The 278158-nt window shown below is 42.4% G+C and overlaps 1 protein-coding gene and 2 non-coding genes across 3 annotated transcripts; 1 reads left to right on the top strand and 2 right to left on the bottom strand.

The window, feature by feature from the left end:
• Positions 1-72539: 72539 nt before the first annotated feature.
• Positions 72540-254016, bottom strand: LOC124775831 (serine/threonine-protein kinase 26-like). The gene is made up of 10 exons (XM_047250664.1): positions 253334-254016; positions 140973-141197; positions 98294-98459; positions 97660-97817; positions 95775-95960; positions 93584-93729; positions 89095-89296; positions 87688-88008; positions 83325-83527; positions 72540-76672 (listed from the first exon to the last, which is right to left on the bottom strand). Exons 1-10 carry the CDS (start codon positions 253511-253513, stop codon positions 76660-76662), a joined length of 1800 nt encoding a protein of 599 aa, XP_047106620.1. The 5' UTR covers positions 253514-254016; the 3' UTR covers positions 72540-76659.
• Trnat-ugu lies at positions 178004-178077 on the bottom strand. The gene has a single exon. It is a non-coding gene; the product is annotated as a tRNA-Thr (tRNA).
• Positions 178519-178592, top strand: Trnat-ugu. Its single transcript has one exon. It is a non-coding gene; the product is annotated as a tRNA-Thr (tRNA).
• Positions 254017-278158: the final 24142 nt, after the last annotated feature.

Below are 278158 nucleotides of genomic sequence, written 5' to 3'. Positions count from 1 at the left end.
TTGCACTCAACTCAGAAGTACAGGTAAAATCACGTGAGTTGCTGCTATGGAGACCTGGAATAGTTGGTGGAATATTGACTTGTTGCTGTGAGAGAGCATTGAAGTCATCACAAAAATCAATGAGGATGTTGGAAGCCATTGCACATGTGCATCATTGTTGTAGTCCATAGTATGGAACAACAGCATATCACTTGCACGTTTCACATGTACTGAAGGCTGATCTGGTTAATGAGAAACATTACACAAAGGATCATGACAATCAGTTTCTTGTGCCTGTTATTCATGAGAGTCACAGTTATGTGATGGCTCCATTGTTTAAGTGAAGACAATGAGGAGAAGTGCACTGATTACGTTATACTAGCGTACCTGCTATTCATGAGAGTCACAGTTATGTGATGGCTCCGTTGTTTAAGTGAAGGCTATGAGGAGAAGTGCACTGATTAAGTTGTACCAGGTGCTGTTTGCTGTAGGGTCACTACTGGAGAATTCCTGGTCAGAATCCTTGTAGTGAAATGCAGAGAGTAAATGGCTGGAATTCACACACACTTTATTGCTTAACATGGAGATACAACAAGATCCATGTACACAATACAATGGCATACAGCAGACTGTAAGTATCAGATATGCTTTTCTCATAGGAGCTCAACCACTGACCAAAGAGCCTGTGAATGCAAAAATTGCAGATGGTAAAGTTTTGCAAACTACAAAAATTGGGAATATAATGGTTATTTTCCAGTTTATTATGAAATGATTTCAACTGAAATGACATGTGTATATTACACAGACATGGAGAGAAACTTGACTGACTTTTTTAAAGTGATAAAAAAACATAAAATTGTTAGCTACAGGCAACAGCTCAAAATTTTTTGGGTGAGACTGTAAATTACTTGCAATTGCTTTGAAAGAAGATGAGCTGAACAAAATGATGCACAGATTTTATTGAAGAGAGATTAATGTAAATAGTATGAGCAGTAAGGATAGTATGTCATAAGAGAAATGGCATCATACTCTTGGACATTTAAATTTTAACAATTTGAATATGTTGTGTAAACATCAGTTAGCAGATGGACTGCCAATAAATTTAGAATGAGACTTTACAAAGTGTAAAGTTTGTATCGAAAATGAATTGCCCAATTTGCCTTCCAAAATGGACCTGGCTCAGCTCACGGTTCTTATGCAGAAAGATACTACCTCACTTTTGTTGATGATTGTTTTGTGGAATATGTTAATAAAACTGAATATTTAAATGGTAAAACTACTAAGAAATTCAGAAGTAATGAATGGAAGAAATATTTAAATTCAGATATTTATCAGCTTATAAGGCAGAAAGAATCATTTTACAATACTATGAAAAGGATAGTTGCTATGCACCATATAGCGGAGATGCTGAGTTGCAGATAAGCACAACAAAAAGATTGTCACAAATAAAGCTTTCGGCCATTAAGGCCTTCGTCAGCAATAGACACACACACACACACACACACACACACACACACACACACACCTGCAGTCTCAGGCAACTGAAACCACACTGGTTTCAGTTGCCTGAGCTGAGACTGTAGTTGTGTGTGTGAGTTGTGTTTGAGCTTGTGCACACACATCTGTGTGTGTGTGTGTGTGTGTGTGTGTGTGTGTGTGTATGTGCATGTCTACGTCTATTGTTGACGAAGGCCTTCATTGTCAAAAGCTTTATTTGTGACAGTCTTTTTGTTGTGCCTATCTGCAACTCAGCATCTCCGCTATATGGTGTGTAGCAACTATCCTTTTTATAATACTGTTACATTGTATCCTGAATTTGCCATTGAAAGAATCATTTTAAATGGGTGTCCTCCTTATGTACATGGATTGTATGGAACATCTGAAAGATAAAACATGTTGATCATGGGTATATTGATCATGGATATGTCATGATGCCTGTTATCTGAAGTAATAGTAATAGGACAAGTAGTTTGTGCAGCTGCTTATCTTAAAAACAGAACTTTAATTAGCACTATTGAAAGGAAAACTCCATATCTGATATTGTTTAGGAAGAAACCTAAAGTTAAACCTTTAAAATTGTATGGAATTAGGTTTTTGTACATGCACCAGAACAACAGAGAAAGTAAAAAATGGATTCCAAAGCAGATATTTGAATTTTAACAGGCTACAGTGAAGTTGGATACAGAGTACTGATGAGCAATAAAGTTATCATTACCACACTTGTTGATATTGTGGAAGCAAGCATCATGCGTATTGAAGTTTTAGGACTCTAATTTGGTGAGTGAACATTTCAGTGATTCTGAGTGCAAAAGCTTCAGACACTTGTAAAGCAAGATTATTTGTAAGGGGCTTTCAATAAAGAGAAATTGTGGATGATATTTATTCACCAGTTGCTATAACACAAACACTGAAATTTTTGTTGTCACACTGTTATCAAAAGTGCTTAATTGTAGCACAAATGTATGTACAGATTGCATTTCTAAATGCTAAAATTTTCTCAGAAATTTATGTAAAGCAACCTCCGGGATACGAGAACAAAACAGGCACTGTTTGTAAGATATTTAAGGCATTACATGGTTTCAAAGAAAGTCTTAGAGCTTGGTATGATTGTTTTGATGAGCTTTTAAAAAGTCTAGGTTTTAAAAGATGTAAATATGAAAGGAGTGAAAGAGGAAGCCACCTGGCAGCATTTTGTATGGAGCATAATTTAGTCACCAATAACGCTTGGTTTGAGAATCACAAAAGAAGGTTGTACAAGTGGAAGAGACCTGTAGACACCGGAAGGTTTCAGATTGATTATATAATTATAAGGCAGAGATTTAGGAACCAGATTTTAAATTGTAAGACATTTCCAGTGGCAGATATGAACTTTGGCCACAATTTGTTGGTTATGTACAGTAGATTAAAAGTGAAGAAATTGGAAAAAGGTAGGAAATTAAGGAGTTGGGACCTGGATAAGCTGAAAGAACCAGAGGTTGTTGAGAGTTTCAGAGGGAGCATTAGACAATGGTTGACTAGAACAGGGGAAAGGAATACAGTAGAAGATGAATGGATAGCTTTAAGAGATGAAGCAGTGAAGGCAGCAGAGAATCAAATAGATAAAAAGATAAGGTCTTGTAGAAATCCTGGGATAACACAGGAGATGTTTAATTTAAATGATGAAAGGAGAAAATATAAAAATGCACCAAACGAAGCAGGTGAAAGGGAAGCCAAACATCTAAAAAATTAGAGTGACAGGGAGTGCAAAATGGTTAAGCAGGAATGACTAGAGGACAATTGAAAGATTTAGAAGCATGCATCATTAGGGGAGAAGTAACGATGGATGAAAATGTTTGTATGGACACAGGACAGCAAGGTCTTTAGCGCCCATGTGGAAACAGTTTGTGATGAGTTTCAGTAAAATACACAAAACAGGTAACAAAAGCTGGAAAACAATGGTTGTACCCACACAGAAGCATGGAATGAAGTGCTGCATCAGTAGTAAAACATTAATGACACAGGAAGAGAGTGGTATAAGGAGTTAAAACAATATAACAGATGGATGTGGCTGCCTGCCTTCAAGAAGAAAAAGAGGAACCAGCCACTCTGCAACACATTAAAACCTGTAGCCTAAAACTTTAGGCCAGAGTCCAGACACATCAGCTAAAATAGAGGGCGTCAGCTAAAATAGAGGGCATATCCCCACCAATATTTGTTTCTGCCCTTGCATCATGGTATAAAATGCACTCCATTAAAATATGGCAGATAAAGATGTACATGCCACAAGCATCACAAAACAGAGGATCCTCTTTCCATAGTAAAAAGCTATGTGTGAGAGGGCAGTGCCCAATTCAAAGATGCATGTGAGTCACTTCATCCTACCTGAGCAACTGGCATGAGGAACACTACAGCTGGGTTGTTGGCTTCACCAACTGCAGCTTATTGGCCATCACTGCCAGCCATTCCTCATCCCACAACTGCATGCAGTTCCTGTGTAGTGCAGAAATAACAGCCTGCAAGGGAATAGGACACTGTGCCACATTCTGGCCTCTGCAGGCCTCCTGGGCAGCCCAATTGGCCTACTCATTGCCCCATATCCCTACATGACCTAGCACCCAGCCTCTGCACAGAGACTTGGCATGGGCTTTGTTCTGAATGCCCCAGTGGCCAACTGAATCCCTTCATGGTGCACCATGTCCAACATCTATAAATAAGACCCATACACCGTGCACCCATAATTGAGCCAAGGTCGCACAAATACCCTGTAAAACCAAAGCAGACAAGTCCTGTCAGCTCCCCATGTACTGTGGTTAAGACATTTTAAAATACTGAGGGCCTTAAGCAACTGTTTCCTCAGGTCCTTAAGATGTGGCAACCATATAACTGCAGTCAAATATGAGGCTCAGAAACCTCATTGTGTCTTTAAAATTAAGAACAGTGGCCCTCACCCTCAACTCAGAAAAGTTTAAAATGGAATGAGAATGGCTAAAAAGAACACACATAGACTTCTTGGTTGAAAACTTAAAACCACTATTCTGTGCCCATCCATCCAAATGTCGAAGAGTTAGTTGCAACTGATGTGTTGTCGTTGCAAGGCTGGAAGAAGAGCAAAACACTGAGAAGTCATCCACAAAGAACACTGGACAGGACTTTGCACTACTGATGTAATGCTATTAATAGCTACAGCAAAGACAGTTACACTTAAAACACTACATTGAGGGACACCATTCTCCTGCTCAAAGTGATCAGACAGGACGTCACCGACTCGGTATCAAAAATACCGTGGTGAGAGAAAGGACCAAATAAAAATGGGAAGACAACCACAAAAATCCCATTTATGAAGCTGTTCAAGGATAAGATTCCTCTAAGTACTATCGTAGGCCTCCTTGATGTCAAAAAATATACTTGAAAGATGATGCCAGTGTGCAAAGCCTGTTATATTGCTGCCTCCAGGAGGCCAGGTTATCAAAGGTGGAGCGATATCTCCTGAACCCATGCTAAGGAGTTGCCTGGATTCTAAGACTCAGACAAGGTGGCGGTTGACCATCTGCTCCAAGGTTTTTCCCATGCAGCTAGGGAGGTAAGCACTACAATAACTACTTGGGCATTTTCGGTCTTTCCCAGGTTTTAAAAGAGGAATCAAAATGGCCTCACGCCATGAGTCGGGAAAGTGACCTGATGCCAAAATGACATTAAAAAGTGCAAGGACGATATCATTGTTTCGTCTTGTGAGGTGCCGCAGCATACTATAATGGATTCTGTCACGACTGGGGGATGCGTCACTAGCTGCAGACAATGCAGAATCCAGCTCCCACGTAGAAAATGGGCAACTGTAATCTTCATCAGAGGTGGACCGGAAGTCCAAATGGCTCTGCTCAGCAACCACTCTTTGCCTGCTGAAAACCTGGATCCTAATTGGTGGTTGCAGTGACTGTGGCAAAATAGGCTGCCATCACCTGGACGATGTCTCACAGATTCGTTTGGAGAGTGCCGTTCCCCATTACAGCAGCCATGGGGCTCCTCCCTACTTTCCCATAAATTCTCCTGAGGATCTCCCATACAACAGAATGGGATGATTAATGGTGTTCAGGAACTGCTGCCATGATCACTTATTCCTGACTTGAATAATCTGGCGACACTTTGCCCTCACCCCCCAAAAGGCTGCAAGATTTTCCACAGTTGGCCAACGCATGAATCTGCACAGAGCTGTAGGTCTAGTCCTTATTGCAGATGGCATTCATCACTCCACCAAGGGACAGGTAGCCTCTTCTGTTGTCCTGTGGATTGTGGAAGGGATATTGGTAATATGATCCACCCATATCTCAACATTAGCACAATGTTCAAACTGGGCTAGCATCCAATCTGCCCTATGGAGCACCCTTTTGGGTTCCACCCTATCTGGCAAGTGGATCCAAACTGGGAAGTGATCACTGCCATGCAAGTCAGCAACAACTTCCCGTTGAGCCATGTGAGCAAGGGCTGAAGAGAAAAGCAAGAGATCAATGGGAGAGCAAAGAAGGGAAAGCAGAAAGGTGGAAGAAGTATATAGAGGGTCTATACAAGGGCGATGTTCTTGAGGACAATATTATAGAAATGGTAGAGAATGTAGATAAAGATGAAATAGGAGATATGATACTGCGTGAAGAGTTTGACAAAGCACTGAAAGACCTGAGTCGAAACAAGGCCCCGGGAGTAGCCAACATTCCATTAGAACTACTGATGGCCTTGGGAGAGCCAGTCCTGACAAAACTCTACCATTTGGTGAGCAAGATGTATGAGACAGGCGAAATATCCTCAGACTTCAAGAAGAATATAATAATTCCAATCCCAAAGAAAGCAGGTGTTGACAGATGTGAAAATTACCAAACTATCAGTTTAATAAGCCACTGCTGCAAAATACTAACACGAATTCTTTACAGACAAATGGAAAAACTGGTAGAAGCTGACCTCAGGGAGGATCAGTTTGGATTCCATAGAAATGTTGGAACACGTGAGGCAATACTGACCCTACAACTTACCTTAGAAAATAGATTAAGGAAAGGCAAACCTACATTTATACCATTTGTAGACTTAGAGAAAGCTTTTAACAATGTTGACTGGAATACTTTCTTTCAAATTCTGAAGGTGGCAGGGGTAAAATAAAGGGTGTGAAAGGCTATTTACAATTTGTACAGGAACCAGATGGCAGTTATAAGGGTCGAGGGGCATAAAAGGGAAGCAGTAGTTGGGAAGGGAGTGAGACAGGGTTGTAGCCTCTCCCCAATGTTATTCAGTCTGTATATTGAGCAAACAGTAAAGGAAACAAAAGAAAAATTTGGAGTATGAATTAAAATCCATGGAGAAGGAACAAAAACTTTGAGGTTCGCCGATGACATTGTAATTCTGTCAGAGACAGCAAAGGACCTGGAAGAGCAACTGAACGGAATGGACATGGTCTTGAAAGGAGGATATAAGATGAACATCAACAAAAGCAAAACGAGAATAATGGAATATAGTCGGATTAAATCAGGTGACGCTGAGGGAATTAGATTAGGAAATGAGATGCTTAAAGTAGTAAATGAGTTTTGCTATTTGGGGAGCAAAATAACTGACGATGGTCGAAGTAGGGAGGATATAAAATGTAGACTGGCAATGGCAAGGAAAGCGTTTCTGAAGAAGAGAAATTTGTTAACATCGAGTATAGATTTAAGTGTCAGGAAGTCATTTCTGAAAGTATTTGTATGGAGTGTAGCTGCCATGTATGGAAGTGAAACATGGACGATAAATAGTTTGGACAAGAAGAGAATAAAAGCTTTCAAAATGTGGTGCTACAGAAGAATGCTGAAGATTAGATGGGTAGATCACATAACTAATGAGGAGCTATTGAATAGAATTGGAGAGAAGAGAAATTTGTCGCAAAATTTGACTAGAAGAAGGGATCGGTTGGTAGGGCATATTCTGAGGTATCAAGGAATCACCAATTTAGTATTGGAGGGCAGTGTGGAGGGTAAAAATTGCAGAGGGAGACCAAGAGATGAATACACTAAATAGATTCAGAAGGATGTAGGTTGCAGTAGGTACTGGGAGATGAAGAAGCTTGCACAGGATAGAGTAGCATGGAGAGCTGAATCAAACCAGTCTCTGGACTGAAGACCGCAGCAACAACATGGGATTCATCTATCACTGGCATAGCACCTTCATCCTGTCTCTCCGCTGGGGCAGGGAAACTGCAGTGGGTGGAGTTTCTGTCGTGGGGTGAGATGTCTGCCCCACACATACCTCATGCTCCATCAGCTCTGAGGAAGGGTCAGATGAAACATCATGTAGAGTCACATTGACATGGTCAGATTGTTTACCACTTGAATTTACCTGCTCTTGTTGCTTTACCGTAGCTTTTTGTGGTCTTTTCTGGGGCTGGAGTAGGAGTGGTAATGGCCGTGCTGGGCTTTTGAACAGCCTCAGGTGTTGGAGGTGCCTGGGGCTCCCCCAAGTTGGTCTCTGTACCTACGTCTGCTGTTGTGGGGGGGGGGGGCTACAGGTGTTGGAACACTTGCTGCCTTGCAAGTGCACTGACATGTGCAGACGTCAGCGCCAACATTTGCCACCTCCATTTGCGTAAAGGCATCAGCTTTCGGACTAGGCTTCTGAAGCATGGATGCAAAAAAAGTAGCAAATGTGGGAGGCTGCATGGACTTGTAGAAATCAGATTGCAGTTATAAGAATCAAGAGACATAAAGAGGAAGCAATGATTGAGATGGGAATGAGACAGGGTTATAGTCTGTCCCCGATTTTATTCAATCTGTACACTGAGCAAGCAGTAAAGGAAAACAAAGAAATATTTGGAGTAGGAATTGAAGTTTAGGGAGAAGAAATAAAAATGTTGGGGTTTGCCGATGATATTGCAATTCTGTCAAGAGACAGCAAAGGACTTGGAAGAGCAGTTGAACGTAATGGACAGTGCTTGAAAGAGGGACATGAGATGAAAGTCAACAAAAGCAAAACAAGGATAATGGGATGTAGTTGAATTATATGATGTGACGTTTAGGAAATTAGATAAGGAAATAAGACACTTAAAGTAGTAGATGAGTTTTGCTATTTGGGTAGTAAAATAATTTATGGTGGTCAAAGAAGAGAGGATGGCAAAAAACACATTTCTGAAGAAAAGTTTGTTAACACTGAATATAGATTTAAGTGTTAATTGTTAGAATGATACTCACTTTAAGTTTGCTTTGTAGGTACTGAAATATTTATATCAAACAAAAGTTTGAAGTTAAAATATAGAAAGACAGAAAATAGTGATCTCTTAAATTGTTTTGTAGATGTGGATTAGGCAGGTGATTGAGTAGATTGTAAATCTAGATCAGCTTATGTAACTAGATCATTTAGAAATGCAATATTTTGCAAATCTAAGAAACTGTTACGTTTTACTGAGTATGTAACATTGTCAGAAGCTGTCACTGAGATTAGGTTAATTCTGGATATTTTGAATCTTTTTGATGCAAAGTGTGATGAACCTGCTAGAAGTATATGAAGGCAGTACATGAAGTCAGTATTGCCAGATACGGTAACTTTACTAAAAATTCAAAGTATATTAAGATACACAACCATTTTGTAAATGACTGTTATATGAGCGGAGTTAAACCCATATGTAAAATAAATCCAGAAAACAATGTAGCAGATACTTTTACCAAATCTTGGAGCAAGGTTAAGTCTGTAAAACTTCGAGACTTGTCAAATGTAATTTTATTGCAATAAAAATGTATGGAGGTAGGTCTGTTGGAATGTAGTATATTTATACATGTCAGCAATGTGCATTAGTTTCTCAACAACGAGTGTACATGTGTATACTGCAGTCAGCCAGTTCTATGCCATAAATGTGTTAACAGAGTAAAGATATAAGTACATTGTATTTATATTGGTGGTAATAAATATTCTCAACAATGTCCTTTTAAGAAAATAATTAAATGATCTTAAAAATTATTAAGTGATGTTAAAAATACACTTCTTTTTGTATGCTTACTATTGATCATCTTTATTAACTTCTCCACTTACTGAATAATGAGTATAAATGAAAGAATATTTACACAGAAGTAATCAAAAATTGAAAAGTATCAATGCAAAACTAAAAGGAATTATAGGAATTAAAAAATAAATTATGAATATAAAACACACCAATGTATCATGTTCTATATTATTTGTGTATGCCATATTCTCCTGTAGTACACAACAATGTTAGTGTGTTACAAACTGTGCTGACAGGCTGGTCTGGCAGGCAGCTGCAGCTGTTGTACCTGGATGAGACACCGCCATTGTGCAGCTGGACGCATGGGCGCCGCTGCTCGGATGCCGACAACTGCGCCATGCTGTGCTGTGGCCGTGGCTTCCACACCGTACGCAGGCCCCTAGCACACAAGTGTCGATGCCATTGGCTGCACGAGCGGCTGTTGTGCGACTGGTGCCGCCACAGCCGCACCTACTACTTCTGCGAGTAATCATCTGCCACAATGCTGCATCTCCAAAAGTGTTTTGCGTGTGTGTGTGTGTGCCAAAAGCACCTGTGTCAAAATTTCTGTTCCACTGACTGAACCTCATTGTAAAGTCATTGTATGTGAAATCAGTGCCTCTAAATACAAAGAGGATGATCAATTAATGATCCATATCAGCATACCTTCTTTCATACCTTGTAAAGAATGAACAGTGCTGAGGCTTCAGATATCTACTGATGGCTACACATTTAAATATTTGTCTGTTTCTTCCAAGTTGTAACAAACAGATAGTGATGCTATGTGGTACTGATTAAAATAAAATTCCTATTTCATGTGCAGACATATATTGCTCAGCAAAAGAGACATAAAATTAGCTCATTAATAACAAGTTTTAACAATATGAGATACCACATCAGCAGCTAACCAGCCACATAATGTGTGATGCAAATGTCAGCTGTATATCTAGCACATTGCATACTGATCTGGCTGTACAATTTTTGCATAGCCGAGTAATTCTCAGTGCCAGGGAATGGCTGGACCAGGCATCATCCTATCAATCACATCTGTGTTACTTTCTGTGACTCTGCTCACTTGCAGCAGTTTATCTGACCAAAAACAAAATAAAGAAAAGAGAGAGAAATCTGTCTTCACCAAGAAGGTGATCTTCAGTAATTATTAATTTATGAAAGGTGTACTGCAGCTGTGATAACTATAGATATGAAGAAATGAATAGAGCTGTCTTCCACGTGTAATCCAAAGATGGTCACAGTTTTTCATGTAGTGTTTGTCATCGCTGAACTATAATACTACCCACTCATAAGAAATCTGCAAACAAAAGTGTACACATTGTGAATTGAATTGAATTGAATTGAATTGAATTGAATTTTATTTGATCCTGTAAGATTACATCATGTACAGTAAATGTACGTGTAATATAGGACATGTCAAAGTATTAAAATTCTTTATCAATTATTTTTCTACACCTTTAGCTTACATTTTTACATCACTGATAATGAGTAACAATATATACAAATTTAATGGCATAAGTATTCTGCAACACTGTAAAACTCTTTTTCAATGAGATAGTCTTTAAGTTTCTTTGTAAATTCATTGTGAAGTACACTATCTTGCAAGGTTTTGGGCAGACTTCTTAGTAGTCTGATACCAGAGTACTGGGGTCCTTTTTCTAGCATTGCCAGTCGGTGGGGTATGCTCCGTACTTCATTCTTCTTTCTTGTATTGTGGGTGTGTACACTAGCATTTGTAATCCAGTCCTCACTACCTTTTGTGATGTACATTATTGTTTTGTATATATATAATGATGAAAAAGTTAAGATACCTAAATTCTTGAAACAGTTTCTGCATGTTTCAGAGGTCTTTCTTCTTAAAATGGTCCTAATTGCTTTTTTTTGTAATGTGAAAACTCGTTTTGTCTCTTGTTTGTTTGAGTTTCCCCACACCGTCACTCCATACTGTAAGTATGGTTCGAAAAGTCCATGATACACTGTACACAGAAGGTTCTTGTCTGAATACTGTGATAGCTGCATCATTAAGAATATGACAGAGCTCAGTTTCTTACAGACATTATTAATATGTTTTTTCCATTTCAGTTCATTATCCACAAGAATACCTAAGAATCTAGCAGATTCTACTTCTTCCAGCCTTGTTCCGTCAACCTCTAAATCCATGTCTACAGCCTTTTCCTTGTTTTTAAACACTGCATACATAGTCTTTTTTAGATTTATAACCAGTTCATTTTCCAACAGCCATTGAGCTGTGACATTTGCAGATATGTATGCTCTTCTCTCAAGCTGTTCCATATTTTGGTCACTATTTAGTATTGTCATGTCATCAGCATACAATATTTTCTTTTCTTCCTCCTCAACACCTATATCATTAACAAATACATTAAATAACAATGGCCCCATTACCGAACCCTGCGGCACTCCATATTTGATGGATTGGGTTTCTGATTGGTATGAGTTTCCTAATGATACATACTGCTTGCGGTTGCACAAGTATGATTTTATCCATTCACCTGGTTGCCCCCGAATGCCATAGTTGCTTAATTTTTGTATCAGCATTTCATGGTCAATGGTGTCAAATGCCTTTGAAAGATCCAGAAACATTGCAGAGACAACCTTTTTCTCATCTAAGGACTGTAAAATGTATTCTGTTAGACTGACAATTGCTGATTCTGTAGATTTACCCTTTCTGAAACCATGTTGTGAGGTCATGAGAATGTTATGTTTGTCCAAATAGTTAACTAATCTGGTATACATAAGCATTTCTAGGATTTTTGAGAAACCTGATATCAGTGAAACTGGTCTGTAGTTGTTGGGATCATCCTTACACCCTTTCTTGTACACTGGCACTACCTTCGTTATCTTCAGTTTTTCTGGAAAAATTGCATCTCTGAAAGAACAGTTTGCTATGTTCAGCAGTGGTGTTATTATCTCCTCACATACCAGCTTTATTACATGATTTGATATTTCATCATCACCAGCTGATTTCTTGGACTTCAGTTTCTGTATAGTTTTCCGCAATTCATCTTCCGTGACTGGTCTTAAGAACATAGTACTGCATGATCTTCTTGGTACCTTAATACCCTTCTGTTTTTGACTATTTCTTTCCAATTTTAGGTTTTCTACTACACTGATATAGTTATTATTCAGTATGTTTGCTATTTCCATACCATCTGTGACCACTGTGTTGTCTACTTTAATTGACCTAATACCTTCTTCTTTGTTTGACCCATCTTTTTCCTTTCTTTCAGCATTGATTGCCTTCCAAGCTGCCTTTGCCTTGTTTTTTGAGTTTGCTATAGTGGTGTCAATTGCTCTTGCTTTCGCTTCTCTTATTGTTTTTCTATACTTCTTTTTTAACACTTTATAGTTTTCAGCTTCGCCCATCCGTCTCACATCCTGAAGCTTCCTTCGCTGTTCTAGTATTTCACTCGTAATCCACTGTGTTTGATCTTGATGCCTTTCTTGTCTCTTTACTTTGGGAAATGCTACGTTAAAATGGTACTTAATTGTTGAAATAAATGCATCATATTTTTCATTTACACTCTGGGCCTGTAGGATTTCATTCCAGGTTTCCTTACTTAACATTGTTCTAAAGATGTTGATATTTTGTTCACTGATGATCCTAATTTCTTTGGTTGGTTGTTTTGGTTCTGATACTGTGTCATTACTTCTGCAAAAGCTGATTAGTTGTCCATGATGATCAGATATTTCTGTCTGAACTACATGTGACTCATAGTTACACATATTAGTAATTATGTTGTCAATAATTGTCTCACTTTGTGAAGTCACTCTTGTTGGTGCAGTTATTGTCACTTTCATGTTATGCTGTATTAACAATTCTTCAAAATCCTGTCTTATTTTTGTGTCTTTTCCCATGTCAATGTTGAAGTCTCCACATATAATAAGATTTCTCTTCATATTCATTCTCAATAAGCTAGCAACTTTTTTTAGAAAGATGCTAATATTGCCACATGGTGACCTGTACACACAAAACACTCTAAAATCTTCTGCCACTATACCAGTAACTTCAAAGTCTTTTTCTCTAGCTATGGGAAATGTAGCAGCTTCACTGTTTACATTCTTTGAAAGAGTACCTGTTTTAATATATATACAAACGCCACCACCCTTATATTTAGATCTGCAGAAGTAACTAGCTAGTTTGTAGTCCTTTACTGCCACATTATGTATTTTACTTTCAGTTAGTCCATGTTCACTTATGCATAATATGTCTGGTCTTACTTCACTCAGGAGTACTTCTGCTTCTAATTTTTTGTTACCAAAGTATTGAATATTTTGATGAAGTACTTTTATGTAATTTTTATTTTGTTGGTTTACATGTTGTGAGCTGTATTCTGGGGCAAATTCTTTAGCATCGTCTTTTTTTGTATGGTGCTTATATTTTTCTTTTCCAGCTGGAGTGTATGATTTTTCATCCCCTTCAGGCCATATTAGTTTCCCTTGCATCTAATGATTTTGCAGACATCTGCAAACATTCTGCTGAACGTTACAGACCCCAGTCTATTTAAATGCAAGCCATCCTTCGCTAGTGAGTTTTTACATAGGAATTTGTTTGGGTCTATAAAAATTGCCCCAAGACGATCACATTGTTCTTTAAGAGCACAGTTTATTTTGGCGATATATTTTTCACTCACCGACCTTCTGTTTATGATTCCGCTAAGTATCAGACGAGATCCTGCATACATATTTCTTGCAGTACGGATCATGTTTCTTGTTTCGCTTGCCATTTCTTCCTCACTGTTGCTCCTTAACGAATTCGTCCCAACATGTATAAACACCCCATTATAGTTATGTCTGGTTTCAGAATCTGGTTCTGTAGTATCTTGTCTTGCATTTACCATATTTTTAAAATGTTTACCGAGTTGATGCGTTCTAATGCCAGGTCGTACATCGATCTTGCAATTGGGGACAGCGATATTCTTCAGCAGCGAATCGCCAATTATTAAAAAGTCATTTTCCTTTTGTTGCGTATCTGTCGCCTTGTTTTTCCTTTTGCTGTATGTCACCACCTTCCATTTATATTTATCTTCCGGTTTTTGGCTTACTGAGTTTACCGAGACATCAACGGGAACACTTGAAATGTTGTTTTTAAAGTACGATCGGTCATTCGTATTTTCGCGATCTTCTTGATTTTCCGTTTGATGGCTTTTACACACACAGGACTTCTTTTCTTGTATTAATGTATCGTTTTCTTTCTTGATGGTTGAAAGTTCGGTTTTTAATGCCTCAATGTCACTTCGTAGTAACTTTATAATTTCGTTTTTTGTATCAACTGCACTTACAAGATCGGCCGTTTCGTCACGTAAACAACCGTGACATGTCCACGGAAAATCATCGCTGACGAACTTTAGATTTACTTTCGCGCACTTTTCGTGTAACCAGAAGTTGCATTTGATACACAGAATACCCTTCATCACACGCTTTTTACATTCTCTACACGAAGAACTGTTCATTTTTTGCCTTTTTAACGAGAGAGAAGCGTCACTACACTTTCCTATCGGCGCCATCTTAAACTGTCTTTATTGAGAAACAGAAACATGCAACTTTTTATACTTCTTGGCAATGCTATGACACACTGTCACAGCTTCTATTCTAGATGTCCAGATTTTTCGGCTGACTCACTCCAATTTAAAGAAAGAGGACATTTATACTTTATTTCCTTGGTTTGTCTAGACAAAAGTATGCCATTTACTACATTAATAAGGCTTATAACAATATTATGAAAAGGAAAGTTGCTACTCACCATATAGTGGAGATGCTGAGTTGCAGATGGGCACAACAAAAAGACTTTCACAAATAAGCTTTTGACCAGCAAAACCTTCAAGGCCTTCATCAAAAATAGATCTCTCTCTCTCTCTCTCTCTCTCACACACACACACACACACACACACACACACACACACACACACACACACACACATGTATTTTTGATGAAAGCCTTGCTGGCCAAAAGCTTATTTGTGCAGTCTTTTTGTTGTGCCTATCTGCAACTCAGCATCTCTGCTATTTGGTGAATAGCAACTTTCCTTTTCATAGTATTGTTATGTTCCATCCTGGATTTTCCATTGATGAATTTTCTGACATAAATTTCCACAAAGACTGTAAAGGAAGATGACAAAGACTGATGAAATCAAGACTGTAGTTCCTGATTTTATATTTTACATTATTTGTTTATGATGAATTTCTGAAATGAAAGTAATAAATGTTATCACTTTTGTAGTGACTTTTATTTCTGTATATGCTTAATTGGAATGTTATGCAACCTCAGACTTAAAGCACAAGGTCATGGTGCATTCATGCAGGTAAGCACAAAAAAATCATTATTTTAAAAGCTCATCATGTTTTGGTTTCTTTGTCATGTAATGTTGTTTACTTGTAGTTTGCCTCACAGGTGGGTTGTTGTCTGTTATCCTCCATTTAACTTATTTTTAGTACTACATGTACCTTTTGGTTTATCTGATTTTTTATTCTAGGTAAAACATTGTAACTGTTCTACAAAAATGTACTTGTGCATTTCTTTAGTGAATGTTCATTTTATATGACTTAGGATTCTTGTTCCAGTGCCACTTTCTAACGTCTCATTACATGGTAGAATGCTACCAAGCAAATAACCTGTAAATTGTGTTCTTATATGCCAAAGAATGTAACTGACATGTTAAATATGTTCTCTCATAAGAAAACTATACAATTATCAGTACACCAGCCTAGATGTCAGAACTAATAGTTTCTTCTTCGAGAAGGAGAGCGATCCCATGAACCTTGTTGCTGTGAGGGGTGGGGGGAATTCTGTGTGAAAGTAATTGGACTTACATGGGAATTAATTAAAGCTTTACCTCTTGTCTCACTGAGGTAAGATTCTTCATAGCATGAAATATTTGGATGTTCAGTAGTGCTAAGACTAAAAGACTAGATAAATTTGTTAAAGGAAATTATTCCCATTTTTCATTATAAATGTCACAAACTTTTCATATGTTATTATTCACGTCTTATAACTGACTACACAATTCATATTTTATTTCCAATACTTGACTAATCCATACATTTTTCAGCCTGTCTTGTAACTTACCAATTTTGTTATTATTTTCTCTTAACACAATTAATTACTGTATGTCCCTCAGCAAATATTCCATTCCCCTTCAATTCAATCCAAAATTATCCCTCCCCATTATTTTTTATCCTAGTTCAGAATTTGTTTTTATAATATGTGAATACATTAACAGACAGAAATTTAAAAAATGCAACTTGCCTTCATTTTCACATGACACAGTATAAGACATAGAATAAAGTTCCAGCACTTATTTTTCTGATTTCTCATGAGCCGTTAAACACTCCAGTCATTGCCCATGACGTTCCAGCAATACCATTTAGAAAGAGATCCTTCAGAGATATGGAACAAGACAAGTTATACATTAGAGCACGCAGAAGTTACCCCTGTTGTTGTATATTATACTACTCAAACTGATAATCAAGGCAATTGCTGCTAGTGTACTTCACACATGAATGTACGCAAAAAAACAACTGCTTTGAAAACAAGCATTGATCATCTTTCTATACTACTTAGCTGTTGTTACCCAACATTCAAACAAAGCATTTTCTTTTTACACAAACCACTATTAACTGTCTATATATCGGCAAACTCAGTTCTTTCTGATACAAACATTAGAGGCCCAAACACACAACACTTAGTCAAAACAATGTGACATCCATATTGTATGCTGTTATTTTCAGTATCTTGCACTCCAAAACACCTTTGTGGCAAGATAATGTATTAATTTATCTGAAAACCATTAAAAATTCTGTATGGAAATCCCAGGGTGGAAAATAGTGTGTGTGTGGGGGGGGGGGGGGGGGGGGTGATTTAGAAAAAGTGCTTTTTTGTCTGAAAACTTAAATGTTTAGCTTTTTTTTTAATTGTGCCCATCTGTCACTCAGTGCCTCCTCTATGTGATGAGTAGAAATCTATCCTTTTCATAAAAATACGACATTAATATGCAAAAAGTGTATACAATCCCAGCTGAACTTCACCATTTCTAACACTCCTACTCTCACTGTTTTCAACTAGTGAATTGACAAGGATTTGAGCTGTAATTGCAATATACTCTGAAACACTGAAACACTAAGTTTTTTGGATTTTTTAACATTTTTCAAGAGCAGGAAGGGAAACATAGTTTTTTCTTACAACTCTCATCATAACTGTTGACATAATCAATTCAAAGATATATAACTTATATACAAACCAAGTAATGGAGATGTTGAGTTGCAGACAGGCACAACAAAAAGACTGCTAAACAAGTAAGCTTTTGGTCAAAAGTAGTTCTTCTGAATCAGACAACAGACACACATACATTCACACAAACACAACTCAAACACCCTCATACCACAGTCTCTGGTTGGTCACAGTAGCCAGATATAGTGGTCATATGTGTGTGACGTGTGTGTGTGTGTGTGTGTGTGTGTGTGTGTGTGTGTGTGTGTGTGTGTGTGTGGTGTGTGGTGTGTGTGTGTGTGTGTGTGTGTGTGTTGTCTGATTAAGAAGAAGGCCTTTCAGCTGAAAGCTTACTTGCTTAGCAGACTTTTTGTTGTGTCTGTATGCGACTCAGCAGCTCCATTATATGTTGAGTACCAATCTGCCCTATCCATAATATTGTCGTTATTCTTTCCTGGACTATCCATTGTTTAACTTACATACAAAGACAGTCAGAAAGATTTTCATAATAATTTGACTTAATATAAACTGACTTTATAGAATTATTTAATTACTCAAAACATTTTAGTTTTTATTGTAATTAGGAAAATTGATAAACCTTCCTATAAGGAGCAATCAAATGAAAATTTGACAGGTGAAAAAAGTAAGTAAACTTTTTAATATTTCAAAAGTAATCATCATAACTGCTGATACATTGATGCCACTATGAGATTAGATGGTCAGTGCCCTCATGGAAAAATGTTTGTGGTAGTCTGTGGAACCATGAATGTACCCAGACATGCTCTTCTTCATTCAAAGCAAGTCAACAGCCATGGATGTCTTTCTTCAGGGCAGAAGAAATATGGAAATAACAGGGGAAGACATCAGGACAATATGAAGGATGTGTAAGGGTGGGTGACTGGTTTCACTACACTGCAGTAGTTTAGATGGGAAGCCTCCATACAATGCCATTCTCTTCCTAAGTGATTTCCATATTTTTGCAGCCCTGAGGAAAGACATTAGTGGTTGTTGATTTTCTTTGGATGAAGAGGTGCTTGTTGGGGTACAATCATGGCTCTGTAGGCATCCGCAAACATTTTTCCATGACGACATTGACTGCTTTGTCTCACTGTGGGATAAATGTATTAATGGTTACAGAGATTACTTTTGAAATAATAAACAGTCTACTTACTTTCATCCATCTGTTTCATTTATATTTGACTACCCCTTATAATAGCTGGTCTTAGGATCACACACACAGTTGTCTTGTATACACACTCTGCTTCGACAATTAATTGATTGTGGCTTGTCTGGATTTTACATAAAAAAATGATAAATTGAACTTGTCAAGGCTGTACTGCAACATAAAATGAAGAGGTCAATGTCTGATTAAATGAACTTCCATTCCTTACATACATTAAACTAAACATTTAACTTTGGTGCCCATGATGTCTTTTACACATGACCAGAATTTCTTTGGATTTTGTGAGAGATTTTTCATTTAGCCATTGAAGGCTTCACACATTACCCTTTTGACAGCCAACATTTCATTTGGTATCTCTCTACATGTAGCCCAATGCTTTATTTTCCAACTATTATGCAGTACACATGATTCCTTTAGAAGTTTCACTGCCATACCAGGGAAGGTTCCTTTCATCATGAACTGTTCTACCACATACGTATCTATCCAGTTCTTGATAAACTATTCTTTTAAGCATTAGGCACTTGATAATTGGTCTGATGACTACAGTAATTAGATTGTCACTACTGCTTATTGTTAAAATTAACAGATTGGAGATTTTTACCAGTTTTGACAGTCACTTGTGCACACCACTGAATATTTGTATAGAGGTATATACTATTCAACAAGATACTTCTGAGACATGAACTGGCTGTCTTTAGTTATAGTACAGCAGTTACTTTCTTTTGCAGAATCCATTCCAGGCTACTTCCAAACAGTGCTAACCTGCTGTCTGCTTCTTTCAATTCTGTGTAACTGCCATTTATCTATAGGATGTACAATGTGATTCACTGTATCAAAAAGGGCATTCCTGTCTATTATTAGTTTATTGTGAGTTTACTGAGTCAAAATGCACTTCTCATTGCTTCAGAGACTGGGATTATTTGTGTACCTGGAGAGAATCAAGTACAAAGCACTTCAACAAGTAATAACTTAGTGAACTTCCCTTACACAACAATACAATATGTTTCTTGCACATTTTGTGTTTTTTGTCATTTTTATTATGACATCACCTTGATAACTGCCAAGCTGTGTGGCTTTATGAAGGCAGAGGGAGAGGGGGCTGATAAATGAATAAATATTAGAAAGTAATGAAGCAATTTATTTTGGAATAGGTTAAAAGTCATTTTTAATCTTTAATCAGCTTAGTTCTCTTTAACCCAGTACTAATCTTACCATGTATACTGAGAAAGGTTGTCTCTCTTCCCTTGATATATATCTCCAAACAAGAACAGAATCGCCCAGACATGGTGTCCACATCAACCAATGCATACCTACAGATGCTGTTACTGATCACAATGTGACAGCATGTTCAGGACACTAATTCACATCTCACAATGAGAGTACAAATAACAAGATATGCCATCTGAGTTTAGTGTTCCAAAGGAAAGGGTGCATATCAAGAAATGCACATAATTTTGACAGAGAATCTTCATGAAAGCAACTAAGTAAAGTGGAGAAGCCAAATGCCACTTCATCAGAGTACACCAGCAAAAACCAGCCGTGTATTACAATAGTACATGATCGAACGTTTCCTACGCAATCAAGTTTAGGCAATTGCCTTCTTCATTCATAACAAACATTTTAAACTTTTCTAGACCATTACGTATCATATCCCTTACTGTAATAATGTTCATATCAAACATACAATCTGAATTGTTAAAGGACAGTGTAACACAGCAGCACTACATATGTGTCTTAAATTATGTGACAGAACAATACATTTTTGATACATGTGATATTAACTGAAATGGCAAGAGTCTCTCAGCCAGGATACATCTTTCTACACAACTGGCCATTAAAATTGCTACACCAAGAAGAAATGCAGATGATAAATGGGTATTCATTGTTGGATAAATATATTATACTAGAACTGACATGTGATTACATTTTCACGCAATTTGGGTGCATAGATCCTGAGAAATCAGTACCAAGAACAACCACCTCTCATTGTAATAACGGCCTCGATACACCTGAGCATTGAATAAAACAGAGCTTGGATGGCATGTACAGGTACAGCTGCCCATCCAGCTTCAACACGATACCACAGTTCATCAAGAGTAGTGACTGGCGTATTGTGACGAGCCAGTTGCTCGGCCACCATTGACCAGATGTTTTCAATTGGTCAGAGATCTGGAGAATGTGCTGGCCAGGGCAGCAGTTGAACATTTTCTGTATCCAGAAAGGTCCGTACAGGACCTGCAACATGCGGTCGTGCATGATCCTGCTGAAATGTAGGGTTTCGCAGGGATTGAATGAAGGATAGAGCCACGGGTTGTAACACATCTGAAATGTAACGTCCACTGTTCAAAGTGTCGTCAATGTGAACAAGAGGTGACCAAGACGTGTAACCAATGGCACCCCATACCATCACGCCGGGTGATACGCCAGTATGGCGATGATGAATACACGCTTCCAATGTGCGTTCACTGCAATGTCACCAAACACAGATGCGACCATCGTGATGCTGTAAACAGAACCTGGATTCATCTGAAAAAAAATTACGTTTTGCCATTTGTGCACCCAGGTTTGTCATTGAGTACACCATCGCAGGCGCTCCTGTTTGTGATGCAGCGTCAAGGGTAACCACAGCCATAGTCTCCGAGCTGATAGTCCATGCTGCTGCAAACGTCGTCGAACTATTCGTGCAGATGGTTGTTGTCTTGCAAATGTCCCCATCTGTTGACTCAGGGCTCGAGACGTGGCTGCATGATCTGTTACAGTCATGCGGATAAGATGCCTGTCATCTCAACTGCTAGTGATATGAGGCCGTCGGGATCCAGCACAACATTCCGTATTACCCTCCTGAACCCACCGATTCCATATTTTGCTAATAGTCATTGGATCTTGACCAACATGAGCAGCAATGTTGCGATACAATAAACCACAATCACAATAGGCTACAATCCAACCTTTATCAAAGTCGGAAACATGATGGTATGCGTTTCTCCTCCTTACACGAGGGATCACAACAACGTTTCACCAGGCAATGCCAGTCAACTGCTGTTTGTGTATGAGAAATCGGTTGGAAACTTTCCTCATGTCAGCACGTTATAGGTGTTACCACCAGCGCCAACCTTGTGTGAATGCTCTGAAAAGCTAATCATTTGCATATCGCAGCAAATCTACTAATGGTGTTCACTTGGTAGTTGCTGATACAAATTCTGTTTTTCAGTTGGGATCTACTGGCACATGTCAGATAGGTTTTACTTTCTTGACACCTTTGGTTGGCAAAATTTATCATACAAATAGAGAAAATTGAAATTTGGCTGGTGGTTGATCGATTTTCCCAGTATATCTTGGCAGTTTTAACAAACTGTCGGTTGCACATTTTCTTCGTTTCCCCTTAGTGACATAGAGTCATCAGATGAAATTTGAGTACTGATCATACATCTCTCAAAAACGTGACATTTTAATATGGCTTGTTATGCTCAAGTGTCAGGAAATGTGACATCGATGTATAAACAGAGTGCTGAAATTTGTAGAAAGACATAGGTTGTTATTTTGAATGATCTTCAATGCAAATCTTGGTTTAGTGTGCAAAGATCCCTGAAATCCTCTAGTTCCATCTAGCAGACGAGGAATCCATTGTTCTTGGCAACCCATTGGGCTCTCTGTTTGTGTTTTTTAAATTCCTTTGACGGAATCTACACTAACAATACACGTAAAAAGTTTGTCACAATATGTACATGCATATAACCTTGGCACCATAATTTTAATTTAAAATCACTTCTGAAAATATGCCTATACTTTTTGTCACAGCTCAGTTACAGGAATTTCAATGACAGGTACTGTTTCAACAAGATGGTGCACCACCACACTGGGTTATTTGTTGGTCAGTTCTTGGGAAAAACGTTTCCAGACAAATATATCAATTTCAGACATGACATTAGTGGCAGAATTATATCAGCTGGAGATGCCTGTAACATGTGAAGTATCCGTGTCTTCATGACCTTTGCATATGTAGTCACCATTTCACACGTCAACTGCTGTGGTTTCACGTGTGACCTTTGCATATGTAGTCACCATTACACACGTCAACTGCCATGGTTGCATGTGTTAGCTCTGTCCTTACTATCCAGAGTTACAGTTATGGCATGAGTTGAGTGACTGTGCAGTGACAAATGAATAGTGTCAACTGCTAAGTTTGTATCCATCACTTGGAGCACTGTGTTTACATTTATTACTTACTCCTTGAAGTTGTAACTCTTTTACTTTATGTTTATTCTGTTCTTTTTTCTTGCTATTTATTGACAAGTCACCTATAACAATTGATTCATTCCCTTCTGTAATTTCACATCAATAAAAATGCTCAAGCCTGTTCTCAGTGTATGATTGAGCACTTAAGTGTCGGTACCACTACATGATCTAATATTATCATCAGCTGTGACCTTGACATGATCAGTTCTTAGAAGACTGGTCCCACAATAATATTGACTACAGAATGGAACTGCCTGCAATATCATGACTGGCCATTCACCTCTCATTGTTTTTGCTGCATTACCCAGTTCTCTGGTTTGCCCAGGTTGAGGCCAGCTTTTGCTATGCAGGAATTACAGTGGATGCGACTAAATTTGCATTGATAATGAGTCAGCTCAATTAATGCTACACTTCTGAAGTTCAGGATGTAATCATGGCTCCACCAGCAGAGAACACCCACAAAAGATTAAAGACTAAGCTTTTTCACACAGTTGCAGTGTCACAGGAAAACAGTATCAGACAAGCACTGACTCAGGAACACATAGGTAACAGAAAACCTGCCCAGTACCTGCGTCACCTCCACAGCAAGTTGGGCATCAGAACATTGCCTGACAGTCACCTCTGCACTCTATGGAGCAGCCATCTGCCACCACAGGTAAAGGCAGTCATCATGTCACAGGTGTCTCCGCATCCAAGAAGCCATTACTCTGAAACAACAGACAGATTAGTGTCTGACAATGTCTGGTAGTGGTGTGGCCATGAACTTTCTCATCTCATATACAAATTATGATGCTCTGTCCTCCAAAGTTGATGCATTGAGCGCACAGACTGGCACACCAATGTTGCAAGGGGTTCCTAGTCACTACAGAGGATGTAGCCACAAGCGATTTAGGAGCCGTTCCTCAACTCAGTCCATATCAGACACTGGTCCATCAACTTTCTGGTACCACAGAAGATTTGGAGAGCAGGCTAAGAAGCACACTAGCCCCTGCACCTGCCCAAATGCAAATGATAGTTGGTCACAGGCACCACCGACTGACCAACTACTTACTGTTAAGTTTTTATTACCAACATAGTATCACACCAAAATAGACACAGAGTCTGACCTTACTATCCAGCCCAGAGTGTAACTGCACTGTTACTTAGCTTGCCCACCACAAATAATTCAGCAATTGTGACATATGGCATGCAGCGTGAAGAGTTGAATGTGGGACTCTGCTGTCAATTCACTAGAGTTCACTGCAGCCAATGTGGCTGAAGCAGTCGTGGGTGTTGATTTCCTAGCTCACTATCAGCTAGTGCTGGACATAGCAAATGCTCACCTAGTGGACAATGTTACCATGCTCATGTCCACTGGGTACCATTGTGATGCCAGAACGTATGGCATCAGTGTCACACAGGCTTTGGACAAGGAGTACCACACATTGCTGCATGAGTTCTCAACCTCCAGACATGCCACAGCAAGTTTTGCATGATACATTCCACCATATAAAAACCACATATGGGCCACTTGTGTCTTAAGGGCTGAGAAGATTGGCTCTAGGATGCCTCATCATTGCTAAAGTGGAAATTGATGCAATGTTGTGAGAAGGTATCACTTGACCTTCCAGCAGCCCAGGTGAGGAGCTTGGACTCTTTGTGGTGATTAAAGAATGCTCAATTCATGAACTCTGTCTGATCGCTACCTGGTGCCACTATTAAGAGAATATAACCATACGCTACACAGAGGCACTATATTCAGTGTTATAGACTGTGGAAAGGTGTATACCCAGTCTCCTGTGATAAAAGAGGGCATTCTGATGATTGTGGTTATTATGCCATTTGGATTGTATGAGAGCAAGTTTATGACCTTCAGCCTAAGTAATGCTGGACAAACTTGGCAGCAATTCATTGACTCTGTCTTGCATAGGCTGACCTTTTGTTTTTCCTATTTGAATGACATGTTAGTGTATTCATCATCCAGGGATCAACATAACTGGCACCTAAGAGAAGTTTTTAAGCATTTTGAAAAGTATGGCATGGTGTAAAACATGACAAAATATGTATTTGGGTAACCTGAAGTTGAATTACTAGGTCATCAAATGTCTTCAGCAGGCTCATTACCACTCGCTGAGAAGGTTGAAGCCATATTGCAGCTACCTAAGCTGCCTACAATACAAGAAATATGTTAATACTTAGGAATGCTCAGTTTTTACTGCTGCCACTGACTGCAGTACTGGCTGGTCTCAAGGTTAAGAACTGTTCTCATGTGCAGTGGACTGAGGAGATGAAAGTGCATTCTGAAGCAATCAATAAGGGCCTAGTGCAAGCAGCACTGCTGGTGCGCCCCAGGCTTGAAGCTCCATTGGTATTAGTGGTGGATGTCACTCAATTAGCCATTGGTACAGCCCTCCAACAATGGGTGAACAACATGTGGCAGCTGCTGGCTTATTTTTTGTGCAAGCTATCACCTCCCTAGGAAATAGAACCACATTTGATTGGGAACTTTTAGCCATATATCGAGTAATCAAATACTTCTGATTGCAGTTCAAGGCAAGAGAATTTATGATATACACCAACTACAAGACCTTAACATACATTTTCAAGAAAGACAGCAAGATCTGCTACCTGTGGCAGTACAGCCAACTGGAATTCATTAGCTAGTTGACATGCCCAGTGAGGGCATGAAATTGTATTGTGAGATGTCACATGGCAGATCATGCCATTGCATTTTGTAGGACAGTGTTCAAGATCTTACATAATCTTTGTCATCCTGGATTCTGGTCAACATTCAAGCTAGTATCTCAGCGCTTGATGTGACCAAGGACAAGAAGAGACTGCCACGAGTGGACAAGAACTTGCCAGCATTGCCAACTTTGCAAAATCACCCACTACGTTCTTTCCCCAATCAGAGAGTTCCCGGATGCTTCTTCACGCTTTGCCAATTTTCATCTTGATGTAGTGGGACCACTTCCTCTGTCGGACAGTCATTGTCATATATTCACAATGATTAATAGATGTACATGATGGCCTGAGGCAGTACTGACAGACAACAGCTCCGCAGAAACACTAGCCACCTGTGACGTTCGCCCTCTTTATTTCTTCATTGATTGTCCTTGGTGTCAACGTACTGGCTGAAAAAATAGGGGGTGGAAGTGCTGTACTGTCTACCGTAAATGATGTAGCCGACAGATGCACTGTTGCATTTCACAGGCCTTTACTTTCTCTATTCACAACCCCCCTGGCCACCAATATTACACAGTTGTATGGCCAGTGCACTATTGTTTAACTTTCGATAAGCCTCATTAATAGATTGCAGGCAAACATCTACATACTGCTACAATAGTTTACTGCTGAACATCTACAAGCAGTAAAAACCTAACCACACTATGCACAGTCTTTCAAATAAATTGAGATATGTATTGAAAAGACACTGCCATTGTCTTAACACATGGCCTAATTGTGTTACACTTATTTCATGGATGCATTGTTGTTGATCTAACCAGTACAAGTTCTTGTCTGAAACTTGGCCATGGACTGACTGTCCCAGGCCCAAAAATCGGGCCCTTGTATATCCTCACAATAACAGGTAGCAAAACTACACATTGTTCGAAATTTATTTTACAGAAATTACCATTGAAACTTAACTCATTAAATTAACAGAATACATTAAAAAATTGGTTCTTTTTAACAGTTTCTTTTACTACAAGATTAGGCCAAATTATTTGTTTAAATCATGAAATTAACAAATATCGTTACACAAACAAGGCTTTTGACAAAAGTGTTATTACTTTGGAATTAATTAAGGGCTGGCTTTGCTAACATGTTTTTGAATAGAGCCAAATATATCCTTTAAAAATACTATTAGTTGTTCCTCCAAATGTTACAATTAGTACAGAATTTATATTTGTTTATAAGTCAACAAGAGAATTTAAGTTACGAAACAATTCACCCTATAGCAAAAGATACTAACTATGAATCGTTGAAATAAATTATAAAATCAATTACGTGCATAAAACTAAGCACAAAATTAGATCTGGTGGTATATTCTTTAAAAATGAAGGCCAACCTTTCTCTTTTATAAAAATGCAGATTATACCCACATATGTTAATGGTAATTAGTTAAAAGTGAAAAAATGAATTTTAAGAGGGCATAAGGCAAAACAAGAGGGGAAGTAAAAAATATCCCAGCTTGCTTCATCACACACCAATTTCACATCGACCTGGCTGGTGAGGTTCGGCTGTCCATTCTGTATCACTACTAACAGAGGCCGACAGTTTGAGTCAGACTTGTTCACGCAGTTGGTGAAGTTCTGTGGCTATGTCCATCATGAGATAACCAGTTACCACCTGACCAGCAATGGAATGGTGAATGTTGGCATCAGACATTGAAGGTTGTACTAATGTGCCATGAGATGTCTTAGCCATCTTCACTGCCCATAGTCATGCTGGGCCTATGAACCACATACAGACCAGATATAGAGTCCTCAGCAGCAGAATTTGTTTATTCCAAGACTTTGCACCTGCCAGAGAAGTAATTTGATGCCAGCATACTGTCAGAAATGGATGATCAACCAGAGTTCCCTTGCAAGTTATGGGAACATGTAACCACATCAGACCTAGAAAGACCTCCATGCATAGTTGTCCAGTAACTTCTGTGCACAATGAGCTCAATGGCTGTTCACATGTCATATTACATACAGACTGCATCAAGCCACCACTACAACCACCCTACACTGGACCCCACCGCATCCTGCAGGGAGACACACACACGGTGGTCATCAGAGTAAATGGAAAACAGGCCACTGTGTATCTTAGCAGAGTAAAGCCCACATAGCCCACATACATTTTCAAGGGGGCACCACCCACCTTGTGGCCAAGAGCTGTACACCAAGCACATGCGTCATCCCGACTTCCAGCCCCACCGCCGCAACAAATCGCTGTAGAATCTAAGTGCACCACCCGCTCCAGGTGACATGTCCACTTCCTAGCCTGGTTCAGACAAAACACTCCACACACTGCTTTCACCAACAGGGCTCCTGTAATGACCACTACACACATTGATTGCCGTGGTTATGTGTGTTAGCTCTGTTTGTGCCATCCAGGTATGTAGCTGTGGTGCAAGTTGAGTGGCTGTGTGGTGACAAATAAATTGCTACCACTTGGAGAACTGTTTTAATGTTTAATACTAAGCCTTTGGCATTGTAACTCATTTACTTTATGTTTAGTCTGCCCTTTTTTTTTGTTATATATTGACAAGGTGCATATAACAACTGATTCTTTCTCTTATGTAATTTCACATTAATAACACTGTTCAACCCATTTCTAAGTGTGTTATTGAGCTCTTATTAAGTATGGGTAGCACTACATGATCTAATATTCCCATCACACATGCTAAGCATAGCTTGTTTCACTTGCTTCAATTTACAGCCAAGTGAGATGGCACAGAGGTTAGCACACTGGACCACATTCAGAAAGACAATGGTTCAAACCTGCGTCCGGCAATCCAGATTTAGGTTTGCCATGATTTCCCTAAATCACTCCAGGCAAATGCCAAGATTTAAGGGTTATATCAATAATGCATCATTTTGATAAATCTTCAATGTGTCACTGTCTCGAAATGGCGTACTGCAAGTTATAATACAAAACAGTTAAATATGATTGCCACATTGAGCAGCACATCATTTTGACATGACTTCTGAGTTAGTAGTAGTCACTTGCCTTAAATGGAAGTGGTCTAATAATGCTGTTAATATATACTTTGGTGGAGAGGATCCATTGTGACTGATACATTCACTGGACATAACCCCTCTAAACCTTTCTTTGTGTTTTTAGATTAGGGATAAAGAGTTCAGTTCAGCAGTTCCTGGTGCACAAAACAGAATGGATAAAATGTGTTGTAGAAATGATGACAGAAGAGATGTAGACAAAGACATGGAAAGAAATTGAGTATTTCCTAGACATTCTACAAGCAACAAATGGAGCACATGCGGAAGAGTAGCCATAAAAAACTTTACGAGTTAAGCTACCATTTGCAACAAAACACATAGCTGTGTCTAGCATAGTTCCTAAGAAAGAAATTTTTGTAAGCACAGAAGTACTATTGCCCTCTGTGTAAGTGAACAATGGTGATGAAGCACACTCCTGTTGTGCATCTGTTCAAATCAGCCTTCTTAATGCACTGGAAAAGCAAACTGCTTGTCATAATTACATGCGTAAAATCTCCAAAAGAGCTGCACCTTATACTTTGCTGACAAGTCTCCACATTAAAACTGATAGTGGCAAATTCTTTCCCAGAAAAAAAGAAAAACAAAATTCTGTTCCTAATATGCTCAATACCTCTCACAAAATCTGTGTTATTTAGTCTTACATTCAAATGAAAATATTCCAGTTTTGGCTGAGTGTAACACTACTGTGTTATGACTAAGGAAATATTTAACATATACAATGTCTTTGCTACACAAATTACGAGCAATATTTTTTCATTATGAGTAGTGGTTACAGCATTGTTTCACTCACCCCATCAGCTGCAATTTTCCAGGTACAGGAACATTTCTCAATGATATATAGTAGCTTTCACTGTCCCTCAGTAATTTGCATTTATTGTCCTTCCACTCACAAAGATTAACTTTACATTTCTTTCCTTTATTCAAGGACATTTTTCCATCTGCTTGTTACCACACATTCAGTGTGTCTCCCATGATGCTTCCATTTACAAAGCTATTCACTGCAGCAAGGAATTTTGTGGTTTGTCAAGAGTCCTAAAAATAACATGCAGTAGAAACAATGCAACAAGCAGAAGCAGGGTTTCAGATACAACACAATTTCACCTCTAACTCATTTTCAACAAAAATGCCAGTTGCAACATTGTTCAGGCAAACAATTCAGTTGATAAATAGAAAATATTCATTATTCTTGTGCATACATTCAGGAGTATGTGTGGTTATGGGTATGAATGTGTGTGCTTTTTCTAGAGAAAGGGCAAGAGCTTGAAAGCTTGTGTAAATACTGTTCTCTGTTATGTCTTTCTAAGCAGCACACACAATCAGCTATAAGTAAATAACTCAGTAAAGTAGCCTAGTCTTGCCATCTTTCCAGTGCTTTGATTTTATCTCCAACTAGTGAATCCAGCAATGCTTTGCAACTGCTAAATTGTATTGTAATTGGATAAACGTCCTAATCTCCTACTCCCACCTCTCTCTGTCCATCTCCTCCTTTCCCCTCTCTATGATCTTTTCCTCCCTCCCCTCTCTGTCCATCTTCTTCCCCCCCCCCCCCCTTCCTCTCTCTCTCTGACCTTGTGCCCCATTTACTGCTATTGAAAACACAGCCTTGATTGAGAATTAAAGTCACTCAAAATGAGTGAGCAAATTGGTTGGGATAGTTGGTATACAGGCTATGAGAGAGACCTCTCCATCTACTGCATCTATGAGGACAGTAGGTTCAAAGACAGTATTTTGAATAGTTTTAATCTGTGAACAGGTAGGATTATGATTCAGAATCTGCAGTAATATGCTAATCATCAGTTGATAAACCATAAATACAACTTTTCTGTTAAAACCAACTGTGAGAAAGAATGCAAAATAGCACATTGTTGTTTATAGAATTTTTGTTTAAAATATTGTACATAAGGGCAAAGAATATAAGAGTGAGAAACAATTTTGTAATGGTTTAAATGCCCCACTGTCATAGTCATAACTACTGTGAGAAACAAAATTAAACAGCACGTTTTCACAGAAAAGCATTTTCTTTTCACAGTCAGTTTTAATAGAAAACCTTACACCATTTTTTAAAAATATATAGCTGTTGATTTCCATAACTCACTTGCCACTGTAAGAGCCATCTAGTGGCAGCTTGAAAACTGGGCAGGTCAGGTTTCCATTTCGGGAAACATTGTAACTGTTTGTGTGGAAGTAGACTTCCCAGGTACTTCGTGCAAGCAGGTAAGCTAGTCAGCTGTTGTAAGTGGCCAGCAGGTAATCCAGGGATCTGCAGTGAGCATACATATGTCTCGTCCAGCCAAGGGCCACAGTTTGCAGACACCTTGTGCACTTGTTAGATATGCTGAAAAGCACCTGTAAAGTAAAACAGAATAAAATTTTTGTGTATCAAAAAGACTGTCTTCCATCTAATTACTGTGAGTGGAAACAAGGGGAGGAAAGTGAGTATTCTCACATTACATGCTCAAAACTTAAATGTACTAACACAGGACCAGAGGCCTGCAAGTGAATTGTGTACATTTTTTGGTCCTCTGGACCCGATACAGTCAGCACGCAGATTTGCATGTGTGTTTGTTGCAGTATTTGTGATTGCATAAAATATCACAAGATGATAACCATTTATGAGATGCAAACAACCCGGTTTTGTCAGCAAGTGCTCTCGAGTGTTCTGAGGTATGTTTGGAACTTCTATAACAGCAGCCTAAGCATCAGTGACCAGTGACATTTTTCACTGACGTTTAACATATTTTGAGCTTTACACACGAGAAGTACAGGCTCGGATGGTGCCATTATCATCTGTGATGTCACCTCCTGCTCTTGCTGAAACTTCATGCCATCGGAGTCTGCAGCCCCTGACATGCCAGCTGCCAGCACCCATGATGCCGCTGCTGTTTCAGTTCATACTGTTCTGTATTGCCACTACAACCAGGTAAGTGCAACTGTTGGCTTTCTGTCATCATCTGCCCATTCCCAAAATGGATTCCTGTGAGAGAACAAAATTAGTCAAACAGAGAGGGGCTGCAAAGGCCACTCTAGCATGCATAGGACCTTTTTCCAGAATGTAGATGGTGCTAGCATTAAAATACTAGATGCAAAACTAAGCAGACTGACATGGATTCAGACTGACTTTGAATCATGTCAAGGTTGGCTGGAAATTGAAGATGAATCACAGCAAGAATAGGGAAGAACTCAGGGATTCATGGGACATGATTGAAATGACTTTCAAGGGTTTAATCAAGAGGTACACTAAGTTACAGCCTATGGAACTGAATCCAACAAGCAGTGCCAGTACTTTAAAACTACCTGCCATTAATTTGCCAAATTTTGAAGGGGCTATCTTAAGTGGTCATCCTGCAGAGATGCCTTGTTAAGTCTCATTATGAGACCTGAACACCTTTTTGCGAAGTGAAGCAAGGAACCTTTTGTAGCATATACCTGTAACATCAAGAAATCTATCAGTTGCTTGACGACTTCCCATGCAGAGGTGTGATAATCCAAAAATAATTGCAGCCAGACATTCAAAGTCTTTGTTAGCTCTGCTTACAGCCTCCCATGGCATGGCAACCAATTATAGGCAATTAATCACATGTATAGCCATTTGAAGGCCTTAGAAGCTGTTAAGCCTGATGTCCCACTTCATGAAGTGATTCTTTCTGAAGCAATTTTGGCTGTTTTGCAACCCACATACTGAGTGGAAGGTAAAAATGTCTGGGTCCACATCACCACATTGAATCAACTGATAGATTTTTTGGAAAAAAAATGTCAGGCTCTTGAGTGATCAGATTCAGGGATCCACAAGAAAATTCCAGTAACTCTAAATCAAACTAAGCCTTTGAGGAAGGCTCATCTGGCTAATGCTGATGCTGAAGGGACATGTCAATTTTGCAATGAACCTCATGCTATCAGAAAATGCAAGCAGTTTCAAGCACTAAATATCGAAGAGTGACGGGTATTTGTAACATGAAATAAGCTTTGTTTTTTGTGCATGTGCCCTGGTCACTTCTCGAGTAAATTCAAGGTTTCTCCTTGTAATACCTGTAAGGGAAGGCACAATGTACTGCTCCACAAATCAGCTGATTCAAGGGATAGACAGAATGGTGAATCTGGAGAACACTCCTTGGTCCATCAGGCTACAAATGGGAGATGTAACACAAATTGTAATGCTTTGTTGGTAACTACTGTTGTCAACATTAAAGACAGCATGAGTAGGCAGTGGTCTTGTAAGGGGCTACTAGATAGTGTGAGCCAGCTGTCCTTTATATCTAGGAGTGTGGCAGATAAATTAAAACCGAAAATAAATAAACAGCATTTCCTGTGAATGACAAAAAGAATGCGTTTGCAGTCTCAGTGTCTTATACCTGTAATCTAGACTTGGTGACTTTCATAACAGAACCACCTGTGCAATTGTTGAAAATGTCACCAGTGACCTACCAGTGAGCTATATAGAAATAACAAGTTGGAATGTCCACCTTGAGCTACTACTTGCTGATCCTGAGTTCAGCAAGCTTGCCACAGTAGATTTAATTCTTGGTGCTGAAGTTTTCTTCAATATTGTTTGCAGGGAAAGGCTGGAGAAACCAAATCATCCATCACTGATCGAAACTAAATTCAGGTGGATTTTGTTGGGTAGGATTCCTTCAGCTTCATGCAACATGCCTCATTCTACAGTGACCTCGTGCTTTGTTAGAGGTGAAAATTTAGATGCCAAACAGCAAGAGTTTTGGGAGATAGAGGAATTGTCTACCAAAATCATGAGTAATATATTAAAAACAAAGATTCCATGACTTACCAAACGGGAAAGTGCTGGTAGATAGACAACAGTTGATTCCCCCTAAGGTAAGTCTTTCCACTCCCGGGATTGGAATGACTCCTTACCCTCTCCCTTAAAACCCACATGCTTTCATTTTTCCCTCTCCTTCCCTCTTTCCTGACAAAACAACCGTTGGTTGCGAAAGCTTGAAATTTTGTGTGTGTGTTTGTGTGTTTATTGTGTCTATCTACCAGCGCTTTCCTGTTTGGTAAGTCATGGAATCTTTGTTTTAAATATATTTTTCCCATGTGGAATGTTTCTTTCTATTTTATTTATATCACAAAATCATGAGTAAGCCGGATAAAATGTGTGAGACTCACTTTCAGCACCACACAGCTCGAGATGAAGATGGAGGATTTGTGATTTGACTGCCAGTGAAACCTGACTGTAAACCCTTAGTTGAATCGTGAGAACAGGACCCTTGGAGGCTGGAGCACCTTGAGAGGAGATTTAAGAGGCCACTGAACTTGAGGGGGGGAATATGCTGCATTCATGCATGAGTATATTGAACTAGGACACATGGAGGTCTCTAATTCTCAGGATATTGTTGGTCCAAGCCTTTACCTTCCACACCATGCTGTCTTCAAGGAATGCAGCTCCACTAATAAGTTGAGGGTAATGTTTGATGGCTCTGCTGCCACTTCTAATGGAGTGTCTCTCAATAGTATATTGATGGCTGGTCCCATCATCCAGCCAGATTTATTTTCCATTATTATAAAATTTTGATCCTTTAATGTGACTCTGACACTGACATAACAAAAATGTATTGCCAAGTGTCTCTCTTTCCTTATGATAGGAACTTCCAGAGAATTCTCTGGCAGATATCACTGTCTGGACCAATGCAAGCATACATATTGCCTACAGTCACTTATGGAACTGCTCCTGCTGCTTTTCTTGTGACTAGGTGTCTCCAACAGTTGGCCATAGAAAATCAAAACAGGTTTGCAGTGGCATCACAAGCACTGTTGTCTAGCTTATATGTGGATGACTTCTTAGATGAGTCAGCTACAGAAGCTGAAGCTCAGGAACTACAAACCCAGCTGACTCAACTACTTGCTTCTGGTGGAGTTTCCACTGAGGAAATGGTGTTTTAATGGTCACAAGGTTATGGAAAAAATACCACTGCAGAACAGAAAAACCCCTTTGCCTTGTAAGCTTACTGGTGAAGAAACCATAAAAATGTTAGGAATATTATGGCACCCTGGCTCTGGTGCATTCCAGTTCCACGTGCAGCTGAAGTGTCATCGGTGCTCAAAGATTACCAAGTGTAATGTTCTGTCTACAACAGCATCTATTTTAGACCCACTAGGGCTTCTGCGTCCATGAGTCATAAGATGCAAGCTATTCTTGCAGTGCTTGTGGCAACTAACCCTTGATTGGGATGAAGTTCTCCCATCCAACCTAAATGATGAATGGAATGTCCTCTACATGCAACTACCTTCCCTAAATGGTAGTTTGATTGGAAGGAAGATTGTTCCCTGTGCTCAATGAGTTAAACTTGAAATTCATGATTTTTGTGATGCTTCACAGTTGGCATATGATGCTTCTGTATACATCAAATGTGTTCTTTCCAACAACAAGGTTTTAGTTTCATTGGCTGGAGCAAAATGTCATGTAGCTCCTATCAAACTGCAATCTCTTCCATGACTGGAAATATGTGGTGCTCTGCTTCTTGCTCAACTCACTCATAAGGTGGCCAATGCCTTGGACTTTGTAAACAACAGTGATATCCACCTGTGGGCAGATTCCACAATAGTTCTCTGCTGGCTGCAATACAGTCCTAGTTACTGTAAAAATTTTGTTGCCAACGGAGTCTCTGAAATTCAGGACATGAGTGCAATTCCCAACAGAAGACATGTCAAATCAGAAGACAATCTTGCTGATCACTTACCATGTGGCATTAATCCAGCACATTTGAGGTCACTTGTGCAGTGGTGGTCTGGCACTTCATGGCTATCCAACTATGACCTGGGCTACAGCACTTCTTGTCCTTCACTTGTGGTAGAAGACGCATTTGAAAGAATGTGTGTGCAAGTATCTGTGGCTTCCATTATTAAGCTTGATGATGAATTGCTGTGTAATACTCCTCATTCAAGAAAACCTACAGGGTTTTGGCTTATGCATTGGAGGTTTGCTAACAACAATAGCGCGTGGCAAGCATACAGGATAACTGGTCCCCTTACCCCACAAGAATGACAAAACGCCATCAAAAAGGCCTTTGGCATGGTTCAGCATGGCAAGTATGGTCGTGAGATCACTTTGTTAATGGTCAATTCTTCTACACCACATAACAGCAAATTACAAGATTTGCATCCGTTTGTTGATGCAGAAGGTATTCTGCGAGTGGAAGGGAGGTTAATGAATGTTGACATAACATGTCATGAGCAACATCTGATTATCATACCTCCTAAACATCACCTGAGAAAAATTCTCGTCATCTATGAACATGAAAATCTGTTGCATGCTGGGTCACAACTTTTGCTGGAACATGTTGTGTAGGAGATTTTGGATTTCCATTGGGTGCAATATCGTCAAAGAAGTTATTGAGAAATGTTTGAAGTGCTTTAGATTCAAGTCACAGACTGTAGTCAAGTACCAGCATCTAGAGTAAACCAGTCTCATCCTTTCCAGCACTGTGGAGTGGATAGTGCAGGCCCTGTTACTGTGAAGCATGGTGGAAGACAGTGGAAGGTTACTACTGAGGGCTACATTGCCTTATTCATTTGAATGGCAACCAAAGCCATCCATCTAGAGTTAGTTAGCGACTTGGTAACCAGTCATTTCTGGCTGCCCTCTGGAGATTGATTTCGAGAAGAGGAAAACCTTTGTAGGTGCACCCAATGAACTTAAATGTTTTTTGTGCGATGATGCCACAGTTGAAGGTGGGGTGAACTTTTTGACCTCAGAGGGTATCAATTGGAAATTTACTCCATCTCGTGCCCCTCACTTTGGTGGACTGTGGAAAGCAGAAGTCAAATGTATGAAGTCAAATCTCAAATGTGTCATTGGCAATACAGTACTGACTTTCAAAGAACTAACTATGGTATTAACTCAGATATAAGCATGCCTAAATTTGAGGCCGTTGTGTGCTCTCTCTGATGACATAGATTCTCCATCTGTTCTCACTCCTGGGCATTTCCTCATTGGACAGCCACTTTATGCCCATCCCAAACCCTCCATCCTTGAGATTCCTGCCAACAGGTTGCACAGGTGGCAACTTGTACAGCAGCTGCATCAGTCCTTTTGGAGGAGGTGGTCCACTGCATACATCCATCAACTCCAGCAATGCAGTAAATCGAAATCAGAAGGAGCATGAAGCCCCAGACAGGCAGTTATGTCCTGGTCGAGGAGAACAACTTGCCTCACTTGGTGTGAATTGTGTACAATAGCCTATATCAGCTTGAATTTTTATTAGAATATCAAGTAAAAATTTTGCGTAAATCACTCAACAACTTTTTGAGAATTTTGCTAACATTGTTTCAAGTTTCACCTCCATCTACATCTACATACTTCCTCCACAAGCTACCATGTGGTGTGTGGCAGAGGACACCTTATATCAACACCAGTCATGTCCCTTTCCATCCACAAGTAAAGGAAGGGAAAAACAACTGTCTATATGCCTCTATAGGAGCCCTAATTTCTCTTATCTTCGTGGTCCTTATGTGAAATATTTGTTGGTGGGAGTAAAATCCTTCTGCAATCATCTTCAAATCCAAGTTCTCTAAATTTTCTCAATAGTGTTCCTTGAAACAATGTTACCTTTCCTGCAGGTATTCCCATTTGAATCCCTGAAGCGTCTCTGTAAAACGTGTATGTTGATCAAACCTACCAGTAACAAATCTAATAGCCCACCTCTGAATTGCTTCAGTGTCTTCCTTTACTGTTTAATCAACATGACTGTGTCAAGCAGCACACTGCTAATCCTGTATTCAAACATTATGGATTTGTTCTTCCTACTGAAGTGCATTAACTTACATTTTTCTACATTTAGAGCAAGCTGCCAGTGATCAAAGCAACTAGAAATTTTGCGTAAGTCATCTTGCATATTCCCACAGTCACCCAACAACAATGCCTTCCCAAACACCACAGCATCAGCAACAAACAGCCACAGTTTGCTGCTCACCCTGTCTGTCAGATCATTGACATATACAGAGAATAATAGTGGGCCTATCATACTTCCCCCAGGGGCACGACACCCAGTCCACAAGCAGAGAAAGCCTCCAATGCGGCTGGGAATTGAACATGGGCCTGCTGCATGGTAGACAAGCACATAACCACTCAGCTAAGCAGGTGGACATGCATCAGGGCAATGTGTAAAAATTTGAAGGAAATCAGTCAGTAACTTTTGAGATTTTTGCTGATGATATATATAGCCTATGTCTGTCCAAATGTTTATCAGAGTATCGTGTGCAAATCTGAAATAAGTTGGTCAAGAACTTTTCGAGATTTTTGCCAACAATATTACCCTATAACACAGTGTGGTCAGAAACAGTCTGATAAGCTTGTGAAGCTGTTGCAGGAGAGACTGTGCTGAGAAATAATTGTTAAGAAAAAATTTGGTACTTTGCACCATTTCTGAGTGATTTAGCATTGAAGTTACCCAATCAGGTTATTGCACATTCAAATTCAAGTGCATGCATGCACTAAAAGGCAGTAATGCACAGACATCTGTGGGTCTATGAGGAACCCTTGCTGAAATGCTCATTTCCAGTTAAAATGTGCCCTTTTTGGTGTTAAATCTAAGCTAGGTGGACAAAAGCTGTGTTTGTTCAGTTTCAGGAACCAAGAAGAAGAATACATTTGTTGACACCGCCTCTGGCAGGCTGCTTGAATTTGCACTTGTGACAACTTGATTGACTAACTTCATTGCTTCATTGCTAAATAACTTGGAAATAGTGCAACATAGCATTTTTTTCTTAACAATTTATTAGAGTATTGTGTAGAAATCTTAACTAAATCAGTCAAGGTCTTTCCTAGATTTTTGATGACAATGTTTCCCCTTATTAGAGAGTAATTGAATAATTTGAAGTAAATTTGCAAAGAATTTTTACAAGATTTTTGCTAACAAGGCTTCCCCTTTTTACACTATATACAAGGGGTATTCAGAAAGTAAGCTCTGATCAGCTGCAAAATGGAAACCACTGTGAAAATTAAAAATGTTTTATTTGCAACAGTTAGCTACAACTCCAGTTACTTATCTGCATAGTTACCGCTCTGACTTAGACATTTGTCACAGTGTTGTACCAATTTTCTAGTACCCTCATCACAATCATCCCTTTCCAGTAATTCTCTACGCTGGTCTACAGCTTGTTGTCTGTGCCAAAATATTGTCTTCGTAGCCAATGTTTCATGTGAGCAGAGGTGAAACTCAGAGAGAGCCAATTATGGGCTGTATTGTGGGTGATCAAACATTTCCCTTCAAAAATGCAGCAGCTGAGAATTGTCTTGAAGAAGGAAGTGCTTGACAGTTATGTTATATGGGCTGCACAGCCTCAGGTGAAATTTCACACCAGGCCCTCATACTTGGCGGGAGACACTATTTTCTAGGCTGCTTTACGTGTTTACTGTGCACTCAGAACTGAAAAGAGCGACTTGATATGATCAACAGGCATACTAGAAACACTGCCCAACACATCTGTACCAACCTTCATTGGATTTTCACAGCTGTTCCATTTCACAATCGATCAGAACTTACTTTCCGGTTTGCCCCCGTATGTGCTAGCAACATGCTCTGACTTCACATGGGTAGCACAAAGTATCTACAGGTGAATGATTTGTCTGGCATAGTGCTAATTTTGTTTGAGGGGCACTGCATAGAATTACGATTAAGAATCAGAGACCGAGTGAGGTGGCGCAGTGGTTAGCACACTGGACTCGCATTCGGGAGGACGACGGTTCAATCTCGCATCCAGCCAACCTGATTTAGGTTTTCCGTGATTTCCATAAATCATTCCAGGCAAATGCTGGGATGGTTCCTTTGAAAGGGCACAGCCGACTTCCTTCCCCACCCTTCCCTAATTTGATGAGACCGATGACCTCACTGTCTGGTCTCCTCTCCCAAACAACCCAACCCCAACTTAAGAATCAGAGAACAATTTTAGATAACTAAATATCATGACTTTCATATAAATTAAATCATTTAAGCAACACACACCATTTGCTGGTGTACTGCAGTGCTTACAGGTGTAAGCAGACTGACCGATCATATGCCACTAACAATGTAAGCCTTATGTCAAAGGCTATGAGGCTAGTCATTTGACAACAGGGTAGTCATGCCAGTGGGCTGTGAATATGAAAATCTGTACAGTAGTTCACAAGAGTAGCTTTCACATACAGATAGAAAAATGTGGTGAGGGACTGTAATTCATCATAGTTCAGCAAATTTGCACAAAATGTTCATAAATTACATACATGAACCTTCCTCATGAATCAATATATCTATTAGTGAAAACCTTATCAAGATCCCTATGGTAGTTCCTGCAATTAGCTTCCATATGTAAACAGAAAAGGGTGGCAGGCACTTTAACTTATAACTTGTAAAGAAGGAGACTGTATGCGTATATGTATAGAGTCTTTCATGTAGCTCAGTGTTCTGGCATGTTTCAGTTGGATGTCACTTTGGTGAATTGTATCTCCCTAGCCAGTTATCCAGCTGGGAAAAGGCAAATCTCCATATCAATGAGACACAATTTCAGGTTAAAAAAGGAAGACAAAGAAATTCATGGCCAAACCAGGATTCGTTTCCACGATGTTTCATTGCAAAGCAAGCACTTTGCCATGAGACCATTCAGCCTGTCTACAACTGTACTCTTGAAAATGACACCTACAGTTTACCACAGAATATGAACCACCTTCGGCTTCTAACAAATGAAAGATACACCAATTCACACATTCTGCTTCTATCCATCATTGAGAGGCATATCCTAGGTTAAAAGATACTGAAAAATCTGTAGTCCAATGGGGATTCAATCCTGTGAGTTTTTGGTTAACAGGCACACATTTTACTGCTCTATCTCCAGGACCAACTCGGATTCTGCTCAAGCTTTGCTGTTGTATGGAGTTTCTGCAGCACCTGTACCATTAGAGACAATGCCATTGTTTCCACAGTGGCGGTGGACTTTAATTCATTGTAGTTCAGCCAATCTCCACTAAATATTTATAAAAAGTGACCTTCCTTGTGAGTCAGTCTATCTATAAGTGTTTATTGGAACGTCAAGTAAAACTATGAAGTAAATTAGTCAAGACCTTACGATTTTTGGTAACAATGTTAAACAACTTATTGTTATACAGCATATAGATTAGGTTTCCATAATCATCCTTACAGAAGATTGCTCTCACTTATCATCTTCCCTTCAGGCCTCTACATCTTTCATAGAACTTTTGCGTCTCATTGTTGTCCCTCGTTTTGTCCAACTGCTCTCTCTTACTCTTTTCATACTGCCTCTTCTTCATCCTGCACAACTTATGCACTCGTTTCCTCTTCTGTCTATACTTTTCCAATGGGAATCTCATTTTCTTTACAACATTCTTTGGCTCACTTCAATTCTGTCTTGGATTACTAGTGAACACTCCTCGCCAAACCATTTAACTATTCTCTTGTGTTCTACTCTCCTTGAAGCTACACTGATTGCTGTGTTTGGTATCTCCCATTTAGTTTCCAAATCTCCTTCCTTCCCTGTGTCTTTTAGTATCTTAGAAATTTCTTCTAATTTCTTCTTGTATTCTTCCTGCTTTTCTTTAATTTTGGGAGTTTCTGCAATAGACTTATATTCGCCTAGCATCCAACAGTCTGGAACACCTGATGGTCCGGCACAATGCCAGGTTTGGAACCAGTCGGAAGTGTCCACTGTGTATCTGCTACTGTTACATGCAATTGGCATTGTTCAGAATCAATTAGAAGTGTGCAGACTTTATTCAGCTGATTTTCACTGTCACCATATGCAGATTCAGTTCATTTTTTTGATTGTGAGTGGATTTGCCATTTTTTCTTATGAACTAAGATCCACATTACAGTGGAGAATGTAAACATCAAAGTGACCTGTGGAAGTTTTATTGAAATTTAAGAAGTGACAATTTTCTCAACATCAAAACCTTCTTCAAGTTCTAAATCAGGAGAGAAACCTATGCACATAACTCTGACCATCAACCAGAAACTGGAAATCATCAAATGCCTGGAGAAAGGTGAGAATAGAAATATGTTGATGAATGAATTTAATATTGACTCATCAACCATTTGTGACATAAAAAAAACAAAATGGTGAACTTCATAAATTTGCTTCACAATCAGTAACAGCTGGAAAACTGGCTTCCAGACAAAAAAACTGGAACAAGTAGATAGCATCCAGAATGAGACTTTCACTCTGCAGCAGAGTGTGAGCTGATATGAAACTAACTGGCAGATTAAAACTGTGTGCCGGACCGAGACTTGAACTCGGGACCTTTGCCTTTCACGGGCAAGTGCTTGGGTAGCTCAGTTGGTAGAGCACTTGCCCACGAAAGGCAAAGGTTCCCAGTTCAAGTCTCGGTCCGGCACACAGTTTTAATCTGCCAGTTAGTTTCATATCAGCTCACACTCTGCTGCAGAGTGAAAATCTCATTCTGGAAACATCCCCCAGGCTGTGGCTAAGCCATGTCTCCACAATATCCTTTCTTTCAGGAGTGCTAGTTCTGCAAGGTTCGCAGGAGAGCTTGTGTAAAGTTTGGAAGGTAGGAGACGAGGTACTGGCAGAAGTAAAGCTGTGAGGACGGGGCGTGAGTCGTGCTTGGATAGCTCAGTTGGTAGAGCACTTGCCCGAGAAAGGCAAAGGTCCCGAGTTCGAGTCTCGTTCGGCACACAGTTTTAATCTGCCAGTTAGTTTCAAGTAGATAGCATACTGTATAAACGTTTCAGTGAAGTATGCTCCAAAGGAAAGCTGGTAATGGGGCCAATGCATATTGGAGAGTCAAAGAAATTTGGACAAGATTTACATGTTGCAGACAGTGAATGTATTTTTTCTGTTCGCTGGCACTGAAACTTTAAGTTTCAGAATGAAATTTGAAGACTTGATCTAACTGGAAAAACATTTTCAGCAAATCAAGACCCAGCAGAAAAATTCAAAGACGAGTTTGAAGTAACGATCATAGATAATAATCTAACAGTGGATCAGAAGTTCAATACTGATGAAACAGCCCTACTATGTTGGTGCTTAACAGCATCTACACTAGCTGGGTAAGGGGAAAAGGCAGCTAAAGGGTCATTAAAAATAAAAGATTGCTATGTGTTAATGTGTCTGGCAGCCACCAAAAAACTCCTTTTGTAATTGATAAATCTGGAAAACCTTATGCATTTAAAAATGTTAAAAACTTGCCTGTTCATTATGACACTCAATTAAATGCACGGATGACTGCTCCAATTTCAAAAACAGGTTTTTTTCATCATTTTCTGCCACAAATCAAAGAAAGCTTCAAAAACTTCAGTCTGCCAGAAGAGAGCAAAGCCATTCTTATTTTGGACAACTGCAAAGCACATCTAGTAGTAGCTGAGTTAGTTTCTGGAACCATATTTGCTACACTGTTCCCACCTACTGTTATATCACTGATTCAACCAATGGAGGGTACTCCTGAACTTCAAATGTTCATATAGGAGCTCTTTCATTCATGGCCTATTAAACACTGAGAGTGATGTAACTTACTTTCAAAAATGTTTAATGTACCAGAAGCCTCTATGCTGTCACGCTGTCTTCAGTCAAATACAAAAAGTTACTTTACAGCAGTACTGGAGAAAATTTTGGCCAAGTGCAGATGCTACATTTGATTCATTTGCTTCATCACCACAGACTATCAAGAAGGAAGAACATACTAAACCAGTGTCTGAAGTTTTGGATGCTGTTAGAAGTGTAACCAACAACAATCCCTTGGATAACATACCTGAAGAGGAACATATTGAGCAGGTGATAAACAATGAGGGCATTATCTAAAGTGTAGTAAACCCTCAGCCTATACACAATATTACAGAGAATGACTCAGATGAGGAAACAGAAGAAAAGGAGATGATATCTGGGCAGAAGCTGTGACTCCCTAAATAAATTCATCACTTTTGCTGAATGTAACACTAACTATAATGTCTCTGAACTTATTTATTTACATATCACTAGACATAACTATGATGCCAAGCAACAACAATCTCAAAAACAAAAATATGTTCAAGATTTTTTTAAGTCAAAAGTGTTAAACAAATATTTGGTATGAGCCTAATCTTGAGCTAAAGTCATGAACCTAATGATTCTCCCAATCAACATTTTACTCCAAAACACAATATTACAGCTGTTTTTGCTGTACAACTTAGCCTGTACCAGTAATAAGAGGAACAGCATGATAGTCTGAAATTTTTGGTAATCCGGCACAGGCCAGTTCCAAACACACCAGACTATTTGACTTCTACTGCATATTATGTTTTGATTTTTCCCTCAGGGCCGCAGTGGATACACCGGTTCCCGTGAGATCACTGAAGTCAAGCGCTGTCAGTCGTGGCCTGCACTTGGATGGGTGACCATCCAGGCCACCATGTGCTGTTGCCATTTTTCGGGGTGCACTCAGCCTCGTGATGCCGATTGAGGAGCTACTCGGCTGAATAGAAGTGGCTTCGGTCAAGAATACCATCACAATGATCAGGAGAGCGGTGTGTTGACCCCACACCCCTCCTCCTCTGAAGACTGAAGATGACACGGCAGTTGGATGGTCCTGGTAGGCCACTCGTGGCCTGAAGATGGAGTGCTTCCCCCCCACCCCACCCCCCCCCCACCCCCTTTACTGTTTACTTCTTGCCAGTTCTGTTTATGTATCTGATTTGCTCTAAGCAATAATCTGTGTCTCTGTCCACCTCTCAACAGCTACTAACTTCCAGGATGTCAGATGTGTGCTGCTGATCTATAGTTAAGTGGTCTGTTTCGTATCTTGTAAGTCAATCTGGTGATGCCCAAGTGCATTTCTTAATATCTTTCCTTGGGTACTGTGTAATTTTTATTATCATCTCCTCCCCACTGGTGAAGTCTATCAGCCTTAGTTCTTTATCATTACTGTCTTCATGCAGTTTTTCTTTTCCTATTATTTTTCCTTACCCTTCTTCTTTCCCTATTTTTGCATTCAGATCCCCAAGGATCATTTTCACATCAGGCCTCTGAACTTTTCAGATTTCCTCCTCTAGTTTGGAATCAAATGAATCCTTCTCTTCTTCATCTGCATCCTCCATAGGGAAATAGGCACACATCATTGTAATTTAAGAAATCTTGCCCTATATCTCAAGGAAGACAACCTATCACTGCTTGCTTTGAAACAAATTATATTTCCCTTCATTGGACTATGTATAAGACAGTTGGTATCAAGATGACCTGTATGCTCCCCAGTGCTATTATTCTTGTCCTTTCATTCGTATTTCTTGTAATGTCACTACCTTCCCTCTATACTTGTCTATTTCTTCCCTAATTTCTAGCAATTTGCCAGGTCTCTCGAGTGTTCTCACATTCCTTATGGCTATCATGATATCCATTTTCCTTCTCATTAACCTTTTTCCTCATCAGGTCATCAACATGTAGCCTGTATCCTTCTGAGGCCGATGTGAGATATGTGCAACAATTCCATTGTAAGATGGGGGTTGTTAGTTCTAGAGCCAACCCCCATCCAGGAGAACCAAGATTTTCCCTTGGGATTTACTATACCTGGGATTTACTATACCTATACCTGTAGAGTCCCCCAACCCCCACTCCCTCCCTACCCCACCTGAGACACAATTCATATGAGGCTCCTCTGTCAAGGCCTATTCAGCTTTGGTTATCCTGCCAGTTACTGCCAGCAATGACATCAGTTTTGATGGAACACACAAACCCTCACGTCTAGCACTGAGGGTGACTTTGATGAGGCTGTGCCTTGTGGGAGTGATAGGTTTGATGTATTTGTGTTCGTAACCATACATAAACTGTTGTCAATTCTTTCAGTGCATTGTCACTGATTCGACTTAATGTCCCACTACAGCTGATAGTAGTCATCCCCCTTTAATTTACAATTATACATGAACTGGAACTCAATATCACACAACACTGAATCGAGAAGCCTAAATAAAATGACAGTTCCAGTTGACAACTGAAAAGGCACACTGTTAAACTCATGTAAGTTCCAATGCATGGTAAATGCTGTGGCCACCTCAGATTCCTCTGCCAGGGGCATCTGGTAATAAGCTTGATTCAAGTCCAGTACAATAAAATGCTGAGCTCCAGCAAAACTAGTAAAACAATTGGTAAGTCAGGTGAGGTATGGACTCCAAAACTACCTTACAATTCGAAGACCTACAATCAACTACAGGCCTCAACCCACCTCCATTATTTTTTGCAACCAAAAGTATAGGAAAGGCATAATGGGAAGTAGAAGGGCAGATGATGTCCTCACACAACATGTTCCCAATTATCTCCCTCAACACCTTCATTTTTGGGAGTGACAGTCTGTAAGGTGATTGTCTAACTCCCAGTTCATCCAACAAGTGGATGTGATATTCTATTTTATTGGTGGCACCCCCAAAAACTGTTTCAACAAGTAGAGTAACTCTTGAGCTTCTTCCCTGGACAAGAGGTCCACACCGAAGCCACTGTGAATACCCAATACAGAAGACATGCCCAAAAAATTAGCATGCCAATGAAAATGGAACTTTATTGAAGGGCAAAACTTAAAATACAAAACCTCATGTGAATAGTCCAGAATTAACCAGTCTTTTTCACAAAATCACAACATAACAAAACAGCAGTACTCACCTCTTCACTATAACATCTACAAGGGTCAAGGAAACTCTCTAGTTCTACAAAGGGCATTCAACCACCCTCTCAAAACTAACTGTTGACCATTAGCAGCAATGCAAGTCCTTATGACAGTTTGTAATTTAGGAAATTTACAAACTGATCGGACCTAATGTACCATTCGTGATATAATAGTGAAATACTACTCCCTGAGTCTAGTAATGTGCAAACTGGTTCATGATTTTTGCCTGCAGTTCTCTTGCCATCAGCTGCTCGTTTTTTCTACCAACTTGATGATCAGGAGCAAGGTGGCCTGGCTATCCACAGTGATAACAACGTTCCTTAAAGTGGCTGACACTGCAAAGGGGAACATTCCTGGGAGCAGAAGCATCACTCAGCCTAAGAGAGTTCTCTTCTCACCCTCATCTCATGTCAGCTTGCATTATTCTTTCTATACTGCTGACTAAATGAGACCAAATGATCTGAATCATTATAAGTGGATGGCTTCTCCACAAGCACAACATGAGGGCAGAGCTCTGACTTCATACCAGTACATAATCTTAATGTTATAGCCTTTAAATAAAATCAAACAACTCTTAAAATCTTTCAGCAGTGTCTGAAAAAATTTACACAAACTCATTGTAACACCCAACTGAACCTTAACTGGGCACATGTAAATCAATTTAAAAAATGTTTTCAGAAAAGACAAGTACAGCAACTGTAATAAGAAATTTGAAGGTGAAACTTTTACAATATATTTGGAGCAACCTTCCAGTATTATATGTGGTTCACAGTGGGCAGCAGAACCCATGACATTCCACAAGCACAAAGCCACGTACCCTAAATTAACTACTTCTAAAACATACACAAGGCTCTTATTACAAACATAATAAAATTAATACACACACTGTAGCATGTCAACAAACAGCTGAACCTCAGACTCTGGGGATTAAATTTAGGGATTAGCTGTACCCCTTCCTCCGGTACCACTCTGTTTTACACTGTAAGAAAGGAAAAGTAAAAAATGTTCATGGTACCAGGTGATGTAACAGAGAGCGACAATAAGTTAATACAATTCTGCTTCATTTACGAGAAGTATAAAATTTTTGGAGCAAGGCCCACACAACTGGTCTTAAATAAGCAATCTCGTTAATGTTTAAGAGAGCCTAGACTGGGCCAACTCCACACTGGTGGCTATAAGAACACAGGTGCAGCATTAAAATTCACACCAAAACTATACACTGGTCACAATGGCAAAATTTACTGCATGTAAGATAATAAGCAATCTCGTTAATGCTTAAGAGAGCCTAAACTGGGCCAACTCCACACTGATGGCCATAAGAACACAGGTGCAGCATTAAAATTCACACCAAAACTATACACTGGTCACAATGGCAAAATTTACTGCATGTAAGATTGTATGTCCTTGTCCATTCATCTCACCAGAGTATCCATCCAATGAACAGCAAGCATGTAATTAGAAGGAAGTTTCACCATGGGAGGCTGAACATTCTCAAACAAATCAAATTATTTAAATAGCAAGTTGCTAATTAGCAGGTATTGATTTCTCTCAGAGGTCCGCCTAATTAAACGCTTTATCCAAGCTAGTGCAACTTGTGAGGCACTCATCTGGTATAACATGTTGTAACTGCAGTTAGAACATAACCACTGTGCTGCTAAATATAAGCAACCACTCCAAAGATCCTCACGGGGTGTTAATGAAGAGACATACGAACATGCAGCTTGCAGTCCCATAGTGGCATGTAGAGTAGAACTCCAGCACACACAGCAGATTGCAGAACCAATTGAATCGTCAATTGTTGAAACCAAATAAATCATTTTTTTACACTTTCCAGGAGAAACAAAAAACTGAATATTGCCATATGTGTTACTGTTACATTACTGGAATTTTTGAGAACTGAAAGTGACTTCATTCTGCTTTTATTGAGAGAGAAATAATCAACTTAGAGTGCATCATTTTGATATTTAATGATTTCAAAGTTTCTTAACTAATTTGCTTTCAGCAATTTACAAACATATTTTTGCTTTTTTAGGATTTAATCGTATCAACACTTCATAATATATTAGCATGGTCTGACAAAATAGAACAAAACAAATTATTGTAACAGCAATAATGATTAACTGTACATTAGCTATAATTTTAATCAACCACTGGCCAAGAAAGCACCACCATCTCTTTGCAGCAGGCACATATTCAATGACTTTCTTCACATCTTCCATCTTCATTCTGGAAATAGGTACTTGGTACATTGGGTAGGCTGTTGGAATGCTGTCTATTAATCCTGCAATGATGGGCTCATGTCTTTTTCTTAAGTGAAATGTATGTCTTACTAATCCATCATAGACAGATTTGAACCTCACGCGAATTCATCACTGCATGTATATTCAGGAAAGTTTCTTGCAAACCAGTTTCCTTTCACTTCCAAGCATTATATGATAAAGAAACATTGCATTGCTACAGTTTTCACAACATTCTGGATCAGATTTCTGAGGACACCTCTGCTTTACTTCCTTTGCTTCAATAAGGCACTGCAGATCTAAGTCCTGGGCATCTTTGGTAGGAAGATCAAGAAATCTTGGCAACATATTATTACATTAAATTACATCAATGATGTCATAACATTTCATTCTGCAGCTGAAAGGAAATTAATGTAAGATTAGTATTGCTGGTAATATTGATATTATTTACATCTATACAGTTTCCAATGGTTGTTCAAAGAAAGAGTGATAGTTACCTGCAAGATTCTCTAACTGGTTTTCCTGGAACATAAAATCCTCTGTAATTTCGATAAGGCAGTCCTTTGGTACAAGATGTCTTTACCTTATTTCTATCATAATCTGCACTACTATTCTTCCTTTTTGGAGCCATAGTACCACAACCAACTGCCACTCAGTGAACATTTACAGTGACTGTTAGTGCCACAACAAAGGAAGTGGACAATTTCGTCAACAATGTGTAATATTGGAGGAAAACATATTCTGCGTGGGAATGAGCAGCATGTGTTGAAAAGAAATAAGTCAATGACTTATTTGGTTTCAACAACAAACAGTGTAAAGTGCACCACCTTTACTACAGTTTATAGGATAATGACTTGTTCCATTTCAACACCAAACAATAGGCTATACTAAATGGTTCAAATGGCTCAAAGCACTACGGAACTTAACATCTGAGGTCATCAGTCCCCTACACTTATAACTACTTAAACCTAACTAACCTAAGGACATCACATCCTGCCCGAGGCAGGATTTGAACCTGCGACCATAGCGGTCACGCGGTTCCAGACATAGGCTATAATCTTAAATGTACTATTCAGTGAAAAAATGAAAACTGAAAATATTGACTTATTTGGTTTCAACAATTTGTGATTCAATTCTTAGGCTGTGGCAGAAAAGGCCCTTCTTCCCACAATACCATTAGCTACAGCAGAATATGGCCCACATGCCCATTCTCAAAAGCACAGCTGCCAACCCCAAACCACAAGGTGCTCCACATGCCCTATGGGTTTTACAGCTAGGCACGACATGCCTCCTCACTGGACTGTCTGCAAGAGAATGGGCTTACCTGTGGACGCCTCTATTTAAAGATAAGCGAGCACAAAATTCTGGTGCAATAGGACGATTCATCACATGGCTCACTATATTTACATGATCAGAGTACAAAGGTGTTTACATGTTACATTAATGTGTGATATGTCCACTTTCACCATAAGACTTTATGTGCACATCCAAAAATACTGTTACTATGAAAGAATCTTCTTGGTGGCTAAGAATGTCCTAAAAACCTCCAATTGCTGCCAAAAGTTAAAAACTGTTATGCCATTGGCACACATCAAATTACACTCAATAATATCACATTTTGCGGTATTTGATGGCTGTGGATCTACACAGCCCACTGGATAGAGCCAGAGGCATATGGCTTATCTATTGTTACGTAGAATATTCAGAAAGCTAGTCAGGTTGATTCTTTAAAGAAGGAGACAGAAGAGACTGCCATTAACCACCTTAACTGACAGTATTATAAAAAAAAAGAGTGGGGTGTATATGTTGCACCTTAAAAGGTAGCAGGATATAAAAGAGAAGGTGAGCCTCCGATGATATATGTGTAGTGGCCACAACAACAGGTAAGTCAGGTAAGTATGTCAGCATTTGAGAATGACATTCTAGGCCAGTTAACCAAGAAGAGAGAGAACCATAACAAAATATCATCTCAAAGAGAGCCTGTGGTCTCCAATGTAAATAGCTTGGTGTTGGTAAATGGTAATAAAACTCATAGTTAGAAACATAAAGATAGTCAAGAAGTTTTTTTCCACTAAATAAAGGGTCTTTTGTAATAATAACCATTCCTCTTCCAAAGGCATTATAGTCCACATCTCATCAGAAGACAGCTCAGGTCTGAAGTGTTCAGTGCACCTGGCTCCAACAACTTCTAGCATCCAAGCAGAGGTATATCTTTCCCTGGATGCCTTGCTGTGAATAATGTTGGATGGGGATAATTTATTTCCTCCAGTCAGCAGCATGGCCACACTTCAGTGGCATAACAGTTTATTAATTGTTGTTTGCAGCAACATTTTGCAACATTTGGCAATGTGGAAAGTGTCTTTGCCACCACGTGTAAAATAATCTCATCCTCTGCACACTTCACTATCTCCTCTCTCTCTCTCTCTCTCTCTCTCTCTCTCTCTCTCTTTCTCTGCTGTGTTGACAGGTGCCTTTCAAATGATGCACACTATCACACTATAGTGATGACAAAGCCAACAACCAAAAAGGTTATGTGGGTGTATAATACCCAAGACATTTGAATGGGTGGTTAAGTTCAATTGTGAACATAGAATCTCAAAAGTGAGCTAGTGTAAAAGGGTAGTAAGATGAGGCACATAGTGGAAATATAAGAATGCAGAATGAATATGGAAATGGAATAGTGAGAAAGCATATAATAAAAGTAACATATAAGTGATTTATTTAGTATAGGAGTAGTGACTATATGAAGTTGGAGTGAGGGTGAGAGAGGACAGTTGTGGTTTTAGCCTCTCCACCAGGTGTGCATCCAAATTCAGACAGCATGACAGAGGTGTTATTGCTATCCTGTAGAGTTACTAACAGGCCTGCCAGCTTGACTGGAGCAAGTTACATTGGTATGGCCAACAGCTCAGCACCCTAAATGAATACTGGCTCACACTGGCAAAACTAGTTATAGTGCACCACATGGGGCTATTTGTGCAGTGTCATCAGAACAACTGTCTATCAAGCCTGGTGCTTTACAATCTACATTTGGTTCTGCTTTGTGTTTCCACTGATTCACAAATGTAATCACTTTTGCTTCATCCTTGCATCTCACATGCTTCTCTATTCAAAATGTAAATTCATTCACTGGCAAGTTTGTCACTTTCATAAATACAGTGTTAGTTCATAACCTTGCTGCTCTGAAAAGTGACTATGAACTTAGCTAATTATTATCAAGTCAAACTGTAAAGAGACTGGATGAAAATTGGGGTTCAATGAAACCCTGGAATTTACATGAGGGATGTCTCAATGAATGGTAAGTAACGTAGTGCAGATAGCTGAGAAGGTCCATTACATGAGGTGCTGCCCAAAATATCTGAGAATTTCATTGTAAATATCAGAAAACTGTTCTTACATCCTAATGTCCTCTGTCACCTTCAAAGTAATCACCTGAGGCATGTACACAACAATCCCAGCATTGTTCCCATTTTTTGAAGCACTCCGGGAGATCTGCAGTGTGAAGGGTGTTCAGGACCCATTGCAGTTCCACTTGGATGTCTTCAATAGAGTCAAAACATCACCTTTTCAACAAAATTTTCATCTTTGGGAACAGTTAGGGGTCGCATGGAGCTATGTCTGGCAAGCAGGGAAGGGGTGGACTGTCACCATGTTGTTTTTGACCAGGTATTCCTTCACAATCGGTGAACTGTGAGCGGGTGCATCATCGTAGTGTGCCAGCCAGTCTTTCTTTTGCCATCAATCTGGCAGTTTGCACTGAATGTTTTCCCTCAGCTGCCTCAAAATCTCACAGTAAAACTGCCTGTTGACAGTTTGACTATGTGGAGCAAAGTCCTTGAGCACTATTCTCTGAATGTCAAAAAGAAAATGATTGGCACTGACTGCATGTTACTGTGAACTTTTTGATCTTTTTTCAACCTTGGAGAAGATGGCATTTTTCATTGAGATGAGTGCTGCTTTGTTTCAGGCTCAACTGTAGAACCAAGATTCATCACCTGTTATGACTCTGGATAAAAATTTTGGACACTCTCAATCTTTTTGTTGCAGCTCAGTGCACATATGAATCCTAAGGTTTCATTGGTCGATGCTGAGAAGATGGGGAACAAACTTCCCTGCAATTCGTCTCAAGTTCAGTTCATCAACTGGAATTCATTGACATGTAACATAGGATGACAGCCCAAGTGTGTTACAAACTTTGTCAATTGTCTGTCTTCAGTCTCCATGAATCACATCATGTACTTTCATGATCATTTCCGATGTTGTGCATGTTGCTGGTCAACCAGGACATTTGTCATCTTCCACAGATTCTCAGTCTTACTTGAAGCACTTGAACCACTCAAATGTTCTTGCTTGAGTCTGTACACTCTCACCAAATGCCTCTGCCATCATGTGGTGTGTTTCAGCTGCAGTTTTCTTCAACTTGAAACAGAATTTGATGCAAATCCATTGCTTCTTCATGTTATCCATTTTACAATTTGCAGAAGCATTGGAACATGTCCTGACATGCACCACTACAACTCACAGCTGCAAGTGCCAAAGATGATGCAACTTTGTCCTGCAGTAGCTAAGACGTGTACCTCAAGTCATCTAGTGGCAGAATGTTATACTGCTACTGGTTTGACTGGTACAATGAAATTTTTGGATATTTTGAAAGGGTAGCACCTCATAGTAATGCAGAGCAACACAAATGCATAAGGAATGAAACCTCCAGCAGATTCTTCAGTCTTGTCAGATTTTTGACAGAGATCTAACTGATGGGTGATTAGATTCTATGGGTGGCAATCTCCAGAAGCAGGAATAAGTCAATGCAAAATTTAAAACTTTCCTGGCATATAGACTGTTCCAAGAGAGTTCAGACAGTTTTAACAGTGCTTAAATAATTTTGTAATTGGTGCTTTACACTTTTTTTTTTTTTTTTTTGAAAAAATGACATTTTGTCCATGGAGTGAGTGATTGATTATTTTGTAAAAATTGTTTGTTTGTTTATAGACACAATCAACGTGTCATAAGAATCTGATTGCATCTATAAAAGAACAAAAAAAATTTACAATTTTGTTTATTTTATTGGGTGTTTTTGGTAAGGAAACCGTTCTGAATGTATAAAATAGCCACTGAGGAATCTCAGCTACCAATTTCCTATAAAGAGTTAAAACTTCAGCACAGAAAGTGTGGAATGAAGAATGGCAGTGGCCTCCACAAGTATCGAAAATAAAAACAGAGAATTCACTATCAGTGTGGCACCAGTATGATAACCGGCAAAGTTCAAGAAGCTTCAGAACCACTACTGCATGCCTGAACTTTTTTTTTTTTTTTTTTTTTGAGTAAATACTCTTTTACATGACTTGACAAAACTGAAGTGTTCCCTACTAGTTTTAATAAATTCATTATTATCATAGAAGAACTACAAGAGATACAAACTCCTATACTTCTTTTTAGTCAACTCAAAAATTCCTGTCTTTAACAACAAAATGTGTGCAATGGTAAGTGGAAATAGTGACAAGTCGTAAACTGTTTATCTGATTTCACTGCATCATTAATCATCATTATAATAGCATTGGCTGTAAGAGAATACAAACAAAAATTTTAATAAGTTTGCTGTACAGTTGTAACATTACTTTTTTTACTTATTGGGACCAACTGTAGACCATTTTCTTCATTTTTACTGTACTGTCGTCATCTGCCTTTTCTGGTGTTCTTGGTGCAGTTACATAGCTGTTTTTCTGTTAGTACTTTGAGATTTTCTGTTAGCCCAGTATTCCTTCATTTTCCTGCTGAACTTTGTCTTATATTCATTGGTCCATTTCCTGGACTTGTTATGATTAACATCTACAAGGAAGGGTCTTGTTTCAATAGTTCAATGGCAGTAACCCTTGTTATTTATTATGTCTTGCCTAGTATGAAGTTCTTCCCCCCCTCCCCCCCCCCCCCCCCCCCCCCACCCAAATGGACCTTGCTAACAGTGAGGTGGCTTGCGTACCTAGCAATACAGATAGCGGTACTGTAAGTGCAACAACAATCTATTGACACAAACGTGTGGTTCCTGAAGAGGGGCAGCAGCCTTCTCAGCAGTTGCAGGGCAACAGTCAGGAGGATTAACTGAACTGACCTTGCAACATCAACCAAAACGGCCTTGCTGTGTTGGTATTGCGAATGGCTGAAAGCAAAGGGAAACTACAGCCATAATTTTTCCCAAGGGCACGCAGCTCTACTATACTATACTCTGCTATATGGTTAAATGATGATGGCATCCTCTTGGGTAAAATATTCCACAGGTAAAATAGTCCCCCATTCAGATCTTTGGGTGGGTACTACCCAGAAGGACGTCGTTATCAGGAGAAAGAAAACTGGGATCCTATGGGTTGAACAGAGAAACATTAGAGCCCTTAATCAGGCAGGTAGGTTAGAAAATTTAAAAAGGGGAATGGATAGGTTGAAGTTTGATATAGTGGAATTACTGAAGTTCGGTGACAGGAGGAACAGGACTTCTGGTCAAGTGAATACAGGGCTATAAATACAAAATCAAATAGGGGCAATGCAGGGGTGGGCTTAATGATGAATAAGAAAATAAGAATGAGGGTAAACTGCTATGAACAGCATAGTGAACACATTATCATAGCCAAGATAAATACCAAGCCCCCACCTACCGCAGTACTATAAGTTTACATGCCAACTAGCTCCACTGATGATCAAGAGATTTAAGAAACATATCACAAGATAAAAGAAACTATTCAGATAGTTAAAAAAGATGAAAATTTAATTGTGATGGGGGACTGGAACTCTGTAGTATGGAAAGGAAAGGAAGGAAAAATAGTAGGTGAATATGGACTTGGGGAAACCAATGAGAGAGGAAGCCTGCTGGTAGAATTTTGTACAGAGCACAATTTAATCACCACTAACACGGTTTAAGAATCATGAAAGAAGGTTGTGCACATGGAAGAGACCTGGACACATCAGAAGATTTCAGACTGATTATATAATGGTAAGACAGAGATTTAGGAACTAGATTTTAAATTGTAAGACCTTCCAAGGGCAGACGTGGACTCTGAGCAGAATTTGTTGGCTATGTACTGTAGATTAAAAGTGGAAAATTTGGAAAAGTTAGGAAATTAAGGAGATGAGACCTGGATAAGTCAAAATAACCAGAGGCTGTTGAGAGTTTTGGAGGAAGCATTAGACAACAGTTGAGTAGAACAGGGGAAAGGAATACAGTAGAGGACAAATGAGTAGCTTTAAGAGATAAAATAGTGAAGGCAGCTGAGGATTAAATAGGTAAACAGACAAGGCCTAGTAGAAATCTCTGAAGAACACAAGAGATATCGAATTTAATTTATTAAAGGAGAAAACATAAAAATGCACCAAATGAAGCAGGCAAAAGGGAATACAAATGTTTAAAAATTGAGATTGACAGGAAGTGCGAAGCAGGAATGGCTAGAGGACAAATGAAAGAATTTAGAAGCATATTTCTTTAGGGGAAAGGTAGATACTGCCTAGAAGAAAATTAAAGAGTCCTTTGCAAAAAGAGGAGCAGCTACATGAATATCAAGAGCTCAGATGGGAAACCAGCACTAACAAAAGAAGGGAAAGCTGAAAAGTGCAAGGAGTATATACAAGGTTATACAAGGGAGATAAACTAGAAGATAAGGTTATAGAATAGGAAGTAGATGTAGATGAAAATGAAATGGGAGATACGATACTTCAAGAAGAATTTGACAGAGCTCTGAAAGATCTAAGTTGAAACAAGGCTCCCTGAGGAGATGATATTCTGTCATAACTATTGATAGCCTTGGGAGAGCCAGCCACAAGAAAACTCTTCCATATGATGTGCAAGGTGTACGAGACAGGTAAAATACCCTCAGACTTTAAGAAGAATGTAATCATTTCAATTCCAAAGAAAGCAGAAGCTGACAGGTGTGAAAATTACTGAACTATCAGTTCAATAAAACATGGTTACAAAATACTAACATGAATATTTATGGAAGAATGGAAAAACTAGTAGAAGCTGGCCTTGGGGAAGACCAGTTTGGATTCTGATGAAATGTAGGAAGATGCAAGGACATACTGATCCTATGAGTCATTTCGGAAGATAAGTTAAGGAAAGGCGATCCTACATTTATAGCATTTGTAGACTTTGAGAAAGCTTTTAACAACATTGGCTGGACTACTATCTTTGAAATTCTGAAAGTAACAGGAGTAAAACAAAAGGAGTGAAGGGCTATTTACAATTTGTACAGAAACCAGATGGCAGTTATAAGAGTCAAGGGGCATGAGGATACAGGGTTGTAGCTTATCCCCGATGTTATTCAGTCTGTACATTGAACAAGCTGTTAAGGGAATCAAAGAAATATTTGGAGTAGGAAACTAGATATTTAAGGTAGTTGATGAGTTTTGCTAGATGGGCAGTAAATTAACTGATGGTGGGTGAAGAAGGGAGGATGTAAAATGTAGACCGAGAACGGCAAGAAAAGAATTTCTGAAGAAGAGAAATTTGTTCACATCCAATATAGATTTAAATATCAGGAAATCTTTTCTGGAAGTATTTGTCTGGAGTGTAGCCATGTACAGAAGTGAAACATGAATGATAAACAGTTTAGACAAAAAGAAAATAGAAGCATTTGGAATGGGGTGCTATAAAGAATGTTGAAGATTAGATAGATAGAGTATGTAACTAATGAGTAGGTATTGAATAGAATTGGGAGACAAGAAACTCGTGGCACAACTTGACCAAAAGAAGGGACTGGTTGAAAGGTACACATTCTGAGACATCAAGGGATCACCAATTTAATATTGAAGGGAATTGTGGGGGTTGAAAATCATAGATGGAATACAGTATCCAGATGCAGAAGCATGTAGGTTGCAGTAGTTATTTGGAGATGAAGAGGCTTGCACAGGATACAGTAACTTGGTGTGCTGCATCAAACCACCCTTAGGACTGAACACCACCACCACAACAACAACACCCATATTGGCTACTTCAAAGATCTTATAGGACAGTCTGTGGGGATCTATTCTGCACAGGTGACTAGAAAAGGCTAGTTATCTTCTTCTGATGGTATCTGTGAGGTTCTCTTTGAACTTGGTGCCACTATCTTTCATAGGAATTCCCTTTCTTGTGATTTGAGGACTCTTATTTGGTCTCCTTGATTAGGCACTGTGATACATAGAGGAGTGATAGTCAGACTACTGTGTTATAGTGTCTTAGCTATTCATTGACAGATGTTTTGAGGTATGCATTATTGCATTTTTTTTTAATTTTTTTTTTTAGGTGGAGCCCCTCCACACCCACACCAGCATGATGGCCAACTCAAAAGGACTACTGGCACCTCTGCATAAGGATGAGTTATCAATAAAATGACATGTTGCAGGATGTGGGTACTGCAATATTTGCATATATCTGGTTAAGATTAACCATTTATACATGCTCATCTAGAGATAGATTGGGTCAAAAGACAAACAAAGGGTAGCTGTTTGAAGGAGAGAGGGAAAAAAGTACCAAGGCAAGAGCCATGGGGAAAAAACCTCTGTGATAGTTAGGTCGGGTAGTAAGAGCAGTAGTGGATGTCTTGCTGACTGCGATAGGTCACGCAAGGATGGGTTGAGTTAGAAGTGGGTATCATGCAAACGGATACCATGTCATGCCACATGTCCATCATAAGAGATCAGTCCATGACAGTGATGCAGACCAGTGTGCTGCAGTTGGGGCTGAGAGAGACCCCTGCGGCACCGTGTCAATGGTGACTTGGTGCTGGGGAAGGCCCAGGTTGCCCATCGATGTCTGGTGGGCGAGCGACGAAGCCAAGTGGTCGTAGATGTGTGGTCATGTAGCGGCAACGTTCCTCATTCATTGGCTGCGCTGACAGGCTCAATGAGGGCTGCAGTTGAGTCTTCCCTGTGTAGCAGACGATATAGCCCATGCCCTTGAGCGTCCTGATCACTCTGGTAGCCCACTCGTTGATGCAGAGCTGCTCAGAACCGATGGACTATGGCATTGTTTTGGTGGCTTCTGTCTTCTTCTTCGGTGTTTCCTTCCACTGGCTGCTCCATAAGGGGAGTGGCGGCAGGCATCTTCTCTTCGCCTAAGGCGTCCGCACAGATGCCGTGCCCCATCTGCGAGTGCAATTGCCGCAGTTGGCTGCGTGCCTCCTCTGTATCTGCAGTCAGGATGGCCTTAACAGCTGCCCTGTCTGCGTCCATGGTGGCTTTGATGGCCACAATTACTTCCTCCACTGCGGCTGCCAGCATGGCGTGCACTAGCGGTGCCTGCTGTGCTACCACCGGTGGCCGGTCCCCCATGCCACTCTCATTGGTGCAATATTCTGGCCGCCCTTGGGCAGTGGGAGCTGTCTTCTCTCCTTTCAGTTGTGCCTTTGTTCAGCGGCACTTACGGTGCTATCGTCGTGTCTTCTTGGTTCGCACCTTGTCTCCAGTGTGGCCATCACTGGCGAAAGCCGGGCAGCCACGCCAGTTTGCTACATTTGTCCCACAGCAGGCACGAGAAGCACTGTGGCTTAGGGTCCATGCCTAGGGGAAGACCTTTGGTGGTCACAGGAAAGCCTAAGAGTTTCCTTAACCCAATGATGTAGCTGCCATCCATCGCAGTTCCCACTACGACGATGTACAGCAGCAGCCTCTTCCTCCAGTTGTGCAGCTTAGTAGTTGCACTCCAAAATTCGGCATGTGACAGCCCCTCTTGGACTGTCTTCTTATCAAAGGCAGCCCCCCCTGATCAGGGCCTTGGATTGCTTCTCACGCTGTTCCGGCATGATCATCTTCTCCGCAGTAGGTGGATTAACAATGTGGATGGCCACAGCGCTCTTCAGTGCACAGTGGTTGGCCACACTTGCTGCCTGCAGCTGGACAATGGCATCTGAGTCCAGGGACTCTATGCCTACTTCTTCCCTGCAGCAGTTGGCTGCTCTGTCCACAACCCTTTACTGCACTGAATATACAGAGGGGGACAGGTGTATGACGTTCTTCGCATTTCCATTCCACATTCCTGCTGGGTTGAGCAGTCGAAGTCTTCTTCTCTGCGTCTGCCTTCTTCTTCTGCCCGTTTCTGCCCATTCTGTGACACGAGGACAAGACAACTTTGCTGTGTCATAATAATGATGCATGACAATTTGCTTAGTGTCACACCACAGTCCAAGCACAGCTTCACAGCTCTTCTTCTGGTCAAGCACATGTAGCATGCTTCACCAGTGATGCCCGCGCCTCCGCTGCTCGAGCACAACTTTGATCGAAAGGCCTGTTTTCCTTTCTATTAAGTACAGTGCTTGGAGTTGCTTAGAAGCACATAGTTTTAGGAATAGGACTGCTTTCACTTCTTGATTTTTGTACTGTAAGCTTTAGAGAGTATAGTGTTTATATGTATATTTTTAGTTGTTGTTAATATTAGTGTCACATGCTGAAGAGGAGATTTGTTTTAAATGGACTATGTATGATAGTCACAAGTTATCTGGCTACACTAGATAGCTGAGTAATCTTTCAGTAGACTGAATGGTGGAAAGGTGATTTGTACTGTGTGTGGGAAGCAGCAGTGGATTAATGAAATTTTGTGGGTGGGGGTGGTTGGTTGGAAGAGAGAGAAGATCCAGGGTCCCTCCTATTGAAAGTCAAGGGGGAAAAATTTCACAAACTGCTATTTTAAGCTGTTTTGATACTTTAAAATATCAAAGCAGAACAAAAATATGCTTTATTTTAGACAAACATGTTTTAAATTTCTTGTTATGTGTAGCATTCCTTTTTTTGTATAACTTCATTTATATAACTATTAACACACAACCATGAGCTCTATGAATCTTTTGTCAACACAGAGATGCTACGCAAATTAAAGCAAATAAATTGAAATTAGAATAAAATACTCATAAAATTGTTGTTTTTAATTTGTTGACAGATACATTTATGCCAGTACAGTTTATAAAAGCATGCACTTAAATCTTTGAAATAGTATTGTTAAGTCTTTAATATAACTGCAAATAATTTTTATTTTCAATACAATTACGATGATACTCATTTTGAAAGAAACACAAAATGAAAAAATGCAGTACCCATATTAATTATATTAGTAAAACAATGTATTTGAGACTAATACTTCCAAAAAATTACAGTGTAAACAGAATGCTACTAACCTAACTCAAAGCTTACTTGAACTAAGTGGTTAAAAAATTTGGCACAGGCCTTGTTATCAAAAAACTTATTCTGTTTACATTTTTAATGTTAGTTCTCTACCCATATAGTACATATCTTTTGTGCTTCAACTGTATCAGCACCCGATTTGGCTTTTTCCAGTTTCTGTATAAAATTGTGAAAGTTATAAAACTGTAGTTTAAGTGTGTGAATGCTAATTCCTCTATCTTTTTACATCACAGTGGAACAATGGGCATTACACTGAGGTGACATACATCATGGGATATCTCCTAAAATTGTTTCCAACATCCTTTTGCCTGGTGTAGTGCAGCAGCTCGATGTGGCATGGTCCCAACAAGTTGTTGGAAGTCCCCTACGTGCATGAACTGACTTCTCGATTATGTCTCATAAATGTTCGATGGGACTCATGTCGGGTGATATGGGTGGCCAAATCATTAGCTTGAACTGTCCAGAATGTTCTTCAAATCAAGCATAACCAATTATGGTCTGGTGACATGGTGCACTGTCATCCATAACAGTTCCATAATTGTTTGCTGCAAATGATCTCCAAGTAGCTGGACATAACCATTTCCAGTCGATGATCAGTTCAGTTTGATCAGAGAATACAGTCCATTCCATGTAAACATAGACCACACCATTATGGTCCCACCACCAGCTTGCACAGTGCATTGTTGACAACCTGGGTCCATGGATTCATAGGCCATGCACCATACTCGAACCCAACCATCAGCTCTTACTAAATGAAATCAAGACTCATCTCACCAGGCCACAGTTTTCCAGTTGTCTAGGGCCCGACTGATAGGGTCGTGAGCCCAGGAGCACCATTGCAGTTGATGTACTGTTAGTAAAGGCACTCACACTGGTTGTCTGCTGCCATAGCCCATTGATGCCAAATTATGCCACACTTTAATACATTCATAGTACATCCCACACTGATTTCTGCAGTTATTTTATGCAGTGTTGCTTGTCTGCTAGCCGTGATAACTTTACACGGACACCACTGCTCTTGGTCATTAAGTGAATGCCATCAGCCTCTGCATTATCTGTGGTGAGGTAATGCCTGAAATTTGGTATTCCCAACACACTCTTCACACTCTGGATCTCAGAATATTTACTTCCCTAACAATTTGTGAAATGAATGTCCCATGCATGTAGCTCCAACTACCATTCTTTGTTCAAACTCTGTTAATTCCTATTGTGCAGCCATAACATTGGAAACCTTTTCACATGATTTATCTGAGTATAAATGACAGCTCCAGCAATGCACTGTCTTTTAATACATTGCGTATTCAATACTACAGCCATCTGTATATGTGCATATAACTATCCCATGACTTTTGTAACCTCAGTGTATATTTTCTGTACTTAAGAAAAATTATCTTTTCTATTCTTCTCAGTGTACCAGTCTGTAATTTCTTCTTTGTAAACAGTGATATCTCTATGAATATACAACGAAGCAAGTTCTTTTATGCTATTTTGTCCACAATGGTTTCTCAACAATGTCATAAGGAGTTTCAGTGTCAAGTTAGAGCTTTCTGCTGTTGTTGTTGGCTCAGGAAGAGAAGACAGGAACAGCATTAAAGATCTAATTGAAGACTGCAAACACCCCATTACATAACCTGGCAGAATTGTTTTGTTTGCATCTTCCATCTCCATTCTGCCACCCACAGATTGAGCTCTGCCTTCAGATTACAAATACAGTCAATTTCATCTTCCCAATTACTTTGTATCCAGAGTTTCTGCATCCCTAATCACTGACTGCATGGACCTTGTTGTAGATGATAGATTTTTGTTAGAAATGTGTTGCAATTGTAGAGACTCAGAATATCTTAAGAGACTCTGTTTTCTAGATTGGTCTTTATTGCATCAAGAATAAGGATAAGGACAATCATCCTAAATCATGCTTCCCATAATGTCTCCCAGTTTTCTGACTTACTTGTACACCAAGTTGAATTCTACGACGACATTTCTCACTTTACTTTCAAAATTGTCAAAGTACTGGTCAAGGCCTCAGTAGGTTTGCTAACATCAATAGTGTCCAGAATGAAATTTTCTCTCTGCAGTGGAGTGTGCACTGATATGAAACTTCCTGGCAGATTAAAACTGTGTGCCATACCGAGACTCGAACTCAGGACTTTTGCCTTTCACGGGCAAGTGCTCTACCAACTGAGCTACCCAAATACAACAACTCACAACCCATCCCCATAGCTTCAATCCAGATGGTACCTCGTCTCCTACCTTCCAAACTTCACAGAAGCTCTTCTGCGAACTTTGCAGAACTAGTAGTCCTGGAAGAAAGGATACTGTGGAGACATGGCTCAGCCAAGGCCTTGGGGATGTTTCCAGAATGAGATTTTTACTCTGCAGCAGATGTCCCAAGACTGAGTCTCGGTCCAGCACAGTTTTATCTGCCAGGAAGTTTCATCAATAGTCTCCATTTGGAAAAATCTTCTGAGAGGTAATGTTTGGCTGAGCATGTCAGCAAGGCACACAAGAACTACTATAAATTCTCTATTACTGACAGGATGTAAAAAAAGAGTCTTAGCTCTTATGCTAGAGATGTCACTTGAAAAATGTGACCAGGCCTGATACGATTTTTTCAGTGTTCTTTTAGAAAAGATGCTACAGACAGATGCCTTCCCACCCACCTTGTTTTACACACGGAGAGTAGTTGGTTTCCTACATGCTTTATAAGTATAGTATTTCTTTTTGGTAAAGTTGTCAAAAAAGAAACAACTTCTGTAATGGTCCTAATTGAGTTTTGCACAAATTGCACATCAGAACACGTAGAAGTACACATGTTTAAAGAGTTATTGAAACAAGGGGCTTGCTCAGCATTATTAAATTCTTTCTTAATTGTAGTGGCTGCTCCCACAACCTTGAAATTCATAAGTCATGACAGAACATCCATCTCACACACTGAACTTGTTTAACATAGTCACCTAATTTTACTTGTCATTCAGGGATCTTTATTCCCTTCATCTGCTTTATCTGTGTCACAAACATTGGCATCTTTGCCACCTTCAAAAGACTCCCGTTGATTACTGCCACTTCCAGAAATCTGCAGGTAATGAAGCTGAAGAGCAGCTGACCTGATCATCTTCAACCTGTGATGTGTCGCTCATTGGAGACTCTAAATCCTCAATATGTTCATCCAGTCTGGAACCTAAAGAGCATCTGTAGAACTAATATCACAAATGTTTTGCATTTAAATCTGTTTACTCCAGGCCAGCTGTAAAAATGGTAATTATGTATATCTCCATGAAACGTCAACAGAATTAATCAAAGTGATCTATACTACTAAGTGAGCACCCCGGAACCCGAAACCTTTGCAATTGCAGGCTGCCTACCTAATGACTACAAGGAGCAAAAAATTTTTGATACTTTGTGTAATTACAAGCATAATTTATAAATTTAAAATGCTGTCATAATCTACTCAAGAGATATAACCTTATGTTAAAACTTGAACACTTCAAGGCAAGTATTACAGTTAGAAACAGTGCAGGTGTCGTGGGGCAGCATATCTCATGGCACACAAATACCCGCACTTCACCCATCCATTATTTGAGACTGAGTGCACCTGACAACTTCCAACTAAATATATACATAATTTCAAGTCTTTGCAAAACATTTCCTTGCTGAGATTCCCCATGACATGATTAAAGGAAAAAAGTATATCACTTACTACATTTTCACTGTTCATGCAGTACATCTTCAGCATCAAGCATAATGTCTTGATTTATTACTTTTTTACTATCAACTCTATTCACAACACAGTTTGCAGTCAATATGCACATCTACAACTGTATGTCTCTGCAAAAATTACATCACTGTATGGCACATACAGTTCAGGAGTTATGACATCAGACATTTAGATATGCGAAAACTAGCTTCTGCTTAAAATGGGATACAAATTACCCACACTATACTCATCCAGTGTTTGATAGTTGTTCCCTCTGCCCTGCCCTTTAACCCACCAGAAATTGTATGTAGCCATTCTTGAGTAGTACTAGAGTGTTCACAATTCCCCTTTATCAGATCACAGGAAGATGTTGAAGTTGTTTAGAAGTACACGGCTAAATTTATTACTGGTCTTTTTGGGTAGAGCAAGGGTGCTGTGGTAATACTCCATACATGTATAGTAACTGAAGCAGCTCTTTTTGCTGAAAATGCAAGCATTATTCTCAGTGCTACAAAAGGTACACAGCACTTACTTGGATGTTATAAACTGGTCATCTGCAAGTGGACATTCACTAAACATGGGTAAAACACATCAAATACACTTCTTTACTGCAGTAAAACCTTAGTTCCTCCTTAACAATAACTCGTGGAAAAATCAACAAACAAAATTTATTTTACAAAACTGTTTAGTAAACACAATAAAAATCAACAAACAAAATTTATTTTACAAAACTGTTTGGTAAACACAATGATTTGAACTTGTGTTATCAAACAGCTACATTTAAGTACTTTCCCACTGTGGGCAACAACATACTTATGCCTTCATGCCAAAAACAAGAATAATTCTATATGGTATCTATTCCATGATCTGTTGGAGACAGCTCTTTAGGTTGCAGAGAGAAATGACTAACTCACACTGCATTAATATAATGGAAGGAAACATTCCACGTGGGAAAAATTATATATAAAAATAAAGATGAGGTGACTTACCGAACAAAAGCGCTGGCAGGTCGATAGACACACAATTAAAAACAGAAAGAGGAAAATAAGACGACAGAAAAGATTTCGAAATGCAACAGTGACAATAACAAACGTAATTGTTGGATTCAAATTAATGTTATCAATATAATGGAAGGAAACATTCCACGTGGGAAAAATTATATATAAAAATAAAGATGAGGTGACTTACCGAACAAAAGCGCTGGCAGGATTGTGTCTATCGACCTGCCAGCGCTTTTGTTCGGTAAGTCACCTCATCTTTATTTTCACACTGCATTAATTCTCTTATGAAGGTGTTGCCAACAATCAGTCACAACATGCAAGAAAACAATCTCCACGGATATTCTACTATCACAGAAGGGAATGAAGCATGCAGTCATAAAAACCTTTCATCTTTTTCCCCATAACTTGCAAGTGTTTAAGTTCAAAAACACTCATTTCTCCTCCCTTCCCAAACAGCTAATATTTTTTCCCTTTTCACAAATTTTATGACAATTTTTTTCAGTGTCACTTACAAAAGCCTCAATGTTTGGAAGATGCTCATAACTGAACCAATGTTATACTTTCACACTGACACAACTACCATGATGATTTAGCTGTACATAAAGGATTCAGTGTACCATGGTATTGTATAACATAGAGCTGAAGAGTTTTATGACTTCTGGCCTTTCTCCCTCCCTCCTGTAAACTCTGGTCTCATTCCTAAAACTACATTAGCTCGATTCCAATCAAAAACATACTTTCAGGCCTTTAAAAGGACTTGGAAATACTCACCGTCTTAAAAAATATTTTCCCTATGTCCATAGCTTTCTCTCCCTTTACAGTTTTGTTTTTAACTTTTTAACAGAAATATCTCAACAAAAACCTCCAGTACTTGCTAAATTGGCTTGCTGTCTTTGCCAACTCCTGCATGACATTAAAGAACTTTTCTTCATCTGTTAACTAACTTTTATTTCCACAATTTTTTTAAAGTTTCAACAATATTATGAACAAGAGAGATTGCTTCTCACCATAAACGTGACACAGTGAGTTGCAGACAGACCCAATGAAAAGACTGTTACACATTTACCTTTCAGCCATAGCCTTCTTCAGAAAAAAAAAAAAAAATTCACACAAGCAAGCATACCCACACACGACTGATATCTCCGGCCAGAATGCAACAGTACTGTGTCAAGCAGAAGGAGCAATCCTAATTGGGTTGGGGAATGGGGAGGGATAGCAGGGATATCGGTGAGGCAAGAGGAGTCAGCACTGTCTGGCGGAGTGTGCGAGGAATAGGTGGCAGGACAAGGTTGCCAGGGGCAGCTTCGAGAGGCCGTGGGGGAGTGTGAGGGAAATGGGGAGCAGGAAAAAAAGTGGAGAAGAGAAGGGGAAAAGACTGGTGCATGCATTGGCAGACAGCAGCGCACAATGAGGTTGAGACGATGTGAATTCAGAGTTGGTGATAGGGCACAGAGTTTGGAAACTGTTGGGCGGAGCGTGTGGGTACAGTAGGTTACCATAGGTTGAGGCCAGGATAATGTCAGTAGCAAATTTCAGAAAAACTGGTGGTGGAGGAGAGGATCCAGATGGCCTGGGTTGTGTAGCATCATTGAAATCAAGCACGTTATGTTCAGTTGCATGTTTTTGCACAGAGTGGTCCACTTTGCTGTTGTCCACAGTTTGGAAGTGGCTACTCATCTGGTGGACAGCTGGTTGGTAGTCATGCCAATATAAAATGCTAAGCAATCATTGCAGCAGAGCTGGTATATGTCATTGTTGCTTTCACAGGCAGCCAAGCCCTTATGGGCTATGATAAGCCTCTGACGGGACTGGAATACGAAGTGCTGAGTGGGTAAATTGGGCAAGTCTTGCACCCAAGTCTTCCATGGGAATATGATCCCTGTGGCAAGGGGTTTGGATTGGGAGTCGCATAGGAATGGCTATGATGTTTTGGAGTTTGTGTGGTGACAGAATACCACTTTAGGAGGTGTGAGAAGGATCTTGGGTAGATGTCCCTCATTTCAGGATATTATCGTAGATAAGCAAAGCCCTGACAAAGGATGCAGTTCAGTTGTTCAAGTCCAGACTGGTATTAGGTGATGAATGGGGCACTCCTTTGAAGCTGGTTCTTGGGAACAGTGGGAGGATTAGGGCGTGTAGGGATACAGCACAGGAAATCTGTTTGTAGATTAGGTCTGTGACATAGTGCTTGTCTGTGAAGGCCTTTGTGACACCTTCAGCATACTGAGCAAGGGAGTTTTGTAACTCCTCGTATGACGTCCTCAGGTGGCCATGGTCACACTATGCAGGGGGATTTTTTGGTGTGGAAGGGATGGCAACTGTTGAAGTGCAGATACTGTTGGTGGTTGGCAGGTTTAATGTGGACAGAAATGTGGATGGAGCCATCTAACAGGAGGAGGTCAATATCCAGAAAGGTGGCAAGAGTGGCTGAGGAGGACCAGGTGAAGCAGTTTTTGAGAGAAGGTGTTGAAGTTGTGAAGGAATCAGGATGTGTCCTGGGCCTGAGTCCAGATCATAAAAAGGTCACCAATGAACCTGAACCAGTCTAAGGGTTTGGCAGACTAGGAAGGTTTCCTCTAGATGGCCCATAAACAGGCTGGCATAGGAGAGTTCCATGCAGTTGGCTGTGGCTGTGCCACAGATTTGTTTGTATAATTTTCCATCAAAGGAGAAGTATCTGTGTGTCAGGATAAAGTAAGTGAGGTTTATTATGATTGAGGTAATGGTTTAGAGTGTGAAGGATGGCGAGAGAGGTAGTGTTCAATAGCAGCAAGAACATGGGCATGAGGGATGTTGGTGTATAGGGAAGTGGTGCCAACAGTGACGAGTAGGAATCCAAGATATAAAGGGGTGGGGTTAGTGGAGAGTCGCTGAAGGAAGTGGTTAGTTACCTATGGTGTGGGAGGCTAGATTATAGGCTACTGGTTGGAGGTATTGCTCAATGAGGGCCGAAATTCTTTCAGCTGGGGCACAATAACCAGTTACAGTGGGGTGTCCAGGATTGTTGGATTTGTGGATTTTGGGGAGCACATACAGGTTGTCTTGTGAAAGATGCCCAGGAAGGGTCTGTGAGTCAAGCTGCATGGCCTCCACCACATCCACATCCATTGGCAGCTGCCACACCCAACTCTCAGGCAATAATCTGACAGTAGTCGGCTGCAAGCACACTTCCCTGTGTTAAGCATAAACAATATTGCCATCCGATCATCAAACTTAAGCTTACCTTTATTTACAGCAGTTACTCAAAATGATGTCCCTGTGTGGTAAGAGCAGCCCAACATCTCCTGAACACATCAGCAAACACTTGATGAATTTCGGCCGCCAAAGTCTGGGAAATGACTAGCCAAACCCTGTCTTTCAACTCTTCGAGCATGTGGATACTGGTTGCTTACACCTTGTCTTTTAACATTCACCAATTATAAGAATCCCATGGATTTAGATCTGGAGAACGGGTAGGTAAGTCAACCATCCTATCATCAAAAACAGTTTGTATTGCTTAACTGCATAAAACACTCCTGCATCCACATCATGCAGAGGTTGTTGATGTAATTCATGAGGATTTCCGGAGCTCCAGTATCCATTGCTCTAATAATTTATGTACCCTGATAAATGTAGCCATGCTTTGTCAGAAAGAAAGTATCTCAGGATCATCTTCCCCATCATAAAGAGCCTGTGACAGCCAGTTACAATAATGACACCAAGCAACAGTATCCGAGTTCCTCAGATGACGCACTACCATTATTCTGTATGGTTTCAGTTTCAGTTTGTGCACAGCTCTGTCAGCAGACGCTCTTGGCACACCAATCTGAAGTGCCCCAAATGGTGTAAAGATTTTCTCGAACTTCTTTTAAAGGCATCCCCTCTCTCGTCTAATTTATATTTGGTTAAGACACTAGGTTTTCTGGGCCTTCATTTCTGCAACACAGATCCAGACCTTCTGAGATTTTTTCCCTAATCTGCATATTTTTGAATCATTGGGAACATGTAGACTGGGAAATTTTCACATGGATTCAAGCTGACATTCCACATATGATTCTGTTTTTACATAGTTCAACACAAGAAAAACTTCCATACCCAATGGAAACTCAACAGGAAACTCAAAAGCAAACACCCAAATACTCAGTCACACAGTATAGAATACACATGCATGGTGTTTTTGTCCGAGGATCAGGCCCAATGACATACAAGCAGGGAAAGCGGCTGACTCAGAGCAGTTGCAATAGTACGTCTACTGACGATCTCTGAAGTGGTGAAACTTGACAAAAAAAACTCAAAACAACAGTACACTCAGTCACACAATGTAGGGGACACGCAAAAAGTATTGTGTCCAAGAACTACACTTAGTAAAAACCAGCAGACGCAGCAGCAACATCTGGCAAATGTGCTGCATGACCCGCGGACCCCTCTCAAGTGTCTTTAGTCGGACGCCCTGTAGGTGGTGAGTGTACAGGGTGTCAGAAAGGTGAGGTTAGAAATAGATTCACGGGAGAGGTTTTAGAAAGGAGCTAAGGCTTTAAGCAGGCATTGGAGATTATGTTGGTTTTCTGGGATGGGATCACTCTGGCAGAGTTTATAGATGGACAATTGGCAGAGGCTTCCACCATGTGGTTAATGTGATTCACGACAGTGGTGGAACCTTTGTCTGCAGATAGGACGATTAGGTCAAGATTTGTTTTGAGGTTGTGTATGGTTGTCCTTTTTTCTGCCATAAGGTTGGTGTTCTCAGGATGGGACCTGTGGAAGGATGGTCAGGCCAAGATGGAGTAAGGATTTCATGGAAGGTTATCAGGGGATTGCTAGGTGGGAGGAGGGAAAGCTCAAAGTTGGATAATGGTATGAACTGGGAGAAGCAGGGTTCAATGTTGGGATTAGGATGTCTTTGGCTGGAGGGATTGGTGGCAAAGAAGTGTTTCCATAGCAGGGATTGGGAGAAGGAGAGTAAGTCTTTGAGAAGTTCAACATGGAGATAGAGGGGCTGGTCAGTACTTACCTCAGCTCAGTACAGCCGATAGATACACATAAAACAGAACTGAAAATTTACATTCCTAGCTTTCGGAACTTTGTTCCTTCATCAGGGAGGAGAGAGGGGAAAAAAGGGAAGAAGGGAAAGTGGATTCAGTTACTCACAACCCAGGTTATGAAGCAACAGGGAAAGGTAAACAGGAAGGGTAGCAAGGATGGAGGCATGGTTGTCAGAGGGAAGCCAAAGATATTCTACTGTAAGTACTGTGCCAGCTTCAAACCAAAGAGGATGCATACAGAAGTAAAGAGGTATATAGTATAAAGATAAACACAACTATGTAGGATGAAAAGATGCGTGAATGGCTAAAGAGGAAAGGGAAAGAGGAGAAGACTGAAGAGTGAATTAGCCATTCACGCATCTTTTCATCCTACATAGTTGTGTTTATCTTTATACTATATACCTCTTTACTTCTGTATGCATCCTCTTTGGTTTGAAGCTGGCACAGTACTTACAGTAGAATATCTTTGGCTTCCCTCTGACAACCATGCCTCCATCCTTGCTACCCTCCCTGTTTACCTTTCCCTGTTGCTTCATAACCTGGGTTGTGAGTAACTGAATCCACTTTCCCTTCTTCCCTTTTTTCCCCTCTCTCCTCCCTGATGAAGGAACAAAGTTCTGAAAGCTAGGAATGTAAATTTTCAGTTCTGTTTTATGTGTATCTATCGGCTGTACTGAGCTGAGGTAAGTACTGACCAGCCCCTCTATCTCTTTGTTAGTATTTGTTTCACATCTTATATGAGATTTTCCATTAATCATTTAGAAGTTCAACATGGTTAGATTTGGCTGTAGGGCTGAAAGTGAGGCCTGACATAGGACAAACTTCTGTAGGGCTGAGGATTTTGGTGGAAAGGTTAACAACAGAATTCTGTGATTGTTTCAGCTCTGAATATAGTGGAGTATTGGCAGGGAGTTTTGGGAGATGTGGCAAGTTGAAAAGTCAGCTACGCAGGGTCTAGGTGCTATGAGGAATTGACAGGAAGGAACTCTGGGGGAATGGGTAGGTTAGTGATTGCTCTTCCAGATGCTGGAGTGCAAGGGATTCCATTTCTGAGATGTGATGCATGTTGCACACTAGCAGTATCTGCAAAGGGATCAGAATTGGTTCTGGGGATGCCTGCATCATGAAGATGTGTGTTTGCAGTACCAGACTTGTGAGAGGCAGGGACTGGTAGTATCTGGAAAGATTAAGGTTATTGTGAAAGGAGGAGTGGAATCCACAGAAAGGAATTTTTATGGTGAGGCCATTGGGGGAGGGGGTATTCGATGGTTTAGATATCATTTAACGAACAGGGTGTGGGACTGGGTTTTAGCCAGGGACAGGGATACTTTTCTGAACTGATACAGAAAGATGGAACAGGATGGAACAGCAGTTCACTGTGGCAGGGATGGCATAGGGGAAATTTTAAATGACAAAGAAAATGAGCAAATGAATGTGTTGGAGGTTGTGAGGGGAACTGAATAACAGAAAAAAACATGTAAAACTATTTATAGATAAGCAAAAATACACACAATTACATAAAAATATGCAAAAAAGGCCACAAACACACAAAAATTCCCACAAATGCCCTAACAACATACATGGGAAAAATGGATGGAATGGATGATGCATAGGATTATGCTGTCCCTGTCAATGTGATTGCTGAGTGATGGTTCTAATATTTTTAAAAATATTGTGTTTAGTAGTCTCATTTTTCTATAAGACAGTAAGTACTTTTACATTTCTCTCATCCTTCCATACCATTTTCTTTAAATGTATTCTGCACCTAATGTTGGTTTGAATACCACAACATTTTAGTAGGCGTGGTGCTGATGGACATGGCATGCCCTTGCCTTCTTCCAACCTCTGAACTTGCTTACCCATCCGATTAAAGGTGGTCTACATTTAAATTTTGATTCAAAACTATAGGGCAACTCAGTATTTTTCACATATACAATAAATGCCAGAGAGGAAAGACACAATAACTGACAACATACCCTGGGAAAGACTGAGGATGGAATCAAAAACCTTAGGACTTGTAGCCTGGCACCTGTGTAACCACTAGGCTGCACAAAGCATTACACAAAATGAATAAATGCTACACATGTTGGTCATACACATAATTTATTATTTTTATTTATGTTTCTGTACAACCAGATCTTGTTTTCAAGATTACTTTGCATTACATATTCACCTTAGTGTACAGAAATCACCCAGTAATGAACTTTACAGATGTTAAAATCCACAATCATGACAAATGCTACAAGTTTCTATCCATGTCTGAACTTCTCCTATGGAGAGAAACATAAACAATTAATCTTCAACAATAATTAGTGTACAAGTTTAACATTTAATATTAAAGCATCTGCCTTGAAGAAAAATCATAATTTGTATTTTAAAACGATTGACTGAATATTTTTCAGTTAAGTGCAAACTTGACAACAATACAGCATATGTTTTAGTACAGTGTGTCAAGTTCAGCTTTAATGTATGTACATGTTAAAGGAAAATATTAAGATGTTACTCTCAGGGGGGCCACAGGACATTACATAAGTTTGTAAACTTGCACTTTTATCACAGAAATTGCATAATTCCTTCGTGTACATAAAGAACAATCACCATTATTCACTGCATTATACTGTTTTTTTCACAAACTGCATACACAATAAAATAATCAACATTATAATTACGTATTTACAAAATTACATTTCAGTGTCAACAGCTGCATGATTCACATTGTACACACATGCATGGAATCACTCATTGGCACTTTCCAAGGGCAGAATGTGGCTTATAATCAACTATCACATGTTCCTTCTTCAATAATACTGGAAAGTGGTCCATATCAAGCAATGCAGAGTTGGTCTTTAGCATATGCACTGATAAAGAGAGCCACTACCTTTAATTTGCTGTTTAAGATTCATACAAGCATTCAGACAGAGCTGTTCAAACTCTCTCTCTCTCTCTCTCTCTCTCTCTCTCTCTCTCTCTTACTCACACACACACACACACACACACACACACACACACACACACACACACACTGGCTATGAAGAGTTGACTTGTGGAATAACTGTCAGTAACATGTTTGTACTCTCCAATTTATGCTATTTTAATCATTTACATGCCGTGTAAACACACAGACTTTTTTTACACATAAAACATAACAGTATTCTGTGTAATAGTACAGGGGAAACTACACTAACAGAACTCTAATGTATCACGTAAGTATGAATAGACATATAACAACAATCCTCTTTTCCGTAAAATGAAAACAAAATTATTATCTGATAGTAAATCACATTTCTCAAGAATCTCCCATTAGTCTGCAGACTAATAACTAACTGAATATGTGTAGTGACACGAATCAGCAAGACTCTCTTAAGCAGAAATCTATATTATCAAAACAATGATCTAGTTCCCACATTTCCACATCAAGATGATCAGCACTCAGTCTGTGGTCATACTAAACAAACATCTGGTGATTTCTCTAGATTATATTTACATCACCTAAAAAAATACAGTTTTGTGATAAGAAAAAAAATATGGACAAGTCTCCCTAATAGTCTGAACCTACATTTACATATTTACATTAATACATGGAAGAAAGGTCTCTCTCTCTCTCTCTCTCTCTCTCTCTCTCTCTCTCTCTCTCTCTCTCTCTCTCTCTCTACTCTAAACACACACAGAAAACTGACTGTTACAAAAAAAGTAAAGAAACTGAGTGTGGCAAAAAATTAACTATATTTTCTGTAAAGAGTGGGCATGAGCTTATGAGGCACCCTCCGAAATTCAGTGACATTGTATGACTGGTTTCCCATATATAGTTAATCAAGTCTACAATACCTTCCCTAGTTCCAAGATTTTTTTCCACTACTGGCAAATAGAAAATACTTACAAATAGAATTTAGTACAGTTGGAACAAGAAAACATCGAAATACCAAATTCGAAACAAAACTTTCCGGAAATTTAAAGTAGTCTAATAAAAATATTTACTGTACATAATAACACACACAAAATTGCGAGTAATTTTTACTTAAAATGATGTGAGCAATACCCGAGGAGGTACAAATGCGTTCTGCAATTGGTCTCGCTCGTAACTAACATACATAGTTTTAAAATGTGGACACAAGTTACCATAAAGTCTTTACAGAGACATAATACTGCACAATACATAGGTTTCTGAAATTACAGATGAAGTTCCGAGCAAAGAACAATCAACATTGCTTAAATTATTAATTTTCTTCCGTTTCTTATGCAACAGATTTACACAGACATGCTCACTTCTGCAGCCACTCTGCAATGGGGGAAAAAGCATTCACATTCACACTAAAGTTGCTCTCATTACTCAAAGAAGAACCATCCAGCTAACAAACCAACAAGTCCCTTAGTGTTTGTTATTTCTCAATCAAAACTTCATCTGTGAGTTGTGAATTAGTCTTTCCTCATCTACTTGAACAATCCAACCCTATGTTTCCCACACTCTCCTTTACCAAAAATTGTTGGTTTGTAAACAGAAAACAGGAAGACAACATTATTTAAGAAAACTGCTAAAGATAAGAAACTGTATTTAGAAATCATTACTATCAGTTTCTAGCTGGATAAGCTGTGGTGCACAGAAGTGGCATTCTACAATTTTGAGGAGTTCTCTTCTTTCCCAGCTTCAAAAATCACCTGTCTACTCATTCTATTGTCTCACTATGATATGTTTTACCACTGCATTAATTAAAAAATTAGGTTCTGATGAACAGCTCAGCCATTTCTTAGTATTTCACACTAAATTATCCTCAAATAAATGTAAACTGGACTTATCACTTATAATAATGTGTTGATGGCAGGAACACTAACTACTTACACTGCTTTTGAAATTGAGGCACCCTTTCTCAGAAGATGAAGAGAACAAAAGACACAAGATGACACAAAGAGTGATAAATCAAGCATACACAACACAGTTAAGCAAGCCACCCTTGTTCTTTTTGCTCTGTCACATTTTCTGATTTCTCTCCTGAGAAGAGCATCTCAGTTTTCAAATTCCTGAGAGTGGATTGTCAGTAGTTTTATGCCCACCTCAACCTGAATATTACTTCAACTAATGGTAGCTTGGCTCAATTATTGACCTTTATTCTTAAGTTTTTTGGTTTTGACATTCTAGCAATAACATGAACACTTCAAATTCTTATTCTTTTACTTTCATTAATTCATAAAATACACTATACATATATAACATCATGTAATATGCATTACGACTTTCTATTATTCTGCATACTACCAAGTTACACATCCATTACACTCATTTTAGATGTCCAAAGCTCTGAGAATCTCAAAATTATATAAACATGGCTGTATTCTCTTGTTCAACTCTCACTGTAAATATTCTGAATATAATGTATGAATATTAATGACATTCTGCTGCAGACTGAACATTTTTAAATGTCTGTGTTGGTCATATTACATGCTTTCACAAGAATGAATGTCAAATATGCAAAGAAGAAAAACCTGCCAATCACTCTGATTCAAAACTCTTATTTTTCAATATGTGAAAAATATACTTGTCTCATATGTATCTCACTACATACCAATATTTACAAAGTTTTTGCATCCAAAAACATGTGAAGCACACAAAATGAACACAGTGTTAATGCATGTTGAGCCAGTATCAAAAATAAATGTCTTTGCTCTCAAACACTGAAAGAAGTCAGATATATCTGCTTTTAACTCACTCCTGCATTTTTTTAAAGCAGCAAGAAAGTTAATCAAACATATGATATAAAAAATTATAGACAGAAGCACAAAACTGGACATGACCACGGCAACTCGGTGCTTCTATATTCTTAGCTTCTTAGTCACATTCAAATCTACTACTGAATAGAATGTTTTGCTTTGACAGGAAAACTTATTTGGGTGATCACCGAAATAAATGCAATTTCAGAATAATTTTTCAAATTACTACATAAATTCTAAATTTTGATATTTCGATGTTTGCATTTGGATCAAGCACAAATTAATAGGTTTAATTTTAATATAAAGTCAAAATATAAATATTTATTTGTCTGTCTATTCATCATAAATAAATTCCATATTTTGAAACATGTAACTGATATTAAGGAACGTTTCTTTATACAAGATTCAATGGTATTTGTAGTAAAAACCATTTTGAGGACCTGAGTTGGATGAACTGCTGCAATGTGCAGCTTATCAGGCAGCCAACACGTTTATGTGGAGTCCCTGCAACAGGAAGAAAAGACCTCATGTTACATTACTGACAAAATAAAATATACTGAATTGTGCAGGAGGGAGGTTGGAGCTATAGAAAGGATATAAAATTCATTAAAAAAAACTTCACCCAAAGAGACATAATATGGCCAAAAGTGTCAAATATTTACTAGCAGTGTGTATTTTTGCTGGTGCACTACAATATTTTTTCAAAGTTAACAACAAACCTGCAAAGATTAAGAAATGAGAAAATAAGGAAGAGAATGCCTCCCACCTCCTGCTACTTTTCCTCTTACTGTCAAATCATAAAACTAGAATTATCAGTTACTCTGGCCAATCTCCTTTATAAATTGCTGATAACTGCCCGTAAATTTCAATGAATGTGCTCCATTAGCAGTATAATACCACAACAATAAATTATACTAACAAATCATAATTTACATTACATTCAAAATATAATGAGTGTCTGGAACTGCCAAAGAAAATAAAATGAACACGTAAAAACCAATGCAAATTCATAAAGAACACTATGAAAAAGATAACGTCTTCCTCAGTGTTCATAGTTGTGCCCTTACGTTCGACACGATGTGGCATTCATAACTGAAATTGGATATTTATGATGAATGACTTAGTGACTGAGAGCTACTATGCCAACATTTCTACACTGCACAATCCTCACTTCATATGTAACACCTCAATCTGTAGAAGAAATTATGTTTAAAACTTCAGGACTGTTATTACCCAAAAGAACATTCTTTGTGGGACATCATTCACCAGTTCAAATCTTTATGATGTAACTTCACCAACAGAGCACCTAAAAATTCATTAACAGCGTGGACTATATGAATATAGGCAGCCAACCATGAAAGTTCCATTGATGGAGCTGTACAAGTGTACTGTGCCTGCAAGTAGAGTTGCAAGCTTTATACATACTAAAATCAAATGCCACATCATTTTGTAGGAATACTTGTTGTACAGTTCTCTTAAAAGATAAGGTTGTTAATGGTGGCATTGCTTCCACCGGAGCATGTTCTGTCTTTCCTTGGTTTAAGGACAGGGACCAAAATTGTTTCCCTCCACAATCATATTCTCTCTTTGGTACTGTACAAGTATATTCTCTCTTTCAGACTGAAGACTAGATTATTTAATAATATAAACTGTTATACATGGGACTTCATGATGTCACGACCTTCCAGCAAGCAGAAATTCCAGAGTGTGTTACACAGACACTACATAAAAACCACCAAGACATATGAGGGGAAGCAAAGAAAGGACCAAAATCATATTGGCCCTAAGCTACCCATCACCAATAGTCATCAAACTGAAACCCGAGCTTTTTCTTGCAACACGTTTCTGTGATTTCAAATTGGATATGAACACAATTTGGTTTCTGAAGTTACTGCATTTTACAGTTGGTGATTACACTTTTCGTGGCTTCAATCTGTCATTAGTATAACAGATTCAGAAATTTAAAAAAATCCTGGAGATTAAAGTCTGACTTGGTGCCCAATGACATATTCTAATAACCAGTGCTTTCTGCTTTGGGATACTGTAACAATGTTTGCCACGCATAGCAGCACAGACACTTCACTATTAAGATTGGATCCGCTTTCACCTGCAAGATGATTCATTCAGGAGTCTTCACTCAAGAAATACATGTATCCAACAGATACAACAGTGTCTAACTTAGTCCAATTGTTTGGATTTCTTTTGAGTGGGGTGTGCTTTATTTAACAAACAACAGTCAACCTCACAAACATTGATTTAACATAGCTGTATCAACTTGAGCTACATGAAGTGACTCACGCTCATGAATCATCCCTGACTGTACTAAATCAAGAAGAGGGTAAGATGTGTGATGTGGCTGTCCCCTGCTGCAGGAGGAAGTATTGCTGTAAGTCACATTTTAAGACAGTAGAACACTACCAACAATAATTTATCTCTGAATAAATGACTTCTTAATCTCTCAGGTAAAAGTTAAAAAAATGACTGAAGATACATCTGCTTGGGTATCTGTTCCACCACAACAATGTGTTTCTGCACCACTGCACAATGGCTGTTTCTATGCATGATAACATCAAGTCATCAATGTTCTCTCTCTCTCTCTCTCTCTCTCTCTCTCTCTCTCTCTCTCTCTCTCTCACTCACTCACTCACTCACTCTGTCCTCTTTGTGTGTGTGTGTGTGTGTGTGTGTGTGTGTGTGTGTGTGTGAGAGAGAGAGAGAGAGAGAGAGAGAGAGAGAGAGAGAGAGAGAGAGAGAGAGAGAGAGAGAGGGAGAGAGAGACCTCTAACAAGTGGTTATGATGTCTTGTTTTGTCACATCAGAGGAGAGGGTGTAACATGAGATATCTATTCACTTGATGAACCATTGTAAACTCACTGGAGTCATCTACAAAACCAATAAATACAACAATATGATAGTTGCACTAGTCACGTGAGGCCCTTTTGGTCTAGCTCGATCATATGAAAGTATTCTTGGAGTTCTAAAATATGCCATTAGCTAAAATTTTAAGTTATCATCGTAAGACAGAATCAATGGAAAACAGACAGTAACATGGGTGTAAAAGTCCAAACTGTGTGGGAAATGTAAAATAGCACCGGTCACAAGCATCAACACTCGATCAAAAAAAGCACAATTCATCTAGTATTTTAACGTAGATGATACTTTGATTTATGTAATACTTTACTACAGGAACATGAACTTGACACAGGAAATACAGCTCTCTATGCCTGAAATCTAGTGATATAAATCTGTAGTTCTTATTTAACTATCTAAACGTGAAACTCTCATGTACCTGCTCCAAATGCTTTTAAAGTTTTCTATCCAATAAGAAAAATGCATCTATTAATAAAGATTGTCTGTGCCCAACACAAACAATTTAGAATTCTGATTTGTTCAGCTAACATGTAATGTATGATATGGAGTATGCTGAAAGATCCGTTAACTTTATAGCCATCAGTTGATCACCCAGAGATGAGTTTAGCAGTGACTTTCAGCCACTAGTGTTGGTGTCACTGAGTACAATACCACACTGTGTGATGCTTTTGCAAAGCTGTGTTGGTTTATTTGTGTGCAAATAAATGGTCATATAGTAAGAAGTGCACTAATCAAACAGAATTTTTATATCTGTAGAACACCTACTAAATGATCTGGCAACAAAATTTTTGATTATGAAGGCTGTATCATGTGTTTTAAGCAATCAAAGATTAAAATCAGCCCAGGACTAGACTAGTAAAAAAGGAATCAACTTAAAAAATAAGTGATTGGTAATATTATCCAAACATCTTACCCAAGAGAAAGATACATCCTACATTCATTTTACACAGTTTGACTCCTGAACATGAAAAAGTAAATGCTCCAATAATTAAAACAGTAACTGATTCTCCTCAAAAAATAAAATTTAATTATGACAAACACTATTATATTGGTACTTTTTCTATTCTTTCTATTCACAGTGAAACCAGTCATGTGGTCTACAAGCTAAGCTGCAACCACTGTGCTGCATTCTATGTAGGCATGAAAACCAACAAGCTGACAAGCTGTCTGTCCACATGAATGGCCACCGACAAACTGCGGCCAAGAAACAAGTAGACCACACTGTTGCTGAACACACTACCAAACAATCTCCTTCATTTCAATGACTGCTTCACAACCTGTGCCATATGGATCCTTCCCACCAACACCAGCTTTTCTGAATCGCGCAGATGGGAACTTTCCCTGCAATACATCCTACATTCCCGTAACCCTCCTGACCTCAACCTTTGTTATTATTATTTATTTATTTCTCTCTATTTCTCTCCTTCTCTGCTACTTCCCCCACCCCTCCCCACCTCTCCCCTCCCCGCTGCCCAACCTGCAGCACTTCACTGTCTGCCATCCCCACCATACATCCCTCCCCCTCCCTGCCCCAGGCTCCTCCTTCCCCCACCCAGTCGCCACTCCTATAATACACTGCTGCTGCTGCTGCTGCTCACAGTGTGGTTTCAGTTGCCCGAGACCGCAGTCGTGAGTGTGAGTTGCGTTTGTGTGAGTGTGTGTGTCCGTATGTGCGTCTATTGTTGACAAAGGCCATTGGCCGAAAGCTTTTAAGTGTGAAAATCTTTTTGTTGTACCTATCTGTGACTCAGCATCTCCGCTATAGGGTGAGCAGCAACTTTCCTTCTCATAATATCGTTACATTCCATCCTGGATTTTCCATCGTTTGATATTAACTACTTTCCATTTAGTGATATCACAGTTTTTTTTAAACATATAAACAACTGAAAACATTTGCGTTAAACTGATTAACTGAATCAATTACAGAAAAAGTGATTCTACAACCATGCACTGTTGAAAGTTTTCAAAAGAAAGCATTGTGATAACTTCAAAGTTCTCTTCTGGGACATTGTATCACTAATCCATCAACACTTAACTCTAGTGTCAAAGCAGCCACCCACAATCTATATTTGAAGACTGGTGATGAACTGCCTTCTTTAAAACACGAGACATTTGACAATATCCTCAATTGCAGCTGGCATGGAAAACTGATTTTCCATTAAATTGTGAAGATCTATTTGTATCCTTTCAAAATATCTACATGGCTGACACTTGCCATTCTAAATTTGGGCTTTGTCATCAGTATTAATACAGTTTCATCATTCTAATCATGTGTTTGAAACAGGAACCTAGGACTGTGACCAATGTCTTGCAAAGACCTGTGACCATTATATTACTCAGCCTAGTTTCAAGGTGCACACAAGGGTGTTTCAGTACGCCCTTCCCCTGCGAGTGAAGTATTTTCCCTTCCATATTTCCCAAAAACTTGCTGATTTCATCACCAAAAATTACTTGTCTCTGATTAATGATACAATCTCTCAAATTCTTCTAACTTGGAACAGAGGTAGTAGTTATACATGGTGATAAGAACTGTTCTTGGAACAGACTTCATTGGAAGTAGTGTGTTTTCATTTGACACAACATCTAGAAGCACAGCTACATAAGCAGGAAATAAATTATCATTTTAAGTGTCCTCAGAGACTTTTGCAACTGCATACATGAATAAAACGTTCTCGGTTTTCCAGCCACGTCAATTCGAATAAATTCCTCGAGCTTTTGATGGCCATCTCCGTCATTTTAAGATTATATGTGACCCTCATCTTTATGAAAACAAATCAAAATCGAATTTCAACATTCAGTAATATTCAGTTAATAATGTGAGTAAATCACTGTCCTCTAATTCATGACATTTTGACATTAGAATGAGGTAAATGCCAAATTTCATTACATTTTGGGAGAAATTACTGTTTTTGTGTTATGTTTCTAAAAAGTGCCTATTTCACATTATTTTTCACATTATTTTTCACATTATTTTTATACCAAATTTTCCTGTCCCTATTCTAAGCTATGCAATAGAAATGTGGTGTTACCTGTGGCTTTCTTCTAGTCCATTTATGCATGCTATTTTTATAAAAGAACTGAGTTATGGGTGTTGCAATGGCAATGAGTCTATAAACAATATAATATTACTTATTTTGTAATATTATTGTGTAGTGGATAGAATCCAGCAGGTACACTTGCTGTGTTTAGCTTCAAAAGTTTGTATAGGTGTGTTTTCCAATATATACACTTGCATATGCAGGCATTCATTTTCATGACTTTTTGTAACACATACATGGCTTTTTGTACATCTCTCATTCAAAAGTATAACAGGAACAGAAACTACTGGATGGAGCAATACGTGAAATAAGGGAAAGACAACCACTCACCTATAGCGGGTTGATGTGTGGAGCACAGTAACACGTAACAGAAAATACAATCACACTAGCTATTCGGCACCAGCTATTTTTCCAGCAATAACACACACATTATCACACACAAGCACACGGATACCAAAAAGCATATTCACGTGCCACGACAAGAACTACTTTTAAGAAAGATCCTTGCCTTGTAGCAATTCAAACTTCAAATGCCTCAGTTTTTCAAATACCACAGCATCTATGAAGGCTACTTCATCTGCTGATTTTCGATCAAAAGCTAATGGAAAAATTAGTTTCTCAATAAACATCTGGACCATCAAAAATATGCAACTGATTTTGTGCACCTATCTGTTGCTGCTTATGAAATGCAGGCTCCCTCTTCACACCAGATATAAAGCAAGAGTTAAGTGGGTGAAATCACTGTGCCCAAAAAAGGCGAATTTCATGACATATGCCAGAAATATTACACATGGTTTCTCGCTGTATATATAAGGAAGTCGTTGTAATGTTTTCCTATTAAAGAATTAAATACTAACTGACAAATACAATGGAAGTATTTTGAGCCAAAATAAAAATATATGAGAGAAGAGCCCTGGAATGAGAAATGAAAAACAGATAAACAAATAGTATCCTGCACCTGCCTTCAACCCATATATACAAAGAAATTTGTAGCTGGAAAAAATTTTAAGCTTAATCAACAGATTATGGCATTAACAGTTTGTAGGCTGCAGATCTACTTGAATACATCAGGGATGGAATCTACTCACTGGAAACTTGGTGGACAATGCAGCCTGGACTAAAATGTGACTACATGTGACTCACCCCTAAATTAGAAAATATTTCTTAAACATAAATGTACACTACAAATAACAAAACAATTTATTTTCATATAAAACTATCTGGTACTATTAAAGAGTGGTAAATACCTTGTGATCTTATCCATTACACTTTTTATCCTGGTTTCCGTAACTGTTGGGAGAAGTTTCTGGACCATTTCTCGAATGAAAAGATCACTTATTCCTGGACTAGCTCTTTCTGCCAGTTCAAAAGCATTTTTAAGTTCTTCTATTGCATCTGCCTTGTGTGGTGACTCAGGCCCACGAGAATTATAATGATGTCGTCTTTGTAACTGAAACAATGGTGACAGCTTAATGACCTCTATCTATTCAACTTACAGACAGTTTTAACAGAAATATAATCAACATTTAAACAAGTGCCAATAAACAGCAAATGTGTAGCACACTTTCACTACAGCTGTGAATTCGTTACCTCATGTTAAAAAGTGAAATTATTTCATATAATAAAAAGAAACATAAAGGCCAGTGATTAGTGGACAAGCAAAATTTGAAGCATGGAAAGAAAATTTGAAGCATGGAAAGAAAATTAAAAACAGTGAACTACAGGAAAACATCAGCTAAGTATTTATTAACATACTACATCGAAACAGTCATTTCACACAGATATCAATGGGGCAATTCAAATGCTCTGCAACATTAATAGTAGAAGAATGGTATAATCAAACAATGGAAATTCCATCTAGGAATATCAGCAACTTAGGAGAAGACAGACACAATTAAAAGACACTTACACTTAAGCTTTCAGCCACAGCCTTCATCGGAAAGAGAGAAGCACACAAGCAAGCACAACTCACGCACGGAAGTGCCAACTCTGGCAGCTCGGACAAGAATGCAACTATCACATGGAATGGTAGCAGCCATTTGAAGGGAGTGGGGAAGGGGAAGGGATAGCAGTGTACAGATGGGAGCAGGAGAAGTGCTGTCTGGCGGAGTGTGCAGGCTCTAGAATGCCAATAGGTGCAGTGTCAGCAGGTTGTCGGGCTGGGAGGTGGGGAATACAGAGCAAAACAGGAGAGGAGGAAGGAAACATGGGCAAGTATATTGGCAGAGGGTGGCAAAAAAAAAGAGTGTATGATATGGGAATGGGGAGGAGGTGATGGTTAGAGAGTCTGGCGACAGGATGTTAATGTTCGTTGAGGCTGAGACAGGTATGGATCAGAAAAGGCACTGTAAGGGTAAGTCCCATCTGAATAGTTCAGAAAAGCTGGTGGTGGAGGGAAGGATCCAGATGGCTTGGGTTGTGAAGCAGCCACTGAAACCAAGCATGTTATGTTCAGCTGCATGTTGTGTCATAGGGTGATCCACCTCGCTCTTGGCCTCAGTTTGGGGGTTGCCGTTCATCTTGGTGGACAGCTGGTTAGTAGTCATACCAAAATAAAAAGCTGTGTAATGATTGCAGCAGAGCTGGCAAATGACATGGTTGCTTTCACAGGTAGCCTGGCCCCTGATGGGGTATGATAAACCTGTAACACCAGTGGAATATGAAGTGGTGGGTGGGTGGATTGGGTGGGTCTTGCACTTGGGTCTTCCACAGGAGTACGATCGTTGAGGCAAGGGGTTGGCATTGGGAGTGGCATAAGGATGGACTGGGATGTTGTGGAGGTTGGGAAAGTGACAGAACACGACTTTAGCAGAGGTGGGAATGATCTCAGGTAGGATGTCACTCATTTCAGGGATGATGATAGGTAATCAAAGCCTGGGCGAAGGATGTGGTTCAGTTGTTCCAGACCAGAGTGCTTTTGGGTGACGTAAGAGGCACTCCTTTGTGACTGGCTCTTGGGAGTGGTGTGAGGATTGGGGGTGTGGGGGGGAAATAGCATGGGAGATCTGTTTGCAGACTATGTCTGGCGATAGTGCCTGTCTGTGAAGGCCTTGGTGCGACCCTCCACATACAGGGCAAGGGAGTTCTTGTCATTGCAGATATGCCGTCCCCAGGTAGCCAACCTGTATGGGAAGGATTTTTTGGTGTGAAACGGATGAGAGCTGTCAAAATGCTGGCAATGTTGATGGTTGGTGGGTTTAATGTGGACAGAGGTGTGGATGGAGCCATCAGAGAGGAGTAGGAGGTCCACCTCTAGGAAGGTGGCACACCGTGTTGAGGACGACCAGCTGAAGCAGACTGAAGAGAAAGTATCTATGTTCATGAACCAATGCACAATGGTAGCAACTGGGTTAAAACACAAAGTGAGGAGTTGTCAAATAGGTTAAATTTAGACTAAAGCCAAAAGAGCAAAAACAAATGTCTAGTTCATTTCACAAACATTTAAAGGTATATGATGGTCCATTAAATTTTGGCATGTAGCCACATAAATTTCACTTCATTATATTTAAGCTGTATATTGTTCAGCCATCTTCAGAGTGCGCTGAAAGACAGACTACAGCACTCATTCCATCCTCTTAAAGTCATCAACCTCGTCAGTGCATGTGCTGCTACAGATACAAAGGTGCTAGAGACACTGAGTGGCAGCAAAGAAGTACAATGTTCATTAATTATATCAATGACTGCACAGCAGATCCGTGCTGGGATATTGATGTGTCAGTGAGCTGCACTGCAGGTTCACCTGCTTCTTACAGCCAAGTACTGCATTTACATAAGCATAAGATGACCTTGAGAAAAATTTATTTTTAAGATGTTCTGACTAATCAAAATTACAAACCATTTTACTGACATAAGTATTTGCCTAAAGCATTAGAATTATACCTATATTAAACTTAGGAAATTTATTGATTGCCTAAATTATTTTGATCATACAAGAAGAAATAAAATAAAATGAAATGGTTTACACTAATCTTTATCTTCACTCCCCCCCCCCCCCCCCCCCCCCCCGACTAAACCTGTTGGTTGCATAACATTAGTTTTAAACATCACAATTATCCTAATAGAACAGTTGTGAAAATTATATCTTCATTGACACACACATTTCTCAGTTTCTTCTGAAAACATTACAATATCTCAGCATTGTGGTTACAATGGAACCTGAGGACGCAACTGTTTTTGCTGAATACATATCAGATTTTGCTTTCATACTGATGTCAGAATGTTGCAATGTTTCTTGCTTCCAAACATACAGTCTGCCTGTCGCTGTCTCATTGGCTGCACAGAACCAGTAGCTGACACACCTCCTTTCATTCCCGTTAACCTCAGATTGAGCATTGTCAGTACTGTTACAGAAAACATGTAAGTTGGCCACTGGCCTCATCTAGACTTTTACTATCTTTTGCAGAAATGTGTACTATTGTTGTGCCTTTGTCAAATTTTAAAGTCAATTCATATGGACTGAGGCAAACTGCAGTGGTACAGGTTCCCATGGCTGACAGCATGTCAGAATTTGCAGTCCATTCACTACTTCCCTCCCCACACTCATCCTAGTTCTTGGCCATGCCGGTGTCACTGTTCCCCCTCCAACTTCCTGCAGTGCTGTGCCAAGGAACTGTGAAACACAGACGGCAATATTTTCTAGGTTGCAGGCCATATATAACACCACTAACTAATATATAAATAAAAGAGCGCACTCACAATTCAGCAGAATTCTCAAACTTTTGCTCGTTCTGTGATCTAGTGACATCTGTTGGTACGACGGGTCCGTTTGCACTACCTATCTTCCCGAATTCTTCAAAATAAATATGCATATGACCTCAATATCCCAAGTTTTATCAGCAAATGTAAGATGACACATACATCAATCTATTAAACAACGTAAACTTGTTGACCCCAGCTGTAATAGTTTAATATGTGATGATACGACGAACTCTTAGTTCTCGAATGATGTATTTGGGAGACAATCTCGTCTTATAATCGAGTAAATGCAATAAATCAACTGTTGTAGACCACACCTTAATGTTGGTCAGTTTATGTTGCAGAAAAACATCAAAATTTTAGCGTATACATCACCTTTCTAGGATTTGATGGTGAAAGAGGCAATTGAAATTCACTTAGCAACGAATTTATTTCATAGCGATAGCAGCTTCAGCTTGGATAAGTCATGAAATCTGATGCTTTCTGTCACAAACTTACAAAGATGCTGTAACAAAGCAACTCAGAGTGGTGCTCTGATACCCCAGAGTGGATCTATTACACAGTCACAGGCATAATTCATGCAGAATGTACTTCTTTTCTGCCGATCAATGTCTCTAGCACCTGTGTATCTGTCGCCGAATGCGCAGTGGTGTCATCTGCGAGCTTAAAATGGCAGAGCAGGAGCTGGAGCATCACCCTTAGTGCCAAAGCACAGAGTATCATTTACACTTTATAATAACAATTATAAACATATTTGACATTATTTCCATTTCAACATTATAATCAAAGGTAAAAAAAAAACAATGACCAAAATATGTCCACGACAAAAGTTTTAAATCAACAATGCAACAGAAGTCTGACCTCTACTTCATTTGCTCATTAAAAATAATATATGTGAATCTCAATAAGCTGTACCTCTGAAATGAGAGGGTAGATAACACCGGAGAGGCATGGAGATCGAGGGTGTGGGTGGCCCGCCTTGCTGCCACCACTACTGCTTGTGTTACTGTTACTGTTACTATTGGCATTAGTGTTGACATCCCGTGGTCGTGGTTCCACCTCCACCCTGCGGACAGCCTTCTTGTCAGGCGTACTGCTATCTGTTGCGTGGTCTCCCCGATGGTCGAGAGGACTAGCTTCCTTGGAGCTTCTCTTGTCTCGACTATGCAAATCTTTGCTGTCCCTGTCCTTCCGGTTGTCTACTGGTACAGCTGGAGCAGCGGAATGTGGCCGTGACTGCAACATATTTCAATATTTTACTATTGATGTACTCATTTAAATAACGAAGAACATAAAGCAAGGTTTAAGGACAAAAAACAGCAAATATCATTAACTGAGGCAGAGAAATAGATGAACTCTAAATATAATACAGTAACAGTTTTCAACATCAACATACATTACCTAAAACTATCGAATAATAGTGAATAACTTTCACTTCAGGAATGAGACTAGAAGATGACATATACTTGTGATCTTTTATACTATTATTCATTCCATATTGTAGTTAAACATGTTCCACTTTCATCCCCTAGGCTGATGAAAGAAAAAGGGAGTTATATTAGCACATTGGCAAGGTGTGGTGAGGTATATAAGTCTCCACCTGCTGCCGAGGCCCACTTATGCTCTGGCATCATGGCTTGGTGGTGCCATGGAGATCAAGGGGTACAGGGGGGCTGGCAAGAAGGAACAAATAAGGTTTCATTATGAGTACTTTAGTTATGTGCTGCCCTATAATGCAAATCAGGGGTATGTGAATATATGCGTTGGCACAAATGCAAATGAAGGAACAAATGAAGTTACATCATGAGAACTTTCAGTTGGTTATATGCTGTCCTGCAATATAATTTATGGGTAGTACATGATTATACCTTGTAATCTGCGATGAGCTACGAGGTAAGAGAGATCTGTTCACCCATTGTTGTAATTTGAGACATACACGAAAAGTGTTACTGGGGCAATAAAGAAGAGTTATTGAAAAACAGTTTATATAATTTAGTAGTTTGGACAGACTGAAGCTCTCTTCCAGCACCTGCCACACTGCAGAAGAAAAAGAAGAAGAAGAAGAAGAAGAAGAAGAAGAAGAAGAAGTCATACTTCACTGTCTCATGCCTCTGCTTAGCAGAACCACAGAACCATAAAAGTAATCAATCTCAAGAACAGCAACCATATGTTACACTCTAATATGCAAAGATAAACTCAAAAGTCTACAGGAGGATGCATTTAAAAAGTAAACAACAACTTAGGTCACAAACTAGGTGCAAAAACAATCACTAGTTTATTAAGTTGTAATAACACATTGTGTAACAAATGCACAATACTTACTGGTGCAGCTTTATCAGTCCGATAATGATTGAGATTTGAATCCTTAGGAGGTGATTTCGTCAGTGGTGGTCCTGAACCATTCTGCACTTTCTGAGGAATCTTGTGATTTGCCGGTTCATCAGCAGGAGGTTTAATGGAATGTGGTCCTTTGACAGTCATGATCCATGGCTCATCGAGGTCACTGTCCTGTTTCGATTCCTCCCTATTTTGAAAATCAAACAAACTGGTAATGAACAAGAACACAATATAAAACAAACATTACCTTAAACAGAGTATCCAATGTAGTGAACATATATACACAGGACGGATACGTAGTCTGTGAAATACAGTCACATGAATAGAGCCTGAACAGATGCTGCTCAAGGTCATATCACTATAATTTTATGGTCTAAAATACCCAAACTGTGTATTATTAACAGTACTGCATAGTGAAACAAGTTGTAACACGAAGATCAGTTTTTAGTTTGTCAGGGGTGGGGCACTTTCAGTTATACACTCCTGGAAATGGAAAAAAGAACACATTGACACCGGTGTGTCAGACCCACCATACTTGCTCCGGACACTGCGAGAGGGCTGTACAAGCAATGATCACACGCACGGCACAGCGGACACACCAGGAACCGCGGTGTTGGCCGTCGAATGGCGCTAGCTGCGCAGCATTTGTGCACCGCCGCCATCAGTGTCAGCCAGTTTGCCGTGGCATACGGAGCTCCATCGCAGTCTTTAACACTGGTAGCATGCCGCGACAGCGTGGACGTGAACCGTATGTGCAGTTGACGGACTTTGAGCGAGGGCGTATAGTGGGCATGCGGGAGGCCGGGTGGACGTACCGCTGAATTGCTCAACACGTGGGGTGTGAGGTCTCCACAGTACATCGATGTTGTCGCCAGTGGTCGGCGGAAGGTGCACGTGCCCGTCGACCTGGGACCGGACCGCAGCGACGCACGGATGCACGCCAAGACCGTAGGATCCTACGCAGTGCTGTAGGGGACCGCACCGCCACTTCCCAGCAAATTAGGGACACTGTTGCTCCTGGGGTATCGGCGAGGACCATTCGCAACCGTCTCCATGAAGCTGGGCTACGGTCCCGCACACCGTTAGGCCGTCTTCCCCTCACGCCCCAACATCATGCAGCCCGCCTCCAGTGGTGTCGCGACAGGCGTGAATGGAGGGACGAATGGAGACATGTCGTCTTCAGCGATGAGAGTCGCTTCTGCCTTGGTGCCAATGATGGTCGTATGCGTGTTTGGCGCCGTGCAGGTGAGCGCCACAATCAGGACTGCATACGACCGAGGCACACAGGGCCAACACCCGGCATCATGGTGTGGGGAGCGATCTCCTACACTGTCCGTACACCACTGGTGATCGTCGAGGGGACACTGAATAGTGCACGGTACATCCAAACCGTCATCGAACCCATCGTTCTATCATTCCTAGACCGGCAAGGGAACTTGCTGTTCCAACAGGACAATGCACGTCCGCATGTATCCCGTGCCACCCAACGTGCTCTAGAAGGTGTAAGTCAACTACCCTGGCCAGCAAGATCTCCGGATCTGTCCCCCATTGAGCATGTTTGGGACTGGATGAAGCGTCGTCTCACGCGGTCTGCACGTCCAGCACGAACGCTGGTCCAACTGAGGTGCCAGGTGGAAATGGCATGGCAAGCCGTTCCACAGGGCTACATCCAGCATCTCTACGATCGTCTCCATGGGAGAATAGCAGCCTGCATTGCTGCGAAAGGTGGATATACACTGTACTAGTGCCGACATTGTGCATGCTCTGTTGCCTGTGTCTATGTGCCTGTGGTTCTGTCAGTGTGATCATGTGATGTATCTGACCCCAGGAATGTGTCAATAAAGTTTCCCCTTGCTGGGACAATGAATTCACGGTGTTCTTATTTCAATTTCCAGGAGTGTATATGAGGTTTGCAGTGTTTTTCCAACATATTACTACTGACTTACACCAAAGAAATTAGGATTCACCAGATATCAATGAAGGACTTTACTCAATAGGAGGGGGAGTTATGGGGGTGGGGGATGCATACTAGTGTGTTTGGCTTCAAACACACGTGGGCAGCTTGGTTGAAAAAACTGTTTTCAGCACAATAAAACACGCTACCACTGAACATTCTTTGTACATCTACATACATACATACTCTGCAAGTCACTGTTTGGTGTTTGGCAGAGGGTATCTTGTGTCACTACTAATCATTTTCTTTCCTGTTCGAATCACAAAAATAGCGACTAAAAACGACTGTATCTGCCTCCATGTGAGCCCTAATATCTCTTATCTTATCCTCATGGTCCTTACACAGAATGCTCATTGGCAGCAGTAGTTCCTTCAATAAGCTTCAAATGCCGGTTCCCTAAATTTTCTCAATAGTGTTTTGTGAGAAGATCAGCTACTTGCCAAACTCCCCCTGGATTCCCATTTCAGTTCTCGAAGAATCTCTGTAATACTTATCTATTAATCAAACCTACTGGTAACAAATCTAGTGGCTCCTCTGAATTGCTTTATGTCTTCCTTTAATCCTACCTAGTGGGGATCCGAAACACTCAAACACTGCTCAAGAATGAGTCACACTAGTATCCTATACACAGTCTGCTTTAAAGATAAGCTTCACTTACCTAAAAATCTCTCAATAAACTGAAGTCAACCATTCATCGTCCCTACTATTGCCCTTACATTCTTGTTCAATTTCAAATTGCTTTGTAGCGCACCTAGATCGATGTGACTGTGCCAAGTAGCACACTACCAACGCTGTTGTATTTGAACATTATGGGGCTGTTTTTCTTACTAATCTGCATTAACTTACATTTCTCTACATTTAGAGGAAGCTGCCATTTACAAAGCAACTAGAAATTTTGTTTAAGTAATACCCTCCTACAGTCTTGAACTATGACAACTTCCCGTACACCACAGAGTCAGTGACAAACAGTTGCAGACGTGGTCACCTTGTCCATCAGATCACTTATTTATATAGAGACTAAGAGTGTTTCTATCACACTTCCCTGGGGCACTCAGGCTTGTCTCTGATAAATACTTGCTATTGAGGACAACGTACTGGGCTCTATTACGTAAGAAGTCTTCAAGCCACTCAGATATCTGGGAATCTATTCTGAATGCTTTGATCTTCGTTAACAGCCTGCAGTGGGCCACTGTGTCAAACGTTCTCTGAAATATAGGAATATGGAATCTGCCTCTTGCCTTTTATACATAGTTTGCAGCATATCTTGTGAGAAAAGAAAAAGCTAAGTTTCACATGAGCAACATTTTCCAGAATTAAAACACTGCCATACTCCTATCTTCTAAAAACTGGGCACCTGCAGAAGCCTCAGGCACAGGTTTAACCATAAGGAGCTTTTCTTCACCTATCCCTTTTCAGTGTAAGCATTTTTCCACCACCCACTCATCTGGCTGTAGCCATCCCAAGTACACTGAATCTTGTCTTTAACAGTTACATCCTTTTTCCAAACCCGATGCTAATACCATTCTACCCTATCAAACCATGGTAACAATTCAGAAGTTTCCTACCTCCAACCTGGCTTCACTTTCCTTCCCATAATCCATTACCGTTAAGTTCAACATCACAGCTATGGAAAGGGCAGCTATCCTCAACCTGAAAACTAGTCCCAACCCTATCACTCTTCCTGCTGACAAAATCTCCAATATAGTGGCCATGAATTTTGCACTGACCATGTGGCTGCAGATTTCCATCATTTTTCTGACATATCCACTTAGATATATTACCACTATGACCCATTCACAAATGTCCAACATGACTTCAAACAGCTCCTCAATACATTAGGTTCGTCATAAAACTTGTCATCCTCTTTTCATGGCAACCCTTCTCTTCGTGCAGTAACTATTTCTTGATCCTCGGGATGTGTCTTATCACTTGATCGCTTATTTTAGTCAAGTTGTTCCATAATTTATTGTCTCCCCAATTTTATTCAGTAACTCTTCGTTAACTACCCCATTTACTCATCTTATCTTCAGCGCTCTTCTGTAGTGCCACATTTTCAAAAGCTTCTATTCTCTTCCTGTCTGCACTGCTTGTTGACCATGAATCACTTCCATACAAATATACTCTCCAGATATATATACCTTCGTAAAAGTAATCCTAACACTTAAATTTACATTTGATATTTACAAATTTCTCTTATTCTAGAACACTTTTCTCTCTGTTGCTAGCCAGCATATTGCATTCTCTTTATTCTTGCTGTTGTCAGTTATATTTTTACCCAAACAACAAAACTAATCTACTACAAGAAATGTTGTATTTCAAAATCTAGCACTCTTAGCTTCATTTGATGTAGTTTGACTATATTCCATTACTCTGAACTTACTTTTAGTTATGTTCATCATATAATCTCTTGAACCAACATAAGTTGTAAGTACTCATACATTAAACAGCAGATCCAAACTGTAGAAGAAAGAAATCACACAACATGAAAGCAAAAGCACTGTACATGGCAATGTTACTTACGAATCTGAATTTTCTGATTCAGTCTCACTCTCTTCACTTCTCTGGGACTTCCATTTTTTGTAGCGATCAATCAGGTCAATAAGATAAGAGTTCTTTTTAGCTTTCCTTATAAATGGGAATTTGAGTAGCTCCTTTGCTGTTGGCCTCTATAAAAAAATTTAAAAAATGTTGTTATTCATATAAGCTCAGACTTTCGTATGTATGTTACAATACTTAAAGAAAACTACAACAAATTAAAGGCTACGTGGGAAAATGACCAGACTTGAGAGAAATGACATCACATTCATTATAATTTTTCAAAACCGTATTATTTCAGTATGACTCTCGAGATACATTGTATCTGTGAGTGAGTTTTATGATAAGTATGATACAGTCAATTCACTGTTTCGAGCATATGGGAGGAGATGGAAGGGGGAAAAGGATCAGGAAGGGAAGTAGAACAACATAAATAACACTAAAAATGCAGTGAATGATATATATGAGGTCTGCTCAAAAAATTTCAGAACTTTGTCCACAAAATTTTTCTACACTTACCTTTTGCTTAATGTGCATCGTCTCCTTTGAAGTACTTTCATTGATACACTGTTCCCAACACCACTTCCAATTCCAGAAGCATTCCTGTTATGCCTCTTGGTGGATCGCGCAAAGTGACATCTGTGAATTTTCTTTTATTTTGTCTATCATTGCAAATCTTTGTCCTTTCAATGGGGTTTTCAACTTTGAAAATAAAAAAAGACAATCTGCAGGGGCTAGGTCTGGATGGTACAGAGGATGAGGCAGCACAGTGATTTCATTTTTTGTGCAGTAATCAGACACTATTAGGGATAAATGGGTGGGTGCGCTATCGTGATGCGAGAGCCATGAATTGTTTTGCCACACTTCAGGCCATTTCCTTCTCACATTTGCTCACAGGCATCACAACTTATCTTGATAGTATCATCGATTAACAGTCTGTCCCTGTGGCCCGAATTCATGATGAACTAATCCTTCAAAGACAAACAAAACTATTAGCATGTCTTTGACATCTGACCTGACGAGCTTTTTTTGGTCTTTGAGATCCTTTCCCGCCCACTGTGAAGACTGAACCTTTATGTCAACATCAGAACAGTAGACCCACGTCTCACCACCAGTTATGATTCTCTTGAGGAACATCTTGTTCTTATTTGTGCAATCCAAAAACTCTTTACAGATTCAGATTGTGAGGCGAAGATCTTTCTGGTCTTGACTCATGACCCATGGGATGAACTTGGCAGTAACACAATCCATTCCAAGATGCTGTGTCAGGACTTCATGACGATCCATCTGAAATGTTACATTCTTCTGCAATCTCTCAAACAGTCACTCCTCAATTAGGACACACAATTTCACTGATGTTACTGACATGAGTGCCATCAGTAGGCATCGAAGGGCATCCTGAACAAGGGTCATCTTTAACTTCCATTTGGCTATTTTTAAACCATGTGAACCACTCGTAAAATCGAGTATAGCTTAAGCTTACTGCATCATTTGGTGTGTCTCTGTAAAGGTTTTCTTGAGTTTCATGCAAAATTTAATGCAGACGCATTGCTCCTCTAACTCGGTCATCTATAAATTCTCAAACTGCACGACACAGACATACAACAATGAAACTTCTGGCAGTTACACATTAAACACAGCCGTGTGCAAGGATCCCAACAGGATTTTGCTACAACACACCACTGCGGTTACGAATATCCTGGAATTTTTTGAACAGACCTCGTATATTTAGATATGCATATTCACAGTTTTGTTATATGACAGCCTGAGAGAGGTGAAAACAGAGGAAACTAAAAGTGGACGAGACACATTTTTCAACAAGAGGCTTTATTGCTCTCCTTTTTCTTTTAAAGCAATGTTGCAGGGCTCTCCCAACAAATGGTGCATTACCAAGGAATGTCTATCTTCAAAGATCATTTTCACAGAATTTCTTACACTGTTAATTACTTTAAATTCCTTACAACCAAGGCATTTCCAAACAGTATTTCAACGATATCTCCCTATAATACAGTTTTAAGGCACATATCACAGAAATAATAATTCATTATGTCAAGGTTTTTTTTACATTTTTCATTCATGCATAACTGAGTCAGTTAGTCAAACCAACTTTCAGAAATATGAGTCACAAAATTGTACTATGCTTTACAAATAAATATGGATGTTAAGGAATACTTACATTTTCTGGATCTTTGTTAAGGCATGCCTCTACAAATTCCTTGAACTGCTTGGTGTAGTTCCCTGTGAGCTGTGGTGGGTTGTTTTTGGGTATCAGAAACAACACTCTCATTGGATGTAGTTCAGAGTTTGGTGGTTCCCCTTTAGCAAGCTCAATTGCAGTAATGCCCAATGACCAGATATCAGCCTACAAGCAATAGGTATCCATTAGTTGTCAAATGCTTTTCACACTCTTATTTACAGTACATTGTCCACAAAGAATTACTAATGACTTGCTCAAATCACAGAAGGAACAGCCAGTATTGCAATTCAGACACATCACCTTTAATTGAGATTGTTGGAGAAAAATATAAGAATGAGTAAAGACAACCATTCATTGCATAGCAGAGGCACTGAGCAGTAGCTAGCCACATGCAGAAGATGCTGCTGCATGCTGAACTTCTTGTTTATGTAACTATCCACTATATGCCTCCATTAGATGTTGAGAGGCTGTTTCCATTGTTTATTTAACATCTATGACTTGAGCAGTCACAACATGGACTTTCATGAACTGTTGTTTTGCCAAGATTTATTTTGAATAAGTTCTATTTGGATTATGCCAATGCTGCAAATCCACATTTGAGGTGTGGCTCTCAGCTTGCTTATGACACAAACAACATTAATTAATGATCCACAACTTGAAAACTGGCTTTCTAGGCTGTCATCAGACAACTTGAAACTGAACAGACTGTCCACACAAAATCAGTGAGAACTAATAGCTATACAAAGATTGTCATTTTGAAAGGTATGTAACTATTTTACAACTTCATATTTACACAAAAAACAAAAGCATACTGAAATACGCGAAAAGGATGAACAAGGAAACCTTATATTACACTGTACTCGAATATTAAAAATATAAGTATTTATAAGCCCAAATCAGTACACCAAGCGAATACTGTCACAGGCTACTATGTCAGATGGGCAAATATGACTGGTGAATGTGATGAACAGGTAAAAAAAGACCGAGGGGGGGGGGCGGGGGGGGGGGGGGGGAGGAGCAGAAACGGGGAAGGAGTCAATGGAATATCGTGTGGGGAGCAGGGGATAGTTATACTATTAAAACACCAGTTATTTTTGTCCATATAACATAGTAGTCTGTGTCAGTACTTATGTGGTGTACTGTTTTGACCTTCATACCTGTGTACTTTTAACCTTTGGGCATGATGTAAAGTCAGGTTTATTTGCTCCTATCTTCTTTGTGTACGTCAACATGCTTGTGTTATTTGTATAGTTACATAGTTGTAAAATGGTCACATTTATTTAGAAATAACAATCTCTGTACAGCTATAAGCTCTCACTGATGTGTGGACAATCTGTTCACTCTTAAGTTGTTTGATGATGGCCTAAAAAGTTGAAAGTCAGTTCACAACTAAATATAAAATATATATTATTGTGGGATATTAACAATGTGTGTTTCAATTTTTGATATGCCTATGATCCTCAAAATACTAACAAAACACTCTATAGATGAATAGAATTGATTACATGGACTGCCAGAAAAGTTGTGGTAAAAGACTGTTCATAAAATACTTTGAATATTCCTAGGATAATTGTTAACTGGCAGTAATGACGTCATAATTAGTCAAATCTGTATTGGTCACCATACCCAAGATTAACAATCAGTCATGAATGGATGTGCTCCAAGGAATGTTAGCTTAAATTCTTATTCTCAAATGTACCTAAGTTCAAATGGGTTTTTGTTTCCTTCCTTTCTTAAGAGCTCTGTTCTGTTCATCAATGATAGCCCCATTGTTATTGCATTTAACATATAATTGTGCTCTTGAAATAAGAAACTATAAATAAACTAACTGTGTTTTATGAAGACCAAAAACACTAAAATTTACCTTTGAGTCATATGCAGACTGTTTTATAACTTCCGGTGCCATCCAAAATGGTGTTCCGACAAATGTGTTCCTCTTGCTTGTGGTATTAGTCAGCTGACCAGCAACACCAAAGTCTGCGAGTTTCACATCACCCATCTCACTCAGTAAAACATTTGCAGCTGCAAATAATGTGAACAATATAGTAACAACTGTCTGCCCAATTAGTTTTCTATTACTAAATCTGTGTCTCGTGTCATTTCTGTATACAAAGTCAGTTTATTCTTAATGTGTATTTGATATTGGTATTATATTATATCTAATTTTGACTTAGAGTGTTAGACAAAGTGAACAGCAAATGTTACAAATCACAATGCCCCATTCCCTCTTAAACACAGAGAGTGGTCCTCCCCCCCCCCCCCTTTTTCTGCAAAATGTGTACAGCTTTCTGCATCTTAAATCAGTTTCATTCTTGCATTTATAAAGAAATTTGCAAGTGGTAGGGCCTACATGTAACAAATTTATAACAGAAGGTAGGAAGGAATGGTTGAACTTATTGTACAACTGTTAGTAATAGTAGTAGTAGTAGTAGTAGTAGTAGTATTTTTAATGACAGACTCTGTTGCTACCTTCATTATATTTAACTGAGAAAGCATACCTTTTATGTCCCTATGAAGCTTCCGCTCACTGTGGAGGTAGTCAAGACCCTTGAGCACTTCACGTAGGATAATAGCAATATGCATCTCTTCAAAACTGCCTGCCTTCATTAGGTCCAAGGCAGAGCCACCCCCAAGATACTCCATAATAATCCATAGTTTTGTTCCCTGCACAAACAACAACAATAGTATCTTAAGGCAATATTGCACTAATAGTAACTGTAAAGACTTAATTTAGAAATCAAAGGCTAAAAATGGTTACTATTAGTTATCATAATGTGTGCCGGCATAGCAAACCACAAAATATATGTTTTTATAATGTTGTTAAAAATATATGAGCTTGCAGCAGCTAAGATATTTACTTGTTGAGTGAATTGCAATGTTCACTTTTTTACCACCTCAAAGTTAACAAACCACTTATGACAGCAACACTAAACTATACTGAATATTAGATGTGATTACAACAGTCGTGCTAGCATTTTATAAGTACTTAAAGTGGGCATGTGCTTGATTTTGAACAAACATACACTCTAGCTAATAACTGCAAAACTTGCACTAGCCAATTTTTTTTCTTTTTAGTTCTTATACTGTCAAAGTAATGACTAGTATGTAATGAGTGAAAAAAAAGTTGCATGAAACTGTAAAGTGATACATAAGTATGAAAAAAAAAATTAATTTCAGACTTCTTATTGGTGATTGGGTTTAAATAAGACGATATCATGTATCTATATTTTTATAATTCACACCATGTGCATGTCAGGATAGCATTTCCAGCAATATCAAGTAAAACCATACATGTACTTTCATTAAAATACCCTGTGGTGACCTACAATGATTTCATTGTCTGTTATCTCCTCTTAAACACTTAATGGAAGAGACAGAAATAAAATGAAAATGTATCTCCTGTTCTAAGTAATTCGTAATCTGAAGAATTTCATATAATTACAAATGTGCCAGGAGTCATCTACATCAGCACATATGATGAGGACCACATTCCAAAACAGAACATTTCACTTCTAAACTCAAAGCAGGCTGGCATTTTCTTTTAGCTCTGCTTGTCTCTGAATCTCTTTCCTATTGACTAATATTACAGTTACAATACCAGGCTGCTACAGGGTGATAAAATGAGTGCTTTCAATAATGCTGATGTATGTCACTGTTATCTTTATCCTGGAAATGTTATAACAAACATCTCCAGTTGCAATATTGCTGCTAATGTAGTGGGTAACATCAGTCTAAAACTCAAACTAGGGTTACGCATCACAGCACTATTCACTGTTCCAAACACAGATGATTTCACATGCTACAATTACATATGTACTCCACAAGGCATCTTACAGAGAGGAGAAGAGGATACTTCGCACACCACATTCATTACCAGCCTTTCCTGCTTCATCCATGAACAACAGGCAGCAACAGCAACTTTGCTAAGCCTCCCCATAATCTTGAATTTCTCCAAATTTAGCATCACCTTCACCTCGCAAGATGAATGTGGGAGTAGGAGAGTATGTGAGAAGTAACATATTACTCAAACCTCTTTGGTATGTACACTCTTGGAACTTCAATGGTTAAACTCTCCCTAACACATCAATGCCTCTCTTGTAGCACTGCATTTGGGTGAAAACTTCCATGAAACTCTGACCCTTTTTAAACAATTCTGTGGCGAAAAGTGCTGCTCTTCTTTATATCTTGTCTACCTCATCTTTTAAATGTACCTGATAAAACTATCGGTCTCATAAACACTGCTCAAGCATAAACCGAATGTGGGTTTTGTATGCAACTTCCTTTGTTGGTAGTTAATTGCAAATCCTTAGGATTCTTCCAATGAACCTCAGGCTCCTGCATTTCTGACAATTAGACCTACATTTATTTAGTCATTTCATTTTAAAACACTCCAAAATATGTAATTGTTTTGATTCTTCCCACAACAGTGCTTTCATGTAATCATCCCATATTAGGGAAACTAATGCTGAATGTTCACTGACAGTGGCATCTTTAAAATATAGGTCATGTCAAAGATGGGAATTTAGTGCACTTTACTATAGAAACTGTCTGCTTTAACAGTGCATTCTTGGGCCATCATTAATCTGAAATAATTATGTATAAAACAGTGACAATTACATTTAGTGTTAGCAAAAATGATCTGTTTCAGACAAGTGCAAAAGGCAGGAATGTAGAATGATCTGTGGACAATTTCCATAGCTCTTGAAACCTCTATTATGCAAGCTTGAAGGTGACTATCCGTTAAGTATGGGAAGACGGCAACCAAACAGTTGATTTTATACACTAAATTAATTAAATGCAAAGAATGGGTAAAGAAAAAGTTCAATTATATCGTAAACGAGGCTTACAATCTATTTAGCCGTCAATATACCAATGAAATGAAGACCGTGAGGACGATAGTCTAGTGCATACTATAACATATATGCAGCCAGTTCACGACGTACAGCAGCTACGAGAGAAGGAAAAGAAAACACTTCGCAACGTACCTATCTGTGTGTGCCACCTAGTTCGTATGTAAACTGACGAGAAAAAAATAGTGATAGGGTAGCGTATAAACTCTTGTTACCTAAAAACCAACAGCATCTTTCAGTTGTAAGGCCGATTCAGACATCGGTACCGTAACATACCCGCTCCGCTCCCCCCCCCCCCCCCCCCCCCACACACACATCTCGCTCTCCTTACATAACGTGAGAAAAGTGATCAACGCGCTAGGAACTTTCGCTTCCATTGACTTCCTTGTTGCGCCAAGACTTGTACAGTATGATTTCACGACGCAGAATAAAATGATGTTTTTCATGTCTGTTATACCCTTAATTAATACTCACTTCTGCAGGTGTTTCTACTGCAATGGATGTGCAAATTACTCGATTAAGGACCGTGATGTGTGTAATCATCCTTTTTCGATCGTATGAACATATTCACAATCTTTGCTGCTTAGCAGAAATGGGGTAATACGTTCGCCATAATTAAATAATACGTAATATGAATGGTTTTTTTTGCCTGGAGCGAAGAGCCTGTAAGTTAATTTCAGTCGTAGCTATGTCCCAAGACCGTACAACGCTTGACGAATACAGTTTTACGGCCTAATGTCTGAAACCAGGCAATGCCTATTCAGTCACTCAGGACTTCACACAGCCTAAGCGTGTGAAACGCTAAACTGCAATACGGTGTCCTAGTAAGAGTGAATCGTAGAATTAAGCGCTTAACTGCAACTTTCAAGTTGTTCTAAAAAAAATAATAAAATAAAATAAATAAATAAATAAAAGTTTCATTCACAGCGTACAAAAATATGTTGGTATCCCTTTAGATTATAGCCAAGCACTGAAGAAGGGGAAAGAGATTGCCTCTATGCGGTGGCAATATTAAGTACCTCTGTAGCAGTTGTTTGCACCAACGACATACAGCAGATCATGTACAGAAAGAAAAAATAGTTGCACTCATTACCCAAAAAGCTTTGCTAGCTATCTTCTCCAAGCTATTTAGAATTCTCTAAAAACTACAGCCGTAACGTATCACTTTGGAAATTTCTTCACGTTCCTTTACACCACGTAGTGGTTTTAATGTTTACTCTCAACATAATGAATGGCGAAACAGCTTCAAAAAACGAAGGATGTTGAACACCGGTTTTCCACAGAACAAGTAAAGAAAAAAAAATCATAAAATTGTTAATTTGTAATTATATCACACAAGAAATATTTTTTGTCATAATTAAAACATTCTGAAAGTATTGAAATTCCCGGGACCGATATCTTGCCAGTATCGGTATCGATAACAGGCAAAACTCGTGGAGATTCTCGATTCCGGAAATGGATGAAATGTCTATAAAGGAAACACTCAGAGCGCGAGTCCCATTCGCACCTGACCAGCCTTTAATTTCCAGTAACTAGCCGGAAACGACGGGTTTCGAAAATAATCTGCCTACACCTGACGATTGCAGTTTGTTGCTGAAAGGCGTCATGTCAATCATTAGAAATGAGAAAAAAAAGTTAGGCGAGCATGAAACGTGGGAAGTTTCGTAAAAATCTCAAGATCTATGAAAACGTGGTGTACTTGAAATGAGTGGAAGCAGTCACTTATCACGTTTTAATATCAATAACGAAGCAACCCACTTTCAATACTGATGATTAGCGTTCAGTTACGAGTCTCAGTACACTATAACACAGCAGAATACAGACAGCTGAAAATGATCTCAAACAATTTTGTTGGTTTCTATACCCAATGTGGAGAGAATGGGTATTTTCCCCTCTAGCAACTGTAGGATCGTTGTTTTCCTGCTGTGTCACTTTGGTGTTGGATGATACATGTACACTCCTGGAAACTGAAATAAGAACACCGTGAATTCATTGTCCCAGGAAGGGGAAACTTTATTGACACATTCCTGGGGTCAGATACATCACATGATCACACTGACAGAATCACAGGCACATAGACACAGGCAACAGAGCATGCACAATGTCGGCACTAGTACAATGTATATCCACCTTTCGCAGCAATGCAGGCTGCTATTCTTCCATGGAGACGATCGTAGAGATGCTGGATGTAGTCCTGTGGAACGGCTTGCCATGCCATTTCCACCTGGCGCCTCAGTTGGACCAGCGTTCGTGCTGGACGTGCAGACCGCGTGAGACGACGCTTCATCCAGTCCCAAACATGCTCAATGGGGGACAGATCCGGAGATCTTGCTGGCCAGGGTAGTTGACTTACACCTTCTAGAGCACGTTGGGTGGCACGGGATACATGCGGACGTGCATTGTCCTGTTGGAACAGCAAGTTCCCTTGCCGGTCTAGGAATGGTAGAACAATGGGTTGGATGACCGTTTGGATGTACCGTGCACTATTCAGTGTCCCCTCGACGATCACCAGTGGTGTACGGCCAGTGTAGGAGATCGCTCCCCACACCATGATGCCGGGTGTGGGCCGTGTGTGCCTCGGTCGTATGCAGTCCTGATTGTGGCGCTCACCTGCACGGCGCCAAAGACGCATACGACCATCATTGGCACCAAGGCAGAAGCGACTCTCATCGCTGAAGACGACACGTCTCCATTCGTCCCTCCATTCACGCCTGTCGCGACACCACTGGAGGCGGGCTGCACGATGTTGGGGCGTGAGCGGAAGACGGCCTAACGGTGTGCGGGACCGTAGCCCAGCTTCATGGAGACGGTTGCGAATGGTCCTCGCCGATACCCCAGGAGCAACAGTGTCCCTAATTTGCTGGGAAGTGGCGGTGCGGTCCCCTACGGCACTGCGTAGGATCCTACGGTCTTGGCGTGCATCCGTGCGTCGCTGCGGTCCGGTCCCAGGTCGACGGGCACGTGCACCTTCCGCCGACCACTGGCGACAACATCGATGTACTGTGGAGACCTCACGCCCCACGTGTTGAGCAATTCGGCCGTACGTCCACCCGGCCTCCCGCATGCCCACTATACGCCCTCGCTCAAAGTCCGTCAACTGCACATACGGTTCACGTCCACGCTGTCGCGGCGTGCTACCAGTGTCAAAGACTGCGATGGAGCTCCGTATGCCACGGCAAACTGGCTGACACTGACGGCGGCGGTGCACAAATGCTGCGCAGCTAGCGCCATTCGACGGCCAACACCGCGGTTCCTGGTGTGTCCGCTGTGCCGTGCGTGTGATCATTGCTTGTACAGCCCTCTCGCAGTGTCCGGAGCAAGTATGGTGGGTCTGACACACCGGTGTCAATGTGTTCTTTTTTCCATTTCCAGGAGTGTATTTTATTCTGGAAACACCAGACACTTTGCATCTGCTGTTCAGGCGGTTTCTCCCGCTAAAGTACAGTTCATTTAAAATGTTTATTATTTCAGTGGCAAAACCAATAAATGTGCCTGGCACACGGTTGTGAGACTGCGCTGGCATTGGACAAGTTGTAAAATATAGAATCCTTTTTATTCTGTTTTCCTGCCGATACTCCCTGTCCCATAAGAAATCCTTCCCACTTCGACAAAGTGGCGCATTACCCATTTACAAGTAAAATATTTGCGCTGGAGGAGGAGATATTAGCCGGTAAAGTGTTCCATTTCCAATACACATTTCTCTGTCGTTCCATCTTCGATAAAACTGAAAAGCAATCGGGGCGAGTTCAAGAACATTCTTCCACAAAAGTGCTATGTCATTTGGCCGTCCCCCTTTCCTTTCCTCCCTCACTGATTAGTTACCGTTCCTTTTCCTCCCTCGCCGATTAGTTACCGTTCTTTGGGTTCTTAGTAAGACCTTTAACAGTAAATCTAAATCTAGTGCGGAAATGGGCTGTTTTCGTTACCAATTACGATACACCCTGTGTACAAACTTCGCACTACGAGTGCCTCTGGCGCCCCTCTCAGCTTCTTGCCGCAAGCGAATGCTTCAGTCGTCTGTGTCTTAAACCGGTCCTGACAGCGATTCATAAAAATTACAGACTTATAAGAAGAACGGTACATATTTAGATAGTTACAGGGCTATGAGGGACTAATCTGCTATGCAGCAACATAAGGCGCTTTGAGGCTCTGGCAGAAGCACTAACATGGAGATTGGCCGGCCGTTGCGACCGAGCGGTTCTAGGCGCTTCAGTCTGGAACCGCGCGATCGCTAGGGTCGCAGGTTCGAATCCTGCTTCGGGCACGGATGTGTGTGATGTCCTTAGGTTAGTTAGGTTTTAGTAGTTCTAAGTTCTAGGGGACTGATAACATCAGATGTTAAGTCCCATAGTGCTCAGAGCCATTTGAACCATGGAGATTACTGAGAGGAGTCCCGCAAAATGGTTAGGGATTGTTCATACCATTAACACCGCAGCTACGGCCGCTATAAGCAACCACAGTGACATTTAAAGAAAACACGGAAAACCTAAATCGATCTAGCAGAACCACATTGAACACCACCTACTCCAGAATAAAAACGGAGAGAGCTGTCGCACTGAAAGGAGGGGGTCAAATCCCCGTGTGGACTTCATCATTTAGGTTTAAGGTAGGAACTTCCTTCGGCACGCTCAGTATTAGAAATGTCAATGATGTATGTATGCAGACTGAAGGGACGAATGAAATTTTTTGTACCAAGGCCGGGGTTCGCCTTGATCTCCATTTTAGTGCTCCTCCCAGAGCCTCAGGGCGCTTATGTTGCTGCAGAACAGTCTGAAACCCGGCCTTGGTACAAATTTTCATCCGTCGCTTCGGTCTGCACATGCACATCACAGATGTTTGAGACTTGAAAAGGCCTCTGGAATCACACAGTTTCATCTGAATGTTAATAGTAACAACAGTTACTGGAGGTAGGGAGGGTGTGGGGGTCCATCGTTGAAACCACCAGGGTTCTATATTTCTTTTCCGCTAATTCTAATTAAGAGGGAAAAATCCAATTTATTCTTTAAAATGGAAATGAGTGGTTCTTCGTAGTGGACGTAGTGGCCAAAGCTCAGATTACCTTAAGAGCTGAAAATGATTTTTGTCTTCTGATGTTCGACACGTACCCTCCACAGTAATGTCAATGGTGATCGCAAGGTGAAACTTTCGGACGAAAGAGCAGAGATTTGAAAGAAAAACGAGCCTTTCCAAAACCAAGACAGCGTCTACGGTAGAATGAGCAAAATCCTCGATCCAGCTCTAAATAGGGTTCTCTAAATGGCAAAACCAACATAGCGGTAAAAATTGGAGAAAGAAGGTACCTACAAATCAATCAAGCGTATCCAGTTTTATATAACGGCCGTTGTTAAGCAAAATGCTGGGCACAAACTTGATGAAACGAATAGAATTTAGTGGATACGGTAGGTAATAAGTGACCTCAATGGTTAATAGCTCTAAGTATCGCCCTTCTCTACTGTTGTTATAACCCTTATTCAGCACTTGGGGAAGGTAACTCCATGCGCGTTAAACACAATTAGTATCGTTTCTGCAATGATTGAGACAACAGAAAAAGACTACTAATGCTACTGTTTCTCACAATTTCAGAAACATGTAAGCACTTGTGCAGCACAAGTCTTCTAGTTAATTCCACTTCTTTAAAGATGAATGCCACGCCACTTTAAGGGGTGACGTTCTGGCCGGAGCTCGATCCCCAGCCTGCCCTAGAATTTTTACCGTCATTTATTGCTTTCACCTCAGGCAGTAATTTGTTGAAGTGGAAGATGGCAAGCTGCACCGCGGTTAGGTGTTCACGTAAAACTATAGGTGCCCCTGTAGTTGGCTAAGTCAGTAGGTCCAAAAAGCGAAGGACCAAACAGAGTTGAGGGGAGCTTTACTGACTTCTTTTCCTAACGATTTCGTTTGTTCTGTCATGTGTCGTGACCACATTCCTTCGATCCGCTATCTATCACCAAACACACTTTTAAGAAAGAAAGATGCCACCACACATTCGTTTTTACTGTGATGTAGATTTCCTAACAAAGCCCATTTCCCCAAAAAACTGGATCCCATACTGCATAGCGCTACCAGTTTTACTGCGACCGGGTACCCATCTACTCCAAGAAGCCAAAACTTCAATATTTATTAAATATGGCATTCGCTAACTAGAACATCACACGAGAGAAACATAGATAGATTTTAAAGCTGCCTGAACTTTCACACTGGCGCAAGGCGGCAAAGCTGTTGTTAGTTGTTGAATTAACTACTGACGGCACCCTCACTTATGCAGTAGTGTGTCACACACACTGATGAATGTTCGTATCAGTAGTATGCGCGGTGAGTGCGATGGATTGCTAATCGTAGGGACCCAGGTTCGATTGCCGGCAGGGTAGCAGATTTTCTCCGCTCTGGGACAGGATGTTGTGTTGCTCTTACATTCTTATCGTCATAAATGACATTCCACTGCTAAGATGGCTATATAGGCACGTCCCGAAACCCAATAAAATTAAAAAAATACACTGATGAACGAAAACACTATGACCAACTGCTTAATAGCGTATTCCTTCACCTTTGGAACGCAAGACCGTAGTGATTTGCGTGTCGTGGATTCGACGAGTCCTTGGTTGGTTTCTGGAGGTATGAGGCACCAGATGTCTAGGCACAAGTCACGCAATTGCTGTAAATTATGGGCTGGTAGTTTTCGGACAAGAAGCTGGCGCCCGATAACGTCCCAGATCGGGCGAATTTGGTGGTCAAGACATCGACGAGAGTTCAGTAACATGGTCTTCCAATCTCTGTAGCACGATTCTAGCCATCCAACACAGACATTTATTCTGCTGGAAGACGCCATAGCCGTCGGGGTAGACATCGAGCTTGAAGGGATGCAGGTAGTCTTCAATATAGTTCCCACTGCCCACAATTGTCATGGTGCCTTCGACTACCGTTACAAATGCCATGGAACCCCATGGCATAATACAATACTACCGCGACAGGCCTGCGTCCGTGGCACGGTGCATTAGGTGACCAGGTGACATGTTTCCAATGATCCAAGATCCAATATCGATCACCTCGTGCCCACTCGTAACTGACGATGTCATTGGATCAACATGGGAACACGCAGGGATCGACTGCAGCAGAGTCCCATGTTCAACAACGTGCGCTGAACAGGGTGCTCCGAAACAGTTGAGCCTGCACCAGTGTCGTACACTGACGTCAGATCTGCGGTACAGGGCGGGTAAGCCTCCGACCCTCATGTTGTGCGATGAGGTGTGGACGTCTTGTTGCTTACACGTGGTTTCACGGTCCTTCCACCACTTTTCATAGATGACAAGGACAGTAGCAGGCGAACAGCCAATGATCTTCGCTATTTCCGTAATGCTCGTTCCCAGAAGACGAACGAAAACAATCTGCCCTTTGTCAGATTCGCTTAGAACACTGGTTTCGCCATATTCGGGCCGTATCATTGCTTGAGTGATAACCCATTCGTCTCTGCTCTGCTTATATTCTTTCCTTAGCACGTCACGTGCCTGCAATGTCAACAGGCACCAACGAATCTCGCGGTGGGTAGTGATCATATTGTTCTCAATTTTTCCCCAATTTTTTTGACTTTCGGTTCGTCAGATATGACAGTGTGTTTGAGGCGACTTCCGTGTTTGAGGCGACTTTCGTGTCAGTAAGGACGATACAAATGTAAGGACGAACATAGTACCCAGTCCCCGACCACAGAAAATCTCCGACCCGGCCGGAAATTGATCCCGGGCCCCTTCCGTTAGTAATTTGGCGCGCTGACCCCGCAGCTACCGAGGCGGACTACTGTTGTTCTGGTTTCATCAGTGTACAGAGACACAGGAGCGTAAAGTCACTTGAAACTTTTTTCCCCTTCTTCATGACAAATCGGAAGCAGAGTCTATTAAGGGGATAGCGAGAACTCACAGATCAGTAAGAGTAAACAGATACTTGAAGTCTGCTTCTAACGAGCGCGTGTCCAACGTGTTACCATTTAGCGTCGAAGCGTAGCGAAATGGCTTTTGGCCAGCAAGCTGACTGCGGATCCACGGCGTGGCACCCCTCGCCCACCGCCCGTTTCGCAACGCTCACTGTGGAGAGAGAACGGTGTGGCACAGCTGTGGCGACATGCACAGTGGTTGTGCGGCCAACTCATGTTGCCCAATCCTACGCCCTCGCACCCAGCCGCCACAGAAGCAAGAACCAGTGGACACACATATACCGCCGCACTCAGTGCTGACAACCATCACCCCGCCGTACAAAAAATTATTTAAAAAATCTCGTGGGACAGAAGTAAATGAAAGAAATTAAAAGGGTACACTGCCTCTTTTGTTGTTGTTGTTGTCGCTGCTATTGTTGTTGTTGTTGTTGTTGTTGCGGAGGAGGAGGAGGAGGAGGAGGAGGGAGGGTGGGGGACTACCATCTTCTGACGGTTTTGTTGGTGCCTGCCACTATTTCATATCCTGAGTCAATCTCTTCATCTCGAAGTAGCGCTTACACCCAATATCCTGAATTATTTGTCGTATACATTCCAGTCGCTGTTTTCCTCTACAACCTTTGTCCTCTAAGGCTCTCTCTAGTACCATGAAAATTATTCCATTATGTCTTACCACACGTTCTACCATCCTGTCCCTTCTCCTTTCCTCGCTGATTCTGCAAATTCGTGTCTTATCGGGTCACATCTCAAATGCACCGATTACTTTCTCTTTCGATTTTATCACAACTGCTTCAGAGGAACAGCTCAGAAATTTCTTTCACAAGTTGAATCTGTCTTTGGCTAGGTATGCCATCTTTGCGCTATACGCGTCTTGCACCCTCCTTGTCCATCCGCGTCACTTTGTTTTTACGGTAGACGAATTCGTTCAGTTCGCCTACGACACGGTCCCCAAATTGTTATGCTGAGTTTGTCGCTGATCTCATTTACGCTGCTACTTAACATTTCGGCTTTGCTTTGTTTTCTCTCAATCCATATTATAAGTTCAGTAGAAAAATCACCCCATTCAACAGCCCCTGCAATTCTTCCTCAATTTCACGCAGAACAGCAATGCCAACAGTGCATCTTCTTTCTGCTATCCTTTCCTCCTGAATTTTAATCCCTCCTCTGAGCTTTGTTCTTGATCTTCCATTTTTCTTCTCCCCTGTTCGTTCTTGGTCATATTGGTCTTTCTACATAGCGTATACACTTTTCTGAGGTTTTCGAACATGTTGCACAACTTAACATTTTCGAACGCAGGTCTAGGCCGAAAAATGCTACTTAGGCTCTATACGCGTCATGATCAAGTGGCCGAGCGACGGAATACCATTTTCAATATAAGAGAGACAAAGCAGCGTGCCAGGAACCACTTCGCGATCTACAGCTGGCTCATTTAGTGGTTACCGCTATGGGCGCCGGCGATTTGGTACAGAGATGTTTAGCCAGGCATCACTATCCCCAAATGAAGCGAGGCTCATCGGCGAGTACAAAGTCTACATCTAAAGCGGGTTCCATAAAGAAATGAACTTTTATGTTCATAACAACATAAAAATTTATCGATGAAATTAAGAAATTTACATATTATTGCACTGGCTGGATGTGATTATGTATCAAATATGATATTACCCGAATGCCCTCCACGACTCTATGCACACACTTTCGTTCTTTCCACGACTTTTCGGCAAACTTACACTTCTAGTTCTGAAATACTCGCTCAATCTCGGCCTTGAGTTCCCGTAGTGATCGCGGTTTGTTGGGACCACACGAGATTTCAAATGCCCGCACAGAAAGAAATCACCTGGTGTCGAATCAAAAGATCTGGGTGGCCAATCCACGTCACCGTTGCAAGAAATAACCCAGCCAAGGAACTTCTCTCGAACAAGTCTACTGTTACAATTTATGTGGGACATATAGCGCCATCTTGTCGAAACTAAATCTCTTCAGCATTCACATGATACAGCTCAGACTACAAAAACTTCCTTACCATATTGTGGCAGCCTTCGCCGTCCACTGTTAATGCCTGCTCGACGATATTTTCGAAGTACTAGAGCCTAATCACGCCCTCAGCCTAAATGACACACCTTACAATCACCCGTTGTGGATGTAATGGCGTCTCAATAATTAATCGAGGGTTTCTGTGTCCCAGATTCTGCAAGTCTGCTTGTTCAGGAAGGCATTCAACACAATAATTGTTTCGCAATCACATAATCGGCAAGTGCTCGGCGCTTTTCGTGGTCGTTCCCCTTCAGTTCTTGTATCAGTTGGATTCTACAGGCCTACAGGTGCACATCTATTAGAATTCGTTGCATGCAGGTTCTGGGAATACCAGTAAACCCAACAGTCTGGAAAATCGAGCTCCCATGTATAAGACAGCTTCATACGTCTAATTACTTTACACATGAAATAATGTGTCACATATTTGACGTTAACCATGTAAGCGAGAAAAAGTATAGACAAGGTTTGAAATTAAGTTTAAAATTCGTTGTTAGTCAGTAAGTGCCCTCATTCTCAAACACTGGATGAATAAAGTCCGGGTATTGCGCGCCGTAAGTAACGCTGCTTCAGGACACACATACAGTTTCTAAATGTAATATCTGTCTTACAATGTTAACTTTTAACATACGTTGATACCACTTTAGCATTTTAAATTTGTAAAGTCTCTCAGTAATTGCATGACATACTGAAAATTAAATTTTTGCTGGCACTGGAAACCGTTAGATAGGCAATCTGCAACCGGGATCGTGAACCATGACCAGAGTTAGATGTTTAGTAATATACAACCTATTGCGAGAACGTCAGTGAACAGTTTTCACCAAGCGTACCGTAACATTAACACGTTGTCTATGTCTTCCTCAGAACGACTAACATCAGGACGCCCCGTCGGTTTAATGCGCACAACTGAAACGTTTTTATCAAATTTAGCAGTTTCATCACAGTCTATTTATTCTGGGGATGAGGTTAAGAAAACATTCCAAGGAATCTGCACAACATTCATCACATCTGTAATAAGTTTGCCCCGCGGTTAGAGGCGCCATGTCACGAATTCCGCGGCCCCTCCCGTCGGAGGTTCGAGTCCGCCCTCGGGCATAGTTGTGTGTGTGTGTGTGTGTGTGTGTGTGTGTGTGTGTGTGTGTGTGTGGGTTTGTTTTGTCCTTAGCGTAAGTTAGTTTAAGTAGTGTCTGAGTCTAGGGACAGATGACGTCAGCAGTTTGGTCCCTTGGGAATTCAAAAACATTTGAACATTTGCAATAAGTTTACACTACGACAACAACGCTGTTCTGTCGCTACGCGCATCATTACTAACTACAAAGAAAATAGATGAAAATCGTGCAACGTTCAGCCCTTCCAACTTATTAGACTAGAAATGTCGGACCTTTTAAAGGTTGCGTTCTTTATGGAACAACCTTTATGTTTCGCAAAGCACTGCAAGGTGCATGGTACAGTGTATGTTTATTCTACAGTACGTCACGGTTTCTTGTTATTACATTTACGGATGGGGTGTGGGAAGAATGATGCTCGTACACTGTTATTTTTCAGGTTTTATGCCTACATGGGGTGCCTGAAGTAACTTCGTGTTTTCTACCTTTGAAAGCGGTTCTGAAAGCTTCTATGAGATGTAAGCAATCTTTCTTCGAGTGTCGGCCAATTAACAAATTAAAGTTATCCTTTGTGTTTAAGGCTAGAAAAGTATCATGAATTGTGTTATGGCGAATTCATGTACAAGAAAATGAACAGCTAGTTATCATCAACGTTATCCTCGACAGAAGATTCCACATCAAAGATAGAGGTTGTAATGGATGAAGTAAATTCAAATGCTTTATAAGCTTAACAGTTCCAATCCGCCTCAGCAGTTCTTACGGCAGTTCATAACTGGCAACATTGTTTCTTCCTTGTCATTCCTGCTCGAACTGACAAGAGAGAATTCACTACCTCGGGTTTCATTCTGTTTCTCATTTTAGTTTTAATAATTTTCATCTGGCTAAAAAGTCTGTTGATGTCCACATTCGCCCATGGTACACTAGGCAACCACACAGCATAAGAATCGAATGGGGATGTCTCTTTTCAAAATATGATGGACACCACTGATAACACCGCATTGTCTGTGCCTATACCCTGCAGCTTGTTTAGATCTAATTTGCTATTCTTGAAGCGCCTGTCTTATAGCATTACAATGCTCGATGTCGCCTAATTTAAGTAAGAAATGTTGAAATGATCGCATTGGTTGCAGTACTGTAATAATTACTGTTATTCCTAAAAAATTTCACACTGATGTCTGTCGATTCATCTGTTGGAACGCTGTACATGCTGTCCCGATAGCTTGCCGCAGGTTTTCCACAAAACAGGACCTTAGTACAAGTTTCGTAACTGTATACACTTAGTTCCATGTATTTGAAGTTTCCTGGCAACATCACTGTCTGAGAACTTTCTCACTTCAGGGATAATATGACACGACCCCACAATGGTTGGAAAAAATAACGCAAGGGAACCTTCAGCTTGATTCACTTCTAGAGATTCTTTCACGGTTTTGAAACGTATTTTTGTCTTACGCTAGTGAATGGTGCCGCAGCTTTTTTTTCTGCCACTGTGGCTTGATACAGGGTGCGGTAGTCAAACTTGCACTACTTATTAGTGCGCGGAAGCGTTGGAAGTAGTGGGGGCGAGTAACCAAGGTCCCACTGCGTTCCCCAACACAAAGCATTTCAGTAGCCATGGAGCAGTGGACTAAGCAACAACGGTCGTTTGCAGTGAAAGCGTTCAACCAAAGCGGTAGCTATGTAGCCGCTCAGCGTCGTTTCCGGGCGCATTTTCAAATTAATAGTAATCGGCCGGAGCCTTCGGTTAACTCAATAAAAACTTGGGTCGAAAACTTTGAAAACGTCAGTGAAACAACAAGGAAAAGAGGTGGCAGAGCAAAGACAGTGCGTACTCCCGAGAATGTGGAACCTGTAAGAATTGCTGTGGGAAGAAGCCCCCGGAGATCAGCGCTTAGGCAGAGTGTTTGCGCTTGGAATTTCTGACAAGACTGTCCAAAGGATTTGGAGGTTCGACGTAACATCACCACCCATACTCATGATGTATGCTGGATCAGCAACCCAGAGTATTGTATATGAGTATGTCGAATGTTGTCCGTATATACGGGATTTTTTGAAAATGTCTGGGCATTTGCTTACTAAGCTTAAATGTCAGAACACTTCAGGGTAAGTTTTTGCTACGAATTTCGATAGGTGCTCTGTGTCAGTACGCAACATGTACAATGCATCTGTTTCCCCGTAGCTGACATTGCTAGAGAATTACGTACGTATTTACACTTACTTTTGTACCTTACTATGTTAAACCAAATTAAAAAAACTGAAATTTAATGAGTACTTGTATCTCTAACTTCATTTAATTTCATTACAAGTATCAAACATGTTGAATAAAATATGCAGTTAATATTACTGACGTACAAATGACAACTAAAATTCTTTACATTTTCAGTAGTGTAGGTAACAGGCAGTCGAGATATATCTGGCATGGAGGAAATTGAAATGTTTACCTATGGACAGGAGCATGTAGAATAACTATAATTCAAGTTCAAGCAAACAGTTGTCCATGGAGAGAACGCGTATTTATCTAGGAGAACAGGTCCTATATGAGAGAGTGCAACTTCACAGTCGACTTATATCGAAGAAACTTAGCTCATTTTTTCATGGGACGAAACTTAATAATTCAACTGCTGCAATTGCAGAGAGAGACTTAACAGTTCATATAATTTCGGTTGTTGCTATGTTACAGAGGAACGTAGCAGCGCATTTTCAACTGTTGTTGCGCTCAGCACTTCATTATTAGAAGGGACGAAACGTGAGTGGATATTTTTTTAATATATACTGGACTGGTGTGAGAAATAGAATTTCTGTACCATGTGTAAAGAATTTGTTTATCGTCAGTTATAACTATAAAGATTCACTTGTTCTCAATACTATGCTAACATCAAAGGCAAGAGAGAGTTAGTTAAGAAGTTTTGTAGTTCACAGGAAGATTGATTGTAATACGCTTCGGCTTTTTCACTTGGAAATATGGTAGCACTAACTCAGAGGCAGCCAAGTGACTAAGAAATTTATCCTTCTCGGTGCTACAGTTCTGATAAACGATGGTGTGAAATTCGCAGTTGTAAAGACGTGCAATGAGCACTGGAGCTTGCGGTTTTATTGGGCTCGGTAACGGGTCGGTTGGCGCAGCTAGGGTAACGGTGCAGACAATGGCAGCAGGAGGACAGCCGCGTCCCGGTTTCGGGGAGGCGGCCTTGGCGGCCAAGGACGGTCGCAGTTGTCTGCCGCGGGGCCACGGGCCGCTATTCCACGTGTAAGGAGCGCACCATGCCTTTCTCGTGTCAACTCTGCGAATGCGCACGACGCTTCAAACATCGCAAAGAACGTGTGTATTTCGCATCTTTCGCCGGCAATAAATGACACGCGTAGAAACTTCCCGCCGACCGCAGTGGCCGTGTGGTTCTAGGCGCTGCAGTCTGGAACCGCGAGAGCGCTACGGTCGCAGGTTCGAATCCTGCCTCGGGCATGGATGTGTGTGATGTCCTTAGGTTAGTTAGGTCTAAGTAGTTCTAAGTTCTAGGGGACTAATGACCACTGAAGTTAAGTCGCATAGTGCTCAGAGCCATTTGAACCATTTTTTGAACAATTCCGAAAGCATATCAGCTAACAAGTAAGGTCCTATTGTTGCCTGCATCCGTACCAATTAAACTACATGACAATGATGTGACTGATAATTCACAAGTTGTGAGTTCCTTTAACAATACTTTCTAAATGCAGCATCAAAATTATTTAAATAAAAAACTATTATTTAATGCTTACGCCCTACATTTTTCGTTTTAAATCCTTCAATTATTTTCATAGCAACTAAGACTCCATAGTCACAAATTTTCAGGCATATGCATATCTTTATATGGCTACGAGAAATTATTTTTTACCCCTTAGTCTGATGTAAAAACCTGTTATACTAAAAACTGATTGTTAATTAAAGAATTATTAAATTCTTAGAACTGTGGGTGGATGGAACGCTTTCTTGGAAGTACCACATTCAAGGTCTTGTCCAGAAACTGAATGCTGCTATCTTCATGATAACAACAATCTTCACTATCTCTGACACTAATAAGAAAACGTGTTTACTTTTCTTTTATTCACTGTACTATCTCGCATACTCTTATATTTTGGGTAACTATGTGGCCTCACCAAGAACATTCTTGGCCCAGAAACGGGCGGTCAGACTGAAATGCGGCGTCAGTTCGCGAATTTCGTTTATGACACTGTTCAGGTGTCTGGAATCTCTGAACATTTGTCCCAAGTGCGATTTGTTGTTGACAGGACTGACTCATTCTGAAGAAATTGCAACACTCATTCAGTGAATACGGATAAACGCCATGCACTTCGATAGCGGATATTCACTATTCGGCAGGTTTCATTTTCAATACGCTTCCAACAGAACCGAACAAGTTGACTGATAAACCCCAAATATTCAAATCCTGGATAAAAGGCTTCCTTGACGCACACTCCCTCTATCCTGCACGGGAGATAGTCACAGCTGACATCTTTTCTCTGTAAGGTATTATTTACTGGTATGCTCTTTCACAATCTTTTGGATCGTATTAATTCTTTGTTTACTTTATATGTTTACCTAATCAGCATTTGGTAAACTATGTACTGATTCGAAAATGGCTCTGAGCACTATGGGACTCAACTGCTGAGGTCATTAGTCCCCTAGAACTTAGAACTAGTTAAACCTAACTAACCTAAGGACATCACAAACATCCATGCCCGAGGCAGGATTCGAACCTGCGACCGTAGCGGTCTTGCGGTTCCAGACTGCAGCGCCTTTAACCGCACGGCCACTTCGGCCGGCTATGTACTGATTCGTTCCATGGCCAAATAGCTTTGGCCCACTTAGTCCTACGGTTTCTGATAGATAAATAAAATATTTATCTATCAGAAACCGTAGGACTAAGTGGGCCAAAGCTATTTGGCCATAAATATAAGTAGTAAAGGAGTTTTGCTATTTGGGGAGCAAAATAACTGATGATGGTAGAAGTAGAGAGGATATAAAATGTAGGCTGGCAATGGCAAGGAAAGCGTTTCTGAAGAAGAGAAATTTGTTAACATCCAGTATTGATTTAAGTGTCAGGAAGTCATTTCTGAAAGTATTCGTATGGAGTGTAGCCATGTATGGAAGTGAAACATGGACGATAAATAGTTTGGACAAGAAGAGAATAGAAGCTTTCGAAATGTGGTGCTACAGAAGAATGCTGAAGATTAGATGGGTAGATCACATAACTAATGAGGAAGTATTGAATAGGATTGGGGAGAAGAGAAGTTTGTGGCACAACTTGACCAGAAGAAGGGATCGGTTGGTAGGACATGTTCTGAGGCATCAAGGGATCACCAATTTAGTATTGGAGGGCAGCGTGGAGGGTAAAAATCGTAGAGGGAGACCAAGAGATGAATACACTAAGCAGATTCAGAAGGATGTAGGTTGCAGTAGGTACTGGGAGATGAAAAAGCTTGCACAGGATAGAGTGGCATGGAGAGCTGCATCAAACCAGTCTCAGGACTGAAGACCACAACAACAACAACAACAACAAATAAAATATAGCGACCGTGGAGTAGCTACAAGTTTTAGCTGGTGTCGGAGCGAAGTTAGATACAATGGACACATTTAATTACAAAACGCCGTTACGTAAATGGAAGATTATTAGCAAGAGTCCCTCTGTTACATACACTAACATTGTTTTTTCCTAATCAATGAAGAGATGGGTGACCATATCTGTGGATTCTGTTATCGCTTGTTCCAAAGTGCCAAATGTTATCAAATATTCTGTATCTATATTTAAGAGCTTAATATGCATTACCAGTATGAAGCTGTGTCATTGCAAGTTCAATCTAAGACAAAAAACGATGCAAGACGAAGGAATTATCCAAATGAGGCGGTAATCGGTAGATGTGAATTACATGTACAGACAAACAAAATGATTATAATTTCAGAAGAGTCAGTTGATTTATTCAAGAGAAAGAACTTCACAAATTGGTTCACCTCTGGCCATTATGCAAGCAGTTATTCGGCTTGGCATTGATTGATAGAGTTGTTGGTCCCGAGGGATGTCGCGCTAAATTCTGTCCAATTGGTGCGTTAGATCGCCAAAATCCCGAGCTGGTTGGTGGTCCCAGCCTACCATTTGGCAAGCACGAAGACAAGCCAGTAGAAACTCTCACCGTGTGAGTGCGGGCGTTATCTTGCTCAAATTTACGCCCAGGATAGCTTGCCACGAAGGGGACAAAACGGGGCGCAAAACATCGTCGACGCACCATTGCCCTGTGCTGTAAGGGTGCTGCTGACGACATGGCACCCCAGACCGGTCACTACCTGTTGTCGGGCCGCATGGCAGGCGACAGTCAGGTTGGCGTCTCCAGACACGTCTTTGGCTCGGAATCTCATTGAGAGGAGTAGAATTGTCTTCAATGATGAGCCCCGCTTCGAAATGAGACCCAATGACCAGTGAACAGTTTACTACTCCGTGAGGGCGGGCCCGCATAATCATCTAGCTGCTGAGTAACACCGAAGATTACATAGAGAGGACAAAAACTGTGAAAGTAGACAGACAGAAAGATTCTACGCTAAGATTTCCACTAACGCACCATACTTTATAACGCCTCGGTACACGACGACCGAATACTTGACTGAAAAAAATCGATAGATGAGGCTAGTGTATCTGGAGAGCAAACTGAGCAGGAAATTTCCACGACTGCCTGTGTGTTCGCCAGTGTACACGCCACGCTTTGTTTACCACCTTGAAGTAACCGGTACGATACTTCGAGCGTTAAGCTTCGTGTGACGGGAAATATAAAAAGTATCAGAGAAGGCAGTTCTCGACAACTCTGAAGGCTGTTATTGAGCAGCAGGTCATCAAAGACGCAGAAAGCAAACGAAATGAGTTTCTCGGTAAAGTCACGATGAGAAAGTGAATTAAACCTCGAATTGCGAAGGAAACGATAGATGTGGCTGTTGGAAAGCTGTGCTTTCCAGCCTGGTGCCGTCAGTTTTCAACGATACAGCAAAAGATACAAGTACACGACTATTACTGTGATAAGTAACATCCGCTTATTGATTTACAATGAGACGGTACCAATTGTTAAAACAATTTTTCCTTGACTTTTCCAGGCTACAAGAGGTCATTATATACGGATTTCTGTAACTTTACCGAATGAAGGAAAATGGAATTGGTGTTTCTGGAGCACATGTAATATTTGAAGAACTGTGTGTCCGTTACATATAAACGGTTAACACAGTAACTTTTTGTCTACCAAGATATTGAAGCAACCATCATTCATTTAATCGAACCAAGTACATGTTTCACATTTCGATAGTTCTTAAAGGGGTGTGGAGTATCCTTATATAATGTTTGTTAATAATTGGAGTTTAAGATTTCACTGGAGTACCACATTTTCAGGCTATTTTTGTACGAAACGTTTCACTCCAAACATCAGCCCGCGTTATATCACGCTATTCATGTCTCCAAGAACTACCGAAATAACAAACAAGTGCATGAACCTACTTTTAAAGAAATACGGTAATTGCTTCCATTTTCTTCTTCCTCCATGCAGAGCTAAGACAAAATGTCTCTGTCCAAGGACATATGAAATTCCAATTACTGATCACCCTTACCCACTAGCTTCCTTAAGCCCCCTTACCGGCAAGCTTGTATATCAGGATTTGCTTGGAGCATCTCTTATCCTCCAGTCTGTCGGTGTGGTGTTTCCAGTTCTCTCTGTAGGCCTAACAACGATATCTTCTCATTCATGCAAAAGACATTCAATTTTTGCCGAACGTCTTCGCTTCTGACACTGGACAATCTGGATATATCTAAAGTATTACTCGGAAATCTCATCCCACGAAAGGATCCTTAACTGATTCTTTGCTGAGAGTACAATTCACATTTCCGCAGAGTAGGAAAGGAATTGAAATTACCTCGTAAATCGTAATGTTTCATGAAGAAATAGCCGGACAACAACCGTTAGGAAGAAACACACAAGAAGTGTTACAATTATACTGAACTTTCAACTCTCTTAGAGAAAGGCCAAAAATGAACTCACACTTGGGGACATGTACAAAAGTGTGCCTTTAATACGTGATTAAGGCAGCTGACAGATGTGCATCTATTCTCCGCGGGCTACCTTACGGTGAATACTACTTTCACTTTCCCTCTCTCCCTTCTGTTCCAGGCGCAAATGATGCACGGAAAGGACGACTGCTGTGAACTCCGTACGAGATGGACTGTCTCTAAATTTTTTTCACCGTCTTCTTTGCGAGACATATGTACGAAGTAGCAATATTTTGACTACTGACTCTTCTGGGAACCTGCGCTCTCGGAATATCAACACTAAACCACACCGCGATGTATAACTCCTCTCTTGCAATGTCTACCACTGGAATTCGCCGATAATCTTCGTGGCGTTTTCGAGTTACTAAACGAACATATGACGAAACGCGTGCTCCTCTTTGAGTCCGCTCTATTTTCGTCTATCAATTCCGTCTGGTAAGATCGACACGCAAATCGCCGAGGTGGCGTCAACTTAAAAAAAAAAAAAAAAAAAAAAAAAAAAAAAAAAAAAAAAAAAAAAAAAAGACCGATCTACCCTACGCAAGGCCCTAGTCACACGACATTTATTTCATTTTTATATGGTAAGAGCCCTAATAGAGGAGCAATGCTCAAAAATGAGTTAAACGAGGGTTTTATAAGCTATATTTTTTGGTAATCGATTACACTTTCTGAGGATTCTCCTTATGAATCTCAGCCTGGCATCTGCCTTACCTGCGATTAGTATTATGTGGTCGTTCCATTTTAAATCGCTCCGTAATCGTAGTCACAGATATTGTATGGACGTGACTGTCTACAGTGACTGTTCGGAAATCGTACATTCAACAACAACGGGACTTATTTATACGCAGTACGTTGTATACAGGCTGTCCCATAATAATGTATACACTCTCTTAAGCTGGATACCTCTTTGATTTAAACAGACAGAAATGAAAAGTTTTTGGTGTTGTCTACATTACGGCCTAACTTACGGGGTCTGCTTAAAGTCGCCTCCTCCTAGCGCAACGCATCGTCGACAACGACTTGGAACACAGCGATATACCAACTGTATTGTTTCTAATTGACTAGCATCATAGGCTTGCTCAATTTTCTCTATTTGACCATACAATAGCTGTAGTTTTGCGGCGTGCACTGTGTTGTTGACAGTATCCCAAAAATAAAAGTCAAAAGGGGTCAAATGCTGTGATCGAGATCGATGCTCCATAACACTTCCTCTTCGTCCTACTCATCTCGAAGAGAAAATGCGACTGGCAACTTCCCTCATATTAAGTTGAAAGTGTGATTCCGCCCATCATGAGAAAGTGACAATCTTCACGCCAAAAATGCCGTGAGGCCTGGAGTTATCAAGAGCAATATTTTTGGTAAGAATCACCCGTGACAGTCCCTTCGAAGAAGTAAGACATCATTAGCTCGCAAGACGACAGAGTACAGCAGACAGGTACTTCTGGCAGATTGAAAAGTGTTTCTTTGGTTACGTATGGATCTTCAGTAGCCCAGTACATACAATTAAGGCTGTTAATTGTTTCGTTAAGTTTAAAAGTCGCTTCATCCGGCCAAAGAATTAGATTTTGGAAACATTCTCTTCTTCGCACATGTTGATTAACCAGTTACAAAAATCAGTTAGAATATCGGAATCATCTTCGTTCAGGGCAAGGAGAAGCAGATGAATTTAATGCTTCCATCTCTCATTCCGCGAAATCCTGTGGACCAGTGGTTTTCTGATCGCAGTCTAATGACAGCATGCCCCACATACTTTTTCGGGGCGTGTGTACGCCTGAACACTGCATCAATCCTTTTGTTGTCTGTTGAACGACTCTCTCTTCCGCTACGCCTCTTCTCCACATCATGCATCAGAGCATCGACTACAAAAACGGTTCGGAGTCTTTTAATTGTTAACTGTGAAGGTGGTGATGTTCTTAATTCGTCTCTTCAACGTCGTCGAATCTCATCGACATTCTCTGTTTTCCAGTAACACTTTAGAATTTGCTTCTGTTCTTCAAACGATAACACCATATTTATTTCCAGTTCTGCAACAAATGGAAGCATTGCCAAGTTCTTCAACGTCTTCTGAATTATTACCCACAAAAAGTTATCTCTATCTGCTCTAATTAAAGAGAAATTCAGTTTCGAACAGTGTATACATTATTTTGGGAGACCCTGTACACAGGGTGATTAGCTTAGCTGTTCACCTCACGTATTTCCGGAGCCGTTTAAGGTACCTTAATTCTGTTTTCATCCAGATCAATTTTGAGAAAGTCGTGACTACACGAGTATAGTCTCTTTTCATAGTTATATTAGTTACAAAGCTGTTAGCATCAACTACAGTAATATGCGCGGCTAGTATCGTAGCTCTAAAACAGACGAATTCAACGGCATTTCATACTTCAATTTGATATTTAAAAACTTAGAAATTATCTGCAATTAACATGAAACTGATTGCTGTGTTATGTGGACGTTGGAGATTTCAAATCCAATAAGGAAGTACATCAGATCGAAAGAGCAGGGAACTGTTTAGTGCACCCCCTCGAAATCGGTACAAAAAGGGGCACAGAGCACATGGGGCTTTCATTCAGCCTGTATCGTTCAGGAGTGTCGAGTTCTAGTTAGTTTGAAAAAGTAAATGGCTTTCACTAACCACGAGAAACAAGATATACTACTTCCTTGCGAAGACTGCAAAAGGAACGCGAAGGGAACAGCTTAACTGTACGCACCAAGATATCGCGACATACGGTCTTTAGCAACAATGACAACGCAGCAAATATGCAAAAAATCGCTGCTGCAAGGACTCTGGAATTATACGTATAAGAAACGAACATGGATGTTGCTCGATTCTGATACGACAACAAGACGATAAGATCTTTCTTAAAAGAGTTATCTATACCGATGAAGCTAGCTTTGCAAATCATGGAACGATGAATGGAAGAAATATTACTGGGCCGGTGACGAACCCACACTGGCTGAGCATGAGAGGCAGTGCAGTGTGAACGATGATGCGGGTTACTGGAATCTAAGTGACTGGTTATCTTAGAATATAGGTTAAGGGAAGGCAAACATACGTTTACACCATTTGTAGACTTAGAGAAAGCTTTTGACAATGTTGACTGGAATATTCCCTTTGAAATTCTGAAAGTCGCAGGAATAAAATAAAAAAACAGGGAGCGAAATGCTATTTACAACATGTACAAAAACCAGAAGGCAATTATAAGAGTCGAAGAGCATGAAATGGAAGCTGCAGTTGAGATGGGAGTGAGACAGAGTTACAGTCTACCCCCGATGTTATTCAGTCTGTATATTGAGCAATTAGCAAAGGAAACAAAAGAAAAAAATTGAATAGGAATTAAAATTCAGGAAGAAGAAGTAAAAACCTTGACGTTTGCCAATGACATCGTAATTCTGTCAGAGACAGCAAAGGCCCTGAAAGAGCAACTGAACGGAATGGACAGTGTCTTGAAAGGGGATATAAGGTGAACACCAGCAAAGGACAAGCAAGGATAATGGAATGTAGTCGAATTAAATCAGGTGATGCTGATTAGACTAATCAAGAGGAACCGAACAGAACTAAGGAGGAAAAAAAAATTGTGGCACAGCCTGACTAGAAGAAGGGATCGGTTGGTAGGACAAATTCTGAGATATCAAGGGATCACCACTTTAGAACTGGAGGGAAGCATTGGGAGGTAAAAATCGTACAGGGGAGGCGAAGAGATGAACACAGTAAGCACGTTCAGAAGGATGTATGCTGCAGGAGTTACTAAAGATGAAGAGGCTTGCACAGGATAGAGTAGCATAGAAAGCTGAATCAACCAGTCTTCAAAAAATGGTTCAAATGGCTCTGAGCACAATGGGACTTAACATCTGAGGTCATCAGTCCCCTAGAACTTAGAACTACTTAAACCTAACTAACCAGATTGTAGCGCCTAGACCCGCTCGGCCACTCTGGCCGGCCAACCAGTCTTCAGATTGAAGACGACGACGACGACGACGACAACAACAACAACATGTGACTGGTCCTTGCTTCACTGAAAAATCTTAAAGGATAGAACGAGCTTTCCTATAAGTGTAGATACATGGAGGGTAGCAGCACGATGGGTGTCCGGCTGAATACCCGCTCACCCAGCTCTTTCCTGGTCGCTTGAGAGGAAGTTGAGGCGTTATCGGATGGCGTGCACGTCCGCTCGATATGACGCCTCTGGACTTGTTTTACCTGCCGTAAACACAAATATAAAGTCTATGCACAGTTTCTGACGATCAAAGATGATTTAAAATGTCGCTCCTTTGGAGCATATGCAATGATATCAAAGGAATTTCCTCAGTCTGTCCAGAATTCTTTGCACCATCGACTGAAAACGTGTGCTGCAGTAGACAGTAGGAACTGCACAACAGCTTGAGGACATGAACGGAATTTGAAGCGTGTGTTTATTACAATATTCTTCTTTCACTCCCTTTTTATTGTAGTTGCTGATGTAATTTTGTATTTTAAACGTGCTCTTTACGATCATGACACAAAATTATTATTTAACTTTATGTTTCCATTCCCTGTTTTACAAATCCGTTCATTTGTTGACACTTTCTTTCAAGGCTCTGGCAGGAAGAAGAGCAGAACTGTTACCTTAGTTAACAGGAGAATCATCCTTATATGCCAAGTCCTCTGACCTCCTTACCGATGACCTCAGCAGTTTGGTCCCACAGAACCTCACCTCTGCCCTCCAGTAGTTGTGTCAGTTCAACAATATGCAGGCATGTGCTATTTGTATTTCTTTTACATCAAACTTTTCTGGACTATTCCGCTTTGTGTCAAGCTGGAGCGCCTCAGCAGCCTGACGCTGCAGTTCTGTACAACACCAGCTTCAGCTGCATTAGACAGTAAGTGGTTTCATGTTCAAAACATATAGGCCCTAAGTTCTAAATATTGTCGTAACTCCGAAACTACTAATTATATTTTGAAAAGTGAAAAATGAAACGCCACTGAATTTGTCTCTCTTAGAACTACGATACAAGCATCAGAAATTGCTATACTTCCTCTTGAAAAAGGCAAGTTGCTGCCGACATCTCTGCTATTAATACAGCTGTGAAAAGAAACTACAGATCATTTAGTGAGGAATTTTTTACAATTCATTTTGATGATAACAGGGTTACGACATTTTACATGTTTCGGGAAATATCTTGGGACGAAAATCTTAGCCGAATCTCCCTGCATTCGTTGAGGGTTGAATAGCCAATCCCTGCACCAAGAATCGGACCTATACAATCCGCTAAAATTTTCTAGCGTTACGACTTCTCTATATTCACGAACAGCCTTGTCGAGCCTCCGACGGTACGTGCCAAGTCATTGCAGACTGCATACACTTCAGGCCGGCAGCGCGCATTCGAAACGGGTAGTGTTAATCTAGCTCAGCCAGTGTTAGCCAAGCTCACCTACGGTCCGATTAAAATTTTATTTAATTTATTTATTTATTCGTATCAGAAGCATTTACGATGCATAAAATAATGTACAATATTTACATGTCTTGCGTATATATATTTACAAGACAATCACTTTTGCCGTCCAGAAGTTAGCGACCTCTACTGCATTTGGCGTTGCATGTAGCAGGTCTTTTGTTGTGCATGTGGCTGGACATTGGGTACACTGGAGCAGGTGGAAAGTCGTCTGCGTTGCTCCACACTCACAGAGAGGAGGCTCCTCTAGGAAACCCCATTTAGCCAGATTGCTCTTACATTTCGTGACACCCGAGCATAGTCTGTTGAGGGATCTCCATGTACTCCAATTGTGTGTGTAGCCGGGTGGTAGTCTTTCGCTTGGTGTAATCCACCCAACAGTACTGGTAAGCTTTGCACGCCATAGTTCGATTCGGCATTGCTGTGGTGCCCCAACTGGAGCCTCGGTATATCTGAAGCTTTCTGGATTTTAGTCGTGGGTTTGCTGGTTGATAGCCATATAGGGGGGGGGGGGGGGGGGAGGTGAGCTTCAGAAGTTTCTGATTTTTTTTCTTCTCACTTTTTGCTGCTACCTCTCGGCGGATGTCGGGGTGTGCAATTCCCGCGAGGCTGTACAGTTTATCCAGATGAGTAGGCTTCAGGCACCCGGTGATGATACGACAAGTATCATTAAGAGCGACATCTACATACAGTTTTGGCACGGCAAGAACTGAACCACACTGGGCTTCCGTATTCTCCGGCAGAGTAACACAATGCAAGGGAAGAGGTTCTCACAGTGTTGGCGTGTGCTCCCCACGTTGTGCCTGTAGCTTTCTGATGATATTGTTCCTGGCTGCCACTTTTTGCTTGGTGTGTCTTTTATATGTTAAAGCACGGTCGAGGGTGACCCCTAGGTATTTGGGATACGTACATTGTTCCAGTGATGTTTCTTCCGAGGTGATTTTGAGGGCTCTGGCTGCCTGGCGGTGATGGAAAGCGCAAGTCAGTGTTTTTCCAGGATTTGGTCTCAACTGGTTTTCCCTGTAGTAAGCTGACAGTTCTCTTAATGCTTTGCATAGATTCTCTTCAACATTTTCAAAGTAGCGAGCCTGGACGGTGATAGCACAATCATCTGCATAGATGAAGCTCTGTGTTCCTTCAGGTAGTGGTTGATCATTTGTATATAGATGTTAAACAAAGCTGGAGCAAGCACACTTCCCTGGGATAATCAGTTTTTCTGTGATCTCCATCTGCTTCTCTTACCCTGGAAATCAACAGAAAATCTATTTTCAAGGATATTCCTTATGAAACAGGTTAGCTGTTACTTCACAGGTGACACTTAACACACTGGAGCTGGTTACCTCCAATCAACGCTCAACGTCACGACCAAACCGTATGCGTTGCCAAACTATCAACAATTGGTCAGTTCACTTCTAATATCTTATCAGACATTCTTTCTTGTTGTGTTTGGAGCCCGAATCATTTCGTATGTCAGAACACATGACAACCACACCAAAAACCACACACACACACACACACACACACACAAATGAAATACACACGCCAAACACTACTGGATACTTACACACAAGGCGCGATTCAGCATCATACACACAGTTATCAGAATCACACAGATCTTACATTAGATAAGCTTCGCACGGCATTGCGTCAGCCAAATTTTTTAAGGCTGCAATTCATTCTTGAGACTGGGCCACAACAATCATAAATACATCACCGTAACATCCTTGCGAGTGGGCCAGAAAAATCATAAATATATCACGGCAACGGAAAGTGAAACATGGACGATAAATAGTTTAGACAAGAAGAGAATAGAAGCATTCGAAATGTGGCGTTACAGAAGAATGCTGAAGATTAGATGGGTAGATCTTAACTAAAGAGGAGGTATTGAACAGAATTGGGGATAACAGGAACTTGTGGCAAAACTTGACTAGAATAAGAGACCGGTCGGTAGGACATGTTCTGAGGCATCAAGGGATCACCAATTTAGAATTGGAGGGGAGCGTGGAGAGTAAAAATCGTAGAGGGAGACCAAGAGATGAATTCACTAAGCAGATTCAGAAGGATGTAGGTTACAGTTGTTAACTTGGAGATGAAGAAGCTTGCACAGGATAGAGTAGCATGGAGAGCTGCGCCAAACCAATCTCTGGGCTGAAGACAGCATCAACAGGAACAGAACTTTGTAGTGTGTAAAAGGTTGTAGGTTCGAATCTCATCATGTGTAGCGCATTTTTTAATTTCTAAATTTTAATGAAAGAGTTTGATTTATTTCTTATCTTCAATTAATTGGTTTAGATGTATTTTTTCCAATATTTTATAATTCTTTGCCGCATTTTCATCATCGTATGCACTTTTTATTTGCTCTTATTTTTCTTTCTGTCATTCTTTTTTCGCCTGGAATCAGCCTGTGTCGCCTATAATATGCAACCAAGTGCCACTGAGGACTGCTCATCGGTTGGTAACGTGGCATCTCCTGTAGCCAAATTGAGGATATTTTCAGGTACCAATGATAGCTTGATATTACAGTTTGTTTTTGGCGCTGAAACTGATTTTTCCTGTCTTGAGTTTGCTCGCACAGGGTAGCTTTAATCTCCATGAACAATATGATCGTAATTTTAGTTCTCTCGCCGTTTTCTCGGCTACACTGCTCATCACGAGGTTATGGTTGCTGACGACGTAAGTGTTTAGATTTAGGGCTACAAAACGCGTCGTTTGCCGTAGTTCAGACATTGGCCGCTTAAAATAAGTTTTTTTACAGCGCATGTTGTATTTCCGACATAGTGTATGTGATCAAAACATACGTTTTACATATTAGGTGCATTGTGCTGCCACCTACTGCCAGGTACTCCATATCAGCGACGTCAATAGTTATTAGACATGGTGAGAAAGCAGAATGGGGCGCTCCGCGGAACTCACTGACTTCGAATGTGGTCAGTCACTTGTGTCATACGACTGTACGCGAGATTTCCACACTCCTAAACATCCCTAGGTCCACTGCTTCTGATGTGACAGTAAAGTGGAAATGTGATAAGACACGTAGAGCACAAAAGCGTACAGGCCGACCTCGTCTGTTGACTGACAGAGATCGCCGACAGTTGAAGAGAGTCGTAATGTGTAATAGGCACACATGTCTCCTGATCATCACACAGGAATTCCTGACTGCATCAGGTTCCACTGCAAGTACAATTACAGTTAGGCGGGAGGTGAGAAAATTTGGATTCCATGGATGAGCGGCTGTTCATAAGCCACACATCACGCCGGTAAATGACTAACGACGCCTCGCTTGGTGTAAGGAGCGTAAACATTGGACGATTGAACAGTAGAAAAACGTTGCGTGAGTGACGAATCACGGTACACAATGTGGCAATGCGATGGCAGGGTGTGGATACGGCGAATGCCCGGTGAACGTCTTCTGCCAGCGTGTGTAGTGCCAACAGCAAAATTCGGAGGCGGTGGTATTATGGTGTGATCGTGTTTTTCATGGAGGGGGTTTGCACCCCTTGTTCTTTTGCGTGGCACCATCACAGCACAGACCTACATTGATGATTTAAGAACCTCCTTGTTTCCCACTGTTGAAGAGCAATTCGGGGATGGTGATTTCACATTTCAACACGATCGAGCACCTGTTCATAATGCACGGGCTGGCAGAGTGGTTAGACGACAATAACATCCCTGTAATGGACTGGCCTGCACAGTGTCCTGACCTGAATCCTAAAGAACACGTTTGGAATGTTTTGGAACACCGATTCCATGACAGGCCTCACCGACCGAAATCGATACCTCTCCTCAGTACAGCACTCCGTGAAGAATGGGTTGCCATTCCCCAAGAAACCTTCCAGCACCTGATGGAACTTATGGCTGTGAGATTGGAAGCTGTCAGCAAGACTAAGGGTGGACCAACACCATATTGAATTCCAGCATTACCAATGGAGGGCGCCACGAACTTTTAAGTCATTTTCAGCCATGTGTCCGGATACTTTTGATCACATAGTGTACCTCGCGGCGGTCCGCGTTACACATTAACAGCATTTGTGAAGTGAACCGCCATCTTTGAGTGTCACCTATAACCGAGCGGTACCGGCAGCCGACGTGGCAACACTGTAGCGGCAAGTGACAGACGTCAAGTATCAAGTAATTTTAACCAGACTACAAGTATCAATGCCGTATGATGTGGAAACACCAAGTGCCACTATTCTTTACCGACATCAAAGGGCACAGTATCACATGCGGTTGGCTTAGAAAGCTTCGGATTTGTCATACAGTGGTTATTGGCTTATACGGGGGATGGAAAAGCAGCAGCAGTGCATGTGGAGAACCAGTGGAGGAGAAGGGCTGTATACAATGACAGTGCGACCATGACATGAAATGGTCGCCACGTTGTCCGCATGGCTGTAGCGAGCTGTACAGTTTTGTCCACGGCGTTGACTGATGGAGCACTGCAATGAGTGTGCACCTGTCTACATCGACTGTGCTACAACATCTACTGTCAGTTGGACTGGTGATGACATGCGTGGCATTGCGTCGGTTCCGTCTCTTCAGAATCCAAAACTGAATCGGTTTACACCCCAAACGTGCATACGCGCTGACCTGACGAGAGAGGAAGTTTTAAGAGTTTTCGGCAAGTCTCACGCCAACCTATCCAGCAGTTATGGCAGCATAGATGTTATGTAATGATTTCAGTTTGGCAGTACGCTTTGTTGATATGATGGGACAAAGCTCCGCGGAAGTGGTGACTTTATCATTCTTTGCTCTTCGTGTTTATAGGCAAGGATTTTCAGCGCCCTCTTTCATACAGTTCGAGTTATATGAGCTTTTCTGTGATAATCGTGTAAGTGTTGGTGCGTCAGACACGGAGAAATTCATCAACCAGACCATGAGTCTTCAATCGTCGATCAGAACACAGTGTTGTTGCATGGTATCATTGGTCTGAGTATTGGACCCGCCACTCAGCTCTTCATGGTATACATCTGCAGGGCTAGTTTTGAAGCCTCTACGTCATTGTTTTCGGAATCCATGAAGAGTTTTATAGAAGATATTTTCGTTGTCCAAAAACGTCATAATACGTTAGCATAAAAAACTTTTCCACAATTCTGCAACAGATTGGCGTCAGCGATATGGGCCTATAATTACATCCATTTGTCTTACGACCCGCTCGAAAATAGGAACGAATTGCGCCTTTATCCAGTTGCTAGGTACCTTTCGCTGCTCCAGTGAGCTATGCTAAATTATTACTACAAGGAAAGCAAGTTCCTTCACAAAATCTATGTAGAATCTCACACGTACCTCTTGCCATTCTACTTCCATCACCGATATCCCCGTCTGAACCGTGGCGGCAGGCAGGGCTATAGCTATATACAGGTGAATCAAAACTCCACCGATAAGCTTTCAGAGGTTGTTGAGATAGCTTCAGAGTATTTTGATATAATGGATCCATGGCTGGTTATAGGGCTACTGCATTTCTTTTGCTTTCTTGTCCCTATCAGCTTTGTATCTGTGTTGCACCGAATATAGTGCAGAACAGACCAAATGTCGATACTATGCGTTGTGTGTCTTACATTTGCTCACGGTACCTGCTGTTGAGAACAGAAGCACCCACTTTACTCTTCGCCTACAAGCTTGCATTCAGTACTGCTCGGTTCTGTCTTGGGTTTGTTTTTCCGGTAGTGTTGCACGTTAAACATGATACACAGCTGTATGGATCGGTTTACTGATGAAGAGTTGGCCAGTACGTATTCGTGCACGGAGGTTCAATGAATGGAATGGAAGACCGGCACAATGAACGCTTTGCTGAGCTGGTCCCGCAGCGACGGCAACCACATTACAGTACCGTATTTCTTCAGAGGTTCGTTGTATTACCCTGTGTTGTGAATCGTACGTTTTAGTTGTTGAATGTTCCAGGCTTCATCACAGCTGTGAAGGTATTTCCCTAGTAACAAGGATAAGTGCGGTATCAAACCGAATAAATCATAATTACATTATTAGACCATTACACCACAATACTCAGAGGGTATCCCGGAAGAACCTCTCGAAAGTTTGTCGGTGAAGCTCTGGTTTACCCTGTAGATGCTGGCCAGCCAGCAGCGGCAGAGGCAGTACAGCGTGACCTTGCAGTGGGCGACGGCGTGCCGGCGCGGCCTTGGGCTGCAGCCGGTCGCAACCGCTCGCTCTTCCTGCTCCACCGCCGCGGTCCGATGCAGCGCTGCGTCCCGTGCCGGAAGCTCGCGCAGTTTCCGGTTAGCTACTGCGACAAACGAGCCCGCAAAAATACCGCCCAGCGACGATTCAGCCACAGTCGCAGTGTAAACACGTATCTTGTTTGCACAACCCTGAATTACCGTTCGTGTATTAGAACAGCCCGAAATAGACAACAGTAAAGGAAAGCAGTGCTATCTGGTTTTGGGTACAAGGCCAGTGCGCTGCCACACATGAAAACAAATCGTATATACAAAGCATGCAATGGACTCGTTAGGATAGAAATCTTCACCTATAAATACACACCGCAAGCCACCATCCACTGCAAATAAATATTGGCGACTTTATGGTTTATTCGAGAATTCAGCTGTGGGAAGATAACTGCATCCCTCTTTGTTTCATACGGTCTCTAGGGGAGATATACAATGGTGGCAACAGAATTGTCGCATAGGCTTTCTTGAATATCGGTTGTCCTAATTTGGCCACCAGGTTTCTGCAAGATTAACGTCGCTTTTCTTCCAACAGTTCCCACTTACGTTCCCAATGCATCATTGTTTCACTTTCGTATGAACTATACCGACCTGTCAGAATTGTAGCAGCGAATGTTTCAGTGTCTGCTGTGCTGTTTACTTGATAAGGACCCCTAATGCTGGAGCAATATCCTAGAATTGGTCGCACTAGCGTCCTGTACGTGATTTCTTTCACAGATGCACGCCGCTTTCTTGGAACGTTTCACTTGCTTTGTCCTGGCCTTGTAATTCGATATTATGAGTTTTTCCCCATTTGTTAAACGCATTATCTCTCAGCATGATTTCTCCGTCGCTTCTTCGTGGAAAAACTTCATAATAATAAATGAGAAGTACAAAAATGTGGCTGTTATTTCGCTAACCGGTTTCCTACCAACGCACTACATACAGCATTTACAGGAAGAAACAATATCGCCATGTGGGGTAGCCGTGCGGTCTAGGGCGCCTTGTCACGCTTCGCGCGGCTGGCCCCGTCGGAGGTTCGAGTCCTACCTCGGGCATGGGTGTGCGTGCTGTCGTTAGTTTAAGTTAGAGTTTGAGGTGAGTAAGCTTAGGGACCGATGGCCTCAGCAGTTTGCTCCCATAGGACTTACCACAAATTTCCAACATCAGTCAGTTCGTTTATTTTAGAGCGGTAAGCAAGTTGACACATCTACAGACATATTCCGCAAGAATATGCTCAAGAATTCTGCACCAAAAACTAAGAATATTGATAAGTAATTCTGCAATTCCTTTCTTTTATCATTCTTACGCACGGGAATCACATGCACTTTTTTTCCATTCTTTTCGAACTTCACATGGGGAGGGGGGGGGGGGGGGGGATTCACCGTAAATGCAAGGTAAGCATGGTGCTAATGCCGAAAAGACCTCTGTGTGAAATCGAAGTACCATCTTTCTCCCATTCTCTCCAACCTAACTTTGTGACACATCTGGTATAGCACATAACATTGACATACACAAATACATTGACATCTTTTACCCATGTTACCACTGTAATACCACATTCATTAAGGTGGCAGAATTTATTAAATAATTTAGCTGTTATCCCCGGCTGCGCTCGCATACGAAGTTTTGTTACGATGAGTGATGGTGAGTAACTAAGCTACTATACGTGAAAATAATGTCAGCTGCCCTCACGTGTCTGCCTGTTCTGGTACGCATAGCTAGTGATGTGCCTCACCCCTCATCACCACTCAATTATCCCATTGCATGATGTGACGTCATAAAACATGGACATTATGAAACAAATTCAATAATTTTGTAACATAGATTATATTCCCTGATGCGAAAAATGATCCATCCCCTACTTCGTACACTTAGAGGTCTTTTTTCTATGTTTTAACTTCCTAACGTAGCCCATGTTCTTCCTCAGGGATCAAGCAATCCTCGTACCAAATTCCATCGAAATCGTTTCAGCAGTTTAGTCGTGAAAACGTAGCAGATAAGAGTTACTTTCGCATTTAACAATGGAAGCCTGGACTAAAGTCGTCGAGGACTGTATAAGCATTGTATTCATTAAGATGAATCTTATTACGTAGAATCCATCAATCAATAAAAGCATCTTCACAAATATGATGCAGTTCAAAAGTAAAAAAGTAAACAGCTTTTTCAAAGAGTATTCCCTACGTTGCGTTAAATTCTTCATACGAGATAAAAACTTTAAATTACGATATCTTTCTTCTGTGATCCATTTTGATTACATGAAGCCTATACGTTGTCCCCCAGCTACGCTCAAGTTATCTGTGAAAACCCCCTGAAAATTCAAGTAGTTTTGGAAATTAACATTTTCAGACAGCCAGACACGACGATTTTACATTTTTATTGCTAGTATACAGGAAAATAATTAGTGCAATTAAAGCATAGGAACTCTTTGAAGCGAGAAACAACTTAGAAAATTGAATTCTTAATTAGTGTTTAATTGTTGTTATTAATTTTACGTGTAATACGAGGGTATACTAAATAGGTAATAATGACACGTAAGTACAAAGGGAACTTTCCATCAGTTTTGCGGGTCGTTATTCCATTCCACTAAGATGTTCGTAATTTTCACTAAGATGGTGTTTGATGTTAAAAGTGAGCACGATTTGGGAACTTGAGCGGTGCCTCGCGCAAGGATACATCGGAGAGGTGGCTTAAGACATTTAGATGTCAGGCAACATAACGGGTCTGCATAGCCTTCTCATATTGTCTGTACAAAGTAGTCCTCCTCTGGACAGTCGACTGATTTCTCTGAGCGCCGAGATTTTGAACTGGATTTTAGTTTACTGGATGATCTACATGCAACACGCGTCTTCCGCAGTTAATAGTCACCGTCCAGGACATAGGAATCTAGAACTCAGGTGCCGTGTTGCAGTGGTTTACTTGGGAGCTTATAGTCGTCTGGTGTTCTGGGGAAGCTGCTGATTTCGTTGGGTAAGACAGTTTACATTCACGTTGCACGCAATTCACGACCATCAGAGAAGTACGACGGAAACTCACAATTACGACCGCCCCTGGGCCACCGACGCCTCTATGCCATCGCTAAGGTAAACTCCGCTCTTCTACTGCCGTTTACCACCGTTGGGCAGAATCTCTCTCGACTGCCGGGAATTTCTGATAATTACCATATTTGCAGCACTGTCCCAATAATTCGTTGTGCGTGTATGTTCCTTCTCTTACTGACCGACGGCTGTCTACTGGTCCCCAAACTGTCGATAACCAACAATAATAGCACTTTTGCCAGCCACTGCTTTCTAATTAATTAAATATATGAATCTTCTTGGAAATGTGTTAAAGAGTACAATATGTTTGTTAAACTGAACCTGCAGTCGACTCTGATTTAAGCAGAGCTGTTCTATCGCCTCTTCTCCCTTAATTTTACTCCCGCTTGACAATGTCATATAGCGTGATGCGAATGCAAACAAAGACTGCAGTAGGAGGAGAGCTTTATGCTTTCAGCAGCCGTCAGTTGGGTAGTTGGGTGTCTCTTTTCTAAGTCACGACGGCCAGTCACGCAGGACGCTGATTTGTTCCTATTCGTCCTGTCCACGGGGATTACGTAGGATGCATCCAAATCAACTCCCGACCGCAGCCAGTGTCCGCCCAATCTTACCGCCGTGCTACACGAGTGACAAAGACAAATTACGCGACGTACTACTCTATAGGCTTCCTCAGAAACATTTCTTGGCGAACCCCGATTATTCCTGTACACTGCTACGTATAAAGGGTCAAACGGGTTTAAGTGCAGATATTTCTGCTGGTAACTGAGGACGATGTACTAACAACATTACATCAGTATTTAAATCATTTGCCGACTACTAATTATAGACATTACAAGTCGTATGTTTTTAGGTAGCTTATTTTCCCCTGGGCAGCAGGTCAGATGTTGACGTGTGGACGCAAAATGGTCGATCTATACTGACACCCGTAGTCCACTTACCGCTCCAGTATGACCGTGCGAAAAACATCACGTCGTAAAGTTTGTCGTGTGTTTGTAAGAAGACTGCTCGACGCAGAGAAACAACAATCAACACACCGATGCGTGTGCGTATTAAGGTACCACATATAAAAACATTTGCACTTATACCCCTTACATCCTATACACTCTAACGCTAAATAAGGCTAGCCAGCATCGCTTTCACCTGCGTGTGACGGTTAAAATTTTCGCCACCTACATGTACATCATCAATGCTCTATAACAATGTAACTGCTTTCAATAGACTCTCAGATTAGATCATTTGATTTGGAAGCGAGCAACGCAAGCAGTCACTACACTGTCTGCGACCGGATTGTACCACCACCTCCTCCGTAAACAAAACGGGATAACAGTGTAAAGTTAAGAGAGACAAAGACAAAGACGAAAACGCCACAAGTTTCCACTGAAACACACAGAATTTTTAGTCTCTTATAAGAACAGAGCAAATGCGCCTCGTTATTATCAATCACTAGCTCCAGCTAGCTGATGTCCCCATGTTTAATATGAGATCTATGTCCACCTAGCAAAAGTTAGCTCATTAAGTCGCCCCTTTCTCTCAAAAACCGCAATAGAGTTATACTAATGAAACTTCCTGGCAATTAAAACTGTGTGTCGAATCGAGACTCAAACACGAGACCTATGCCTTTCGCGTCAAGCGCTCAATGGCGGAGGTAAGGCTGTGAGGAACGGTCGTGAGTTGTGCCTGGGCAGCTAGGTAGAGCACTTGCATGCAAAAGACAAAGGTCTGGAGTTCGTCTCGGTCCGGCACACAGTTTTAATCTGCCAGCAAGTTTCGTATCAGTACAGACTCTGCTGCAGAGTGAAAAACTCATTCTGCGGCTATACTGAACGCTGAAGATCACTCGCTCTCGGCTTCATACAACCAACTCTTTTAAAATCCATCTCCGGCTCACAGGGTCCACGACATCCTTCCTAACCTCGATGCCGAGTGATTTGCTGATTTCGTGTGGTTCACACCGATCCATGAAATTGAAAGGGTAGCTTGATATGACTGGTAAATTTCAGTTAAAGAGTGAAACACTTTCGTTGCGCCTTCATGGTTGATTAGCTTGATTATACCAAGGATAGTATACAGAGTTTCAGCAATCTAAAGCTTACTGTGCACTGCTGACAGCCGTCTGAATTGGTCAGTGTGTCGACTGCGACTGCAAATGGGGAAAACCGAGTTTCGTGCTGTTATTTAACATTCTCATTTGAAGAGCTGGACTGCCGCACAAATCAAAACTGAATGGGATCGAGTTCACACGGACTCTGCACAATCACTGAAGACCATGATCATTTACTTTTGGTTAATGAATTTAAACGAGAGAAGACGAAACACTCTCCAATCGTCGAACTGAAATCACCACAAAGGAAACTAATGACAAAATCCATCACATCGTAAAGCAAGAGCGCCGATTCGTGAGATTTCTGAGACTGTGGACATCTCAACTGAGCGAGTGCGCAATATCTTTCACGGAGAATTGGCTATGAAGAAACTGTGTGTGAGGTGGGTGTCGCGATTGCTAAACAGTCGAGCAAAGGCGCATCCTGCACAACATCGCAACACAATGTCTGGCGATGTTTAATTGCAATCCGCAAGACTTCTGCACCGATTCATGAGTGTTGATGAAATTTGGATCAATCACTACACACCAAAGACAAAACGACAGACAAAACAATGAACAAAGGCTGGTGAAGGTGCACCGAAAAAGGCAGAGACCATTTTGTTAGCTGGTATGATGATGGCCACTGTTTTTTGGGATTCCCAGGGAATAATCCTCATTGATTACTTCGAAAAAGGCAGAACCATAAGTGGACCCTATTACGCTTCACTGCTGGATCACTTGAAACCTGCGTTGACTGGATAGTGCACCATCCCACAAATCAGCGATAATAATAGCGAAAGCGCATGAAGCCGGCTTTGAATTGGTTCCTCATCCACCCCACTCATCAGACTTAGCCGCAAGTGATTTCTTGCTCTTTCCTAACTTGGAACTTTGGATCGCTGGGAAGAAATTTTCATCAAATGAATAGTTCTCCGGCAGGATGAAAAAGCTGGAGGATCGCTGGGCTAAGTGTATGTCCCTCAAAGGAGACACGGCGAGAAGTAAGGTGAGCTGTACACGAAACAAACATTTTTCTTGCATTTCTTACTGACTTCACACATCATCCTTGTGTTTAGCATATAGATCTTTCAGCTAATCAGAATCTGCACCAAAACAAAGGCAATGTCACTGGCCATTTCCTGCTCCCGCTAGTTAAGATTCTGCAAGTTGCTGCTTTAGAACTTCTACCACAACGGGTGTCGGAAAACAGCGGCAAACCTTTCAGCCAGCCATTCAGACTGCGGCGACAACTCATTTGGGAGGGTTAGGGAACGACTGGTCCATCACTCCTAAGTTGGAGAACACCACCCTCCCCCAGACACTGGCTCTGGTGGGCACAATAGCCATTCGGCGAGCGACACAGGCGCAGACCGGAAATGATACGTCACACCATTTTCACGACATCTCTCAGCAGTCGCTAAAGCCGTCGGCACACGGACCGTGCTGTCGAAAGTTAACGTTGAGAGTGCCAAGTTCAACGTGCTGCTGAACGCTCAGGAACGATGCGACTTGTGCATACGGTACGTGGGCCCCAACGTGGATACGCGATCGCATCACACTCCAGCGGCAGTTTGAGGGATGTTTCTAGTTCGTAAATCACACTGCTTACTCAACGGGCGCGTGTAAAATTCCTACATTAGCTCTATTAAAAAGCACATTTCCTCCATCGTCCACGAAAAGGAAAGCACCATGTCCAATCAATAAGGACACAGGCTTATAAAAGTTCCATTACAAACAGTGCGGTACAAATTTGGAATACTTCTCCGCATAAGATACATTATTTGATCATTCCCACATTTCAGTAAAACCCCAAGGTCAGTCTTACTTGATCACTGTTCCTACCCAGTAGCAGAATCTTCGCAACATGTGAATTACGAAGCGTAAAAGAAAAAGGAGCAAAATATCTTTATACAAGTAGCGCAAGCTGTCTTGTAATTAAGCCAATCGAACAAAGTCACCCTCAAAAAAAGGTAAACTTATATTTACATAACATCAAATATTATAGCATATACTTATATTAAACTAATAATAAAGTATCAGAACTAAATAAAAACGCGAATGTTAGGGAAAAAAAGTTGGGAGAGTTAAGACGCGAACCACCGCCCCAACAAAGACATAATTGGACAGAGACGCTACTCATTACGCTAAACCAACAACAGGCTCCTATGTCTTAAAAATATTGTGTTACCCCTTGCTAAAAATATGAATCGTAGATAATTATGTTATTAATTGAAATTTAATTCTAACAAATTGTACGAAGAACAATGTTTTTTTGGTGGATCTTCATTGTGTCGCTGCCTTCAAATAGCCTAATCTTATAATACGCTCGTTACAATAATTCTTTTGCCACGAATGTGATGTTTCTCATTATTTTATTGGAACGAATCACACAACTAACAACGGGTTTTCCAGTCATTCTCAATTTGCTGGTGCTCAGAAACGGCATATATACATATAGGCTTGAAATGAATGCCAATATGGCGCCTTACAACTCTGTACCGAAGGGAGACGGCGTGCGTATGACGTAGATGGCGTTGTGCCATCTCATTGGTCAACGCTCAGACGCACGCTCAGAATATCTGACAGCCAGATATTGCTCTGCACGTTCGGAAAGACTCCCGAACGTGCTACTCCACGCAATGACGTCAGAAACTGGGCACGCTCAACGTTCGGATGCACGGTCCGTGTGCCGACGGCTTTAGTGAGGACCATGTTATAAAAACTGCTCATTGAAATTTCTATGAACTCACCGTGATGAAATACAAGAACCATGTGACATAGTTCACCTGAGGACGAAAGTCCGGGACGACTGATACAGGCTTGGCTTTTGGCGTAAAGACGTGAAAGACAAGACGGCTACAACAGTAAGTTAAGTTAATTGGGAGGGCAGCTCCTCGCTGGGCTGCCGCCGCTGCCGCCACGTTAATTGCACACGGGCAGCAAATTAACGCGCGAGCAAATAACCGGCTGGCTTGGCACGGAGCCGGGGCGACGCGACTGCCCTCCCTCCCTCCAACCCTCTGAAGTCCCAGCCGACCACTGGCCACCTGCTAACGGCAGCCGCCGTTCTTTTTCCCCTCTAGCACCACCCCGCAGTGTACGGCTTAACGAGCCGCACTAAAGTACGGCAGTTCTCCTGGCCCGATCAAAAAAGGGATAAGGCTCGCAAATTTATGCCGTTTCGTATTGAATCGATTTAACGGCTCTGCCCCTTCGAGTGTTACTGCGCGTCCACGCGAACATTCCTCAGTTTTAATGTTACTGCTATATCGGGAAGAATCCACATACTTATGGCCGATGAAACGGCACAGAGCTTTACTATTACTTATTGCCCGATTTAGCACCAGTTATTCAGAGATACCCTTCAAGTGTGACTTGTGACATGTTTTATAGGCTGCTTCCATAACTGTACGTTTAAACTACAATGCACTTCGGAGGCTTTGCTCCATCTGCATATGAGATTTTTGGATGTTTACTGAGCAGCACTGTTCTAAGCAGAACAACGGTGTTGAGTTTGCTGCACTCCTGGGCATCTGCATTGCTTTCTTGGTAGCAATGCTGCCAAGTTGAAAATCAAAACTGTAAAATGCTAATCTGTCGTCGGAAATACGCAACGCCTTTGCACAGGACTGCAGAAATTTCTCAAACCATTGGTTTCCTAGGAACAATGAATGGTGCCGAGGCAAAAGCAAAAACTGTCGCCTAGTTATGCAGCGAAGACTCCGAATCGCCCTGAAGGTGAAAAATAAAGTTTAGCCATTTGTTGTGTTTGTTTATTTATTTATTTATTTATTTACTTATAGTGTAACTAATTTAATGGTTGCAATGTCATACGCCACTACGCAGAAAAAAACGTACTTAACGTAGCAATGTCCTACTGTGCTTTCGATGGCATCGTAAACCACTCTTAATTCTGAAACCAAAAGTACATCATTCTCTCTGTGGTATCGGAATGACGTCAACAGCTCATATTGCTTATTACACGATTTTTAACGTTGTGGGACAACATGCAAATTTCTTGATACACGTAAATCAAAGAGCCAACATAAAAATCTGAGATTTTTATTCAGTACGCCAGAGTAAAACGACGCGCGATAGCTTCGAAAAGAAACATATTAATGTACAAGAGACATTCCTGGAGTCAACTTACAAGACATCTATTTTATCCGTATAGCTGATGTATTGAGATTGGGAAGGGCGCATAACGTATATTGCTATAAAAGAGAAGCAGGAAAGACTGACTACGAGTACTATGCTGAACAAGTTAAAAGAGGTGGATCACTAATTGTTGGTGCGTATTATTGGTGTTAGTAGCACAGTCTTATTTCGAAAGTGGTTGTCACGGACTCATTTGGTCACGTCATTGTTCTGAAACTCATACCAAAATGCAGACAGCATTGACACAGTAATCGGTTCCACCTACGGTCGCCATCTACAAAACAGATTAGTTTTATACCACGCAGGTCAGAGAGACTAACTGTGGGAACTAAATGTTCTTCGGACTCACACCAGCTTACTTACCTTGAGGTAGGAGCCGAAATACTTGGTGACGAAGGGACTGTCGCACTGCGACAGCACCATGATCTCCTGCTGAATGTCCTCGATCTCATCTTCGGCCTCTTCGAGGTCGATGATCTTAATAGCGACAACTTGCTGGGATCGGTTGTCAATCCCCTTGAACACCTCGCCGAACGAACCCTTTCCGATACGTTCCTGTTTTGTGAATATCAGCTCAGGGTCCACCTTCTGCAACAGAAAAAAAAAACGCAATTAGAAAAGCTGTCATATCAAGAAAGGTATATCACTAGTAATAAAATACGGCCAGCTAGTTTGTAACAACTGGTCCTCCATGTAGAGGTAGGGTTAACAATCCCAACTTTAATAGTAGGCAACATCGTCAACTAAGTGGTATGCCAGTTATTACAAGTCAGAAGATGTCTACAGATGCCAGTTATTACGTAAAATATCAGATGTCTACAGGCCTCCAAGCTGAGTTCTCTTCTTGATGAAAGTTTAGATGGAATGTGCTAGTTTGTCAATGCACATTTGAAATTAAAGAGACCGTTACAAACAGAAATCATAAAGCAAGATAGCATACGATAGAGGTCCTCATTAAAAATCTTTAATGGAACATATACCTATCACGATATACCTATCACGATGCGTTTCCGATATTTTGTTACGTACAAAGTCTGAAGAGTTGCTAGAGCGTTGCCTTTTTCCAACGAGTCGATAAACACAATCCCAAAATAACTGCAATTCAATAACATATGGCAACAATGAGGAGACGATAATTTCATCCAATGTGTATTTTTAGTAATGGGTCAAGATATGTAAGTGGTGTATCAATGGTAACGCAGTGGATGCTGGTGATAGCCCGCTCAAAACCATAAATATACGGAGATATATGGCGATACGACCTGATACTTCCAGCAATTAGCTACAACTAAGCTTAAAATTCCTTGACAGAAATAATAAGCAATGTACGACGATACAATTTCCTTTTCTTTTTTACTCCAATAATAACACACCCTACTGAAGATATAAAGAGTGCGATGCGACGAAGTTGTGGCACACAATTTATTTTTAGGTGTTCTGACAATGTCCTTTCCAGATATGCATTTATTTTACTAAAGAAAAATATCTTCTGCATTCTGACAATTATCTTGCATACAAAGACCTCCGCTTTTTGGTTACTGAAATTACGATTCCTTATTTACTCTGTTGGTTAGCTAAATACGAAATTCGTACATCCTTAGTAGTTGTCCCATCAGGTAAACTGAATGATGGAAGCGCATGTATCTCTTACGATCGCCACACAGTGTAACGGTTTTGTGTTGTCGGCATGCGGAAATGCAAGATTTCACAGCAAGAACAACGCTGCAAGGAATATTCCTGACAATTAGAGATAAATTTGACCGACTGACAAAGAAATACTGTACGTATTTGGATACGGATGGGGAAGGAAGTCACTGGTGACATAGTATAGAGGATTGGCTTGGTTTTTGTCTAAATGAGTTAAATAAACCACAGAATTCTTAATCACCTGCCCAGACAGAGATTTGAACGCACTATCCTGGGGAAAGGAATGCAGTGTCTATAACCAAAGGCTCACTCTTTCTATATACTGAGTAACGTTACCGTTAGTATGTTCGTTTCTTTGCATTGCAGTGGATAGACACGTGAACAGCGCATGTGAACTGCACACCCGGCAGTCTGGCGAAGATTTTCCACAGCCGCCAAAGTCCAGTGCGCTGCCGATGTGCATGGGTAGCGATTCCGCGAAGCAGTTGCGAATAGCTTTAAACGGCTGTCAAGCAAAAAATGAGTGACTGCTGACCGGATCGAAGTCCCCGAGTTGGCACGTGAGCTCTACCCACATTCTCTAAAGATGGAGTAATGGATCCCCCTCCTCCTCTCCATCCCCCCTCCTAATTAGTTGATTCTTGATACCTGAACATGGATAGGTTCGAATTCGAGCTACTTGATAATAGGAAGCGATACCTTATAATAAAGCTCTTCTACCATATAAAAATAAACATCAGTCAGATATCGTAAAGAATCCAAGAATAAGTACTTGTCAGTTTGCAAACAAACGAGTTACCGTAATAACACAACGTCCACTACACTGCCTGAATTGTCAGCAGACGAGAGGAATTTATAAATTTAAACTCGCATGTACAGGGTGGGGCACATAAAAGTGGCCCGAACGCGTGGATGCGAATGGAAGTGAATTTGTGGGGAGGAAAAGATCTACAGTTACTTCCAACAGGATGGAACAACTGTCCATACAGCCGGCCGAACCTTGGAGCACATTTACACAATCTCCACGTCTGACAGAGTTGTTAGCAGAGATCAGTCTGGTCGCGGCCCTAGTTGGCCACCCTGGTCACCTGATCTATCAGTGTGCGAATACTTTGTGTGGGGGGCCCTAAAATTTAGGTGTATTGCAACAACCATCATAGTCTTCAAGAACTGCAGCAGATCATTTCGGATGGGAATGCAGCAATTCCAGTTCAATAACAATATTTCATGGGACTAGAGACCCGTTAGTATCACATCGTTCATACTGAAACGGAAGAGAAGAAGATGCGCGGGTATATAGGTGTATCAACAACAAAGTTTAAACGTCTTTTACGGCCACATTTAAAACTGCCAAAGACAAACAGACAAAAATACACGAGAAATTGTGATGCTTAATCAATAGCTAATGGTTCAAAAATAATTTTTCTCTGATACGAAGCAAAGCGGGAGAAATTAAAAGACATTTAGATGTAAGAGCTACTGATAATGAAAATCAGAAAAGGGCGAGAGAACACAGTTAATCTTTAGTGCAAAAAGCGCTCCCTGTTAGATTCGGCGCTTTCCCAAGTACTTTTTTCGTGCACCGTTGGAACAGCCTATGTCACTGAGCATTAAGGTAGAGAGCTGACCAGCACTTTTCGGTATAGTCTTATTAAAGACGCTGAAAATTTAGATCGAACAGTATCACACCTCAAACGGCAGCCGTACTGCATAATGAGAGAACATCAGGTCCAAATAAGAATGGACTGCTGTTACTTCCAAGAACAGAGCGGGTGCCAGTGTTATTCCAATAGCAATAACATACTTAGCATACTATGGCTAGAGCATTTTACTACAGTTTGCAAATGTAGCTGTTACGTGCCAAGAAACACTCCCACATGAAAACTCACGCCAAATACAAATACCTAATGTGATTCAAAATTACGGGCATTGAATGGAAGGTGACTCTAAATATAAAAACGTATATGCAGATTAGCGTTCAATTCAGGGACGTTTGCCACATTGTTGAGAAGGGGGTGGGGGGGGGGGGGAGAGAGAGAGAGAGAGAGAGAGAGAAATGGTTCAAATGGCTCTGAGCACTATGGGACTCAACATCTGAGGTCATTGGTCCCCTAGAACTTAGAACTACTTAAACCTAACTAATCTAAGGACATCACACACACCCATGCCCGAGGCAGGACTCGAACCTGCGACCGTAGCGCCGTACGTGCTCTAGCTTTCTTCGGAATGATATATCTATCTGTTTGGAGAAGCAGGATGCCGGTTTGCCACACCTGCCCCTCGCTGGGAATGTCGCTGTGTGACATGAACAAGTGATGCAAGCAGATCGAAATGGAAAGGCCTGTCAACATTTATTCGGAGAGGTCTAAGGAACTGTACTCTTTTCCCTTACAAGAGAAATAGTGAACTACATTCTTCTGGCCTGTGTCTCATATTGTTTGTGCATTTCAGTGGGAAAAAGAAAGGTGGCACAAGTAGTAGATCACTACGGGTCGGAAAGGCAAAAGAGTGTGTTTCGTAGGTGATGTTCCACTTGAGACTAGTTTGTGCAGTAGCCATCAATGTGCTATACGTGTTTCTTGATGGGGCTTCTTACACTATCAGATATACCTGGTGCTTCCTGTTAAGTAGTTACTCTCACAAAATGTTACAAATCGAAGATCAGGATCTCTTCGTGTGATATTTGGTTTGGAATTACATCATGGCGATTTCGTTTAGTAATCAAGACTTACTAATTTTCCTTTCTTTTTCTGCCACTACATTTGAATTTGATAAGTCCTTGGCGGGGGCCCATTGTGGCCGATTTGCTACGGCCTACCTGCGACGGCAGCAAGAAGTACTGGTATTGGCACACCCGGCTTCGTAAGGTACTCACGTAGCGTGTAAAAATGTCGTATGCGGCTCTGTTACGACAATTTCTTTTGAACGAATTACCGGCAATGGAATGCATTTTAGGTAGGTGGAGGTTTGCGAGTTGTATGCACTTGCTTTTCGAGATATAAGAATCGAGTGGTGGATTCAATCGCCGCGCGACTGCTACGGTCGCAGCTTCGAATCCTGCCTCGGGCATGGATGTGTGTGATGTCCTTAGGTTAGTTACGTTTAAGTAGTTCTAAGTTCTAGGGGACTGATGACCTCAGCTGTTAAGTCCCATAGTGCTCAGAGCCATTTTGAACCATTTGATTCAATCGCCGCTGTTTCTTTGGAAGATGAACATTATGAACAAGTGTCACATCAGCAACAACAGCTGGTGACGTCTGGACAGTGCGCAATATTGTGGTGCAGGATGCGTGATTAAATACGTGTGACACAATTTACGCTATAAGTATGTAAGATGCAAACGCACAACGTATTTTACAAGTACGTAGAATTTCCTACGAGAAGACTGTAGGACGGGTGGCGAACGTTTTGTTTGTTGACCAAATCAATTGCGAGAACCCCGATTTGTTCCTGTCGGCTCGTCACCGTAAGGCAGAAAACAAGCGGCCTTCAAAAGCTGGAGGCGGAAGGTGGTGTGTGTGTGTGTGTGTGTGTGTGTGTGTGTGTGTGTGCGCGCGCGCGCGCGCGCGGTATAGGTTGTTGACAGAGGTGTTTATTTATTTATTTTTTTAAACAAAATAATTTCTTCATGCTGATTACCCTTCGAAGTGTAAAAAACAGACTCGCGGATGATAAGCAAACTCTTCTTGATCAAGTGCATGGAAAAATAAGCGAGACCTACAAAGGCATTTTGGTAATGCGAAAACAGTAAGCTTGGTACCGAAAAATTTGGACTATTTTTAAAGTGTAGACTGTGTCTTGAGGCACAAACTGAGTGAGAACAGACACTTGTGTCCGGAAACGACACAGCAAAGCGTCAAGAGTTATAAGGGACCATCGCCTGCCACTAAGCTACCCTTTCGGCAGCAAACGTGAGTTGTAACGCTGGCGCCCCTGCAGTCACGCTCTTAGCGGTCGCTACGGTGGTGGTGTGAGAGGCGTGCACGAATCAGACACCACCTAACGCTCAGAACACTGTCACGGACAGCGCGAGGTGTTCGGCCTGTGTTCCGCCAGCGCTGCAATTGAAGTTTATTGCCGTAGAGGTACCGTAGCAACAAGCTTTTCCCCCGTAACCGCAGCGTCGTTTGGTGGCGTATCCGGACACAGGTTCTATTCTCAATTTGTTCTTCAAGATACCATCTACATTAGAACCTGTCCCAGTTTGTCGTTATATTTTTTCTTCCACTCTGCACAAGCCTGTCTTCAAGATCAGAAATAAGGCAACGAGGTGTGGCTCTCAATTCTGAAATTCGCCTCTGCACAGGGGGCGAGGGGGGGGGGGAGGGGGGGGGAGAGAGAGAGAGAGAGAGAGAGAGAGAGAGAGAGAGAGAGAGAGATAGGAGGGAGCAGGAAACACTGTTCAGGAAGCAGCGGCTTAGTGTTAATAATACAACAATGGAGACCGCGCAGCTGAATGAGTTTGAAACGCGCATTTCGGGCACGCGCTCACTAGTTCTGTTAGTTCACCGGCTGATCGCGATCTCCTCGCGTACCTTATTCCTATTTCACGGTTAACGCCACAGACGAGTTCAAAAACTCATTTCGGAACTTTCATGTACTTGGGCGATTTTGGAGTGATTAAGCACTACATTTCGAATTCCTACCTGTGGCCGAAAGAGTAAAGTCTACGGCGCAAGCCAGTGATCGGACTATCGGACTGGGTGCACCCTTCTATCAAAAAATGGTTCAAATGGCTCTGAGCACTATGGGACTTATCATCTATGGTCATCAGCCCCTAGAACTTAGAACTACTTAAACCTAACTAACCTAAGGGCATCACACAACACCCAGTCATCACACCCTTCTATCCACCGCGGCACTAGGAGGGGGATGGGCGATGAGTCTCTCGCCCCAGCCGACCTCCTTCCCCTGGAAAGATCGCCGTTACTCAATCTGACAGCAGCCCAAGTGGACCTGGTCCGTCCTGGACGGCCTCAAGCGAGAAGAAATCTCCGTACCTGACTGGGATTGAACGCAGACTTCCGGGGTCGTAGACTACAGATCTACTCACTAGACCGTTACATTTTGCGTAAGACATACGGAGACTGATCACGACACCCACAAAAATCGGGGAATATGGCAACACTGCCCTTGAATAAAAATGTGGATGTTGACAAGCCTGCCGGTCGTAGGTGATAGACACAGTGTCCTGTACAACAGTAGATTACCCCCTAGGAGGCGAACCACGACGTTGGCGCTGGCAGCGCTGTGTCGAGGAGCTGCGGCACAATCTACCGCTCTCGGAGGGGACGCGGAAGCGACAGGCGCGCCGACTAGGGTTTCCCCCTCTCACGCCGCCAAGTCGTCTCGGCTGCACCGAAAATACACCGCCGCACCATAGCGGTACGCACGCCGCCGGCCCGCTAATTGTATTATACAAACAGCATTATGCCGACAGTGCCGCCCCCATAACAAGATTGCTGGTAACCGGATTACTCACCAAGAACACGTGCAGGGCGTAGGGCCGCGTGGCACCAGCTACGACTGTACCGTACCTCATGGCGATGCGTGCACAGCACCGATATAAGCCCGACTGAAGACGACCACTAGAATTCGGCTAAAATTACGTGATTGTTGAAGTCTGTAACTTACTGTTACAGTGTTGCCGCATCGGCTGCCGGCTACCGCTCGGTTACAGATGACAAACAAACATGGAGGTTCACTTCACAATTTGCTGTTAATATGTAACGTGGAGCAATGTTGGAAATGGCTGCCGTGAGGTATGTCAGAAATGCGAGGTCGGCTGCTGATTTTGAGTGGCCAATGACTGAACTGCGGCAGACGACACATTTAGTAGCCCTGAATTTAAACTCTTGTCCTGAGCTAATCACAACCTCGTGATGTGCAATGTATCCAAGAAAACGGCGGTCGCGGTCAGCAATCTGCAGCAGAAGTAAAACCGCGATCGCTTTCTTCACGGCGATTAAAGCTAACCTTTAAGAGCAAAATCAATACAGAAAAAATTCAGTTTCAGCGCTAAATGCGAACTGTAATATCTCGCTATCGCTGGGTACCTGAAACAATCCTCACACTAGCTACACGAGCTGCTGCGTTACCGACCGATGAGCTGTCCTCGTTGGATCTTGGTTGCAGATTAATGAAGTAATTGTAATGGTGTATAGTAACTACGGAAGTCACGAACACGAACAGTATGAATATTTTTTGTTGTATGCTAGGTACTAACTGGGTACTGGCCACTGGCTAGCATGTTAATCAGTTACACGTATCGTTTAAAGCTAATGGCTTCCGCAGTATACGGAATACTAACTTCATTACACGCATGAATCAAAACATAATGACAACTGCGCACCGCGAGACTGAATGGCGCCAAGTGGCGTTGCTGACACGTGACGCAGTAAGGAACGTATGTATGTGGAGCAGACACGTAAAGGGGGATTATTCTAGCGACGTCAATCCTACCGACGTCACGACCTACAAATAGCGGAAACCACTGACATGCTGACTGACAATGGCAGACTGTTATAATGCAGCGCCTGTGAATGGAAATGTCGGAAGCTGGTCGGCTCGTCGCACGCTGCTGTCGTGAGCATCTTAGCGAAGTGGCTGAAGAATCGTGAGACCACAATTAGGCGACAGGGTGTTGAACGTCCACATTTCACCATACGTCCGAGAAGTCGGGCACTTGCCCTGTCTATAAATCAGGGTGGACAGTGATCTGTAGCAGGCCTAACGATGATTTACAATACTCGTACAGGCACAAGTGTCTCGGAGAAAACCGTTCAGCGCACGCTATTGAACAGGAGGGTCGGCAAAAGACAAACATTACCAGTTCCTACTTTGGCGTCCGTAATTATGAGCGCGAAGAGCAAGGGATCATCGAGATCGGATCGTGGGTCAATGGAAACGTGTCGTCTGGTCAGATCATTCACGTTCCCTATTATACGAGGTTGGTGGTCGTGTCCGGATACCCCGTCATCCAGGCGAAGCGCTGTTCAAAGAGCAGGGAGCTTGTCCGTGTCACAAGGCCAGAATCATGCTACAGTGGTTTCAGCAGCATGACAGTGAACTCACTTGAATGTCTTGGCCACCAAGTTAGATTGATCTGAAACATACAGAACACATCTGGGACGCTGACAACAAACCAACGGCCAATAATTTATGGGAACTGAGTGACCTAGTGCAGACAGCTGGTACCCCGTAAACGTACCAAAGAATTGTCGAATCGATGCCCCGCTGAATCGCTGTTCTTTTGCGTTCCACAGGTGGAGCAGTATGAATCTCATCGTCTGCAGAAATAAATATTTCTTCACTGGAATTTTCTTCGCCAATTTCCAATATGAATGCTGTGAAATGTACAATAATCTCAAACTTATCTAGCCTCAAGTCTACCACTAACTGTACCTCTCCCTCTCTTCGACGTTCTGTATCTACAGCTATAGCTTGCGAATCACTGTGATGTGTGTGGCAGAGTACTTTTTCTAGTATCATATTCTGTTTGCTTCTCTTCCCATCCGGAGATGGAGCGTGAGAAAGATGACAGCTTGTACGCCTCTCCGTGAGTCACTGCTTGCCTTTCTAAGTGATCTCTATGGGGTAGATATCAGGCAATCATTCCCGGATGTGAACTGTGGACATGTTGACGGAATCATTCCAGCATTCATTTTAAATTAAAATGGGAAGTCTAAACAGGGATGAGCGGAAGGGGTTTGAAACTCGTTCCTCCTGCCCACGAGTGCAGTGTTTTGGCTGCGTCACCTCGGTCAGTGCACATGCGGATACTACAGATACAAAGAGAAGTGCTCGTGAAGACTTATTGCGTCAACCTACTGCGACGTTCCAACAACCTCCTGTTTAGACCTGCTAAAGTGTCTACAACTGGAAGGTTGATCAGCTGGCCGCGGTGGCCGTGCGGTTCTAGGCGCTGCAGTCCGGAACCGCGGGACTGCTACGGTCGCAGGTTCGAATCCTACCTCGGGCATGGATGTGTGTGATGTCCTTAGGTTAGTTAGTTTTAAATAGTTCTAACTTCTAGGGGACTGATGACCTAAGATGTTAAGTCCCATAATGCTCAGAGCCATTTGAACCATTTGAAGGTTGATCTCACCACCACGCACTCGCATAGTGCATTGGAAACGCTCTTTCGTTTTTCTGACCTGTAAACTGACTTACTCGGCTAGTAACGGGGATACCTAAAGTTTGTCGTGGTTTCCTGTGAAACTTGGCATTTTTTACATATACAAATCATTACCACGAGACGAAAGAAGCGATACGTAGTACTAAAAATGTTTTAATGCGACTGGGCAGCGAACCGCGGATCTTTATATTTGTTGCTTGAGTTTTACATTTTCAGTCACTGTTCTGACCAGTTTTTAATTACGTAGCCAATAATTCTTCAAATAAAAAGTGGGGACTTTATTTGCCTGTTCTGAGCCACAGGGAATGTGTGTTTACATCCAAACGGAGCTATACTAATTGTAGGGCAGAACGTGTGATCGAGCTATCTGCAACGTGTGAGGTGGTTTTGTGACGCATTCGCAAAACTAGCAGTCCTTCACTAATATCGTAACCACCGGGAACAGCATACTTTTACTCAATGGCAGTTTTTTTTCTTAGTAAAAAACGAAGATGTGAAATGATAGTCACCGGTATGGGGTGCCTCATTTGCAGCCGCCTGAAGCAACCACGTATCCCTTTAGATGCAGTCCATATTTTTACAGATGGTTATTCTCAAGTTTCTGGGAGGACATTAGGTCTTAGAAACAATGTAGGCCAAGCAGTAAAAATATTCGTCACTATTCACACTCACGAGCATAATCAGTCCTCTAAAGAAGTGAACAGTCAAAAGAGAAGGGAAATGAAGCTGACTTGCATGAATCTGAATTTCTGCGTCTTCTTGATTTAACTTTACGAGAACTGATGGATACTACTTCACCATATATTTTCACGGTTAAAAAAAAAGAACACTCATGCTAACACTCTGTAGTAGATAAGGTTTGTTATTTGAGCAACAACAAAAAATTGATGACAGTCGAAATAGAGAGCATAAAATGCAGACCGGCAACAGCAAGAATAAAATTTCGGAAAAGACAAATTTGTTAGTAACGAATATATGCTTAAGTTCAAAAATGGCTCTAAGCACTATGGGACTTAACTTCTGAGGTCATCAGTCCCCTAGAACTTCGAACCACTTAAACCTAAGGACATCACACACATCCATGCCCGAGGCAGGATTCGAACCTGCGACCGCAGCGGTCGCTCGGTTCCAGACTGTAGCGCCTAGAACCGCTAGGCCACCCTGGCCGGCTATGCTTAAGTGTTAGGAAGTTTTTTCTGGAGGTATTTGTCTGGAGAATATTCTTATACAGAAGTGAAACGCAGATGATACACCGAACAGGAGAGAAGAGAACAGCAACTTTTGTAATGTGGTGCTACAGAAGAATGCAGAATAGATGGGTAGATCGAGTAATTAATGAAGAGGTACTGAACCGAACTGAGAAAAAAAAGATTATGGCAAATCTTGACTAAAACATGGGCTTGGTTAATAGGACGCATCTGACGCACGAACGAACCTCAATTTGGTAATGGATTGAGGTCTGGGTGTTGAAAGTGCAGAGGGAGACCAAGTCTCGTCTACTGTAATCGGGTTTATATGGATATAGGTTGCTTTAGTTTTGCAGGGGTTCGCGGCGATAGCTGTGAGTTCAGCCCGGTAGCGTGCTGACCGAAGGAGCCTGGGGTGGACTACCTACCGGGTAGCTGTTTCTCCGCTCGGGAACTGCTGCGTTGTCCTTACCCTCGTATGGTCGTAACTGACAAGAAAATCGCCTCCTATACGCTCTCTTATCGTCTTTCTATTGCCGAGATGGATGAATGAGCACGACCCGAAAGCCAATAACTCTAAATAAACAAAAAGTTTTGCCGGGATCAAGAGACTTTCACAGCAGAGAGAATCGTGGACAGCTGAAGCAAACCAGTTTTTTGGCTATATAGCACAACGAAACAACATACCCTTGCTTTCCTCCAACCTTTCAACTGATTTCCCACAGCCAGTTACACAGGGAATAAAATCATTACGGATCTTTAAATTAGTGTCTGATTAACACTTGTTTCAGCCGTGTTCTTACTTTTTTCGTTATTGTAAGTCATCATTGTTCTGTATTTGCAAATAGGGGACATTTATGTTTAGCTGCATCATCTCATATTCCGAGAACGAACTATTAAATACATGAAGCTCTACTTATAAGACCATATAAAGGACGAATACATTAGGACACGTTGCTGTTTGCTCTATATGTTACCTTGAATGAGATGGTTTACTGACACGTTACGCTAACCCTTGTAGTGTACAAATCTGAATTAGTTACCCTGACTGTACATCGGGGTCATATTGACCCTCAATTATTTGCTGGTCAAACTGCATGAATACAGACTACTTTTACTGAAATTGGACTCTCATCTCCCAAACGCGTTTTATTTCACCTCTTCCACGTACTTCCTCAATCAATACTAATATAGGGCATCCAAAACTCGAGAATAATTAAAATCTGTCACGGAAGCTTTTCAATGAGGAAATTTGAAGATGATCCAGATCTAAAGACATTATTTACAGCTTAATCAGATGAAGGCGCTATTCACTCCGTGAGCTGAAAATATTACACAAATATGTTTTGGTGTTCTCAATTATTCATAAATCCATTCATTCATTATTTCCACACTGTTCGAATATGAACTGCAATTTATCGGCAAGTGACTGGCCTCTTCCATTACGGACAACTGTGTTGCAGCAATGACCACTCTTATCGTGGACGACTGTATTTGCTTCATCGCTGTCTGAAGATTCGGCAGACTCACCAGAATGGCCCTTCAAAAACTACACTACTGGCCATTAAAATTGCTACACCACGAAGATGACGTGCTACAGACGCCAAATTTAACATACAGGAAGGAGATGCTGTGATATGCAAATGATTAGCTTTTCAGAGCATTCACACAAGGCTGGCACCGGTGGCGACACCTACAACGTGCTGACATGAGGAAAGTTTCCAACCGATTTCTCATACACAAACAGCAGTTGACTGGCGTTGCCTGGTGAAACGTTGTTGTGATGCCTCGTGTAAGGAGGAGAAATGCGTACCATACGTTTCCGACTTTGATAAAGGTCGGGTTGGAGCCTATCACGATTGCGGTTTATCGTATCGCGAAATTGCTTCTCGCGTTGGTCGAGATCCAATGACTGTTAACAGAATATGGACTCGGTGGGCTCAGGAGGGTAACACGGAACGTCGTGCTGGATCCCAACGGCCTCGTATCACTAGCAGTCGAGATAACAGGCATCTTATCCGCATGGCTGTAACGAATCGTGCAGCCACGTCTCGATCCCAGAGTCATCAGATGGGGACGTTTGCAAGACAATAACCATCTCCCCGAACAGTTCGACGACGTTTGCAGCCGCATGGACTATCAGCTCGGAGACCATGGCTGCGGTTAACCTTGACGCTGCATCACAGACAGGAGCGCCTGCGATGGTGTACTCAACGACGAACCTGGGTGCACGAATGGCAAAACGTCATTTTTTCGGATGAATCCAGGTTCTGTTTACAGCATCATGATGGTCGCATCCGTGTTTGGCGACATCGCGGTGAACGCAAATTGGAAGCGTGTATTCGTCATCGCCATACTGGCATATCACCTGGCGTGATGGTATGGGATGCCATTGGTTACACGTCTCGGACACCTGTTGTTCGCATTGACGGGACTTTGAACAGTGGACGTTACATTTCAGATGTGTTACGACCCGTGGCCCTACCCTTCATTCAATCCCTGCGAAACCCTACATTTCAGCAGGATAATGCACGACGGCATGTTGCAGGTCCTGTACGGGCCTTTCAGGGTACAAAAAATGTTCGACTGCTGCCCTGGCCAGCACATTCTCCAGATCTCTCACCAAATGAAAACGTCTTGTCAATGGTGGCTCGTCACATTACGCTAGTCACTAGTCTTGATGAACTGTGGTATCGTGTTGAAGCTGCACGGGCGGCTGTACCTGTACACGCCATCCAAGCTCTGTTTGACTCAATGCCCAGGAGTATCAAGGCCGTTATTACGGCTAGAGGTGGTTGTTCTGGGTACTGATTTCTCAGGATCTATGCACCCAAATTGCGTGAAAATGCAGTCACATGTCAGTTCTAGTATAATATATTTGTCCAATGAATACCCGTTTATCATCTGCATTTCTTCTTGGTGTTGCAATTTTAATGGCCAGTAATGTATTTTTGTCAAATGAATTAAACAACAATGTCTTACGACTTCGAACGTCCGTCCTCTGCAAAGTCTCACTCAACGCTGACTTTACACATGTGGCAGCAGGTTGTGAGTGTGCGGTAGCGCTTGCACAGCAACAAACAAAAACCTCCAGGGTCAGACCGACCCTGGTGTACACCTCTAGGGTTCATGTGAAGTTACTGTCGAATCACCCGCCTTCAGCAACTAAATTCAAAATATGTAATTGTGGTTTCACAGAGTGGCAACAGACTTGTTTCGCCAACGGCGCAGAGCGGAGAAACGTGTGGCACTTGCCGACCGCAGGAACCAGACAGAAGTGGGTGTGAAAGTCGCGCGCACTCCGACATACCGCCGAGGGCCGGCATCTTCTTGGCAGCGTGAGTACCAACCAGCGCCTAGGCAGGCGAGGCGCTTCCGACCCCAGCGCGGCACGCTGCGCCGCGATTCGGCGCGCTCCTTCTTGCGCGCGGGCCTCGTCACGATTTCAGTTAAAGTTGCGGCAAAAACCGCTGTTTCCGCGGCCCCGCCTCTTCTTGTAATTACCACCTCCTTTCGCGGGTGTCGGTCATTCGAGAGGCGCGAGCGGCGGGCCGCAAGTGCGCTCGTTTCAACAGGTGAGAGCTCGAACCGAGGCTCACTAAAGCCCTAGAGACGCTCTAACAATTGTACGTCCGGAACCAGCTTTTGAGCCTGACTGCACAAAAACTCAGGTTTGTGCTTTTCATCTCCGCAAGAGGTATGCACCGAGACGGATGCCCGGTCACATGGAGACGAATGCCGCTGGAGCGCTGTACCTATCTCACCATAATTGGGTGTTATCCTGGGCAGTGTCGTGGCGTATGAGGAGCACTGTGCCAACACCAACATGAAAATCAATGGCAGAAATAATCTCCCCCAGAAAATAATCAGGTCAAATTTATATACAGGAAAGAAGAGCAGTGGCAGTTTGGTACTCCGACGCTGAATACGCCTCCACCATCTGGTACGAGTCCGCCCAGGCTAAATAAGTTAATTTCGTACCCAAAGGAACGTGCAAACGGATCACTCACTCCTACAGACAAGCTACGTCACCTCGCTGGAAGCTCTGCGTCAACAAATCCACGTGAGGCAAATGCCTACACAGTGACGAGTCCTCCAAGTCTTTACAACACCCGCTATACGGGAATCCAAAGGCTGAAATCAAGAAATAATTTCCTCACATCAATGGGCTATTACTAGCCCTAAATTCAACCTAAAGTAGAGATGTAGTCTGGAAATCACTAGCCAGATTAACGACGGAAAAAACAATGTCCAAAGCAAACGTCACAAAATGTAGATCACAGTACCGTCTGACCTGTGCAGCAGCGGTGAGATCCCGGAAGCCAAACGTATTCCTGCCCTGTCTGTCCCGCACACTGCAGCCTAGGCTGCCCGCTTCTCGACTAAATTATTCTTACTAATACGCTGTATTTTGTAATACTCATTCGTGTTAAAAACCCGGTAAGTTCGCTATTCTTCTGTTCCGTAACTCCTACTTCCCTTTCGTTCCCTGAACTCGTAATATGAAGCTTCTGACAGCATTAACAAAATTAAAGACAAATCAGAAACACGTAAAAAGATCCTCGCTGATATCACTCAGTAACTGCACAAATTACGTAACCGCAACTGATACTGGCAACTTTCTAACAACAACCTGAAAGGGATGATGCGCTTTTTTTGTTAATTTCCACGGAATGCTGTTCTGCTGAGACCTGAATCCGTGCACATGTTATCTGTAAATGATACGCAGCCTGATGTGAAAATCTATGATTCTCTAGGTGCTCTACACGTCCTTTAACAAACACCTCCAGCAACAACAAAAACCATGTACATAACGTACAGGATATTCTTCTTCTGCTTTAACAGCATGGGGAACACGCTGTATTCAGCTGCGTAGCGTGGCACCCGCGGGTGGAGCGAATCGTGAACGCGGCGTAGCCGTCAATGAGGCGTGTTGATGGGACAAGAGTTGAACAATGTGTCATACTCCTAAATGCTGGTAACTCTCTTTTTTTCGAGCCAGGTCATGCATAAATGCGAGGAAGAGTGGCTGCAGCTGGGGAACAACAAGCTGTGGACCGTGAAACTAATGATCCGTCTGTGGCATTCCTCTTTTCCGTCACAACTGCGGGACCAAGTCTCCCTCACCCGTCTCCGTATATAGCCCATTAATTCATAAAAGTTTCCTCCGGAAGTAGAAAGTATCCGTTTGTAGAGCCTCTGGCGTACCCATTTAGGTACGACAAAACAGGATAGACAAAAATATGGAAACATCAAACAGAACGCATTACCATGCCTGAGATAGGTTAGGAAACTCCTTGGAATACAATAGAGCTTCCATTCGCCTCGGAATGGGTAAATACTGGATTTGTATGGTTTTAAAGGGAATTTTGTATCATTCGTCGTGTAACATTGTTGCAAGTACAGGTGACGACGAGGGAGACGGATAACGATCACGCAGTCTTCTCTCCAAAGCAGACCACGAAGGTTCAACGATATCGAAATCTGGTGATTTTGGTGCCCAGAGGCGACGCGGCAGTTCATCCTCGTGCGCAAAAAAACCACTCCTTGATGACGAGAGTAGTGTAAACAGGGGTCCTCTTGTTTCGGGCCACAGCATCACCATTGGCGAATAAAAACCATGCCATGGGATGGACCTTTACACTGTGGTGTAAACTCCGTTAAAAATCTTGCAACCGACTCTCCTTGAGAATGGCTGAGAGGTTGTCACTTGAAATATCGGTGCACGAGTTAATATCATCTCGGATGTGCAACGCGCCACAATCTGAGTGACATGCTATGAACGTTTACGAAGCTTCCAATTTTGCTAACTGGTGAAGAGTTTTGTACTGGCAAACATACGTTGGTATTCTCACACTTTTGTTTGTGAGATACTGGTCGTTAAGCTGCATCATATGGTTATCAGTACATTAAAAATCAAACGTTCACAGCCCTTCTCATGTGAATATGATTTGAAAAGTCTCTTCTTCACAGGGTTTTTTTAATTATTATTTTTTCCTTTTTCTACTGAACGCACAACTTAACAGAAACATCAGCCGCTCGGAATTAGCCGAGCGGTCTAAGGCGCTGCAGTAATGGACTGTGCGGCTGGTCCCGGCGGACGTTCGAAACATCAGATTTTCCTTCTTCACTATACGGACTCATCGAGTGGTGAGATCCTGGACTTGCATTCGGGAGAATTTTGGTTCTGAACCCCATCCGGTCATTCAGATTTAGGAACGTCATGATTTCCCTAAAATCGCTTGAGGTATACGTAGCGACCGTTCCTTTGAAAACGACATGGTCAACTTCCACCGAAATCCTTCTCCAATCCGAGTTTGTATTCTACCTCTAACTACTCGTCGTCCATGGGAGGTTAAACGCTAATCTCCCTACTTTCCTCTGTAACGACGATTCTTGCATCGTTAGGGAGCGTTTCAGAATTATGTGCCAACTCTTAAATGACGAGAAAAATCGCTGTGAAACAATTTCACGTTGTTCATTTCGGTAGCATATGCTAAAAGTAATATATCGTCCGGTATCCCTTCAAATATCACACAGGGTGTGCAGTTTTTGAACGAGGTGCTAACGCCAGCACAGGCTCGTGGGTAAGTGCGCAAGTTTTCTCGCATTTGACATCGTAAACTAGAAGCCACAATTCCCTTGCTTTTCAATGCTGAATGGTCTTTCCTGCACACAGTAAACCAGTTTGTCTTTGTAGAAGGAAAAGAACATCTCTTCACTACTGCGTACTTTAAGCAATACGTCACGAACTGGTTCGGTTGCGTCAGCACGAAGGATAGATTCCACTTACAGAAATACTCTTCCTTGTTCTTGATTTTCCACACTTACGATCTTAAAGCAATGAATCAAAGGTATAGAATGAAACAGAAATTAAGATTAAATTTTTATAGTGTGTCAACAACATCCAAGAAAATCTGCGATAATGGGGAAAACGAGAAACTTGCAAAGCACCCAGAGTGCGGATAAAAAACGAAAAAAGAACGCTATCATGAAATACGATAACCAACATTTTTATGCGTACTGTATGACGACAACGGTATCGGCACAGTAACGAGGGCAGTGTATGATCAAAGCCTTTCAATGTTTGACAAATGCATGACGTGCCGAGTCCGTTCGGCGCAAGTCTATGTTTACCTTCTTCACAGAGCGCTGCTGCCTGTGTTGTCAACCATATAGTAATTATTACCTGAGCTAGTCATCGTTGTTGAATTTATGATCACCAAGTAACGTATTCAGGTGCAGAAAAAGATGGAAGTCGCTACGGATGAGGTAAGAGCTGTGTGAAGAGTGATCAAACTGCCTCCAGCCAAAGCCCGATAAGAATTGGGTCTTGTTCACAGTGACGTCGGGCACTGTTACGAGTGAACTCATGATACCGTTTGCGGGTTTTCCGCGGCGTTTATTATGTATTCCGCAACGCAGTTTCATATGCGTCTCACAGTCAACAACTGATCTGATTGTTTCACCAGGCGCTAAAAAAATGCACATGAAGAAAGTTGTGTCTATCGCTTTAGCCTTTACTGGTTATGCTGTGCGCCTCCATTCCTTTGGCTGTCTTTTCTACAGGAGGGTTTGATAAAAGTAATGTATCAAAGCTCGAGTGCACTACCTAAACATACTGTAAGTTTTTGGCACCTAATGAACACACAGTTATCGAAAAACTGTTTTTGAGAAACAGTTTCATGAAGAAGAGATTCTGAAGTTTGAGGAAAGTTTTTAGCAATTTGGGATACTGCAAACTTACATTTTCCCCACGTTTCGCCTTTCCGGTTCTGCACAGACCAATTCTTCACTAACCAAACATTGACGCCCACTTCGTTCGTCATGATACATTTGGTCATTTCCTTCGCTGAAATGTAGGACCCTCTCTCTACGGCTGAATCACTCTCGCATTTTCTCCGTAAACTTCTCAAGTCTGTACACGAATGTCGACTGGTTTAGTGTTCTTCGCATTCAAGAAACGAATTACAGATCTAATCTCACAAGCGACGAAATTTTCAATCAACTTCGCCATTCTAGACAGGCATTATACAGCATAAAGAGGACACAGGGAACTGAAAGTAGTGTCTTCTCCTCCGTGACCCAAAACAACTACCTCGCAAGCGCAAAACTGCGACTGTAGCCCTTCCGCGGAAGGAAATACGATGAGAATTTACTTTCTGGGTGTACCTCGTTATCTATCGTAGTTTCTGTAGCGCTCTCGGCAGATTTTAAAATTAAGCACAGGTGATGTTTCGTGACGTCTTGCGTTTATTGTCATGAGACGCACAGACTTAACACAGCAGAAGTAGTCGCATTTTGGTACTATGGTATATAAGGCAGTTCTAGCTGCACCCATACTTACAACTGTATTCCGTAAGCAATCGTACAGTGTGTGGGGGAGAATACGTAGTGTACGAGCATAATTTTCATCCGCCCTATTCCGATCGCTGATGACACGCGGAAAGACTGTGCTGCTTGTTACACGAGATACATGTTTGGTGAAATAGTCTGTTTCTCGACTCGTCTGCAACGGGGCACTCGGAATTTTATTGACATGGTACAATTCTTTCTGTAACGTCTCACACATTCCTGTGACATTCTCAGGCTGAATAAACAAACCCAAGAGGAAAGTGCACTTTTTTAATATTTTCTCTCTCCTGTTAATCCAAACTGCCGAGAGTCGCAGGCATATGAATATTGTTCAAGAACTGCTCGGACGAAGGTTTTGTAACCATTTATTTCGTATTGAATTACACTTAAATTCTTCCAGTAAATCAGTCTCTCACAGCTGCTTTACCTCACCAAGATTTATGTGCTCGTTCTACTTTAAATCGCTCCAGACAGGCACTCCCAGTTATGCTACCTGATCATAAGTATCTGGACACCTTTTAGTAGGGATTAATAGTGGATGTGTCCACCCATCGCCTCAGTGACGGCTTGAACTCTGCTGTGGACACTTTCAATAAGGTGTCCGAATGTCCGTGGACAACGACAGTCCATTCTTCCTCAAGAGCCAAAAACAGAGATGATAGTGGTGTTGTATGCTGGAGATGTCGGCCCAAAGGTGCTTCACTCGGTTCTGGCCAGGACTCTCGGCAGACCAGTCCATTTCAGGAGTCTTTCTGTTCACAAATCATTCTCTCACAGATGCTGCTTTATGTCAGAGTGCAATGTCATGGTGATAAACGATCATCGTCTCCAAACTGTTCCTTTGCAGTAATCAGTACATAATCCTTTAAAATGTGTTCATTCCTTCCGCAATTTGCTCTTTCTTTAGCCCAACAAGGTGACCACACCCTAACCACGAAGAACACTCCTATACCAGAATACCACCTCGTATGTACTGCTGGCACTACACATGATGACAGGTACCGGTCTCTAGACATTCGTCAAACCCAAACATATCCACCGAACTTCCACCACTACAAATCACTCGTTCCCAGTCATCCTCTGCCTAGTGACGACGCTCTTCATACCACCTCAAGTGTCGCTTAGCACCGCCCACAGAAATGTGTGGCTTAGTAGGAGTAGCTCGACCAGTGTACCACATTCTTTTTAACTCCCTGCGCTCAGTCACTGTGAGACTGCCGGCAGCACTTTGAAACTCGCAAGTGACTTCTTACGCTGATTTCGTCGGATTTTTTACAACCACTATCCGCTATGCTCGATAACCCATGTCAGTCACTACATGACGTCTGCTTGGTCCTGGTTTAGCTGTGCTTGGTAATTCGCGTTTCCATTTCACAACATCACCAACAGTCGACTTGTGCAGCTTTAGAAGGGCTGAAATGTCCGCGACAGATCTGTTACTCAGGTGACATCCATTGGCAAAGCTCACGTTCGAAGTCAATGAGCTCTCCTGGCCGATCCATTCGGTTGCTACTGCCTTCCCTACCAACACAATACTCCCTGCCTCCTTTCTTGGTGTCCGTTCGCAGGTCTTTCATCTAATGGTCAATTCCGCATTACACAGTGGTGTCTGGATACTTTCGATCAAATAGTGTGCTTAGCTTTTGTGGTTGATTCCAGTGACCGTGCAGTCAAACAATATCGGATCTCTATCACTCTACCATTACGAAAGACGACTGGTTGCAGTAATTTATGGAAACCTACATTTATTCTTATTTAGAGTCAGCTGCCAGTGCTTGCTACAGGCATGATTACCTGCGAGACTCACAACAGGTTTCTACCTGACATCGAAATAAGTGTCCAAGGAATAGAAAAGCAACTGGAATCACTCAATAGAGGGAAGTCCACTGGACCTGACGGGATACCAATTCGATTCTACACAGAGTACGCGAAAGAACTTGCCCCCCTTTTAACAGCCGTGTACCGCAAGTCTCTAGAGGAACGGAGGGTTCCAAATGATTGGAAAAGAGCACAGATAGTCCCAGTCTTCAAGAAGGGTCGTCGTGCAGATGCGCAAAACTATAGACCTATGTCTCTTACGTCGATCTCTTGTAGAATTTTAGAACATGTTTTTTGCTCGCGTATCATGTCATTTCTGGAAACCCAGAATCTACTATGTAGGAATCAACATGGATTCAGGAAACAGCGATCGTGTGAGACCCAACTCGCCTTATTTGTTCATGAGACCCAGAAAATATTAGATACAGGCTCCCAGGTAGATGCTATTTTTCTTGACTTCCGGAAGGCGTTCGATACAGTTCCGCACTGTCGCCTGATAAAGTAAGAGCCTACGGAATATCAGACCAACTGTGTGGCTGGATTGAAGAGTTTTTAGCAAACAGAACACAGCATGTTGTTATCAATGGAGAGACGTCTACAGACGTTAAAGTAACCTCTGGCGTGCCACAGGGGAGTGTTATGGGACCATTGCTTTTCACAATATATATAAATGACTTAGTAGACAGTGTCGGAAGTTCCATGCGGCTTTTCGCGGACGATGCTGTAGTATACAGAGAAGTTGCAGCATTAGAAAATTGTAGCGAAATGCAGGAAGATCTGCAGCGGATAGGCACTTGGTGCAGGGAGTGGCAACTGACCCTTAACATAGACAAATGTAATGTATTGCGAATACATAGAAAGAAGGATCCTTTATTGTATGATTATATGATAGCGGAACAAACACTGGTAGCAGTTACTTCTGTAAAATATCTGGGAGTATGCGTGCGGAACGATTTGAAGTGGAATGATCATATAAAATTAATTGTTGGTAAGGCGGGTACCAGGTTGAGATTCATTGGGAGAGTGCTTAGAAAATGTAGTCCATCAACAAAGGAGGTGGCTTACAAAACACTCGTTCGACCTATACTTGAGTACTGCTCATCAGTGTGGGATCCGTACCAGATCGGTCTGACGGAGGAGATAGAGAAGATCCAAAGAAGAGCGGCGCGTTTCGTCACAGGGTTATTTGGTAACCGTGATAGCGTTACGGAGATGTTTAATAAACTCAAGTGGCAGACTCTGCAAGAGAGGCGCTCTGCATCGCGGTGTAGCTTGCTCGCCAGGTTTCGAGAGGGTGCGTTTCTGGATGAGGTATCGAATATATTGCTTCCCCCTACTTATACCTCCCGAGGAGATCACGAATGTAAAATTAGAGAGATTAGAGCGCGCACGGAGGCTTTCAGACAGTCGTTCTTCCCGCGAACCATACGCGACTGGAACAGGAAAGGGAGCTAATGACAGTGGCACGTAGAGTGCCCTCCGCCACACACCGTTGGGTGGCTTGCGGAGTATCAATGTAGATGTAGATCGATGTAGATGTAGATGTACCTATGTCGCCTCGTTGTACACAGTTGTATTGCCTGCGAATATCCTCTCAGGGGCTACAGACGTTATCCGTCAGGTCTTCCACACCGTGAACAGCATGCGACTCAGAAATCTGCCTGTGCTGCTTTCACGGCTAAAATGCAGCTCCTTCATTGTATACGCAACGCACTGGTTCCGAGTATGTTGTGCTTTTATTTACTTTTGTCTCCTTTGTACTGTTTCGATTTCGTGAAAAGCTGGAGCAGGCTCGCTGCTAATATCCGGAAACGTCGACTCGTGACCGTGGTGTGCCTCCTCTTATTTTCCTCTTCTGTTTGCCCACTAGTCGTTCCACGTTTCAATGTTGGCTGCTGCTTTGCAGTGAAAGAATAATTTAGGAGCCTCCCTTTCTCGGGGCCGCGACTGCGGCCAGCGCCTGCGCGCTTTGTTCGGTACTGGCCATTGTGTTCCGCCAACATACGCCACTAGCGCCATTTCGGTGGTTGTTCTCTAACCGATCGAACAAGACACAGCTCTGATTAATTCCTCTTTTTTCAACAGATACAAACGTATATCTATCACGAAACACAATAGCGCATAAAACTCTTCAGATTGCCGAGATAAACAAAATTGAAAGAGCTCTCTTCAGAGAGAGTGTGAGAGAGAGGGATACGGCGAGCGGGATAAGGTGTAATCTACGAAGGTCTCATGCGATTACGTCGATTGTTCCACTCGTCAATACAGCCGGAAAATTATACCGTGTTTTACCAAGAGAGATCAGCAGCTACTTTAAGTTCTCTTTTTCGCGACAGAAGGAATGAAAAAAAATGGTTCAAATGGCTCTGAGCACTATGGGACTTGACTACTGAGGTCATCAGTCCCCTAGAACTTAGAACTACTTAAACCTAACTAACCTAAGGACATCACACACATCCATGCCCGAGGCAGGATTCGAACCTGCGACCGTAGCGATCACGCGGTTCCAAACTGACGCGCTTAGAACCGCACGGCCACACCGGCCGGCAGGAATGGAAAAGAAATACGTTAATCCGCTACTTCGTCACAGGTTTCATCCTAGTAGACTACTCCCATCCAGAAGCTGTGTACGACTTCTTTAGTATTTTTCAATACCCGAAACTTTAATAACGACAGTCTCCGTGCGCGACGAGTTTACTTCCACTCTTCCAGTAGTGTTAACCATTAAAAACTTCGATCTCTAGAGAGAAAAAAATTACACACAAGAAAAATCAGAATGCGTTATTGTTTGGCTCTTAAATTTTCATCTATGGAGAACAGGTGCAGCACAAGCACTAGGGGATCTCTCTTTCCGCCTCCAAATGGCTGAAGTGTACAGTAAGCAGAAGCAATTTCGTGTATCCACGTGCACTGGAATTGGATATCTTCTTCCTCTCTTCAGTGCTTTGTCTGCTCTGAGTGTTCGATGGTGTTGCTGTAGCTCTTAGCGTATGGAAGACATTTTGAGGCCTGTGGTATCCGGTTTTAAGTAAGCGATTAGTTTCGTTGCTATATTTCAGTTATCTGTATTATATAAGGAAGGTACGGTACGACTCTGTCCAACCGCATACTTGTCTTACAGTACCGGCCATCCGATTGTCTTTCAGTGTCGGCCAGAAGCAATTTCAATTTTTAAATGATACTCTTCTTCTTCTTCTTCTTTCTATTCAAACTGAAATCGCGAAAAACGAGAAAAAACTAAGAGGAAATTAGAATGAAGAGTGAATGAAAATGGCTGTGGGCAGTGTTACGTCTAACAAAATGAATCCGAGGGAGGCAGCTAAATAGTTTTCAAAGTAGAAAAGAAAAAGATGGTCACCGAGGAGAGAGATTAAAAGCAGAAAAAAATGAAGTCTGAAAAGAGTTGAAGAAAGCTGAACTTAAGGGTGCTCCAAAATAAAATAAACACCCCACGAGTGGTCATGGAAAGCCAATTACAAAATGGCGAAGAAAACTGGAATTTACTGGAAATAACTGGTCAACAGAATAGACTGAAAAGTTCATTGCGTGTTTGCAGTCATTTGAAGAAGACTGGGTGTTGTGTACCAAATATAGAGGATGTGTGGATAAGGAGAATTCTTTGTATTTTATTTGCAATGTCTATAAAACAGCAAGTTAAACATTGGTGAACTGGCTTAAAATAATAAATTCCCATTCTTGTGTGTTCTATTAATATTTAGTAAATATAAGTCCAGTGTATGATTAAGAACCAATATTATCAAAGAAAAGTCAATTGCCGATGCTGCAAGGCACTTTCTACAAGCTTTGTAAATGAACTCTCTTACTTCCGATGTAATTAAGTACTATAAATAAAAAGCATTACAGTTTTCTGTTCATTGAATATGTCTCGAGGTAAGGGAACAGTGTATTAATATTCCCATTAACCACCCCAGTTACACAGTAAAGTCAAAAAGACTTACGCAGGTCGATACCGCACGATTCTCTCCTAATGGCTGCTACCTGACGTCGCCGCAATACAACTACCGCGTATGCTAATCCCTTTCATGGTCTGGCCTCTTGCACGCAAATTGCTGAGTTTTGTTCTTAGTCATTTTTACATTTTTAATTTATATTCTGCTATTATTAAAATGAGCATTTTTGTTGAATCCTAGACTGCGCCGATTTGAGCGGCGACACCATGGTGTAGCTTGACTCCGCGGACAGCTGTTTAAATGACAAAGGGGCTGAAGAAACATGGCACACGCTATTAGTTGACAATCTTAGAGTGGAATATATATTTCAAGAGAAGAGACAGGTTCTTTTATGCTTCGAATATAGTTTTAAATTCACTTAGAATTTAATGCTCAATAGCAAACAATTTTCCAAATGATCAAACCTGTTACACGTTTCAGTGCGGACCTTTGCCTTTTAAGGGTCTTGTTATTATGGACTGCGTTAACCTGCAGCGCCAAACTGACAAAAGTAAACGTAATTCCACATAGAACTGTTATACCCAGATTTTGAGGAGTGCCTGTGCATCGTACCCGGGATAACAACCACTAAAAGGAAGTGTTTGTGTTTGAGTACCGATTCGGCCACAGTTACAAACTTTCATTAAAGCTGCTGAGTGTGCCGGCCGCAGTGGCTAGATGTTTAGTCCCATAGAGCTCAGATCCATCTGAACCATTTTTTTTTCTGAGTGAAAGTGCCCCTTAGATGCAGTAACATCTCAAACTATTACTGTGTATGTTTCATTCAGAGTTCTGTACCAACAGTGAATAAATAACCATATGATACGTATTCAATGGCGAACACATAAAAACGGACATTCCCACAAATTTACGAAGTCAAACAACTGTTCCCAGAACCAGGAACTACACTTTTTCTACCATCCGGTCTTAGGTGATGCTATAATCATTCGGTGTCTGCAACAATGAACGCTTTTTCCGATAAAAAGTCAAAAGGTTAAAGATACTGAAAAGCTTATTTGGCCATAAAGTAAATAATGTATGCCGCCTGGCTGTAAGCTGTGGCCTAGAACTCAATATGTTCTACGTTTATGGAACAAGTTTTATGCATTCGTTTTATGACTTTTCTCGAGACCGAAAATATCTGAGTAGCAACTGAGATGTTTTCCGCAAACACTGAAGTTGCGAAACTCATTTCGTTCTGCTCGGCCATGAGATCCAAAGGTCAATAGTTTACGACTCCCAACTTGATACCGCGCTCCTTGACTTCCGCAAAGCATTCGATACAGTTTCGTATTGGCACCTACTGAGCAAAATACGAGCTTACGGAATATCAAACCCGCTTTGTAACTGGATACAGGACTTCGTAGTAGATGTAACTCAAGATATCGTTCTTAATGGGGCAAAACTGTTGAATGTAAAAGTAATATCGTGACAACGCTAAGGGAGTGTTGTGAGGCCGTTACTGTTCACGACAAAATTACACGATGAATCAATAAATGTTACGCAATATGCTAAAACAAGCGGAAAAACTCGTCACTGTTCGATTACACTCTCAGCGATTAATCTCTGGAAACATCAACAGAAGAAAATTGTCTAGGAGTAGGCGTTCGGTACGATTTGAAGTAGTATGACCACATGAAATTCGTTTTAGGAAAAGCAGATGGAAGGTTGAGATTCACTGGAAGAATCCTAAGCGAGTGTAATTCACCCACGAAAGCAGAACCTTCCAAAACCCTCGTTCGCCCGATTTCTGGTTTTTGCTCGTCGACCCTTACTACGTGGGACTAATTTTAAAAGTAGAGTACGTCCAAATAAGAGCGGAGCGATTCATGATGAGATGCATTCCGGCGATGCTCGGCGAACTCCTGCGTCAGTCGCTACAGGACAGGTGTCGGTATACAAAGCAGAATTTCACTGTTAACATTCCGAGACGTACGTTCCAAGAAGAGAGAGGTGACTCCATCCAAACACACATCTCGCGAAATTAAGTGATTTTGCGCTCTCACTGGTCTCCAGAAACAGTTGGCTTTATCTGGCTCGCAAACAATACAGTTTGTTCACAAAATCGTCGTGTATGAAATTCCTACGTTGGCTCTATTAAAAATGCACATTTCCTCTCTTGTCCATACGCTAGTTGCGTTGTTCTCTCTGCGGTATGCACAAATAAAAACTTCAATACCCGTCAAAATTTAATAAGGCATTAAAGAAACAAACAAGTCCAGACAGTAAAGACATAGCTTATAAAATTTCACCAAATCCAAGAAACTCACTCCTTACAGAGAACGCACTTATATTTATATAACATGAAGTATTAGATAAATTATTTCTATTAATTTCGGAAGAAACTCCCACAATCTGGGAAAAAAAAGATTAGATACGACAAGAACGGAACGCTCTATTGATCGAGGCGTTCCATAACGCGGTGTCTCTACGAAACTGCACAAGGCTGCGGCTTCGTGATGAAAAGCTTTGTATTTTATATTATACTCTTACAGGCTTTAATCACCGAAGTGTTATGAACTTTAATTTAATTATAACAAATCCCCAGACAAGAACGACACGTTTTTCATGAATCTGCAATGTGACGCTGCCTTAAAACGGCTTGCTCTGATAGCACGTGAGTTAAAACGCGGTAATAATTAAATACGAAAATTCTTTAACGTTTCCCCGTCGTTCTGTACAACGAATCCTACAAATCTCGTTCGTTCTGAAGACTTTCAATATGTTGGTGATATGAAACAGCATATATTCATGGGGTGTATGGTATAAAATAAAACCCACTTCTACTGAACACAACAAATAGAATATGCCGTCTTGCTTTCTGCGGACCACAAGCTTTCTGCTTGTGACGTGAGGTCCGTTTTGCTTCCTACTCCTTGTACTTTACGTGACACGTGGCCGAAATATCGCAGCACTTCTTTTGTGCTTCGCTTGACGAAATGACTCCTCACCGTAAAATAGCAGGAAGCGACGTCACAAAACTCATAGACCTCCACATCAATGTTAACCATCTCGTCCTGTGTGCCGATGGCTTTGCCGACAGTAATTCTTCCCCAGCACCATCTGCGAGTGCAGCAGGAACTGGCGAATTTATACAGGGTGTTACAAAAAGGTACGGCCAAACTTTCAGGAAACATTCTTCACACACAAAGAAAGAAAATATGTTATGTGGACATGTGTCCGGAAACGCTTACTTTCCATGTTAGAGCTCATTTTATTACTTCTCTTCAGATCACATTAATCATGAAATGGAAACACACAGCAACAGAACGTACCAGCGTGACTTCAAACACTTTATTACAGGAAATGTTCAAAATGTCCTCCGTTAACGAGGATACATGCATCCACCCTCCGTCGCACGAAATCCCTGATGCGCTGATGCAGCCCTGGAGAATGACGTATTGTATCACAGCCGTCCACAATACGAGCACGAAGAGTCTCTACGTTTGGTACCGGGGTTGCGTAGACAAGAGCTTTCAAATGCCCCCATAAATGAAAGTCAAGGGGGTTGAGGTCAGGAGAGCGTGGAGGCCATGGAATTGGTCCGCCTCTACCAATCCATCGGTCACCGAATCTGTTGTTGAGAAGCGTACGAACACTTCGATTGAAATGTGCAGGAGCTCCATCGTGCATGAACCACATGTTGTGTCGTACTTGTAAAGGCACATGTTCTAGCAGCACAGGTAGAGTATCCCGTATGAAATCATGATGACGAGCTCCATTGAGGGTAGGTGGAAGAACATGGGGCCCAATCAAGTCATCACCAACAATGCCTGCCCAAACGTTCACAGAAAATCTGTGTTGATGACGTGATTGCACAACTGCGTTCCGATTCTCGTCAGCCCACACATGTTGATTGTGAAAATTTACAATTTGATCACGTTGGAATGAAGCCTCATCCGTAAAGAGAACATTTGCACTCAAATGAGGATTGACACATTGTTGAATGAACCATTCGCAGAAGTGTACCCGTGGAGGCCAATCCGCTGCTGATAGTGCCTGCAAACGCTGTACATGGTACGGAAGCAACTGGTTCTCCCGTAGCACTCTCCATACAGTGACGTGGTCAACGTTACCTTGTACAGCAGCAACTTCTCTGACGCTGACATTGGGGTTATCGTCAACTGCACGAAGAATTGCCTCGTCCATTGCAGGTGTCCTCGTCGTTTTAGGTCTTCCCCAGTCGCGAGTCATAGGCTGGAATGTTCCGTGCTCCCTAAGACGCCGATCAATTGCTTCGAACGTCTTCCTGTCGGGACACCTTCGTTCTGGAAATCTGTCTCGATACAAACGTACCGCGCCACGGCTATTGCCCCGTGCTAATCCATACATCAAATGGGCATCTGCCAACTACGCATTTGTGAACACTGCACTGACTGCAAAACCACGTTCGTGATGAACACTAACCTGTTGATACTACGTACTGATGTGCTTCATGCTAGTACTGTAGAGCAATGAGTCGCATGTCAACACAAGCACCGAAGTCAACATTACCTTTCTTCAATTGGGCCAACTGGTAGTGAATCGAGGAAGTACAGTACATACTGACGAAACTAAAATGAGGCTCTAACATGGAAATTAAGCGTTTCCGGACACATGTCCACATAACATCTTCTCTTTATTTGTGTGTGAGGAATGTTTCCTGAAAGTTTGGCCGTACCTTTTTGTAACACCCTGTATTTGCGGCATAAGTACCCTCCGCCACATGGCATAAAATGGCTTGTGGAGTGTAGTAGAATTTCGGCTGGTGACGAAATAGGTTACATGGGATTTGCCTGAGAGAAACTGCACAATTTCTCTGCCTCGTAGCGGCCCAGACAGTAGCGACACACTGCTCCGCTACTGCGCACACGTGCCCCGGCAGTCCTCGCCCCTAGACCTGTCTCGCGCCTACACGACGCGCCGCGCCACGCCAGCGCTGCCGCGCGGAGGGCTACTATACGGCGTGCCTGCCCGCCGACAACTCGCCAAACCGGCAAATCTCGAGTCCGCGCCAAACCGGCTGCACCGGGCTGTGCGGCGATACTGGCGCAAAACACGGCGTCGCGCACAGACTGGCTAGCGGTGCTTCCGGCAAGCAGCACACCGGAACACACCGGAGGTGTGTTCCGCACTCAGCACACTTCAGCTATCGCAATACTCACCACAGACATCTCAATTTCTCACCCATGTGTCGCGACGCGATTCAGAGGCATGCGCACATCCTCAAGCGATAATCTTTCTTTCTTTCTTTCTTTCTTTCGCTACTGCCGTTATCCCGCATCGTGTGCAGGGTCAGCAGGGTTAAGTACGGATTTGGCGTGGTTAATTTTAAGGGGTGGCCGGATGCCCTTCCTGCCGCCACCTCATACCTCCCGGGACGGAATTAGTGTACCCCAGCTGTCTGCGTCCAGTGTAAATCGTGAAATAGTGTGAATGCGTTGCAAATGCCTGCGAGTCGTGTGAGGCGGGACGTGGGGACCAGCCCGGCGTTCACCTAGTAAGATGTGGAAAACCGCCTAAAAACCACATCCAGGATGGCCGGCACAGCGACCGTCGTCGTTAATCCGCCGGGCGGATTCGATCCGGGGCCTGCGTGTCTACCCGAGTCCAGGAAGCAGCGCGTTAGCGCTCTCGGCTATCCTGGCGGGCTCCTCAAGCGATAATAACTCTTCGAAAATGCAACCTTGTTCCAATTCAGCAAATTCGCCACATCTGTCCTCTTAAGTCTAGGCCGAAAGGTCTCCATCTACATCAGTTATGCAGACCACTTCGTTTTCTCTTCCCTCTGGAGAGGAGAGGGCTGGGGCAAATTCTTTCCGATAATGCATACTGAAATTCATGGCATGTCATTATCGTAAACGGCAAACTCACGAACCCGTCGCAGGTACATTGACATGCACTTATACAGACGGCGGCAGTATCGTGTACACGAAGTATAGAAGAACAGTGCATTGTCGGAGCCGTCATTTGTATTCAGGTGAATCACTTGAAAAGGTTTCCGAGTGATTATGGCCGCACGACGAGAATTAACTGAGTTTGAACACAGAATGGTAGTTTGAGCTGGACGCATGGGACATTCCGTTTCCGAAATAACTAGGGAATTCAATATTCCGAGATTCACAGCGTCAAGAGAGTGCCGGCAATAGCAAATTTCACGCATTACAAATGGTTCAAATGGCTCTTAGCGCTATGGGACTTAACATCTGAGGTCATCAGTCCCCTAGAACTTAGAACTACTTATACCTAACTAACCTAAGGACATCAAACACATCCATGCCCGAGGCAAGATTCGAACCTGCGACCGTAGAGGTCGCGCGGTTCCAGACTGAAGCGCCTACAACCGCTCGGCCACACTGGCCGGCTCACGCATTACATCTCTCCACGGACAACGCAGTGGTCTACGGCCTTCACATAACGGCCGAGAGCAGCGGCGTTTGCATAGACTTTTCAGTGCTAACAGACAATCAACACTGCACGAAATAACCGAAGAAATCAATGTGGGACGTGCGGCGAACGTATCCGTTAGGACAGTGCCGCGACATTTGGCGTTAATGAGCTACGGCAGCAGATGATCCACAAGAGTGGCTTCGCAGACAGCACGACATCGTCCGCAGCGCCTCTCCTGGGCTCATGACCATATCGGTTGGACCCTAGACGACTGAAAAACGGTGATATGGTCAAATGAATCCTCACAAGGCCTGAGTGCATCCCGCTTGCCAACAGTGCTCGTCAGACCGGATGGTCACCCATCTACATCACTCAACTACGGTGATCAGACGGTAACCGGTGTTACATTTGCGGCAATGCCGTTGCCAAATATTTAAAACATTGAGACAATTTCTTTTACTTTTCTTTGTATTTTACGTAAGTGATTTTTTACGTATATTGTAAAAAAACTTCTGCAGGGAACTGATCATGTTGGGTGAATAACTCTCCTCTACTACAGGAAAGACAAATTAATGATGTCACGGATAAGGCGGGATTTGTATGCAACTTTTCTTTTTCACAACTGAGACACGATTACACCGCATAGGTGAGTGATCAGGGGTGGACGCACCTGGCAGCGCGATATCAGGCGAGGGGGAAAGCAAAAGTGGACTGTGGGAGGAAGAGGAGAAGAAGGAAGACCCAGAAGAGGCGATCTGCGGCCGCAATGCGCCGCCAGAGGGCAAAAACCGGACGCGCCGGGAACGGTTTGAAGCCGGTGAGTTGGCGCGGCCGCCAAGGGGGTGGCGGCGTCTTTTTGCAGCCTCCCCTGGCTTCCAGTAAGGAGGGGTGCGGCAGGGCGGGCCATTAATCGTGCACCCATTGAGGTCTGTGGGAACGGTCTCACTGCGAGAGCGCGGCGCTGGGAACCGGAATAGGAACCCCACGCCGTGGACACCTGCCACCGGCCGCCGCTTCCTACAGGAGCTGCTCCACTGTGCGCCGGGCAACCACGGCCGTGCCCAGGGGGTGGCAAGATAGGCCCCCGCAAGGGTGCAAACAAAAAGGAAGAAAGGCGGTTTAAGAATTAACCGACACAGTTGCGTGAGTTCTGCTAGCGCTCGTATCCTACAAGAAGCCATTTCCTCGACTCGCGATTCGTAACACTTAACTCAAGAGGTGGTCTCTCAGAATGCGAAAACTTTCGAACTAGCTCTCGAAGATCAGTTCAGGCGAACTACAATTTTTTGCTGTCGGCTGCATTATTGCTTTCGTTGTTTATAGTTGACACATGTTACTGATACATGCTGGGTCTCCTAGACCGCGCCTCGTGAAATACGTACCTGTTTTCTTCAGTATACTACAAAATATGTTCGCAGGAACCTGTCAGTTTTAACGATACTACGTTTTATGAAATTCCAGATTCAGATTTTCACTCTGCAGCGGAGTGTGCTCTGGTACGAAACTTCCTGGCAGATTAAAACTGTCTGCCAGACCGAGACTCGAACTCGGGACCTTTGGCTTTCGCGGGCAAGTGCTCTATCATCTGAGCTACCCAAGCACGACTCACGACCCGTCCTCACGGTTTCAATTCTGCCAGTACCTCGTCTCCTACCTTCCAAACTTCACTCAAGCTCTTCTGCGAACCTTGCAGAACCAGCACTCCTGGAAGAAAGGATATTGCGGAGACATGGCTTAGCCACAGCCTGGGGATGTTTCCAGAATGAGATGACGAGGTACTGGCAGAATTGACGGGTCGTGAGTCGTGCTTGGGTAGCTCAGATGGTAGAGCACTTGCCCGTGAAAGGCAAAGGTCCCGAGTTCGAGTCTCGGTCCGGCACACAGTTTCAATCTGCAAGGAAGCTTTATAAAATTGTTTGTCGGTGGATGGAGGAAAATCAAGAAATAGACGAAGAAGACGACTATTTTACAATAGCCAGTGATCCCATGTCTGCTAGCTAACAAGATGATCATTCAGAAGAGGATCTTCACATGTGTGATGTGGAACTTTCTGTTTCTAAACTAAAATACTTAAAGTATTAGTAAAATCAAATGCGTTCTGAGTGGTGATAAAAAAATGTAGATCCCGTCGTTGCATTTCAGTTTTGCAGATTTTCTTTTTGTATCTATGACGGCAATTTTTATGTGCAAGTTTAAACCCTGGCATTTTGTTTTATGTGAAAATTAGCATGCTTCAGAGATACTATAATTCAACAGAAAGTAAAATTCAGTACCGTTAACAATTCGTTTTTGTGTATTACTTAAAAAAACCACACGAAAGCATCTGATGTGTCACAAAATTTTGAAGGCCTGCAGGCTTTGATTAGTACAGTAAAATCAACAAGGATTAGTTGATAGTGACCTCGCATCGTAATATAGATTACAGAATAACCTCCTGAGTTAAGGGTTAAACTCACGCTATCGTCACATTGTCATTTCGTCTAAGTTGCATAATAAAAACCCAACTACTACCTGAACAGACGTCGATGGCTAACATAGCTCATGTGGCAACAGTGCGCTTGGTTTGTACAGCTGTCGTCTAACGGCCGTCCAGGCTCAACAATCGAATTCATGCGATTAGTTCTCTATGGTTAGATTCTACTTTATAGGAGGTGCTGTGCTTGGTCACCGTTCGAAAGTTCATGCAGTTGACGCCACAGCTCTAGAATGCTCGGGCTTCGCTCTAGCTTTTGATCGCCGAACGATCTAGCGACTTATGTTACACTATCTCCATGACTTGTCATTGCGATATTAATAATAAAAATAACCTTGAAACATGTACCTCAATATCTCATAGTGTGCAGGTCAGATGTGAACACAGTCACTGATACATAAATAAAGAATCACATCACGATTTAATCTAATTGTCCCGTTTTTGCTCGTCTTCTGATCTAGTGACGTCTGTTGGTACTATCTCTGTAGAGACCTGGCCTTTATTCTCGCGATTGCAATTACAGTCAATTTAATACGATTTATTTCGTTTATTACCCATTCAGTTCCCAATTAGTTTTCTATCTTGTTTCATGTGAATGTTAGTATCTTCTTTTGAAGCTGATTAACATTTTCACACGTTATTATAATATGTGAAAAGGGATCGAAATGTAGAGTAGCTACTCGGTAAATTATTATGGTTTCCAATAACTAAATAAAACACAGTATTGGGTTCAGAATCGAGTAACAGCTTCGAAAGAATACTTTGGCTTTGACTGTTTGCTTTACATAGAAAAATCAACATAAATGTTTATATATGGTATCCGTAATTATTATATGATTCCTTTTAATTGAAATTAGTTCAAAGACACCAATAGTTTGTACGGCGGTAGAATTTATACCATTGCCATTTCCAGCGGTGTTTCACTAAACCAAACTGTCAAACTTCAAGCAGAGCTACAATTTTTTCTTGTGGCAGTCTTTTAGTTTTGCGCCATCGCTTGCTCTCACGACGCGATGAGTCAAATGTGGTGCGCTTGTTGTAGCAACACTCAATACTGTAATCGAGCTCAGGGGCTTATCGCGAAATCTCGAGCTCGTTCGAGCGGGAGTTCGAAGGCTACTGATGTTTGTAGAGTTCTGCAACTGCAGATTGGAACGAGACGTGAGGTGGAGGAAGGGAGGAAGAAAAGAAAATCTTGGACAATGATGTATGTAAATAAACAAACACTGTATTCAAATGATCTTTGGGGCATTTTTTACCCCCCCACCCCTCCACCTGAATCCGCGAATGGTGCTCATGGCTTTGCTGAAGTCTAGCGCAGTAGCCTGCTTTCGCGACCAACCGCCCACGCAGTGCGAGTGTGACCTGGCGGTCAGGTGAGTCAGAGCGCCCAACGTGGAAGGTTTGACCAAACGCGACATCGCCGCCAAGGTGTGTCCCGGGTGCCTCTCTGCTGAATCACCGGAGCAGAGCCAGCAGCTGCGCCGTGGGCTCGTCCCCCAATTCTACTTGCCCTGCCACTCAGGTTATCTCAAAACACACGCTGCGCAGCGGTAGATAACGTACAAAGCCGAGCCCGAAGTCTATCTGCAAACAACCGAGTATTCTCGTTACTGTAACCGCCTGTTTTCTAGTCCACAATAAGTTTCAAGCTACAACAATTTTCATATGAAATTCTGCTACAATTCATTTTAAAGCACGTTACTAATATGTTCCACGCAGTAACGACATTTATCTCTAATGTTCTGGAGGAAAACGGTTCAAATACTGCTCCGCCATTCATTATTTGGTTATTGGTTCAAATGGCTCTGAGCACTATGGGACTTAACTTCTAATATCATCAGTCCCCTAGAGCTTAGAACTACTTAACCCTAACTAACCTAAGAACATCACACACATCCATGCCCGAGGCAAGATTCAAACCTGCGACCGTGGCGGTCGCGCGGTTCCAGACTATAGCGCCTAGAACCGCTTGGCCACCCCGGCCAGCTTTTCCGGTTATTCATAGGTCCTCTAGATCAGGATGTTTGAAAAGGCTGCGGCCGATTTTCTGCCCTATTCTTGCCAAAATCGTGCTCCTCTTCTTCGTCTCCACTGACTGCGTAAGGGACGATAGGTTTAGCCGACTGTACAGGAGACCGGAAAAAATATAAATTAGATTGTTCTACTCATGCAGGTATCCAGGCCGGAGCGCGTGTGCCAGTCGCCTCCGCAGATTTTAGGTCTGCCAGTTCGTTCTTCTTCCTGTCTGCTCATCATAAATGCAGTTAGTAATGTCTTTTGTTTCTGAGATAGTGTGTTTCCCAAGAATGGAACTCCTAAATGAAACACCACCACTAAGCAAGTCACTGAACTTTGTTTATAGGAAATAAAAAGTAAGGAGTACCAAGATAGAACAAAGTGAAAAACCTATTTACACAAAACTGGTGACGAAAGAAAAAATAACAATGACTGCGACCAACACGTTTTGTTTAGTTGAAGCCATGTTCATAAATGCCTTTGAAAGTCTCTGAGATGCAGAGGCGGCCAGTTTGTGTGTGTGCGCAACGTGACGGGGCTCTAATCTTCCTGCCTTTCTTGCTGACTTCTAAACAATTTCCTAACTAGGAGGAATATGAAAAAGTAGTGTCATTCGTAACAATTGCTAGCGGAATTCACCTACTTTGCTTAACTATTGTTTTTACTTTCTCTGCGAATTGTTGGCTTATGATTCCATCAAATACAACTGGAAACATTCACTAAATCAAGTTTAGAGCATACTCTATCACAACGCGTGTTTTCATTTTACTTTTAAATGAAGGCTGTGACCAGCCGTACGTCCGGGATGGCGGAACAAACCAGTAAGCAGAACCGCGTTCAAAGTTTGCCCATTCACAGCGCGCTACAAATTAGTTTCGCAAAGGCAATTAGCCGAAAAGGCATATGAAATTATGTTGTGAGAGCAAAGAGCGTAATGCCTCAAGCAAACACATAGACGCAGACGGCCGATTACAGTACCCCGACTGACGTCACCGTGGACACACACACACACACACACACACACACACACACACACACACACACAGTTATATAGTCATTATCTCATGGGCAACATTTCAATGAAACTACCTTACCAGCCTCTCATTAAACAGTCCGACAGGACTAACTTTCGAGTTTCCTAAAGCCGCTACTTTAAATCGTCTTTCACGCGTCCTCATTTCAGCGTAAACCCAGAAACCCAGCTCTTTACGATGGGACGAAAGCTCTGTTACTGCTTGATTCAGTCCACGACCTGCTGCGTCAGCAAGTGATTTTATCGTAATTAATATGCGAAAAACAGGCAGAAACGTGGTCGGATAGAAATAATGTCGGCCGAAATAAAATAGAAAGTGAGGAACTCACATGTAATTACAATGAAATGAACACCCTTAACTGCTTACAGGCGTTGACATACGTCAACGGGGACAGATGAAAATGTGTGCCCCGACCGGGACTCGAACCCGGGATCTCCTGCTTACATGGCAGACGCTCTATCCATCTGAGCCACCGAGGACACAGAGGATAGCGCGACTGCAGGGATTTATCTCTGGCACGCCTCCCGCGAAACCCACATTCTCAACGTATTGTCCCGCACTACATTCGTAGTGCCCCCGCCCATTATACTCATTACTCGTGGGGCGTTGCCAACTCCCGTAAGAGTTCGGGCACTGTTTGTGCATTCCCACAGAAGAAGATGGCCAAGTGGCATACTAAGATGGTATCTGTTCTTTCGGACATATATATAGTTAAGGCTCACCGGCCACTTGACCATCTTCTTCTTCTGTGCGAATGCACAAACAGTGCCCGAACCATTACGGGAATCGGCAACGCCCCGCGAGTAATGAGTATAATGGGCGGGGGCACTACGAATGTAGTGCGGGACAGTACGTTGAGAATGTGGGTTTCGCGGGAGGCGTGCCAAAGATAAATCCCTGCAGTCGCTCTATCCTTTGTGTCCTCGGTGGCTCAGATGGATAGAGCGTCTGCCATGTAAGCAGGAGATCCCGGGTTCGAGTCCCGGTCGAGGCGCACATTTTTATCTGTCCCCGTTGACGTATGTCAACGCCTGTAAGCAGTTAAGGGTGTTCATTTCGTTGTAATTTCATTCTAGCGAGCTGCATGGTCACTGATGGTATCTGTTCTTAGTATATATAAACTTACATGTCTTGGCTGGATTCGCACTTTAATTGTATGTAGTAACTAAATGGTAAATCCCATAAACGACGTTATTTACTGAAATAACGTCATAACTGAGAAAGTGTTTTGTCCATTTGGCTTTATTTTTTATTCATTTTGCTTTATTTTTATACGAATCAGAAGTATGTTTACGATGAGATGCAACGGACACCACCTTACCTGCATAATATAAGAAAGAAACTTCCGATGAAATTGACAAGAACCGCATTTCTGTGAAGGTCGAGATTTCTGTCGTAACGTAAAATAACGAACGTTGTAAGCAAACGATACTCCTAGTGAGAAATTACGCCTTTATATTAAAATTCCGTCACTCGCATGCAGGACACCCGAGCATATCGCCCGGTTTTGCCGCCTCTTGCTGGAGTGTCGCGTATACAGACATCGCTCGCTGTCGATCGCCGACCGCTTCTGGCGCTTACTAGGAAGCGGCTTAACATTTCACTACGCACAGCCGACGCTACTCGCCGCCCTATGCTCAAATCACGGGCTTCAACGCGGGTCCATGTGTAACTCGATTAACGCGGTTTGCCACATCCGGAATTACACTTGCTACGGGGTGATGTGTTACAACAACAGTGTCACTGTGGGCAAAATGGACCAGAGACATCTGAATGTACTGTCAGCGTTGTAGCTGGCCTTGAAATGCGAAGTCAGCAAATCTTGACTGACTGACGCGTTATCCAAACAGTCGTCAGAGACTGCGCGTTCATATCGACTGTTGTTCGCATCACCATCTAATATTCTGGCGATGTGCCTCCTCACGTCTGCTGCGACGCACACGTATTCCACAGTGCGGCACATTGCTGACGTGGCGCCAACGATGCGTCTGTACCACTGGACTCTTCGGCACACAGTGGCGTGCCGTCTGGCAGGGAATCGGGTATCCAGTGGAGGTAGAGCACCAGTGAGACACTAGGACGGTGAAATACAACCTCTACACTGAAATATTGCGCGCCGCATCGGCCGAACGCGGAGTTCGATGCTCAAGGGTGTCACTGGTTATCATTTACCATACACCTGCCGGTCCGCGGGTTTTACTTATAGAGGCAGAAACTCCAGGAAAAATGCACACGCCACAGAGGAACCATTTCTGCGACCGATTCGAGGAGCTGTACCTCAAACCTAAAGAGTGAATTCTTGGGAGAGGGAGTGGGAAAAATGCAAAAAGTCCCGAAGGGTATAAGCATTCTTTCCCAGCATCAAAGAGCGATTACGAATGAAAAATGTCAATCCTAGTCCGGGCTTCATTTCTTCACCGGTGAAGGATCATGCGTCATTCATTTGCTGCGTGTCAACCTCGGTCAGGAGGCAGATTGTGGTGTGGAGAGAGATTCACCCCAGAACACGTACTTCTACAGTATGGCCACTGCATGCGCGAAATACGACCTATCGCACTCACATGGCGACATATCACAATCACTTAGAGGCGAGACCTTGTGGACCGATCTCAACTACTGTGCGGCACAATATGTAGAGCATCCATGAAGAGTACTTGCACAAGTAAAGGTAGGAACATAGAACAACGGATAAATTTTAATGACAGGAATTAGATTGTAAGAAATGTAGAAATAAAGGACAGCACACGCTGCCGTGTAGAGTAACCTAGCTTTGATGTAGGATCACGTCATCTGAGGGCGAGAGGCTCAAAATATTGCTGAGGTCTTCGTCCTCGGACGGAGGGCAGTACTAGATCGGGCGATGGCTGTCCAGGATAGAGAGCCTCTCGGGTACCTTCTCTTGGGCCGGCCGAAGTGGCCGTGCGGTTAAAGGCGCTGCAGTCTGGAACCGCAAGACCGCTACGGTCGCAGGTTCGAATCCTGCCTCGGGCATGAATGTTTGTGATGTCCTTAGGTTAGTTAGGTTTAACTAGTTCTAAGTTCTAGGGGACTAATGACCTCAGAAGTTGAGTCCCATAGTGCTCAGAGCCATCTGAATCTGAACTATCTTTCTAGTTTGCTATTTTCTTAATATATATGTTTTTAATTATAAGCCTTTCCAATTCTTAATAAGTTTTTAAGTTTACCGCTATTTAAACCTGCCACACTGATAAACTTTGTTAATATTAAGCTTCATATTACGTATATGTACCATTTAACATCTTAAAAACACAATCTGTTTTAGTAACTACATGTCAGCAAAATATAATATTAAAAATTCCAACTAAATGCGAATTCTCTCTTTCAAGTTGTAAGGAACGTCGAGGATCGTTATGCAGTGCAACAGACTTCCCTTATATACCACTGCCGACATATTCGCTGAACATGTAACGGGTTTCGTCGGTCAAGGTATCATATAGCGGTATACACGTGCATAAAAATGGGGAGAATCTGACTGAAGCACAGTTTTCCAGAAATTTAATGGCTGTTTAATCCAACGCCACGAGTTGTACAAGCTTTGTCGCAGAAGCTGTTGGTCCCACGTGTCTTGCGAAATGTATTCGTACATTTCCAAGAGTTTTTCTACTTTTCTTTACACGAATGGTCAAAATTCAACGTATAATTATGAAATGTGGCTATTGCTGAGCAGTACCGATAGCAATATTTTTGCCTGTTTTTGTAACTTCTGTCATAGATCAGCCGCTGTATCGACCTTTAGGGCTACATGCGTCTACAGAGCTACAACCGAACGAGTGTCTAAATTGGGTAAGTTCTTGATAGCTGGACTCGCGTTTGGAAGAAGCGGTGTTTCCGCCTGGTCATCCTGATTTACGTCGTCCTTAGTTTCCCTACATCACTTTGGGAAAGCGCTAGGATGGCTCATTGAGCAACACTACAGGTGATTTCCTTTCTCACCTGGAGCTTTTTCTATATCTCTAATGATCCCGATATCGGCGGGACGTCTTACTGAATCGAAATAATAAACCCTAACCACGAAAATATCGTCCGCTTTTTATCGACAATTGTTTATGTAGCCTTGTCCCACGACATGCTTGTAGTAAGGCTGAAAATGAATTGAGAGGATGTGTGCCGTGTGGCGTTAAGCGGTGCGTCCTCGTTTCAAGCGGCACGCACGATTCGATCGCACCGCAACCGCTAACCGGGCCCACTACAGCCTCTACTACAGTGCATCAGACCACAACAGAACACAGTGGTCGTTTTTCATCACAGTCTGTCCTGTGTCGATCACGGAGTCCTAAGCAGCTAGGCGAATATACTGCTGCTCGGGGTCACTGTGAATAAGTAGAGACTGTGCCGTAACACGGAATCATTCTCCACGTACTACGATTATACACAGCGGTAGGCGGTGATGCGCCTTACTCTTACTGAAGAGGTGATGGATACCTGCAATGCGGCTAACCTACATTAAAGAAGCAGTAACGAAAAATACTTTTGAGGAGAGGTGCTTTACTTCTGAACTGGAAGAAGTTCCCTTGTATATCTCCACGGACGACAGTAGATCAAAGCATTTTATCTTCTCTGGAAGTCTCAGAAGGTAGAGCTGGCAGAGGCTGCAAGTAAGATGGGGTTGGACGTTTAAGCTATTAGTGACACTCGGGTAAAGGCTGAGAAAGAAGAAGTAGTGGGAGAATACAAGGTCTACCTGTCAGGAGTCAAAGCAGGAATAGCACACTGAGGTGTAGGGCTTTACATCAGGAAAGAAATGGAACCCAGCGTAGTTGCAATAAGGTATGTAAACGAACGACTGATGTGGATAGATTTGACAGTGTCTAGCAAGAAAATTAGGATTGTGTCAGTATATTCGCATTGTGAAGGGACAGATCAAGATAAGATGGGTAGTGTTTATGACGCACTCAGTGATGTAGTTGTTAGAGTAAAGGACAAGGACAGTGTTCTGCTCATGGGTGATTTTAATGCCAGGATTGGAAATCAAACAGAAGTGTATGAAAAGGTTATGGGTAAATTTGGAGAGGATATGGAGGCCAATAGGAACGGGAAACAACTCTTGGATTTCTGTGCCAGTATGGGCTTAGTAATCACAAACTCCTTTTTTAAACATAAGAACATTCACCGGTATACTTGGGAAGGCAGGGGAACCAGATCTGTCATTGACTATTTAATAACAGATCAGGAATTCAGGAAGGCTGTGAGGGACACACGTGTATTCAGGGAATTCTTTGATGACACTGATCACTATTTAATCTGCAGTGAAATTGGTATTGTGAGGCCGAAAGTGCAGGAGGTCAGGTCCATATGTAGGAGGATAAGGGTGGAGGCAAACTTTTGCAAGCAATTAAAGGTCTTTACATGGATAGTCAGGCAGCAGTTAGAGTTGACGGTAAATTGAGTTCATGGTTCAGAGTAGTTTCAGGGGTAAGACAAGGCTGCAACCTGTCTCCACTGTTGTTCATATTATTTATGGATCATATGTTGAAAACAATAGACTGGCTGGGTGAGATTAAGATATGTGAACACAAAATAAGCAGTCTTGCATATGCGGATGACTTAGTCGTGATGGTAGATTCGATTGAAAGTTTGCAACGTAATATTTCAGAGCTAGATCAGAAATGTAAGGACTATGGTATGAAGATTAGCATCTCCAAAACGAAAGAAATGTCAGTGGGAAGGAAATATAAACGGATTGAGTGCCAAATAGGAGGACCAAAGTTAGAACAGGTGGACGGTTTCAAGTACTTAGGATGCATATTCTCACAGGATGGCAACATAGCGAAAGAACTGGAAGCGAGGTGTAGCAAAGCTAATGCAGTCAGCGCTCAGCTACGATCTACTCTCTTCTGAAAGAAGGAAGTCAGTACCAAGAATAAGTTATCTGTGCACCGTTCAATCTTTCGACCAACTTTGTTGTATGGGAGCGAAAGCTGGGTGGATTCAGGTTACCTTATCAACAAGGTTGAGGTTACGGATATGAAAGTAGCTAGGATGATTGCAGGTACTAGTAGATGGGAACAATGGCAGGAGGGTGTCCACAATGAGGAAATCAAAGAAAAACTGGGAATGAACACTATAGATGTAGCAGTCAGGGCAAACAGGCTTAGATGGTGGGGTCATGTTACACGCATGGGAGAAGCAAGGTTACCCAAGAGACCCATGGGTTCAGCAGTAGAGGGTAGGAGGAGTCAGGGTAGACCAAGGAGAAGGTACCTGGACTCGGTTAAGAATGATTTTGAAGTAATAGGCTTAACGTCAGAAGAGGCACCAATGTTAGCACTGAATAGGGGATCATGGAGGAATTTTGTAAGGGGGACTACGCTCCAGACTGAACGCTGAAAGGCATAATCAGTCTTAAATGATGATGATGAAAGTCTCAGACGCGACGCGATACTTGTCAGTACCGATAGTGAGACATCTTCAGTGCCCAACGATATGTTAGTCACCCCATCGATATAATGGGTGTCTGGCTGCTGTGTTTCATCAGTAACACATTACAAATTTCTACCGAAAAAACAGGCCCAACATTCATCAGGAAACGCGGATACTTTTCCAGTTTTTTGTGTGTTTCCAAATTGCTGAAAGTGTTATACGAGAAAGTCCGTTGTCTGTCAAGCACTTCGATTGATGTATACAAAAATTACTTCACATAGGGTAAACAATAAATCAGGTGAGGATACCTGCTACGTTTCAAATTCAGTACATGGTGTCGTTCTTGAAAACAGAAACGTATCTTTAACTGGAAAACGACAACCAACAGTCAAAGAAAAATCGCTTCTGATGCATTAATATTAACATGTGGTGTAGCCGCAACTGAAACATCTCTCTCTCTCTCTCTCTCTCTCTCTCTCTCTCTCTCTCTCTCTCTCTCTCTACCTGCAGTGATTCAGCTATATCACAATACTCACTATCGTTTAACGTTTCGAAAAGCTACACAAGTTTTTTTTTCCTTTTTTTTGGCAAGTCACTACAACTGACTATACGTAATTGTCTGTGGTTGAGTGGTTAAGTGTCAGATTGAAGAGTTCGATGCCCTGTCAGTCGTAGGACGTTTTTCTAGCCCTTGTCGCTTCTTTCATCTCTGGCAATGACTAGCGAATGTGAAAAATATACTACCTGACAAGATGGTATCGCATGGAAGTGGTCGGAAACTGCAGTAGTGTGGCTACGAGTATACAGATGACTGAAGGTAGCGGCGGAACTGTGGACAAACAGGGAAGTTCGGAGCTCGCTTTTAGCTACCAGCGAGCTCGTGACCGGCTCAGGTGGTTGCGGGAACGAACTGTGTACTCGCTAAAGGCAATAACATGCGAATCAGAACGCAGTGCGAAGCACAATTTGTCGTCTGCCAAACGTAGAATGGTCAAAGAGCAACGTCTACAGTATGACACTGGCACGTAGCAAATATTGAATGGCACGTGACGTATACTCGTCGTTTCATCCAATACTGGAGAGTAGGTGTCGCGCTCTGGCACTTAACGCCGTTACCCAGAAAAGCCATATGAACGCCTGATCGTGTGCGAATGCCGCGCACGGAAGGATCGCATGCTGTCGACTCGGACACTTCTAGCATCTCTGACTGACAATCCTAGTCGATATCTCTGTCGTAAGTTAACTGTTTTGTCTCCTTATGAGTGACTGAATACGACCGCATCCACACCCAACAGAACCAGAACCTATGGTGCTGAAACCAAACGCACGCGGTTTCCAGAAGTTGAGCGCAGGTCTTACTCGAGGTCGATCGCAGGCGATTCACCGAGCGGGGCGGGGCGATCGACTTGGAAGAGGTGAGGACGGCATGGGGGCAATTTCCAGCCTGGGCTGAAGAGGCGCGGAAAGCGCGATGGGTTTCCGATTTCCTCGCTGGCGCAGTTGGGTGCGGAGCGAGGCGCAGCGCAACCGCCAATTGCTTTACTTCGCCATCAGCGGGTCGCAGCCTGAGAGGCTTCGCGAGTGGCGATGAGCTAGAAGCCTTCTCACACCCTCCATTTACGGCCGATACCGGCCACGATCCGGCGGTAACGCGACAGTATCGCCCAGTTACCGTCACTTCTGAGCTATCGTACTGAAGTACCTCGAATTTTCATGTAAACCTCTCTCTGTAGCATCAACTACAAATGCGGCAAAGAAACAGCTGTCTCAATGCGAACCCGCTCGCACTGCTGTAGATGGTGATGCTTCTTACTGAAAGAAATGATGGACAGCTCCCTATTTTAGGAGAGAACACTCGATCAAAGCAGTTTCCCTTCTCCGGTGCAGCTATTTTTTATATTATTTTAAATGTTGAAACTACGATAGTGAGTTCGATTAAACTAATATGCCTCAAAGATATTTACACTTTATAAGATGATTGTATGTGAAATATGGAGCAGGGACACAATAAAGGCTGCTGAACGGGATTAAAATGTTTTCACTAGAGAGAGAAAAACAAATGTAAAACGCTTAATTTAGACGAGCTATAAATAAAACGAAGCAGTTGTTTCTCTAGAACTGTCGTACAGAGGTCAACATGGAAAGTAAGAAACAGGTCACAGCGATTCCGTTTTAGAAGTTTTTGTAACAGAGGGATGATCAAGAACGAATTTATACAACAATTACGAAACTGAACTTTTACGAAAAAAGTGACTGTTAAGCATCTAAACTGAATTTGTCTCTCTACATTAAATGAGCATTTGCACATCACACAGAGAATCAGTGCTGGTGAAGCAATTAACTATATACAGTATTCTGGTCAAATAACACTACCAGGCGACATTTCATTGTTCTATCTTTATCATGTATTCAATAAGCAGCATTTAGCAAGAAAAGTGTTGTAACTATCGACAAAGGTTGCTACATAGTCCAGACAGATAACTGAAGGATCTTATTTAGAAACTTGTACACAATTGTTCGCCATAACAGGACGGTGAGTGCTTCACTTTCAATGATTAACAATTACGTCTTCTGGATTTTGTGTTATTACGTTGAATTAAAGGTGGAAGATAATAGCGCATCTTGATTACTGGACAATAAATGCGTCGACAGATGACAGAGCTGTGAGATATAAGAGTTACGATGCAAGCGAAGACCCATCATGGTAGAATTGCGGATTAATCGACGTCAGCACTTTCACAACGGACTAAGGAGCTGACTTCACAATACAGATTAGCTGCACGAAATCTGCCACCAAATTATAGTCAGCAGCAGAAAAAGTAGGCTACAGCTAGTCTTCGGCAATTGGGCAGAGATTATTTGTATTAGTAGCTGCTCACAGCGCCCTACTCTTAACAACAAAGGAGTGTATGTGCGCGCACACACACACACACACACACACACACACACACACACACACACAAGTGTCTCTCTCTCTCTCTCTCTCTCTCTCTCTCTGTCTGGGTCGTACACACGATCGAGCTCGGTCTGCCTTTTCAGGTAACACATCCTACTGCAACTTCAACTACAATGCAATATTGTCAATTATGGGGATGACAGTACCAACTTTAAGTACAGTGCTAACATTCATCGCGCGCGGTTACCCTAACAATGGCAATGAAATTTGTGTTCTACATAACAAACGTTATTATGTCACACTTTGATATGAAGACGGAGAATTGAACTGTCATCCCGCCATTTAATTCAAATGCATCAGAGACGAGCAAGTGCAGATACTTGCTTACGACGATGACGCAGACAATTCCGCGAACTCTGAAGGCAATGAACAAACCATTCATGGAACTTGAACAAGCCAGTAGAATATGAGGTTGAATATAAACTAGTAGAAACCAAAATATATGCTGGTGGGAAAGCAAGTTAAGAGAACATGCCCTCTGGGCATATATACTTCTGAGAGAGTTTATCAGCTTAAATATCTAGGATCTACAGTCACCCAGTCAAATGACAGCTCTAATCAAATTAAAAACAGATTAATAGCAGTGAACAGATCCTTCTTCGAATTAAAGTAACTATTTTCCTCAAGGCTTGATTCGAATCACCAAATAAACGATTTATAAAACACACTGAGATCACAAAAGTCATGGGATAACGACATACACATATACAGAGGGCGACAGTATCGCGTACACAAGGTATAAAAGAACAGTGCATTGGGGGCGCTGTAATTTTTGCTCGGGTGATTCATGTAAAAATATACCCGATGTGATTATGGCCACACGACGGGAATCAACAGACTTTGAACGCGGAATGGAAGTTGGAGCTAGGCGCATGGGACATCCCTTTTTGGATATAGTTAGGGAATCAATATCCGAGCCGGCCGCTGTGGACGAGCGGTTCTAGGCGCTTCAGTCTGGAACCGCGCGACTGCTACGGTCGCAGGTTCGAATCCTGCCTCGGGCATGGATGGTTAGTTAGGTTTAAGTAGGTCTAAGTTGTAGGGGACTGATGACCTCAAGATGTTAAGTCCCTTACTGCTCAGAGGCATTTGAACCATCAATATCCGAGATCCACAGTGCCAAGAGCGTGCCGAAAATACCAAATTTCAGGCATTACCCATCACCACGAACAACGCAGTGGCCGATGGACTTAGTGTAACGACCGAGAGCAGCGGCGTTTTAGTAGAGTTGCCAATCGAAACAGACAAGCAACATTGCGTGAAATAATCGCAGAAATCAATGTGCGGCCTACAAGGAATGCATCCGTTTGGACAGTGTGGCGAAATGTGGCGTTAATGGGCTATGGCAGCAGACGACCGACCTGGGTGCCTTTGCTAGTAGTACGACATTGCCTGTAGTGCCTCTCTTGGGCTCCTGACCATATCGGTTGGACCCCAGACGACTGGAAAACCTAGGCCTGTTCCGATGAGTTCCAATTTCAGTTGGTAAGAACTGACAGCAGCTCAACGGAATCATGGACCGAAGTTGTCAACAAGGCACTGTGCTAGCTGGTGGTGGATCCATATTGTTGTGAGCTTTGTTTAGGCTGCATGGAATGGACTAGGGCCTCTAGTCCAATTGAATCGATCACTGGATGGAAATGGTTATGTTCGCCTACTTGGAGACCGTTTACAGCCATTCTTGGACTTCATGTCCCCAAACAACAATGTCATGTCATCAGGCCACAATTGTTCGCAATTGGGTTGAAGAACATTCAGGACAATTCGAGTCAATCATTCGGCCATCCAAATTGCCCGACATGAATCCCATCGAACATTTATGGGCATTATCGAGAGGTCAAATCGTGCACAAAATCCTGCAGCAGCAACACTTTCGCAATTAAGCAACCTTGGCATCGATCAGTATTTCTGCGCGGGATTTGTTGAGTTCATGTCACGTCGAGTTGCTGCATTAAGCTGGGCAAAAGGGGGTCGACACGTTATTAGGAGGTATCCCATGAGTTTTGTCATCTGAATCTGTAAGACCAGTAATTATATATGGCTTGGAAACTTAGTCATTTACATTAAAAGAGGCTGGAATGCTTGATTCCTTCGAGAAAAAAGTACTTCGAAGAATCGTTGGGCCAACGTGTGAAAGAGGAAGATGGTAGAGGAGGCATAATCACTAGATGAAAACTATACGTAAAGATCCACTAGTTACAAAAATAGCAAAATCAGACTGATTGAGATGGACACGGCACAAGGCACGCACAAGTGATACTTAAGTAGATAAAAGGATATTACATGGAAATCCAGAGGATCGAAAAGGACGTGGTCGACCGAGAACCAGATGGATAGTTAGAGTAGGCTACCCACAGAAAACGAGATGTAGGGTATATGGAAAGTTCGAGCGTTGGATCGTGATGACAGGCGGAGAATAACTTAAGAAGCCAAGGTTCACTATGAACTGTAGAGACACATAGGAGGAAGAAGACGAAGAACCGTTTTGTTCACGCAACGACTTGATTAGATGGAGCTAGGAAAAGTTAAAATGAAGTCGACTAGAGCTCCGCGCCTCCTCGGGGTTTTGGCAGGCTTGGACGCCAGGTGAGGTCCGTAGCCGTGCTCAGCAGACACGAGAGAACGGCGGCAGCTTGTGGTGGCTGGTTGGCGGCTGGCAGCGTGCCGCGGCGCGCAGGGCTAACGGGACAGCCGGCAGTGGACGGCCTAGCTGCAGCGAGCGGCGAGGCGACCCACCAGCCGCGGCGCAGCAGTTGCTTCGAGCAGCGCCAACCTCGCAGCTGCTGCCTTTCAGCTGTCAAACACTCGTTTATATCGCGCCACAAATTCTACGATCGTCCTCCGTTTCCATCGACCTATCGCAAGGCTACCTGTATAGCATTTACCTCGCCCAAATTACAACTCGCAAACCCATAATGTTTCCGTTTTTTCCTATCTGCATCTACACGATTACTGAACAATGCACACTCAGAAGGCGCAGAGATCTACTTTCAGACTTATTTCTCGACTGTTCCACTCCCGAAAAATCAACATCTCAATCTTTCCCATCGTGCTCCGATTTCTCGTATTTTACTGATTTCTCGTATTTTATCACGATGGTTCAAAAAATGATTCAAATGGCTCTGAGCACTATTGGACTTAACATCTGAGGTCATCAGTCCCCTAGAACTTAGAACTACTTAAACCTAACTAACCTAAGGACATCACACACATCCATGGCCGAGGCAGGATTCGAACCTGCGACCGTAGCAGTCTCGCGGTTCCGGATATCACTATGGTCACGTCTCCCTAAGTAGATGTGAGTCACAGACCTGTTTTGGCATCCCGAGGAGAAAGTTGGTGATCGAAATTTCCAAAATACATAGACCTCGTTGCAATGTAACACGCCTATGTTGCAATGCTTGTCACTCCAAGTCACTTATCAAATTTGTGACACTCTCTCTCTTATTTCGCGATAATAAAAAACTAGCTGCCCTCCATTCAACTTTTTCGATGTTCTGCTGACAAAGTCTCGACTAAACAAACCTGTTATCCAGTACTCACTGTCGCCCGTCTCCTCCTAGATAACAGCACTATTCTGACGGCCAGTAATGCGTTTTTCATGTTCTTTTCCACATATTCTATATATGTGACAGCAGTCCGGTCTACTACGCATATCATGCCGTTTCATGCAACTCTTCATGCTAGTCTGTCCTGTGCAAGTCCCACTCCATTTGAATCTGATTACTGTATTACACGTCTCGCTCTTCTTCTACGAATTTACCCCCCCCCCCCCCCCCCCACACACACACACCTCAGTCACTCAGTCAGATTGTGCCAGGAATTTCTTTTTTCCCCAGTTCCTTTCAACAACTTCCCCATTAGTTATTTCATCCACACCTATAATGCTCAGCATTCTTCTGTAAAACCGCATCTCAAAAGCTCCTATTCTCTTCATAAAAATACATAAACTTGTGAGCTTTGATACGAACTGAACTTCAAATATTCTACTAAAAACGTTTCACACATTATTATAGTTTCTAGATTTAAGTACTAAGCACACCTCTGATACAACTTCAGTATCCGACTCCATCTAAATTTATTGTTTCTTCATGACCGCAATTTTCTGCATAATATCTGTATGAATATTGCGCTGTAACCGCCTATAAACGTCAACATGACGATTATACCAAATTCCACGAAATAAAATACGAAATTCGTTGTTGCTTTTGCTATAATTATCATTAATTTACAGCATAGTTGCAGCGTTCAACAACGTCTACAATGGACAGGATCAATGTAAGAATCTATGTTTGGACTGTAGATTAAAATAAAGCAATAAGCAAGAAGAAGAAGTAAGGGAACGAACGTGGAAGAACGCGAAGGACTAGAAAAACGTCAAGATGCGACACCTTTTGAATATGTACAACCACGTAAATACTCCACAAGCCACTGTACAGTACAAGCCAGAGGGTACATCGTCCCACAATTATGTTTTTATTTTTATTCCATTCATGTACTGAGCCAAGGAAAACAGACTGTCTACTCGTATACAACTCTTCACACCCCCTAATCTCTCTTGCCTTTTTCTCACGATCCCTAGACGTAAAAGATGACAGCGTAAAGGACGTACAGTCTTCTTGAAATGGACGTTCTCTAAATTTATCCGACAGAGTCTAGCGAGAATTATCTGGTCTTTCTTCCAATGACTTTTACTTGTGCTACTCGAGCACTTCTGTGACACCTTCATGTGGACTATAACGCCTACCTGATAAGGATTCCAAGCGCTGGAACCACATTCTGGAATTGGTCGCAGTTGCGGTCTCACGGTGAGACGCTCGTCAATAGATGACAGCCACTTGCAGCGGCCGGTTATGAAACCGGGTATTACGCTGGCCCGCCGTAGACGCGACTTTCACTTCCGGGATTACAGCTGGGAGGCAAGACGTAACGAGCGGAGCCCGCTGTCGCCGCTTCCGGCCCCTCGCTGCTGCAGGAGCTATCTTACAATGTAACACCTGGCAGTACTTGGGGCAAGGTGGAGCGACGCGATACGCGGCGAGCTGCTAGCACTCACTTCAGCTACACGTCACGTACTACCCTCATGCACTCAAAAATTTTGTTCGGCAAGCCGAATTAATGTCACCGACAGCATTCTCTCGCTGAATACCTATCAGGTGGACTTATTTAAAATTAACACATGAGGGCTATTCGGAAAATAAGGAACTATTGCTCGCAAAATGGGAACCACAGTGAATATCCGATGAAGTTTTGCACAGATGTGTTAGACAGTGTCTTCGGTATGCCCGTAGGTAGCGTCACGTCGCTCTTCTCTGTTCTGAGCGAACAGGGAGAGCATGAAGATGCCTAGAAAACAGTACCTCCCGCCAAGTATGGGTGCCTGGCGAGAGATTTCGCCTTGTTTCATGCAAACCCACATAACATAACTGTCATGCAGTTCCTTCTTCGTGAGTTCTCGGCCGCAGACTGCAGGGGAAATTAGGCTCCTGCAGCGTTTTCGATGGGAAGTGTTTCATCACCCACCATACAGCACCGACCTGGCTCCCTCTGATGTTCATGTCTGCTCAAATGAACCCCTGGCTATGAAGACAACATTATGGCACAGACAACGAGCTACAGTCCAATGTAGAAAATTGTCGGAACGCACAGACGGCTGCCTTCTATGACGAGGATATTGGTAAGTTGGTACAACGCAATGACAGATATCAAAGTCGGAGCGGCGACTATGTGGAGATGTAGCTGGAAGGTGTAGCTAACTGTTGCAAATAAAACAGTTTTGATTTTCACTGTGATTTCCATTTTGAGACCGATCGTTAATTACTTTCCGAACAGTCTTCGTAAAATACATGGTTTGTATGTATGATTTTTTGCGCAACATACACGTTGACTTTCACTGGTGAAACGCTGCACTACCAGTTCCGATTTATATTTCGCACTTCACCTTTCATTCATTCACATAAACAGAGATTGTGTTCTGGGACAGCGACGAGTGCAGTGCCAACACGATGCGAAAAACCAACTTGTTACCACTAAAAGACGGTGGCACAGGCCGTCCTGAAAACATTATGTGTAATTCATCAATGTTACGTCAGTTTTACACAAACCCACCTGGTGATGGAGCTGTAATCATCAGAAACGCGCAGTGGAAAGACAAAGTGTCTGATTACAGTTACTTCTGAATTCAAATGACAGAGTTGTCTCGGTTAGATCTATCTCAAAGTGTTTAAATTCCAAAATAAGTATATTGTAAAAATGACCGGCTGTGATTTGTTTCGTCTCGTTATTATTTGATAGCCACAGTGTTTACCACGCCCATTCAGAGAAAAGTATTTATTCCTTTTACTCGCTTCGTGAGTGAAAAAATGAATCTTAAAGGCTAGCAAAGCGCCACTGATAAGAGTACTTCACCCACCGGAGTTGGTGAATAACTAATCTAAAAATCACGAGATGTGTTACACTCTTTTACAAGTGTAACAGGTTTCTCAAATCCTTACAAGTTACACAAACGCCTGTATTCGCTCGAAATGACGAGAATGTCAAGCAGTCAGAAGCATTAAATATTTAAAAGAAAACCACGGATGCGTCTAAATATCTCAAGTTAGTCACGTAACGCTGTCATTTTTTACCTTTACTAGTTTATTTATTTGCTGAAGATAATAAGATGACCTCTTGGGATTACATATACACTATCTGATCAAAAGTAGCAGGACACCCTATCTAATGAGGACATGACCATTAGATTTCATGTGAGACGGACACGCCAACAATAATAAGCGGCTGCGAGTATATAGTGATACAGTGCAGAATCATTATCATCGGATTGAGTCGCCCCGGCAAGCTCAGTGACTTCGAACACGGTCAAATCATTTGATGTCACTTGAGTAACAAACCCATCACGGACATTCAACCTTTTTAAAGCTCCCCAAGTCGACTAGAGGCGATGCAAAAATCGCGTGATATCAGCGGAAGGAATCGCTCATGAGTTCCAAAGTGCTTCCAGCAGACCAGTTGCCAAAATGATTGCGTGAAGAGTTACAAAGAATAGGATACAATGGTCTCGAGCAGCTCCTCATAAGCCAAACATTACTGTAGTAGGTACCACACTGAGGCGACAAAAATCGTGGGATAGCTATGTGCACATTCGAGTACACAAATGGCGGTAGTATCGCGTACACACGGTATGAAAGGGCAGTGCATTGGCGGAGCTGTCATTTGCACTCAGGTGATTTATGTGAAATGGTTTCCGACGTGATTATGGCCGCACAACTGAACGTGGAATGCTAGTTGGAGCTACACACATGGAAAATACCATTTCGGAAATCGCTAGCGAACTGAATATTGCGAGATTCACAGTATCAAGTGTGCCGAGAATACCAAATTTCAGGCACTGCCTCTCACCAAGGACAACGCAGTGGCCGACGGCCTTCACTTAACGACCGAGAACAGCGGGGTTTGCGTAGTTGTCAGTGCTGACAGACAAGTAACACTGCGTGAAATAACGGCAGACCACACTGTGGGACGTACGACGAACGTATCCGTTAGGACAGTGCGCCGAAATTTGGCGTTAATGGGCTATGGCAGCAGACGGCCAACACAAGCGCACCTGCAGCGCCTCTCCTGGGCTCGTGACTACGTCGGTTGGAGCCTAGCCGACTGGAAAATCGTGACCTGGCAAATGAGTGCCGATTTCAGTTGCTAAGAGTTCAGTATGGCGCAGACTCCACGAAGCCATGACTCAAGTCCTCAGCACGGCACTGTGCAAGTTGGTGTTGGTTCCACAATGGTGTGGACTTTGTTTACGTTACATGGAATGGACTGAGTCCTCTGGCCCAGCTGTATCGATCACTGACTGGAAATTGTTATGTTCGGCTACTTGGAGACCATTTGCAGCCATTCCTGGACTTCATATTCCGGAACAACGATATCGTGTTATTGGCCCACAATTGTTCGCAATTGGTTAGCAGAACATTCTGGGCAATTCAAGCGAATTATTTGGCCACCCAGATTGCTGGACATGAATCCTGTCGGATATTTATGGGACATAACTGAGAGGTCAATTTGTGCGCAACATCCTGCACCGGCAACATTTTCGCAATTTTGGACGGATGTAGAGATAGCATGGCTCAATATTTCTGCAAGGGACTTCCAACGACTTGTCGAGTGCACAGCACGAAGAGTTGCTGCACTACTCCGGACAAAAGGAGGTCCGATACGATATTAATAGGTATCCCATGACCTTAGTAACCTTAGTGTAAGTGACACTTGAGGTGGCGTAAAGAGTGATGCCACTGAACAGTGGTTGACTGGAAACGAGTGATCTGAAGTGATGAATTTCGCTACAGCCTGTGGTAATCCGATAGGAGCATCTGGTTTGGCGAATGCCCGCAGAACTTTAATTGCCATCATGTGTAGTGTACACAGTGCAATAGGAAGGAGGTGGTGTTATGGTAAGCATGGTGGTGGTGGTGGGGGGGGGGGGGGGGGGATTTACTGACTAAATCCTTTAGTGTATCAAGCTGTTGAATTCGTGTAGAACAAAATAGTGGAATGCAATTAACAAACTACTCTATGTGTTCCACGAGCCCGCAACTGTCTGACAGAAAGTAACGCAAAGGAAGTAATGATCAACGTTAGCGAGTCGTAAATTAGGTGCATCTAACGCGACAGGAACGGAATGAACTCGACCATCGTGACGTCTGTTCTGCGTGAGGAAAACGGCCTCGGCGGGGCAGCGTCAGCGCTGCCGAAGATCTGCTGCGGGCTGACGTCAGCATGCCGAGAGGAGCAGCCTACAGCCTCTGGAAACGGCGACGCCGTCAGCAAACACGCCACTCCAGCATCAGGCGGATCCTGCGTCAGCCACTCCCCCTCCCGCTCCACGGTTCAGTACGGTCGTGTTTGCAGTGGGCTGCGGGATAGGATGAGGCAACTGTTGCTCAACTCCAGGGCGCCTGTGTAAAGATCAGCGTACAACACCTAATTCACGAGTCCGTTCACGTCTCCTCCCAGGCACAACACACCGCTGCTGTGCTCCCGTACACACGTGCCCTTCGTGATAACTGATTTACTCGATTCGAAAACTTAGCTAATGACCCGTACTATTACCGAGATGTACCACCACCAACCAGTTAGCTGATATTATTCTCAGAGGTACGCAAAGGCCTACTTTAGCAGTCATCGAATGATGGGGGTCGCCATCTATCAAAATATCGTTTTAGCTTATTGGGCTTTCGCGTTAAATGGATGCGTCTCAACATTAAAAATATCACGTAGTTGTCAGAAGACGAAAATCGAGGAAGAAAACTTACGACATTCAAGTGTACACCAGAACATTATTTTCTCCAATTCTGGGACTATACCCAGTTGCTGTCTCTGAGACAGCTATAGACCACAGTATGATAAGCACGCTGCCACTTATTATTTTAAAACGTATCACACCTATGAATATTGATTGTGCCGTCTATCTCTACACTACACTAGTATGGAACGACACCGTACTACGAAAGAAAAATGGAAAAAAGTGGGCAAAATGAAAATGGATATTTCAGGAAATTTTCTGAATGGTCCCTTCACCGTGGTGCAGCCGTATACCATCCCACTATTTCTGCTCTTGAACTAGTGCTCCATGTCTTACACAATTGATACACATGCAACTACTTTCTTCTGGTTCCGTTACCGGTACATTGTGGGTAATAACTAAAAAGAGAACGAGAGAGAATAATTTTATTTGTTTCTGTCACAAAAATAATTAAATTCCCTACTCACCTTAGTTAGATGGTATTCTTAATGGCCTTTCTTCTAACATTTTCTCCCAGAAGTGAAATACTTAGTTGTAGTTGTCGACGTTATTTATGAAGCATGCAAAATCTTCTCGAAAGTTAATCATAACGCTTCAGTGTTATGATCTTAGAAACACACGTTATTAATAGGCAATGTGCATTATTTACGTGAATCAGTATGTTTGTAAATGGACGAACGACTTCTCTTCAACAAATAATGCTAAACGTAGCTTGTCACTCACTCATTCTGTAACAGTCGGGAGTATGTATGAAAAAATACCATATTACTGTGTCTAAGGTCGAGCATTTTCGTTGTTAATAACAATTTATTTTCGTTGTTTTTGCTCTAGGCTTCAGTTCGGAAACGCTGTGAATGTAGATAAACTGTGCGGTTTGACGGTTGAGTGATTAACGCACTACAAATACACAAGTTACGAAGTCGGTCTGCACGTAGTCTTCAACACATCTTTCGTGACTGATACTGCTCTGCGTATGTAAAAAATTCCAAGTTGCACAACGGTTCGAATTCCATGTTAAGCTGTACGTTCTCCTACAAGCTGCTGTGCCACAAGTTTCACAGAAGATAACTGCATATTCCTTGAAATAAAGCTATGACGACCAGGCCTATAAAAGCATTTATATGTACAAGGCATACTTTGGGTATAAGACCGGTTAGCTATTTTTAACCACGTAGCGACGACGTCGGTAAAAGAACGCTACTATCCTGGGAAATGCTTTAAGAACAACTATTTCATATTTCCGAGCAACATTTAGTTACAAATATAACTCTCATCGAAAGCAGAAAAAACTTACATCATACGCAAAGCTTATTTCTCTAAGAAGAGGTAGAACCGTAAGCATGTTCATGTTCCTGAAATGGCGAATGTGTAGTATCTTCCACAAGAAGGAAAGCCATCTAAGGCAATACGTTATCCCCTTGTCGGACTCGCAAGGCACTAGACTACGGAATGTCACAGAATTCCACGTCCTCGCCCGTCCAGATTCACAGCCGTGGAGATCACATCTACCTGTGTCGAAGCATATATACTGATGTTTGACGAGAGTACAACACCAAGACAGATACATACGACTGAAAAGAACACATCAGCTGCAAGAAAACGTAAAAATGATTCACATTAAAGAATTATACGTGGTCTATACGGGACTGTAGTATAGACTGAACCGCTCTGTAACTTAACCACGACGTAAAAATGTCGTAAAATGGAATCAAAGTGAGCTTGCTCATTCTCCCTAAAATACGGCATGTGGAGTTCACGGAAGTTGAGGTGGACACTCGGACTCTTTAAAACAGCATTCCTTGTGTTCAGGCTGTCCCCAATACATACGTAGCTGCAGTGATCGCAAGGCGGTCACCATTGTAGTATATACGACATGCGGTTACGCTGAAGCAAGTGTCAGCACACCAGGGACGGAGATAATGTGCCCATGGGAGACTGAGCAGTTTGCAGATATTGCTCGGCCCCGGTCTCTTCATCGCAGATTAACCCTTTTCTACCTTCTGGACCCTACTATATTAGCAACATTGTCTGTACCAGTAGAAATGTCACAGTATGGAAACAACTTCCCGAAGAGCTGTCATTCTGCCCGTTTCTCACTCGTACACTGATGTCTCGACCACTGACTTGTGCGGACCCACTTTGTTTGACGCCTCTTCACTACGAGTTTGGCGCTCCACTATTCCGAGCACAAAAGAGGAGGCTGTCTCAGCCCATCGCGAACGCCACGCCTTTGCAGTACTGACTTATTACTGGTACACTCTAGTACACATTCCCCAAACGTGGGAGTTCATCCGCGTCCTTTCTTCTGATTGTTGCAACTTTCGTAAAATGGTATTTTATACTGTGGTGCCTGTCTTGCTGACTGAGTTCTGCTTTTAGCAAGGCAATCATAAATACATCCCCATAAATTCCTCGACAAGGCAGCAATAAAGTCGTAGTCTGCCAATGCTCCTTTTTCCATTCCTGCCGAATCCCTTGACCTTCTGGGACAGGGTACAATTGAAAACATCTGCAGCATTCCTCGTTCCACTGCAATTGCTGTCTGAGTCAAGAGATTTCACGACACGGGGTGCGGTTTTTCATCTTAGGCCACATAACTGTTCATTTAATTCTTTTCATTGTTTCGATGGTGTGGGGCGCAATTAAATAAATCACCCCGCTGTTTCGTCAGTTACATAGCCCCTACAATACTGTCACGCCCGAAACCACGTCATGGGCAGCCCGTGTTCGGTGTGAGGAGATATTACGCCTGAAAACGGGTAGCAACCGCCTGCAGTGGTTTTTCGACAACCTGTTGAAATTTAAGAAACTGCGGGGAACGGAAGTGAATCGATAATAAACTGGGAAGATGAGAGAATTTTGAACGATCATAAATTTCCGCCACCGATAGAATAACGTATTATTTCTGACCAACAGCACAAAAATGAAAAGAAGCTTGTGTCCCGTAAGGTATATTAGAGAGAACACTAAACTGTCAAAAAAGGACTGCGCAAATAAGAAGTCAGACATCTGTCCTGATGTAACCCATCGTTGGTCTTCGAAATCTTTTGTCGCGTGCTAGACGCCAGGTCAGAATTGATCTTCGCCTACTGACGGTCCTCGCCGGCGCAGAGCGACGTCAACTGGCCAGCAGCCAAGTACAAATAGCTAATGCATTTACAACCTCGGCGAGGCACACAATGGTAGCTGACGATACAATGAGGGGAGAGCATTCGCTTTCTACCAGGGCCAGCGGCTGCAACCTAGAGGAACATCTGTAGCGTGTACAGCATACCACCACATGCGACTTCATTCAACGGCGCGCATGGAATACTAAACATACAATCTTCTGCCGAGAGCAAGCTGCTCTCAGAGATGTAGAAGGAAAATATTTAATCTCTCTTTTTCACAGAAAATACGGATTCCCAACGAATTTGTTTGTTTTAATGTAAGTTATTTCCTATTAACAACTTTTATTTCATCTAAACATATCGACCGCTATATAAATCTGATCGTTACCAGTGACCAGCCGGGTAGCCGAGTTCACTGAAGAGCCGCTGTCGAAATACGGTGAGGCCTAACCCAGATCGACACCGTCGCGCGGGCTGACGACGAGAGCTTGTGAGCCGATGAGCCTGTTTAGGTGGTTTCGCACATCCATTTAGGTAAATACGGAGCTGGTACCCACGTCCTGCCTCAGATATACGCTACGCAAACATTCAGAAACAGTTCTCACACTTGAATACAGATTTATTCGCAATGCAGACGGATGGGGAACACAGATTCCGCCTCGGTGGAAGTGGGGCAGCCAGGGGGGGGGGGGGGGGCATCTTACCACCTACTGCCACAAACACCAGTCCTAGAATGCAGGCTTTCACGGCCGGTATTTGCCACACTGCTGATATTTGGACCATGGCCTAAAGTCCATAATACAAATATCAGCAACATTGTCACTAACACTGCCTCAACCTATATAAGAATGCCGACCCCATAGAAGAAACGGGAGGAGGAGGAGGAGGAAGGAGGAGGAGATTGGTTTACCTTCAGGCTTCTTTTGTTTAGGAATAATTTCAATAATCACGACTGGAACGTGTCAATTTACAGAAATACCGGGGTGTAGAAATTTGTGGGGATATGAAATCTAATTACGATATAGGCTCAGTCATACGTAACGCTGCTGATGGAGTTCGGTTCACTGGGAGGATCCAGAGAAAATACAATCATTCTACAAAGGAAATTACTTACGAAACACTCGTGGAATCGATGGCAGAATACTTCTGTAGTGTGTGGGGGCCACAGCAAGTAGCTCCATAGGGGGTTACTGAATGTATATAGAGATCGGCAATACAAATTGTAACAGACTTCATTGATCCACAAGAAACGTCGAGGAGATGATGAAAATCAGAAGTGATAGAAGACTGAAAACAAACGCAAATTATTTCGTAAAACCCTACTTCGAACGTTTAAGAAATAACAAAGGCACCGTAGAAATACTGAGCCATGCTGCCTCTATAGCCGTCCATAACTGCGAAAGTGTTGCCGGTGCAGGATTGGATGAGATTCATGTTGGGCGATCTGGGCGGCGAAATCAGTCGCGAACAACTGTGGTCCAGTGGCTTGGCGCATTTTTATCCATAAAAATTCCATCGTTGTTTAGAAACGTGATGCCCTTTAATGGTTGAAAATAGTCTCCAATTAGCCGAAAATAACTATTTCCAGTTTAGGATGGGTTCAGTTCCACAGTTCCATGCTAACACAGCCCACTTCATTGTGGAGCCATCACATGCTTGCACAGTGCCTTATTGACAACTTGGGTTCATGGCTTCGTGGGGTCTGCGCCACACTCGAAACCAACTGAAATCGTGACTTATCTGACCAGACCACGGTTTTTCAGTCGTCTAGGGTCCAATCGAGATGGTCATGAGCCTAGGAGAAGCGCTGCAGATGATGTGCTGTCAGCAAAGGCACTCGCGTCAGTCATCTGCTGCCAAAGCCCATTAACGCCACATTTCACCACACTGTCCTAACGGATATGTTCGTTATACGTCCCACATTGATTCCTGTGGTTTTTTCACGCAGCTTGCTTCTGTTTCAGCACGGCCAATCAACGCAAACGCCGCTTCTCTCGGTCGTTAAGAGAAGGCCGTCCGTGTTGAGAGGTAATGCTTGAAATGCCGTCGGCCAATGCGTTGTCCATGGTGAGAGGTAACGCCTGAAATTTTGATATTCCACACTCTGGAATCTCGGAATATTCCCTAACAATTTCGGTAATGGAATGACCCATCCGTCTTGCTCCAACTATCATTCTGCGTTCAAAGTCTATTAATTCCCATCGTGCGGCCACAATCACGTCGGATACCTTTTCACATGAACCACCTGAGTACAAATGACAGCTCTTCCAATTCACTGTCCTTTTACACCTTGTATATGCGATACTACCGCCAACTGTACATGTGCATATCGGTATCTCACGACTTTTGTCACCTCTCAGTAAGTGTTCCCGGACGGATGAAGCTTGTGAACCGTGAACCACGAGATATGAAGTTTGGTCTGACCGTGATTCGCGCACGGATAGCCGAAGCGCTTAAGGTGAGTGCTCGCGTAAAACGGAACATCCGGATTCGAATCCCGGTGCGACACAAATTATCACTGTCGTCTACAGTCGATGGTCATTCACATTCGCAACTGTGAATACGTTTCTGTAAGTTAGACTACCGCGCGCACAGAAATATTTAAGCAATCGCTCTTATTGCCCTTCACATGTAAATGGAAAGGGAAGAAGGCCTAATACGCAATTCACTGTAGTATCTAGTGTACGTGCGTAATGTGGATGTAGAGCGACACTACATAATTGGCGCTCAAAGAAGAGCGCAGCAAAGCGCAATGCAACAGGCGGCCGTGAAAAGTACCCACTACAATACGTTACGAAAGATTTCGATGTACACGGGCACCCAGTGCGAGAAGTAGAGGAGAAAAGCGTGCAGAGCGGGGCTGCCCCTGCCCGGCGTCCTTGGCGGTGCCCGCGCAGCGCTGGGCGTGTCCGCGCCGCATCGCATCGCACAGTGAAAAGGCAAGGTGAGGCGAGCCGAGCCGAGCCGTGGCCAGCGGTCGGCGGGCTTCCTCCCGGCGCTGATTCACCGCCGCAAAAAGGCTGCCTGTCCACCGCACCTCTAACATAGGTCCGGGAGCCTCGCCTCCACCGCCTGCACATCAGCTCATCGCTCCCATCCCATCAGCGATAGCAAAGAAGGACAATATCGTTTATACCGCACCATAAAATCGCTTCTTACGTGTACTCCGACTCGGCCGTGTTTCGTAACACATACAGCTACTCCATTCGTTTCGTATTTCTATCAGCACCCCTAAGAGACTATTACTGGTACACCTGACTTGTTACCGAAGGAGAGTATCAGCTCTTGAGTCCATCGACGCCGTATCTTTCTTTAATATTTGTTGTCAACTTAACTTCGCAAAGATCCATTCCTCAGGTGGGTGCAACAATCCATTAGGTTTATATATTAACAAAAACCTGACACTGCAAAATCAGTTTTTCAGCACTAAACATAATCAGACGGAATCACTATTCTAAAACAAGTAATCGTTTTGTACATCTGATAAATGCGTGTTTGTTTATTTCTTTATCTGCCACTCTCCAAACATACTGTCACAAACAAAAACGCCATTTTGGTTTGATGTAAGAACAGTTTAGCATGACAGATTTCGCCGTATCTTTAAATGAGACTGAAGTGTAGCGCTCCACTCAATACACACCTATGTTGTAATTTCGTAAGCAAACATAAAATTTCATAAATTAATTTTAGACCGAAAAATTTGTTGAATTTCTGCTTCCAACTCACCCATAACTTGAAAAGTAGCGCATGTATCGTCTCAAACAGATGGAAGCTTAAAAAAAAAGATTTTCGCTCTGCAGCGGAGTGTGCGCTGATATGAAACTTCCTGACAGATTAAAACTGTGTGCCGGACCGACACTCGAACTCGTGACCTTGCCTTTCACGGGCAAGTGTTTTACCGTCTGAGCTACCCAAGCACGCCTCACGCAACGTCTTTACGGTTTTACTTCTGCCAGTACCTCGTCTCTTGCCTTCCAAACTTCACAGAAGCTCTAGTCCCGTTCGGACCTCCCTACCTTAATAAAACCCGAAGTAGGTAATGTCAATCGAACCCCGGCCCTTTTACACCGAAGGCATAAATACTACCCATTCGTCTGCGGAGGCTGTTTATTTATATCAATAAAACACTATTCATTCATTTCCGATCGTTAGTTCTTCATTTCAAGACAGTTTAGCATCATTTAACATCTGTATTACTTTGACACTAATCGTTTTGACCGTCCATAATCGGTCATTACGCCGGAATGTTTTTTTTCCACTTTCAAAAATGGTTCAAATGGCTCTGAGCGCTATGGGACTTAACATCTGAGGTCATCAGTCCCCTAGAATTTAGAACCACTTAAACCTAACTAACCTAAGGACATCACACACATCCATGTCCGGGGCAGAATTCGAACCTGCGACCGTAGACGGCCACAGCTACCGGCGACAAAGTAAACCAACACGGCATAGTTTCACAATCACAAAATACAGAACATTGATTGTATCGCAAATCCATATAGGAAACTGGATAAACTTTTGTGGCATTCAACATTTTTTCTCGCCTTTCCACTTTCCTTGATTAACGGGGCTGTACATTGATTAACAGGTCTATCTTATAAATTTGAAAAGCCCAACTAACTTCAACACACTTATTGGAGTGTCAAATGTTCGTAACTTGGACGTCAAATGAACACGGAATCCCGACGGCGGTAATGGTTGAGAGTAGACAGGGCGGAATGCAGAAACGATACAGTAGAGCAGCGAGCGAGGCGGCTACGGCAGTAGTCAGACACTCGACTCGATTTTCTGTAAGGCGGTGGTTCAAGTCCCTGCCTCCCCATACTGATACAGGTTTTCCGTTATTTCCCTTTATTGATAAAATCAAATGCAGGATGGTTGCGGAAGGGCACGGGCTATTTCCTTCGCTATCCTTCCCCAATACGAGTTTGTGCTCCGTCTCTAATGACATCGTAGCCTTTATTCCTGTGTAAGGACGTACCAGGGATTGGCGAAATAGGCCGCTACCACGGGCGAAGGCACAGAAGGGGTAAAAAAAGTTTAATATTAGCGACGAGAGGAACATGAGTTCTCTTATCCATTCCTATTTCCTGCCTGCGACAAGAAGGCAAGCTTCTGGCACAGTGTCATTTCGCGCAAGTAGCATCATAGAGTAACGACTACTACCGAGTGGACGTCTATCGCTTACGTGGCAGAGTGAGGTGGGGTCACACAGCTGCCGCCTACACAGCTCGAACATCTCCAACAATGGAGTTCTTGCCAGCTGTTAGGTTGGTCCATAAGTTCGTAGCGTTTTTCCCTAAGTTTGACAGATACACACAACAGAGACTTTAATCATCAATAATATATTCCCCATCACTATTTACAACAGCCTTACAACGCTGGAGTAACCTTCAGATTCTGCGACTATAGAAATCATGTGGTTTTGAGGCGAAGAACTCTTCAAGCGTTGTTCGGAGCGCACTTTCATCTGGAAAGGAAGTGCCTTTGTCCGATTTAGAGCGGAAAAACGTGAAAATCTGAGGGCGCAAGATCGGGTGAATAAGGAGAGTGCGGAATGACCTCCCAGCCAAACTCCTGTATAGTGTTTCCTGACAGTCTGGCAGAATGCTACAATCGTGCAGTAGCAACATTTCAGGCAGTCTTCCTGGTCATCACTCTTAAATTGCGTCTGCAAGACGTTTCAATAATTGACAACAAATGTCAGCAGTGATCGTTACACATCTCGGCGAAGCAATTCGTAGTACGCCACACAGTCGCTGTTCCACCAGATGCATAACATTATCTTTTGTGGATGCGCTCAAGCCTTTGTAAGGGGAGTTGCTGGTTTGTTTGAGCTCAACCATTCCTTTCTTTTCCTTATGTTAGCACAAACACATCATTTCTCGTCACCAGTAATGATTCAGGATAGGAATGGTCGGTGCTGTTAACGAGTCAACTGATGACGAGCAAGCGGAGATGCACATATGGTCACCCGCTGATTTTTTTTTTATTTTTTATTTTTGAGATGGAGAATGCGGTACAGATACACTCGATTTTTGAACGTCCCTCACTGCATGGAAATGTCGAATATGGTGAAATGATCACAGTTCATCAAATCTGCCAGTTTTCGAGTACACTGACACAGACCGCTTGGCTGAATGAGTTTTAATGATCTTAATCAAGCCCCGAAGGTCATCCTTCATGTGGAGAGTCACTGGTGTCAAAGCGATCCTCTTTAAAACTAGAAATCAATTTTCTTGCCGTACTGTAGCCAATGGCATTACCCCTATTCGCGGAGTACATGTTTCTAGCTCCCTCCGATGCTGTTCACGTACTGAACTCAAACAGAAGAATACGTCGGAAACGTTACTATTTCTCCACTTGGCACTCCCTTTTCTAGCGTCCGCCGGCCGTGGTGGCCGAGCGGTTGTAGACGCTTCAGTCTGACACCGCGCGACCGCTACGGTCGCAGGTTCCAATCCTGCCTCGGGGATGCATGTGTGTGACGTCCTTAGTTAGGTTTAAGTAGTTCTAGGGACTGATGACCTCAGATGTTAAGTCCCATGGTGTTCAGAGCCATTTGAGCCATTTTTAAAGCGTCCACACCTCCACTCGCTATCTCCAAAGGACAATATGTAAACTCAAACAGCAAAAGTGAACTACAAATAAAGAATGACAAGCAATAAATAAATCCTTAGCAATCGGAATGCCAACATAGAAATAAAAAACGCTACGAAGTTATACATCAACGTAATACTTCGGTATGGTGTTATTTTAGGATCTTAAAGGTCAGCAAGAGGGCGCTGATGCAAAGCCATCTGACCAAAGATTTTTGTCGATTTCTGACGAGTGAATACTAGAGCGAGACGCGCTTGTGGTGGAAGCCAGCACCGAAGTTGGACGGGATACGAAATTTTGCTGTCACCAAAATTTCAGATGGTACGATTTGCTGGTTAAATTAAAAGTTAATAAGCTTCCTGTGGTTGTTTAGTAAAATTACGGAAGCAATAATGATTCAATTTTTATTAAGCTAACTTACAAAATCATTAAGTTTGTAAATGTGTGTAAAAAAAATCGGCAAATATCGTTTTAAGGGGGGAGGCGCAGGTATGGGCCGCTTCACTGGTGAACAAAAGAACACGGGCACGTGGAAGCGCGGAATGGCCTGGTCCCTTCCTCCATCGATACGGGAGATGCACGAGGGGCGGCGCCGATGCGACAGCGGGCCGGCGCAGCCAGACGAGTGCACCGGCCGCGGGCGGTGACAATGTCAGAGCCTGCCGTCGCATCCCACTCCCCGCATTGTCCCACGGCAGCGGGCCGTGAAATTGGACGGAACGCTCGTCCTGACACACAGCGCGAGCTAATCGGCCGAGCTCGCGCCACTGCCACTGCAAGCTGCCGCTGCCTGCGGGTCGGAGAGAAGCTAAACAGCAGCCGTGGCGCGCACACATAATGGCGGCAGGCCTCCGCGTGCCAGTGGTGTGTCGCGGGACAATGACGTGCAATGATAACGCCGCCAGCGACGGCTTTTCAAACAATAGCTGCAAACTAATCAGAAGCCAGCACGACTGCACTGGAAATACGCAATTCAAAGTCTATGTACTGATTATTCTTTGTACAGTGCGCGTACAGTGAGATGTGGTCTCGTTTTTTACACCAGTGACGATACTGTGTCGGACGAATTATCCTGTAACAATATATACGCGTGAACTAAAAGCAGATAATAAAGTGGATTTTTTCGTAGTGACGTTACTGAATGCTTGAGTTGAGAATGATGATGAAAGAATGTATTTTGGAAATGTTCCTAGAACGAATTTACATTCTGGAAACAATCCCCAGCCTCTGGCTACGCCATGTCTCTCCAGTTTCCCTCGAGAAATACAGAGCCATGCTTCCTCTATAGCTGTCCATAATTGCGGAAGTGTTGCCGGCGCAGGATTTTGAGCACGAACTGACCTCTCGACTATTTCCAATAATTTTCGACGCGATTCGTCTCGGGCGATCTGGGAGGGCAAATCATTCGCTCGAATTGTCCAGAATGATCTTCAAACCAAATTCGAACAATTGTGGCCCGCTGACATAGCGCATTGCCATCCATACAAATTCCACCGATGTTTGTGAATAAATGGTGTCCAAGTAGCCGAACATAACCATTTCCAGTCAATGGTCGGTTCAGTTGGACCAGAGGGCCCAGACCATCCCTTTTAAACACAGCCCACACCATTATGGAGCCACCACCAGCTTCCACATTGCCTTGCTGACAACTTGGGTCTATGGTTTCGTGGGGTCTGCACCACACTCGAACCCTACCATCAGCTCTTACCAACGAAAATCTGGCCTCATTTGAGAGGGTCGCGGTTTTCCAGTCATCTAGGGTCCAACCAATATGGCCATGAGCTCAGGAGAGGCATTGCAGCTGGTGTTAGTAAAGGCACTCGTGTCGGTCCTCTGCTGCCGTACCCCATTAACGCCATATTCGCCGCACTGTCCTAATGGATACGTTCCTTGTACGTCCCACATTGATTTCTGCGGTTCTTTCACGCAGTGTTACTTGTGTATTTCCACTGACAATTCTATGTAAACGTTGCTCCTCTTGGTCGTTACGTGAAGGCCGTCGGCCAAGGTGTTGTCCGTGTTCAGAGGTAATGCCTGAACTGTGGTATTCTCTCACACTCTTAACACTGTTGATTCCTGAATACTGAAATCCCTAACGATTTCCGAAATTAAATGTCCTATGCGACTACCTTCAGCTACTATTCCGCGCTAAAAGTCTGTTAACCACATTTTGCTGTCTTAATCACGCCGTAAACCTTTTCACATGAATCGCCGTAAACCTTTTCACATGAATCACCTGAGTACAAATGACAGCTTCACCCACGAAATGCTCTTTTTTATCTTGTGTACGCGATACTACCGCCATCTGTGCATATGCATATGGCTATTCTCTGACTTTCATCACTTCAGTGTAAAGCTGTCATCAGGTTCTATAACGGAGCCTATTAGAATCCGATGACAGTTAAGTGCGACTGTGGAGAAATATAAAACATGAAACATCTTCTAACATGCTGAAATTATCCTGCACATTGCTTGCTAGACGACCTCTGGCGAGACAAACCGGAGGCTTTAGACTTAGCCCAGTATTGGACAGAAAAACTGCCAGCTCTGGACATGAAAAACTAAAGTAAAAAAGTACGAGTAAAGCTGTGGAAGCCGGTCGAGTGCCACATGTCGATAGCTCAGTCGGTACAGTACTCGCCCCGAGAGGCTAAGGTCCCAGGCTCGACTCCCGGTCCGCCAGACAGTTTTAATCTTGCAAGTTTTGCACATATTATTTTACGTAGCCTTTTGTAACGTTCCAATAAAAGACACTTTAGCATAAGGCTTGCTGTCGTTGAGATACAGAAAGACGTACAATTTTTCAGGCTTCCGGTACTGTGGCCTTCCAGGAGGTTTTTTATTTAGGCGTCTTAAAGCGTCTGTTTAACGCTTTTTTTCGTCAGAGGTACCGTTACGACTTACCGTCCTGTACCGTCACCAGTCAAGCGCTGCCAATACACTATCTGGCGAAGCATTGATGCCATCCGTTTTCATACTTCCACGCTCCAGAGCACACAAACTGTGTATTTTTATATATAGGTTCCATGTGACCAGTAGATAAATGAACGGTTAAGACTACAAAAATATGGTGTACACGCCATCTCAACAGTTCCCTCTGTAGTGGGGCCGAAAAGGTCAGAGATACGTCAAGAGCTTTCTTAGATCTCACGTATTCTGACTGTATTATTCGAATAAATGCAGAGGACGCTTTTGACGAGCAGAAATGTAAGATAAGGAGAGCGTGTTATTACTCCACTCTAAAAATGCAAAGGGATCTGCCTATCTCGAATATTTCATTACAGTGCTCTCAAGCATAAGAACCAAGAAACTAATTCTTGGTTCTATGTTTCACTGTTTACTCTGAAAGAAAGTCAACATAACACACAGGATATCAACCCTCACTCCTTTTAAATTATGAGAACAAAAATATATTAAACAAAACGAGCAAGTTTACGTTCACCAGACAAAACCTCTATGTACGCGGTTATCCTCTCTATAACACCTTATGAAATAATGAAGATAGGAAGATTGGATGTAGTATCAGCTCGGATTGTGGCAGAATCAGTCGTGCCCTCTTGCAATAGAAACAACCCGGTATTCACCTTAAGTGATACAAGGAAGCCACAGAAAACCTAAATCTGTAAAGGCGGATGAGAATGTGAACCCTAGTCCTCCCAAATGAGAGTCCAGTGTCACAACCTCTGTTGCGCCAACTCGCTCGGTGATACTCTACAAGCGTCAAGATGTGCATGATCCCAATGCAGAAGCACTGTGTACAGAGCATAATCACTGACATTCCCAACCCATCCAGTCACTGGCAGGTCCTGGCCTTCAGAACTGAGTGAAGAGCTCTATCTAGTAAGCGCTCTGAGTAAACGAGTATACTGGATGTTGCAGTCCTAAAACCTCTTTTAACTGTTTCACATAACTTCCATACTTCATTGGTTTTTAGCTTTCGCTGTTGAATAGAATAATACTGAAAAACAATTATCTCTGACGAAACTATCAGCGCTATCCGAGAAATCTTTCCATAGTTTTAGACTTGAAGATGCAACAATCTACGGAAAAATGAAGTATGCACCACAATGACCTGCACAACACTATAACCAGAAAGAAAGGCTTCGACTGCTGAGTGTTCTGCGCTCATAGAACTCATGAAAACGTAGTGTGTGTAGTGACGCAATCAATAAAGATGTGAAATAGGAGGAGAGTTATGTTAACAACTCTTTTGCTTCACTCTTTTGAAGAAATATCAGCAGTTTTCGCTTGCAGTATCGTGTCTACGCGGAATGATTTACTGTGACGCAATTGCTATGGACCGAGGACGCATTGAGAATTCAATTAAAGTCGGTTCACATTTCGCAGAAACCATAACTGAGACTTACAAGTGCTTTTGGGTCTTCCTCCTTCCTATCCTAACAATGTCCACTTGATTTGTCAAACTAAAGGGATTAACCACAATTCTATGCGAAGAGAACAATGGAAGCCCATCAGCCATTGTAGAATACACCGTTACCGCCAGAGGAAACGACGTAAGGTATCACCTACAGCCACAGCAAGGAATTGCTGCCTCCATTCAGTATTATCCATTACGCACACAGCAACCAAGTCCCAACGCTTCTTTGTGTTTAGAAGTCCGCTCACTCTTTAGCCGAAAGGCAAACTGTCCCTCGAGTACAGCATGGTATAAAATGCTCTAATATCTTTCTACAGGTCAGAGATCATGACGCGCAGAGGAATCAGGCAGACTTCAGATTCTAGGATGCGTTATTATTTTGGCAAAAACGATCCATATGCAATCTGTATCCAATAAGACGGGCAGCACATGTCGTTATCGCACAAGTGTAAAAAATGTATACAAAAAGATGATCTGTATCAAGAAGCAATCTGTCCGACAGCGACAATATTTGGACTTAACACTGCAGATGCTACATAATAACTCTATAAAGGGAACTCTTGTTCTAGCCAACTACATCGTCGTCCTCTAGTTCATTACAGCGAAAACGCGATCAGAGAAAGAGGTTTTCAGCTCCAGAAACGCTGACAGTATTGGCGCATAAACACGAAGAAGTTACATCAGGAGCTGTTGACAGCAAATGGCACATACTCCTCGAAACGTCGTTTGGGAAAGACTCTCTCTTAATCTTCTTTTTCTTGTGCCTTTGTCAATAATCAGTGCAGGGTCGGCATGGTTATTTACGGTTTCAGTTTAAGGGCTGGCCGGATACCATTCCTGTCGCCACCTGTTATCCCTCGTGATCGAATATGTGTACCTAAACTGTCTGCGTGCAGTGTGATTTACGTGGAAGTGATTACAAGTTTTCTAAATGTTTGCAAACCATCTAACTGAGACGAGAAATGGATACCAACCCTTTGTTCACCTAGTGGTATTTGAGGAAAACGCCTAAAAACCACATCCAGGCTGGCCAACACACCGGCCATCGTCGTTAATCTGTCGGACGGATTCTGTCTGGGTTCGGCGCATGTACCCGTCCCGGAAGCGGCGCTTTGGGCTCACGTCTATGCGAGAGGATAAGAGACTAACCCTTAATGCTGTAAGGAAATTGGAAGCTTACTATTTTATTATGTGTCAAAACGTTTTGAGTTGTCCACTGATTAATAAATGAACCCTTTCAGTTTTCAACAAGTGGCGCGCATTGCAGACTCAGTTTCTGCAAAAGTTTGACCCTGAAAGCTACTGAGCTCGCTGCAGGTTGGTGTACCACGTTACACATTCTAAGAGCCTCATGTCACCTGCTGGGCAACGGGTGGCCAGTGATGTTTCAATCTGTGCCCCTTCCTCTTGTGTGTTCAACCAGTAAGTTAGTTTGCGGCACTACGCCGTTCCGCTCATCTGCCCACATTTCCCCATACGTAGCACATCACACATCACTCACAATCTGCAGCCTGTATGACATACTTGGTCATCCCTTGCGATTCCTTTCCTCATCAGCTCATCTTTTTACGGTACTAATGACGTTTCATGACTTTAAATGTTTCTTACGACTTTGTTTGTTCTTCTTTGAACAGGTTTCTAAACAGATTTGGTTTCCAATCACGTTGTTGTGAAGTAAGTGACATACCCCACACCAGTACTAAAATTTTGGACCCACCATTTTTATTATTCGTAAATATTTTTACAATTACTTGCTAATACAAAGATGATGTTTGTAAATTATTTACAACGCGTCCGTCCGCATTTCCAATCGAAATAGAAGTGTCATTACATTTCTCATTGCATGAGTTTGGCAGTAGGAATTGCGAGTCAAATGAGCTTCCAATCGATTCGATAAAAAATATAAAATAAAAAAAAGATTACAAATGTGACATTCTTAGGTGGAATGATTAGCTCGAAAACGTATCGCTTCCATATCAAACTAAAGCAAACCCCGTCCGAACTGGCCGCCGTTTCATCCTCAGCCCACAGGCGTTACTGGATGCGGATATGAAGGAGCATGTCAGCACACCGCTCTCCCGACCGTATGTCAGTTTACGAGAGCGGAGCCGCTATTTCTCAATCAAGTAGCTCCTTCGTTTGTCTCACAAGGGCTGAGTGCACCCCGCTTGCCAACAGCGCTCGGCAGACCGGACGGTCACCCGTCCACGTGCTAGCCCAACCCGACAGCGCTTAACTTTGGTGATCTGGCGGGAACCGGTGTTACCACTGCGGCAAGGCCCTTGGCCGCTCCCATATCAGGCAAAGACAAAAGCTTTTCTATCATTTAAATTTGTATTGGATGTTGACATATTCATCTTTTTCAGTAACGCTTTTCTTGTTCTTGGCTGTGTGCACAGTTTATGTATCTGCCGTCGACACTTCTTTTGTTGCTCCAACAGCAAAACCCTTTTGCTACTTTTAGATGAACAGTTATGGATGTTGAAATCCGACTGTGTATGAGAAATTAGCGAGATGAACTTTGGTTCACAGCAGGCTTTTAGAAGATCATCACTTCGTGAAATTATTCATTTAATCATCGACTTTAACGAACCACCTAGTACAACTCTGTAACAGTCATGGCAAACGATGCCGAAAGCTGTTATTTGGTACAAACACTTGAACAGATTAAATCAAATCTCCCTTTCGAGGATCTAACCCCTTTTTCATTACTCTAACTTTCAATTCAGAGAAGGGGAGAAACACGAGATACGGCAATGAATGAATACCTTAAATTATTGCACTGTTGCAGTGAACTGTAATAGTACGACGTTGTAAGACTTATATACGTTAAGTATTCTGTAATGAAAACGACTCACTGGATTCCTAAAGCACAGAATGTACACAAAGAAGCGTATAATGATGTTCCTCTTTTGCCAAGTTGTTCGATTGTCAATTAGTTGCAGAGATATATTAACAATTCTTTTACTTCATACTTCTGAAGAAATATCCGCAGTTTTCGCTTGCAGTTTCGGTCTACGCGGTAACCGGCTGGCATATCGCCTGTACTTCTATAAGCCTTTGCGAGAGAATCTGACCGTATAAACTTGATGCTATCACGCTTTCCACAGTTGCTGGTACACCTACAGGCGACTAATTATTTGCTCGTAACTTCAAAGGAAACGACACGATCTCATTCACAAAAAAAGGCAAATACCTGATTGAGATTCCTTTGACAGACACATAAAACACAAACAGTACACGCCCAAACAATGTAATTGCACCTAGCAACAGGATATTGGCTGTCACTCACAACGGAGAGAGAAATTTTACATTTTGACTAATTATGTCTGCGCAGCGAAATTTCAAAAGGAAGAACGGACTGTGGGGGTGAAATAGTTCCTAGTATACTGAAGCTTCAATTATATGAAACAGAGGTTGGATGCTACTCGGTCGGTATTCGTTCATCGGCCTTCACCTTCCTTCGATTATGCTAGACTTTTGTTATGGTCACTTCTGTATTGCCTTCAACTCAGTACGGTTTCTCGTTGTGAATTTTATTCCACAAACGAATTTTGGATGCACATGCGCACATAGATAGTTGGGAAAGTGCCAATTTATTCTTATGCTTGAGGGCACTGTAATGAAATATTCGAGATAGGCAGATCCCTTTGCATTTTTAGAGTGGAGTAATAACACGCTCTCCTTATCTTACATTTCTGCTCGTCAAAAGCGTCCTCTGCATTTATTCGAATAATACAGTCAGAATACGTGAGATCTAAGAAAGCTCTTGACGTATCTCTGACCTTTTCGGCCCCACTACAGAGGGAACTGTTGAGACGGCGTGTACACCATATTTTTGTAGTCTTAACCGTTCATTTATCTACTGGTCACATGGAACTTCTATATAAAAATACACAGTTTGTGTGCTCTGGAGCGTGGAAGTATGAAAACGGATGGCATCAATGCTTCGCCAGATAGTGCATTGGCAGCGCTTGACTGGTGACGGTACAGGACGGTAAGTCGTAACGGTACCTCTGACGAAAAAGAGCGTTAAACAGACGCTTTAAGACGCCTAAATAAAAAAAAACCTCCTGGAAGGCCACAGTACCGGAAGCTCCTTTTTTACACATCAGGCATTACGTGTTGGCATAACAATTAGTTACGAATACCATTAGTCATCAATTTGAGGTGGATGCATGGTCTTTGTCGCCCCGCAGCTCACAAATTTTGAATTTACTGACAGCGTTCCGTCCAGAAAAACCATCACTTTGCCGTCCTGCTCAGCATACTGAACTATCCGTAAACGGAGTCCGTGCGTCCCCTTTACACTGATACCTAATGGGCTGCATAGCTAACATGGATACCACACACAATACGAAGAAGCTTTGATGCCAGTGTTCTCAAATTCTCATACCCCTAAATGTATTTGTTGTATTACGTTTTCTGACATGTTCCACAACTAAGAGTATGCCCTCATTTTTTGAATTCGGCAAAGAAAAGTGAATTTAATCTAATTCTCTAATTCAAACAAAAAAAATTATTTTTTCATCGTATATAATATACAAATATACACAAATATAACCACAATAAAATTTAACAAATTTGCACACGAATGTCAGGTGTGCCCTGACAGAAGCTGTAGAACTCTGCCAACTTTTATCTTACTACGCAAATTTAAAATAGTCTTTGAAATTATAATCAACAGTGATTTCAATCATAAGCTCTGACTTAATCAGTCTGTTTCTCTAAATAGTCCACTTGTTGTTCATAACAGCAAGAACTCTTTCGAAGCGTTGCCCAATGTTCTCGTGTTGTGCGAGTCAACTGAAAAATAAATAACACAACGAGAGTACGTAAATATGAACGTGTCTATAACCCTCTTACCCAGCTCCTTGTACTTTGTTGTACCACAGTTGCTGATCGGTACGAGGCGAGCACCTCTATGAGTTGCAAGTACTGTACGAGAAACAACGAAAGATTCCCCTGTCCACACAGGACCCCTCTAGGCTATGATAATCTTTCTCCTCTCCACGTATTCGTTTAAGCCAAATCGTCTTTTCCGTAGAAGCACGAACTGAAAACGGGCCTCGTCGAGTATAGTATCGACTATTATACGAAAACTTTTCGAGATCTGCCAGTCAGGGAGCTTGAACTATCGACAGTACTTCACGGGATTAATATTTAAAACAGTGATCACTGACAAAACATAAGGGAGAAGCAAGAGGTCAATAAGGGAGCAGGGAGGATTAAGAAAATGTTGTTATAAGACGGGAGATCCCGGGAAGTCGGGAGCGTCGGTCACCCTAGTACTGGCGGCAGGCAGCGACCACAGGAGAGAAGGCTGGCCGGCGACCGGCGTTACTTGCGCGGTGCTGTAACTGCGGCCGAGCAGCAAGCGGTCGTGCGAGAAAGCGAAAGCCAGCCGGCCTGTGTGCCTGAGCTGTGCTGTGGCGCTGACCTTTCTGCGTCCTGAATGCCGGCTCTTGCCGCCGCCGCCGCCGCCGCCGCCGCCGCCCACGCCTGTATCGCTGCCACACACTACACTACAACGCGAGAGCTTTCCGAGCCGCCACGGCCCAGTTCAGCCCCACAGCTGGGCAACACTTCGCGTCCTTTAAAAAATGACTCGTCACACGGACTTCTGCACTTGCGTTTTCTGAGCTGAACTCTTCCCCACTGCTCTGCAGCCACTGACACATTCAGTACCAGGACGCTGCACTCACCGCGCGTACAGCTGCTTGCAATTGGCAGTGAAAACTGACCACCTTGTCTGCTTTTTAACGACATGCCGTTTCGACATAAACGCTCTTCCAGTCGCTTTTATAAAGATTTGTTTCCGGGATCGTTTCGCAGAGCTACATGTTGATCTTCAGTGGCAATTTTCTAGAACAACAGAGACTAAAACTGCCACTGAGGATGACGCTCTGCGAAACACGCCTGAAAACGATGAATGGTAACTATAAAAGCGACTGGTTGGGCGTTTACGCTGAAACAGTGCGTCGTTAAAAGCAGAAAAGATGGTCTGTAGATCGTTTCGTATGACGGATACGACTACGTTATCTCCACATGGGAACTGAGGATGCTGTTGTCTGTAGCAAAGAACCGTAAGGAAAGGCAAAAATAGTTGGACGAAATTTCCATGTCTCGTAAGGGATGTTTTAAATGTGGTTAGCTAAGATAAGAATGGCAAGGAAACCGACAGTAACCCATTACAACATTCGTCGTGAACGACTTGAGTATGTCACATCACTCCATTTAAGTACGCATGGGTAATATCTAGAAAACATATTACATAGGAGGAAAGTGTAAAATGAGTGGTAGGGAAGCGAATGGAGCGGTTGTGGCAAGTGCAATGCTCCTATGAAGGATACCGCACAAAACACTTTACTGTGATCAACTCTGAAATAATCCTCCAACGTTTGGAGTCTTTCATTTAAACACGACACCCGCATCGAACGAAATCAGAGAGCGCCGTTAGAATCGTCACAGGTCGGTATAGCCAACCCTTAAGTGTGACAGAGACTCTTGTGGAACTTAAACTGGAATAGAAGAAATAGGAAATAAAGCCTGTTGTTCGTGTTAGTGTAGTTTCAGCTGCTTGGTGATTCGACACTGAAGTAATACAAATAAAGATTACAAATTCAGCCAGTTTAGGAATCAAACTTACACCTGAAACTGCAAAAGGAGAAATCAGGATTTAAAGTCCCGCCAACGTGGACATCGTTAGAAACGGAGCACACGTTCGGATGGTTTCAAGGATGAGGAAGGAACCATCCTAGCATTTGTCTGGAGCGATTTAGGGAAATCACAGGAAACCCACATCATGATGCTGGAACGCGGTTTTGAACAGTTGTCCTCTGGAATCCGAGTTCAGTGTGGGGACATTGCACCACCTCGCTGTAACTGAAATTGCAGTAAAACAAATGAAGGTTATTTCAGACATGTTGTTCAAACGAAACTATGAAGGGTAAATTTTAAAAAGAGCTATTCGATGAAGACTGAGCGATAAAAGTACTGTCATCATTGTGTATCACGCGTAGGGAACATATGAGGAAGAAAAAACAACGAAGGGCGCGTACAGAGAAAGGTTTCAGCCAACTCCCTTCCTTCACTCAGTGAGTGAACAGAAGATGACTTGAATTCGCTAATGTTAGTACGTAATTCCCTCTTCCATCAGCTGTATAGTGGCTTGCAGAATACATATCTAGATGTTTAATACAACGGAAATCTAGAAGTAATGCCAAATGATGTGCATAAAGTCATACGACGTATGAAAAAAGGACAGCACTCAGGCGATGATTTTGTTTCAACAGCAATGATTTCACGCGGTGAAAAAAGATGCCAATCGAACTTCGAAAACTGTTTAGAGAATTACAGCGGAAGAACATAAACCACAGGAGAACAATGCAGTGATGTGTCTACTTCACATGAAAGGGAACAGACACGACACAGAAAATAGTATCCGCCATTCAGCTTTCCGTAATGTACTATATATGTACCTATCAAACTTATTAGGCAGTGTGCCTGTGTGTGTTTGGGTATCAATATATCTACTAAATGCAAGATTAGTGATAGATCTATAGTTTTTTACTACAGCTGTGAAAGAAATGCAAATAGAATATTTCTTAAAAAAAACTGTGTTACAATCACATATTCGATCACAGAAATGAATCCTTTTCGGTCCTGGTATAAACATGAACAGTTTTATAGCGCTTTTGTGTCCCTTAATAATATCTTTACTTGTCTACAGAAACCTCATCCGTAAAAGCAGCTGTTGTACTTAGAGACAGGATTAGCGATCCCTCAATTAACGTTATAGTTGAAACTTCCTGGCAGATTAAAACTGCGTTGCGGACCGAGACTCGAATTCGGGACCTTCGCCTTTCGCGGGCAAGTGCTCTACCAACTAAGCTACCCAAGCACGACTCACGCCCCGTCGTCACAGCTTTACTTCTGCCAGTACCTCGTCTCCTACCTTCCAAACTTTACAGAAGCTCTCCTGCGAATCTTGCAGAACTAGCACCCCTGAAAGAAAGGATATTGCGGAGACATGGCTTAGCCACAGCCTGGGGGACGTTTCCAGAATGATATGAAACTTCCTGGCAGATTAAAACTGTGTGCCGGACCGAGACTCGAACTCGGGACCTTTGCCTTTCGCGGGCAAGTGCTCTACTAACTGAGCCACCCAAGCACGACTCACGCCCCGTCCTAACAGCTTTACTTCTGCCAGTACCTCGTCTCGTAGAGCACTTACCCGCGAAAGGCAAAGGTCCCGAGATCGAGTCTCGGTCCGGCACCCAGTTTTAATCTGCCAGGAAGTTTCATATCAGCGCACACTCCGCTGCAGAGTGAAAATCTCATTCTGGAAACGTTATAGTTGTATTAACTGAGTTCTCCTCCGCGGCTGACTGACCATTACTGAGTCACATTAAAGGGCCTAAGGTGCGCTTAACTCTAGACCGTGAGTTGTCCTAGCGGAACTACGCCATCTACGAGCATCTCTGAGTGTCTAAACGTAGGAGACACGTAGAATCACAGACATTTTAACACGGTATCATCATCAACAACAACATTCTGCAGAGTAAATCGGAATATAACTGCACCAGAAGAAAGGCGAGGATTCAAGTTTATTCAGGAAAAACAGCCACTATGAATTGGCACAACTACAAAACTTGGTATCGCGCGAAATTTGCCGATAAATTTCAGTACATTTTTACTTGAGGGACTATGAGACGTTAGTACACTCGTATGTAAGTACTCCTCCGCTGGTAACGTTTCCCGCATAAATAGGATGCATGAGCCATAATGTTGGAGTGACTTGCAATTTTTGTAGGCAGTGTCACTTCCAAAAATAACGCACAAGTTGGCGGGTGAAACACTCTCCGCGTCGACATCTGTCATCATTCACAGAGTGCTCTTTAACGAGCAACTAAAAAAGTGTGTTCTACAAAATATACATTCAGTTTTTTGTCAAAATGAAATGTGCTGTAGGTAATGAGGCATTTAAATATTTACTGGACACGAAATCTCCAGTGTCTTTGTTGAAAACATTATCTGACTGCGTAGTTTATTTAACACCAGGCATACTCTTATGAACGACGACCAGATTTATATCTGAACTTGGATCTTCGCAAATTTATTATGACTACCTAAAGTCACTTCTTGGACATAAGCACAAAAAATGAAACTCCCTTACCGAGCAATACCGGATATAAAAGAGAGCCTACAACAGAACACGTAACCAGTCTCGTCTCACCGCTGGAGCACACATTGGGCAGATCAGCCAGCACACAAAATGAAACACGTTCACTTTAAATTAAGTAAGTGACGCTGCACAGGTTAAGTCACCAGACCGATGTGACGTTACGCATCAGAAGTAATTTCGCAGTTCGGTACCGCGAGCAAATCAATGTTAATTCACTTTCTCCCACTTGCACACTCGTTGACCATGAAAGACCCGAGTCAAGACCCGTTGAGTCTTCAAAGCAGTGTGTGCGAAATAATACTTCAGGATCCAGTCGACTATCGTAACGTGACGTGACACAAGGGTTGTCACCGCGCCACGTGTCGACTGACACCCTGACAAAGCAGTACCAACGGCTGCCTTCATGAGGCTGCGTCGTCAGCCGTTCCTTATATTGGAAACACGTTAGAGGAGTGCGATTAACACGGCTGGCGATAGCTCGCCCCCGTAAGGTGCGCATTGCCTTCAGCAAGCGGCGGCAAGGTTTAGTTTTTCCGTGTGCTGCGGCGGGCAGCTGGCCAAGCCAATAACCGGCGGGACACGCCCTGCCAGAAGGTCGCCTTCGCACACAAAAGGGCTCCCTCCCCACGTTCATCTGCAGAAAACAACCGTTAGATGGCTACAGCTATTGCACGATGCATCTTGTCTACATCACGGTATGCAATTCGTGCGAAATGAGACCCATTTCTCGTAGGAACCGTGTGTTATATTTTCTTGACTTTATTAATAAAATCTGCTGACATTTTGGCACTTAAACATCACACGTTCATATTCAATAAAATAGTTTAAGTATTGGAAACTTTTAGAACTTGTTTGTGTACGATATGTTCTTGTAAATAGCAAAAGTAATCTTTTCATTGCACAAACGTTTAACTACATGACGATTCCATCACATTGATGGTCAATCTCAATAAAATACAGTTTTAGTTTTAATGTTTCCCCATCTATTAAATACGTCTTTCACAATTTGAAAACATTTCCAATTATTGATATAAAAGTAAATTGTATGTCAGTGTGAAAGTGATCGGCATCCGAAGACCAACCCCTTTGTGCACCACGCTTACTATTCATTGGCTCGAATGTGCTGACGCCGCATCTGTAAAGTGCTGTAATCAAAACTACAAGCGTCTGCATCAATATATGCCTCACCAGAAAGAACTTAACGGGTCTGACTACAACCATGCAACGACAGTGCGTAAGTGAAGTTACAAAACGCAAAACGAAAATCGCAGCCAAGAGGTATGAATTTTACAAATGTAAATTTTTATTAGGCAGTAGCATTGTTCACAGCCTTCATTCATTAGGCGAGAAATATTCAGGAAGATATCAGCAACATTCCACAAAAATTGTGCATCCTTAACGTCACGCAGTTTAGATTAAGCTTAGCAAGACAATGAAACACGTTTTCTGAATGATCAACTGATGATGAGATAAGGCGCGAAACGCGTAGCCACATTTTTTATTTAGAAATAAAATGTACATAGCACGTAACAACAATGGTTTTGCGACTTGATATCGAGGTTTACACTTCGACATACTGTTTGCTTTACAGAATAACTTACTGTGTAGCCCAAAATATTTAACTTTTTAATAACGCATTTAGCTACGGCCATTCTGCTTAAATGAAATGACAGTGGACTTTTTTTCGTAGTAGACGATATTGATCAAACATCGCATCACTTAAAGAAGGCTTGTCTTATGCCTTATTCCATTTGCCATTTCGTGCAGTCCACTTGATCCGAGAACGAATTCAGGCTCCTGGCTTGTTTCTAAATGCAATGTTTATTTTTGACTGGTATCTGAATAAAATGAGTTACGACTCGTCTTCAAGATAACTGCCCTTAGAACTACATCATAGTCTGCCACATGACACACGTAGGTAGAAAAATATGAATATAGAAACTGGACTCCAGATGAAAATTTATTCACATAAATTTCAATACAGTAATTCATCTAGTAATTTTTTCGTGCATCCAATCAAGCCAAAAATAACTTAATGATGCCAATATCTGCAATGATCATTAGGCGGAGTGCCAAAGAATTGAACTGAACACTCGTTTCTTGAAAAGTGTGCCGTTTCGAGCAGCTCCTTTTTCGCAAACATATTTACTTGCATGTGGCGTAACTACAACGACACTCAGCCTAATAATAGCAGAATGATGGACGGGTCACGGTCAGCTTTTCGTGAGTAATTACTCCTATTCTAACGCTGTGGTGGGAATTTGGCAACGTAGTATCGAACGAAATACTATCGTAGAGTGAACATTGCTACGTTATACCCAATTGCTGCAAGAGCTATAGAGATTATGGCTTATAAAATGTAACATGCCACAATTCAAGTTCAAAAATTCAAAATAAATGTCTGACAGGCGGTTTCATTACAGCTAATTTCTTGAGACATTAACTGATTAATATGTAATTCGCCAATCTACTCTAAATAATACGTAAATATTATTCTAGTATTTCACATTCTAGCTTATCGAGTGGATTAAATATCTAAGCGTAGTGATGTAAAGCAAGATGAAATGGAAAAAGAACATAAGGCAGGTTGTAGGAAGCTGAATGGTCGACTTCGGCTTACTGGAAGCATTCCAAGAAAGCGCAGGTCATCAATGAAGAAGACCGCGTAGAGAACACTTGTGCGATCCATTCATGAGTACTGCTCGACTGTTTGAGACTGCCACGAGGCCGGATTAAAGGAAGACAGCGAAGTAATTCAGAAACGTGCTCCAACATTTCTTACCGATAGGTTCGATGGATAGAAGCGTGTATCACAAGGGCAAAAATGGATACCGCCTATACGAAAATTAAAGAGGCTTTTGGAGAAAATAGAAGCAGCTGTATGAATATTAAGAGCTCAGATGCAAAACCAGTACTAGGCGAAGAAGGGGAAGTTGAAACGTGGAACGAATATACAGAGGAGCTATAGAAGGGAAACGAACTTTAAGGCAATGTTATAGAAAGGGAAGAGAAAGTAGATGAAGTGACGTGAGAAGGATACTGTGCGAAAGAATTTGACAGAGCTCCCGGAGTGGACGACATTCCCTCAGAACTACTGATATCCTTGGGAGATCCAGCCATGACAAAATTATTCTGTCTTGTGTGCACTAAGCATGAGACCCATGGAATACCCCAGACTTCCAGATTAACGTAACAATTTCAATTCTGAAGAGAACAGGTGCTGACAGATATGAATGTAACCGAATTATCAGTTTAACAAGTCATAATCGAAAAATACTGACACAAATTGCTTTCAGACGAAAGGAGAAACTGATAAAAACTGGTAGGAAAGGTCATTTTTGGTTCCGAAAAACCTGAGGCAATACTGATCCGACAACTTCTCTTAGAAGAGAGGTTAAAGAAAGGCAAACCTCCGAACATAGCATTTGTAGACTTAGAAGTTTTGACAATGATGGTTGGAACGCACACTTTAAAATTCTGAAGATTGAAGGAGTAAAATACAGGTAGCGAAAGGTTAGTTACATCTTGCACAGAAGCCAGACGGCGGTTGTAAGAGTCGAAGACCATGAAAGGGAGGCAGCAGTTGAGGTGGGAGTGAAACTGGGTTGAAGTCTACCTTCGACGTTATTCATTCTGAACACTGAGCAAGCAGTAAAGGAAATATAAGAAACGTCTGGAGAAATAATTAATGTTCAGGGAGGCTAAAACAACGTTGAGGTTTGCCAACGACGCTGTAATTCTATCACAGACAGCAAAGTTCTTGGAAGTGCAGCCGCACAGAATGAATAGTGTCTTGAAAGGATGATGTAAGATGAACATCAACAAAAGCAAAACAAAGATAATGGAATGCAATCGAATTAAATCAGCTGATTCAGATGGAATTAGGTTAGGAAATGCGGCACTGAAAGTAGTAGATTAGTTCTGTTAATTGGGCAGTAAAATTACTAATGATGGCCGAAGAGAGACGATCTAAATCGCAGGCTGGCAATGGTAAGAAAAGCGTTTCGCAGCAAGATAAATTTGTTAAAATCGAATATAGATTTAAGTTTTAGCAAGTCTTCCCTGAAAGTAATCGTATGGAGCGTAGCCTGCAGTTCAGACAAGAAGAGAACATAAGCCTTTGAGACGTTGTGCTACAGAAAATGCTGAAGATTAGATGAGAGGAAGACTAAGTGATGAATATAGCAAGAATGTTCAACTTATTGTACGCAGTCTTCGGAAAGTGTGTAACAAGTTCAATCAACACGCTATATTACGGAAATGCTTCGTCAACACAAATGAGAATCACTGGCAGGAAAACGTTCTTTCCGCGAAACACCACACTTTACTGCTACAGAAAGCCTGTAAAGCGTATGCTAACCCCCGCGAGAAACAAAACGACAGAAACGGCTGCGCTGCAACAGAAAGAGGAGGGAGAATGTAACTTCCCCACCACTCCAGCGGAACTGCGGTGTGGCGCTTCCCCTTCCCCACCCCCCGGTAGCCATCACGTTTCAATTGGACTTCCACCTGTAACGCGGAAGGACACTCGACGCCATGCTGTTGTCTGCCTTCCTGGAGGATATCCGCGTTATAACTCAAATGGCGCAATAAAAAAAAGGAAGAAAGTAGCCAGCCGTTCACACGGTACCCCCGGAGAAACGTTGCCATTTTGGCTCTGTATAGTGGACAATATAGGCTTTCACACCGACCTTCAGCACGCACACGTATTTCAAAGTGTTTCTGATTTGTCGCTCTTACGCGACTTTGGCTGTAAGTGGAATACGAGCGAGATATCACTTAAGACAAACCTGCGAACTACGCTTAAGGTATACTCTACAACTACTGTTCGTTCCTCCTGCAAGTACGTTAGTGTTACCAGGAAACAAAACATGTCCAACGCATAGATACTGACGACAATTCTAGTAACATATCAGCGACGCGTGTTTTTTGAAAAAATATTATTTTCATTTCCTAGACTCCTATCACGCAAGACATCCACTCACTGCTGTACATTAGAAGAAGAACTAAGTTTTTCTTTGGCGCCTTATGCTTTGAATACATTATGTCATAGGAAATGTAATGACGTTCTATCTTTTCTAATGTTTCGTGAGATAAAAGACATTGCAGTTATAAAATGGAAATCGAACAATTACAGCGTTGCGTGTAACTCACAACACTCAATCACTGTGGATTCGTTACACACGAGGAATTCATGGTTAAATAATATCAGAGTCAGCCACTACGGAACCTGCAGACTACACGCACCAAAAATTTTTATTTTCCTGGGTCTCTGCCTTCCAAGGCTTCACAGTGCTATAATATCGAAACATGAAAATGGTTCGATGTGCCTATTTTTATTTTATTTATTATGTATTTGTTTTCTTCGCGCCACAGAGTTCAGACAGTGTTACCGTTCGCAAATGTTTACACGCATTAATATCTCATTTACAAGCTCTGAGCAACTGTATAACAACATTGACGGTTTATGGCTTCCCTGCTTTGTTTATACGATGCAGCAACAAAACAATCTCTGGCATATTTATACTAAAATGAAATGTGATCCACGTACAGGCTGTATAGAAATATACGTTAAGACATTTTTAGTATTGAGTCAAAAAACAACTCTGTAAAAAGTCATTTGAACAGAAAAACATTGCCTTCACTCCTAAATATAATATTTGGGCGAAAAAAAATATTATTAACGGACAAGGGGAGCATTCTTTATGCGTTGATTTTATCCATAAGGATAGGAGGTATTGGTTGTTAAAATATATGTTAAAGAGCAGGCGCAACCGTGCTTCAAGATGCAAAAGCACTTAAATTGACGCATTTCGAAGGAATAAGCCTTTATCATAAGAATTACTGTACAAGAACCTTACAAATGAGACAAATAACATTTTTATCTTTACCGCTTTTCTAAGATTCTTGTACAATAATTCCGATCATCAAACGCGTATACTTTAGTACTTTTCCATTGTGAAAGATGGTAGAGCCTCCATCTCAAGACTTATTTTTATACTTTATAGGTATGGTAACAAGATAGAAACGAAGGAAGGTGTGACGGTTAGGGTTAATGTCATGTCTACGACGAGATCATTACAGGACGGAGCAAAACACTGGATTGGGGTGGAACTGGTGTTAAGTTCTTTCAAAAATTTCACAGTTGATTGGTGCTTATACCTTCGAAAACTGTCTCTTATCACTCCACGGACGAGGGGATTTCGAAGTCGTAACTTCACTGCTTGAAGTGATGAAGCGAGTTACATGCATACGCTGCAGGAGAATAGCACGCTAAGAGTACAGCCATTGGGGATCACAAAACAGGAACCATTTATACGGTTATGTAGGTAAAGATCCCAGTTATGACACACTGCAGCCTTTCACCTTGCTGGGCCATGGTTCGCGAGTAATTGACGAAAAGAAGTTTTGGAATTTCGCGTAATGCTCAATAGCATTAAAAAAACTTGCGATACGCACTATGTGATTAAGAGCGTCCGGACACCCCCAAGAACATACGTTTATCATATTACGTGCATTATGCTGCCACCTACTACCAGGTACTCCGTATCAGCGACCTCAATAGTCATTAGACATCGTGAGAGAGCAGAATGGCGCGCTCCGCCGAACTCACGGACTTCGAACGTGGTCAGGTGATTGGGTGCCACTTGTGTTATACGTCTCTACGCGAGATTTCCACACTCCTAAACATCCCTAGGTCCACTGTTTCCGATGTGGAAGTGAAGTGGAAACGTGAAGGGACACGTACAGCACAAAAGAGTACTGGTCGACCTCGTCTGTTGACTGACAGACCTCCGACAGTTGAAGAGGGTCATAATGTGTAATAGGCAGACATCTATCCAGACCATCACACCGGAATTTCAAACTGCTTCAGGATCCACTGCAAGTACGACAGTTAGGCGGGAGGTGAGAAAACTTGGATTTCATGGTCGAGTGGCTGCTCATAAGCCACACCACGCCGGTAAACGACAAACAACGCCTCGCTTGGTGTAAGGAGCATAAATATTGGACGACTGAACAGTGGAATAACGTTGTGTGGAGTGACGAATCACGGTACACAATGTGGCGATCCGATGGCATGATGTGGATATGGCGAATGCCCGGTGAACGTCATCTGCCAACGTGTGTAGTGCCAACAGCAAAATTCAGGGGTGGTGGTGCTATGGTGTGGTCGTGTTTTTCATGGAGGGGGCTTGCACCCCTTGTTCTTTTGCGAGGCATCATCACACCACAGGCCTACATTGATGTTTCAAGCACCTTCTTGCTTCCCACTGTTGAAGAGCAATTCGGGGATGGCGATTGCATCTTTCAACACGATCGAGCACCTGTTCATAATGCAAGGACTGGGGCGGAGTGATTACACGATAATAATATCCCTGTAATCGACTGGCCTGCACAGAGTCCTGACCTAAATCCTATACAACACGTTTGGAATGTTTTGGAAAACCGATTCCGTGCCAGGCCTCCCCAATCGACATCGATACCTCTCCTCAATGCAGCACTCCGTGAAGAATAGGCTGCCATTCCCCAAGAAACCTTCCAGCACCTTATCGAACATATGCCTGCGAGAGTGGAACCTGTCATCAAGACTAAGGGTGGGCCAACACCATATTGAATTCCAACATTACCGATGGCAGGCGCCACGATCTTTTAAGTCATTTTCAGCCAGGTGTCCGGATACTTCTGATCACACAGTGTATAGCGTTTATGCGTGGTGTAATGGATAAGATAACAGCTTCAATATAGGAAGTTGTGGGTTCGAATTATTTACCCTTAAATCATTATCGAAATGACTGCTCACCATTTTTATTCAATTAATTGATTTAAATGTAATTTTTTATTTCTATTCCTTCGTCACGTAACTTCAATCACATATCAACTTCTTCATTTGTTCGTATTTTTCCTCCTATCGCTCTTCTTCCACTTTTTCGTTGTATTTCTGATTAATTTTGTGTCTTAATTTCGATTTAATTTCTTTTATCATCCTGTTTTTTCGTCCACATTGTTGCGTTCATTATACCTATTTCTCATTTTGCTTTAATTTCGTTTTACTTATAAAACTTGTTTCTTTTAAATCTTCATCTGCGTTATTTTGTCCACAGCACAACTGGTATATGGATTGCGTTTTAAAATAATGTTTGTATGACAATTATCGTGCAAAATATTGTACATCTGGACCGAAACATACATTTTTCACACCACTGTACAGTCAATTCTAATATATTATTTCGTCTTGTGTGTTTTAAATCGTAGATCGGATTTTGCAAATAATTGATTATTGTAACAGATAAATATAATTAAATTCATATCCACAAAAATTCCGATTGGAAAAAGAATGACATAAAGAGGAAATGAAACAAATGGAAAGTACATAGGGTGAGTAAAATGATGTGACAACAAAATAGAAATCAAAAATTAAATTTAAACCAATTAATTGAATAAAAATAATGATCAAAATCATTTCAGTAAAGATTTAAAAGTAAAAAAACTTTACTGCACCTGACGATATTCGAACCCATAACCGCCTGCGTGTGACGCTATTATCCTATCCACTACACCACGCAAACAGTCTACGTATTACGGCTTTTTTAACGTTATTACGCTTCACGCAAAATTTCGAAATTCTTTTTCGTCAATTAATTGCAAACGAGGAATCAGCAGGGTGAACGGATGCGGGGTGTGATACTTGGACTCTTTACCTACATCACCGTATATTTGGTTTCAATCGTCGATCCCACCGCTGGGGACATCTCCCTTCTAAGATCGGCTGGATCGCTCAGTGTGGCAGTATGAGAGGTACGAGGGAAATGATAGGATGAATATGTTAACTTCTATCAGTATTCAACAGTATTTTCTAGTCTAAGTTAACTAGTCCTCTCTCTTAAACTGGAACAGAACACGGGGTGTACGAATATCATGGGACGCCAAAGGGACACCAGTCAGTCGCCAACTGCTGAAGTCTCCGCGGTGCGTTGATCTCCGTACAGCCTGGTAGAAACGGCTTCCGGACCGCCCCACTTTCAAATTGGCGGCCATCTGACTTGCAGTAGACCATATGGCCCTGTGAGATGACGTCACGTCTGTACGTCAAACATTAGTGATGTGGAGGTTTAAGCGTGTGGAAATCCTGAGTCTGCGATGCCGAAGATCCGTCCTTGTCACTGTTGACCTCGAAAACAAAGTCTTTTGCGTCTTCGGATATACTATGACCCAAGCGTCTTAAACTGATTATTAATCCACGTTCACAGTCGATTAACTTGCGAGGTGCTGCCATGTTCATTAAACATATATCTGTAACAGACTATTCAAATATAGTGTCTATTTAGCGCCATGCGCCGAATCATTTAGCCACATCTGTGCGTCATATACAGCACTTCAAATGGCATAACATTTCCCGTGGCTTTCGGATACTAAGTTTAACAATACGGACACCCTGTCCATGCTCTTTTAATTCAATATGTACTGTATGATACGAAGGTACAGCTCCTACGAACGTAAATTCAGGGCTGCGTGAAATCGAGTAGCGTTTGGACGCTCGAAAGTCTGCGGCCATTTAGTTTCATTCCTTCGAGGCGAACAACTTTACATTTAATAACTTTCTATATCAGTGTCTGAACTGTTTCACTGTGAATATTTGTACGCAGAGGAAACGTATTTTAGCAACAGTTAAACCGTGAATCTAGTGATTTTTGCTGGTGGTACCGACTCTGAAAATGGTTACCAGGCAGAAGACACTGACTATTTATAAAGTTTCCAATCTGATGACGAATCTTCAGGCATCCCACATAAGCACTGTGTGCCGTCCAAGGAGTTGGAAGAGTTCGTCCTTTCACATCGGTGAAAGGCGCAAACACTGCTGGTCGGTCTTTATTGCTTGATCCGTCTAGGCTTGAGAACGATGGTGCCTTCAGAGATCAGCTTACTGAAGGTTTGAGTCAATATGCAGCAAGAAATATTGCCCTCAACAATACGACTACTTTCGGAGCCACTGACAGCTTTGATCTCGTAATGGATAACATAAGTCATTTTTTTCTAGTTTTATAGGTATAAATATCGCTATTCTCCTGAAATTACGATGGATTATTTATGACGAACTTTATTAGTGAATATAGTGAAGGTGTAGTTAAAATGCCTAACTTCTTGAAAAGATATCTACAATGTAACTGTAGCTAAATTGTTTGAGCATTTCATTAATATGCTTCTTCCAGTTCATGCGATCATCAATATGCACACCCAAAATCGTGGAACGTAATTTGGCTTACTTGCCCAGAACAACTGAGAGACACTGTGACATTGGTGATGACGTCTGAGTGGCTAGTTTCAGCGCAGTGCTGTACTAGGGTTACTTTGTAAATTATGATCACGATAATCTCCGACATTAAAACTTGGCCCCAGATCTCGGGATCTGCTTGCTTATGTGACCTGATTCTTTGTGTCTTGCTGTCCTAAGACTTTCATCTTGATGCTACTTGTCCAGGCGATAGCTCCCTCAATATAACCGGACGAAAGACCGCAAAGAGTTGGATTGCGGTTTTGCCAATGGTTCTTCTTAAGGCCGGTATTACGCTATCAAAGTTCTTTGTCAAAGTTGATATGTCAAATATTTTTGTCAAAGAAGTCTGATGGCGTAATAGGGCAATTTGTCAAATCTCGTCTGTCGTCAAATAAATTTCATCAAATCTAGGACCTCGCTGTAGATTTAATCATAAAAGTCGTTTGTGTTCTGTTCACTGCAATGTGACATGTTACCACGAGGAGCACTAGCATCTCTGCAGCTTTCTGTGATCTGTAGTGTTTTTATAAGCATTGCCGGCAAATACAATTGGTGTGCATCGACAACTACAAAATTAACAGAGATGTATGAAGCTGATGAAGCGCTTTACAACGTGTGGCACCCTGAATACAAAAATAGATTAAGAAGATTGGAGGCTTGGCTCTGAGCACTATGCGACTTAACTTCTGAGGTCATCAGTTGCCTAGAACTTAGAACTAATTAAACCTAACTAACCTACGGACATCACACACATCCATGCCCGAGGCAAGATTCGAAGCTGCGACCGTAGCGGTCGCTCGGTTCCAGACTGTAGCGCCTAGAACCGCTCGCCACCCGGGCCGGCAGATATAGAAGTTCTTAAGTGAGTATTGTCCTTTGTGATATGAGGATACACTTCACTGAGCACATACTTAAATGTATGCTCATACATTCTTAAGTAATTTATGGACGACTTGACGTCCTCCAGTACAAGCTCACATAAGTTTTGTTGAATGCTTTTACCGTCTCGTGTAAAACCCACGGCTTCACCCAGGTACGTTTCCCTTTTCCCCCCAGCTTCTCTTCCGCATGTGCACACAGTGCAATTGTGGCACATACAACTGCTGCGGTTAATAACAATTTGTTGTTGTCAGCCATCTTGAACTTTGACGAAAAATATGATGACAGTGCAATACCCCTTTTTAGCGCCACGTCAAAGATCTTTGTCAAGTAAATTTGACGAATATTTCATCAAATCTTTGACAAAGAAATTTGATAGTGTAATACCGACCTAACGTGGTGTCGTTAATGTTGACGTTCAGCTGGGAGCCCGCTCAACTGAATAAGGCGGGCAGTTTCCCTGCTCTGGACAGCTGGTGTGAGGCGACAGCTCCTTTCTCCTGAGTCCCCGTCAACCGCAGCCGGTGACAGGCAGGGAGCGTGCGCGGCACGGACTGCACGTGAGGGCGCGACACGGCGACAGCTGGCGGTCGGCCATGGAATTCCGCACTGCCCTTGGCCGGCGGCTGGCGCTAGCCGCTGCTGCTTCAACAGCGCGTAGCACGCCAACGGCAAGCCATACACTGTTCATGCCAGGTTTAACTTGCAAGGAAGAACTGCGCTATGTATTCTCCCACGTTTGTTGTTACCCCATCGAAGTTGCCGTTCCGCACAACGTAAATCACGCCCTGATGATTACAGTCGTGGATTTACGATTGACCTATTAGGGCTACAGCGCGTCTGTGATACAACCTCGTAGCTCGCACACATCCTTACCGGTTGATGTAGATGTGATTCTAAAAACGATTTAACTTCAAATTACCAAATTACATTTCGCATAATCTGTAAGAACAATGAAATTACTTAACATTAAGCTCTGTATTTCTGAGGTAGCGATGGGTTTTTAGAAAAACAAACTTTTCGAACTCATTAATCACAGTCTGTTTCTCGCAGCTTTTTAACGGTTTTTCGCCACTATGTTTCATTGATGAGAGAGAGAGAACATGCAAGTAAGCTTGTGTGAAGTTTGGAAACTAGGAGCGAGGTACTGGCAGAAGGGAAGCTGTGAACGTGGGTCGCGAGTTGTTCCTGTATATTAACTAAAACATAGGTTTGGTAACTGTCCTCTAATGGAAATCCGCTAAAATTGAGAGTTACTTGCATTTCTAGCCCTACAGATACTGATGATAAACTATTTTTACAATCAAATTACTGTACATGACGAGACTGCCAACTGTGTTAAAGAAATATTCGTCTCTGACGCGGTGACACTAGAGTTCTTAGACATCCACGCATGCGCTAAAACCATGAAGAACTTAACGGCATAATGCCAAGGTAAGTGGGAACTTAAGTAAAAAATTCTTCAAACCGAGGAAGTCATATAAGGCGATAGTCATACTATAAAATCACGGTTGTAATTTCTTGCAAATTCGATGGCGCTGAAGACAATGAAAGCTCCGGGAGAGTAACGGCTCCCCTGGCTGTAGCACCTCTCCTTGCCATTCACGCGGTTCTTCGATTCTTGCCTGTTACTGACACGATTCGCACTAAGCGCTACTGACATATTGAATCCCACGTACCAGTTAACATGAGAAGCTGTTTTTGACAAGGCAATTACGGCGCAGCAGGTGCCCCTGTTGTCAAAGCCTTACCTAGTTTAAACAGGATGAAAGGATGGCGCTGAACGCTGCGAACACTTTGCAACACCTGTCTCCTACACTACATTCCGCTACCAGATTTGTAGGAAACTGAACCGACAGCCGCGCGTGGAGATACATCACAGATATACGGAACACTCGTTCCCTGATTATGTAATCACTAAGCAGTTTTAACTCGGGTTGGCTGAAGTACTTGCCACGTGATTACAGGGTCAGCACACGTAGCAGTCCATAGAGATCTCTACCGACGCTACACGATTTCGTCGGACGATCTTTATTGGAAACGGGATGGTCAACACTCGGCGTGCGTCGTGGCGCATAAGTAGTAGTTGTTGTTAAGTTTCAAGTTACGGTTTAACATCAGTCGCCGACGAGGTAGTTAGAAACGGAAACGGAACCCAAGCTCGGATTCGGTGATGCGTGTGCTAGCTACGACGCAGTGTGCAGGTTTTTGTCGTCTTCTATGTAAGATGACCATAGTCGGTGTTCTTCATTGAAACTGAGTTAAAAGCTCAGTCACGTCGAGAAAGCCTGCGCGCGAAAACAATTTTTTCCTTGCCGGCAATTTCGCCGTCGGGCGGTGGCGAAACACAAAGACTAGCAGGCAGCCTGTGTGGCAATAAAAACCGCCGGCGTAGCGCAGCCCAGCAAGGCACAGTACCGCACACCACCATGGACGGCTACTGCCGCTATACCCCGGCCAGGACACAAGCACGATACAAACGCCCACATTCTCTGTCCAGCAACACTTCCTGCTGGCCAAGAAAATATTACTCGCCGCTGTAACACTTAACACTACCTCAGCCTCGACGACAGCGCGGCATTCTGGTCCGTTGTGAGTCTACGAGACGGCAAGCAGGCGTTTCACAGAAACAAACGCCACTAAAATTTTTACCTTAATGTGTAAGAGGTGAATCATGTGTACCAACCACTGTTCCAAGAAGTCGTATTCATAAAAAGTATAAAAGCGCTAAAGCGCTCATTTTTCTAAGTAGTGAAAGCAAGGTTTGTGGGATTCGCAACAGACATCCCTGGTTTTACGTCGGTACAAAAGAAACGAGACCATTCGCATTATTAAGTAACTAAGGAATTGGACAGACATGTGGAAACACCGCGAGAAATGGATCCTTGAACACAAATGCAGATTCCCCCCAAGCCAACAGGTTGCGCTGTTGTATTTGACCGCGATCGATCAGCACTTGCGCCACGTCCTCAGCACGCTGCAAGTGTCAGTAATGAAATACAGTGTAGTGTTGTGCTAAGAAATGTCGTATGACTGTGACATCAGTATCACAGAACGTCGAGAGTAGTGTCAGAGATTATTATAAACCTTCTCTTTTGTGTGTTAACTTTTATGTCCATCCTGATTCGCCTGTTGCAATCGAGATATATATATATATATATATATATATATATATATATATATCTGAACGAACCTATACGATAAATTAATGGATTAATGACCCATTTGAAAGCATAAAGTAATATTTTCAGCAGAAGGTCAGCATATGGCTCTGAGCACTATGGGACTCAACATCTGAGGTCATCAGTCCCCTAGAACTTAGAACTACTTAAATCTAACTAACCTAAGGACAACACACACATCCATGCCCGAGGCAGGATTCGAACCTGCGGCCGTAGCAGTCACGCGGTTCCGGACTGAAGTGCCTAGAACCGCACGGCCACCGCGGCCGGCGGTCAGCTCATGTTCCCTATAAATTTCTTTAGTTACGTAGGTGTGGCGTACTGGTGGCTTTTCCCGTAGAGCGAAAGTTTATGCCGGCGAAGCCTAGGGGTTATGACATGCTACGATTAACAGCAAGTAGTGTCGCACACATTAACAACTTCAGAATATTTTTTATGCCTCCGCAACGAATCATTATTATTCTTGGCTGTTGCTAACTCCCCATTGCTATGAATACTTTCACGTGTAACTCGACGCAACTAATATCATCACGCCAAACAGTGGCTGCGTGAATGTAATGGAATAACCTCGCGGAATCGGCTATTTGTCGCCGTCAACAAGGAGAAGCGGGAAGCGGCCAGTGCAGTAGCCGAAGTGTTTGTTGTTTAGAGAGGCATCATATCGAAGATTTATACTGCATGACGGGGAAAGCGGAAAATCATATCCGCTAAGTCACAACGCCAAGGAAATCGTGTCTTGAGTGATCGCGACAGACGGTCATTGAACAGGATTGTGACGAAAAACAGGGGACGACAGCTGCAAAAGTCACTGCAGAAGTGAATGTCGCACACACGAACCATATCTAAGGGAGCATCAGAAGCAGGGAATTGCAGGGTGAGCTGCAATTCCAAAACCACGCATCGCTGATGTAAATGTTCTTAACAGGAAGACGAGATGCCGAAACCATAAAACCTGGACTATGCAGCAGTGGAAGAAAGTCACTTAGATGAGTCTGTTGCACACTGTTTCCAACTTCTGCCGAAGTTTACGTCCCCGACTGGAATATGGCGGGGGTTAGATGATGATTTGGGCAGCCGCACCGTCGTAGTCTGTGGGCCTCATGGCTTTTCTGCAACATTGCATTACTGCCAAGGTTTACGTGACCATTTTGGCTGATCAGGTCCATCCCACGGTACATGGTTTGTTCTCCAATGGCAATGCTGTGTTGTAAGACGACAGCGCCTCTGTTCACACAGCTCGCATCGTCCACGAGTGGTTTTCCGAGCACGATGGTGAACTGTCGCACCTCCCCTAATCACTACAGTCACCAGATCTAAACATTATTGAGTCTGTGTGGCCTAATTTGGAGAGAAGATTGCGTTATCGCTATCCACCTCCATCATAGTTACCTGGACTTGCCACTATTTTGCAGGAATAATGGTATACGACCCCTTCAAAACTATACAGGAGCTGTATTTATCCCTCCCGAGACGATTGGAACTAGTTTTGAAAACTAAAGGACTTTCTACATCGTGTTAGGCGTAGTAATGACTTTTTGGTGTTCCCACATTTTTTTCCACCGTTCTGTACTTGTGGTGGCGTAATTTTTGTGACATTATTGTCGACCCTCCGACTGTGTACTTCAATGTCACATGTTTCAACGAGATTGACCAACTAATCTGCTCCACGGATCTATATGTTATTGACTGTCGCAGAAGGCATAACAGGCGGAGCTCCTGCGGACTCTCACGAAAAATGCCATGCTAAAATCAGTGGAGCAGTGGAAGGAACGAATGTCGACGTATGTTGATTGGCATGACTCAAATGTGCCTTTCTTTGAGGGTATTTGAACATATTTCGTATGTTCAGCATAAGCCTCATTACCTACACAGTGATAGGATACTGTCTAAGGAGACACAGTAACCGCCTAGTAAACAAAATTTTATTCTACTTTTCGAGCGTCAGATCATACGCATGTTATCACTCGTTTCGACTTCTTAGAAAGTCGCCATCATCAGGTCAGCTCCTTAAAAATAAACCAGGTGACGATAAATAATTCAAACCTACCTAGTACAGCAAACACGCGTTTGAATACGATACATAGTAACTCGTCAAATGGACACGGAGAGCACTTCAGTGTAAGTACAACTGCATAGCCCAACAGAGCAGCTCAGATGTAAACGCATATGCTGCAGAATGATTGGCTTGTATCTCGCACACGTGCTCCTTCAATGGTCCAGACTCCTCTACAGCCGGCCGAAGTGGCCGTGCAGTTAAAGGCGCTGCAGTCTGGAACCGCAAGACCGCTACGGTCGCAGGTTCGAATCCTGCCTTGGGCATGGATGTTTGTGATGTCCTTAGGTTAGTTAGGTTTAACTAGTTCTAAGTTCTAGGGGACTAATGACCTCAGCAGTTGAGTCCCAGAGTGGTCAGAGCCATTTGAACCATTTGAACTCCTCTACAGCTAGCAACAATCTTCTATTCAGTGCTGTCTGACGGCAGAAACAACTCGCATCAGAATACCGCAAAGTAGCAGCTACGAAAGCTTCCATGGCGTCACTGGAAAAACCTATGAATATTTGATGTAGTGAAAATTTACCCAAGGCTCACTCTAAGCTCGGATTTGGGGAACGAAATCCTTTCCCCTAATGAAGCCAATCGACTGTGGCCATCTCGCAACTCCCAGAAAATAATTGCTCCCATTCATATTGGCATGGGTAACATACGTCACAACTCTGAAACAATTTAACGTAACGCCTAATCACCAAATGTTCCGATCTCTAAGGTAGAACTGGCGGCATTGACCTAAGAACATTGTTAGTTACGACTGCAGTGGGGACAGGATCATCGAGTTCGGACCGTGTATCAATGGAAACGACTTGCATGGTCGGACGAATCTCGTTTCTTGTTACACCAGGTCGGTTGCTGTTTCTTGATGCATCGTCATCCAGGTGAACGGCTGCCTGAAACATGCACTGTCCTCAGAACCAGTCCAGTGGGGGCAGTATTACACTATGACGTACATACACCTGCGCTTCCATGGACCAGTGGTAGTAATCGAAGGCATCATGATAGCTACGGACTATCTGAACATAATTGCGGACGATCTGCAACTCTTCAGGCTTGATTTCTTCCCTGACAGTGGTGGCATCTTCCAGCAAGAGCACCATCCGTGTCACAAAGCCACAGTCATGCTACAGTGGTTTAGCAACCAAATTCGCCTGGTATTAAACTCAGGTAACACATGTGGGACGGTTTTTCCGCCACGTGGCCCTTCTTGATCATACTCTTCATCGCTCTTTCTCTATACATCTCCTACTTGCCCCCTGTCAGCCCATCTCCTTCCCTCTTCCTATCCGCCTCCTCCCATCCCCATCTTCCTATCCATCTCCTGCTGCCCCCTCTCCCTATCCACTATCTCCTCCCCACCACTCCCTATTCATCTCCTATGACCCTCTCTAAATCAATTTTCTCCTCCACAATCTCTCCCTGTTCTCCTCACCTCAACCGTTTCTGTATCAATCTTCTTCTCCTCCTCCTCCTCCTTCCTCCGCTGATATAGCTCCCGCATAACATACCTGTTGTGAGGAGCATCCTACACATTGGTGGAGAGGGAGCGGGGAGGGGGGGGGGGCGCTTCAAAATACTTTCTTTGTCCTGACATGCAGACTGTCTGGCAAAGCAGGTCGATAAGGCAGGACAACTACAACACACACCATAGTGCCAGGCAACCTATACGTCAGGGGCTGAGAGGACACGCGTTCACCATATTTCCGCTCATTAGAGCTAGGGACCCCACAGTGCTGATACTCGTGAAGTATAGCGTTTATGCACCTAATTTGGCTGAAATCGATCCAGGAGTTTGGAGGAGAATCTGGACACACATACATACTTGCATGATCCTTTATATGTGGCGTAGAGTGTCAACAACCTTCTGCAGTTGGCAGTCAACTTCGGGGAGGAAATGGAAACAAAGGTGTTTGGAGACTAGGTGCGTGAGGCGGCCAGGCCCAGCACAGCATAGCTCAGCAGCTGGCGGCGCAAACAGGTCGAGGACGGTGGCGGGCGGTGAGGAAAGCCGCTTCCTCCTGGCGGAGTGCATTCCACGGCTGCGACGCGACAAGTAACGGCGCCTCGCCGCGCCGCCAGCGGCCCCATTTAAATACGCTATACGCAGCCCGCCGCGCCTCTCGACGCTCACCGACTGCAGAACGTCCTCTACTCTAGCGGGCACCGCCCCAAGCATCTCCTCTACGGCTAGCCAAGAGTGAACTGCTATTTTCCGGCAAGCACGCAACAACTACAATGGCTGGGCACAGTAATACATGTGGTTACATGTGGTGGACAGTCAATTTTGGCGCAAAAAAGCACTGTTCCAATTCTACCACATACCGATGCATGTTACGTACTGGAGGAGGATCTTGACATCTACAGAGTGCGTCCTCTAGGTGCCAGATGTAGGGTCCAACCGGACAGTGAAGTGGCAAGAATATAACGAAGAACCCGTGAACCAAGAGATCCAGGGAGTAGGAGTGGGGCCTTCTCCACTGTCTCGACTCGATCTCTGTTTACATTTACTTTGAGGCGGTTCCCTTATTTAGTATATCCTGTAAGTCCCTCTGCACCATCTCTAGTTCTCTTCGATCCCAACGTAATTAGAGAACTCGAGGATAGAGTGTCTTCCTATCTTCCTTTCTTCGACTTCTTTTAAGTAGGTAGTTGAGACTACGCAGCTGAAAGCAACTCGCCTAGACAAGGAAACTGGAACAAAACGGGCAAGGCAAGAGGCTTCACGGCGACACACACAACTTTAAGTCTTACTCTTGTGTACAAGGGACTTTAATATTATTCACAAGCTTTCCAGGAAGAGAAATGCGAACACATCTAACGCAAATAGACCAAGCAAGAAAAGAAGCAATTTGTAAAAAAAATAGAGAGAAACTCGTGATACCAACACAAGAGCGGCCTAGAAGGGGGATGAGACGGCGGAAGATAACGAAAATTTTAAATAGCTGTCTAGATGGAGCGGGAACAGGCTTTTTGTCTACAATGTAAAGTAAAATGAGATTGTCTGCTACGCAAACTATAAATGTTCGGGAATGTTCAAACCACACTATTGCGGAGGTCACATGGGACCCTCTGCGGACACTGCCGGAACCATTAAATGCTCACAATCACCAAAAATGAGTTCATTTAACTTAATAGTCATGTTGCTTTCAATGTGAACATATGCGTCATCGAAAATTGTGGTGTAACCAACCACACCTTACACAGCCTAAACCATGATTCGCATTTGGGAGAAGTCTCTCTCCCTTGTACGATTTCAGTGGGTGTTGTTCTCAACAGAATCACTACTTTTATTGCAGAATCGGTTCATTCGCAGTAGTGGCTATTTCGCAACTGAAAATGCCAGGTAATTCTGGGTTCTACAAACTCCAATATCGGTGTACCATCAATTCAGACCGCTTTTTTCCTCACATTACCAGTCAATGCTGAAGACTACCAAAAATGTAAATATAAGGAAGATACCATCTATTTGAATATTACCTGGCGGCCGCGGTGGTCTAGCGGTTCTAGACGCTCAGTCCGGAACCGCGCGACTGCTACGGTCGCAGGTTGGAATCCTGCCTCGGGCATGGATGTGTGTGATGTCCTTAGGTTAGTTACGTTTAAGTAGTTCTAAGTTCTATGGGACTGATGACCACAGATGTTAAGTCCCATAGTGCTCACAGCCATTTGAACCATTTTTTTTAATATTACCTGCCTGACAACAAAACTGTAAGACTAAATGTCAAATTATATTCTCTCAGAAGGCACCTGTTATAAAGTGGTAGAGTTACTATGTTTGGTGGTTAATGAACACCTTTTTTCGATACTTACGAGTTTTATTTTGTACGAAATTGTTTCTATTCCTCCACCCCATCCCTTCTATATGAGGCGTTCCCATCAGTTCAGATCCCGAATACACTCTGCTACCATCACATTAAGTACAGCAAGTTGATCTGGAAACTTCAATTACATTCGACCTTGTCACGGATACACCACCTACGAGAAAACAAAACAAAACGTTACTTTCCCCTAGAGTTGCCACAAAAAATTACCGGAATTCCCATAAATGAAGCGGCTTGTTTTTATGGAAGAGAGTGCCTGTTCTTGACAAAACCGAGAAAGTAAAATAACTGGAATAAAAATATACGTCTAATGCCTTTTCGGTATCATTTTTACTATTTGAAATGAAATATGACTGGTAATCAAGCCACAAAATGGAGTGTGTAATACATTTCGCCATGCCACAAGCGCTGCCAGGGAGCAGCAGCAGGCATTCATAAGGTTCTAGCGTGTAGTTCGATTCAAAGTTGTATGGCATTCTCTTGATGCTAACTAGATCAATCCTACTCAAGTGGTGGTGGTGGTTAGTGTTTAACGTCCCGTCGACAACGAGGTCATTAGAGACGGAGCGCAAGCTCGGGTTAGGGAAGGATTGGGAAGGAAATCGGCCGTGCCCTTTCAAAGGAACCATCTCGGCATTCGCCTGAAACGATTTAGGGAATCACGGAAAACCTAAATCAGGATGGCCGGAGACGGGATTGAACCGTCGTCCTCCCGAATGCGAGTCCAGTGTGCTAACCACTGCGCCTACTCAAGTCTTCGACGTTGTACTCACGTCTCTATACACTAAATAAAATGCGTAATGCACAACGAAAACAAGAAGAATATTACACTTGTATGGCTGCAGATTCTTCCAAACGATACGACTATGCGGCCAGGATAGCATGAGTACTTTAATTTTAGTTAATTTTGTAAATAATTTTCAAAAACAGTCGGTTTGAAGGCTTTACGCGCTGAATATGAGCCTAAGGCGAGGAAAGTAAATACGACAGCTTATTGGCTCCACTGAATAGCCAGCACTTGCATCGCGACGTGGAGCCAAGAACGGAACTTTCGCTATCGCGGCAATGGGATCCATGACACGCACTAGAAGAAATTCCCACGACAGCAGTAATCGTCATCAAGTATTTATTCAGTACTACTGTGAATGTCATCTCTTTCTAACTCAAGCGACCGCGTATCTCGTAATTTTCTGTCTACAGCGGTAGATCAACGCCTGTTGAGAAACATTTTTCTGTAATTTCGTTCGGCTCTACGGACTCTGCATGCTGCTGCACACCACATTAGTATGAAAGACTCTCTTATGAATAATATTCCACCATCTACCTTTTTTGCTTTTGTTCCTAAGATCCATTACGAAGTAGTAAAATGTTGGTTCATGGCTTTTGCACAAACTTTTCTTTGTATTTCGTTCGGCTCTCCGTCACTACCTGCTACTGCACAATACATTAGTCTGCATCTTCCTCTAACAAGTAATGTTCCAGCTTCGATAATCAACCATTAAGTGTAACTAGTGACAAATTCTAGCTTCAGTTTTATTTCGCTGACTTCTGGCGGCAAATAGTTTTAGTGTGTGCTAACGCGACTGTGCTGCACAACTGAGGCGTTAATAAGACGGTAAATGGTTTCCTACAATTTGTTTCACAAGCTGCTTCTGTGGAACAACTCAATATCTTTACTAAGTCATAAATGCAATGAGCGCTATATACAGCACGTAGTATTCCCTCGGAACGTCTGCATTAACATTGACTTTTCAGTAGCATCGACTTATTTTCATTAAATCGTTCTCTGGTCTCAACTGCATGTGATAGCAAACAGAAGACTGCTTCCACTTGCCACCTGCCTCGCCCTAACGAAATATCCGACGCGTTGGGTCGAAAGCAATTTACAATCGGCGCGGCTATTCCGTTCTATTTCCGGCAGCATTAAACCAGTGTGTCGGCACAGCGAGCATAGACAGAGTCCAGCACAGCACAGCAGATTCCCCATAACATTCGGGCGAGACGATCCAGTCCATCAAACGCAGTGAAAAAGAGTCAGTGAAATGAATGAAGTACTTAGTGATATCCTTCGTAGCAACGTGGAATGAACACTCGCCGAGCTACAGCTGTGAAAGAGGCAGATGCTAGGCAGACATTCGATGGGAAACATGGAAAGTAATGCTCTTGTACGAAATATACACGAGGCAGAGCTGTCATCCGTTACACTCACTTGTTCAGTGCTCCGCTACATAGCTTTAAACAGGAGACGGAGAAGATTCCAAAGGGAGAGGCGTTTTCCAGCCGGAGCGACAGCCCACGGTTTCCTCAACGCTACCGGTAAATGCTTAACCAAATGCGCTGAAGACCCCTGAGAAGATTACTCCACTTCTGAAAAACTCAATTTCTCAATGGACTGAAGTAACAGCACTTAACGCATGTAAATCATACAATGACGACTACTATAAATTTTAGAGGAATTGAGAGTGATTCACACGAGTGATTATTCTCACGAACCGCCAACGAATGCAACAGGAAAGATGGCAACCGATACCGGAGTAAAATGCACTCGCCACCAAATTCTGGATACTGTCTTGTGAAAGACAAATAATGATTTCCAGTGAGGTAGAAATGACACTCAGATCATGAAGATCGAACTATGCTACAGCCAATTTAATAATAGACGGCGTAAAGAAAAAGTGCCTATTTAAATAAACACGTATATGTAACCGTGTTTCGTGGTGGACTGGGATGGCACAACGACTTACATTATTGCACTGATTGCACCCTGCAGTTACACACAGCCTCTCATTTGGGAACTCCAAGTGTGTTAAAAAGGCAGAAATTCATTCTCTAAAAAGGAAACCGAATTCACATCTGAGGCGAAGAGAAATCAGCGGTGTTATGGTTTCATCGACGATGTTGTTCTATGGGCGTACTCTGGAGATTTGTATGGAATGTACAAATACTCAGTTGCTGGATACAAGGAAGCGCATTAAGGTTAGTGCCACGTAGAGTTGCGCACTACCAAACCCTCAATTCGATAGTTTTGGTAGCATTGGTAGGGGAGAAAACATGAATGTATAAGAGAGGAACTGGAACCAATTACTTATCTTTGTTTTTTTATTTGCTTACATTTTTGACATAATTAAAGCCGCATATCGTTCAGTGTTAGTCCACTGCTTATTTTACATCCTTACAAAATACTAATTTCATTTTATAAATAAATAAATTAGTTGATCAAGAAACTTCTGCGTTTTTATGTAACCAAAACAATTACTTTTGATGCAAGTATAGTTTACATGCACAAACACAAAAAATTCTGTATAATTATTGTTATTTTGTACACAATACAACGTTATTCATCATGAACAAAGGCAAGAGTTTCTTGTTATAACTGATACGTGCGAAAGTTGTTTAGGAATAACAGAAATATGTTTTGTATATGCTCAACTAAAAATTAAAGCGATTTTCCTTTATCTCTCTCTCTCTCTTTCTCTCTCTTTTGTTTTTTTTTTTTTTTTTTTTTTTTTAGGAAAGTGCATTTTCTACCGCTATACGATAAAGGTGTATCCTTTTTATTTTTTTTTCTGCAGTACCTCTCCACGTTGCAAACCAATAATTTTCGAAAGGAACCGAATGAACATTAACAATTTCAATTTTGCTATAAATACTGTATTTTAGTTAAGAGACAGGAGGACAGCTACGTAGAAAGGAAATGTTACGTAGCACTCAGTTTCTAGACGATTCACCACTTCCGGTTTCTTGGGGAACCCAGTAAAACAAAGATCGCACACGCAAACAAAGCGATCGAAATGAGGTAGCGCCCAACAGGTATGCGACATACCTAACATATAAGCAACACGGTTAGAAGAGACAAAAGCTACCAGGAAAACTACCGTAGTCTACGCGTACTTACGATAGCTTACGGTAGTTTTTGCTACTCTAGTCCTAAGTATGCTATGTCGCACGGAAAGATGCCTTCGTGTGAGGTGAGCTAACCAGAGAATTAATGAAATTTCCATACTAGTCGCAGTACGTTATTCCGATCTACCGGCAGATTGTTTATAAATATTCTTTGTACTTATGATCAGAAGCCCTCGAGTTTCCACATAGGTGGTATTATTAAGATACCGCGACGTTTAGAAGAGTGTTATACACCATCAGCATCTCGCGCTGTACTTACGATGGTAAGCTCTCGAGTTCCCATGTAGGTGGTATAGTTGAGATACCACGATGTTTCGACGAGTGTCATAGTACCATCAAGATGTCGCGAAGTGAAGACATATTGTGGATGTCCCTGTATACTTCAGCACTTCGTCAGAAGATGATAATATGGTACTCTTCGGAATGTCGCGGTTATCTCAACGCTGCCACCAGGCTGGAAGCCCGACAGCTTTTCGTAAGCGCCGGGGAAGTCTACATTCACACACTGTCTCTACTTTATTAGATTTTACACTTTTTGTTAACGGGTACTTGTAATGTTTCCGATCATGAGGATCTACCGTCGCTCACTGGGACAGTTCGGCGAATAATCTTAGACCAGAATGAGGAAAGAGATCTTCCATGAAGGCGGTCACATCCTGGCGCCTAGGTATGATGATATAAGGAAATCGAGATGGCTGCATGAAGGTCTGAATGAAATTCCACACTACCGTAAATTAGGTGACTCTTTCATTGAGCCAACTTCAGCGTGCTTTGCTGTAACTCGTGGGACTACGTCTGCCTGTGTATTCACTGGCTTGATCCTTCAGGGACGGATGAGGAACACTGTCCACGACAGGCAAGCGTTCACATGCAGTTCGCAGTCATACACCAAGAGCTTTCATTTTTATACTTTTCATTTGCTGTGAATTTTTGTTTGTTAGAAACACCAGTCGCGAAACACTACAGTATATTTCGATAGAAAACGTTTAGCCACAGAAAAATTTCCTTTGCCTTTGGAAAAAAAACAACCACCATACACACACACTGAACTCAAAGACATCGAAAATAAAAGCGAGATAAAGAGATAAACATCACTGAAGGTTACGTATCTTCCTTAGTTCGTTTATATGACACAGAACACTACACTGCAAGGCAAACACGTTGCGTGCGTAAGCCTATTCGGCATCTCTCGTCCGTTTCATCACGAGGTCGCGGCATCATCTGGAAAGCAGCGCAGAATTATAAAGCCTCTGGTAGCCAGGTTGTCGTCGTATGGCAAGTCGGAGCGACGTTGGGACGTTGGCCCGTCTCACGCCACACGGGGCCGCCGGCCTGGACACCAGAGCCCAGGGCCTCGCAACGGTCGCCTAAGGAAATGCGTGCCACATCGTGCTGGCATGCGCCCACGGCCAACGAGGACGCCGTGCGGCAAGGCTGGTCGGCCGCAGAGCACACACAAACTCCGCCTGTCCCACACTCGTCACCGTCTCCGCTCGGGTCCGTTCTGTGTATAAACGCCATTGTGCTTACTGGCGTCTGCATCAGACCAACTGTTTCTGTCACTAACCTGCCACTTTAACTACGATGATTTTACAATAGTAAAATAAAAATCCTAATACCATACCTTTCACTTTAAATTCCGCCTTGAATTACACGTTACTTTTAGGGCAGTTATCAGAGCTGCTCTCTTCTTAAGGAGTTCACTTTTTTTAAAAATACTAGCTGACAAAACCAGCACTGCCCTGGAATTTATACTGCTAATTTTCTATTAGAAACGAAAATAATTAACTGTAGATATAGTGCAACAAAAAAACTTCATTTCTATGAAGTCGAGAAAACACTTTTGAAATTATGAAACAGTCGTACAAAAAATTCGCATAAACGTAGAAACGCAATGCCTGTTTAATTCAGAACCTGATTATAAACAATATTTCCAGTTACATGTCCAAGTAGCTGGGCGTAGCTGCTTCGCGTGTCTACAACGTCTCTAAAGCGACGCCTCTTCGATCTCTGTAGACGACTACTGTTTTCGGCTACAGCTGGTTCCGCTTCGCAGCTGAAAACTGTTAAAAACGCTGCCAGGAGTCAGGGATATCCTCAAGTTGCCTCGACTGTAGGAGTGTCTTAGTAATAAATAACAAATGTATTAGAACTTCATGCATAATGCGTCATTTTTTCACGGATCTCAATGTTTATGACGTCATATCTCTTGAACTGGATCATATCCCCACAGCGACAGTTGTCTGACAGTAAGGGATATATGTACCAAGATTGGCTGAAATCGATCCAGGAGTTCAGGAGGACATATGGTACACACACTTTTTTATAATGTGCATGGGTTCTTTTTCTTTTTATGAGGACAGGACTGTCAGGCTGGCTGTTGCCTAACTTCGTTCTTTTCGGTCAAATGTCATCAGTCTGGGAGTGGGGCAAAGGCGTACCTAACTGGAAATATCTGAAACGTGATTCCAGTTACGGCATAAATGTGACAAGCAAGAGAAACTTCCCGAAAAATCTCGGTCGAAACCTGTTGTCTGAACACGTATAATTTTTGAAACCTTGTTAAAAATATTGCTCTGTGACTTACTAATACGGAAATGTAAGTCGTCATCGAGCCGGACGCTGGTTTCATCGCCACACTGCTGAACTAAGCATGGTCTTATTGCAAGTGGTATGCTCTCGCCGGCTTCCGAACTGAACTGATTTACTCAAACGATTATTAGGGGAGCTACAGTTTAACGTCGACTCCGAACCATGATGCACCTCGCTGTTATTTCTTATTAACAAGCTATTGTCAGAAATGGAAGATGCGATAGACTGACATTTAAGAAATTTAGGATCAATCGAGGATTGAAATTCAGATCTCTGGATTTATAAATTAAACAATACTCCGGACTTAAGCAATTGGTGCGACAGAGTGATAACCATAAAAGTCGAATTCGCGTAATTCGGGGTCAAATTTTGCATATAGATACATAAAAATTATGTTCAACTGGAACCAGAGACAACAGAAAATAACATAATTTTGAAGAAAAATGTTCTATTCCAGTTGCACCACGCACTTTCTTTGTCCACATCCTTGTTTGTGTGTGGGGTGTGTGTGTGTGTGTGTGTGTGTGTGTGTGTGTGTGTGTGTGTCAAGCAACCTCGGAACATTAAGAGTGTTATTTGGAAGTGCCAAATTGAACGCTTCCTTTCTGTATTTATCAGTCGTTTCCCGCGTGCTTAATGCACACATACTCGAGACCAAGGTAATTATAAGGCGAAAGAAACGAATTTGATTGCAGGAAATGCACATACGTAAGGTGAAGTGCGTGCATATTTGGCGTCTCTTCAGCGCTGTGTGATGTGATGCATGGAGAGTGTGCGTAGTATGAACCACTATTGTATTTTTAATGGACCCTTGCCGTTTCATGTTGTTACGTAAACATTGTGACTTCACTAACTGAAAAGTGTCGTTGGATCCTCATACTCATACTCATTTTCAGTCTTATGTTTGTCTCATTATCGTTGCTGATTCTGTGATCTATGGAAACTCTTGTGCTTTTATTTCCTGTGGTATAGATTCCATACATTCAATCCCTATTAGATTCTATGCCCAATTCGCAGCTAAGTTAGCCCTTCTGTTAACAATTAGCTAATACCTGGGTGTGACACTTAATAGCGACATTAAGTGGAACGGTCACATACGCTCAGCCGTGGGTAAAGCAGGCAGCAGACTTCAGCTTATTGGTGCAATACTAGCGAAATGCAATCAGTCTATAAAGGAGATTGCTTATAAATCTTTCGGGAAACCCATCCTGGGAGACTGTTCAAGTGTGTGGGACCCATACCAAATAGGACTGGCAGGGCACAGAAGGGCAGCACGAATGGTCACAGGTTTGTCTGACACTGGCAGAGACTTGAAGATAAACGCAAATTACCCGTAGAAAGTCTGCTAACGAAATTTCAAGAACTGGCTTTAAATGATGACTCCAGGAATATATGATAATCCCTATATGGGAACAAACAAGGACTTTGTTCAGAAGATTAAATTGGAAGGGACTGGGTTGCAGTAAGAGATTATCTCGTTCATTCTGCAGGTTAAGGCTTATTTTTCTGTTGATCTCGTACGCTCTTCAGACGCACACGGCAGCATCCAACAAGTGAGATGATTGCACTTAAAAACAGGCCTGGATGTACTGCTGCTGTGATGTGCCATGCGCTCAAGTTGCCTTGAGTGGGTGTGATCCCTCCTCTGTCGCCAGTATCTCTTATTATATCTTTAACTTTATGTTTACTGTTGTTCAGGTTTAGAGGCTAGAAAACGAAAATCAGCTCATCAATAAATCAACAATGACTGAGGTAACTATCAAATGCTTTTATTACATCATCTTTCTTCAGCACGGAATGGCGCAGCGTGTTACCCCAGACAGTAGATCACCGTCAATTTGACTCATTTTCCGCGTGCGAACTGTGTTGTGGAATATTCCTGGCCGCAGACAGTAGCTACAGCCCGCAACACCACCTACGACCTTGAGTTTCGTCGGTGAAAAATAAAACTACCCCTAACTGCCATCAGCAGATCCTTGAATTGACAGTAAGGCACGGCCGAGTGGCATAATACTTTGACGTTTTTTGGAAGAAATGGGCAGCTCCCGATACTCATATGGCTCCCTGCAGGGTGGTAATACAGTGTAATGTCCTACAGGGCAAATGATAAGGTACAGGGAGATCTTCAGCAACAATAATTACAAAACAAGGTCTAGAAAACTATAAAACTCGACAGGTGTAAGGCTTGCAAAACGCTGGAGATGTTTAGGTGGCCACGATATTTAGCTCATTTTCGGGAGGAGAAGAGTTCGAATACTCATCTTTTCATACCGATTTACGCTTCCAGTGATTTCTGAAAATTACTCCGGGGCTCAGCTACGAGACACTCTTCGAACAGGGCACGGACGATAGTTGCACCTATCCCTGTCCTGGTATATCCTAATGATATCGAAGAAAATTTGACTTTCATCCCACCGAAGGCAATGAAAACCAAAATGTTTGGGCGACTTGTAATTAATATGGTGACAAACATAATATTGCAAGATCAGAAACAATCAAGCAAAGTTTAACCAAATTAGACAAGAGTACAAAAACTCGACTAACAGATAATATCATTAACTCAAACATTCTTTCTTATCCTCTTGAGTTTAATGGGTTTTAGACCGAACAGTTTGAATCGTTAGCAGAGAGTCCACACGAACACTGCAAAACGTATACGCAACTGGCTGACCAAATACGTCCGAGGTCAATCCATCTTGTTGCACGAAGGACTAACTGCATTCCTGCAGAGTCAAACAGCTTACGGCCCTCCTAAACACATATATGCTGTTCTCTCCAGTTATTTTCTTTACGGAAATGTGAACGAAATTACATACAGACGAATCTGTCAGCTGAAAATTCTGAATATTTCTGGATAAAAAGTTGAAGACCTGCAGAAGCTGAGCGGGCTTTACGGTCCGAAGACGGAAAAGAGTATACTGTTGATTTCAGAATGCAACTGTTTAAGAATCCGTTAACGCTTACACCATCAGACACACAATACCGAGCAACAATAGGGTATTGTCGGTTATGTGGAAGAATCCCTTATCATAGGTCGGTAAACTGGTAACACACATCTTTCTTCATTATTTAAGACCAACTGGCGTTGAACAGTAGTGAAGCTTACACCTGGGACGATGGTGAGGAGATGGCAGAAACAAGCAGTACGAATATTTTCCAGTGTTGATGGATGCACTTAGCTAACTCTGCTAGCTTCTGTGTGGCATCTGCTGGAACTGCCTTCCTTCACACCTCACCGTGCACTACATAATGGACTCTTACCGGCCCTTCACGTCCGTGCATACTTATCTATGCCATACCTCCACTGACCAGGAAGGTAAAAGATGCCAGACGTGGAGTCTTCTTCAGGATGACAGCAGAAGCATTGAAACTACGCTCCCTCTAACGAGTGAAACATACAAAGTACCCAATCACATTTGCCGTTTTCAGTAAATTTCCAGACGATCTCAAAAGTAATTAAACGCTCTTGGCGTTATCGAGTTCTCTTAACTATCGGAAAATACTCGCGTGATAAGATTAAATTCCATTTTCAGAAGTATGTACAAAGAAGTGCTATAAGAATATTGTCTGCCAGCCGAACAGTCCAATGAGAGGTATACAGGTATATTCCACTGGATTCGACAAGCCTTAAAAGAACATGACTCCTAGCACTTCTTCAGATGGAAGGGAGACATTTTTCTCCACGTCTTCCGTGACTGAATATCCAGCAAAAAGATTATGCCTTAGCAAAAGTGTCACATTACAACTAACGCAGTAGTATCCACTTTTAACAACCAGCGCACTAAACCAAAGAAAGCAGTTTCACTGAGAAGCATTAAACGCAACATAAGCTCACTGTAATTAAATGAGGAAATTTATGGGGTCTTTCGAGGGCACATACGCACATGAAGTCCGATGAATAGACAGTAAGAAAGACTTAGTTTCCGAACTACGTCGTATCGAAGATCCATACAAAGTGGCAGGAACACAAATGGGGGACATTCCAGGACGGTTGTGGTGGCTGATAATCCTCAGAAGAGTGTTTTCACTACACGGGCAGTCTTAGTCTCGTTGAGCAACTGGTTGCGATGGTCGTTAACTTTCACATATCCAGGTACAAGATAAACGGATTCAAATATAGGATTGCGATGGTCGTTAACTTTCACATATCCAGGTACAAGATAAACGGATTCAAATATAGGTATGCACTAAGCGAGGCACAAACACTTGTATCGGCGTGTAACATGTAGTTCATCTTTCGATAGAACATCAAGTTGCTTTCAGACTGGTAGAGGTATAGACTGTCAAGAATGGCAATTAGCAGACGAAAAGAAGAGGGCAAGTGTACATTGTCGTTGCCTGTAAACATGAAGACTTGCAATGTGAAGAGCGTAATTGGACGAAAAGGCCCGTTGTCATTGGACGCGATCGGCGATCACCGGAGCTAGTCACAATCTTCAAGTATGTACGAGATTCTGATCGGAACGATTTAAGACTAAATGATTTCATAAATCTAAGCCTGAGGAAGGAAGGCAAATGCCACAATCGGATTTATTGGAACAATTCTGAATATGTGTAATTCAGGCACGAAAGGGGTCGCTTATAAATCGAGTCCGTGAGAATAATCTCGGTCCGGAGAAAGAAGTAATGCTGAACGATTTGTTCCATGTTTGTTTAGTGAGCGTGACCGTGACGTACGACGGAAATGTTTAACTAACTGCAGTGGGCGACGTTATAAGAGGGATGGTATGCACTGCGGAAAGCTTGTAGTGGCAAACTTACGATGGCTGAAGTTCCGAAACGATTCAAGGGCCGTATTAATTCAACGAACGTGTATCTCGCGTTAAGATCAAGACGCTACAATTGGATAAATTTGAACCCATATTTGTGGTTCCGTAGCTCAGTGTGAAAATACCGGACTAGAAATCTACAGATCCGACGTTCGATACCTGACGGTCCTATATTTGTCGTCATATCTTTCACTTCTGGGGACGACAAGAACCACCGCGGTTCAGGGTTCACTTTCTGCTATTGGCCCATTGTAACTGGCTGGTGAAATCCGTTGAAAGCTCACATTATGTATATAAATGAACTTCTAGATAATGTCAGAAGTTCCACGAGGCTTTTCGCGGATATTACTGTTGTATAGAAGTCACAACACTAGAAAACTGCAGCGAAATGCAGGAAGACCTGCAGTGGATCGACAGCTGGTGGAGGGATTGGCAGCTTACCCTCGACATACGCAAATGTAACGTACTGCGTAACAGATAAAAAACTGGTGACTATGATTACACAACACTGCAGAGCAATCACTGGGAACAGTTACTTTCATAAAATATTTAGGAATATGCGTAGGGAACGATTTAAAGTGGAACCATCCCATAAAACTAAGCGCTGGCAAGGCAGATGCAAGACAGATTCACTGGAAGAATCTTCAGAAAATGTATTCCTTCCACAAAGGAGCTAGCTTAAAAACCCTTTTTCGATCAAAAACTTTAATACTGCTAGTCCGACTGGCGTCGATACAAAATAAGATTGATGGAGGAAATAGAGAATATCCGAAGAAGAGCAGCGCGTTTCGTTACAGGTTCATTTAGTAAGGGCGAAAGGGCGTCGCGGAGATGCTCAGTCAATTCCAGTGGCAGGCGCTGCAAGAGAGGCGTTCTTATGACGGTGTGAAGGACAGATGGAAAATTAAAATTCTGTCGCCAGTGACGTCATTAGAGATGGTACACAAGCTCGGATTTTTTGTAGGATGGGGGTGTGGTCTACCGACCGCGTATTGAGAACGTTCGTTCCTAGAGTCAGTCAATATACAGGGTGTTCGTAAATTCCGGATTACAAACTAGAGGAGTTGTGGAGGGGATTGAGTACATAATATTTTGAACAGGGTACCATGGCGAGAAATGTAAACTAACGAAGTTATAGGCGCCGGCGATTTGGGTTATTCCGTGGTGACGTTACCAACTATCTAGGATGATGGAGAAGGATAAATGTATCAATCTGAAGTCAGGATACATGTACCGGAAACTAACGAGTCGAAATTTAGAAGAAAAAACCGTTCTGATACCTCTGACAGTGGAATACATGTACTGATACTGATGTTGGCAAGATTGGGTAAGGAATTTTCAGAGGTGATAGTATGGACCGAAACAAGGAAAATATGTGCAGTAACCATGGGTTCTAAGATGCATACATGAGGAGCGACGAACACTTATTCCTCTTCGCTACTGTGAAACACATCTCGTTCATTGAAAAAATGCGCATAGCTCTTTGAGTATGAATTCTAAGCCCATGTATACTAGACTTTTCTCTTATTTTGGTCCATACTAACAGCTCTGAAAACTGCCTACCGTAAAATCTTAGCAACATTACCGGTACATTTATTCCACTATCAAAGATATCAGAATAGCTTTCGATGATAACTGTTGAAGCGTTCGTTTCCGGTACAGGGATCCTTACCTCAAATTGATACAGTCAGCTTTCTCCACCATCCTAGACAGTTTGTAACATCATCAGGAAATTATCTTGTATATACATACATTTAAAGGTTACGGGGCTTAAAAGTTTGACACTCTGCAGCGTCGTTGGATGACGTTCTGGACATGGGTTCCTATTCAAAATAGCCTATTATATACTCACTCCCCTCTACAAGTATGTAACGGAAATTTCCGAACACTATGTATATTGCTTCCTTCTTTGTGTGCATTGCGGAGTGTCCATGAAGCTGAAGCGCTTCGAGTTCATACTTAGGCTCATCAACAGTCACTTCCCGAGAACCAGTCGCGACTGGAAAAGGAAAAGGGGGACCTGACATACCCAAAGCACCCTCCGCCATAGGTCGAAAGGTGGCATGCGGAGTATAGCTGTAGATGTAGACCAAGTCTTGTGCATCACTGCGGTTTGGAACCAACCTTGGGGCTGATGACAGCCTCACTTACTTGCGCAGATGTACCGAGTCTTTCTTCCCGCGCAATATCCGTGTATGGAATCAGTTGGGGAGAGAGGTGGCAGGGGGTGGGTGGGAGGGGGATTATGACCCTCGTATAATATACACCCTCCGTCAGACATCGTACAATGGCTTGCGGAGCACAGAAGTAGATTCAAGGCGCCCTGACCAGAGCACGCTGTGTGGGTGTCGCTCACCAAAGGTCCGCCTCCGGCGCCGGCGCCGTTCCTGTTGGGGGGCGGCAGCGGCGGGGCATGCGCGTGCTGAGACTGCCAGAAGCGCAGGTTGCCGCCTCCGCCGCCGCCGGACGGGCTCCACTGCTGCTGCCGGCTCGACACTCCGTTGCTGCTGCCGTTAGACTCCGACGTGCCCCTCATTGTTGTGACGCGACCATCACTCTCGTCCACACCACACACTACCACGCCTGGCCTCCACTGAGTGGTCAGCTCCAAAGGGCCTACAGTCTTCCTATTTCTGTTTACAGGTATTTTCCTTTGTTAATCCTGCAGTATAAACGTTGACGGAACGGATAATAGGTTCCTTGTACACAGCTGCGTAATCGGCACCAGTAATAACCTCGCAAACCTTAGCACATTGGATCTATTGACCACATTCAGGCGATACTGTTACAGTGTTGGACTGCTTCTGTAGCTGAATACTTTGTGGTGAAGTACATATGGAGAGCACTTCTACAGCAGAATCACCGTCATTTCACGCAGTTGTTAGTTTCGGTGTGGAGACCTACGAAAGAAACTGCCTGGTCCGCCTGGAGAATTACATTCTCGAAACACTGCGTCAGATTCACAGAAGAACAAACACGTACACACTGAGGGCACGCGCAAGCCCACAGCCGCGACCGCGCACCACGCTACCTGCAGACACGGCGCGCCGCTGACTGGCTGGCTGCTGGCGGCCCAGCTGTGGGTCAGCACCAGCCATGACGTGACGGCGCCGCCACTGCCCTCTGGCGGCCACGGCGCTACCTGCCGCGCTACCTGCCTGCCGTGCCCGCGGGCTGCCAACAGCTGCTCACAGCGCGATAAGCGTCGCCTCGCGCCGACAGCCTACGCCGTCGACGTGACTGCACTTCTCCATGTCCCACTTGATCAAATTCCACGCACATACGACGCCGATTCGATTCGGTTACTGGGGAAATGATAACTCATTCTACGAAACTGCTGAGATATCAGGGATAAGATACCATCAGCTAAAAGTTATCTACAAGTTGTAGGCACCAGACTGCACTGATAAGAGTCCAAGGACAAGAAAGGAAAGAAAAATACGTCTATTTAAAAAAAGATATAAAAATTTGCCTGACGCCTTCCTAAGTGACAGTCTTCTCTCCTTCCATCTGACTGTGCAAGCGTAGACCAAACGTGACTATAATTCAAAGAAACCGTCTCGACGGGAATTGAAAGACATATGCCAAATAAATTAATAAGAGGTGGTACTCATCCCCGATGGTACACAAAACATGTCAGAATACTGTTGCAGAAGCAACGAAATTGCCAAATTTAAAAGAACGAAAAACCCAAAGACTGACATAGTTTTACATAAGTTCGTAATTTAGCCCATACTTCAGTGCGAGAGCTTTTAATATTTTCCGACATTCTCGAAATCTGGCAGAAAACACAAAGAGATTCTGGTCGTATGTATAGTACGCCAGGGGCACGACGTAGTCAATACCTTCACCGCGCAATAACAATGGTGATATTACTGATGACACTCCCACTAAACCAAAGTTACTAAACATGGTTTTCCGAAATTCCTTCACAAAAGAAGATAAAGAAAATATTCCAGAATTCAAATCACGAACAACTGCCAACATGAGTAACTTAGACGTAGAAATCCTCAGTATAGCGAAGCATTTTAAAGCAATTAAAAGAACCAAGCCGCTGGTGCTGACTGTATACCAGTCAGGTTCCTTTCAGAGTATCCTGATACGATAGCTCTACAGTTAGCAGTCATATACAACCGCTTGCTCGTACAAAAATCCGTACCCAAAGACTGGAAAGTTGCATAAGTCACACCACTACCAAAGAAAGGAAACAGAGAAATCCGCTGAGTTACACACCTGTATCACAAATATCGATTTGCGATAGGCTTTTTGTACATATACTGTGTTCGAACATTATGTATTATCTCGAAGAAAATGATTTATTGACAAATAGCCAACACGATTCAGAAAAATATCATTGTTGTGAAATGTACGTAATTAGCTGTGTACTCTCACGAAGTAATATGTGAGCTTCTGAGAGGGGTTGTAAAATTGATTCCAAGTTTTTCCAAACGGCTTTTTACACCGTTCCTCACACACGACTTCTAGTCAAATTCCGTGCTTATGGAGTATCGTCTGAATGTAAGACTGAGTTCGTGATTTCCTGTCAAAGGTTACAATGCGCAATAACTGGCGGGAAGTCAACGAGTAAAAAATAAGTAATATCAGAAGTTCCCCAAAGTAGTGTTATAGGTCCTCTGCTGTCCCTGATCTACATAACCGGTTCAAGAGATAATATGAGCAGTCCCATAAGATTGTTTGCAGATGATGCTGACATTTATCGTCTTGTGAAGTCATCAGGTGACAAAAATGAACTGCAAAATGATTTAGACTAAATATCTGTAATGCGCGAAAAGGGAAAACTGGCTCTAAATAATGAAATGTCTAAACTCATTCACATGAGAAATAAAAGAAATTCGCTAAACTTCGGTTACATGATAAATCACACAAATCTGAAGGCAGTAAATTCAAACGAATACTAAGGGATTACAATTATGAATAACTTAAATTGGACGGACTACAAAGATAATGTTTTGGACAAAGCAAACCAAACACTAAGATGTATTGGGAGAACACGTAGAAAATGCAACAGGTCCACTAAGGAGACTGTCTACACCACGCTTGTCCGTCCTCTCCCGGAGTACTACAATGCGGCGTGGGATCCGTAACAGATAGGCTTGACGGCAGACATCGAAAAAGTTCAACGAAGGGCATCTCGTTTTGTATTTTCGCGAAATAGGGGAGAGAGTGTCACGGGTATGATATACGAATTGGGGGTGGCAATCGTTAAAACAAAGGCGTTTTTCGTTGTGACAGGACCTTCTCGAAAAATTTCAACTTTCTCCTCAGAGTGTGAAAATATTTTGTTGGTGTCTAGGTACATAGAGAGAAATGATAATATCATACTGAAATACGAGAAATCAGAGCTCGCACGGAAAAGTTTAAATGCTCGTTTTTCCCGCGCGTTGTTCCCAGAGTGAAACGGTAGAGAAGTCGCTTAAAGTTGGTTGAATGAATCCATTGCCAGGCACTTAATAGTGAACTGCAGAGTTATCATGTAGACGTAGCCATCCCAAATAATTCAACATGCACGATGATCAAGCTGTGGACGAAACCACAAACAAATTTGGATTGGGAACTAAAGTTCAGGAACAAGAAATAAAAACTTCGACGTTTCCTGATTTCACTGTAATTACGAGAGATAGAAAAGGACACAAAGCGCCTCGTCATTCGTCTTGGACTGTGCCTCTTAGCTTTTTTTAAACGTTTTTTTTTGTTAACACTTCGGTACTCATTCTTGCACCTCGTTCCACAAGCTGAACTTGCAGTACGCGTTTGACGCACCGTAAGACACTGGCCGCTGCTTTCTTTGTTGAACTTCTCTGTCACTACCAGTATTTTTAGGAAATGTATTCGCAACTGCGAGTATGAACCACTATTGGCTGTATATTGGAATAACGACAGAGAAAATCTGTGCTGGACGGGAACGCCAACCCGGATTTCCCGCTTTACACGAACGGTCGCCTTAACCGCTTCGCCTATCCGTGCACGAATCACAGTCAGACCCAATTTCCACATGTCGTCGTCCTTGTGTCACAACTGCACACGTACGTTATATATTCCCGTCCAGAAACACAATATTTATCGAGAATCTAGGACCTCGTATTGGGGAAGTAACACGAAATATTTTGTATTTCGACATAACTGTCATGAAGGAGTGACTGAATGACATTTAAAATCTTTATTCGACACCACTTCTGCTGGATAGAGTTTCCCTTCGCATTTCCCCACGGTCTTTCTGATACATCAACATGACCTTCATATTCTCCATTAGAACACACACTAAATGGATTTTTCAATGGTAAAGGAATTGTTTTCAATACCGTTAACTGCGCCTTCAAAAATCGGGATAGAGATACCGACAAACATCAAGCACCCCGTACTTAATCACTGCACAGTATGTGCCTGTGATCATCGGTTAAACCTGTCTACCAGCTATCAGCTGACATTTACGTGAACACTATGGTTATAATGTTTTCGATTAATCACAATAATCGGAAATTAATACATTTTAAATAAGAAAAAAATACTGTCTTATGTGTTACAATTTTAACATAGACTAAGCGATTAACTAATTATCTCTGTCGATATTAACTGACTGGGTAATCGTGTAGAGACACAGAGAATCAAGTTTTTCATGATAACACGAACGCACAAAAGCCACACGGATTTCTTATGACACAGCAAAGCGCTTTCCACAGCAGTCTGGTCTGACAATTACGAATTACGCAGCCGGGCGCAACGGCGGAGAACTTGCCGAGCCATGGCAGCGAGTTACGGCTTTGCAGCGAGAAACGTGTTACGTAACGATGAAATACTTTGAACTTACCTAACGCTGGGTCGCCGAAATGCTGTGCAAGAGAAATCCCGGCGTAGTTTCCCCCGGCGCGCTTCCTATAAAATGGCGAGGGGCTGTTCAAAGCAAAAGTCTTCTCTCTCGTAACACAGTACTGAGCTTTCAAATATTTTATTATCGCCTAGTAAATACAGTATTTACTATAAAAAAATTACGGATCGGTAATTTTGGTCAAGTATCGTGCCAAAAGAAAGATTTTTGCTCATTAGAAAGGATAGTATGTATTACAATACTTCCTGACATTACGGTACCGGTATGTCTAGACTTGCGACGTACGGAAGCACCTCACGTCTTGAGTTCAAAGCCCACAGGGAACTGAAGTTTACTGACAGATTAAAATTGCGTACTTGAGCAAGATTCGAACCAAGGCCTTGTCCATTGGGGTGAAACGATCTTAGCGGCTGAGCTATCGAAGCATGGTTCACGTCCCACGCTCACACCTTTCCTCTCCCAACATCTCTTTCCTACATTCTATTCCCCGTTCACGCACTTAACCCGACAAAACATAACATCTCCTTGCTTACGATTGCGTTTCTCAACAATTCTTTTAACTGTGTATTTTTCCCTTAAAAATATCTGATAAATCTGTACAGTGACACTTAAAAGGCCAAGAGCAGAAGGAGTGCAGGTCTACCTGAGTCGGGGGATGATATTACGAAATGATTCCCAGTTACCTCTCTGCTGAAAACTGTCTGCATTTCTGTTACTTCTTGGTCTATTTTAAGGACCTTAAAGAACTTGGTGCACTTAACTGCTGAGTTCTTGTGCCTTGTGAATTGGTTATGGCCCCCAAATCCCGTCGACATAGTGCCGAAATATTTTGTCAGATGCGGGGGATGTTAGCTTTGGGTCCGAAATTAATGAGCATCTAATCCTCGTAATAGATTACTCTATTAACTGGATCACACTTCCATTTATAATTTATTACGGACCTTGGGCAGCAACGGTCCCCTTATCCGCCCCAATTATGCGCCACCACGACACACCCGTCCCTCAACCCCCCCACCCCCACCCCCACCTCCTCCCTTCCAGATAACTCACAGAAGGAAAAAAACTGAAGCTGGTTTTTCCTTGTAATACGATGCATATGACGATGTAGAAAAGTTGAAGTCCGTGTTTCTAGTAAGCATGCGTTATCTCTCCTTAATGGACAAACAATTCTATTTCCCTGAGGACACTCGAGGAATAATATTAGGCGCAGTGTAAATTAGGCCGGCCGGTGTGGCCGAGCGGTTCTAGGCGCTTCAGTTTGGAACCGCGCGACCCCTCCGGTCGCAGGTTCGAATCCTGCCTCGGACATGGATGTGTGTGATGTCTTTAGGTTAGTAAGGTTTAAGTGGTTCTAAGTTCTAGGGGACTGATGACCTCATATGTTAAGTCCCATAGTGCTCAGAGCCATTTGCATCTTGTAAATTGGGCCGCACACAAAGCTACAACTTGGAAGAAGATTCAGCACTACAAAAATATAAAATGTTCAGCACTTGGAATGAAAAAGAAACTTGCACTAACGCTTGCATTTCCAATTGTTGACTACAGAAGTCCTATACGCCAAGGACATTAAGGGTACTTCTGGTCCCATTATCCCCTCCCGGTTTCCCTGTTCTACTTGCGAATAGAGCATGGAAAGAAAGACCATCGACAAACAAGAGCTGTAATTCGTGTTCTTTTCTCGTCGTGGCTATTTCGAGGGAAATAATATGTTTCCCTACTCTTCATGGGATGGTATCGCAATTTCAGCAATAATTCTATCGATGTTGCACAACGCCTGTCTTGTAGCATCTGCCAATGAAGTTTGTTGAACATCTGCATAACACTTCTCACGCTTACTAAACGATCCCATGGTCAGTCGTATAGTTCTTAATTGGATCTTTCTCTCCCCCCCTCCCCCTGTTAATCCAACCTGCTAAAGGCCTCAGACTGATGAATACACTCAAGAATCGGTCGAATAAGTATTTTGCAAGGCACACCTCTCGTGGATGAATTACATTTGCTTACGATTCTTCCAATTAATCTAAGATTGGATCTGCTTTTTCTAAAATTAGTTTTAAATGTTCATTGCGTTCGTAATCAAACAGTAATGGATCTTATCGCCTGTTTATGCTCAATACGTTACATTTATTTACGTTCAAGATCCTCCGCAGTCTTTCTTGCATTTCATTATCGTCTTCTAGCGTTGCAATCTTTTTATAGACAATAGCTTTGTCTGTGATCCGTCTCTTGGAGTTTCCGACTTACCCACTAGATAACTCATACAGGGCATACATAAAGTCCGGGAACACATTCAATTGTTTGTTGCACAAGAACCAAACACTGTACAGATGTCATACATGTCATTTTGAAGAGAAACCCTGAAAGTTATTTTTTTCTTTCATGTATACTGCCACAGCGTAGTTTGTGAATTTGCCGATAGTCAGAGCTAGTCGCACACATGGCGCGGAGCTTTCTGTGTGTTGGATTTCGACCAAAACAAGTGTGCTACAGCTGTTCAACGGATGTCTAGAACGAAGTGCGGTAAGAAGCCACCAACAAGGAAGGCCATGTACCACTGGCACAAAAAATTCGTTACGGCGGGGTACTTGTGGCCGGCAAAGAGAAGCGGACGTCCCAATGTGGGTGAAGAGAATGTGGAACGCGTACGAGAGACATTCATTAGGATACTCCTACTTGGACGTGTTGCAGCAATGGCTGATGCCTCAAATGCAATCGGACTCTCCGTTCATCTTTCAGCAGGATGGGACTCCACCCCATTTTCATCGTGAAGCTCGTGGGTACCTGAACACGAAGCTGCCGCATCGATGGATCGGCCGCCCTACAGAAGGGGACAGCTGGCCATGAAATGGCCTCCCCGATCACCATATCTCACTCAGCGTGACTTTTTTCTGTGGGGACACATTAAAGATCTGGTGTATGTACCGCCTCTACCACGTGATGCAGCAGAGCTCCGGGAGAGAATACGGGAAGCGATTGCTACAGTCGACGATGCCATGCTGAGACAGGTATGGCAAGAATTCGATTACCGTATTGACGTCTGCCGGGAACTCATGCTTCGCGTATCGAATGTTTGCAAAAGAAAACTTTCAGAGCTTCTCTTCAAAATGCGATATGTATGACATGTGTACAATGTTTAGTTCTTGTGCAATAAGTAATATTTATGTACACCCTGTACTTTTTAATAAATATTTATATGCGGTAAACAGTAGCGTTATTATAGCGCATCTTTGAGTATTCCTGGAATCACCTTTACATTCACCAATTTCGTCCCGTTAAGAATGACGCGTTGAGTTTCACCTGGCAGTAATTCGTAAATCCAGTCAGAAATCTAGTCCGATAATCGGGAAGTTCGCGTTTCGTTCATTACAAGACAATGAGGAAGTATGTCTAAAGGCTTTCGGAAGTCGAAGAACACGGCATCAAAGTGGGCGTCGTTGTCTATCGCGCTCTCCATTTCACTGAACAGAGCGAGCTCTTTTTCACAACATATCTTTTTACAGAATCCGTGCTGATTTTTACAGAAGAAATTCTCGTTCTCCAAAAACGTCGTAATGTGTCGGTATAAAACATCGAGCATACTTCTACCACAGATTGCCCTCAGCGATACAGGCCTACAGTTATGTCTAACGACCCATCTTGAAAACGGAAATGACCAGACCCTTTTTCCAATCGTTTAGTACTCTGCGTTACTCCAGCAACCTAGATAAATTGCTAGAAAGGGAGCAAGTCCTTTCCCATTATCTCTGTAGAGTCTCATGGTTACGTCATTCGGTCTATGTATCTTTCCAATGCTGACCGATTTTAGTAGGTTTTCTATTTCGTGGTCACATGCCTCGCAACACTGTATTACAATCTGATCGATGTGTACGGTCTTTCCCATATCCTTTACAGCTTAGATCTAAACTCTTACACAGGATGTAAAAAAAAACTACGTATACGAATTTGTAGTTATTTGAGAAGACTGTATCCAGAATTGTTTCGAGGTGAAAGGTTACCAAATGATGTCACCTTTCAAACGTTTAATGGCCTCCTCGTGAAACAGGATCTGACGGGAGACTGATACACCTAGCAGTGTGCGAGCAGTCCAGTTTGAGGAAGCTGTGTTACAGCACGAACACACGAACCATAGCCAAAGAACTAAGTACATCCAATACCAATGTGTGGAACTTCCTGCATCACACGGGCATGCGTATATTAAAATATCAGATGTTACAAGACCTATCAGCTGATGATTTTTCCCAACGTGTGGAATTCTGCCAATGGTATCTATACCAAATTGTAAACAAACCTGACTTCCAAATATATATTTTGTTTACGTTGCCTTTACAAGGGAAGGCATATTCAACAGCCACGGAAGCCATGTCTGTGAGTTCGAAAATCTTTAGGGAACTCGTGTGTTTTACTATCAACAGGGATTTACCATAAATATGTGCGCAAGTGTTGTTCACGACCATCCGACTGGGCAGTATTCCCTGCCTAACACGTTCGGTGGAGGAAATTACCGTATCTTTCTATGTGAAGTAGGCCCGAAATATTGGAGAAAGTCCAGCTAGCAGTCAAGAAACCGTTATGGTTCGTGCATGACGGCGTCCTACCACATTTTTCCGCTGATGACAGATAACATTTAGACAATGTTTTCCCCAGTTGTTGGATTGGGAAGGATGGGTCGCTTACCGGGCCCACCACGTTTTCCCGATCTGACTCCTGCTGAGTTCTTTTTGCAGCAGGGGTGGGGGCGAGAAGCGTTAGGGGTGTGGGACACCGATAGCCATTCCGCCGAATTAGCGGTTGCCGTTTGTCTGAAGCTGCAGCCATTATTCGTAAAACACATGGTTGTTCTGAGCGTGTTACATAATTATTAGCACGCAGATGCGAGTTGCGCATTATTGTAAATGTACGGCACTTTCAACAACATTTGTAAAACAATATTCTTCACACGACAGTTTGAACACCGTCACTGGAGATCAATAGCGTCCAAAGCTTTAAGTAACCCGAGTGGAGAAACGGTGCACATGTGATATTTATATCTGAAAAAATTGTTTCTTTTTTCCTCCTCTAAACAGTCCAACACCTTGTGTAGGTAGTTTTTTTACACCCCGTATGAACAGCACGACAAACGATGGGTTTCGGGAGGCCAAAAATCTTTTCGTCCCACTGCATCACACTGCCATCTTCCGCGTATTCTTTTCAGTAGCAGTAACACGACTTTGATAACATCTTCCTTGCAATGACGGAGAGCTGTATGGTATCGCTACCATCAAAAAACAACGATTTCTACTCTTGTTTTTGCAATAAATTTACGAAATAAAAATTTTGTTCACAGAGTGGCAATGCATTATTTTTGAGGAAGTTGCACAGAAATTCTGTCTATCTAAAAGGGGAGATGTGTTCTCACGCCGCTGGTCGTCAAGAGGCAGCTGAAAAAAAAATCTTTTCTCTGTAGAAGAACGACAGCCGAGACTGTTTTACTATTCGCGACAGAAACATTCGAGAACTTTTTACGGCTACGTGCTGCTATCAGCCCCCGTTGGAGTTCTGCAGCAATATGGCCACAGGAAACGGGTGAAAGCCGTTCCAGGAAACGCCTACCTGATAATGGGCAGAGTTGAGCTGAGTTCAGGGAAGGAAAGGTGACAGCAAAACGGCCGAGACAGCGGCTGCTGGCGATAGCCGCCTGCCTGCCCAGCTTATCAATCTAGCCCACGCCGTGCGGCGCCACCGACTGCTGCTGACACTTCCAAGTCGGCACCAATGGGTCTTACCGACCGCCGCGCTGGCCCTGTGTGTGTGTGTGTGTGTGTGTGTGTGTGTGTGTGTGTGTGTGTGTGTGCGCGCGCGCGCGCGCGGGTGTGCGTGGCACACAGCCTATTGTACTGTAAGCACTGGGGGTCGGAGACCTTTGAACATATGCGGGCAGGTCTCATTTCCATTCTAAAGATATAGCGCCCCACCATAAACGTAAAACGGCTGTGGGCCGGCGTTTCCCGGTGCCTCGCCAGTCACCAGAGACGAAATCACCACGGCAGTGGACGAAAGTACACGTCGTACTGCGATATTAGCACCCCGAGAACACGCTTAACGATAACACGCAATTTCAACAGCGACTGCGTGTTATTCCTCACAGATAGGAAACGGAAAAGTATCTTCACTTCCGGGTAACCGGTATTTCGATCCCGATACCGATATTTCTTTACTTGATACCTCTCAACAGATTCTTTTACTCATACAGCAGGTATCGTATCGAATTTCTTCGAAACTATTAATTTAATTTTCATTATTTACCCAAAGGTTTGGCTGTATGACTCAGTTCCAGCATATTCAACAAGCGAACGCGCGAGCACCAACAGGTCAACAGCGGAACGACCGAGAGATTGTACGAGGACACATGCGACGCTACACTAATCTTGGCAGTGTTTCGTTCCCAGTTCTTTCACTTGGAACCCCATTGTTTCCGTAATTCGAATTACTTGTTTCTCTTCGTAATGTTGTTTAAAACGGTTCAAATACAAGAATTACTATATGAAAAGACAGAATGACACTACTAAAACTGAAACTTCCCTTATTTCGATAAACTAGATAGTAATGAAATGAGTGTAAAAGCTGTTTAAAAGATTTGAAGTCTTCGGGGAATATTTCAAACATGTGTGACATGACCGATGCATATAGCTTCACGGTTATGTATCAGTTCAGATATTTATTTCATAAATAAAAGTGGGCACTTTTGCAAGGAGGGTGAAAGTTCTGATATATGGGAGTGACTCACCGGCATTATTTTAGTTTACTGTCCAGTGTCGGCAGAAAGCTTTAAAAAAATGATTCAAATGGCTCTAAACACTACGGGACTTAACATCTGAGGTCATCAGTCCCCTAGACTTAGAACTACTTAAACCTAACTAACCTAAGGACATCACACACATCTATGCCCGAGGCAGGATTCGAATATGCGACGTAGCAGCAGCTCGGTTCCGGACTGAAGCGCCTAGAACCGCTCGGCCACAGCGGCCGGCAGAAAGCTTTCACACAGCCTCAAGACTTGGGTAGCAGACACTAGGCGGGACGCGTGGGGTACTCCACCCGCCGAATTCTCTACTGGGGATTTCCTGGCACAAATGTCTATGCGCGGCTGCAGGATCGCCTATGATCCGAAGTGCCTACTTAAGTTGTGACAAGTGCCTTGTCTTCCTCGATGTCAACAGCAATAACGCCTTCAGCTTTCCTCACAATATGAAAAAATTCTCACTATCAACATAATAATTTGACCAATCCAGTGTATTGTCCCAGCTACTGCTGATAGATAAAAAATAGTTTTTAGATAATCGAGTTTTATAAATTATGGCAATTAAAAAGCTCTCGTCGGAAATCATATCTTAGCAAGGTGGTCTACTATGATGGATTTGGGTGAGATTTCACTTTAAATACTTTTACAGATTGCAAAGTCATTGTTTTTTTCAGTTCGTGTTATGCCCTTCTATTGTAAACGGGCACATTTTATACTGCTTTCCAAATAACGGGCCAGTGGTGGAAAAATGTCTGTATGTACCTAATCTTTCTATCAAAGATAAGTATCGATACCTCGAAGTATCGATTTATGAAGCCTATACTTTTTTACGATAGAGCCGGTCGGATAGCTAAGAGCGTTAATTTTGGGAAGTGTACCTTCCCCGGATCGAATCCGTCTCGCCCATTAACGACGAGGGCTGGTGAACCAGCCTGCCTGGATGTGGTTTTTGGGCTGTTTATCCCCCAAGAAGAATGTAGTAATTCCAATCCCAAAGAAAGCAGGTGTTGACAGATGTGAAAATTACCGAACTATCAGTTTAATAAGTCACAGCTGCAAAATACTAACACGAATTCTTTACAGACGAATGGAAAAACTGGTAGAAGCTGGCGTCGGGGAAGATCAGTTTGGATTCCGTAGAAATGTTGGAACACGTGAGGCAATACTGACCCTACGACTTATCTTAGAAGCTAGATTAAGGAAAGGCAAACCTACATTTCTAGCATTTGTAGACTTAGAGAAAGCGTTTGATAATGTTGACTGGAATACTCTCTTTCAAATTCTGAAGGTGGCAGGGGTAAAATACAGGGAGCGTAAAGCTATTTACAATCTGTACAGAAACCAGATGGCAGTTATAAAAGTCGAGGGGCATGAAAGGGAAGCAGTGGTTGGGAAGGGAGTGAGACAGGGTTGTAGCCTCTCCCCGATGCTATTCAATCTGTATATTGAGCAAGCAGTAAAGGAAACAAAAGAAAAATTCGGAGTAGGTATTAAAATCCATGGAGAAGAAATAAAAACTTTGAGTTTCGCCGATGACATTGTAATTCTGTCAGAGACAGACAAGGACTTGGAAGAGCAGTTGAACGGAATGGACAGTATCTTGAAAGGAGGGTATAAGATGAACATCAACAAAAGCAAAACGAGGATAATGGAATGTAGTCGAATTAAGTCGGGTGATGCTGAGGGAATTAGATTAGGAAATGAGACACTTAATGTAGTAAAGGAGTTTTGCTATTTGGGGAGCAAAATAACTGATGATGGCCGAAGTAGAGAGGATATAAAATGTAGACTAGCAATGGCAAGGAAAGTGTTTCTGAAGAAGAGAAATTTGTTAACATCAAGTATAGATTTAAGTGTCAGGAAGTCGTTTCTGAAAGTATTTGTATGGAGTGTAGCCATGTATGGAAGTGAAGCATGGACGATAAATAGTTTAGACAAGAAGAGAATAGAAGTTTTCGAAATGTGGTGCTACAGAAGAATGCTGAAGATTAGATGGGTAGATCACATAACTAATGAGGAGGTATTGAACAGAATTGGGGAAGATGAGTTTGTGGCACAACATGACTAGAAGAAGGGATCGGTTGGTAGGACATGTTCTGAGGCATCAAGGGATCACCAATTTGGTACTGGAGGGCAGCGTGGAGGGTAAAAATCGTAGAGGGAGACCAAGAGATGAATACACTAAGCAGATTCAGAAGGATGTAGGCTGCAGTAGGTACTGGGAGATGAAGAAGCTTGCGCAGGATAGAGTAGCATGGAGAGCTGCATCAAACCAGTCAGGACTGAAGACCATAACACATCCCCCATCCAACTAGGTGAATATCACGCTAGTACCCACGTCCCGCTTCAGAGAGACGCTACGCAAACGTTTAGAAAGCGCTCTCACTGTTTAACTCAAATTCATTCTCAATGCAGACGAATGTGGTACAAGAATATCGTCCCCTGAGGAGTGGTGGCATTACGAAGGAAGGGCATCGGGCCACCAATTCCGACGAACACTGCCAAAATCCATATAACAATGCCGACCCCGTAGCAGAAACGGTAAACGTAAAGTGCCCTCCGCTACACACCGTTGGGTGACTTGCGGAGTATAAATGTAGATGTAGATGTAGAGGAAGAAGAAGATACTTTTCTTTCGATACTATTGTAAGGACGACACGGCGTCCGTGGTTACAGGTATGATGCCACTGTGTGGTTTGTGGCAAAAAGTCAGTCTCCACATAGAAAGGTCTGCTATTGAATCTGCAGTCGACCCTAAGGATTACTTCTGTCATTTATCGCTTCTTTTACCTCTAGTATTTTGTTTATTAATATGAAAAATGTAATTCTGCATCGTGTTTAGTGGTAACGTTACACCGTAGTTCCCCCTATAACTGGCTGAGTAAGTCAGTCAGGTTGGAAAGGAAGGAAAGGACATTGCGGTTTAACAACCATTCAACGACGAGGTCGCTAGAGATGGAGCACAAGCTGGAATACAGCAAAGGGTGGAAGACCAAATCGGTCGTGCCCTTTCAAAGGAACTGCTAGGGCATTAGCCTTAAGCGATTTAAGGAAATCACGTGAGAGCATGTAATATCAATGGCCGAAAGTTTCTTTTAGCTGTCGGCCTAAACAGTACGAGTTCAGAGTCTTAACTATTGCGCTCCCTCGCTCGGTTACACAGGGGAAAAGTTTAGAATGTAATTTAGGGTATTGCATGTGGATCATAGCATTGCACGGAAGCGAATTATGGACTGTGGGAAAACCGGAACAGAAGAGAATCGAAGCGTTTGAGATGTTGTGCTGTAGAAGACTGCAGAACATCAGGTGGACTGGTAAGATAAGAAATGCAGTAGCTCACCGCAGAATCGGCAAAGACAGAACCTGTGAAAAACAAGAAGGGACAGAATGATAGGACATGTATTAAGTCATCATGGAATAATGTCCATGGTACTTGAGGAAGCAGTAGAAGGAAAAACTATAGGTGGAGACAGATATTGGAATGTAACCAACAAACAATTTAGGACGATGGGTGAAAGTGCTACTCTGAGAAGAAGAAACTGGCACGGGAGAATTCATACCGAGCCTGATGACCCAAAATAAATTGCCGTAATATCAGACAATCGGTAACGGTGCGTCTTCCCTTCCTTCCCTTTCCAACCGAAAGCTTTTGGTGAACCTGTTCTTCCTCCTACAGGTTTCAAAATGGCTACCTCGCCGAGCGCTAGTGCTGCATAGTCGGCTATATAGTCACAATATCGGGAACTGAAACCTTAGACAATATGTATTTACTTAATGTCTATTTTTCTGTATCTCTCATTGGTCCCGCTTCTCCCTCAGCCGCTTCGTTTTTGTCGTAAGATTCCTTTTTCTTCTGCCATCTGCTTAAGCAAATTAGTTAGAATTACATAATACTATTTCAAACGTGTGTAGCCATTACCTGCTATGTAGAAACATGCATTTGCATCTAATAAAGTATCAGTATGTGTTCTGATGAGACTAAGGGCCCGACGATCTTATTAGGCAGGGTAAACACCCGACAAAGCAAACGAACAAGGCTTAGTTTCACAATCACAAAATACGAAACATTGATTGTATCGCAAATCATTGATTGTATCGCAAATCATTGATTGTATCGCAAATCCATGTAGGAGACGGAATAAACTTTTGTGGCATTCAACATTTTTCTCGCCAGCCAGAAAGAAGACGACTTTTGGCATTAAATTTGTTAGAGTCCTTCAAGCTTTCTCTTTTCCGATGAAATACTCTGAAGCACAGTAGGTAGCGAAAGAAACTATTCGTGCAGATTGATGATGATAATGATAATGATTACGATGATAACTGAGTATTTGATCGCTGGACGAAGAAAATGACTTGTCAGATACTCTGTAACGTATTACAGCCTGCAGCCTATAATCTTAGGCTGGTTTCCAGACAAACAGAGTTTCATAAGTTTTACCACACTCATCTCGTTGTCAGGTAAAACGGAGGGTAGGCCCCCTCATACATTTGCTTCAGCCGTCTCATCAAAATACACTCCTGGAAATGGAAAAAAGAACACATTGACACCGGTGTGTCAGACCCACCATACTTGCTCCGGACACTGCGAGAGGGCTGTACAAGCAATGATCACACGCACGGCACAGCGGACACACCAGGAACCGCGGTGTTGGCCGTCGAATGGCGCTAGCTGCGCAGCATTTGTGCACCGCCGCCGTCAGTGTCAGCCAGTTTGCCGTGGCATACGGAGCTCCATCGCAGTCTTTAACACTGGTAGCATGCCGCGACAGCGTGGACGTGAACCGTATGTGCAGTTGACGGACTTTGAGCGAGGGCGTATAGTGGGCATGCGGGAGGCCGGGTGGACGTACCGCCGAATTGCTCAACACGTGGGGCGTGAGGTCTCCACAGTACATCGATGTTGTCGCCAGTGGTCGGCGGAAGGTGCACGTGCCCGTCGATCTGGGACCGGACCGCAGCGACGCACGGATGCACGCCAAGACCGTAGGATCCTACGCAGTGCCGTAGGGGACCGCACCGCCACTTCCCAGCAAATTAGGGACACTGTTGCTCCTGGGGTATCGGCGAGGACCATTCGCAACCGTCTCCATGAAGCTGGGCTACGGTCCCGCACACCGTTAGGCCGTCTTCCGCTCACGCCCCAACATCGTGCAGCCCGCCTCCAGTGGTGTCGCGACAGGCGTGAATGGAGGGACGAATGGAGACGTGTCGTCTTCAGCGATGAGAGTCGCTTCTGCCTTGGTGCCAATGATGGTCGTATGCGTGTTTGGCGCCGTGCAGGTGAGCGCCACAATCAGGACTGCATACGACCGAGGCACACAGGGCCAACACCCGGCATCATGGTGTGGGGAGCGATCTCCTACACTGGCCGTACACCACTGGTGATCGTCGAGGGGACACTGAATAGTGCACGGTACATCCAAACCGTCATCGAACCCATCGTTCTACCATTCCTAGACCGGCAAGGGAACTTGCTGTTCCAACAGGACAATGCACGTCCGCATGTATCCCGTGCCACCCAACGTGCTCTAGAAGGTGTAAGTCAACTACCCTGGCCAGCCAGATCTCCGGATCTGTCCCCCATTGAGCATGTTTGGGGCTGGATGAAGCGTCGTCTCACGCGGTCTGCACGTCCAGCACGAACGCTGGTCCAACTGAGGCGCCAGGTGGAAATGGCATGGCAAGCCGTTGCACAGGACTACATCCAGCATCTCTACGATCGTCTCCATGAGAGAATAGCAGCCTGCATTGCTGCGAAAGGTGGATATACACTGTACTAGTGCCGACATTGTGCATGCTCTGTTGCCTGTGTCTATGTGCCTGTGGTTCTGTCAGTGTGATCATGTGATGTATCTGACCCCAGGAATGTGTCAATAAAGTTTCCCCTTCCTGGGACAATGAATTCACGGTGTTCTTATTTCAATTTCCAGGAGTGTATAAAATGCACTACGAACAAACGTGGCATACAATGATTTGTATGTCACAGGAAAAACGGGCTGGGGGAGTTACCTCGCTAGAGTGTGCTAATGGACAATGGAGTCGGGTCAGGATGATTTCATCCACGTGCGCCACGGTCGGATAGTTGCCTTCATCAATTGCAGCTCGCTGTTTCCCATTCCCAGCCACTCCTCCTCTCACAGTAGCATACCTCTTGTTTTGGTTGGCAAGAGAGCCAACACCATGTTACTAGAGGAAGCCGAAAGGCACGCGTTTTAGCTCACGCAGGCTGTCGTGAGGTCTGGAACAGGACAAGGAAATTAGAATTTAGAAAAAATGGACGTAGCTGGTGGAATACTTAACTTTAATCCATTAATGGTGAACGTCGCTCTTGACGGTACATGATTCAGTATCAATAGTAACTGGTAATGGCGTCTTGCTAGGTCGTAGCAAATGACGTAGCTGAAGGCTATGCTAACTATCGTCTCGGCAAATGAGAGCGTATTTTGTCAGTGAAACATCGCTAGCAAAATCGGTTGTACCACTGGGACGAGTGCTAGGAAGTCTCTCTAGACCTGCCGTGTGGCGGCGCTCGGTCTGCAATTACTGATAGTGGCGACACGCGGGTCCGATGAATACTAACGGACCGCGGCCGATTTAAAAGCTACCACCTAGCAAGTGTGGTGTCTGGCGGTGACACCACACTTTTGTGTGTCAATAACGAGATGGGCAATGGCACGTTTTCTTACGTGTCCTATATAGGCCTTCATGGCTGCTTGGTCTGTTTGCTGATTTCTCCAGATTCCCACATGCCCCGGTATAAAGCAAAATGAGAATTAGAGCAGATGAAAAACATTTTGCCTGGTAACACATCTGCTCCAGTGGTTTCAAAATCGTACGCAGTTCTGCGCTAAATACAGTAAACGAGCAAGAGCGGCCAAATGTGAAGTCGTGGTCGGGGAAACCGAGTGAAGAACCATGGGCGTCCGCTTGTTACCATCCGTCAACGTTGTTGTTTTTTTTTTCTTATTAGCGACCATGGAGGAGAAAGGTCTATTGACACACAGTCAACACTGATTTAGAAAACATCGTTCTGATGAAACACAACTAGCTCTTTACTCACAGAAAATGTTGAGTGACAAGGTATTTCAAATAGATTCCGTATTTCTGGATTTCTGGAAGCCTTTTGACACTGTGCCACACAAGCGGCTTGTAGTGAAATTGCGTGCTTATTTGAGATTTGTGATAACCTGTCAGGGAGATCACAGTTCGTAGTAACTGACGGAAAGTCACCGAGTAAAACATAAGTGATTTCTGGCGTTCCCCAAGGTAATGCTATAAGCCCTCTGCTGTTCCTTATCTGTATAAATGATTTAGGAAACAATCTGAGCAGCCGTTTTAGGTTGTTTGCAAATGATTCTGTCGTTTATCGTCTAGTAAACTGGTCAGAAGATGAAAACAAATTGCAAAACGATTTAGAAAAAGTATACAAATGGTGCGAAAATTTGCAATTGATCATAAATAATGAAAATTGTGAGGTGATCCACATGAATGCTAAAAGGAATCCCTTAAACTTCGGTTACACGAATCAATCAGTCAAATCTAAGGCCGTAAATTCAACTAAATACCTAGGATGATGATGATGTTTGATTTGTGGGGGCGCTTAACTGCGCGGTCATCAGCGCCCGTACGAAGTCCCACTTTTGACACAGTCTAATTTTTTACACAATCCCATCTACCTATTGTCACGAATGATGATGATGATGATGATGATGATGATGATGATGACAACACAAACATCCAGTCCCCGGGCAGAAAAAAATCCCCAAGCCGGCCGGTAATCGAACCAGCGACCCCGTGATCCAGAGGCAGCAAAGCTATAAATAGCTAGGAATTACAATTACGAACAACTTAAATTGGAAAGGACACACAAAAAATGTTGTGGGGAATGCAAACCAGAAACTGCATATTAGTGGCAGAACACTTAGAAAATGCAACAACTCTACTAAAGAGACTGCCTACACTATGCTTGTCCATCCTCTTTTAGAATACTGCTGCGCGGTCTGGGATCCTTACCAGATATGATTAACGGGGTACATAGAGAAAGTTCAGAGAAGAGCAGCACACTTTGTACTATCGCGAAACAGGGGAGAGAAAGTCACTGACGTGATTCAGGGTTTGGGGTCGACATCATTAAAACAAAGGCGATTTTCGTTGCGGCAGAATCTTGTCACGAACTTTCAATCACCAACTTTCTCCTCAGAGTGAGAAAATATTTTGTTGACGCCGGCGAACAAAGGGAGAAACGATCATTGAACCCTCTGCCAGGTACTTAAGTGTGATTTGCAGAGTATCCATATCGATGCAGATGTAGACGGACGATACGGACGGGGACTGCGGATACGTGGCGCTAGGTAGGAGTGTGGGTCAGCCGGGGAGCGTGCCGAGATGGTCCACGCAGTTCGATAAGCACTGTGTCCCGGTGGCAACACGAGACCCTGGGTTCGAGCTCCGTTCCGGCACACATTTTTACTCGTCGCCGCTGATTCCGCCTAGGTCCCGATGCAGCTGACATCATTAATTCCTTCTCTTTCCTTTCATTTCTCCCTGTCCACCTTCAATTTACAAAACAATAAGTAGTTGTTATTGTTGTAGCCTTCATTTCGAAGACTGGCTTGATGCAGCTCTCCTCACCAGTCTATTTGTGCAAGCCTCCTGCTCTTCAAATAACTACGGCAACATATGTGCATCAACTCGAACCTGCCACAAAAATTAAAATTGTGGTGACAACATAAAATGCTAAAAAAACAATCACAAAAAACTAAATCTGGAGTATATTCCTCCTGAAAATATGTTAAATGTAAAATTATTCTGGGTCTCACAGGAAGCCAAAGCAGAGATAAACAACTTTCAACTTTGGCTTAGAATTCTGAAACAAGGGAAACCCACCTATAAGGCAGTCCCTCGCATGGATTCCATATGGCCTCGTTTCTCGCAGTCGACTGATGAAAAGTTGCTAAATTGCTGTGGCGATCAACTGTATGGTGCATACAGAGGAGTGCAGCGACTGTTTCACTGTTAACCATCCCTGGATCTACGATATTTCCGAACCGGGACAAAAGCCTGATAGCCCCCCCCTCCCCAGCTCCTCGAGCGTTTGAGATAGGACGTTAAAAATTAAAAACAAGAATCGATTTTTCGAAAACGTGTTTATTTTGTAGCGCACATCTTTCTGTAGAGTTTGATATATAAAACATATATGTCCGCAGAAATGTAAGACATGTTATTTGGTCTTAGGTGTGTCAAAGTGCAGTGCCACGCCTCTCACACAGCATTCTTCTACCGCACGTCGCTGTATTTCCCTCTGTGAAATTCTGACGTGTATATTTTGTAATGGAAGCCATCAAACCTATATTCACGACAGTGGAAATTAGAATGTCCTGCAGTGCCTCTCCTCCTCCCAGTCGGTCGGTTTGACATCCTACACCCCTTAAAAAAATCTCACACTTAATGCTGGATGGGATTATTTCTGACAGGAAGAATAGGAACTCTTCAGAAATTTGCACTCTTTAACGTCTATTGGCTAACAACTTTCTCTTTTTTGTGACATTAAATTAAATATAGGAAACATAAAACCAGTAAAGACAAGAGACAAGCAAGACAGTACACATTTCTTCAATCTTAGGTCCCAGCATTTTTTTTCTATCTAATCTTGCTACAGCTTTACACGTCGTGCTTTCCTTTCTGCGAAAGAATCTATTACCTCATCCAAGTTCGTCAAACGTTTTGCTACATGAAAAATCAAAATGTCCTTGCCTAATACCGAAGAAACTGATAGTACGAATAGTATCAAAAACTGGCGTGGTTTCTCGATTTGATTGCGTCGATTTTGTCACTGTCTCTTAGATAAAACGAAATAGGTCTTCCTAATGTTGCACCAATTGTAACACGCACGAAATAAGCGAGATTGTTTCGGCACAAATGGCCATTTTAATGTACCTCATTTACATAAATAACACGATAGTATATAATTCACAAAGTACCAATATCAAATGCCTACTAGACCTACTGTAAGCAAAAAGTTATATGTTGGGAAATTGTTTCACATTTCATACGTTCCGGTTTCTCAAGCATGAGATATAAAAGTAGTAACAAGAAATTTTTATATAAATTTGGAATCGTTATATGCTTCCATATAATCTGAGTGATGTCCCCGTTTCTTCTCCATCCTCGTTCTACCAATCAATCTTGTCATCACTAATTCTGTAACTATTCCTGCCATTGTCAAAACCCGAGCGAGGTGTCACAGTGGTTGGCGCACTGGACTCGCATTCTGGAGGACGACGATTCAATCCCGCGTCCGGCCATCCTGATTTAGGTTTTCCGTGATTTCCCTAAATAGCTCCACGCAAATGCCACGATGGTTTCTTTAAAAAGGGCACGGCCGACTTCCTTCCCCGTCCTTCAATAATCCGATGAGACCGATGACCTCGCTGTTTGGTCTCTTCCCCCCAAACAATCCATCCATCCATTGTCAAAACTTATTCTCCGGTTAGCATCACTAACCCAGCCAGAATCACTGGTTCAGTTACCCCGCGTTTATTCTCCTGTTAGGCGTCATTACGTTATTAGTACACCGCGTTTTCCGCGTCATTCCGAGAAAGAATTAAGCGGCTGCTTACCTTTTTTCCTGTTAGTCGTTTATTTCCACTCTGGTAGTGTGAATCTTTGGATTTCGCTAATAATTATAACAACGCTTATCGTTCGCACACCCAATCAACCACATAAACAAACAGCGATTGGTATTCATCCGTTCGGGTTTATTCGGCTCAGCTCGTATAGCCCCGTCCCCTTTTGTCTGCAGGAAAGAATTTTATTTCTAGATGCGACGAAGATTCCCCTGGCAGAGATATCACGTACACTATGAACGCATTCAAAAATTAACTTATGATTCGTTCAAAAATCAACTTAGAATGTGTTCAAAAATGTTCGAAAATATACTGGATTGCGTTTCAAAATCACACGAATAATCGATTGACCAACATGAGATGGATGTTAGCCGCTTTGTGAAACAAGGTTTTTTTCTTCAAGAACATAAATTTGGCGCCCCCTGAAATTGCCGCTCGGAGCAGATACCCCGGTCTGCCCCTCCCCCCTAAATCCGGGACTGCTGTTAACAATGCTGCGAGGTATACAATCATGTTACACGGAATACTTGGCGGCACTATGAGGCGTTCGCCACCGAATCCATGAATAATGTCAATTGTTCGTGCGGAATAGTAGCGGAAACACAGGGGCTAGTGAGGAAGGAGGGGAGCGCAGGAGGTGTGAGTGAGTGAGCAGGCGAGGTGAGGTGGTGAGTGAGTGAGCCAGCTGGTCGCGGTTACGCAACGCTGTTTCGCCCGCGGCAACAGGTGGCCGCCAGACGAGGCCTGCGGCTGCATGTGGCCGCTGCAACGAAGCGCCTGCCGCTACACCCTCCCGCAATACACACATCCAACCTCTCTGTCAACATATAGCAGAAGCTCAAACAATAATGGCGAAAATTACTACTGAGTCGGCGACAAATCTATGCTATTAAACAGGTAAACCGGTTACCCGTCCCAGCCGCAACTTGCCTATCTAACGGCTTCCAAGGGCAAGAAAAGTTTGTTTTTCAGTATTTCATGTAATATTAACCGAATTTAAAAATTTAAAATGTTGTTGTAACCTACTAATTCAGACGTATAAGCTTACGTGAAACGTTCAACTGAATAAGTCAAGTATTAAAACTGTGTATGTGTCTTGAGGCAGCGTAAATTACAGCCCGCGAATTACCCAGTCTATATTAGTACAGTACTGAGAATGAGAGCACTACGCGATTTCCAACAAACTTTAAACGTAATTTCACAAACGTTTTCCAAATTTTTTCCTGTTCTGATTTTGTCTCATTAGGCTACGGGTGAATATTCCAAAGTAATTAAATCGATATAAATAGTTTTGCGTCTTTAACCATGAGGATTTTACATGCCAACGTCAAATATTTAACACAGCAGCTTATTTGTAAACTAATCTGGTTTAAACATGGGACCTAGAGTATTTAAAGAATGAGGAATTAAGGGGGTTACTGGTTACTGCTAAAACGGCTCCATTTTTACACAAGGCACCGTATCAGCAAAGATCCAACAACTCAAGAAGAAGTGTTACCTTGACAGGTTTTGCATTAACAGGAAATTTCCCTCTATATCGGTTGTACAGAACGACCTCCTGCAGTTGCAGAGAAGCTCTGCAGCTTTTCCACAGTCCGCGCTGATTCGAAATCCCGTACTTAAGTACCACAGCAGAGCTAAACTTCGTACACATACCCCGACCGTCTATAAATAAATAAATAAATGAGAAGAACCTTGCAGAAAATATATCCGAATAATTTCCCACAAGATCGATTTATAGTTACGGTTCGGAGAAGTCTGCTGGGATAAGTAGCGCATTATGTCGATAGTGTGACACAATGACGAGGCAGATTTAAACTTCCAGCAATAGCATTCATCCCCACAACTGAAGTCTCAGCGCTACTGGAGGGATTCACTTATGAAAAAGGAAACTCGGAGAGCTCGATTATAATACTATCAGACTGGCGGTCGATGCCGAAACTATTAATTATTACAGTAACAACAGAAGCAATTATCTTGCGTACCGCTTCTTAGAAGCAATATAGTAACTTCAAGCCAGAATCGGGCGACTTCCTAAATTATTAATAAGGGCGCGTCTGTCCTGAAAGTAAGGGATGAGATTATGCATCTGTGGTCCCTAATCCACCAAAACATCCCTGGAGTGGAAAAAAAAATCAACTGCAGCAGAAACAGAGAAGTGTCACAATGTGATTTAATCATTGTAGGTTCTGTCAGCATATCGACTCAGTACAGTCCCATTTCCCCACGATACCTGCGACTCCGAAGAAGACCTCAGCCATGTTTTTTTTTTTCGGCTGCCCCCGCATGCAGCTTAAGACCATGAAATCACGTGTTAGTGATATACGACAACGGGACCTACACAACTCCTCCGTACAGAGTTAAACTAAGATGAACAAGTACCAAAATAATTATAATAAAAATCGATGATTGCGCAATACTTTTTTTACATTTGATTTTGTCGTGTTAAGTAGCTCTGTATTCTAGTGATACGTTCCAGATACCTCAATACGTCGGTTAAAATGCGTGTCGCCTGGCTGTAAGCTTTACGTCCACAGGAAAGTCAATTTTAAAACTAGTTCCGTGGCGAACACTGACGTTCCCAAATGAAGACGGATGGCGAATCATCGCAAAGTACGCAACGAAACAGCCACCTATATCGTACACCATAAGAACTCCGTGATACTATTATTATTAAACCTATTTCCGTTACAAGCAATATTTCCGAAGATGTGGATGGCTATTGTGGGTCACGGATTTAGAGGAATTTTCGCACAGATTTTTTTCACTGAGAACAAAACTGACACCCATTAATGATTTTGCCTCAACATTCCGTAGTTTTTGATATCCCGTTGACGACCAGTTGTTAAGTTGTTCTAGCAGGCGAAGAAGGAAGGGAGATTAGGCTTTAATGTCCCGTCGAAGACGATATCATTACTAGCGGAGCATAAGCTA

Source organism: Schistocerca piceifrons, chromosome 2 (genome assembly GCF_021461385.2).
Source record: "Schistocerca piceifrons isolate TAMUIC-IGC-003096 chromosome 2, iqSchPice1.1, whole genome shotgun sequence".
Lineage (NCBI taxonomy): Eukaryota > Metazoa > Arthropoda > Insecta > Orthoptera > Acrididae > Schistocerca > Schistocerca piceifrons.
Note: the sequence above shows the minus strand (reverse complement) of the source record. Positions and strands in the feature narration are given on the sequence as shown.

Coding starts and splice junctions, on each gene's coding strand:
- LOC124775831 (XM_047250664.1), bottom strand. CDS start 253,513: ATGAGGGGCACGTCGGAGTCTAACGGCAGCAGCAACGGAGTGTCGAGC. Junction 95,961..97,659: donor AGTCTGCATATGACTCAAAG/GTAAATTTTAGT, acceptor TATTGCTTGTAG/GCTGATATCTGGTCATTGGG. Junction 93,730..95,774: donor TTAACAAAGATCCAGAAAAT/GTAAGTATTCCT, acceptor ATTTTTTTATAG/AGGCCAACAGCAAAGGAGCT.